Source organism: Haliaeetus leucocephalus, unplaced genomic scaffold (genome assembly GCF_000737465.1).
Source record: "Haliaeetus leucocephalus isolate CR32 unplaced genomic scaffold, Haliaeetus_leucocephalus-4.0 Scaffold2, whole genome shotgun sequence".
Taxonomy (NCBI): domain Eukaryota; kingdom Metazoa; phylum Chordata; class Aves; order Accipitriformes; family Accipitridae; genus Haliaeetus; species Haliaeetus leucocephalus.
Window position 1 is genome coordinate 6,565,415 of NW_010972438.1, and position 267,890 is coordinate 6,833,304.

Genomic DNA, 267,890 nt, shown 5'->3' on the forward strand with positions numbered 1-267,890 from the left:
ATATCTGGATTTCTCCAGTGGTGATAACTTCCGTATCAACAGAATAAACCAGAAGAACAGCAGTATCCTGTTATAAACCAGGAAATATTTAGTTGTTTAATACTTACTGTGGCAGGGCCATATAGCTCTGCCATGCTTCAAATGCACACCAAGAGAAGTTACTCCTGTTCCTCATTTCCTCCCTCTGCCTATCTCTACTCACTATTAATCATTAGGCAATTACATTCTTTAAGATAAATCACCACAAGTTTCTCTTCTGTAAACAGACAAACAGCTTTTCTTTGTAAAGATTGATTTAGTTGCCCTGCAATTTCCTGTTTAATTAAACAGGATCAGTCTGACAAATGCAGGTTTTTAAGCACTTACTTTGTTTCTAGCTTCATTTCCTTGTCCTAGGAATATACAAAGGATGGACTTATTTTCATGGCATTGAGAGGGTAGGTAGGTTAATACCAGTCACTTTGCCCTTGGGCATCCATTAATAGCAGCTATGTATGTCTGATAATCTCATATATAAGGGAACTGCCAGAGTGATTCTCTACCATCCTTTGCAGCCCTCAGCTGGTACAAAATGAGTGTCAGACCTTCCTGAGCTAGAAGATGTGTTTTGTCCAGATACGGGGCATCTTTGCCCTCCTTTCTCCTCGGCTGCATTGAGCCCTGCTCAAAGGGATGGAAACTTTGTTGATCCATATGACAGATCTGCATGCTGGGTAGGTAAAGAAGAGGCTCCAGGGCTGCATCTTCTTCAGAGAGGTAAAGGGTCTCCTGAGACAGGGTAGGAGCTGAGAAATCTGCTGGCACAAAGCTGAGGATTATCCTTAGGTGAATTTTAGGCTGGTGGCTTAAAACGAATATATCCCCAGACGCAGCAGCAAATCGAGGGGGAGAGAAGACGACTGAGGGAGACACGGCCCTGGGCTACAAAATCATGAGAGTGGGAGATCCAGCCAGTACGGAGCTGTTCATCATGTCGTTCAAAATTAGGGCTAGGGGCACCCAGAGAATGAGCAGGAGACTGATTTTTCAAGGAAATTTCTTTGCACAGTGGGCAGTGAGGTGCTGGCACGTGCTGCTGCGGAGATGCATGGCACCGGCAGATCCAGAAAGGGATCGGCCAGATTGACTCGCCTCATGTGGGGATGGTGCGGGGGGAAGAGGCTGGGGCAGGAGGAAAGAGGACACAGCAGAACTGCTGGGTGTTATTACCTGGGGAAATGCCTGGCAGGTAGAGGAGGAGCAGGAGCGCCGGGCAGGCGGCTGCGGGAAAACGTGTGCCAGAATGGCAGTGCTGCTCTCCTGGTGCCCACTGCTGTGCTAAAAGGATGTGTGCCCTTCTAAATTGATTATTGTCTTATCTCAAAACAGTCATCAAGATGAAGTTAAATGGCCTGGGAAAACAGTAGACTGTCACATTTTTATTGGCTTTCAGATAAATGGACCCTGACACCTGAGCCATCTGCGGATTCAGTCCTGCCACTCCTTTTATTCATGCCTCTCTTTAAACGATTTCTTGAAAGGAGAAATCCAAAGGATCGTTTATCCCCTTTCAACCTCTTCCTTTGCATCCACCTGGGAATATCACTGATCACCCAATAAACAATTAGCACTCAGTCTTCCCATATACTTAGTACCATTATTACACTAACAAGACAAAGGTGTCATGTTCCTCTTGCTTGTTCCTGAAATGGTAACAAAAGCAGGGATTTTTCTGGAAGGCATTTTCTTAAATTTTCCCTTTGGGGTTTTAAAATGATCCTAATTAGCTGTTGTGACCTGAGATAACCCTACCTTGTGTTGAAAGCTGCTTGTCTTTTGTTATTAGCTCAGTTCCAGAGTAAACAGTTTGAAATGTCCTACTGGTTCATACTAATCCCATTTGACATTTGCGTTGTGGTTGTAAGGTGTGCTAGAGCAATTCCTGACATACAGATGTACATGGAATAAAGGGTGTTTTGGGGGTTTGGCAGAAAATGGTGGTAAAACCTCTTGCAGAGATGTAGGCTACGATCTCCCAGATGCCTTTTGCCTCTTTGCAACGCAAAAGCAAAAGCCAAAAAGTGCGCGAATGTTCTGTAAACACATGGTCTCATGTGCGATGGGAGTAACAGCAATAGGATAGGTATCAGTGCTGATTGGCACGTCTATGGCATCTCTGCTTTCCAGATGCGGCTCTGGTCTGCAAAATTTTATAGTCCCACCAGCTTGTAAAGCCCTCTCCTCTTCCTGCAAAGACCTCAGGTCTACTAACATATGAGTACTCCCTAATCTGTCAGACAAATTATGCCAGAGGAACGCCAGCATGTCAGGGATGCAGATCATCTTTGGCAGGGAGGTGGTGACAACCTCCAGGTACGGTAACGTCATCCCCTGGCACAGTGGGATATGGAGGATGTCTGACCGCCGAGTAACACTGACAAAAGTGACTCTTATCTTCCCAAGGGTTCAATCTCTCTGCACGAAAGCAGAGGTGAAGAGGTGACGCAGCAGGAGCTATCAGGCTGTGCAGGAGTCGAGCGGGCTGTGGAGAGCTGGCCTTCAACGCTGCGGCAGCTGGAGCTGAAAGGGAGCGTCGCCCGTCTCTTTGAGGCTTTCCTTGCTGCTTACCCTGCTGAAACATCTTCTCCCTCAGGCTAAGTGGTTCATGGCTCTTGGCTCATTGCTGTTACAAGACATTTATGTTTCACGGCAGATGGCCTACTGCACAACAGTTCTTTTTTTTTTAGCTAAGGTAGATCAGCAGGCAGTGGTTCAGTCTTGGGCAGCTCCGGGTTGAGATTTCAGTATTATCCTACAGTTCTTTAAAGCAAATGAAAGAAAAAAAAGGGCTTGGGAAAGAAATATTTTCATACTCACAAGATTTGTCAGTTTTATAGTATATTTGGCACCTATTTTGTGAAGGCCAAAATATGATGTCACAAGCACCTTTAGAAAACCATTAAAATGCAAAATAATGAGTAAACACTACAATGCTTTGTGACTGAATGTATGGAAATGCACTGACTTCAAGCGAAGCTGCATGGAATTTGACCTTGGCACAAATGATGGCGTTTCTCTACCTCTTTTCTGACCTGTGCCTTTTCAGACGATTTGTAGATTTAATTTACAATGCATTTCCATATACAGAGGAAAAGTGCTACAATGTTATCTGTCCATGGAGTCCCAGCAGTCTCAGCTTACCAGATGTTCCTTACTCATTTAAATAGTGCATTGAGCTTTGCTTAGTATGATAATTTTGAAATGCAAAGAGTATGGGGACACATAATGAAGAGTTAGAGGTAGTGGCTGTAAGGGTAAAATGTTTCAAGGAAAAGATCTATTGCCATTTGTCCAGCTGCATTACCATAACTGTGGGTATTAATTGTTGTGCAAACACCTACAGGTCACTCTGAGCATAAACTACGTTTTGATTTCTTTTCTTAAGGCCAGAAATCTGATCAATTACCTTCATTTAAAAACAGGACCTCACTGCAGACAAAGTCTTTATTTTGACTCAAAGCCTTGCGATTACTAGATTGGGTTTGCTGCAGCAGCCATCGCTACTGGCCCTGTGGTGAGAAGCAGGTTTGTCACCCATCGCACCAACCCATGCCAGGGCTGGTGGGAGTCACTGCTCCGGCCGCTGGCATTACCTCTGAGCACAAATCTGCCAGAGTCATTGCTAGGGGACTGAAAATTTTGCTTGCTGCAGATGAGGGAGAGCGTGAAGAATAGTTTTTGTGCACATGCCTTCCTACCCCTAGGAGCAGGAACAACTAACCTGGTTCTCCGGGGACTGACTCCTTTTTGTAGCATTCTGGTTTTCACTCTATTTGCATCCAGCCCTTGCTCCCTGCAGCAGCCCAGCCCAGCCCAGGCATCACCCCTGAAGCAGCTAAATGCAGCACTATCACCAGGAGCTCTCTAAGGGGCTCTGGTGAGTGCCACGCAGCGGAGCAGGGATTTAGGCGGTTGTACTACCTACAGGTTGAGAAGCAATCGCTGACGAGGGCTCACTCACCCCCTTTCCTCATCAGAGAGGCTGGAGGTGCTCACAGCCCCTTGCAGCGTGAAGGCAGAGGGAGAATATTCACGGTTACCCTGCAGAGACCTCACCTTAGAGGCTTCACCGTGAGCTTCTGCTACAAAGCCAAGAAATAAAATGGGAAGAGTTTTTACCCCTAGGGCAATAGCTTACGGTGTGAGAGAACCCTCTGAGGGACACGGAGAGGTTGAGGGACACTGGCAATGGCTGCTGAAGGGAGGTTTTAACAAGCTGAACGATGCCTGTGTCACTCCAAGGTGCGTGGCACGTGCTGAGCAGGCACGACCATGCTCTACCTTGCTTCAAAACAGACCGTAGGGGCACAGACTAGAGCCAGGCAATGGATAGAAGGTGAGTTTTCAAAGGTAAGAGCATTGACAAGCCCTGGACAGCCTTCTTGAAAAAGAACAAGCTCAGTGAAAAAAAGAAATTTCATTTTCGCCCAGTTCACAGACAAAGAAATCAGCTTTTTCACCAGTTGAAAGGCAAGCCCAGAGTTCATGTTTCCTAAAGAAGTTGAAATCTAAGAACCCACATAGTTACATGAGTATTTTCCCCTTAAAGAATGTTGGATATCTTTATTGGATTTCAAGTTTCTTAAAGTTTAAAACATGTTCACCTCCTCGCCAATAACTTGCTGAAGTAGTAAAAAATTCTCAATCTTATTCAAGTTTGCAGTAAATTATTTTTGCTACATATTTACAGCAAGGTCAATTTTTTCTCCCTGAATTTTCTTGCATATAATTCATTTGAATGGGGTGGCTTCTATGTCATCTTTAATCTTCTAAATGCATCTTATGTCCAAATTATAAATCCTAGAAAGGAGTGACCTATAATGAATTCTTAACCACAACTTTATGGCAGAACAAATACACTTCTCTAATATGCAAACTGTTAAATGTTTTCTTATCATACTAAAAGTGTGAATTAAATTATAATATGATGAAAAAGTAGCAGTTTGCAGTAATTCCAAATGTGGCAAATCTTCAGTAGTGCATAAAATTATTCAGTGAACTGTGGAAAACATCAGAGCAATTCTAGCCTTAAAGCTTTTCTTCCAACAACCAAAAAGTGCCAAAAACAAGCAAGCATAGCTAAGCATTTCATCTTGGAAGCAGCTTATTGAATTAATAAGACAAGTCAATTAATGTAATGCTCTGTTGCTTCAGGATAAAACATGAAAAGGAAAAATATGGAGCTGTTTACTGTAGTGAGATCAAGCAACCATGAAGTCTGTAAAGCTAAAGTTGCTCGTTTCTCTAAATCCTGAGGAAATGATCAGCATAGCCATTGTATATAATCTCTTTATATGTAAGTCATCTGTGAGATGTGGCTCTTCTGCTGTCCAGACACTAGTTTTAATATCAATTTGCTCCTGTTATGGGTCTGTTTTGCCTCTATGCTGCATAAACTTGAAACTGAATATCCAATATCGTTCATACCGGTGGATGCTGGGTTATGTTTGATGGGTTCACCTGTGTCTCAGGGCATCTTAGTGCTAATTGGTGAGGAAAGTTACCACTGAGGTGTGCGGGGTGTTTTGCATGGGTACTGTTGTACACTCAGTTTACCCTGTGCATTGTGGAGCAGTGAAGAAAATAGAGAGCCGCAGGTAGAAACTGTCCATATTTCAGCAGAGCAGCCTGTGTTTAAATCATGGCAAGGTTCCGATAAATTGAAAGTTAAGGTTAGTAATCTTTGCTTTCAGGTCAGTTCTTCAATTTTCATTTAACTTAATGCTAGGCTTGTATGTGCTCAGAAATCTTGATTCTAGGTGTCTGCGAAAAGTGTCTGAGAAGAATGGAGTCAATTAGTGATGAACAACTGGTTTTCCTATGTAATAGACCATATCTTCCCAGAAACCCTCATTATGCAAACTTTGGGTTTGATTTGAAAAAATGATAATAATCCTGATCAAGAACTTTTCTTGTTGTGAACTCCCATTTTTAAATCCTTCTACCCAAGCCACTGCCTTTGATTGCAAGGGACTAATTAGATCAGTTTAAATAGGGCTGCTGTGGGTTAATGAGGACTACAGAAAGCAACTGGCTGTTGGTAGAGGCGAGTGCCTCAATTATTCAGGCATAAGATGACTTTCATGTCTCACAGCAATTTGTGGAAAACAACTCTCCCATAGCTATTCTGGTCAAATTCTGTCGGGAGCATAAGGGCAGCGGTGGAAAAGGTAACTGAAGACAGCAACGCACTGCCCAGGTCTAGGCTCACTTCATGTGGTGTGGTTGGCCTTTGGGTCTCCTTTGCAAGTGTCAGGGCTTCAAATAGTATAGCTGCAAGGTAGAGGTACTGTAGTGTCCAGGTAGATGTGTGCAGTATTAAGGGAGGACCATATGGACTGGAAATCAATGACAACTATGATATCCTAAACCATTTTTAAAATTTTGGGCTGCTCTTCCTTATTTTGCCCCCCAGATCTTGAACAACAGTGACTGTAAAAAATCTTGTCGTCCTTATTTTCCATTGCAGCTTTATTCTGTGGTGGAGAAAGGGATGTATTGTGATCCCATCATAAGTGTATTTTGTAGGTTGCTGCTAGATGCACAGTCAAGATGTTATTGTTGAGAAAAGCCACTGTGGCAGATCTGAGAGCTTTTAAGGACTGTCTTTAACTCCACGGTCTCATAGATCATATGTAATGAGCAATCCTAAAAGCCACAATACAAATAATTATGTGGGGAAAAAAAAGACATTTTTAACTCAACAGTGGGGCTGCAAGGCAACATTATGCAGCAAATACTGTGGGTCAAATCCACTTCTGAAGGAAACTGATGTACTTGGGCAGAAAACATCGGTCAACCCTTACTGTTCAGTCCTCTGGGGTGAATTCAGTAACTTCAGTCTGGAGAACTTTTCTACACAGCAGGTAAATCTATGTATGCAGGTAACTTTCCCATTTTGCTCCTGTCCCTATCTTTCTCCTAACCCTGCTGGGCGTTGGTGAAATTTTGCTGCACCCTCCGTTGAGGTCAGTGACTAAAGGATAAAGACTAGCATTAAATATTAAACCATCTAACATGTATTTTAATTTGTAAGATATATGTGAATGCCTGGACTATCAATTCAGAATTGGCTGTTTCGTTTTCTATTGCTCAGGGATGCTGTTGACTCTAACAAGATGCTGCTGGAAAAAGCATTGCAAGGTGGAAGTCGCAGGCTATATGGACACAACATCTATAACAATTTGAAATCTCCGTTCAATTCTGCTCAAATCAGAGAATTAGAAATGAGTTACAGGAGCTAGAGCTGTAAACAAATCAAAGTTGTCTGACATTAAAAAGAAAAAGATGGGATATAAAAAAGGTGTTTCAGTTATGGAGGTAGGTTGCAATACTGTTTATAATCCCATGGTGAAGCAAGGGATGAGATTAGCTTTGCTGAATAAGACCAATGGGCTCTTATCATCTGTCTTGTTTTGTATGTCAAGTAAAAGAATAGGCTTTTGTGTAAGCAGAATATCATTTTCTCTGCCTAGGACAAAGGCAGGGTGGAGATGGGCTGAAAAGGAGACAGACTGTAATAATATTTAGAAATCAGGCGCTGAGAGAGTAGAAAAGCTAACAGAGAACATGATATTCTTATAATAATCACATTTCAGTACAGCTGGGCAGAAAAGGCCACTGTAGGCTTGTAACAGTTTTAGGGCTTTGGGTGCCAGAATTCCCCCCTGCCCTTGCCTTTCTGAGTCTTCCCCTTCTCCTCTGCCAGCTCAGGAGAAAGCAGTACAAGGGCATTCCAACTAGGGATACTGTGATTTTCCACCTTTTTTCTTCCATCTGGTCATTGTTTGTGCTGTTTTGAGCCCATCAGCTGTTGGAAGTCAAGGTCAGAAGAAAATGAAGGCAAATGAATGAAGCATTCATTGAAGCTGCCTCTTGAAGGTGCACAGCCAGACTGTGACACTTCTATGTTTCACTAGCAGTTGCTACTTAGCTTCTATGTCTTTGAGAGGCTGATGGCCAAACAGAATGGGGAAAATAGCCAAGCTGCTTAAAGAAAAGTATCATAGCCTAAACATTCCTCTTGAGCAGCTTTGAACACCAAACTCTGCTAAAGGAGCAGGTAATTATAATGAGGTTGTGTGCCTTCCTGAGTAGGAAAGCTTTATTTGGACTGTCGTACTGTTTTGCAAAGTCGTAAGTGCCATTATCACACATACCCATCAGACAAATTCAGGCTAGCCTTAGATCAGTGGAAGTGGGTGGAGATGCAAATCTGCTTACATTGGATCCGGTGCATCCCCTCTGGTGGTAGGCACTCAGTGCTAAATGCTAAACTTGCCATTGGCAGAATTAAAGAAAAGCAGGAGAGTGCCTGGAGGTAGTACTGAGAGGCAGCGATGCCTTTATGATAGGCCTCCTTCCCTGCCTACGTTCATTACTAAGACCTAAATGGGTCTCAAGGTGACCTGTCGGTTACTGTTCCAGAAGCAAAGCTAGTGGAATATTTGACTAAGGGCTTGAATTCAAGAGCCAAGTGCATTTTGTCTTTTAGGATTTTTAGCTATCTATCTTCAGCATTAATTCAGTATTGAGGTTCTTCATGTTGCAGAATGCTTTGAAGGTTGATGTTTAGTTTCAAAAATACTTTCAGGAAAGATTTTTTTGAAGCAGAGGAAGGACAAAGAGACCCTTGTCTTCAGCCTGTAACATTTCCTAACTGTTGCTCTGCTTTACATCAGTGTCTGTGAGATACTAGTAGGGCTTTAGGGACTTGGTGCCAGATTTGTAAAAACTCTGGACTGCTTGACATGAGATACCATGTAGACTCTACAAGACTAGATAGCAGAGTCTTTCAGAAAGAAAACGTAGCTGAAAGAGCATCAGGAAAAAAAAAGAGCCCAGAAAAAAAACCTAACGTGTTTGTGCTTGGATCCCATATTGTGCATTTAACAGCAACTTGGCCTGTTTTTCACTCTCTATTTCAGGTCCAAGAAAAGGCTGATCAAATCAATGGTGATAAATTTTGCCCTTGCAGAGGCACAGACTAATGGCAAGCCCACAACAGTCGGTGTGCCGGGTTGTCGGTTCCGGTCAAGGTAGACGAGGCTGTAGGAGAAGCAACAAACAAGACAGGTTCAGTGAAGGTGAGGAGCTGGCAATTAACTCCTCTGCTGCAAATCAAGTACCAGTAGCATCTGCTTTGTATGCTAGGGCACACCTGAGCTGATGGACCCTGTGGCCCTGAGATGGGGATTGCTGGGGTGGGTTGTGAAATATGGGGAGCTGCTGGCAGAGCAGCTGCAGTGAGGTTGGGATCTCGCCTTCCAAAGTATACAGGAAAAAAGGAAAAGAAAGAAGATCACATAAATCACTGCTGTTGGGGAGAACAGCTCCCTGAATTGGGTCTTGACAGCACAGCTGCTTTTCTTTAGTCTGTGGGGCAGTAGTGGTGATAAAAGACTAACAGAGATGGATGAAAATAATTAAGTGGTATGAAAGAGAGGGGATGAGATGAAATGAAAATGAAATTAAAGAGGAAATCAAGAGGAATGGCAGGTGGGAGGAAGAAATTGCATATTCCCCTGAGCAATATTTTAGGTTATGGGTAGTTTGCTTCAAATCTAGGTGGGCCTCTAGCCCTCATTTCTAACTGAATCAAGGACAGCCATCTGACAAGGAAAACAGATGAGAAATAATGGGAAGTGGGTCAGTAACCCAATGCTCAAACATGTATATTGTTTCTGGTCATACGTCATACAAATTTGACCATATTGCCGCATGGTGGGAAAACAAAAATAATCCGACAATGAATGTTGGATGAAAAGATGTCATACCCAGGCCTGTCGTGGGAAAGACCTCTGTACATTTCTGAGCTGCACTCAGGAATGAGAGGTAGTTGTCAAAAAACAGCAAAAGGTTTTATCAAAGATCTGCCAAGTGTGCTCACAGGTGAGTATTTGTCAAAAATAAAGTGATTTTTTTTTTTTTCCCCATGACTTAGTTACCCTGTGTAGTATCCTCTCCCCTGGTAGTGGTGCTCATGTTTTTCAGGTGAGAGCAAATGCTTCTTGTTGGCTGGTTCAGGCACTTTCTGGTGTGATGGAATGTGTGGTTTTTCTGCTCAAAGTCACCTTTTACATGAAAATCATCCTATCAGCTGGGCATGTCTGAGAAATCGTGACCTCCAAAAGGACTGTTGGCTACACCTGTTTCCATTTCTGTGCCTTTTTCCATCTCTGCTCTCATCTGAGAGGCTCAAAGCAACTTCTGCTGAGGAACCATGCAACCAAACTGGGGCAGGACTGTGTCCCTGTGGGAGCAGAAGACGTTGGAGTAGGTCTAGTGATGGTCTTCCATGCATCAGTGGTTTGAAAATCCCTGCTGAAGGGAGGTAAACAAGCTCTGAGCAGTTGGTGCTTGCAGACGATTGCCCACACTTGACTGCAGGAACCCTAATTTCGCTCTCTGTGACCCGAGCTAAAAGCTGGGGTCTGCTGTCAGTGACATTTCACTGGTGCGAAATGTAGATGAACCATCTGCAATGATGCCTTAAAATCCAGGAGTCCTCAGTTCTACTGCTGGCTCCGCTGCAGTTTTTTTAACATAACCTTGGGCAGGTCTCAAGTCTTAGGAGTCTCGGTTTCCTACCTGCAAAGCAGAGGATTCAGTTTCTTTTCCTCAGAGCAGCATAGTTTTATAAAGTATAAATATTTGTGACGTTAAGTGTTTTGACTGTGTGACCATTTCAGAGAAGAAACCATAAATATGTGTCAGGCCTATGATCTGAATTCAAACCGGTGAACTAGAAAAAGCGTTGACAGCCTTAAACCAACTGCCCTGTACACACATCTCCTTCTGTCTACCTGAAAGCTTATTTGTGGAATGTGTTTCTATTTTTCTCTGACAAAAAATAGAATACCAAGCAAAGAAGCATGACCCATTTTTTTTTTGTCAGGCAAGCTCTAAACCCTGCTTACTGGGATGTGACTGAGGTATTGATAAAAGAGAAGCTCATTTTAGGCCACAATATTCATCCTGCTGCTGAAGAAGAAACAAAGACTGCCACCTTCAGATGAAATGGATGTGCTTTCCAAGCCAAGGTATGTTTATCTCCTCCACAACTTCTCTATGATCTGTAATTATATTTGGACCATACAGTGAAAGAGAAAAGTGGCAAATGAGGAGAATTAGGAATGTAACTAATCATAATAGGAACACATACAAGCAATACACCACTGAAAGTATCTGCAAACTCTGTTAATGGTCGATCAATAGGTCTGATAAAAGCATCACTCATCATAAACTGTATCACCTTCAGTAATTTGTCATGGTCCTTTCTCTGCGTAATGCCAAGTTTGGGTGCACATCATGCTGTTTGTAATTGTTGGCCATAGGAGTGGACTTTCTCCATGGGTCTTTTTTCTTCAAATACAGCATGTAGTATATTCAAACCAATATCAAGTCATACCACACTGAGCTCTTTATTACCAGAGATTTTTGGACAGAAGCACATATTCTAGATTTTTCTGAATCAACAGGCAGATGGTAGCCCCCTTTTTTTTTTTTTTTCAGTATTTTTTCCAACCTGTACATTTTAGATTTACATAACTTGGTTTCACACATCTGAAGAAGAAACACTAACATAAATCTATCTTCGATGCATTTACAAATATTTTTCTTTTTTCCCTGACATGTCTCTGTCTAGATTTCTGCCAGAAAGCAGGAACTTTAACTTTCTCTTCTGTTGATGTAAATACCTTTTAACCTTGTGCAGAGAATGGCATGACTCCTCACTGTCTCATGAGGATGTTGGACCCATTCACTCCAGCACTGAAACGCGTTGGGTTTCCATCGGCCAAGGTAAGCAGCTCTGACATTTTCCCGCTATAAACTGTGTTGCTGTGGATATCACTGAAATACATGATCATTGTGACTCCAGGCTAGTTGAATTTTTTTATTATGGTTTTCAATTTGGTTCACTGGAACAATGAAGGTTAGCTGCACCCGGCTCTTAGTTTGACTTCACGTTTTATTAGTCATTATTTTTGCAAAGGCCTTAATTCCCCTCTAAAACATTTTAATTAAAACAGCAATTTCTCAGTGTTGCACTTCGTGAGCAGATTTTGCAGCAACTTCAAAGAGACGCAGATGTTTACTGAATTTGGTGTGGTGATATTTGAGGCTGCCTACTGGCAAAGAAAAATTCATAAACATCTCTAAGAAACTTTGCTGTGGTAATGACAACATTTCCTTCTTATATTTTAGCAAGTCTAATATTTCCCAGTCTTGGCAGGCTTATTTCATAGACACAGACATAAGCATTGTTATCTACTCACAGACTGAGCCATGTCAGATACACCGCTATGGAGTAAATACCTCTCAATGGTGATACCTCAGACTTTGGCAAAGGATACAAGAAGCCATGGATTAGTTTGCTGTGTTTAGGTCATCTTACACAGTATCAGTAGACTGGGAATAAGGAAACCGAAGTTCAATTTCTGCTCGATTTTCCATAGCCCTCCAATGTGATTTTGAGTGGCCATTTAGCTTGGTATGCCTCAGTTCCTACTGGTAAAGGGATGATAACATATCCTGGCTTTTAATCAGCTTATCTCCTGGTGGCAAGGTCTGTCTCCTAGTCCACAAAGGGCTTCCTAGCTCTAGAGGGTCCCGGGGTTTTTAAAATGGTGTTCTAGGAAAATTAAGAAAAGCTAAGGATTTATTTTGATTTATTATGATTTTTTAAAATTTGATTTATTTATATATTCTCTTTACTTGTGGCGGGTGAGCCTGGAGCTGGTCTGATGATCTCGTTTTGGGAGCATACCTATCTGTGGGTAACCGGACAGGCAGTGGTCCTCTCCGAACTGAGATGATGGGACTAGGGATACATGGCCATGGCAGACTATAACTAAAACATAGACATGGGTCCAGGTATCTTCTGTGGTTTAGGCAGGTGGCTGTGGCCAGAAAATACGTGGCCTGTCCAGTTGGGCCACCAGTGAGGCTGGTCTCCATGTGCTAGGACCTACAACTGGTGGTGAGGCTCATGCTTCTGTTTAGTCTTTCCATGCACAGAAGAAAAACAAGCTTCTTCCCTGGACGCTTTTCACTCTCATCTCTTTTGTAAGGGGAAATAATAAAAGTACTTGGAAACAATGTACTCATTTCCACTGTGGGCACCAGGCAAGGCCCAGCACGGAAAGCTGGCATGGAGTATGGCGTGACACGTCATGTAGCTGCTTTAATATACAGTGTAATTACAGTGACAAATTTCTGCCTCTTGAAGCATCAGGGATTGAAGTGGTTGCCCTGAAGGAGAAAGAAAATTAGTGGGAGAATTTTGACCAACTCTAGGTCGGGAAGTGCAGCACTTCCTCTGCATTGGATTAAAAGTGATCAGCATGGCCAAAGGGGTCCTGTGAGAGACAGGTAAGCAGGCTGAAAGGAAATTGGAAATATTAAAGAAACAAAGCTGGACTGGATAGAACAAGTTTTACAATTCCCTATTCCTCTTTGATTCAGTAGCATTAGGCATACTGAAGGGTAGATTGCGCAGACTTATGCGTGACAGCAAGATACTTTTCCACATGAATAAACGCCCTGAAATTAATTGGACTGCTCACAAAAGTGCCTGGGAATGTGAACTAGGCTTGCACATTTCAGCCCTCAGATTTGATCTTCAGCAATGCAAGGGCCAGGCTGCATGGTGAACAGCAACAGCTTAGCTAGAAATGTGAATTCAAACCGCTCGCAGTGAGTAGATCAATGTCTCTGTGGACGCATTCTTGCTGAAGAGCATCTCATCTCAGCTGAGTTCACCTTAGTAAGAAACCGATTAAAATTAAACTGAAAGAAACTATTCCTAAAAGGAGAGCAGGGCTCAGGCGCAGTTTGCTTACCACAAACTGTTGTGCGCTTGCTGTGCCATGCAATTGCACACACGGATGCTTTTAGCTGGTGACAAATGCTCTCAATGAGAATTAGCCTGGCCTGCAACGAGGGAAGCTTAAATTTAGGTTATTCTCCCGCGTGTGCTGTGGGATAAGAGCACACAGCCAAGCAGCCCCTTGCGTGTGGGTGTGCCTGAGCGTTCGAGGTGTCCACAGAGGCATTCGTTTAAGCTGAAATGCTTGTTCACCAATTGCAAATGGGCTGGTGAAAAAAACAAACCCTGTGTAAAAGCCCGCTGGCATGTTAGTCTGGAAAGAAATAGCTTTGTTGTTGTTTCAAAGAATTAGCGAGCCAACAACGCAAAGCTTTGGAGTTGGTTACTGGGTTTTTACTGCAGTCTCTACGAGCTATACAAAGTCTGAAGACATTGTACGTACAGTACATCTTTAATAAGAAGGGAGCTCACAGTCTACCAAACTCTGCCAAATAAACTTTTAATACATACTGTACTTCACTCAGTAGTTGTCCATCTCTTCTTCATGGAATATCTAACAGCTCTAAAAATATTTTCTTGGAAGAGGATAGAATTATCATTGTTATATATCAATCAAGTATGGTTAATGAAGCAAAGCCAGCATGCTAGTATTGCACAAGGGGAAAAGCCTCCAGAACACAAAGTGGAACAACAAATGCCCTCGAAATTCTGCCGAAGGGAACGGGAAGCTCTGGACGCCGCGTCGGTAGGATTTGTGTAGCTCTTAGGCGTCCTTGTACCGAAGCAGGTTTGCTTTGCCTCTTCACTGCCACATTTCTCTCTGAAACAGGTAGGGATCTTCCAGACCATTAAAAAAAGAAAAAAAAAAATTACAGCAGCTGCAGCAAAGTGTGGTACTATTCAATTTCTTGAAGAGTGAGGCTTTTATTTCAAAATATCATATATTAATATATATATATTTCTATATATATATATATATATATACTTTACTGATATAAAGTAAATTGTAGATCCAAACTTATACTGTTGTTTGTACTTCGCAATCTCGGAAACTTTACCAAAGGAACCATTTTCTTCATTTTTATTTTCAGCTGTCAAAAATCAGGGGCATTATTTCCACTGAATATTTTCTTTCACACAGTAAAGCCAGCGTTGTTTTCTGGTAAACAGTCAAAGTGCAAATAAGAAATCCATTTGGCTTGTAAATGCTGAGATGGTTTTAAACTTTCAATACTTTGTCCTCATAAATCAGCAGGGCTTTCACTGTCTCCATGCAGACGGCGCTCTGTTAGGTCCTCGGGTGGATCTGCAGCAAGAAAGTGCGAAAGTCAGCTATATAAAATATGTTATGAGAGGAAGGAAAGACCCAGGCTTCATGGCACTTTGCCCCTGCTCATGATATAGCTGAGTTTAAACTGCAATATTTTCGGTGGGATTCTTGTCTCTTTGCAGGGATTTAAGGGTGGGCAAGAGGCAGACCCTGAGCGAGCTCCTGCCTGTGCCTTGGGAGATGCTGGACATGAATCCATCACCTGGGTGGTGGTGCAGGAGATGCCAGGACAGCTTTGGGCATGGGGCCATGCTCACCCCAGCCTTCCACCCTCCCCTTCCCAGAGTGATGCTAGTAGCTTCTGCCGGACAAGGACATGCAGATGGATCCATCTTTCAGGTTCATTTGGACCCCCATCAACCCACTTACCCAAAGAGGGGCAGGATAGGAGCCACTAGCTATATAACAGACTGGGAAGTCTGACCGACTTCATCTACTCACCCCGGGTGAGATAACACAGCCTGCAACAGCCCATAAAACCATCGTTCTTTATGACTAACACCACAATTGATCTGAGTGAGTGCACTAATGGCTTGAAGAGGAAACACCACCGCCCAGAGGTTTTTTTAGGATGCTGAAATAAGAACGACCGACCAGAAGCAAAAATAGCTCTCTCGAGGCGAGGCTTTTGTTTCTTTCCCTCACTGATACACACAGATGAATGGCACAAGGGGTCCAACCCTTTGCTAGACGACTAGGTCAGCAATGAAACTCAAATTGACTTGAATACGAGCAGGCTTGGGCATTAAATCAGGGCTACAAATTATTAGCTAAGGACTAGGTGATATGATGAAATGCAGCAGTAAGTCTTATAGCAAGAGATATTTACTATCTTGTGCTTTACTGCTCTGAACTGACCTCTTAATTACAGCGACTGTTATCACAAAAATAGAGGGGTTTCTTCACTGCTCTAGAGAAAAACTTAATCAGGAAATCATCTGACATATTAACCTAGTTGGACAGCTTAAAAAAAAGAAAATAAAACTCTGCGTCCATTTATCATTTCCTTCCTTCTCCCAGTTCCCATTTTGTCCTCTCCTGGTTTGCCACTGACAAGTGACCCTGCTGGGTTTTTCTCTCTTGGGGATGAATACACCCCTTTCTCATTTGTACACCGCCTCAAGAATTTGTGAGGTTGGTGTAGGAGCAGGGAATGACAAGGGACTGTGGGCACCCCAGGTGCTATTTGCTGCAGCGTGAGATGAGCAGCGGCTGCTAAGAAATGTGATGCTCGGGTCACTTGGGGCACCGTAAAATGGCCTGCATTTCTCTGACGGCAAAATGTGTGGTAAACCAGGAGTTACTTTGGAAACTGGGGGCTGGGTGGGCTGTAGTGGAGGACACAGGCTGTGAAGCTGGAGAGATGCTTCAAGCTGAGCTGTTCTGCCAGTCCCCAGGTGCTCAGTGCTTTAATTTCCATCCTCCACAGTGTCAGCAGAAAGCCAGCTTGTTGAAGTATTCAGAGGGCTAGCACGTGAAAGCCAGGTGTTATTAGCGTGGATTACAAAAAATGGGCATTTTGCAACGCAGTGTGCACATGAGCCTGGGCAGAAAGCCCTGGGGAAGGGCACCGCGCTCCTCAAGGGCCCTGCAAACGGTGCACAGCAAGTGGTGTGTAGACACCAACCCAATGCCAAGAGCTTGTGAGTGACTCCCTCACTCGGATGGGAAGTGATAAAACATGGGATGAATGTTTTTCAGCAGCCCTGGTTCTTACAGGCATTTATGTGCACCATCTCCCAGGACTGGGACCGGGCTCTTGCATTTCCCCTGGTGCCGGCTGCTCTGCTAAGATGTGGTGATGTGATCTCCAGCCAGGTCCTGGTACAGCTCCAAGAGCCCCGCATTTTTAAGGAAAGCATTGAAATTTATGTTCTTAAAAAAAAAAGAAGAGTGAATAGGGTTTTAAAAAAGCATTGAAACTGCTTAAAAAATTGAATTACAAAATGATTTCTGTCCAGTGGTTGTCACTTGCTCTGATCATAAGTAGAAAACAAATCGATTTACAGAGGCTGTGAGCTTTATATCTTTGGCTTTAGCAAAGTAATTAGTGAGCTACGCTAAAGGACTAAACACAGGAATAAATGCGTGAAAAGGAAGGAATGGAGGATGTGCTGGCAAAGCCTTCACTGGATCTGTTGTCCACCTTCTTCTGACGCTAATCAGTATTAATCACATCTAAGAACCAACCATGAAGTAATACACTACACTGTAAAACTACATATATGTGTATTTGCATATATACGTATACACACATGCTTATATGTGATTTACTGTGGGCCTTGAAGAATACACTAATAGGTATTTTAATCCTGTGAGTCATAAATGAGAATGTTTGCCTTGTCAGGACAGCAGCTGCCTAACGTAAATGTATTTAGTGTAAGGAAAAGCCTTCATTAAAACAGTTTACAGTTTACAGCCTATGGTGACTTGCTCTAGCTTTTTGGCTAATCACCACAGATATATCTAGTATGTTGACTGATTTCCCTCGTTTCTTCTGCTTTCTTAACTTCCTTAACTACATAAATTAGACACACACGGCCCAATCTTGCAGCCTGGATTGGGGTCTGTACAGATTATAGTGTAATCTCTTTCTCTGATGCCATCTGAAATGACAAAACAAAGAAAAAAATGCCTGTTTCAGGATCTGATTGCTTCTATTACTTTATATTTATGCTGCTAGACTTAACACAGCAGTACAGATTCAAGCAAAGTTTCAGGGATTAGGAAGTAGAATTTTTGCTTAGAAAATGCAAGAGGCAGTTGCTAAGCACATCATGTCATGTTGCCTTTGTCACTTTGGTTCTATAATGATACTTTAAAGCCACAAAGCAAAATTCTACTGGAAGCAGCACCATAAGGTACTACCCTCACAAGCTAATTAAAATAAGTCCTGTGGGTAAATGAAGAAATATTTTTTCAGTTATGAGCACTCACTCTGTAAGTATTTAATTTAAATGAAATACAATAATGCATACTGAGTAGATTGGACCATACATCTGCATATTAATGAAGCTGCTAAATTTCTAGCAATCACTTCTAGATGCAGGCTATCGCCTAAAACTAGTTTATGTGATGAGGGCTGGGGGAGTTAAGAGCAGGACAATTTCACAAAAAAAAAGCAAATGCAATTCCTAAATTATATAATTTGCAGACAGACTGCAGAAGTACTGAATTATTGTAATTTAACAAAAGTATAACAAACTTCTTCAAGTTGCTTATTACTTCTTTAATATCACTTTCTTCCATTTTAATTCCCCATTTCAGTGAGAAGAATGTTGCCTCACTGAAAAGGACACGTAGTAAGTTTGTTGTTTCTGGTTTGTTTTTTTTTTTTTTAATTGCACTGCAAGGTGCATACATTAGGGCACAATCTTCCAGTGGTGTTTCAGTGAGGAGAGATCAATTGTGAGCATAGAGTGGTTTGCAGCAACAACAACACTGCAGGAAGAAATTGAGTCAATGAATCACAGTTCCCTCCATGCTTTCTCCTTTGCTCTGGGAGATGCCAGAGAGATAATATGCATCCTGTTTTCAGGGGCCACTTACTGCCTTCTGCAAAGAAAACCTCCTAAATTAGTATGTATCCTAGTAATTTAATGCGGTGGTGAGATTAGCCATGCCAGAAGGCACTGTTCACGAAACTAAGATTGCAATACAAATCATTCATCCTGGGGTAAATCATATGGAGGGAAAGAATTCAGATGGCATGGGGATCAGTTGGGGTAAAATCTCTTCCTTTGACAAAAGGCCTAGAAGATATGAAAAATGACTAGAGTTAGGACTGTAGAAAAAGGAAGAAGTCAGGAGATCATGACACTAAGCTTCATGTTCCTGTGAATTAGTAGCTGGCTATGAGTACGTAGAACTTCTTAATAAACAGGGAAAAATTTCTTGAAAATTTGCTTTTTTTCATTTAGCAGGTATGAAAAGTTATTTTCCACTTCACTAAAAACCAAAATGTATTCATTTATAAAAAATAATTTGAGTTGACAACCATGTAATTTTCTTGGAAAAAAATTCAATCTTGGTATGAAAATAATTTAATTAAAATTGTTGAATACAGGTATAGGTGGCAGTTTGAAGAAAATGGTTGTGAAACAATTGCACAACACAAAAGAAAAGCTAGAATCTATTTTTGAAAAACACTTTTTTCCCCAAAGGTAATCTTATAGTGGGAGAAGTTTAGCCAGTTCATTCACACCCTCTCTCTTTGCAGCCGTATCTCTGCATTTTCCTAGCTATGCGTGCTGAAAGTTGTCGTCACCTGTTGGCCTGTGTTACCTGAATCTTCAGCATCTCAAGAACATGTCAGTAATTGGTGCAAAGGTATGTCAGTAGCTGCTCTGAAGTAAGATCTGAAATGCAGATAGTGAGTTGAGTCCTCAGCACCCTTTCATGCTACAAAGCACCTGTACAGGCTGCTAATACAGATGTGACCTGGAACAGCCAAGGAATGGCCGTAGGATCCAGCAGATCTCTTTAGTCTAATATTCTTCCCTTTAGCCACCAGAAAGGGACTCAGTGATGTGCACTAGGTTTTTTTCTGAGGTGACAATGTCTGTAAGAAAGTGACCTGGCAATTCAGCAGCTCCAGCCCGCCGGTTATCAAGCCTGGACCCAGCTGACCAGCCTGAATCCATCTGAATTTTCACTGAATTATGGCCAGAAGCATTGGGTGGCTGGGGAGGTATGCAGTGATCTTTTAAGACTTTTACAGCAGACGTGATGACAGAAAAGATATGGGTGAGCAATCATTAGTGACTCCCTTTCCTGTTAAGACCTCCTGGGTATAGACAGAAAGACGACTTACTCTGGTGGTCTTGATTTTATTGCCAGTCGCACACATCCATCCAGAATTATCAGGCAACGTCTTACATTCCTCTCCTTCTAGGCAGGGCTCCATCTCACACCACCATTTCCCAATCACTATTGAAGCTAAAAGAGAAAAGACAATGTTCACAACTATGTTATAATGAAAAATCTAATTAAATAATATCTCAAAGGTCTAACACTGCATTTAAGAGGCAGAGTGTCCCTTCTAAACCCTCCAGTTGAAGTTTAGTTGCAAGGATTTCACATTTAATTACTTGTTTTGCATCCTATATTCTCTAAGACGGGGCACTGCTTGCCGTAGCTTCCTCATACACGAGATCTACTATCGTGCTGTGACTGCGGGGAACGCTGTGATGGCAGCAATACTGCTTCAGACCAAAGGACCATCCACCCTAACAGCCCGTCCTCGTGAGTGGCCAGTCTGATCTTTACGGACATACATAAGACCAAGGCAAGTCGAAGGAGATTTTCCTCAGAATATTAGGTCTTCAGGACTTGTGGCTCAGGGTACTCCAGAATAAACAGTGTCTGCTTTGCTTTCAATACCTACAGCTGGCTTTTTCTTCCACAAACCTGTGCAGAATTTTTTGAACCCATGTAGACTTTTAGCTTTCCCAGTATCCCATGGCAGGGAGCATCACGACTAGAAATAGAAGGTAAGGTAATACTGAACAGCAGCAGAAGTTCAGTTTGTTGAAACATGATTATGAATTTCATAGAAACTATATTATCTCTAGCAGTAACTTTTAATTTCCAAATATTTAACGTTGTAAATAATGATAGTGTTTGGATCTTGTTGTTTGAATTTAATTGGCACATCTATTTACAACCTTGAGTGTACCTTAATGAAGTTTCTTGCCTGGGAATTGGTATCTGTCTATAACCTTAACTGTATCTTAATGACATTTTTTGCCTGGGGATTTTGATAAACTTTAGCTAACCTTGCAAATTGTGACTAGTTGGTGCATGAGCGGCTCTGTCTGTCATTTGTTTTCCCTCACAAGAATTAATTTAATGGTTGCACTCATGAAGCCTAACTGCCAAAGCTTCTGGCACACTCACTCAAATAGAGATGCTTAACCCATTCATATCACCCCACATAGCTGCTTCAAGCCCATAAAATACCTTTGAAGCAGCAGACTACCTTGTATCACAGTATTCAGCTCTGGAAAATGCCCTGCTGTGCATGCATTGATTTAAGGACATTTCAGAGTTTATAATTAAAGTCTTGATATACTTTTTATCTAGTTGTAATCTGTTTATGCTCACAAAATCCTAACACCCAAAGACATATCTGCAGCTGCTACTAATGTCCATCCCCTTAATTCACAGCTACACAGATGAAGCTACAAGTCCCTTTGTCTCTAGTCTCTAATGTGTGACCAAACCAAACTGAAAAATAAATGCGCCAATCCCATAGATACTCCTAGACTAAAATCTGTGTATCGCTGTTCCATTTCATCACGCAAGAGGAGGCTCTGTGTGGCACAGAGGGCAGGAGACTGTAGAAGAGAGAGTCAGCAAGGGACAAAAGAGGGACTCCGGCATTTTCAATAACGCCTGAACTGCATTCTTGTTTTCGGGTTAGGAGAAGTGGGCACGAGGTGACCACGGCGTTAGAGTTATGTGTCGTCAGCATTATCTACACAGAGTTATACCCATCACGCTCTCTTACCAGACCTGTTGTTGTCCCACCTAAGCAGCTGACTTTATTGCTCCAATCCTCATTTACTAGGAATGGTTCCCCTTTTGATCTAGCTCTGAGAGGAAAACTAACTTCTCATAGGACTGTTCCAATTTAGCATTTTGTTTTCCGGTGTGGTCCATGAAAAATGAACCACTGCCAACGTGGTCAACCCTCAGCCACTTTGAACTCTCCTGGCAGCCTCACGTAATTACTTCTTCTCCTTAATGATCCCCTGACTTTCTGATGCAGCTTCCTTTGCTGCAGACTAACAAACAACACACACACTGGTGCAAGTATGTAGGTGGTAATACTATAAATGTACATTTACAAATAGGAGACTTAGGTACACACGCTTACACCCAAACTAAGCCAAATACTGTATTATTTAGGTAAGAATGTAACAGGGAGAAATAATCTAGATTGGTTAAATGAACACAAAGGTATGTCACGTGCCCAGAAAGGAAGCTGGTTTTTTACGTAAAGCTGGTAGTAAACTCTGGGAAATAAAAATGGCTCATATAGAGTGGGAAATCCTGTAAAGAAGGTCAAGTATACATTAACTAAATTTCTTTTTCATTTTCTTTAAAGTGCAATTAAGACTTCCTTTAGAAAGGTGAGATCTTTGATGCTCAGAAAAGCTGGACAAACCAGGCCCTGCCATTTGTTGAGGTACATGGTTGATCTGAGCGGCATATGGTCAAGATATTTGGTGGGCCGTGCTGGAGTGCATCCAAGTATAGCCCACTTTAGTGCAAAATAAACCAGAATGAGAAGCAGTATTTCTGGGCCAGGTAATTAACTCTAATGGGAAGCTACTGCAATCCAGGAGCCCAGGTTAGTATCTCTAAAACAGGCCTTCACTTGGTGTGTGATTATACCAGCAGACTTGCTGAATAAGTGTCCCACTGGGATGTGGTTTTCATCTGCTGAATTTACTTGAAATGCAGGGAGAAACGCCTTGGGTTTGAAAGCTCCTTTGGTCTGGAAGAAGAGTTGCATAAGTTGGAGCAAGTGAGCTAAGCTTAGAATAGAGTAGGGTAGAATAGAAGAGAATAGTTCAGTTGGATGGGCCCTAGAATGATCATCTAGCTCTCTGTGTTGTCTTTCCTACTTCTTCTCACAGCTTATACTTAATTTTTATCATGTAATGTATCATTTCTCCATACGTAAAACACAGAAAAAAAACCCCTTTACACCTGCACTTGCAAAGCAGTTTAATGATGCTATTCGCACATCATTTTCAGAAGGGTATCATTAATGTTGCTAACAGTGGAGAAAAGAGATATCTCTCTTTGCTATGCATGAAAAGGCACGAGGGCTGAATCCGCGCTCTAATAATAGATTGTGCAATGGGCAAACTGAAAAACCATATCCTGCTAAATACTGGCCTTCACAGCAATCATCAGAGCAGAGCATCTTCAGAATACGTGAGAAGAATCCCATGATATGGAATCAAAAGGGATGATCATAATTATTTACTAGTAGCAGTGTCGTAGCATTAAGTAACCATGGAGAAGGATCCTATGGTGCTAGGTACTAAAAGCCACAAAACTGAACACCCTGGCCTAGGGAGTTTACAATGTAAAACAGAGATATGAGATGAATACAGGCTGAGAGGCAGCATGGAGAAGCAACACTGTTCATAGCAATTAAAATGATCTAACTACTTATTGATGCTGTTAAATACAGCCCAGATGTTCGGATATTGAGCCTGAAAAATAATTAAATGCAAAGTCAGTGCTGAACCTTAATGTCAACTGATTTGTGTAATAGTGTGCAGGTTTTCGTACATATATATATTAATTTGTGATCACGGTGCAGTTACAATCATAAGGTAGCCCACAAGGGTCCACCAGTGAGTACCCTCACCTGTCCCTACGCACTATAGCTAGGCTGGAAACAAGGCTCCTTTTATAAAGGGGCAAACTAAGGCCATGTGCAGATGAAAAGCTCCTATTTGTCTCTAATACGTAAGTGGGCAAAAAATCCTTTGTAAGTCTGAAGCACTACAAAGCTCGCTGTGGTCTAGCCCTCAGCACCACGCTGTGGCAGGGGTGTCCAGAGCCCAATGAAAATTATTTGCTTTGAGTCTTGTGTTTATAGGTTTTTCTCTTCTATTAAGAGCCTTTTAATCTTTAGGACCAGTTGTCCTTCTTGGGCACTGCTGATCCTTTGAGGTCTACTTGATTTCAAAGTTTTACACCTCCAGCTCTGTTCAAAGAGGCAGGAAAAAAGCTTTAAAATGAATCAGAGTTTGCTGCGTTTGAGATTAGGTACACCTGTATGGGGAAGGAGGGGAAAAGCTTCCCTGGGGAATACAATGCAGCTTCTTTACCTTTAGGTTATGTTGCCTGAGACGTGCCGAAGCCATCGTGTGAGAGAGAATTGTTAAAGTTAAGATGCTTCCCCTCGGGGTGGTTTGCATTCAAGATCTCCCAGATCCCAAGGAACCTGAGCTTCTCAGTGACCCGAACTGCTAATTCTGGATGAGAATTACAGACTGCCGTTAGTCACCACGCATCACAGGCTGTGAGTTCTCACATCATGCTGAATTAGATGCCTGTAATGTTTTGGAGTGGTTTTCTTTGTGTTCTTCTCACTGTCTGGGGAATACATGAAGCATGGAGTTTTTTCATGCAAGGCTGATTTGACTGAGACAGATACCCTCAGCCATGGGGAAAGAAAAAGGATATGATATAAAAGAGCCTTGACTACTCCTGCTTTGTTTATGTTTTGTTTCGGGGTTTTTTTTGTTCCCCAGCTCCTGCTAGTGTAAAAAAGGGATTGCTTATATCTAAGCTCTTTTCAGGAAAATGCCTCTTTTATGAGAATGTTAAACTCCAAGCATGTAACTAATGCAGCTGGGTAGGAAAGCAACTTTCTTCAGAAAATTCTTGAGGTTTTTTTTTCCAGTCCAATTCACACTGGTTTTTTTAAATCTTTGTTTGCAAAGCCACGGAAATTTTTTGATCAAAGTATTTAACTTTTGATGTATTTTGTCTGCATGGATTAACAGACAAAAAAAGCATTTGGTTGAAATGGCATTTGCTGATCATGTGTACCAAACAGAGAAATAAACTACAGATAAGAGATCTGGGCATCAGATTGAATACAGGGAAAGAGCAATAGAATAGCTTCTATTTGCTAGTGTTTACACAATTCTATTGCGTTTTAGAATGCATTCATTCCCAACCATAATGCCCAAAGCCTTAGGTGGCTGCAGGGAGCTGCCAGCTTTGAATTCAGTGGGCTTCAGCCTGCAAAGTTCCTAAGAACCTTTGTAGGTTGCATAAGGGCAGCGGCTGCTTTTTGACTTGTTCTCGTGCATCGTCTGGAGCACAACGGTTTGACGCATGAAGAGAGCTGGCTGGGGATGTTTTCCCCTTTAACTGCAGTAACAAGTTATTCTATTATGGGACAGTAAAAATGCACTAAACACTTTCAAATATCTACACGTAAACTGAGATCAAATTAACATGGAAACACTAACCGTTCCATCATCTGCCTCTTGAATCAAGCAATATTTGGAAAAAAATACACAATCCATTTGATTAAAACTTCCCTGTTGAAATTCCTGCACTTGTGGTGTTTCACATTTCTCAGTCTTCAAGTTCTTGCATTAAACTGAAGCTACTCAGTTGTTCCAAGGGGCGACTAACTGCCCTCTTACAGGTGATGAACAGGACACGGGCAGAGGGGGGACTGGGAGAAAATGTGCACGCACAGCCCAGAGACTCGCAGGCACTTGCTTGTGTCATGTTTGCTACTCCAGTGCATATAAAAAATGCATGGACTTGTTTTTGCAGATAGACTTCTTTAACTTTTCTGCATTTGTATTTAGGAAATTGCTTTAACAATATGACAAACTGTATATGACAATAAGTATAAAGACATTACATTTAACAATGTAACAATATGACAATAGTCACAGAGTAATATATAACTTTAATTCATGTTTATGGAAGACCCTGAAATATGAAAACAGAGCAAAGCATCATCATGCATTTTTCAACAGTTTATAGGGAACATGCTATGTGTTAAAATGTTCCAAGATTACTTCTGCATTCGCCATTATAAAGCCACAGCAGCTATCTCTTTTTGCCTGTGATAAAGTGTACACATTTTGTTTATATAGAAATAGAATACAAAGAAATAGAGATATTAGATTGCGCTTTCTCCTGATCATAGGTATCATGTTACTCCAAGGAATAAGAAACAGATTTTGTTTTCAAAACCGGTATGACACTCGTTGCAGGATGGGAAAGTTTTTACTGTAAGTATAAAGCATTCCATTTTAATCTAGTTTCCACCAGAGAAGATTGATATAAATAAAATTTAACTAGAGAACACATTTCACAGATGCCAGTAGTGAAAAAGACTTTGTCAGCTTAATGAAAAGGTATCAATTTTCTCCACTTTATTCAATAAATTGTGAGTCATTTTCTAAATGGATTAGATTAAAGGAAAGTTCAAACTCCCCGTGAGAGACTCTTGCACTGATGGAGACTTTTGGCAATGGCAATAGCACAGAGGTAGGTAAAATTTTTCAGGTTGTTCTGTTTTGGTTTGTTTGTTTGTTTGTTTATAAAAAAGGGTATAAACTAGAATAGGAGAGTCTGTAACCCTGTGCTCACCTATTCCTTATTAAAAAAAAAATCTCAGAGAATTGAATGGGAAAAGTAGTTTCTCTTACTTTATTGGGACGTCGTGGGGTACGGAATGAATTACGGGGGTGGGAACACACTTTCTAGGAGGATGAGAAAACCGGAGTGAAAGAAAGTGTCATATGAAGGGTTATATATTTCATAAACAGACTGAGATACCATTTACTCTGGGAGTTGTAAAGCAGTAGTCTGATAAGTTAAAGAATACAAATCCGAAACAAAAGATTTCAGGTTGAATAATGCTGTCTAGGAGAAATACAGGATGTTTCCTACAGGGAGTCTGTCAAACTATCTCCTTTAATTCAATCTTACTTGATTTTAGAAGCATCAATCTAATCCTCACACAGAGTAATGCTTTGCAGATTTTGATAACAGACCTCTCATAACTCTGGGAAAACTGACATTTCTCCAGTTTAAAATACAAGCACAGTGCAATCAGTCTGGCAAGTGATGTCTCATATCTCCTAATTGCCTCAGATCCAGTCTTGCTGAGTTAATTTAATATTTTTTAATTGTAGTAAACATTAAAAAAAGATCATCATATTAATTTTTTTTCTTTTAGAACTTTCTGATTCTTGTAATATTCTCCTGGTTTTTGAACAATGTTTTATTAATTCACTGGCAGAAGCTTTAGAAAGAATTGAAGGGTTTTATATTTTTTTCCATACAGAATTCTTGATTTTTCTTTGCAATATATTCAGCAGCCAGAGTAGGATATTTTTAAGAGTGTAATATGTGTCTGAACAACCCTGTAGGCTGCACTAAAATATACCCATAAAATATGAAAGGGCAGATTAGACGCAAAGAATCCACGAACAATTTCCATTTAAGATCTGCATAAACCAGCAAAAAGGGTGCTAATTCGACAGCATGAGAAGACTCACTAGTGAAAAAACCCACTTACATTGCCATTTTCTAACAGTTTGCATACTGCTAAGTAAATTGGGAAAAATTACATAAGCATGTTGCATACTTCCCTCATAACAATATGACTAATAGAGATGGTGTTGGCTAATGTCCTGAGAATCCAAAACTCTCGAGGCTTGTTTAATCCCAGCTCTGCTTCTGACTTTCTCTATTACTACAGGTAAATCTTGCTATACCAATTTTCCATCTGTAATTTTATTTACTTAAGAGGATGAGTTCTTTTTGCCTTGTTTCCTTGTACATTCCCTTCTGTCTTTACTGACCTGTTGAGCTTCAACGCTGTATTGCAGCAATTTGGGAGTGACCTTTTTCTGCATTTGTACAACTAGAAGAATAGTGTCTTGGATTGAGCCTGGGTTTCCTAGGTACTACGATAATAAATAATAACATTAAAATTATATGAAGTCTGTGTGCTGCCAGAAGGTTTTTAAGCACATGCCTGACTTTCAGCTGAATAGAGATGGTCTGTTAAAGAGCAGATTTCATACAAAATAGGTTAGATCTTGCAAAGGAATTTCTAGCCCTCAATGCTGTTCAGCCTGGGAGGGTCAAACGCTGCAGCTTTGTCATTTTTCCATGTCCCTCTCTTTGCACCTTTGGAAACAAATGTTGCTTAGACATATGGCTGAGGGGCATCCCTAACTGAAGTAGGACCATGATTTCTCATGGGTGGCACCTTCATGGTGAATGAACGTGCATCTTCACTTCCATGAGTGCATTAAAAATGACAGCACTCAAGTCCTCCGAGTACGTAAAAAGTGTGCACAGCTGTTCAGGGCTAAAAAACTCTGTTTTGTTAGCTAGCTACACAGATTAAAACATCCAGATTTTAAGGAGAACTGTAGAATTTGCATCATTATCTTCTGAGTTGGGTAGATCTCCACAATCTCAGCAGCACTGAGTACAGGCTAATGAAAAGCAATCAGAATTTTTTGGGGGCCCTAGAGTTCAACTTGTGAGATCTTTTCGAAGTCTCAGATTTTAAGTTGATAAAAAAATGAAGCCACCAGAAGCTGTCAGGCTTGGAGGGCAGTGGGTTGTAGCTCTCCTTCCCTGAGAGCTCAGCAGGTCCCAGGTCAGCCGAATTGTGCTTGGCAGCTGGCTCTCAACCCCTGTTGTCATTTGCTAACACCATACTCAAAAGGCGTCACTGGCTTTTTTTAATTATTCCACATTCTACTGACCTCAGGCATGACCAATGCTTGACATTTTTTCTCTGACAGTTGTGGATCATAGTTGATATTATTATAGCTGAACCTTCACTGCATTATCTATCTGGAAACTTGATTTCTACAAAGAAAGGCAGAGCAAGCCTCAACAAAACAGGTTTTTGCAGATACCTGTAGCATAGAAAGAGGACATGAAATGATAAAATAAACCAAGTACGATAAACTTGTCTCCCCAAAAGTGCATAGTGTATTCTATGACCTTCTGGAGCGCTGGGACACAGCCTTACATTTTTTCTTGGAAATTCTTGAGTTCATGCACAGCAACATACATCTAAGGCAAGTGTCAAGCCGCCCACCTTTATTTATAGTTTTATGCGCGTGAGTTTATTGGTGTTTGACATAACCTCGCTGCAAAGACAGTGGGTCATTTGGAAGCAACCTGCTGACACTAATGAGTGCTAATGAGACTAATGAAAACATGAAATGCTTACATGCAGGGAGGGAGCTGAAATGAATGCTGGTGACCAAGGAACCCCTCCCAACCTGTATGGGGAAAACTGATCTTTTGTAGGTTAGGGAGACCCACTGCTGCTATTTATAACTGACGTTCGGAACTGAATCCATCCCTCACTGCAGAACAAAGCTGAGAGCAGGCTGATAAAATATTTGTGCAGTGTAGCAGTGTTATTTACACCCTATTTAAACTACTTCTAGATAGCCTAGTGAAAGCTTAATCTTATTGTTATATATTTAATGAAATGCCAACAAACTGCAGCATAATTATACTTTTTTGGAAAGACAATAGGAAGCTGCTTATAAATATTCACACACATGTTTCAGACCAGGGTTGAGGACTCGTGTGCTATCAAACAAGAAAAATGTCTCCGTGCAATGTTAATTTTTCATTAATAATAATTCATTAATAAAGTAAATGAATGAGTTGAAATGCAGAGAGAGAAGTGCCAGGCTGTGAGATGAGACTAAGGGAGGGACACAGAGGTTTGTGGGTGGCCTTGCAATCCTAGTCCTCTGGGTCTTAGGGACCCTAAGTCGTATCTATATATTTATATCATTATCCATCTGATGCTGCTGTAGAGATGTTCGCTCACACAACCAGCATTGCTGGGAAATGACTGTGTTGAATCAAAGATATAACTGCTATGAGTTTGTCCCTTGTGACGGTGGAAGTGAGCACCCAAGAGGAAAAATTATTGCCTGTTTTCACATTAGAAACCAATGATCTGTGTTTAGGCTCTGATCCAACAGTTACTGAAGAAACAGGAAAAAAAAAATCCTCCTTACTTTTTGCAAGCTTCAGACCAAACCTGGTGGCTGTAAAAGTTGCGGTTTGCTCAAATGTGAATCCCCTGTGCTGCAGGGGGCTGGGTTCAGTGAGGTGGAAGGGAAAAGCTGCAAGATGGGCTCTGAAGGGTGAAAGTCTATTATGAAATTTTGACTGAATGAAGTGCCAGAAACATAGCTTAGCAGCAAGGCACTCTATGAAAGAACACTGAAAATGAATAAATTATATAACTGTAATGCATTTATAAGGCATAACAAAGCATGCATAATATATTGGATAGTTATCAGTTATGAAATTAAATTCTGGTGTACTGCTTGGGTATAAATTGTGTAGTATTTGTCTCTTGTTCCCAGTCCACAGAGAAGATTCCTGTAAATAAATAAATACGGAAAATCCTTCCATTGAATCTACAGAAATTAATAACACATAATGTGATTATGTGTTATTAGTCAATGAAAACCACCTTTTTTTAGCTTTGTATATGTTTTTTCCAGAGGAAAATGTTTTTTGGTTTGGGTTTGTTTTTTGTTTTTTTTTAATGGAAACTATTATATTGTCACTGTTTTTCTCTGTGAAAAATATTAAGTTCTCTGTGCTTTAAAGACCTAAGGCTGAGTCTCTAAGCTTGGAAAATGATGAGAGATACAACTGGGGTTCCAAGCATCTCTCTGTAATAGTGAGGGCTGTCAGGTGGGTACTTGCTGCTGAAGAAAGCATGTGAGGACAAAAGAAGTGACAAAAGAACTGAAAGCACAGTGATCAGAGATTAGTGTGAGCAGTAGAAGGGTGATGTTTCTCATAAAATCTGTATATCAAGGAATTTTTGGAAAAAGAGACTGCTAAGAGGTGTGAAGTACATGAAGCCATCTGCTATTCTTCTATTAAGAAGGATGGAGAGAGGATAATAATCAGAGCTGGAAAGTTCCTGAATTGAAACACTCCTTAATTTTGAGCTTATTATAAGAATCTAATGTCCTAAAAGGGTCTGAACATCACCACTGGTCTGAGACTCTTGCTGGGTTGAGTAGTATTGGCAGATTCAGCAATACACCGAGGCGTGTGATTAAATACAGATTTTGGCCATCACTTTAGCGACTCAGGTTTGCAATTTTATAGGAGAACCCTTGCTTGAGGTATCATCCTTTCAGACCGGCTGACCCCACCACGAGAGGATGGGGTTGGGTGTGAGCAGCTATTTGCTGGCATTGTCATGGTGGTGGGATGTGGCTCTGGAGGGACCTCCTTGTTCTCCCCAGTCCCACCAGTGTCAGCACCTGCTGGTGTGGTCATAGTTATGTCCAAAACACCCACCATCACATGTCTTTGTCTTGTCTAGTAGCAGTAATGCTGCCTAACTGGTCCATGGCTGGTGATTAAAACACTTTTCAAGTAGTTGAAGTTCACCTGTGCTTGGCCTAATGTCCCATAATACACTCTTGGTACATTCTCTTCCCCACCGAAATGTTCTGCCTATTGGGTCCTGCAGCCTAACAAAATACGCACACATCCATTATCCAATGGACACGTATGCAGAAGAACAACAGCGTTCATCAGTTGCCTGTTGGGATGTGGCTGGTTGATTTTCAGAGTAAAGAGATGTGGGTCAAAGCCCTGCTGAGTGTAACCCATGGATGACCCAGGGTGCTCTGGGAAAGGATGGGAGCAGCCCTTTGCTCTTGTCCATACCCACCAGCTATTTTCAGACCATAGTAACTACAGAAATATGTTTATGGCAGACTGATTTACACCTGGTGGAGTGTTATTTAAACCCCCACCAACCAACCAACTCACACTGCAAACTAGGGTCAGGTGCCCTGTGCTCTCATCAGAGGGATGATTCAATCTGAAATTATAAACTAAGGGAGATTTTATTGTCCTAACGATGGTACTATGAACTTGCACGTGGTGTGCCACTTCACGCACAGTGGTACCAAAAGGCAGAGTTTGCAAATTTCTTTAGGAGGTAGTTCAGTTAACTTGCAATTACCTCTGCTGTGAAAAGACAATATGGCCCAAATTCTCTTCCATGAATTGGGGAATGCTGTGGTATAAATAGTACACCTAGAGAGCACTTAAATCTCCACAGTCCAGCTCTCAAAATTTATCTCAGAAGGGCACAGTTTAAAATCTGTGTAGAGGAAGCTGTTTTCAAAGGTTAAGTTAAATGAGCCAACTGCCACTCCACAAGATAATTACTGATTTATTAAAAGTGTTGTATTCATTCAAATCTCTTTGTTCTGTGATGTAAGACAAGTCTAATTTTGTTTTAAAGATTAAAGGAACATTTGTTTTTTGTAAACAAATCCCTAGCTACTATTACAAATTACATCATGCATAATCTTGACATGATAGATTTGGAGATATTTCAGTGCAACAGTGCCAGTGCAATCAGAACAAGAACTGTGAGACTGAACAAAAATTGATGAATTGAGCACACGATACTTTGTATCTCATATCATAGCTTAATTACTGCTTCAATATGCATGGAATAAGAGAAGTAACTCAATTATAAAAGCTTATCAGCAAGACTTAAAAACAGTGAAATTCATGAGTGGATATTAAACTGACCTTAACTGACAAGCTTTTCTTTGAAATTATGTTTTCCTTCAGTGCTCATAATGCTTATTTATTCTGAAACATTTTACAGAGCTGAGAAGTCTGTTAATGGGCACTTGAAATTTCATGGCCATGTTGGTATTGGCACAGCTCATGTCTTTTTACCCTCATTCAATTTAACTCCGAGTTGTATTATTTTAAAAGATGAAAATTCACTACCATTTACAGTGGTGTTTTTCCTCTTTTTTACCTTGGAATAGTCCCTGGATTGCAATTCTAGGTAAGTTGTTTCTACAAATAATTTATATGATGACCTTACTCTGCTGTCCTTAGAGGGAATAATCCTGAATTTATACAAGGTTCATTATTTCCTATGTAATGCACAAGATGTGCTCTTGAAAAAATAACCAGATGGAAGGAGCTGGGAGTCTTAGACTCCAGATACTGCAGGAGTCTCGTTCACACTCTGATCAGATGATTCTTAGCTATGAAGCCATAAGCTCCATTCTCATAGAATCACAGAATGGTTTGGGTTGGAAGGGACCTTAAAGACCATCGAGCTCCAACCCCCCTGCCACGGGCAGGGACACCTTCCACTAGACCAGGTTGCTCAAAGCCCCATCCAACCTGGCCTCGAACACGGCCAGGGATGGGGCAACCACAATCATCACTACAAATAGGAGTTTAACATCTTATTTTTCACAAACATCTGTCCTTGTTCTACTTGATCTCATTAACGCTCATACAAAATGAATGTAAAGGGAGCCTGAGCATGCCCAGCGCAAGTTCTTTTACAAATCCAATCATGAATTAGCGTAAAATGCTTTGCAGAATATGTTCAACTCTGCCAGTTGCAAAATGTATGCAAGCAGAAGCCCTTCAAAGATGAATAGCTAAACAAAGATACTAAGAATTGCTATAGTTACTAGCAAACTGAACAGAAAGTTGGTTTAGATGAAATTTTATAATACTCCTTGTTCATCTTTTTAAAGCACTTTAAAACAGCACGAGGTTGAAATAGCTGGGGTTTCTTTCTAAATAGTCACCTCCGCAAATACTTGGAAGTTAAAAGTTAATCAAATAAGAATGATAATTGGCTACTGAATCCCCCAATTCTGGGCATTATGTTGCAGTCCTCAGACTAGTAAGATTTCTGATTTTCTGCTTTAGCAGCGATCGCCAATGGAAGAGAAGATGGATGAAGCAGCGAAGCAGGTGAGTGGGCAAATGTTGGGAAAACTGTAAAGGCTGGATATGTGGAGCTAATCTGAACTGTCCTTCCTCATAGATGCAAGTCTGTCTTCACAAGTGCTTCGGTTTTATCAACCGTCATGAGTTCACAGTCTGAGGCTTTACAGCAGGAGCATCTCCTGGTCTCTCTCGCACAACCACAAACTGACTACCAAGTTCTCAAGAAATCCACGTGTCCACGTCAAGACAGTCCTTGAACACAGGACAGAATTTCCAGAGAAGTTTATCCAGAGAAGTTTTTGCTATCCTGCTGCTGCCATTTTTTATTTAATTTTATTTTTTGCCTGTCCTCTCGTATATGAGATCCCCTTGCACTGTTCAGGTTGATCTGCCATAGAGTTGTAGGATTGATATTCTTTCCAGTACTACTTACAGTAGCTGACTTCTCATTCAATCAATCGATCTCTGTGAGTGATTTCTTGTTTCACTTGCTCCAGGCTTCTCCTCAGTACCTCTCTCTCCCCTTCTGCTCATTAATTCAGTCTCCACACCTGTGATCTCAAAGTCAAGGCTGGAAACCGATGGCTCCTCCCAGAAGACATTGAGCATCAGTAATTAAATGGTCACATACTTGATTGTGTGTCATATTTAGTACAAATGCTATAAGACAGAAATGTTATTTCTCTTTAAACTTTAGGTGCCAAGTTGGTTTTTTTTTTGCTGCTACCTAGATATAATGCTCTTACCCTAGACCTTGTGATGACAGGCAGCAGAAATGGCTTTATTACAGCAGGCAGTCTTCAGAGTTTTGTAATTTAACTTTCAATGAAGGTAGAATATGAGAATTTATTGTGAGTGTCTTTTGCATGGGCTTCCTCAAATATTTATAAACTCATTTAAATAATTAATACAGGAGTTTTAATAAACTGTTTATATTCACAAAAAGAATGTAATTTGCAGGAAGGACTGTTCAGATGCTAGGAAACACAGATAGACCACATGAATTAAAAATAATGGCTTGTAAAAAGGTCATATAAACTTTAGATGCGAGTTGTCTAAGGTTGCTTTCTTGCAGTGAAAAAGTGCTTCTATTGAGCTGGTTAAGCTATGCACTGCACAGACTATTTTAGGAAGGAAAAAAGAATGACCTTCCATTAGCTTGGGGATTGTCAAGATCAAGGTTTATCCAAAGAAAGAAAATATATTATCTTAATTAAGTATGTCAACATAAGTCTCCTTTTTTTTTTTCCTTTTTTTTTTGAGCAATTGTAGCTGCATGCTACACTATTCTCAGGAAAGCAAAACCAGTGTTTCGTTCACTGGGACAAGTTTGCATTTATCACTACAGCAGGTCATTATTCAATCAAGCATAAGCTATCTAAACCAACCTGCGACCATCCTAGTATGGTTAATAAAAATAAAATCCTATTAACAAAAGCAATTATTTCACAGGAATCCAGCCAGCTGGGGCTTTCCCAGGCTGCCTGGGCAGCAGTGATTTCCTCCCTCTGCCTCCGAAGCCAAGTTGAGCACGTGGCTCTCGTAGGACACTTGCAAGGATGTCAGATTCAGGCTACCGCGGGCCAAAGGGGAGCAGCTCTCTCTCTCTCAGTTTTCTCCCATCCATCCCTTTCTATCAGGTTGTGGCGTATTTAGCTTGCGCTGAGGTGAAAAGCCGGCCGTGCTGAGCTGAGCACGTACCCTGGCATAGCAGGATTGTACAGGCTGCAGGGCAAAACTTCCCTGCTGGTGCTGGGCAGGCTCGTTCTCATCCTCAGAAACTAGCCTGGACCTGATGTTTGACTTCTGCCCTACGTCCATATAGCACTGAAAAAACTATTATTTCCTGCCATCCTCTAGTTAATAAGTAATTGCTATTGCTGGCTCAAGGCATCTCTCTCAATATGCATGTGGGAAAGGTTGCCTTTCACCCCGGTATCATTTATCCTCTTCGAGGTTAACTTTAAACTTTCCGTGACCCGCCTAAGCGCGAGCAGGTGCACGCGGCTCTTTCCGAAACAGAAGCTATTGCAGGTCCTGGGTATGAGTACCTGGATCTCCCTTATTCTGAGAGCCGTCCCTTTGAGATACCAACTGCTTTCACTGCTCCAGGCAGTGTGAACTTAAAGTCATATCACGAAGCCAAACTTTTCATGCAGAAATAGCAGGTGGAGAGGAAACAGATTTTTTTTTTTTTCCCCTCTTTTTTTTCTCACCTCATCTATATAAGAACAAAACCCCCTCTCCACCACATTTAGACAGGCGATCACAGATATTTCAAACACCAAACAAATCCATGCTTATCCTGTAACAACTTCTGCTATCTTAAAACTCAGGGGTACTACGTTCTGCAAACACCTCCTCTTTGCCGTGCTGGTGTAAACCACTAGCAATCTCCAGCTCCAGCCCTGGAGAGAGCTTTAGCAACTAAACCAAGGTGGATAGCAGGGAAGGAGAGGAAAGTATGCAAATTTCACCAGGCAAACCATAATTACTCATTCATAGCAGAACAGATCACAGTATTTCACGCTTATCCCATGTAATTCAGTCACAGCAGTATTCATTTTACTATTAATTTTAATAGAATAATTACCTTATAAAGAAGAAAGAAACTACTGTTAGAGGGTCAGATCCTCAGGTGGGGAAGATATGGTGATTTATGCTAGTTTGATGAATTTTGTAATCTTCCTTTTCCTTCCTTTGAAAAGGAATTCAGTAATTGACTAGTTGCCAGACTTACAGAGATAATCTATGCTAAATGAAGCAAAATAAGAAGAAATGGTGAAGCAAAGACATGCAAACACTTAATGGTAAAATTTACATATCTGCATTTGAATGTTTGTGTACGTGTGTGCCTAGCAGACACACTCACACACGTACACACAAGTGGCTAAACAGCCAGTTCCCAGTTCACTCCCAATGCTGCCTGGCAGGAGAAACAGTTCCCATAGTGACACACATTGCTGATTTTATAATGTTACGTGTCCAGATTCAGCTCTGCAAAATGACAAGGAGTTTGGGATTCCAATAACATTCTTTTTGAGTATTAGCAGCGAGAAGGGTTTAGATTATGAGCTGTATAAATGACCTACAAAATAAGGAACAGACAGCTATATTATTATCTCAAGAGCCCGGAGAGATGTGCAAACCGTTTAAAAATTTTGCTCTTGGTCACCAGAAACTTTTGATAGAGATACTTTATAACCCGCAGCTGTCATAGTTCATACATTTTTGAGAATAAGTTTAGACCTTACCCCCTGCCATTTGCTGCCCTCACATCCATTCTGCCTTTTTTTCCCGTTTCCCCTGACATTTTCCTTTCCTTTTCCTTCAGTCGCCTGTCCGGTCTCGCAGGAGCAGCTCCAGCAGATCTGCCTTTTGCCCAAGCTGGTGTGGCAGAGAGGAGATAGAAGGAGGTAGAACTACCTACCAGGGGCTGCTGGGCAGCTTCTGCATCTGCCTCTCATTTTTAACCAGCTTCAGCTGCTGGAATTTAGATACTTCAAGGTGCTGCATTATATTAAAGTGAATTGCTTTGAGAATTACTATTCAGATTAATTGAATTTATGGCCCCATCCAGGAGTATATGCCCTCTTGTTGTCACTAAGATAATGCATTGCTTGAAACAGAAGTTAAAATTCATGTCAATTTTGTCAGTCAGCGGTGCTGTCATTGAAGTTTTTTACCTTCCCCAAAAAAAGGAATTTCAAGATAATCGTTTCCTTTCTCTCTCCTAAGGTTTCATATTCAACTCTTTTATTTCAGGGTTCTGTTTAAATTGAAACTACTACAGCATTATATGCAAAGAGAAATCAATCTCAGAGGGGGAAAAAAGAAGAACCAAATATAGATTAAAAAGCTGCCTCTCCAAAGATTTTGAAATATGAGAAGCCTGGCTCTGCATGTAAGATTAATGACAGCTATGTGTGTGATGAATAGTTCAGCTCAAATCAGGGGAAAGTTTTACCCTAAGTATCTGCTGTTCCGAATGTTGAAACCCTAATATCATCCAGCCATGCAGCAGGTGCGCACCGCTTCCGTATTCTCCCGGACTGCACAATGAAGTGAACGACAAAGAGAAATAGTACGTATGCTTATAATCAACCCACATTCCTTTATGACAAAAAGGTAATTTCTCTCTCTGGGTATCTTTTTTTTCATTATTTTTTATACGTGGTAATATATCAGCTTTGTTCGCTTCTTATTAAGAAGTGTAGTTATGGCGCTGGTGACAGACACTTGTCTCACATAGCGGCTTATGAATGGAGCTATTCTTGTACCTTAAATTGTAAGTATTTTTTTGAAGAATGGGCAAAATGAATATTCAGTCACTGTGCATTCAGGGGCTCGACTCGTGGCCAGGGAGCATTCAAGACTTTAATTCGGCGTTGGGAGCTCATGGGGAGACTTTCCAGCTCTGCCTCGCAGGGGACACCAATCCTGGCCGGAGAAATGCAGAACGTCTTCTGCAAAGAAGCGTCTGTAGTGGCTGATGCGCTTCAAGATTTTGTATTTTAATATAAATGAATTATTCACACCATGTCAGCATTTGTTCATTAAAAAGCAAGTAGAAATAGTCAAACTAGGACAGCTTTTGACCTCTGAAGGCTTTTGTAGTAACGGGGAGGCTCATGCTTCAGCCAAGTCAGTGCATCATCATGCCATAGCAGTTTCCTCTGTCTTTTTAGCACCGCCACTGCAGGGATCTCAAAGCAGTTTCCAAGCTCTGCCTTAACACAGTAAAGCCCTGCCAAAGTGGAAGGGAAAGTATATTCCTGTCCCTGGATCACTATGAATTGTACAAGCTGCTCCGAAGGACATGGGCAGAAATGGTAAAAATATCCACTATCCTTCAGTGGAAATACTGGGTTATGTTTGTGTCCTCTTTGCTGGTGAGAGAGGTTAGTGGCAAGTTTCCTTCCACTTTCTGTGGGCAGTGGAATAAAAAGGCATTCATGAATACTTTAGGAATGGCTGTAACATTTTATATAGCAATAAAAATAAGTTTTTCCTAATGCTAAAAAAACCCTACCCAAGAGAGAGCTTTCGATGTACACATGTACGTTTACTACTACTGTTTGGAAGGAAATTTTTGAAAAGCTAGCAACTTATGTAAACTTATTTTTTTAAGTCATTGTATTTGTTATTACTTTCAAGTGGAACAAGTCTGAGAAAGCAAATTGTACAGTTGTTAGTGCTTTTTGTTTTAAATTGTAATTTTTAATTTTGAAAACCACTGAGGGCAAGTAATTGAGGTGCCCAAATGTAGGATTTAGACGACTCACAGGAAGCCCTCAGTCTTTGAAAGTGAGGTCCTAAATACTAATTTGTGCTGAAGAGACAGGAGCAGGCTATGTGTGCACCTTCTTTAGTGCAGCCTAGTGTGTCGTGTGTTCTGGGTCTTTCTTCAGCAGTCTGCAACACCCCCCTAAATCATCACTCAGCATGACTGCAAACAGCTTCTCTCAATACATACGTGAGGAAACTAAACAGGATGGGAGAAAAAAAAAAAAATCTAGACAACCAGAGAGCTGTGAAATGGATTACATATATATACACCTATATACTTCTGTGTCATCTTTTCTTTTTTTCAGGGCGCTGAAAGAGATGGACAATAGGGACACACCTTTGCAACATCATCTCCCCATGCAGGGATGCCTGGTTACATCGCAGTGAAGCTAAATCCCAGCAGCATTTCAATGAGACTCTAGTGAAGCAAAGGGGAGTCAGATTAGCTCCACAAAACCAATATAACTATTTAATATCCCAAAGGGATTGTCTGTGGCCAATCTCTCAGCATAGCGTGCTGCATTATGTTTTTGTTCTGCACGGGCAAAGTAACAAATGGGACTTATCAGAAAGAGCCACAGATGCATCTTCTGTCATTTTTAAGAAAACTAGATTTGTAAGAAGTCAGCCATACTGTATGCAAAAGAGGGCCTAAATGTACTGGATTAAGATTGAAGACTTGACATTTAAATTGCAAGGCTGAAATTTTTATGCATTTTTACATGCATGCTGTTATGGCTATGTGGGTAGATGAAGGATAGGAATGAGGAAGTGAAGAAGTGTTCACCTTCTGATGATTGCTTGCAAAGGCAAAAAGAGAAGTTGTTATTTATAGGGATGTTGAGCATATCTTTATAAAATGCACTTGCTTATCATTCAGGACAAAGATCTGGAAATCTCCTGATTTTTCTGAAACTGTTGGAAGATGTGTGCATATAAGTGGCGGGGTTTCACACCTGTATTGTATTTCAGTGACGCAGCATAAAGAACTTTCCACTTGCAGCGTGGTACACAGTTCTCCTGCAGCCATAATTTGTTAGTTCTGCTGGCTGTGAAACTTGGTAAAGCTTCCCCCAGAAGCTGAAGCTTCCCTTCAGCTGAAGCCATCTTATATCTGCCGGTACCAATGTTTTGGGAAACTCCACCCATGTGCCACTGAAACACTCTTTAGACTGAATGACAAGATGGAGTTGAAAACACTTTATGCATAGAGTCAACACATTCAGTTTGAACAGTTATGCAAAGAATATTTTGTTTTTACCTGGAACTCTCAGAACTATCTTGCGAAGCCTCCAAAGAGCTGGGTTTTTTGGAGGGTTTCTTTCTTTTTTTTTTTTTGATTTGGGGGGTTTGTTGTTGTTGTTGTTGTGTGGTGGGTTTTGGGGGTCATAACTAGAGTTACTGTCTGGTATAACTTCTTATCTACTGGCATACACAAAATAAGCCTGCTTTCCAATATGTCTTATCTGACTATTTCTCAGGAAAGCGAGTTGTAAGGAGTGGATATCTTTCTAGGGATAAAAATGGTGCAAATACGCTTCTGGATTTAGGGATCATGAGAAAAACCTCACAGCTCCGATCCTGATCCTTTCACAAACACAGCAGAGTACAGACAGAACAGCAACAATTGCAGTCCCCAGTGTGCCAATGATGTGACTCATATATTACCGGAGATGGACTTCTGCCAAGGCTCTAAGCTATAAAACAAAGTACTCCAAGAAAAACAAAAACTCGCTGCCCTAATTCAACTAGAAGGTGATGACTGCAAATATGCTTTACAATGTGCATGACAAATAAGGGTAGAATTGAACATCAAATCCACCAGCATTTCATAATGGAGAACTTCTTCCTAACCAGAAATGCAATCTGTTATCTCGCTAATTTTGATTCTGTCTCTTTCTATCTTCTTTGTTTTAGTGGTGACTAGATCTGATTGAGAATTAGTTTGCTCCATTTAATCCTAATTCATGTGTGTCTCTGAGACTTCCTACCTTGTCTGCCTTTCCTGCTGTGTATACCTATAATGCAATAATCTATAGTTCACAAGGTTTTTTTAGGATGACAGCAAGCCAGAGAAGGACCTTTAACTCAGCCAAACGGTACTTGTCATCAACCTTAACATAAATGTTGTCTTATTATCCACATCTCATTCCAAAACAGTCGGGGATCATTGCAAATGTCTCTCTCATGTAGAAGTTTGGACCGGACCTAGGCTGCTGCATGGCGGAGCAGCTACTTCCCTTTCAAGAGGCTCAGAAGAAGCCAGGGAAGGCTCAAGAGAGGATCAGGCACAGCATCAAAATACCATCTCAGCTGCCTCTCTTTGCTGCTCTTCCAGGGAACCGTGTCAGACGCTTAAAGCATCTCCTCCAGAGGCTTCTTACAAGGCAACTCAAGGGTGAAACTTTACCCCAATGCGCAGCAAATCTTCACTTGCTTAGTGAGCAGTCTATTTGTACCTCTTCTTCAGTGGGGCTGAATCATTCCTGTGTAGTTTTTCACGGCAGTGGGTAGCACCGAAAGACTACCATGTGAGTTAGCTTTCATTTTTACCAGTTGATCATGAAAGAAGAAACAGATATGTGTTAGTCTAGAAACAATACACAAGGGATATCACAGACAGATTAATCTGGCGCCTTGAAGACAGCATAATTCATTTGAATGAAAAGGGGATTCTCCTCAGCGACACAGAGAAAAATCTCCTTTTATCCTTTTCTTGGCAGAAATGTGAAAGACAAGGAGAAGCTCTTCATGCAAAATGGGGAATGCTATTATAATTGCTGACACCACCCTGGCCAGAGATATTCAATCAGCCCCATGACCAATTCCCTTCTTGACCACAGGCTTCCGTGGGTACCTGGGCTTTGTGATTCCCTTCCCTAAATATACCATAGGCACAACACCAACTCTTCTGTCTCCTCATAATATGAAGACCAGTGATGCTGTGGAATGACCACAACAGGAGAATTTCAGCCTCTCCTGGGAGCTGGGACTGCGAACCTTGCACGATTCGTGCTAGTCTGTAACCCAGATGAACAAGCCTTCCCTCTGTAAAGGTTAAGTCCAGGCCAATGATGGTCACAGGACGTCACTGTATGTGGTACAGCTTCAGCACTGTCAGACTCTGCCCTCCAGCCTTCCCTTGGAAAATATATTATTGTAAGCACAGCTAATTCCTTGTAACTGTCAAGAGGCTGTATTTTTTTCTTCTCCCCTGTGATGAATTCCCTGTTAAACAAAATAATGTGACAAGGAATAATTGTTAAAGAGGTAAATTCAAACTCAGCTCTTTTGATGTTTTTGAATTTGCATAGACAGCAAGCACTGTTTTTTAAAATATACTGGACTTGAATAAAATCAGATGTGCTCACAGTAAAATACCTGTTATCCACATTTCATAATGGAGAGAATTGCGGACAGATGTAGGTCAAGATTTCAGAGGAAGGCTCACTGAATGTGTTGACTCTATTTTGAGGTGGGCAACTTGCCACTCCCTGAAGATATTTGGTTTTCAGAAGGAGTATAGGTCAGCTCTCTTAGAAAATGAGACTTCTATGAAGGTCTGTCCATTTGGTGCATCATTATGCACCACTTCATAAAATCTCAAGTAGACTCTTCTCTGCTCTAACTGCCATTTCTGCTGTAGAGATGTGCAAAAGGGGCTATACTCATTTCTCATCAAGAACCTGAATCAACACTCCTGGAGAACTCCCATTAGCTTGAATGTGAATTGCCTTATGCCAATATAAAGTTATAAATATGGAATAGCACCACTGGCACAGAACTGACACTATTGTAAAATATGAGGTGTGATTACCTTGGCCTGTTTTATTCTGTGTGCTGCTTCAGTAATACAGCTTCCAAGGCCCACCAAAGTTTGCAATAATCCCCTAATTTGCATCAGATGTCTATCCTCCATTCAATGGCTTTTTAATGTCCCTGTGATTCCACAGGGCAGTGATACTGGGCATATAGCTTTGGCAGGGGGCCACCTGAAATATGGTGTTTCCTTTGCAGCATTTTATTAGCAAAAGACTAGGTAATGGAAAGAGTGTTCAAAGAGGTGTAAAAATAATAATAGCACTGAGATATTGATTTATAAGGAACTGGTTTTAGATTACAGCAGGATAAGCAATACTTAAATTCGACAGCATGTAAAAAAAAAAGTAAAATACTACTGTAGAGGGAAATGTGAGACACAAGGAGTAACAAATTGAGCAGTAGGCTGGAGAACAGAACAAGGTGTCTCATCAGCACAGAGAGTCCTAGAAGAGAGTGCAACACATCAGCTTGACACTAGACCTTGGTGAGGGCGATTGATTCCGTTAGTGTTTTGCTGGCAGGGAAAATAAGAGAGATGAGCAACTTGCCCAAACAAGCTAGTGGAGGAACCAAGAAGAAAAGTCAAGACCAAGGCTATGGTCTTCATTTCCACTGGCTGTAACACTGCACTTCCTTGGAAAGGGAAATGATATTAAAAGATACTCGCCTGAGAATATCTCCCTGAAGACACTCTGCGTGCGCATGGCTAGAGACAGGAATACAGGCTGGAGGGATCCTGGAGGGAAACAGTGTTGCTGCAACACCAGTGGAAGTGCAAAGACCAAAGGGGCGGCTAAACCAAAACAGACCGTGTCACTAAATCACATTTCTTTCTGGAAGGGACGAAGATTAATCAAGACAGAACTGAAAGTGAGTCTTTGATAAAATGCTTAAGTGGCCACACTTGAACTGCAAATTCTTTGCATCAACTAGAGGATGAAACACTAGTTTTCCATTACGCTTCAGGAAATAGCGGCTTGCTAAATAACTCTTTTAACTTTCCTCTGGCACCTATTGATTATATCCAATAGAAATTAAGAGTAGAAGGCAATTAAGTTCAAAATTTAATGGTGTTCTGCTCCTGTTAATTTACTGCCTGACCTGATCAATACATTACACTGGATAACAATCTATTCCAGCAAGGCTTGGTTCCTCCAGTGTCCCTTCCACTAAAATTATAATAATGACAAACAACTAAATTTTAAGCATATAATACATAAAAATAATAAATAACACATAAAATAATTAAAAATTGGATTATTCACTGTAGTGGTGAGAACAACAGCTTAAAACTAAATTGACTTTTACAACACAGACCTCGGACTCTGCCAAAATATTAGATAAGCTACAACCTCAGCCTCACAGAACCCTCTGGAAATCGAAATCTTAAGCAAGTTTTAAACATCTCACATACACAGCAGTACAAAGAAACCACCCTTAATATAGAGGGCAAAAATGAAGTGGGAAACTAAAGATCAATGGTGGTGAAAGAAACAATATTGTGCTGCAGTCATTCTTTTTTGTACATAATAGTTAAGGTCTCTAGGTGAATAAATACAGTATAGACTTTATGTATAACAAGCTCTATCATAACCCAGAAGTTCTGAGTTGATTTGCATTAGGGTGCAGGTTTTTTTGGACCTCTCTCCAAAACCTTGTAAGCATTTTTTAAAAAACTAAGCCGATTTCCTAAAGAAATCAGGGATGCGGTGGCATTTGTCACCTCCTTTCATTCTCAAAGGTGGCACACGAGGAGGAGCACAGAGGGAGAGTGAGGGGCAGGGAACCCTCCACCTCCCACCAACCTGCTGGTTCCCACAGTGTCACACAACATTGGGTGGTCTTGGGGACCCCGGGGATGCTCCCGCAGTCCCCTACCTGCAGACATAATCCTTGAAGAGCACAATCCGGGTGCAAATAGCGACCAGCAGTCCAGCATGCGTCAAGCAATAGAGCGTTTCTCCGGAGAGGTATCTCCTTCCAGGAGCAGAATCATCAAGTGATTCTCTCACCCCGTGTGTGTCTACGTGCACACGTGCATGCCTATCTAACTGGCTGAATTTCATCACTTTTTTGCCAAAATTCAACATGTCAGCATAAAGTCAAAACAAAATATGAGGTTTTCTGAAAATATCCTCTTCACTGATTGGCTGTATCCCTACCAGCATTCACTGTGTAGCCAGCACACCATTAATCACTATGAAACATTTTCATTTATTTTGACACCAAAGAGAAATTGGAAGGAGGAGTATTTTTGGATGAGAATGGAAAGCAGGCTGTAGGAATATCTCCTTTGACCTCAGGGTTTCCTCAGACTGAGTGTCAAACAGGACCCTGTGGGTCTGCCCCCTCTCTGCCCCCCACGCTATATGGTTTTATATCATCCTTCACAGGTACAGTAACAGTGATCTGAACCGCATACATCTTTATTTAGTTACTGCACACTTTTTCAGGTTTCTAAGAAAGAAAAAAATTCCAAATGTTTGAAGTTATTACTGTATCCAGTATTACCTAACACAGCAAGTCTACTCCCACTTCGCAGTGTAACCTCTCCTCACTCCTGTGTCGCCCACAGCCCAATTTTTCTTTTTTTCACTACACGAAGCCTGTGCTCCTGCCCTTGCTGGATGCCTATTTTGTTTTGCAGCATAAACTAGTAGACTGCAGTTCCTTGTTAGACTTCGGAGTGCAAGTATAGCCCCTTTGGTCTCTGCAAAACTCCTGGCAAGAACCTCTCAGCATCTATGGTGTTGTTTTCTTAGTGACAAAAACAAACAAAAATAATACTGTAATAATTCCAGGCACCTGTCATTTTTAGCTGAAAAATGTGGTAGGAAGCAGCAGCATCTACATTTTTTGACATATTGTAGTACGCCACGAAGTGAGCAAATACAAGGGTAGATACAACCAAAATATGTTGTACAAGCGGGACGCTACACTAATGTAGCTGATCTGTATTCTAGAGAAAGCTACATTTAGCAAGACCTAATATTTCAGGAAAAGCTAGCAGAACAAGCACACGATCCATACCCTGAGCACACGGATGCTGCAGTAAACCTTGCCCATAATTCCGCTCATAACCTGTGGACTCAGCAGAGCCAGGAAGGGCTCTCTCTGGCCCTTTTGCTTCTTCTGAGATCTGCCAGCACTGCTAATGTTCCTGGCTACACATTTCCTCCAGGTCCGTGACTATTAGACAGTCATATTTAGGAAGGGAAACTAAAAAAGCAAGAACACCAGAATGCAGCAAAATTCAGCAAAATGCAATTAGTGCTTCCTAAAATGGCACAGGTAGCCACCAAAAAACCAGAGCTGGCACTCACGGCGATGGTGAAGATGCAGGGTAACAGGTCATTAAGATCCAGGTGGTCCTTACAGGATTTCTACTAATGATGCACTGTTGAAATTGAAAGAGCACATTTATCGCTCTGCATTTCTAGTTGCAGCCAGTAATAGAGACCAGTGAGTTATATTCACTTCTTACCTCATACTATGTAAAGCAGAGACTAGCAAATGCTTCACAGTTAGCAATTTACTTGATTTAGGAATGTATTTTGTGTCCATGAACAATCTGCTAACTGAGTGTGTTGATTACACTTTGGTTATTTTAGAACTATTCAGTGAAAAAATTTAAAAAGGCGACAGTTTGCTCTCCAGCTACTGTGGTAACATTTCAGGTATGCACTACCGAGAGTTTATTAGCTGGGTTGAAATCCCTCAGTCTAAACCACAGCCAATTTATTCCTGTAACACTACTTCATCACAGGTCATCATCTGTATGGATTAGACCTGAGACCTGGAGATTGTTTAAAACCATGAACTTCTATTGCTATTTCTGTTGGTTTCATAGTAATCCGATAATAAATAATTCTAATCCCCTTTTTCTTTTCAAATGCCAGACTATATTTCTTTACAAACATAGATAGGAAAGGGGAAAAACCCCCTAATTAAAGAAGGTTAAATCAGCAGGGCAGAAGTTCCTTACAGCTTGTAATATATAAAAGCATTCACAGGCAGGTTTTTTCTCTACCAAATATGTTTATTTTAACAGTTAGGCTGTAATATTTTTGGTGTTTCTGCCCCAGACTTCCATACTGCATCGTATTCAGAGTCAGGGTAGCCTTTTCACACCGCCTCTACTGACCTTTATGGGACTGGCTTCGTCGCCTCTGAAGACCAAGAAAAAAAACCCCATCCCGCTCAGTTCAGGCTGCTCCTGGTTCAAGTGGCAGAGCAGCCTCACAATTTGCCTTCTGACTCCCCAGGATCTGCTCAGCCAAAACAGCCTGAAGGTGTGAATTGCCCACAGCTGCTCCCCACCAGCAGCCTCTGAGGACACGGTCCCATCAAACCGGAGCTGGAGGCTCTCATGCAGGGCTCCTCCTAATCAGAGCTCCTGATTTTGGAAACTAGCACAGAGCGGTGGGAGGCTGCCAACACTAACTTCCTAAAGGTTAATACTTACAACTACATTTTGGCTGATATTTTCAAAGCTGCCTAGAGGGAACGGATGCCCAGTCTCCATTAATTTTAATAGGAACTGGGCAGGCACGGTCCTTATGAGGATCTGACTATTTCAGCCTATTACTGTTGGTGACATAAGGTTTGATATTGCAGGAGGCCGATTACCTGCTGGGAGCACTGAAGCTGATGCAGCTCCTATATTTTGGCTTGAAAATTGAACATGCAAAATGCATGAAGAGTGTGGCTATGCTTACCATAAATAATGAGTTTAAAATGAAAGTGGTTCACATGGAAAGGGTCTAACCCAAGCTTGTTACAAATGAGTGTTCGTGATTATTTCAGAAATACACTGATTCAATACAGCGCGCACTTGCTGGAGTTTTCACTGAAGGCCTTTGCATAAGGGTTGCTACATTCGAAGCACAAGCTTCTAACCCGGTTTGTCAATTTATTCCTTTTATTAGGAAATTGTATCAGCTTTCAAAAGGTTTTCAGTGCCAGTAAACAGTAAAACACAGATCTAGGTGGTATGTAATTACATTTGAATTTTGGGAATTTCAAAACCGGCCCCATTCATTTTATTTACCAAACCTGACTACACATGATACCTTAGACCACGTCCGTTGTAATCACAGATCATTTCTGATCCTAGTTTCCATCTTGCCGTGTGCTAATGAGCAAACTCAGCTGGGAAATCTGCAAACTCAAACTGATACCTTTTGCTAGAATCCCCACTTGTGGGCACCAGGGTCATTTGAAGAATGCAAGCCAGGTAGCAAGGCTATAATTTACTTAATTCCTCTTTGCAAATGCTGGGTTTTTTGCAATGACCACACAGAACTTACAAGCACCATTTCAGAGGAGTAATAGAAATGGGTTCTGCAATATTGCCTCATTATTGCTCATCCAGGGAAGTCCAGTACTGCCATCTCCGACAAATAGAATAGATTAAAAAAATCTAAGTCAATACTTACAATGGAGAATTAATTGGTTCCACCACTAAAACTGATTTATCAACACGTTATTGCAAATGAATGGATAAAAAAAGATATCAATGTTGGCCAACCAAACAATAAAAAAATTACCGTATCAAATAAAGTAAAACTGTAACTAAAGACTCCAAAATGGGATGAAACTTTCCCATATATCTGCTCGGCAATTTTATCCCCCTTCTTTTATTAATAAATTCACAACATTGACAAAACATTTTTGTTTTCAAAAATTGCATTTCAAAAGCAATCACACAACCTCCCAGACTTCACCCTTTAGTTGGTATGAAGTGCAGCTGCCTGAGTGATTTGTTTGGTTGTTTTGTTTTGTTGGTTGGGTTTTTTTCCAGATTGAATCAATTCTTGCTATATTAAAGACAAAGCATATATGCAGTTTGTTGTGTCTCTAACACACGTATGCATTCTTATGAGTCTGCTCTACAGCTGTTTTTCTTGACTTATATCAGTCTGTGGTCCATCCACTGTTCACCAGTAAGCTGCAGTGTTATTTTATCAAATAATACTAATTTCTTTGCTTTTTGTGGGTATGGCAAAAGACACTAGAAGTCTTCAAAACTAGCTGGCATCCCTACTGGGAAGCTGTTGCCAACCTCCTCTAAGAGTTAGGACTCTTCTTCCAATTTCCAACCCCCATTTAATGATGGGGAGTTTATATCTGTTAAATCCTCCACTCTTTTCTCAGCCTTTCTCTGTTCCTGGTGCCCCTGCATTGATCTGGCAGCAGATTCACACTCTTTCACGCTTTGCTTTGCTGCCCTACAACTTTTCCCTCTCAAAAGAGGCTGCCCATTCTCCCGAGCAGCCAAAGCCTTTCTCCACACCTGGGCCAACAAGTTAATTCACCTCCTTTTTTGAAGCTGAGTGGCCAGAACTGCACATCCATCCCAGGAAAGGACCCATCACCGTGCTAGAGAGAAGCATTATGCTTCTCCAGCCCTGCCACAAATTCCTCGCCCGATTCCCCGCCTGACATTCTGATGAACCAAATTCATCACAATACACAGACAAACAAGAGAAATGAATAGCATCAGTGCAATAATGAGGCCGGGCCTTTGCTACTGAGCTGAATCCCAGAGGAAATACAACCTGTCAAAAACTATACGGATTTTCTCCTTTACTGCTTCGTTCCTGTGCTCTGTGGTTCAAAGCAGTGGTCACCCTCCTTTCCCCCGTCCTGCCCAGAGCAATAGGTGTCTGTGTCCCCAGATAACGATCTCACTACTGTGATACAAGCGTTCATTACACTAATGAGCTTTGGTTTTTTTATTTAACAGGGACTACAGGTGCTCTTGTTTTAAAATGTGTTCATCCAGTTAGCAATTTTCAAGAGGAGGAAAGGAAATTTCCAAAGGAAATAGAGTTCATTTGATATTTGCATAACTATATTACATACAACTGCATTTGATGGTATTTTGTGGAGGGGTCTGAAGAAAAAGGAGAGGGCATTTTGTTATAATAAAACCAATACAGAGGTATGTTTTCTACTCTCATTTGAGTTAATGGGAAATTTGCCATTGTCCTCAGTTAGGACAGTGTCATTTGCTTCTCAATTTCATTCCTGAGCGATGGTTTGTACTGATGTTTCACCTTGCTGTTTGTGAGTTCTGGGCACATTAGGAGGATTATAAAAAATGTACTGACCATGCACATGCCTCTTGAAAACTCGGCTGTATGCTTGCTGCCTAGGAATTGTAATCAAAAAGAAATGATTACACAAGACCACATATTAAAAGCAATCCATCTGCCTGCAGAATAGGTTTTATATACTGACAACACAGGGCAGAATGCTTAAATTGTAGAGCACAGCTCCTTTCCACACTGCTGTCTTTTGCATGATAGTTTCAAAAGGGAGAGGCAGCACTTTTTAAATATTATTGAATTCTGCCATACTACATCAGTGCTTGTGCTTGCTTAACCTTGAGCAGTTATTGTGGTAAACTGAATGGTCTATGGAAACACTTAACTCCCAAAAAGGAATAATGCTTTCTTCGAGATATTGGATTAGTAAACTGCTTTCTGACACCTACGTATAGAGACCTGTTCCAAAATCTGCAGGCTATGTAGGTGCTGAATAGCACACTTCCTCAGCACAAAGTGTAAGATTCGAAATAAATGCCTCCCTTGCAATGTACTTATTTGATTCCCAAATGTAAGGCAATTCTGCAATGTTAATGCATGAAAATCACCCAAAATGGACTACAGGCTGACAAATTGCTGAGGGGTTTGGTCCTACAGCTACCTGGTTGTATTCTGAGAGGAGGAACTGGAAATGTGTCTGTGATCAATTTTCTGGATAATCAATTCTCTGAAATCAATTAAACACTTGTTGACTTGTCTGCCTCTAGTTGCAGTTGCCAGATTAATTCATGTAGTTCAACACAACAGACAACTCCAGTGCTAAATTAGTGACTCTTATTTGAACTCACTGCATCAGTAAAAGGATTAACAATGTGTATTCTTCTTACAAAGATTTGGTCGTTGTCTCGTTAAAATTTCAGTGTGTAATAACTTCAGGTTTTCTTCTCTTAATTTAAAGAGACCACACTATGTAGCAGCATTTGCCATTTTTACTTAATCATCCACTTCTTTTGTGTTCAAATCCTACAAACCACATTCAAGCCTTGTGAACCAGCTCTGTGTTTATAGATAGAAGGTAGCTTTGAAAGAAAAGAAAAAAAGACTTAATGCTCTGCAATACTCAGATCACGTATTTTCTATACTGTATTAGACACCTGTAGACAAGCAGCATTGCACAGCCCTGCTGCACTGAAAACACAGTATCCAATGCAGTAAAGATATACGACATGAGTTTATGTAGAATTAGCCATTTAGTAATATGGTCTTTCCTCGCGGAGACGGATTATCATCTGAATTACCGCAAAGACTTCATGTAAGGGGATTCAGCACTGATGCTAACCCGACCTTAACGCTTCTCTAAGCTCCTCTTGGCCACTGATTAGCTGAACGCTGGTCCCATATATTCCCTGAAGACTGTGAGCAAGGATTAATAGCCAGTCACCATTCTGTTCATTTTCCTAAACTCAACAAACCGTGTCCTCATTTGGCACAAACTAGCAGGTCTCTCTGGATTTCAAGAGCCAGTTTACACCAGCTGAAAATCTGTCTCTGGGTGTCAAACCACTTTCTGAATGCATTTTGAACGCTGTGCTTGGATCACGCACGTGTGCTTTGTCGCACAAGGCACAGATAAACCCAGTGTTTGTCTAAAGGCACGGCGTAAAGGTTTAAACCTTTTACTCCTGAGACACCACACATCCTGTATCAGCTGGCAACATCACTCCACACAGATGTAGTGAATGGTAGCAAAGCTCTTTCTCTCTCTGCCTTGCTGCAGCCACAGACCAGGCTCCATACCTTGCGGTGGCTGTGATGGATACGAATACATCAAGTGTCTTGCACACAAGTCCCTCCTCGATACCCAGATCTTACTCTTCTGAGCTACTTCTGTGTTACCCCCCAAGCAAAGCTTTTTGTCTCTGACACGCCGCTGCTCACCCCTGCCTTGTGATCTCTTCTTAGACAGGCTTTTTCCGTCTAGTTCCTGACATTTGGAAATCTCTCCCTCAGCACTGCTGGATGCTGGCTTGTTGTGAGAGGAGCCACCCTTTGCATGGCTGAAGCTTTTTTTGCCCTTACAGCTACCATCTGTAGATTTGCAGATAGGTCGCAGCGGGCTGCTGCCCCTCTTCTGGGCTACTCTGGGCTCAGCGAGGTAGATCTGTGTATGCAAAAAGTGCAAAAAACCCTTCTCTTGGCTGTTCTCTGCGCTTGCCAGGCAGCGTGCCCAATCCTTATGCTACCTGACCTCCCGGGGCTCACCTGCATGGTCCTGCCTCTGGCTTCACCCCTGCAAGGGAATTTTCTCTAGGCTCGCTTTTCCCACCCAGCTCGTGTTTCTCTTCCCCTGCGGTGCCTGGCACACCAGCACGGCCGGCTGCCCTCCGTACCTGTGTTCCCTGCCTCCAAACCCCCTTACCAGTCTCTTTCCAGTGCTGTGATTAACACTTAATGCTATCTATAAGAGGAGAAAACTCCTACTGTTTTTCCATTTAGCCTCTAGCAGGCTCATTGCAACGATTTTAGAGAAAGGTTACTTTCCTCTGTATGGAGGTGAAGTAATTATATGTTCCTGTGTGTCTTCACACTGCTAGGTGGCCGTGCTGTTCTCTAATTTCACCATAAGGCTGCTGCTTGTGCACCTTGGTTGGCTGCGAGGGCTCTGCTCCCTCCGTGTCGGCACTGAAACCTGTCAGCTGGAGCCTGGAAAAATGACCACCCCTCACGCAGATGGAGATAGTGCCATGACTTATGGCTTTTTTCCCCTCTTAAGTAGAACAAGAAAATGTTTTTCCTGCGGAAATTGGGATTTAAGTGAGCTCTCCGTACTTCATCAGGGGTGGATTAGTCAGCTGTTCTACGGGCTTGATATTAAAAAGGGTGGTTGCTTTGCTATGCAGGAAACCGCAATGTCAATTGGAAAAGAAAGAAATATAAGACATAGGTAGGGAGATGAATTATAGCTGAGATGAAGATGTACTCACATAAACCCACAGTCAGACGATCTCATTAGCTGCACCATCTTCACACCAGAAAGACATGATCATCCGTCTCCTTCTCCCTAATGCCTGGCGGACGTTAGCATGCGGCACAAACAATGCAGCCCTCGCTGAGAGATGGAGAAGCGCCTAGCTCGGCAGCCCTCGCTGCGGACTTTGGCTCAGGTCGGCTGCAAATTTGACCCTTGAATATCCTCCCTCTTAAGCACTGGCATCGTACAGAGGTGTCTGAAGAGCACTGGGTGCTTTCATGTACCACCCATGGCAGGATGACTCTACAGCACGTGCACATATATATCTCTATCTGTATACACACATGTATACGTGTTTGTACATATATTTATTCAGGGAGAAGCACGGCCGTTCTGCTTTCCTCAGGTTGCTCACCCATGGTCTGCGTTCAGGAGATGCTGCTGTGCTCTGACACAAAAGCTCACCCACCATCAGGAGGGTCAGGCGCATACCTCCCCTCTGCTCCGTTCAGCCTCTGCCCTGCAGATGAGAAGGCAAACTGGTAATGAGAGCTGCTGTGCCTTGGTAAATGAACTAATTACTCTGCGTCGTCACTGCCAGTTTTGCTTTTGCTCCGCCTGAAGTCAGTACCTCTTGGAATCTGGCTGCAATTTCAGGGTGGCTGCAAGGGCGTTTCAAGAAGACATGTTTCTGGACAAAAGCAAAGTCTTAGAATATTCCAGTACACAGTTAGCCTTCTCTCTTCCTCTCTCCTTTTTTAATAGTGTATGTGATATACTGTGAACTTTTTTTTTTAGCTTACTAAATGGGTGTCAGTGGGGAACAGATACATTTTTTTCCTCTTTACAAATGAAGTCATCTGAATTCACCAGATCAAAAAAATGCGAGTCTCCTGCTCAGTTCCAGTGGTGCTGCAGAAGGACAGGGCTATAGATTTTCCCAGGAGTGTGGAATAATTCACCAAGCCTGCTCGTTATTCATATAGACAGTGCATTAATAATATGGGACCCTGAGATCTCTTCTTATCTAGGCCGAAGCACAGCTAGAGGGATGAGAAGCTGACTCCTTGGATTTCAAAAAGCATTTTTTCCCCCCTTTCTTCAAGAAATAAGAATTGATTGAAAGAATTTTCACAGAGTAGGAAAAAAAAGGCTTTCTGGTGATACCACCTAAAGTACACATTAGATAAATAGAAAACTATTGGCTTTGTGACTGTGAACCGTTCTCACTTGATGTAAGTGCTGATAGATACAGGATTATATCTAACAAAGCATTTACTAAGGACCTGACCCAAAGTCAATAGGAGTCTTTCATTTGACTCTACAGGGCTCGAATCCTGCACTCACTCCAGGGAGAGCCAGGCAGTTTCTGTATTTCCCATGCCCATCTCTTAGGTGATGCGAGCTGGGGTAGCACGGGTGCTGTGGGAGGACGCGTGGGCTGAGCACCAGCTCAGGGACCCTCGAGGGGATATGCTACACCTCTGTTCTGCATCTTATCCATAATTTAAAAAAATAAAATAAATTAGCTTATGTCAACAGCGTGGCTGCACTTACTGTCTGCCCAAGGAGTGGGCATAGCAGGTATGAACTTTTCATTTGCAGGTCCTGGGTGAGAGGAGGGAGGGCAAAGGCCAGCAGAGGGGACATGTGGTGATGAAAGCTGTCCTCTCTCTGCTCCCACTATTGCACATGGAAAAATAAGGATACGCAGTACCAACCCTCCAGTAGCATGACTGGAGAGTTGTGTGGTGCTGGCCCAGAGAGGCATTAAAAGTCACGGTGCTCCCAATGGACATTAAGACTTGTGTGTAGTTTGTTAATGCTGTCCTGACAAAGTCTGATGTAAATACAGGGGGCCACATGGTGGCTAGTGATGGATAATCCTCAAATTAACAGAAATCTGAAGTAAGTACATGCATGTTAATATTTCATATATTACAGAATTATTTGAAACTTGATGGGATCCAAAGCCAGCCTGGGAGAAAGGGAAATACTGGATTAATTACATTTTATTGTTCTGTATCAGTAAGTGATTTCCCTTTCCCCTGATGCATGACTGGTGTAAAACAGGACAACAGCAGACCATGGAGAGTTAGAACACTAGTCCTGCTGCCTGAGATCCAATGCATCTGATTCTGTGTTGCAGACAACATGGAATCAGATCATCTCAGATCTTTGCAGAGGCCTTTCTTACAGGAATAATTTAGAGGGAGAGATACTGCACAGCATTTTAGTAGCACCTTCCTTTTTCCTCATTGGTTTTGACCAGTGTTAAACCCACCTCATTTCCTAAAACCACCGGCAACATGAGCAACCTGCATTAAAGTTCATTTTGAATTCAAAAGCCAGTGCAGGTGCTTTTCTGTTATTCCATACCCTGTGGTCCAACAAATTTCACAGATAATAGTGCAAGAAATATTGAGGTTGCCTCTGAAAGAGTTTAAAAAAGACTGGAAGAAGACTGAAGAAAAGGGAACAGAAAAATTCAAGCATTAAAAAAACCCCGCATGTCTGAGAGCATCATTGACTGTAACACAGTAAACTTCAGTATAGATGAACAAATTATGTATTATTCAAAGGCCTCAAAAGAACACACAGACATAACCACCTACTGACTGTACAGAACCGTTCAATACCACTATAAATGATATGGTACAAAGCACATTATTCACAGTATAAAAGTGACAGTATTAAAATTATAAATATCTTGTATTCCTATTACATTTTTATAGCGATCATATGAAGTATTAGGATATTATCAGAGCTTTTCTGTTAATATTTACTCAGTAACCCTGTAGACTCACTGGCCTCTCTTCCCACCTTCTTCATGCTGACTATTCGTGACCAGTCCTGTTTACTGATATCCTGGAAGGAATGTGAGCAGCCACTGCAAAGTGCAGCGGAAAGTAAAAGTCTTTATCCTTACAGGGAATGGGAAACTTCCAAATAGCAGAATTTTCACATGCTTTCAACTAGAGTGTAGAAAAGGTGGAGACTCCCACATCCACTCAAACATGTTGTTTATACTGAGTACTAAAATGAACTGCTTAAAAAAACCCAAAACAACAAACCAAAACAAAGAAAAAATAAATGAAGTGGCCACAAGACTGTTTTGCTAATGGAAGCAACCGAAGAAAACTGCAAGTCATCTGTAGACAATCCATAAACAACCAAAATAGAAGACATAAGTGTATTAATTCACTGCTGCCACTTGCTGATTTTTGCTCTCTAGCTCACACAGCCAACTTTATTCATGCCACAGAAGAAAATCTTAGCCTATTCAGAAAGGTGACATCAATTTTGCAGGAAGATCAGGTCATTGAAGAATGAGAGGTGGACATTACAGCCCTGACCCAAATATGACAGTGTTGGTATAACCTTTACATTTGATACTGTCACAACAAAATTATATTGAAGTTATGAAATCCCTTATGATGCCAAAATGTGGTAAAACCACCAAACCTGGAGCAGTCTACAGCCATTTATTTGAAGAAAGTAGCTTGGGTTGTAAGAAAGCAAAAGCAAAAGCTAAATGGCTTTTCAGGGGGCAGTGTGAATGCAAATCCCTCAATAATATTTAAATATTTCAAGAATATGCTGCGTACATCTAGAAAAGGTTCAAATAGCAATGTTAAAGGTATTTAAAAGTCACATTTTTTCATCAGGGTTTCACTATGCTCAGTGTGTTCCATACTGAGAAGGAAGATGGGGCAGTAGAAGAAAGCTCTGACAAAGTGATGAACAAGATTAAGAATATCTCCACATTATGCATGAACAATAGAAGAAATCTTGGTCCCATTTAATGTAAAAGATGTACTGGGAATGGTGAAAAAATTCTAAAAAAACAAATATCTATTTAAAAAAAGAGAATTATATCGTGGGTGTTTTTTGTTTTAGTGGATTCTTTTAATTGTATGTGGAATAACAGAAAATTAACTTAAGAAAAAAATGACTAAAATTTTGGAGCCACTGACTGGTATTTATTTACAGAGGTGAACAGATTTTCCAAAGGATGTGGGCTTGACACCTGAAAGGACAACCGTCATGTGCCCACTAACCCTACCAGGAGGATGCAAGAGGCATTGCTGTAAGGAAGCAGAGGACGTTACTGGGAACATCTCTCTTAGATAACCACAGTACCAAAAGAAGAAACAGGTTGACAAAGGAATAAAACCTCAACCCACAGTAGAAATCGTACTAGCCACGCGACAGCTAGCAAGGGGACAAATCCCAGCTATTTGTGCTGACACCTCGCAGGCCCACAGAGCCTACTGCAGAGGGAGGAAAGTTTGTGGGCTTCTGAAATGGGGAAGACAAGCTGTTTGCAAGCATATTGGAGAGGGAAGGTGCAAATTCAGAAGCACGGCTAAGAAACTCTTGCCGAAATAGCCTGCACATCACACAAAAAGTGCCTGCAGTAACGGGAAAAGGAGAGAGAGCAGGTCCATCAAAGTGTGGAGCTAGAGGGGTCTGCATGCTAGTCTGAGCTGCAAGTTCAAGCCTTTTGCTGGTCCTGGACACCTCTGAAGTGTGCGGGCAGGACGGTAGATGAGGAGTTGCTGGGTACGTTCAGCCAGCCAAGGCACACGCTGTGTCCAACGGCTTTGCTGGGGAGTAGGTCAGTAACTCCCTAAACTGCACAGGTCCCCTCTGCTCTGGAGGCAGGGGGCTGGGGATGCCCTGGATGTGCTTGACACTCCTTTCCCCAGAAAAAGGGACCCTGCCAAGCTGCTGTAGCACAAATGAAATAAATCCATTCGGGACTTGCTCTGGAGAGGTATTTGGGCAAATGGAGAAAATAATAACAGGCATGACGGAGAGCTGAACAGACTGATGCCCATGGTATGTGCTACTGCCAAGTGGCATGCAAGATAAATTGTAGAGAGGGAAAGGAGCATTTGAAACCATCCTTCAAAAAAAAAGAAAAAAAGACCTCGAAGTAGTGAAGGGAATCATGGAAGTAAATGTGCAACAGAAGAGGCAAAGAAACAGAAACTGGCATCTCTGTTTCATGACAAGATTTGGCTTTTGTTTTGCTCTCACTGTTGCTACTACATAATTCATTGGTGACTGAGGCAGGTTTTAGGACAGTGTCTACTGAACGAACGGCAAGGAATAATTTATAACTTCTGAGGCTGCCACAGCCTGGCCTCACTATACTGCTTTAAGATGAGGCCCCAAAGAAAAAGTTTGCTGGACTTGGCAGAAAGTGATGCTTGGGAATACACGGCAACCTCCTGCCCCTCATAGAACAGATAACACATACTCAGCCTGAATTTCAGCTCATTCAGGAGGAGGACTGCATACGTGAGTCCTATGTACTATGCTGGTGTGCTACCCATGATGAGCTCTCCCAACAAGAGGACAAAAGGACCATTTATCACCCCTGACACTTATTAAAAAGGTTAAGCTGACTCCTATGTATAATTGTATTCTCTCTTAAACAGAAAACAAAGCTAGCTCTCCACACAGTCCCACCCAGGCAGCCCAGTTGTGTCGTGGAGCAATGGCTGGTAGAAGGCAATGCAATCTCTCCTCTGTAACGTGAACTCAAACTGGCAAAGCATCATCCTTGATGAGGTGTTTTCTGATGAATTTGGACTGAGAAACACCAAAAGCTCGATTCTGATCCCATTAAGTCACAGTTTGGCCAATGCTATAAACAGAACAATGCTGAGGTTCAGTTTGTTTTATACACACTACTAAATAGCCATCAGGTGGGGGTGGGTCGAGGCAGTAACCAGCCACAGATGGGAGTCAAACTGCTTACATGGGATGTCCCAGTCCTTGTCACCTCTCAAAGGTGATCAGTCTGTTCGGGTGTGAATACACTGCTGTACCTGAACACCCATGGATTTTTAACTAATGGACCCAAGCAAGCTTGAAATCGTATACAATGTGAAATTAAAGGGTCTTAATCCCTTCAGTATGGTAGGTAAAGAAGGTAAAAAGTTACAGATGACCTTCTGAAATGTCCTCATGTACAAAAGAAACAGCAAATCCCAAAGCTTTGTGTGAGTTAAAGTATTGACGTCAATGGGACTCCCATGGGAAGTTTGGGGAGTTTGCCTTAGCAAGAACAGAACCACTAAATAGGTCAAAGTTTTGACTTAAAACAGGTCAGTATGTCAAAAGTCACAAAGCAAAGTCTGGGATAAAACAAAGGCCAAAGAAAATGCCCCTTCTATTAATTTTTACGAGCAGCATATTGGGCTTTTGAACCGTTCACCAGCCATCTACAAAAGAAGCTATGGGCTGACTACAACAACTAAACTTGAAAGGGGAAGACATTCCTTTGTAGTTTGCGTTTGCTGACTTTGAAGTCACTGTGAGTCTTACCAGTGACTTCAATAGGACTAGCTTTACACTTTTATATTAGCCATTGTTTTATCCTTACTCCTTTCAAAATTCCAGACAATAACATTTCTTTTTATTGTAATCCTGACAGAGCAATTAGGCTTCAGTCCACACCTGCACCCAACTTTTTTCTTAACACAGCATTCTTTGAGCTCCTCTTCTCTGAACAGAATTATGAGATCTGAATTAATGGTGTCTCTCTGCTCTATCCAGTGCCTCTGTTTTTCACGACCTGCTGAAGAACATGAAATTCTTCAAGGCTTGTACAGCTGATCTTTGGTTAAGACCAGCTGTAGGTTTCACCTACAGTTTTATGAGTGTGCTTAACAGAAAAAGAAAAGCTTCTTTTTATCAAGGTGATTAAGCAATAACAGAATGACAGAATGTGGATTAAAATGTAATCATTCACAGGTGCATTCATAACGTGTTTTGAGTCACGAGTTCAGAAGCTGAGTTCCATTCCCAGTCCAACAAGCTATGAAATACTGCCTCATAATTTAAAAATTTGAAAGTGTTTTTGAAATAACAAAACATTTTCTTTCTATCTTTAATATATAAACCAGATACATACACACCGCAAATACTTGCTGAGAAAACATGAGGTTCTCACCCCTCCAAGGCATCCCCCATCTCTCATCTTTTTGGTGTTGAATGTGCAAGCCTCAGAGCTTTGTCTACACAGTCCTCCAGTCCGCAACACCCACCGATACTCCTGTCTAAATTTGGGCTGCAACTGGACCAGCCCCTGCTCCCTTGCTAGTGCCTTTGCAGCATGTGATTGAGGAAAAGTACCCAGAAGAAACCATTTTTTTGCAGTGTTTGCTTGTATAACTCCTCGCTCTCACTCCCTTGGGGGGAAGCTGAATGCCAAACGACAGACCCAAAGAGAAAACGTTGGGTGCTTCCAAAACCTGCAGCTACTCTGTCAGCCCTGGAAGTCCAGCCATGGGAAGGATGAGGAGACTCCAGGGCAGAGCCCACCTTGACTCTAGCCAAAACAACCCCTGGCTCTTTGAAACACCTTTGGGCTGTGGGGTGGTATAAACAAAGGCACCAGGTGTTTGCCATGAAGAATAGCCAGGAATTTTTATGAGATACTCCGTTTCACAAAGCTGCTGCACAGAGGGATTCTGCAACACGGAGCGGCTTGTTTGGGAAAGGTAACTAATGGGATTAGTAGCACTTACTCCCTGTCTTCTTAGGCGATTTATGTTTTGCTAAGCACTTCCAAGCCACGGTTCTCTCCCCAGTTGCTGCATGGTTTCACCTTGCAACGGTGGCAGGGGAGCCCAGAGAGGAATACACGCTGCGGACCTAGACCCGATGTGAAACCCACACAAATAACATGGTGTTTTTCCTTCAGCAAAAAAATCCCCATGACAAGAAACACCACCAGTGATTTCAAAAGAGAAGGTTTTTTCCTAGCTTTCTGTAATGTTTGTTACAAGACAGGACTACACGATTCATTTATTTATCTTTTTTGCCACTGACTTTTCAAATGGCTAATTAAATCAAAATGAATGGCTGTTGTCCTTTGAAATATTTATGAATCAAAGCTAATGTGGCACCGGGGGGACCTGCGAAGTGACACAAGGGATAATTTTGTCCAGTTATTTATTAAGGGCTTGATCCTGCCACAGAATCTGTTGTTCTTATCTAAGTGCCTCTACCAAATGCTATACTCTCATTTTTGCGAGTAAATCTTAACTTGACACAAGTGCACAGAACCATGCACTAAAGTAGCAGACAAGGTGGTGTAAATGTATACTTAGGCTTATAGATTTTTCCTTTTTGTTAAATAGAGAACACAACAAAGTTCCTATGCATAATCTATAGATTTAAAGCTATTTACTGGATGGTACACAAACAGAGACATATATACAGGAGGAGCTACTTGCCATCAACACAGGAAGGTCTGTTTCTTGTAGTCCCAGCCACTTTCCCAGGTAGACAGGAGCATTTTACTGTTTGTGATCTTTCCTCAATTCGATTCTTATTACAGCATCTGTGTGCTGCTATAACTTCACACGTTCCTCCTTCTGGCAAAAAAGAAAAAAGAAAAAAAAGAAAAAAAGAAAAAGAGAATATTGACACTCTGATTAGGAAGAGCAGCAGCGGCTAATCAAAGCACCCAGGCGTGCTTCTCTCTGCGTCTCTGCACGGCTTCTGTACAGGTGGGATTACAACGCTATTTCTCCCATTATGCGTGCTCCTGAATAAGCCGGGTGCTGCTATAATTCAGTTTTAATAGGAAATGTAGATAAATGCCCCTTTACAGTACATATAGCTTGCCTGTCTTATATTAGAAGCTTCTCTGACATCAGCAGAATTTTTGGCCTGAAAATGAGTGCGTGAGGGTCTGGGCCTGAAGAAACGTAGGTTACACACTACAGTAAATGTGCAACAACTGTTGGCTGATATTATGCTAGTCATATTGGAGGCTTCTTTCCCCAAATACTCTCTCGTACAAGGACAGGGGCTAAGGAAATCCATCTAGAAATAACCTTTTTTCTCCAAATATTTGATTCTATGACAGTACTCAGCCCTTAGGGAATGACAATCAGCCTCGCCAAGTTACAGGACGGTCCAGCAGCACTCCCCTTTGCTACCCCACTCACTAAATTGGCAGTTTTAAGGCAGGAAACATTCCCGTTGTGTACAGGATCACCAGCCTTAATTTGTCTTCTCCGTAACTGTTCCTTACGAACATTTGCAATAGTTTGATTAGGTGGAGAATGCAAAGGAATGATAGACAGATAGATGGTGGCTTAGGGTTTATGAATACTTGGTGTTTGCCCCATATGCTACACCCAGAAAGAAAGTGTCAAGTGTGTTATTCCCATTCACCTTAGCAGTGCAGTGCGAGGAGATGAGACACCACAGTGGGCTAATGCACTGCCCAAGTAATTTCTCGATTCCTCAGTTCAGATTGTATTTAGCTCATAATCACCAAGTATTTAATAGTGCCAGTCTGCTCCCTACAGATATTTGGCTTCTTTATGAAATTGCGGCATAAATTTGGCAGGATTTGTTTAAACTTAGTATGAAACATCATGCACAGACTACTAAAGAGCAGGATGAGTAAGAAGGTTTTCTAGAAAAGCATTATTATTTTATGCCACTGTGAAACGCTAACTGTACATTGCTTTTACTATAGCATAAAAAGCGTTATTCCTGTCTTTGCCTTTCACTCTTTTTGAAACAACTTTTGAGAGCTTTTGAACACTACAGTAACCCTGCAGCCAGGTTGGAGAATAAGCAGTGTGGTGATGCTGATCCACGTCCGGCTGTGAACAAGGGATTTTGGAAGAGGTCTGGGAGTCCAGTGGCATCTCCCTCTTACCTGGTGATTCTACATACGTGACATTTCTGCAGTGAAGCGCTGGGGTAGGTGGGCAGGGAGGAATCTTCCTTGACTATATGTTGTTAAGGTCGTATGGTGGCGTGCCATAAGGTGTACCTGCAGTTTTAAGTGGTGCGACAGCTATCAATGAACAGGGACTCCACAAAGTGTGGAATTGTTTTGTAATATTAAATTTTCAAACCACTGACCTTCCAGGCTGAGTCAGTGGCTGAAAGCCTGTGAATGTCCATTAGGGTAAATGAGCTTAGGTTGTGTGGTCGTAGGGTTAAGCACTGATGAGTTTGCAGGGATGAGACAAGACTAACTCTGCAGTAAACATTTAACTCATCTGGAGAGAAATGCTGTTTCATGTATTAGTTATTAGGTACATTTGGCCTGCTGACACAAGCTTTTTGAAAGCCAATAGGTGCCACAGAAGAGAGATCCCAACAATTCAGAAAGCCGTCATCTGACAAATGGTCTTTTAAGTGTCTCTTAGGAGTAAGAGGAATTGTGACAATCAACTCAGCCCCAAATGCTTGTATTTTTCTATGAAGTAATTCTTCAGATAAACTCCCTGTTCCCTCATCCAAATCGTATTGAAAGCAATGAAAAGATTCTCACTGGTTTAATTCATCTTATGGTCATGCCCTAAGAGAAGAAAGATTTGTGATTTTATTGATTGCAACCTCAACAATAAAGATAATGTATGCAGTAATAAGCATTTCTAATTTTAGACTACATGGACTGTGTGGTAAATATCTGTGAATAAGCTAAATGCTTAATTTTCTCTATTAATTTGCTGTATGACTACTAATAACCACATGAGCTAGTCTTGCTTATTTGGTTATCTATTTGAAATAATGGGTTGTGGTGGATGAGCTTTATAACACCTTTAATTGTTATGTGGAAGCTCAAGTTGCTGCAGCAATAAAGAATTTAACTCAAAGTGTATAGTTGTTTAGGAGTGGCAAAATATAATGAAACTATAAAAGCAATGAAAAAACACTTTTTTTACCACTAGACAGTTAAGTACATTAATTGGAACTTTTATCTGCATGGTCTATAACTGTCATGCAAATAATAATAATAACAACAGTAATAAAAAGACCCTTCTTAGTGCTGACACAGAAGAAAAAATCCATCTTACATGGAGAAAGTTCTGCATGATACACACCTTCTTTTCCTGGAAAATTTGTTATGTGGGATTAGATTTTTCCATTAAAGCATGACTAGCCTATGAATGACTACTGGATAGCATTGCACACAATGTATTTTGCTGGTATATATTTTGCCAACCATGCATGTACATGTTAGACTTTTTAAAAGCCATATACAAAATAGGAATAGATAGAGGTACCCAGACAAATACAAATGGACACAGTGAGGCTAGGAAAAAAACTCATTGAAAAAGCAAACTCTTCATTATGTTATTCACAGAAATATATAAACCACAAATATACTAGAGGGGGGAGGGCAGAGGTTCAACTTAAATCTCTATTTCAGCTGTACAAATGAGGAAACAAGCTAGAGTGGGGAAAGGAAGATGAATCAGTCTTTGGTTTCCACTGAAAAAAATTTTAACATGATCAGATGTATATGTGAAGTAACTTTTTATTCTGTAATTGTTATTTTTTATTTCCAACTTTAATTTTTTTAGGGGGGGAGGAGGGAGAGCGCTAAGAAAAGCTGTAATACCAATATCTGAGGATTTCTGATCACTGAGCCAGTGATTTTTTTCTCAGTGGTTCTTCGAGATTATGGAAAGACCTGGCAAGATGTTGCAGTGCTGGGAGTCCTGAAAAAATGTGAATTATTAACCTGATAGGCTGTGAGTGCAGCAAAATTTTGAATCCTTGTCAAGAAGAACAGAAAAGTCTTTTTTGGAAGTTTATGGTCTATTGAGCTAAGGTAGCTTCTGGCTTTTTTTCCACAATAACAGCCTCATCTAAGTCATTCAAGTCAATAGGGGATTTGCCATTGATCTTAAAAGGAGAGGAAAGGGCCCTAAAATCCTCTAAGTAAGTGTCTTCTGAATGTTTTGTTGACAGTTACATTTCATGAAGTGGCTGCTTTATCCACCTGGTAAGAAAAACAGCTTATGCTTTTTTAATTCCCTCCTGCCCCAAGAAAAACAGAAAAAGATTAGAAATAGGAATAGGAATGGGAACTCGCAAATCAGGAAAGCTTCAGTGGGGAATGAAAATGTCCTAACATGGCTTACACCCTCGCCACACCAAACATTAGCAGGATTTGATAGTAAAAACAGCTGATCCTTTCTGAACGCTCAGTTCACAGGATGCGCTCAACTTTGCACGAAGGAAATGTGATGCCTACCAAAGCAAGAGGGACAGAACTGGCTGCCAGGAAGGGTTCTGGGCTGTTGAAGATGGCAACTATCTGTGGCATTATGGCTCTGCTCATATTTCCCAGCCTTCTGGAAGTCTTCGTTCTCCATAGGCTTAAAATACAAAACTGTAGAAATTACGTATCATTCTTACTGTAAAAGAGGGGTAAGTGTTTGTCACTCCTGCAAATGGTTTAATTCTAATTGGAGGACACTAAACTGCTGAAATCATATTCATTTTTGTCCCTGTTTTAAAGCCACCTTGAGTTTACACACCGCAGAGTTAAATATTTTATCGTAAGCATGAGCTTACTGTATGTGGCTGTGATTTAAAATATCTAATCACCTATAGGGTCTGAGTGCATGCCTGGCAGAAGCCAAAAAACCATCTTCTAGTCTTCTCTGGGTTTTATATCTCTAGCTGAGAGGTAATAATAACAGCATATTTTGCACTTCAAAATTATAACTTGCCTCTGTATTCTAGCCAAGCCTGAACTTATCAGTAAACAAACATAAAAAAGGCAAACAGCAGTACTGATTTGTGTTATACATTGTGGAAGTCATTAACTATGAGTCAGGTAGCAAAACTTATACGTTCTCTCTTTGACAGTGATGACAATTTAATAGTATTTGACTCTGCTGAGTTACATGGAGCATCCTGCAGCAATGAGAGAGGTTGTTTATCAAAATGATAAACATGTTTTCATTTCCTCCTTGGCTGCATGTATGTGATCAGAAGTCTAAGGCCATCAAGAATTCACTTATTCTGGCCACCAGGCAGACATTAAGCTATTCAGGACCATCTGTGCTTGAAATGAGTTCCACTTAATGGACCTTCCTAGGGCAGGTCAGTCATAATGAATGCATGTGTGCATGAATGCATGAGCAAAGCACCGCTTAGGTGAGACTTCTTGGGTTGTTTGGCGGAGGCACAGACGGTTGATAGATAAGATATGCCTTTCTTTTTGGGGTCATACGCCCAGTGATTTTAGAATTCAGATCCTCTGTTACATTTGCTTCTATCTCATCATTGATGCACCACGCAACCTAATCCAGTTGAAGGTTGTTGTAAGAACTTGTTCGTGTTACTTGCAAAAAAATAAGTGATGCCCAAACAACTTCATAGGCTTTGCTGGTCAAATTCTGCCCTGTGTTACACCATAAGCAATCCACCATGGGAATACGAGCAAAGGAAATCATATGGACCAATTTTATCAACATTTCCAGACAGTTCATTAGGACTGTTACTGGGTTTGATAGTTCTATTTATACAGCTTCAGCTAGACAGTCTATGTTCCAGTGTTATGATCCTGTCTGTGGTCATATACCCATATGTTATTCTGATAAATGCTTAAGTATATGCAGATGTTGCTAGACCTAGGAGATCAGAGAAAACTTCAGACAGAATTAAAGTTCTTTAGACTTCCACCAAATGTTTAACAACATGACAGTAAAAATTCTTCAGACACTTGAACACCTTCTGAAAAAGTGCTTACAGAAACTAATGGGTAAAAAAAATTACACCCTTGCCACCTCATGTCTTTATACTTAAATCCCACAGAAAGAAAAGACAACTCTGTGATAGCCATTTTTACACTTGCTGAAAAGAATTCAGGTTTGGGGGCTGCAGTTTGAAGAGTCTGCAGTTTCAATAAGCTTTGGAAACTTCCCAGGTGTAATTAATACATTCATAAGCTTTAATCAAAATGTTTATGCCAGCTAATGTGCCAGAACTACAGACTACACTGCGCTCAGGGGAAAATACTATACTTTACGTTACTTTAAGAAATAATAAACCACTACTAAGTTACTCGCAAAATAACATTTTTGCTTCTGATGGGAACATGTAACAGATGGAAAAACAAAGTCCCATGCTACTCCATGAGCCATTTCATAAGTGAACAAATAAAACACTCCTCATAGCCACAGTGCAATTACACTCCAATTTTTGTTTTACATATAATCAACTGACATTCTGTATCTGCTCCAGAAGGAAAAGGATCAAGTTTACAGGATGCATTTCTGTGCACAGAGAGAGACAATGGCTGCAGAGCAATCAGACAAGGCTTAGGGTTTTTACTGAGTTTCGTAAGGTCGAGGCTAACTGCACCTCAGCTGCCAGAGTGCCATCAGTTCCAATGAAGTTACAAAAATGCTGAATCTGGCCCATGAACTTTAAGTAACACAAAGGTACCATCAAAAAATGGACCCGAGTATAAAAAGATAGCATTAAGCCCTACTTAATTCTTTCCCATTATGGTGACTGATACAAATGGATTAATGGGCTACTCATTATATATGGAGTTACAGTAACCGTGGGAATTTGTAACGCACTGCACATGCTCTGCAAGCCTCCTGGTTATATACTGGATTTTTTTTTGCCCAGTGGATCAGAATAGACTGCAGTGGTCTGTTTCCTAAATTTATATTTCTATTTCCATTAATATTCAGTATTTTCATTGTTCATTATGTGGGATATATATTATTTTCAGTTTGGGAAGACTCTATGCAACAGCAGCAACATAAGTGATTCCCGCTGTGGGTCATTAAGCTTTAGGTTGGGATATTATTTTCTCGAATGCTGTTGCTGTGAAAGGGTTCTGGAGACACAGGGTACCTCTTCCGAAGAAAACACTATTTGTTTACAAAAGACCAGAACAAGTAGTTCCACGAGGAGTGTGGCTAGCAAAATTTGTTTTCCCGTGGATTTGCACCTTGTGGTTCATTTCAAACTCCTACTGAGCTTCTTCCGATGTCTAGGTCAATTAAAAGAGTACTCATTGAGGTCACAGCTCAGCTGAGAGCCCACGGGACTCTGTCCTGGTGGGTTGTGCAGCATTCCTGTTCGGTTCAGGCCCCGATTCCTGTACCACCAATACAACGACCCTATTCTGAGTAAGACCAATAATATTACTGTCTTGGTTCGTGTTGACCCATTGCACACAGGGTTAGAGTCTGGAGAAGAACTGCTGGACAAAGCAGGTCAGCTACAGCTGGAAATTAATTTCATACTAAGCCAAAGTTTTGACAGATTCTGGAGTCAGAAATCATAAGCTAAGAGGGACTATGTGCATTCAGCACAGGCATCTCTGGTTATTTACGGTGCTATGAGCTAATTTTCTAAGAGTAGTTTTGACAGAAAAGGCCATTTTCACGAAGTCAAACTTTTCTACAAAAATCCATAACAAAAGAATTTTTAGAGGAAGATAATATCTTTAAAATATTTTGTTCAGCAGAATGTTAATATTTCATTTGAATACTAACTCTTTTTTTTTTTTTTTTTCCCATTTCTATTTTATTTCCCATTCAATATAATAGGGGAAGCAGGGACATGCAAAGCTCTAATTAGCACCTGGATTTGTAGTCTTTTACAATTTTCTACTAATGCTCTCGGCCATCAGCCACAGGAGGCTTTTTATCTAAGAGATTTACAGATCCTTATACTTACGCCCGGAATAGACTCTGATCCTCGAGAACTGGTTTATTCGCAGAAATTAAAAATAAGTATTTTTTGTAAAGGAGAAATGGTACGCATTCTACTCTTGAATTCACAAAGAAAACTCAGAGCACATCAGTGTATGAGATGTGGGTGGATCTAGGGCAGGCTTATGGATTTCCATATCAAACCAATATACACACTAGAGAATAGGTCTTTCTACTAAAGAGCCTTGCAAATTGATCTCCTGAGAAATTTGCACAGGACCTTATTCTTATGCATATTTAAAAAAAAAAACCCTCTTAAAGATGAATCAAAGGAAAAATGGTATCCAGAAAAACAAGGCAAGGCAGTCTTGTAGCAGTTACTGCCTCTGGCACATTGCATCTCAAACGGCACTGCAATAACCGGCGTCGGCTGAAGTATTCAAGAGGACAACAGGGCAAGAGTGGCTGGAGAGGAATGCTGATGAGGAATTTGCTTGTAGCTGCTATCGAAGCAGAGTTACGGGTAGTTTTAATTACGATTTTGCATTCACGTGTACAGTATACGCATACACAAAAATGTCAGAGTTTATGAGAAAATCCCACCTTTTGGGTGTATATGTTGTCCCTGACAGACAGCAGAGTGAAAGCAATCAGGCAGAGCTGCCTGCAGAGGACCATACGCATACCCCGTATGTTTGATTGCTTTTTTGTCACAGGGAGTATTGAAAGTGAATTGTAATAGGTACTATTAGCATTCTTGTATTGATGAACTACAAAACGCAGATATGTAACCCATGAGGCAGCCAAGAATCCAATGTTCTCTTAGCGGGGTTCTTCAGTCTTTTAATGAGATTTTTTTTACTTCAAAGTAAAGATCAGCTTACAGAAACTTTGAGAAATGGAGGTTAGAAATGAGATATTTTAGTGGGATTTACAGCTCTGGAATGCCATTAAGAGATGTATATGAAGAAGCAGGTCTTTGAAAATTCAGAAAGAGAAGAATGTAATTTTTGAGAGGTAGCTTAAGTTCCATATCAAAAAGTAATAGACATTATGACTCTAAATTTCATTGACTTTCAGTGAGATATGACACTTCTAAAGGTCTATATCACTTGTAAATGGGATTTCTTGGTCTAAATGATGCAGGCCTAGTAAGGTTAGGCATAAAATCTGGAAGTATCTTTAAAAAAATCTTGCCCTTAGTCACTTGGGTGGTTTGGAAAATTTAATATTTGATATATCAGAGAGTATAAAAAAAAAAAAAACAGTTTGGGCAAAATAGATTTAATATGCCTGCATTCAAGCAGTGCTCCTCCTATAACTTAAACTGCAGGCAGCAGTATAAAACTAGAGATTAAAAAGACCCACTGTGCTATTCTGATCATTGCTTTGCAGCTGCACAATTCTTCCCCAGAACAAATTTTCTAGGTAACACAGCTGTGGAGAAATGAACATTTCTGCTGCTGAACAGAAATGAACATTTCCAATATTGGCATCTCCAGTTCCTTGCCAGAGCACAGTGAAAATTCAAAGTGGAATTAGGCTTGAAAATACCCTAACAACAAAATTTTGGTTAACGACAGAATATTGTTCTTGGGGCCTCAAAATGTTATTCTTCTAAATGCTGCCAGCAAAAGGCATCCAGAGAATGGATATTAAGTTAAATGAGTCTTAGAAAAGACACACAATGAAAGAAAGATAGGATAACTCTCTTTTCAGATGGAATAATTAGGCTGATAAGAAATATGTGATTTAGGCACAGCTGCCGATGAGAAATGAATATAGAAGTGTGCATGAGAAGTCATTGCTAAGAAAGGATTTAGAAATTATTCTATGTCAACCATGTGAGCGCTGTTTGGTCCTGCCGGAGTCTCGCTCTCACCCAACAGGCTTTCCCTGATCACCTTGATGTCTCCAGATCTCTAAAACTGCCTAATCCTTTTATTACATGACTTTATCTTCAGCCTACTCTCCAGATTGGGAAACTATATTACACTTTTCCCACCAACCTCAAAAGAGACCCAAAATTGCTTATTAAACTCATAACATATCCTTTGTTGTTTCATGTTATACACAAAAAATCTGACACTTTTAGGATTTCTGTTAAATATTCATAAATAAATCTACTGATTACAAAGAAGATCAGCAATAACCAACTTTAAAATCCCGTCTTTCAGTCAAGACAAAATGATGCAGGGATCTTAAACTCTTGTGGAAAAGCAGAACAATGCTGTTCTATACAGTTTGTCTTTTGATATGATCACTGCAGATAAATTCATCCCCAGATAATTTTATCCACTAAGGTGATTAGTCTATGGAGAGCCTATGATGTGTTTACTGAACAGAGTAACATAGTTTATGGTAATGCTCTTGTCATGCTTTATAAATGTGTGAGGTGGTTTTTATGAAGTAGTTAGATAAGGGGTGGTGAAAGTAATGTGATCCATAAAAAATGTACAGTGATGAAGAGGTAGGATTGCAGAGATACTATAGACAGGCTGATATAGAGAATTATAACCAGTGGAGAAGCTGCATTAATCTTCCAAAGAATAGCAATAAATAAAATAACAAGGAGGAATGGGACTAAAAGAATTTGGCCAATATATAAAACTGAGATGTTAGGGTGGGATCAAAGTGTAGATGTTTTAAATGGGACCTCTTACAGATGGGTTGTCTTGCTATAGTGGCAGTAACGTTTTCGCCAATGGAGTTGACCACGTGTTGCAAAATCCATGAAAAGGAAAACAAAGGACCATAAGTTACAGCATATGTAATGAAAATGTCACTGTATAGGTGCTGTGTGCCATGAGCAGCAGCAGTAAATTCTATACTCTACTGCAGCTAAGCAATGTCAAGCAATCATTTCTCAGTCATTTTTCAGTGGACAAGTGTGCACATTATCCCACCCCATATATTCCTCGAGTCATTCACACGGTGACCACCAGCAGCTGGTCCTATATTTGAGTAGAAAACGATACCTTTGCCAGGAACTGACTGTACAATGGCACAGAAAGACAGAGGATGGAACCAAAGGAACAGAAGCAATCAGTTGGTTTTGCATGGAAAGCGTTTTACACCGCATACATTATCCATAGCAGAAGAACCTGGTAGTCTCCAGCCTAAGGAATTTATAGCACACACATTACTGAACCTTATTTAGCTTCAAGCACAGTCAAACACTTCAGTAAATGTTACAGACTGCGTATGTGAACAGCAATATTTTAATTTGCAGACTACCATAACTGTATTGTTATAAATCAATGAGTTAAATTTCTCTCTCAAAATAACCTATTTCATCCAGACCTAAGCAGGATTAAGCTGGTTTACTACTGGTCAGGACCAAACTACATCTGAGGAAGAGGGAGGGAAGCAGAGGATGTCATGGGATTCAGACCCTACTGTTCTCAAAATGTAACTCTTCACTGCGGCCACTTCTACGGGAAGCCTTAGTGGAAGGGTGGTTGCCTCCTCCTCACCAAAGTTTCAAGGGAGAGGACAGTGGCAATAATTTATTTCATGCTAACTTTTGGTTCCTCTTATTTTCTTCTTTTTGTTTTGTTTCGGTGACATTCATGTCACACAAAACAAGTCTGACTGATTTTCTCTTTTTCCAAACGATTTTAAACCATTTTCCCACAGTCACTATACTGAGCTGCCTTTTTTTTGCATGAGTCTCCATGTTTTGATGTCTCTCTCCTCCCTGTTTCTGTTGATGAGCAATATTTTATTTCCTGTCACCTTGATTTGCTCTGTCTTTCCGCTCCAGCTCTCATCATACAATTCTAAACCTGATATATTCTAGTCCCCCCCCGCCTTTTCTCTCTCTTTTTACCTTATGTAACTGCATTGAATGTTTCTGTCTTTGACAATTTCTTTCTTTTCTCTCTTGAAGCTCCTGGTGAACAACACAATGCAGTACTACCTCCCAATAATTGATCATCTGGCTCCTGTTCAGATTTGTACTGCTTCTTTGAATACATGTGCAATTCAGTTCACTCTGTTCCCTTATAATATGAATAAAAAGGGCTGCATACTTGAGTGGAAATACATGAAGTCTAGTGAGCAAATAATTTCCTACTTTGAAAGCAATGTGTGATACATTACAGCATTGGCTTGAAATTCATATTAATTTATTTTTTATTAGTTAAACAGTAGCAGTGTGCAGGGAGTTCTGCAGTTAGGAGAAGCAAAGAGGCCAGGCAGAAAATGCATTTTTCTCTCTCCTGTTTACCCTTGGTAATGATCAGTATTCATCCAAATAGTATATCTGAGTATTTGGAATTGTCTTTTTTTAATTAAAAATTGCTTTTTAAACAATTTTTTTTTTTTTAACTAAAACCTTTTTGGTGAAAAACATTGACATTTCATTGGCAAACATCAATACATTTCAGTTCAAGATAAAATTCCTATGTGTCGGGGGAGTTATAATTCATATAACTCAACCACTTTTAGCTAATGATTTCCAGTTTCTTTCCTACATAGTACTACAGCCAAGAAACTTTATGCCATACTCACATCCTTATCAAAAAGGGGAAAGTATCTTGAAAGCTGAAGTCCAGTCAGAGAAAGAAATAGGAAATTATTTGAAGTATGTCTCTTATGGTCACAAAGGAGCCATTTTACATTAAAAAAAACAAAAACAAAAACAAAAACAACTTAACTTTTAGTCCAAAATAAACCAAGCAACGTATTTCAAGGCAATCATGCAAAACAAAAAAAAGATATATGCATGTGTCCTTACGCATGTACTGCAGCTTCCTAAGGAAAAGCAGCTAGTCTGCTTATGCTGCAGACGCCGTGCTAATTGCAGCACTGCACACAAATGGTTCTCCTGCCCGCGATTCTTCTTAGACTTGTCCTGATGCACGTCCAACTTTGCCCACTTCTGAGCTAGTTGGAAAAAAACCATTACATTCAACCCCAAATGTTTTGCTTCAGATAGCTCAGGCTTAACTGCGATCCCATGGGGTTCATGTGCATCTAGGGTATGCAGCTCCAGGTCAGCCCCACCAGAGAAACCACCCTAATACTCTGAACCCTTAGTTCAGTTACTTGAATTTCCAATATTGAAAGTTTTGGAAAACACTGAATATAAACTGGGGTCTCATTACAAATAAAAAAAAATGAGAACTGCCTGCAAACTAGAAATAGGGCATCTCTGCCAAGTCTTTCTAATAGAGTGTTAGAAATTAGAAGCAGAAGAGGTCATCTTGCCCAGTCCTTTCCCAGTATCAAAATGTTTCCCTCCACACACTCATGAGCATCTTGCTCAATTTATTTTCACATTATTTAAGCAATTGGGCTTCTGCTGGTGCAACAGGGGATCCTTTGAAGATACCATTCTAGCGTTTAATGTGATCTACCATTGGGCTGAACAGCAAAAAAATGTTCTGTGTTTTCTTTTGCTCAGTTTTCCTCATTAACCCTAATTGTAATGCTATGACCAACTGAACACAACTATTCCCTGTTCTATGTTTACAGATGTCAGATAGGTTTTAGATGGTCATCACATCCCCCATCATCATTATCACCACTTAGACAAGCTGTGCATTTGCTGCTTCTCTTCATCTTTCTTCATAAGCTTGCCTCCATCACCTTAATCATGTCTACAGCTCTTCTCTGCATCGACATCACTAGTACCCATGTTTCCAAAATTCCACTATATAACAATAACATTATTATTAACAGTGATAAAAATTTTGTGCTCTTAAGTTGCTGAGTATTATTATATCCATTTCGGAGAGGAAATCTGCCCTATTTTCCCAACCCAGCATTTATCTCTAGTCTGCTCTTCAGTACTGTTAACTAAAACATAAACAACCAACACAAGTTAATCAAGTTTCAAGAATATTTGAGCATCAGTGTATAAACTACCAGATACACAGGCATTTATCTATTAATGCTTAGGCACGTAGGCATTATGGAGATAGACAAGGAATGAAAAACAAGGGATAGATAGAAACAGAGACAGATGCTATGTAATAGAAAATCTAGCCAACAGTCTGAGAGTGGAAGAGGAATGCCATATCTAATTGAAATGGCGCTCTGTGCTTTCCAGCAGTGTTCTCAACAAGGAAAGAGACTATTACCTCCTGCTCTTTGAGAAAATGCCATCACTTTCCTATTTTTTTTTCATCCCCACTGTAGCAGCTAGCAATTTTCCAGCATTAATACTTGAATACTTCTTTTCCCCAGATATATTAGTTCCCATTTTTCTAGTTCCACTCACATTATTTCCTGGGCCTTCAATTTTTTCTGATCCTTTTTATTATGAGTCTTGGACTTTGGTGACATCTGTCATAACACATATTTTAATATCACTGGAAAATGGGCAGAGTCCCTGTTTCCTATAAGCCACAACCTGGATAGAGCAGTCCCCAAATATTTATTTTAAAACTTGAAAGATGAAAGTGATTTCTTGGTTGGCAGAAAACTAAACTAGCACTTGCAAGATCTCTGTGGCCCGAAATGGAGTAAGGGAAACAGAGTTTTAAGGCCAACCTGCTAAGATATCCAGCACTGCAAAGATGTGGGTTTCCTTCTTTTGCCAAAGGGACTCTTCTCCTTCCCGCTATCAAACTGCACACTAACAAAGAGGGAATTTAACCCTGCAGCCAGGGAAACTACTGACTTTCCACTGAACAAACAAAAATGTGATATGAGAAATACCTTTAAGGCAGGCTTGGTTGACAAACAGGTGTTCTCTCTGTAAGACAGTTTTCTTATTGATCTGTGCTAACATCTTGCAGAAGTGAACAATCTCATTGCCATGTCAAAGGCTAACCATCTGTGAACAAGTAATGCAGCCAGAAAATCCATGTTGCTACAATAATAGCTTTAGGACGTGGGTCTTACTTCAATCATCACAAAAAGAAATCCACAGACAATATCTAAAAAATTCTTTTTCTGATAAATTAGTGTATCTAGAGAAATACTTTTGCTTACACAAATTTCATCTAGATAGATTAGAATAATTTACACGCTCTATCAAGCAGGTAAGTTACTGCAATAATTGGAGAGTTCATTTATTCCATTCCCTCCTTTGATATTGCAATCACCTTATCAGAGTCTCATGCATCATAGCCCTTCTCTTATTTAGAAAGCATAATTCTCTCTGTGGGACAAATCACCTCTTCAATATCTGAATATGTGTGTTAAGACTTTCAGGAGCAGCTACTTCTTTTCACAACAATAAACACTATTCAGCCATACTGGCACCTGAATTTTAGACTTAAAGACCATTGTGAGGGGTTGATATGCAAGCACAGGATCATACTGAGAGGCAGACTAGTGAATTAATGGTACTGGAACAGAAATCTAATGGCAGAACTTTCTCAGACCAGGAGATGGTCTTGTGAGAAATTTTCTAGCTCAGTGAGATAGCACTAGGTCCTAAATAATTGTCATGTCAGAAGATGCTGGGGCTGCTAGGCACAAGTTTTGAGTGAGGGATTTAATAATCTGACTGCTTTCTTGAAAACATGAACCACGAGCTTCCTTACATCAAGGTCATGAATTATTATTATTATTATTACTACTACTACTACTACTACTACCACCACCACCACCAGCCTTTGAGAAGTTACTAGACATTGTCTATTCCATATTTAAGTGTTACATGTACAGTTTTATCATTGAAAATCTAAGGCTCTGGCTAGATCTGGAAGGCTTAAACTTTGTCCTCCTGCTCACTGGTTATGCTCAGGGAACAGCCTCAAGGAGTACCACCAGTGTGGCACCCAGAAGCAACTGGGGTTCCCATCCTCCTGATGATGACCTGCAAGGAGCAAAGATAAGCTCATGGTCTCTTCCACCCAGGCAAGGCTGGTGAGAGCACTTGAGCACAGATGTTTCACTGGCACAGTTGAATACTAAGAAGTTTGGGGTAACTAGCAACTACTGAAGTGCAAATTTCTGTACCTTCTCGTTTACATCTAAGATAATGGTGTCAGTGCAGAGGGCATAGAGCAGAAAGCACATTGGCTTGTAACACTTGAGCTCCTGGTCCTGAGCTGCAGCAGAAACAGAGTCAGGGAGGGAATCGTTAACCCCAAGACTTTTCAGCTCAGTGCGCAGCAGAAGAGAAAGCTGGGCTGGGAAGAGGCACAATGGGACACAGCTGCCCCAAATTTCCCATTCTCCTTTCCTGCTTTGTTTGTTCATGTTTTCAGTGCAGCAATCAAAAACCTATCATCCCCAGCCAATGTATGTAAGCTATCTGTGAGGTCTATTCAATTTGTGCATAAATATTCCACTGCTTGCCGCTTTCCAAACAGACCAAGTCTCCTGGGCATTTGTGGTCTCCTCCCCACTATGACTATTTTGTTGACTTGTTTCAGCTGAAAATTTGCCCGATCTTGAAGCATTGATTCCAATTCTTTTTAAACTAGGTTGGATAAAGAAAGTATTGTAGAGACTGACAATAGAAAAAACTACTGCAGAGAGCTACAAAAGAAAATAGAAAATACAGCACTGTCAGTAATTCAGCGAACTCATGGTTCTCTCTTCTTGGGTTCTTTCAACCCAAAACCTCAAAAACAACCAATTGGCACTTCTTGATGTATATTTGCATACTTGTTTACTTTTCAAAGTAATTAGCTTTTAAAGTATTACCAGGGAGCCGAACAAATGTACCGTATAGTTCCAAAAACAATACAAGAGAAACTGTTTGCATTTGAATGAATTTACTTTGCTGGTACCATGCATGTATCAGCCGAGTGAACACTTAATGTTGAACATTAATTATACAAACAAAAGAAATGGCACAAAGCTGTTGTCTCTGTTAGTTTTCTTCCAAGATTAATCCTTGTTTATGTTAGAGGTTTTGTGTCCTAAATAAATTACTAACTGTGACTGCTTCAAAAGGGATGATATTTAAGATGATTGAAAATATGCACTGGTCAATGCCCTAGACAAACAAACTCTTAGCTGTTGATGCTCACTCACTGACCCTCACTCAGTGAGAAATTCTTTTTATCATGCTGTGAATTTCATCAGATGGTCATCAGCATGATGGCCTGATGATAGCTCTGCTCCCTTCTGGCCAGTTATCTAACATATGGGCTTTCCAGTCAACTGCTCTTGGTTTTATGGCTTTGTTTCTGATCCTCGAGAGAGAGAGTAAGCAAGCACTTGGACACCAGAACAAAGCAAAAAAGAAAAGTGTAAAACTGCCCTGAAACTTCTTGAAGAAATACAGGTTTAGTTAAAGTGAATGTTTAAGCTAAACTCCCCAGATACTTTCTGCTGTTGATTTAAAAAAAAAAAAAAAAAAAAAAGGAGAGAGAGAGAAAAAAGTCATTTTGGCAAAAGGCTATGATGGCAATCATCTTTGCAAAAGATACAAGATTGCAAAAGTCGACAGCAAGAGATGAAATAAAATCTCCTGCTTCAGCCAAATTCCCTTGGATAAGAATGAAACAGTGTCCTAAGAAAACTCCAGGTACTTCACAACTAGCAGACACCATCTCATCAAGATTATTTTCTGAGAAGTATCATCCATTGCTCTTTGTACCAGTCCCATAAGATAGCAAGGTCTAGGTACTGGCTGCCACCCTGCAGATTTTTGAAAGCCCTCCATAGAACTAGGCTTCACTAACCTGCTTATCAAGCCATGACATCCATTATAGCCTCACTCATTGCTTCCTGATAGGTGGCTTTGGTGTGTGTGCAACAGCAAACGCGAACTTTGAAGAGCTTAATCAGACTGTAAAATTCATTGCCAGATGATTTAGGAACATTCACAGTGACAAAAGAGTCAGCCTCTCTACCCAGTTTCCCAACATTAAGCCAAACCAGACACCACTCACACTCTTCTGTATGCTATAAGAATTGAAATGAAGAAAATCACAATACAAGTAGCCTGTTTCCACCAGGCAAAGAAGACAGCAGTATTAATGTTCCTCATGGAGCATTATGGAATGTTCCCTCATGGAAGATGCTCAACTATGATGGTGAATGCCAATATAAGCCATTAGAAAAGGGACAGGATTCTGACTTGGATAATTGCATTGCACCTAAATTCTTACTGCAGATGAATATACTCATCTCTTCACTCCTGGAACTGCACGCATGTTGGCTGTGTGTCGCCATGTCCCACACCAGAGAAGACTGCACTGCAGTGTGATTCACAATAGCTTTGTGCATTTCTTACTCCTTTGCATGAGGTGGAACAGCTTTTATAAAGCTAACTGGCAAAAGGACCTAACATATCCTGGTGTGATTTCTCTTAAATTAATGCAGTTAAATAAAGAAAATGCCTTTTCTCTTATTTGTAGACATCTGAGATTTTTAGTATGGAAGCTACTGCTAGAGAAGTGTAAAAATAAGGGCTTACACTTCATTCAAAATTCACAAAGAAAAAATATAAGCTGAAAGAAACTACACATATATCTTCAAGGGAATGTTCATAATTCTGTGTTTAAAAAAACTTTGGAACATACATTTAGTCCCTCAGGAACAGTAAATGACAATTATAAGGACATCTGGTACACATGACAGTCCTCTGAACAGCTGATCTGACATATAACAGCAATTCTGCAGCTCTCAGCCTGCACAGAATGTTAGCACTTAACTCCTATGAACAAGACAGTTCTCCACTGACCCTGCTAGCTAAAATAACTGAATCCAGTTTTTCCACGGTAGCTGCTGATTTTGAGTGTCTAGTCGGAGATGTGCTAAGAGACCTGAGTCCTAGAAAAGCTTAAAGATAAATATGCTGAAAACCAGGCACCTTTCAGAAACTTCAATTTTGGCCCCAAAACAGAGTCCTCTAAAATCACTTGCTATTCTTGAAGGTGCTTGCCTTAGGTCTGACTTTATTCATAATGAAGTCAATAAATATTTGTTAACAAAACTCAGTAAAATAGCAATATAAAGTGAATAGAAGAGGGCAAAAAAAGTCAACCCCAACTCTTTGAAGCAACCCCCAAAGCCCCATATGAGATTAAGTTTGCCCAACTGTAAAAAGTAAATACTAAACTGGTGGTGGCTAATATTAAAGTACAAAATCTGAATGTTTCTGACCAAAATAAGAGTGAATTTCTGGAAAAGACTATTATTAGGTGTTCTGAACAGGAGGTACAGTTTGAAATAACATGTAATCAGGATACTCCTAAATGTCAGGGAAATATGAATTTTCACTGTGTCTTCCAGTAGCAAACCCAGGAGTTATGACAGACTATGCAGTTGAAGGTTCAAACAAATAACAGAGACTTTCTCACACAAGGCACATGAACTGGAAGTTTTCCATGAGTTCACAAAGTGGTTGGACAAGCAATTGGGAGAAAACTCTTTTAAGGGTTACTAAATACAATCCCTGAGTCACAAGCTACAAAAACCTAGGAAGGTCTAGGGGGAAACTCTCCGTATTTATTTATCACTCCTGTACTCTGCCTTAGCATGTGCTGTGACTGCTACTGGAGACAAGATACTGGATTCCTTGCCTGACCCAGTATGGTTGGTTTTATATTCCCAGAGATGGTCCCAATATCCCACAAGTCATTCTTCTAGTCATCTGAAAATAATAACCCACTGCAAAGTATCACCAAGTTATTTAGGACACGTATTCCTAACATAAATCATATATTGGGAATTTCATATCCCTCTGCAGGGCTTGCATTTCCATTATTTTTGTTCTTATCCAGAGACAAACTCCTTCATGCTTCCATCTCCTGTATTCTCCTTCTACTCAAACCCCATCAGTTTTGACATGCTCTCTCAAAAGAAGACTTGTGCTATGAAATGCCATCAGAAGTACACACTCAAAGTTTTATTTATTTCATTCATCATCTGACAGCCTGCCTTGCGGAGCCTTGTCCAGAGTCACTGCTACAGGACAGAACAAGGAAGAAAATGTCAAAGTTGTCATGCACATTCCCTAATTCTTTGATTTCTGTTACTAGCCATGCCTTCTCCAAAACTTCTTTGTGCTTAGGCTTCGAGCTAAAGATGAATCTCCCATGCATCTGAGAAATCCTCAGAGTGCCCCAGGTTCACTGCTAAATGGCCCTTAAATGTATACAAACTGGGAACTTAAGTACTGCCAAACTAGATCAGAACAATTGTCTATCACCTGTTCTGCACTCGTTCTGACAGATGAAACACAAAGGGCTTCAAAGGAACATTAAAGAAGCCCATAAACAGGACAATTACGATACAGCCTGCTTACATACTTATATTCTGGGGAATAAGAGCTCCATTTCTTCAGAAGCATTTTTAATTCTAGGCAAATTCATGATGCACAAATGATCTAGCAAAATATCCATATTATTTTATGTCCCTTGTACTACTTATACACCGTGCATTTCACATACATTACACATGGTATTAATAAATAGTTTAGACCTGGTTCCCTACATCAGTTTCATAAATCACTTGAGAACCTGCACCCGTTCATTAAGAGAGCTGCAAATATAACAGTTATTCTGTGTTCCATTTCATGCATCTTCATGAGTTTTTCTCTACTGTATGTGGTCACCAACACATCAATTTTTGCCAATATAAAGTTATTTCCTTGTCTCTCAAACCTATTATGAGGCTCCTCTTCTAGTTTTCACTGGTGCTTTGGATTTGATGATAGAAGGGATGTCAATCCACACACCTTAAATCCTCATAATGACGTTCAAGGATTCAGTATTCAATCCAGTATTTCCCACCTCATTTTTAGCTTAGTGTGCCGGAGCAAGCATTTTAGTAGTCACCAGTTTGGGCACACCTATTTCACTTTGACACTGTTTTTCCCAATAATCGATGCTTTCGTAATGAATCATCCTCTGCAATTTCACCAGATAGGTGATTTTTCCCTCAGCACTACAAGAGCAGTAGGTGGCCCCAGGTGACTCACCCATGGGACTACTCTAGCTCTGCCTTCTAATAATTCTTGGCCTTTTTCCCTATTTTCTTCCTATCCTCTTGGGCTTGAACTCTTGTTATGCTATTCTGCAGTGTCTGCTAGCCCCCACAAAAAATTCACCACACATTCCCCTGGGTGCTCTTGTCTCCGTGCAGTTTACATCTTGACAACATCACCTTCCCTAGTTCTTCACTTATATGATCCTTCATGGATCCATTATTCATTTTCAGAGCACAATGTTGCTAACCAGATCACACATTGGATCATGTTAACTACAGAGCAGATGTTCTGCTCAGGAGATGAATCAGGTCTTTGAATTGAGTAGTTAGGATTTAATTAGAGCCCGGTACTGTGAGGGACATCCACAAGGACTAGCTTTAGCCCAAAGATGATCGTTTAAGTGGCATTTTAAATGCCCATCTCCCTCCATTGATTATAAAGGCAGAATAATGCCCCAAGGTTAAAATTAGCCTTTTTGATTTTCCTTCTGTCTGCACAGTTTTTTGTTTTATTTTTCCTGCTTTTATCAACACTGAAAATCATCTGCCCTTATACTACCCATTCCTCTAGTTTTCTTAGTCCCTGTGAAACTCTTTGTCTAGTTCTCCATTACCCAAGACTGTCAACTGTATCAGTCTTTCTAAGTCAAGTCTCTCCACATGCTTCATAATATTATTTTTTTTATGCCATGCTTTTCCAGATTTGACAGATCATTGCCCAAACCTTTAGTAAATTTAATTTATGGTAAATACATCTTTTAGTGCTAATTAATTAATATTAAAAATAATATATAACTGTAACAAATATTTCTCTGTACCTCTGGAAATACTTGAAAGTAGGGTTAGTACATTAAAGGCATTACTGAAGATAATTCCATTCTTTGCACGTATGCACCCCCACATGTACACACGCTGTTACATGAGCATTATTTCACTTTATTTTGTCTTGGCTACACGAAGATAAGGTGGCCTTAGTTTTAAGACTGGTCTGCACGCGGTGTGAAGGAATTTCATATTACAGCAGGGACCACAAACTACACACACTTTTTAGTGGTGATTGTGCATGTCAGCCTGTAAAAACTCTGGATGTGCATGCACGGGTGGGCAATTGTGCACATCAGCACCCAGCCAGGTCTGCAACCGTCAGTGCTGAGCACGTCTGACTGTGTTCTCTGTGCAGATATAAAGGGTTTTCCATGTTTTACTCATAGGGTCTATTACAGAAAATCTGTGTTCATTAGCGATGAGCAGTAGATTTTTCTATATTTTTCAGAGTTTTAAAATATGTTCCATAATATATTTTTAGCTCACTTCATTAAATACATGCACAAACATGCTCACATATCTATAATTCCACTAGGCTACTCTTACAGTTTTGCTAAGCAATATTAAACACTCTGTACTGCATATTTTGTGTTTTAGTATTACTGCCATGAGCTTCACAAACTTAACTGTCAGAGTGACAATATTTCAGGCAGAGTTGTGAATTGAGGCTGTTTTTGGAAGGCTATGTATTACATCCAAAGTGGTGGAGGGCAGATATTTGATGGGGGGTGTGGGGGGGTGTGGAAGTGTTAGAATTTTATTCAAGGGAAGCCAATTCTGCTGAATACCATCCATGCCTACAAGGTATTGTATGTCACTAAGGGATATGTCAAGGTCTTTCTACCATACTGCTTGGTTCTTGATACCAGTCATCAAACAGCAATCGAAGAAAAGGCAAAACGCTATCACCCTTGCATATGGTTTTTAAAACATACTTTAGACTGTGGACAGATGTTGATTCCCTCTCAAATATGGTAACACGTTAATGTCCTTATGCTTGGGCCTTTTCACAAACTAGCTCCTGTCCACTTTGATTTTTCCTTTGATTGCAGCAGGTCACACGCGTATCAGTTTAACTGAACAGCAACACCCGATAAATATCTGTAGCACTCAACTCACCTTCAACTTCTCAATCTCAAGCTAGGTGTTGCATACGGACTAAGGAGGTATTTCTTCATTCCTATACCTAGCTACTGAAGTAATTATTGGGCGCCTAAACATAATTCACAGGTAAAAGAGAAGGGAAAAGCTGTCTCTGATAATACAGTAGAATCAATAGCAATAATTAACTAATCAGATGGTAATAACATACAGAAGAATTGGACTGGAGAAAGAAAAAAAGCTGAAGTTCAGATTCAGCAGCATCAGGAATTTGAAGAAAATAGATGTTTCCATCTCTGACTCAGCTCTCACTCACTCTGAATTTCCCCAGCTATTCTGAGCATATGTAGCAAAATCTACTAAAATACCTTTCTAAGATGTTTCTCAGGAATTAATGTAGCTGAAAAGAAACCTAACTCATCAAGACAGCTCATAGTGGTAAAGTTGACAGGAGATTTGGTCCCTGTGTGCCACACGAAATCTCAAGGTGAAATCCTGGTCCCGCTGAAGAAATTGGCAAATGTGGACAGGATTCACTCTATCTGCTCAATTATTTAAACTGAAAACTGTCTTATTTATGGAGTGTGGACTACATGAAATTAATCTGCCTTCATTTTATCTGTGCAGGCTTTTTCCAGACACTGGTGAAGGACTCCAACCTCTAAATGCAAGAGGGTAAGTGGAATTTGACAGTTCATTTTGTGGAGTTGTTCCTTTCTCCCCTGTTCTGGGCTGTAAATGATTCCATTACTAGGACATCATCAAAAAGTCCCTGAAGTTTAACCACCACACTCCCAGGAATCCAGGTCTTTCCTCAGTTAATTTTGTCATACAGAAGTATCTTTCCATATGTGTTAAACCTCCAAGATTGGATGGGTTTATTGTTTTCATTTTCTAGCAAAATAGTTCAAGGAAGAGAAAAGAAGGGTGAAATAAAGCGTTCAAAAGAACATGCAACATCAGATCACTGTGTCTGGCTGTTGAAGCTGAAGAGATCCAGCCAAAAAAACTACTCTAATAAAAGCAGCATTACATCCCTTCACTGCTTCTAAAGCACCCCCCAAAGTGATGTGAATCAGTGCTTCCTGAAAACTTCAGTAAACCCACAGTATTCTTATGACCTTTGCAGAAGCTTCCATTTTAATATGAAGTGTTAACTGCAATATAAAATATCAATTGAATTATGCCCTCATAGTTTTTCTTGAGTAAAATATACCATGAGGCTTTACTCTTAGTTACATTAATATTTAATCCGGAGTAAATTTGGTGCCTACTCTAACTATAAGCAAGGGTAAAATGAATAAATCATTGCTATATTTCCATTAAGGGATGACTCCTCCCACTACTTGTGGATTCCTTTTACGTGATGGATTTCTACTCTCCATCAGTAAAATGTTACACAGGAACAATGGAAACAGCACCACAGTTGATTTATGAACCTCTAATAATTTGATTTCAAAAGTATAAAGTATTGTCCAAACCTATGGAAACAATTATGGAAGTAAATACATTCTTTTCATTGAAGTATGATAAAACTTTTTTCTCCCTTTCATTATATTGTCCACATACCAATGTGTAGTACAGTGGTTTGTTTTTCAGCACAAACCAGTAAGATTTCCACATAAATCACTCTTTTAAACATCTTTGTCTCTTAGTATGATGCCAAACTGTGAATTTAAATAGTTTCCTATGTCGTATTTTTTTGTACAGAATGTATTTCAAGTAACTAACTAGAACAATATTAGTAATACAAATTTAGCAAATACTCAAGCTGCTGAGCAAACCATTGTATCACAGGACAAATCTACCAAGTAACTAACGAAGAAAGTTTTGCCCTATTTCTTCCATCCGCAGACCCTTTTGCCTCTCCACATTTATCGGGTGACTATGCAAGTTGGCATCTTGTTATTGAAGGAAGTTTTGAATTAGTCATGACAATAATACCACTGAGATCCAATAACTAATGAGTCATATCACTTACAGCTGGAACAAAGTAAAAATCAGGAGTTAACCAGGCAGCAATCCGTTCAGTCCCTGATGAGGTACCTGTTCTCAGAAAAGGCATTTTAGGTGTTCAGGTGACCACTTAATATACTTGAATGTTTTCTTTCCAGTCCTCCAGCTTTACTATGGAATAGCTTAAACATTACAGACAATTATGTACAAAACACGGTCAAAGAGTGTCCTAAGTCCATCCATACAGCATCCAAACTCCTTCACAACTTCCTTCAACAGCCCTTACAAAACTACTGAAAGCATGAGTGAAAATAGTGAACACTATCTGTATATCACAACATTTGCTTTTTTGACTCTGCTGAAAATATTGCAGAAAATTGAAATACTTCCAAAAGGAACATGGTTTTCCTAAGAAAATTTATAGGCATCAGGTATAAAATGTTGAAACCACTTGGTCGTGCATGATGTATTTACATATTTGGACAAAATTACACAACCATAATTCCCAAAGCTTTTTGAGTAACACATCATGAACAACCAGGAAACTTTCTCATTTGACCCCTAACATCTAATTTTCATCAGAAATAATGTTATGTAATCGTCTCATTTTGACATTGTACACTCCTACTCATCCCTACCTGAAGAGCTCCATCACATCTCTAACAACTACAAGTGGTGACCACTGCTAGGGAAAAGCATTTTTAGCAGCGCGTATCCCACGCTAACCCAGCACTAACTGCTTTATGAACAACTGTATCACCTCTTCCTAGTGATCTACTGAGGCCATCATAGTGCCAAGTAACTCCCTGCTATATGCTTACGTTTATTGTATTTTCTTAAAGGAGTGGTTGTTTGGCTGGCTGGAGACAGTTTTCTACCTGGATGAGTTAATAAAGTAACAGTGCATCGATTTATTTGAGAAAGGTTATTGCCACAGCAAGATTGACTGGAAGTTATTTGGCAGCTTGTTTTATTTTGGAAAGAAAACAGAGTTTCAGAAAGGACTTGGTTCTTGGATTCCTGCACTTAGCTTGTATGGCTGAAATTTTCCCTTTTTTACTACAAGCGTTGGGCAGTAGTGCAAAATGTTAAAAAGGTGAATGTTTTTTCAGTTGGTTTCACTGCTTTCCAGCTCAAGCAAATGACTATTAAAGCTCATCAAGAACATATGCAAAAAATAGTCTTTATTATAATAAAATAATAATTCTATCTTAACTAAGAGAAACAAGAACCTTGATAATAGGTTCTATAGGGCTCACCCCATTTATTTTTTTAAGTCCCGATAAAGAGCCCTGTCTCACTAAAGGTGACTGATGCCCTGCATCACCTGGAAGGTTTCCTACAAACTTCAAATCTCCCTGCAAGACCTCCTCCTGCCTGGGCTGGGACCCTCTTTAGCTCTTAGTGTTTCCCAGTATGGGCGAGCTGCTTCTCTAGCCCCGTAAACTCCCTTAAGAGTAGCTTCTGAAATGGTCCAGGGGGTCAAGAGATGTTGCCTCTTCCCCAAAATATAAAGATGTTTAATGGCAACATGCACACAACTAATACAATCCCATACCCAGGAACTTCTTGAGATTATTCTGTAATTTCATTAATTAGATATTTTAGATTCATCAACACAATTTTCATGGTGTCAGCCACTGTAGAGTCTATTCATCAAATAAAATCAGAATGAGCCCTTTTGTTTGTGGGGTTGGGTCTTTTTTGCAGATGGAGCACGTTTAGTCATCATTCTTCCCATCACAGGTGGCAATCCCATTTTCTTAGTGACTATGCCTCTTATTATTTATCTGCTGCTTTCTTGCTGTTCCTCTAATTCTTTTTTAATCTTTGCACTATCCTACAATTGTTCCCAAGTACTGATGTCTCCTAGAGTCCTTGTCCCTTGAAAAACCAGATAATGCAGCAAGTAGCTGCTATAAATGCAAAATAAAATACTTAACTACATAACCATTTGAGAAATACCAGCTCTGCTAAAGCTGAGGAAACTCGTTTCAAGTCACCAAATAGCAATTATTATTATGACTTTCATGCAACAGTAGGCTCTATTATGTTTGTTCAAAAGACCGAGCAATAGAAGATAATGAAAGGGTCATCAATTAATGCTAAATGATATTATCTATTTTCACCTATAAAATCAGAGACTGAGTGTAACTTCACTCCTACAGTCTTCTTTGAAAAAAAAAACAAATAAAGGGGAATGAGAGATATGTTAAGTGTTGACTTTGAAGCAGGGCATATTCTGTACTTAAGTGGAGATTGTAATGCCATTTAAGGATGTATTTGCACATACTCAGAGTGAATATCTCTAAAATCTGTGTACATGTGTATAAATGCATACCAATTTTTAAACATATATATGCATAAAGGTTCAGCTAGCTTAGAATTTAAAATTCAATTGTATTTTCCTCAGGAGTCCCTGACTATCTTGAAGGATATGTGCAGTTAGCAGATAGCTCGAGGTACATTCGAACAACTGCTCTGCCTTTACCTGCTGTTGTTATCAGAAAACAAGAGGAAACTGAGTGATGTCTTCTACACTCCATCTAAAAACACCACAGGCACGGGTAAGTGTTTTAAACCATCTTTGCTTGAATAACTTTCTTAATGTCATCTGGTATATTCTGACATTCACTAGCTATTTGCAAGTTAGGTAAAAAATTGAATATATAGATCATTTTCTACAATAAAATATTACATTTTGATGATAATCCTGGTTCACCCAATGAATGCTAATTTCACATACATCCAGATAGTAGAAATGGTGATCTAACATGTTAATTAACTTTATAAGGGTTAATAACTCATTGGATTATTTTTCTGGTCTCTACCATACGAAAATAGCCAGATCAGAATCCTGAAATGGACCCATAACTAATGTGGATCACCACAGCTATTGTTGCTTGATATGTCTACTTGATACAGCTTCAATGACTTAAAATCTGGTCCACAAAGCTAACATCACCATGAACTAGTTGTAACATCTCCTGCAAAATGATTCCCTTTTCTAACACAGTTCGGTGTTTCTCTTCTTTATTAGTGTCTTTTAGGTCTTCATTCTAGCATGTGAATATATATAAAACTTAGGCAGCTTATTTGGTTGTCATGTATTATCTACATGACATTATCCACATTGTCAGGCATCTGCTGCCTGGCAGTAGCATTTTGCGCATTAGAACATGCAAAGCTTTTGACTGCAAGAGGACCTTGGAGCTCAGGTGTAAACATTTGTATTGTAACCATTCAAACCATTGTGAAATGCATCCCTCTTTCTGTGCCATAACAGAGAAGGGAACTTTTTTTTTTTTTTTTTTTTTTTCCTGCAACTTTTTAGCATCTGGCCTGAATTCTTCTCATTTTCCTGGTTTGGACTGCTATGGAAAATTCAGATTCAGCACACATTAGTGCTCTCATTCTTTGGCACAGGTTGTGATTTCTCTTTTCTCAGTCTGTTGCACAGTCCTGAGTCATGATTCTTTACCCTTGGTCTTCAATTCCCTTGTTTCTTTGTTTGATCAAAGCCCAACTGTGTCATCTACAAATTAGTTGTGACAATTATATGCAGCAAATAAAGTTTTTCAAAGGTATTTTGGATACAGAAAGCAACAAGATTTAGTGATGCAAAGACTTTGTCTACTTCAATGTTTCAGTCTAATCTTTGATCTCGCTGTTCCATGTACATACCATTATACAGTTATCACCCATGTGTCCCTGAATTCTCATGTATTTATTCTAGCCCTCACTCCTTCACTCATGCAAACACTTATTTGCACAGGTTCCTTTTGTAGATGCAGTAACTGCTTTGTGTAACTGCGGTAAGCAATCTTCCATACCATCTCATTTTATGTTTAGAAATGATCGATAGTAGAGAAATTGTATCCATCTCCTGCCTGCATGTCTGTGGCTAATGCACAGACACACACATCTCATAGCCGTACAGACCTCATTACGCATAATTACAAAGCATATTCCCTTGTATTATAATAAATATAGAAAGCAATCCATATTCATGTTGTTATGGTATCAGGCAGGGTGGATATAATCCTGCAGCCCCACCAAGGTCATAAAGTCAATGGGATTTCTACTCAGTAAGAACTGAAAAAAGACATGAGGAATTTGTCTGATATCATTAAGAGGTCCTTTCTGTATTACAAGTAAGGTGCATTATATTACCCGCTGTTTTCAATCGCAGAATATTTTACAGTTTGTCATATTACACTGCATGCTGTTTAGAAGTTCTTATTTAGCAGCTCTTACCACTTTCAGATAGAAGCAGTTGGACTCAGATCATGTGAAAATCTTTGAGGTGTGTTAAGGAGATAAAGAATTTGAGGGGTTATTGGAAAAAATGAATCTGACATCTTTGCTTACCACATAGGCAAATGCTTACTTTTATTCCTGTTTCCAGAGGCAGAGCTCCAGAAGTGTATGAACTACTCAAGAGTAAGCTATTACTTATCACGGCCTTTGCGTATGTTGGACCAGTAAAATCAGAGTGGTGCCAAAGAAAGTCCATGCACACCCATGTGGAGACGTACACAGATCACATACACAGACGCATACTACTACTTAAACTCTTCAGTTAGCAGGAAAATTCATCCTGCAGTCCTAACTAGCCCCTGAAATTTGGATACATCAGATTTCAGATGAATATTTTATATTACATCTTAAAGGCTTTTGACTACAAGAAGTAAAATAATTGTTATTAAATTCTCAGCAGATTACAAGGCATCTCCAGAACACAGTGCAAAGGAGAGACTGGGCCTTTGTGGTGTGCAACTTACTGAGCACTGGGGAAGTGGATTTTGCTTTTTGAAGGATATTTGCCTCCAGCATAATACCAATAATGGAAATAATATCAGATCATATAAAGCTGAAGCTTTTATTCTCTATAGAACTAAGGAATGATGAGAGAAGTACTCTGGGAATTTTACCCTTTAGATTAAATATTTGAGTCGTGAATGTCTGAGACAATCAGTTTCAGTTCTGAAATTACCTTGCTATCTCAAGCATAGGAAAAATAAAAGACACTTTCTGTATTACAATTAAGACATGGAAAATCTTATTTTCAACAAGATTTTATGCTTAACACAAGAGAAGAAATTTTTTTAAATAGTGCTTAGCCTTGACGTCAGCTTTCCCAGCATTAGCTAAACTTCAGCCTGCGTGTCCAAGGAACGATCTGGTTCCCCCCCTTGCCCACTGCAGCCAGTTAAATAGAGAACCGCACCATCACATTGGAAAGCCATTCGGGAAACCCGCTCCCGCCTGCGCTGGATCGCTATGCAGAGCACGCCGCCAGCCTTTGCAACGCGCTTTCAGTTCAGCGGCACAAATATGGCTCTTTTAAACTGACACCGCACCTGCTCGCTGTGGCAACCAGCCCTATTTCCAGGAGGAGCCGCCACAGCAGACACGTAGCAGGGAGGCAGTTTCAACCTTTGGAGCACATCGGAGGGACAACACATCTCCCAAATGTACATATAGCGCTATAGCGTAATACGGTGTAAAAATATGCTTGAGAAATGTATGGTACCTATTTATTTATGGACAAAATCACTTACAAGCTTTCAAGCTTTTCAGGTACCTGAACCTGTACTGACATTTTCCTGAGTATTAGACTGACTGAAAATGAGTTTTATCATGAGTTTCTACAGCCATAGGTTCAGGGCCTAAATTTCCTCTTTTCTCTTCTTTTTTTTCCCTAAGGTTCTCCATGCACAACTGGTATATTTGGCAGTGTAGCTGATACATTGCATTTTTTCAAGTTATCTGTGATCCCTTCTGCATCAGAACTAAACAGAGCTCCTTCACATGCTTTTCTGTAGCAGCACGTGTGCGCGGTACTGGTCACAGGATGGTCACATTTGAGTTTCTTCTCTGTTTGCTTACAGAAAAGGCTCCTCACCTGACACCATTCAACCCCCAGCCTAGCCGGGATGGGCTGGGAAGGACTCCACCTGGGGTCCAAAGTTTTCCTCGCCCTCTTGGAAAGCATCAGGTTGGCCACTGGTGTCCTGGGCAGCTCTCGGAGCCAGCAGGCACGCAGGGGATGTGTGTCCATCCGTGGCGCCTGGGGAACCATGGTGAGGCTTCCTCAGGGCACAGGATTAGTAATAAGCAGAGCACCTTTGGTAAGGTTTCAGCTGGGATAGAGTTAATTTTCTTCCTAGTAGCTGCTATAGTGTTGTGTTTTGGATTTAGTATGAGAATAAGGTTGATAACACACTGATGTTTTAGTTGTTGCCAAGTAGTGCTTATCCTAGGTCAAGGATTTTTCAGTTTCCCATGCTCTGCCAGCGTGGAGGTGTACAAGAAGCTGGGAGGGAGCATGGCCAGGACAGCTGACCCGAACTAGCCAAAGGGATATTCCATACCACAGAACATCATGCTCGGTATATAAACTGGGGGAGTTGTCCGGGAGGTGCCGATCGCTGCTCGGGGACTGGATGGGCATCGGTCAGCGAGTGGTGAGCAACTGCATTGTGCATCACTTGTTTTTCTTGGGTTTTATTGCTCTCCCTTTTAATCTCCATTATTATTATTATAATTATAATAATAATATTTCAATTATTAAACTGTTCTTATCTCAACCCACAAGTTTTACTTTTTTTCTGATTCTCCTCCCCATCCCACCAGCAGCAGGGAGGGGAGTGAGCAAGCGGCTGCATGGTGCTTAGCTGCTGGCTGGGGTTAAACCGCGACAAGGTTGGATGCTTTGCCTAAGTACAAACTGTGCAGGTGACTTACAGATGATTACAAATTAATAAGAAATTGAGATTTGTAATGTTGTTGAAAGGTTTGGGTATCTGAATTAGCCTCACTGAGGCCAATTCTTGCTTATGCAGGCACCAAACATCAATTAGTTCTATGACAGTGGGAAGTGCTGCATTTAGCAGGCAAATGGAGGAGAGTATATATGCATAATATATGAAGACAGTGGAAATTCCACATCTCATTTGGCATGTGAACAGTTTAATCGAAATCTTCAGTACAAATGCAAAAAAAAAACCAACAAAAAACGTGAGCTATGCCTGTTAGATCTGATCTCCCACCTACCAGATAAAGGGAGACGCTGTTGGCAAACACTGTATAAAATAGCCCCATGGCGGGTCCCTGACAAGCCCAAGAAAGCCATCAGCTCTCCATGCACAGGACCTCTGCAGCTGTGCTGAAGAGATCCACCTCTCTGTGAAAAGCTATCAAGTTTTGGAAACAAAGATCAAACAGCCCAAAGGCAAGATTCATAAAATCATGTCAACCATGTTAGCAGCCCTTGATATATCTAGATGGGGAAAGCTCTGTAAAATGAAAATATACTGTACGTTAACACATAATGACATTTGGGTCTGATATATGTATGATGGCTGTTTGAATAGCTATCTTTTTGTCTGGATAATTGTAGCTTAATGTTGAGCCAAATATTCACGAAGACACCAGGGGACTCACATTAACAACTAGTTAGCTTCCAAGTTTTCAAGTGAAAGCAAAAGATGCATTTTAACTGTTTGTCTACAAATACTCAGCAATTATACAGATATGAAGACATTCAATAACACTCAGTAGTCATGGCAACCTGCTTTCACTTCATTTGAAATTGAAATTCAAAGAGCTATTTGACTGGAGTAAAGTATGCCATTTTTTATTCTTTATTGATTTAGGAACAAGATTTTAAACTTTTGTCCTATGTTGTGAACATGTCATTATGAATATTATATCCCAGCTGTACTGTTGCCTACTTTTCTATTTTCAATTCTCTTTCTATTTATATAAGTCATTTACATCTTCACTCACTGTCTCAGTTTTACTTCAGATCTGATGGAAATACACTAATGAACTGGGCCCTTCCACCTGTCAGCCCTTAGCTTTCCCTCCACGTACCCACGCTTTCTTTCTCTCCTTTCTCTTCATCCACGTACAATGAAACGCATTAAACTTTTAGATGTAAAGAACATAGCATCTGACAGCTCTGTGCTGTTCATTTGAAATTATGTTCTTGTTTTCAGCTATAACAAAATGCAGCTAATTTCAAGCTGCTTTATATTGCTTTTTATTTCAAAGTCACAGAGACAACGTGGACACGGCTTCTTGGCGCAGATAATGCCGCCTTGCATCAGGGGATGTCGGCGGCCAAGGCGGCAGTAAATGGGTACCACAACAGCCAGACCAGGAAGATGGGTAAGGTACCAGCTACCACGACCTTACATGCTAGCCCACTATAGAAACTGTTTTAACCATACAGGTTGACCACAAACTGCTAAAAATCTGTGCTAACCCACAATATAGGTGCTTGATTTTAAACTTTCATGTACATATTTTATACCCTAACGTTTCCTCCACATACTAGTGAATAGGAACTCAACCTTTCGGGACAACGGGATACACACACATGAATCTGACAGTAGTCGTTAATGATGTAATATTATAACAACTGGGTCTTGCAAAAAACACAGTGTGCTTTAAGTTTGGCTGGAACAAACACTGGTTCAGAATAATTCTGAACCCTGAGAATCTTTGGTCAGTATTGTATTGGTATTTCCAGGCTTGAAACCACTCATCTCGGATAAACCTGGTCATACTTATTTTGCTTTCTTTCTGTAAAGCAAACAACTGCCTAGATAAAATCTGAGGGTTTTCTGCTATCTTGCTCTGAAGGATCAGTGGAGGGCCACAGCTGCTGAAGAGGGGCAGCCATGGACTAATGAAGGAGGTGGCACAGAGAACATACATTCGCAGACTCTGCCTGTTGTGCTTTTCTCACTTACTAGCTTTGGGGCTGGGAATGATTTTTTTTTTTTCTTTGTGTCAGATCTGCAGGGCTTGCAGGGTGGTTGGGCCTTTCTCCTTAGCAGAGGTGAGGCTTTCTTGCTGGGATCATCCAGGTATCTCCCACTTCAGAAGGTTCCTGGACTCCCACCTCTCTCCTGTCCTCTGCCCACCAAGGACTGTTAGTGTCCTGAATGCTTTGTAGTCTCAGTGCGGGATATTTGGGCAAAACTAAACCCACAGTGTTTACGAGCAGTCAAAATAGAGAAAACAGTCATCTTTTGCACCCTGACATTCCCTGAAATTATCAAGCTACAAAGCTAGATATAGGCCAATGCTGACTTTTCTGCATACAAGAAGAATTGAAACAACTATGAAGAAGTAGTTGCATAAACTTGCAAGGCAATAAGCCACATAGTGTTGCTAAGATCATTTCCAGGCAATGTTCTACTCCCAATGGAGGTTTCTATTGATCAGTAGTTATTTTTGCTTGCAATCAACCATAGACTTGAAAAAAGCCCCACCTCTCTTTAACAGAGCATCATCACAAAGTCTATCAGAACTAGAGAGGACTTTTTGATTACAGTGTACATGCACTCGTTATTTTATTTCCTCTATCTGCCTTCTGTTTGTTTTTTACTATTTTTTTTCCATCGCTTAGAATCAATAACAGCTCTGTCAGAGTCAAACACCTGATTTTTTATATTTATAGCAGTATGAAGATGCAGGAGTTGCCGCAGTTTCGAGAGCATCAGTCCCACACCATCCTGCTGAAGTCAGTGATGCTCTGTGCAGAATGGGACCTCCGCCAATGGATACTATTGTGGATGAGGGCTTAGAGAACTGGGTTTTCAGCTGACTTTGTGCTGAAATAACACTTTGAATGACTGTCTTCTGACATGCTTGGAGCAGCCTGGGAGCGTGCATACCATTAGCAAAGGCAGAGTTTACTTTACAGGAAACTCCACACCTAACTAACGTTTGCATCCATAGGTCTTTTTGCTGTTGCGTTCTATTACAAGAATGATATTGTCTATGTGAAACAAATACGTATTAGGCTTTAACCACCACTAAATGTAGATCTTTATGAATGCAGGTTACTATAGTTACACTGGCATTGTGGGTAATTCTTTCATTATAACTGCTGCATGTTTGTATATAAACAGCTGAGCTGCATTTTTTTTACTTTAATCTAAGAAGCCACAGGAAATGCTTTGATTTAAAATTTGCTGATCAAGCCTGCAACATTAAAAATGTGAGATCAGGGTGAAATCAGCATAATTCACTGCATTATTATTTTAAAACTTAAGGAAAAATGTGCTTCAGAAAGCTGAAAAAATGTTAGAATGCTATACATGAGTGGGTCAACAATCCATTATGATTAAACATGTGCTTAACCATTTCACAGATTCAGATTTTAATGCCAAATGATAGGCTTCTGTTAAGCAGACCATGAATATAAAGGCTTGCTGTATGCTAGTGCTTCTGTGATACATCCAAATCTATTAAAAAGGAAATCTTCCTGCTCAAATCCAACTGTTCAGGGGTTTTTTGGGTTTTGTTTTGTGGTTGTTTTTTTTTTTATGGTGTGACCGATCACCTCAATAAAATGCTTCCTATGTTAATACGCTTTAAAAAGAGTCAATAGCAAACTAGTATTTTAATATTAATTTCAAAGACCAATGGAAGACCCAACATAATTCTTCATCTACTTCTTTTGGTAAGAGTCCCTAATTCACTATGAAAATTTACTACCAGAAGTCACCCTGATTTCTTAATGAAGTAATCCAAGCATTTGATAAGAAGAAAACCCCAAAATAACATTCTGCACTTCTTACAAATATCTTAGGAGCATCTCTAATTTACCTGACCTGCAGCCATAACCACAAAGCACCTGTGGAACAGCTTTGAGTTTCTGGAAAACACTGCACAGGAGATGAGCAAGAGAACTTGAAAAAGAGGAAGATAAAGAGCATCGTTGTCCCCAGCTGGTGTCTCATGCAGCAAGGCACACAGGGAAGAGCGAGGGGGCAGAGAGGAAATCACAGCCTGGGAAAGGGATGGCTCCAAGATCAGCTGGAGGACAAGGGTGGGATTACTGAGCTCCTTCGGGTGCTGCTCTCTCAAGGACTCCTAACAGATCAGAACGAAGCAACAACAGAAATACCGGAGTCATTTGCTATGGCTACTTTTCCCTGCATGTTTTCAGCCAACAGAGAGAGAGAAAGGCAATAAACAGTTTCTTATGAAGGCAGACCAAGACCAGTCTATCACCAGCACATCTCTCTCGAAATAACATGACCCCGATTTCATAGTCTTCCCTTTCAAAACTCAGCATGAAGTGCAGTAGAGAGCATGAAAGTTGAAGCCAGCTTTCCCTTGGGAACAAGCAGAGTGTTTCAGAAACCAGACAGACCTTCTTAATGACCAGTCCAGCCCACTGCAAATGTGGTTTACAAAGCCCCTGTATTAAAAGCAAGGTAGGATAGTGAGGGTTGTAATATCTCTTGTAGCATTAACTATAAATGAACATACTGACTCCTTCCAAAGTGAAGTTTACTAAATAGGGGGACAAGGCTCATTGTCCTTAAGCTCTTCCTTTTGGGTTAATTAAGAATTAAAGCACTGGGGTTTTGTACCTGAGATTCCAGCACCTCAGTAATTATTATTAAGGAATAGAGTTAAATGGAAAATAATTGCAATCTGAAGGTCCATCCCCATGCAACCCAGAACAGCTCCTACTTACCTGCTCTAAGATTTCAGCTAAAGGAGTAGCTCTGCTAATGTGGAGATCCACAAATAGTTTAAGATACTTTTTGAACTGGAATAACCAGTGGAAGAGGAGAAACCGTGTTCTTTATGATCCATGCTTGATTTTGCTGAATACCTATGAACTAGTTTACACTCTCAAGTCTTCTCAGGATTTTTGTCTAAATCAACCTGCCAGCCACTCAAGACCTGAACAGAAACCCGTGTTGCTTCTGATAGAGCCACCGAACTCATTGACAGCAAGTATGTAAGACCTAAATGGGCATCTTCAAAACAAGGGATGTGGAATAAGAAGTAGAGAAGAATTTTGGAGGGTTTCACCCTTATCTTCCAGCAATAGCTGTTCCTACTATTTCTGTTCCTTGCATCTTACACATTGTAATTCCTATCTCAAAATCTCCTTTAATTTTCTTTTAATTTAGCTCTTTTACTCTCAGTTCTGTCTTTTGCATTTAATGCCTCTGACTTTATTCATGCCAGGTAGGATTGCTTATTTAAAATAACACATTTTTAATATATGCATTAGTGCTGTTTTAGGAACAGAATAGTCTCTACTTGGTCAGATTAGTGTATCTCTCATTTAATTACAACTCGAAAGGTTAGAAAGTTTTATCATGCACACATATTCTCTGGGAATTATCTGACTCTAAAATATAATTAATCATCCTCTGTCATGCTTTTATTATACCCACTGCTCTCTGGAGTCATTCCTTTATTTCTTCTTCATTCATATTCCTCTGACCTTCCTCTTCACTCTGTTACCACAGACCTCAGGTGAATTTTAGCCAACTGCTCAGAAATGAGTGGATATTGTTAAACCCATTTGTCAACCACATTATCAACTCACAAACATGAGATCTCTGCATATGTTTAGCATTTTCCATATATAGCAGTCCAAGTATTAACATGGATGGCATCTGTCAATGTTGACTAAAATTAAATTTTGGAACTACTGTAAATAATAAAGCAGTCATATAAAGATTATTTCTCTGGAGCATAAGCTACCAGTAAACATGATTTGCATATTGTGCTTACAGCTGTTTCAACATGAACTGTTTGCTGTGGTTCATTAAAACGATTTGATTTGTCAGATTCCAGGATAGTTGCAAGTCTACGTATACCAGCCTGGATGAATGTGGTGACAATTCAGGTTTTCAGAACTATGCACATGTGTACTGGATTAGTGAGCTGAATTGAATAATAAAGCTTACAAAGAGATCATTAATCACATGTTTCTGACGAGAGAAATGAAAGAGGGAGTACCTCTGAGAGACGTTCCTAAGAAACAAAGAGTACAAATAGCAAAGCAATGTCCCCTGTGAAAAGAAAACCTCTTTTATAGACCTACATCTCCCTTCCATTCAACACATTGCAATCTTTTCTATTGACTTAGTGGAAGTTAAACTGGGACTTGGGCATGAAACTTAAATGATATTTCCATATAATACTCTTGATCTAGGTAATAACATCCATACATCTAGGAAATGTTTTACTCTAACTTACAGTAAATCCGCACAAATAATTTTTTTTCCTCATGAACACTTTCTCTATTTCCTTCCCCCATAACATCACAAGACTCAGATTTTCTCTCCTCTCTTTTCCTCCTTATACACACAAGCACAGCAAAGCAGCAAAGAGCAGGCAGAAATATGGTTTCAGCTATGGAGCTGTCTCTTCCCAAACAGAAAAATGGTAAGACAGTGCAAAGACTGACCTAAAAGGAACCCTGTGCTGTGAAGGCATGTGAACGCACAGGTGAGACTCACCGAAGAGCCCCAGCACTCATCTGTATGATTAGGGCTGCATTTTCTTGTTCAGCTATGCCAGAGAAGAGCAACAGAGAGAGCGTCATTGACATCCCTTAGAGTTTTGGGGCTAATTCCTCTTTATGCAGGACCCTCTGGGTGTGAGCCTGAGCCTGGTGGGGCTGGCTGTGAGCTTGGTCCTGGACCCCAGGTGACTTCAGCTTCCCAGCATCACATCCCCCAGTACGCTCAGTCCCAGGTCGTATGGGAAATTTAAAAGGCAAATATTGTGAGTAACTAGGACAATAGCAGATGCCCTCTTTTTGGTTATTTAGCCTTCCTTTCCACCACCTTGCTACCTCCTCTTGCTCTCAGCCATCATAAGAAGAGGACTTTAAGAAGGATTCTAGATACCCGCTGTTTTTAATTCATTTGCAGAGTGTGCAAGTTACATAGAGCAGAACAGAGGACAGGCACTGCCTGGCTTCTCACTCTATTGCAGACAAAGCAATAGATGTGACACCCACTTGAACAGCTGCGTCCTGAGCAAAAACATTCAATTTTTGCCTTCTCTCCCTATGCAACCCCTTGCTCTTCACAGTCCTGAAGTATTTTTCAACATTATTGCAAGAGATAAGGATACTATAGTGTGGCACTGAACTTTTATAGCGTTTGGACATCATTGAAAGAGTCAGTGCAACTTTTAAAGGTGTATTTTCCAGCCAGGAGCTAACTTAGCTGGAAAAGATATGGATGTGATTGCAGGGGTTCTGCAGTAATCCCGATTAACCGGTGCTAACGTGATCTTTGGTGGTTAGCAAACGCACATCGTTTGACTCCTAAGTCTGCAGTCCAAAGGCAACGGAGATGTTTCCACTGCTCACAGAACTTTACAGGAATTTAAGTCCTATATTTGCTGTAATAATCAAAGCTTTAACAAAAATACACATGGAATAACTGCTCATTAAGTGCATATTCAAGGAAAGTGCTCTGCAAAGTATTTTGCAGCAACAGTCTGTCTCAGAAAGAGCACACATGCAAAATACTTCAGCAGAAGAAGTTCTCTTGCTAGTCACAGATAGATAGATTTGCTTCCAGAAAAGCCTGCTGAGGAAATGTAGTGCTTCAGGAATGCTGTAACAGGGAGAAGGAGAGAGAAAAAATAGCTTCTTCAGGTTCCCAGCCAATCCTGAGATTGAGGAGGAAATTGGTTTAGGTCAAAATATATATGCTCTTTCAACAATAACAAAACCTCCGCATTTAGCATAGGCACCATCTGAAATGCTTCATTTAACCTAAAATATTTTATTATGTTTTTGGTTTATTTAACTCCTGAACAAAGGATTGTTTCCTTTTTTAGTATGAAGAGCTTTTATTTAAACTAAAAAATGCTGATGTGAAGCAAAAAGCTAAGAAGTTGGATCATTAAAGCGCTGAAATAAAACATTTTGGCATTTCCCATGAAATGGTTTTGAATTCTCTCTTGTTCCTATATTTTTCATCAGGAGCTATTTATAGGATTTGACCCAAATTCTTTTCTCCCCAGCTAGCTCTTATTTTTCAACTAATTTATTAGTTGTCCAATAAAGTAGTGCCCAGATCTAAAGGTAGCATCAGTTTAGTTATCTAAAGAAAGCAGTAAAAAAAGATGCTGAACACCTCAGACAGGGATAACAATGGGAAGAGAAGCCTTTCTTTACTCTACTTCTCTTGTTCAAAAGATTGCCTGAGAAGGGGCCTTCATAATAGACCAACTGTATTTAAAATGCAGCTTGTCTTATTTGACGACATATTCCTTACCCCGTGTCAGCCTGCAGGGACGGTTTTTCTGCCTTGTGCATACGCTGAAACCCAAGTATTTGTTATGAAATCACATTAGCACTCCTGCTCTGCCATCCTCCAGGCCCTGATGCTGGGATTTGGAGCTGCGTGTCCTCCTTTGCAACGCACGCAACTAATTCCCATGAATTTCTGTGCATTTAAACAGCAACTTGTGCACTGGGTGAGGACTTGGGTGGGAACGACCATATTTCTATGGCCAATGAGGCAGGGGTTTGGGATATGAAAGCCATTGAGTTTTCTCCTAGCAGATATGTTAACTGAACCAGATATTCCAGCTGCGATCTGGATTTTGCTCAGGAGCTGTGTTAGGAGCTGCAGAGTAGATGCTGAGGTATGCTTGCTCAGTTTTTTTTACTATTTTCTATTCCTACCATTTTTCCATACTCATGTTTTGTTCTGGTTTTCAATTTGAAACAATTTATTGGAGCCAAATTCTTGCCCAGATGCTGATACCAAATAGCACTCCAGAAGTTCCCACAAAGACTAGTTACAGGTAATTGCTAAACTGGCAGAAACAGGTTCTTTTATTTTAGCAAGCAGAAGGGTTTTGATATAGTTCAAAATATATAACCACATGTTCCTGCAGAAGAAGAAAGACAGACCTTATTGAAGTCAAAATCAAAACTCCCATTTACTTAAAAGGGCCAAGAAGTTAAAAATCTAAAACTTCTGTGGCTTAAAAACGAGAATCATAAGAGAGCCAGCTATCCCATTCATTTGCTGGATCTCTCTGAAGAGTCTGGTCTGAGTAGCTTTTTTTAACCTCCAATTTTTTCAGAAGATTGAAGAAAAGAAAAGACCTGTAAGGAGGAAGAGCAAATAGATTACTTTTTAATTCAGTGGGGAAAAAAGAAAAAGTGATCTTAGTTTTAGGTGCAAGTTATGAAAAATCACTGTGATTTGTACTAACTCAGTCCTTACCCTTTCATTAGCAAAAACTGCTGTCTGCACCAGATTACTAACGATGGCTTTGTGATGGCTGCGGCACACCCAAACCCACCAAACGTCACACAGATTGTTTTTAGAATCACACAATGCAGCTATTACCTTGTACTGCAGCTGCGGATCTGATTAAATAAGGGAAGTGGCCTCCAGAACAAAGAGTTTTTCGAGTCATTTATTTATATACTGAAGTCATCAGTGTTACATGAAATAACAAAAACTTAAAAAAGAGAAAAAGCACGAGCACTTGCAAATTCATAAACAGACATTTACACTGTCAGTCAAGTTGATTGCTGTCAGTAGGTAGAATAGGGAACTGTATATTACCCGACTGCAGGACAATGCGCATAGGACCTTGACAGAGCATTAAATGCTGCAAACGGACAGCAACAAATACTAGGTATCTAAAACTCTATCACAAATCAGCCTGGTAACAGCACACAAGCAGGTTTGCAATGACCTCAGCACCTTCACACACACTCTTATCTGCTAAATTGCTTTGCGGTAACCTCACTTCATGTCCTTGACCACACTTCTAAAAGTATTTGTCTCTTGCTTTCCAAAGAGCTGACACTCCTTCTTTGGGGCTTCTGAATATCAGAAGGATGGGAGGTTTTAAAATTTATTGACTATTCTTGTTTTTTTCTTTGTAGATCCAGTCCACTCCTCCTTCTTACTACTGATACACAACAAAAGAGCTAAACCAACTTTGGAATATGGTATTCATTTATCACATGAACAGCTACAGCTTTAATTAGCCAATGGGTACTTGGCAAATGAAAGAATTACCTATGGCAGTGCATGAAATGGGACAGTTTCAAAGGATGCTGTAAGAAAGCATCCTTTGAAAAAGAAAAAAACCAGTTTTTCAAAAAGGAAATATTTAAAAAACTGTAGAAAACCTCAACACAACCACTCTTTTGTACATAGGTACTTTACAATAGCTCTAGGATAGATGTTGATTTTTTTAATACACACTGAATATTCCTGCATGAAATAAATAGGACATCCCAGTGGGTTAACTAGGGGACCTAAGACTGCATCATCCCACCTCCTGGGTTTGGTGTACACCCCTTCATGGTGGATGCTGTTTGCTGGCCCCTTGAATGCTCTTGTTTCAAGTGGAAGGAAAACGGGCAGGTACGTATGGCCACCCCACACGCCAGAGTCGGCTTACTGAGCCCAGGCTGGGACAGGTGAGGAAAACACACCTCTCCTACTGTTGTGGAGTCCCCTTAAACCAGGTGGGTGCTGGTGGCGAGCAACCCACGTTGGAGTCCCAACTGCTCAGCAAATGGTGAAAAGGGCTCATACCGGCTAACTCAAGCTGGTGAAGTATTACTCATGGGGGAAATATGCTTTCCTAAATCTTCCTTAAGGAATGTCTTTAAGACATGCTTAGAAATCCCTGGAGAAAATCCACTATCCATAGGACTATGGTCAGACTTTCTCAGTCCTTTCTCTCCTTTCTATTGTGAGTCTCTTCCAGTCTCTCCACAGTTTTCTGGGATGGAAGCAATTGACTGTGACATTGATCTCCATTTAGGCTTCCCATCCATCCCCCCCTTCTCTTTGCATGTTCTATCCCCTCCTGCCTTTTCTATTTATACTGCAAACTTTTCGAAGCAGAGCCTTTCTTCTATTCTGTCTCTACTGTGTCTCAAACCACGGTGTCCCATCAATGCTCGGTCTGTTGGCACAACAATAATAGACTTGATAATTATTATTGGTCCATGCTATTAAAGTTACATCAGTGACATGAATGTGCAAAACCATCAAGCTGCTAGAAGAATATCTGTAAATATCTTAGCAGATGTCATGTGTGTGTGAGAAGCTGAGGTAAGGAGCTAAACAAGTACAAATCTGTTTACAAAATGATGAAAATGCCCAGGAAGGATGGAATTAGTTGGCACAGCACAAAATGGAAATATCATGGTGCTAGATACTTACTTCACCTATCCTTGTTTTACATCAGGGGTCATACTCCATTACCTTTTGCTCCAAGCTCCAAGTCAAATTTGATTAGGGACTAATCTGATTCCACATAATGAGAATACTATTTAGGACGCATGCTTTAAATGTGGCTTTTAGTCCACAGTTTGTTAGGTTAATGAATTTAACAATTGAGAGGATTTGTACGTTCCATGGATGATTTGGCATGGAAGACATTTGTAAAATGTGCAAAACTGGCTAAAAATGGCATTTCAAGCAAAACAAGCAAATAATTGTGGCTGATGCTACAACTTGGATTTGTCCTTCACTGATACATACGTAGTTAATATTTTTCAGATATTTTTTAAAGTACAGCCAGAAAGCACGAAAGGAAGCAGAATTTCTTGGACAGATAGAATATTTTAACTTTCTGAGCAGATCTAGTGAAGGACTTTGGTGCTACAACTCCTACACTTACACAGTGCCTTGAAATGAGTACAAAATATCCCATGCTTGGAGCACAGAGCATCTGAAATCAGCACCCTTGTCTAGCTAGCCATCAGCTGAAGTGGGTCAGATGTGGGACTTAAACTCCACTCACCAAATGCCCTACTCCCAGCTCATTTTTGTGGAAAGGTCCCACCCAGGACACTCTCTGAATACATGCATCCACAGCCTTTCTTTCAAAACATGGGCTGTGAGCAGTCCTTGAGCTTTTAAAATGTGGTTGATGGTGCTGGAGCTTTCCTTTTTATTGCACAGAAGTTTTGTAGCTAAAGTATTCAACCAGCAAAGCAGAGGCACAGATGCCCTCATCATCCACCTCCGCTGAGCACCCTGGTCATTAAATGATAGTCAGAGCAACCCCATGCTGTTGGGTAGTGGAGTGTGCTGGTTTGAGCTGGGGTAGAGTTAATTTTCTTCATAGTAGCTTGTACGGGGCTGCGTTCTGGATTTGTGCTGAAAACAGTGTTGATAATTCAGGGATGTTTTAGCTATTGCTGAGCAGGGCTTACGCAGAGCCAAGGCCTTTTCTGCTGCTCCCCCCACCCCACCAGCGAGGAGCCTGGGGGGGGCACAAGGAGTTGGAGGGGACACAGCTGGGACAGCTGACCCCAACTGACCCAAGGGATATTCCAGACCATATGGCGTCATGCTCAGCATGTAAAGCTGGGGAAGAAGAAGGAAGGGGGGACGTTGGGAGCAATGGAGTTTGTCTTCCCAAGTCCCCGTTAGGCGTGATGGAGCCCTGCGTTCCTGGAGATGGCTGAACACCTGCTTGCCCATGGGAAGTGCTGAATGAATTCCTTGTTCTGCTTTGCTTGCATGTGCTGCTTTTGCTTTACCTGTTAAACTGTCTTTATCTCAACCCATGGGTCTTCTCACTTTTACCCTTTCAATTCTCTCCCCCATCCCACCGGGGGGGAGTCAGCGAGCGGCTGCATGGGGCTGAGCTGCTGGTTGGGGTTAAACCATGACATGGAGGTAACAAGCAAGCTGATCACTAACTCTGGAAAGGTAGAAGCCCTGGATCCTGGACACTGCTTCCAGAAGTACTGGCACATTTTATCCAGTCACTTGAGTCATGCTGTTAAACCAAAGCATTTAGGTATTCCCAGAAGTGGATAGGTGGATAAGCTTTCAGAGTTGCAATTTCAGACGCAGGAACCTGAATTTTGCCCAAGCCTTACATTGAAGCTCAAATCCTGTATTGGATTTGTCTTGCTCGTTCCTACTCCAGGACCTGAGAGCCAATTGCTTGTCAGAAGCACTGAAGCAGAGTGGTGGGAGGGCAGAGAAACTCTAATAGCACTACAAATCAATAAAGACTTTTCTTATATTACAAGTTTGTTGCAGCACAAAGCTCTGCAATCAGATGCTGCACATATCATTGTTCTTTTTTAAAATTTGGAGGCATGGGGACTCTATTGGTGAACAGAGCACTGGGAGATTTTGTGCCAAGGTAGCTATTCTATGGGAAAGAAAGTTGTATTTCCCAGGGCACCACTGGGCTCTTCTTGAAAGCAGCAGCAACAAGGCCATCTGAACAATGTCCTTACAAAAAAAAAGGAAGAAAAAAAAATCTACCATGGTTACACTGTATTTCAGGGCTCACTCTGCTGCGTTTCCTTAGGGTTCTACTGCAAAGATCATCTTGCTGCCAGCATGTCACTAATACCCATGCTCCCCACGGTAGCTTCAGGGAAGGTTAAGTTTCCTTTCCCTCTCCTCACTAAGTTGAAACCAAAACCTACAGGGAGAAGAGGTGTTGCCCCCAGACAGAAAGGATGACAAGTTCACAAAAACCTGGAGGAGGAGGAACCTCGTGGCGAAGAGATGCCAATCGATGCCTGGAAGGAGCTGCAAAAGGTGATGAGAAACTCCTTGTCTCCGGTTCTCACTCTCAAACACTCACGACCCGGCATATGCCACCCATGGCAACCTGCCTTCACCGAAATCCATTTGCCTTTACAGTAGTTTAAATATCATTTACAATTACACAAGATGTCGTGTTGGCACTATTCTGCGAGGTGAAGAAGAGCTGCCCCCCGGCCACCCCTCTTGGGTGCCCCATGGACTTCTTGGGCCCACGTGGAAATACAGATATATGACTTCAAAGGGCTTTCAGTTCTGTTACACAAAACCCACAAAAGCTCAAAATTATCCCGTTCTGAACTATTGCTGTGTCATCCTGTTTAAGGCAGAAGTATTATCTCTCACTTTGCTCTCTTGCCGAAGCAATATCTCTCTGTTAAGTGCGCAGGGTATATCACAGGATTCGCCTTAGGGCAGAGACTGTAGTGACTACATTTCCTAGCTAATGAGCAGCTGAGAAAAGGTTGTACAAGGAAGAGAAAAAGAAGTAGCAGCAATGCTTTTAGTTAAATATCAGTCATTTGATCGATCTTATTCCAGTTTGATGTGAACATAAAAACATTAAGGTCCATGCTGTAACTTACTGAGCTATGAGAAGCAGACATGATCTGCGGTGGATCATGCCTCTCCCACTGACAATCCAGGACCTGTGACTTCTGAACAACGAGCTCAAGCACCTGACAACCTGATAGACATTTTATAAAAGTACATTTATTACGGGGTACATCCTAACTGACACAAATTTACTCAGCTGATTTTTGCCAGCTGAGGATCTTGCCTTGGAACGAGGACAGCAGGCCAGGCTGGAGGAACGTAACAAGAAATAAACAGTTGGTGTAAGTTCTGCTGTTGTCTTGAAGTGCCTCAATTGAGTTTAATGGTGATTGTTTACAGCACAGAGTGCAATACCGGTCATGAAGTGGGAGAGCAAGTGAGCAGATGACAGGGAGAGAAAGGGATATGCATTTTTCTTTCCCAGAGTATGTTACTGAAACTACTGTATTAATTCTCCAGACTTCTTTCCTTTGAGATACCTCCTTATATTGATCTGATGGTACTAGGATGCTATCTAGTCCAGCATTTATAGAAATAAGCTGCAGGACTATACTAATATTAGCATTTAGGAGAATTTATCTGGTTGAGTTAGCTTTGGACACATGTGCATTCTATTGAAAAAACACACGAGGGGATCTTCAACAAGAAACAATCATTGCAATGAGCACAATGCTGAAAGCAAGCCCTGTTGATTGCTGGATGCTGACCAATGCATTAGCGGTCCCAACAACTATGTGCTTTGCGTGGATATTAAACATATCTGTTGCTCATATCTTCTTCACGGTTTGTTTAACACTGACCTTCTGATTTCAGCTACTCATAATAACCAGAAGTAATTTGCCAAAGGTAACAATGGTAACAAGTAACAACTGTACTTAGGCCTAACTCACGTATTGCCACAATAATATAACTGTATTAGCGTCTGATGGCAGGGAAGATTTCAAGTCCCAGCACAGTGAGATAAATGTTACTAAATGTTAGACTACTGTGAAAGATTCAACAAAACATAATTACCATGATTATAGGCTATAAAAAGTAACATTACAAAAGAGCTCACTTAATACAAAGGAGAAGAGGAACAAAAAATAGATTTCTGTCTAGAGGTCCCTTTTACACGATTACAGCACATTTCAGCAGTCGATACAAAAAGCCAGGTTGTCATATCCATGAAAACGGAGAGAACTGGGTTTTTCATTAAACCAGTGGTATCTCCTCACTTCCCTCCCTCCCTCTGGTTCTACCGGTTTTGTTTTGATGAGAGTTATTTTGATGGGCCATGACCAACTTGTCACCCCACAAAAGCATTAAGACAACATATCTTTCACATAAGGAATTTCGCATGACCCACAGTGGCATATAGAAGGAAAGGGACTTTGAAAGAGTCCAAAGCAAAGACAGAAATAGTGGGAAAACCACATGAATATAAACTTTCTGCCATGGAGTATATAGAAATATTCCTTCTTTTGGGAGACGTGGAGTTGACTTTCATTAGATTTTCTGTAACCAGATGAGTGGACTGGCCCCATGCATACATTGTATACAATATACTGTACATATTCAGTGCCACTTTGGGATAACATTCATCCCAGAATATGCGCATAAGTCTGTTACTTCAGTGAGTGTCCACTCTACATCAGGTCTATATTGCAGCTTTTGGTTCACTCATGAACAAATTCTGGGGACTTTTCACTGTTCAGCATGAGTGAGTGTTTACCAAAATCTCAAAGATTGCCAGCCATTCTTCTCCTGTTATATTGTGCTGATATTTTCTATCTCTTTCCAGTGGAAAAGTAAGCATACAAAAGTATTCCTTACTAGCAATGCAGCTTGTTAATTTTTTTTTTTTTTTTGGTCTCATAAGGCGTTCTTCTAATCAATTACATTTTTCCTCACTGCTACAGTCCTGAGTTGCAGTCAGCTCAGACTCTGCTTTGGCCAGAATTAAAAACATGACCCAGAAATTCCTTACAAAGAAAAAATGATTGCCAAAATAATTTAAAGTTTTAAGTAATGATTCTTTTGAATAACTCATACGCAGGTGTCGTGTTTTAACCCCAGCCAGCAACTAAGCACCACGCAGCCGCTCACTCACCAGGACAACAGGTCACCATATTCTTCTTCTGGGTAACCTGTTATTTTTATGCTATAGGAAAGCTTTTCTTAGCTAGATCGATAACATTCTGCCCTGCCATTTTGAGAAACTGGAGCATGAAAAAAAACGTTTTGAGAAACATTTTGAGTCCTTTTCTGTGCTTCAGAGAACTCAGATCTCTATGTGTACTGTAAGAGCATAGTTCTGTTGTGCCATTCACCAACCAAATGCAAGCAGTTTGGATTCAGTGGTGATACATTAAAAGAATGCATGCAAAGGACATGGTATTGTTGAAGGGAGAAGATTCATAGAAGCAATCGAGTCTGGTTTTTGTATCATGAAAGCAGAGGAGAAGGATGGAGTGTCTTTAAAGTCAGAGGCAACCTAAGGTGCACCTGGGACTTGTGAGTTCATTTGAACCTCTGCTCTCGCCAGAGCTTTGATGGGAGCGAGGCACAGAGGGATGCTCTCGGAAGTGCTTGCCTGCATCTTTAGCTATCTAAATAATGTAGGTAATCTTAGACATCATCATCAAAATATCACATTGTATTTACATGCACCGAAGGCAACATTTCTATTTAATTCATGCCAGGTATTGAACAAAAGAGAAAAGCAGAAATGAAACCAGCATTTACTCTTTGCCTATAGTACATTCTCTGAGGGGTATTTACCCAGCATGAGGAATGTCCCAAAAAATAGCCTCATTAGTGGTCTCCCACCTCCTCTGGCTGCAATTTAAGGAAAGACTTCAATCATGACATGATCACAAAGTGACGAAGAATACAAAGCCAGAAGTTGTTCAGAAACCCACAGCACATTCATTAATAGCCCTGGGAGAGATGCGCATTCCTCCAGCAGCTCTTCAGGCAGACGCATGTATTGATCTCTGCAAGCTGCTCCTTCAGAGAGGCTGCACAGCAGTCCTGGTCACATCTTCCAGATTTCCTCGTCTCTTCTGGAAATAACTACGCCTCTAAGAGCAAGACATCCTGTTTATACCCCCTTCCACCTTCAGACCCCTCCACAAATCACTTTTTGCATCTGTGCTGAAAATCTAGTTACAGCAGCTTCCACATCACCTTCCCACTCTTCCTTCCAAACTGGCAAACCACCAGAACCTCTTTTTTTTTTTTTTTCCAAAATTATAGCCACCAACAGGAAACGCAGAGAGTTGGCAATGGGTGTCGGGCAGAGGGGGCCAGTTTCGGTGGGGTTTGGGGTAGCTGAGCTCGGCAGTGCCATGGCCCATTCCTTCGTGCGGGGAGCAAGCTGCTAAGGAGCCCCCAGTATAATTTTGCTGGGCTAGAAAAGGGGGTGTCGTACTGCAGGCAGGACTTTGTTCCCTCTGCTGTTGTTCAGGTGATAGGCCTGCCCGCATCATGGCTTTGCAACTTTTGTTTTAGGCCTAATTATTTGTTATTTTGCAACTCAGCCGCAAGCACTGGGACATGGCATGGTGGGAATCTTTTACATGTACAGAAGCAGTTGAACTTCAGATTTGCTTAGGATCACTTTACGTGATTTGCCAATCACTTAACATGACTAGTGATGAAATTGGAGGTAAAAGGTTCCTGGTGAAAGCAATAAAAATCAACAAAAGAAGGCCTTACAGTCATTCCAATTATTTTCCAAATTCAGTTCACAGGTGACAAATTAATGCTTAAGCATATTGGGGGAGTATGTGCCCTTTATTTAAATAGCAATATAGATATCAATTAAAGGACAAATTAGTTATACCTTTTGACTTATCTGCAAAGAAGAGAATTGCTACAGTATTAAAGAGTTTTTAACTAGTGGGTAGTCTGGTAATTAGGGAGCTGTCAGAGCTTGTTATGTTATCTTGCAGCAGTTGGTGTTCAAAATACTTCTTGCCACTCATGATCTGAGTGGGATGTTGTTAATATGCAGCTACAGTCTACAAGAGTTCAAAGGGTAGAATTTAATTACGATACTGTAAATTCTTAATTTTCAATTACTATGACACTAGGGAACTGCCCTTGAGAAAGGGCAGATAAAAGACATTTTGGCATTTACAAATGTATGAATAAATAGGAAGGCAGAGAGAAATAATATTTGCCGGATTGTTACATTTGCAAGTTCTGCGGTTGCTTTTTTAATTTATTTTTGCTGTACTAGATTGGGAAACATTTTCCCGTGTCAACAGTTACAATGCATCATTTGCAAATATTATCTCACTCCAGGCAGCAGTTTCAAGGCCATCAGAAATAATACTTTGATCTGCAGTGTATTGTAAGCCCACGCACAGCTGATGGTCACAAGAGTTATGTACAGAAGATAACTACCTATTATAGGAAAACCCTTATTTGGAATCAAACGCCCAGCTACCTTACAAGTCTCCTTTATTGTTGAATTCACAAGACCACCTAGGCCAGTGATATGCAAATATTTGGGAGCAGGCCTTTCTCTGCCTTCCAGTTTTATCACCAGTCACCACTGACCTCACTACCAAACTCAGCAGTACAGAAATGATCCGGCTTCACCACCAGCTGAATTCCACCTGGAGGCTGTGGACCACACTGGAAATGATGGATCAAAGTATCCTCCTTCCTTGCTGATGCTCCCTTACTGACAACAGTTGACTGAATATACCCAACTCCAGCACACAAGATGACTTTTGTAAGAAAGACCGTATATTCATTAGAAGGGGTACAAGGGATTATCTTGAAGTCAGCGTTAATAAGGAAAGCAGAAAAGTAGAGGAAGAAAGATTGCCTAGATAAAATAATTAAGTTAAAAAGACAAGTAACTTTTGCCCTATGGGCAGTACTTTAGACCTGTTTAAGAGGGACATCACTGAACATTGGCCCCATGTAGCCTCTCTCACAGGAGAGCATCATCCCTGTGCTACTCCTAACAGCACAGCCTGTTATACATCACCTACAAGTACACCAAATGCATATTGTCAACCTGGTTTTCTCCCTGCCATTTTCAGAAGTGCCAACACAAACGTTCATTCCAGGATAGCGCAGCTCAATACAGAAACTTACTTGCAAAGCCCTCCCTTGCGCCTGCAAGCGCGGCGAGAAGCAACGCTGCTTGCCCTCATCCGCATGCAGAGCCGCGCGCCGCGAAGGGCTCGGTCGCCACCTTTGCCTGGAGCAGGAAGGTTTTCAGCATCTCTTGTCCTCGGAGTTATCAGAGACGGTTGTGAAACAATCCTTAGCAGAAGGGTAGCAAGCAAATCCCCCACATAAAAGGGAAATAGGAAACACTCCATGACCCTGGGACGTTTCTTTTATCATTGAGGAGCACCAGTGACTTGCATTTTAGACTTACGGTCAAGTTACTGTGGCTTAACAAGGCACACCAGGCTAGCAGAAGTGCACTAACCATCTAGGTGCATGTTCTTTGCCTGCAGCAAGTGCAAGCTAATGCAGCTTCTCTTACACCTTAGGGCATTTAGGAGAAATTGTGTTACCTTGTGTTCACCACAAAGACTGTAGACAATTTACAGGGGTTCAACTGATTGGGCGTGTTGTTACTACAGCTTACTAATTTACAGGGGAGCCTTCAATAGATGCATCAGCCACTGGATTTCAGTTTCAGTGGGAAAACCACACATCACCTGCAGAACCTGACCCTCCAGATCTGCTGCAGTTCTGCACACCTGACATTCATGCAATTCTGAATACCAGGGCTACTAGTTTCACAGCTCCCAGTAAAACTAAGCAAGATCGAACTCACAGAAAACTCCATGTCCCTCTCTGAAACTGCAGTGATTTTATTTTATGACGGTCTTTATGCCAAGTTTCAAACAACCACTATCTGGGGGACTGCAGCAAAAATCATATTTGTGGGTGTTTCCTACCAAACCCATAAAATAAAAATAAATGCTCCAAGACCAAATATCTAAAGAAATCTTTTATTCAAGCTGAATAAATAGCTATAATTGAATCCCGTGAAACAGGCCATCTTTGGTGGGGGAAGGGATAAATAGCCGTAATCGAAAGCTTACGTAGCGTGAGACTCCGCAGTGGGAAACTCTGCTATTAAAATATTTTTTCTGATGTATTTTTAAAACATTTATAATTTATATAAAAACACTAGGCAGTACCTTTAAAGTTATTTAGCATGAAAGTCCAATAAAAAGCTCCTTAGGTTTTAACAGCATGATACAATAGCTCTCACAGTATGTATAGTTACCCAACTCATATTCAGTACGGTAGAGAACAAAAGCGCAATGCTTAGTGCTCTCTGTCAATTCAGGAAAAAGTCATTTCACCACTTAGAGTGATTTACATGCATGGCAAATCAGTCCAGAATGCAGGTGCCTTATCCAAGTAGGGAGAGGAAGTGCAAAAGGTCAGAAACACTGTCACAAGCACTAAATATAAAGCAGTTCCATTTGGTTTTCACGATTATGAGATGCTGAAGGAAATCCCAACTGAAGCATGTCCTTCAAGCAACACACATGTAGCACTATCCTAATTTTCTCAGTTATTCAGCAGTGGAGATTGTGTCGGCTTGTTAATAAGGCAATCAGCATGTGAGACACCAACACAAAGAATTAGGAAAACAACTTGTTTTCAAGTTGTAGGTGCAGAGAAATAATTTATTTGGGGTCTTTAATTTCCAATTCTGAGCTCCAACTAGTCCCTCACTTTGGTTTTTTGCAGAATGAAAAATAAAACTAAGGCAAAAGCTCTAGCCTCAGGTCCCACTGTACGATCTCTCACTAAAAGTCAGTGGGAGTCTATAGATACGGCCAAGGGCAGTTTTCGTCTCTGTGCCTGTGATTAGTGATTTCAGAAGGTAAGAAGAGCGAAGAAAAGAAAAATAGAAACAAAACTTATTTTATGTAGGACAGCTGCTTTTTCATGCTCTGGGCCACTCTGTACCATGGCTCTAACTTTGACATGGACCTAGCTTTGAAAAAGCATGCAGTAAAAAGAAATCAATCCACTTTTCATTATTTATTATCAGTGAAGACTGGTGCCAACAGCACCAACAAAATCTAAACCACTTCCCCCCTGCTACTGCTTCTAACACCTGCGCGCGGTGGAAGACCTGCATCTCCCAGCACTCAGGGAGGGGACGTGCTGTAACGTTTTGCAGGGACAAACCTGCAGACCTGTTGAAAACTATATTGGCACGTGGGGAAGAACGGCGTCATACCAATGGGAAGGGTACATGGGCTGTACGAATGAAGGCGTTGGCAGTGCCATGCGTGCACAAACCTGTTTCACAACCAGCCTGTCAGCCAGTGGCATCACAACATTATTCAGATTGTTTTGATTTGTCCAGTGCAAAGAAACCAATTATACTGGATAGAGTGAGAGAGAAGCATTTTTCCCTAAACTCTCACAGTCAATTTTTCTAGACTGACTCCCACAAACATAATTTAAAAGTGTTTCAAGGTGGTCTTTCCATAACCTGAAGTGTTAATAGATTATTTAATAGACCCCCACACTAATCCAGACAAGCATCATGCATAGGCTAAGGAGAAATCTAACAGTCGTCAATAAACAACTGAAGCACTATCATCATTCAGCTCGGTTAATGGTCAGGGCTTGACAGAGAGCATAATGGGAGCTTCATCTTGATAGGGAATTAACTACCACTGTTCATACTCATTGACCAAAAAAAAATATAATCATAGAATAAACTTTTAAGCTGCAAGAACACAACTCTGCTCTGTGATCCTGGGGGAAACAAAGGTTGAATCTGCTCCCAGATCAGAGCAGATGAAATAACTTCGGTCATCTTCAACCAACAAACTCCTGCCCTGGTGCCTGTATCGCAGGCTGAGCACTGCCATAAAACCAGCTGTTTGCAAGGCCCTGCCGCTAGACAGATCCATGGAGAGCACTTTGCCCAGCTGCAGATGGAAATTGCTGAATGCAAACTTAACGGGTCCTTGGTCTGTCTCAGGATCTTCCTGCTGAAGGACAGCAATCTAGGCAGGAGGGTTCACAGCTCACCCATGTGAGTAATCCTCCAAGTGCAAGTAAGCAAAGCACAGAGTATACAGGTAAGGTACACGCAGTGAACTGGTGTCAGATAAAAGGGAGTTTGCCAGGACTTCCCTTCTGATGTTTGTGTACTTGTGCTGACTGAATCACTATGAAAAAGGCAAGTAATAACTTTGTAAGTGAAGGTGTTCAAAGAACAGATAGGTCTTTTTAATTTTCAATCCTAGGGCTGCACCCCTACTTCACTTTAGAGGTAACACCAGAGGAGCTAAGTGTATTATACTGTAAATACACCAAAATGGAAATTTTTCTCTGTAATGGAATAGCTCATCACCCAGGCCAACTTCTCCATTGATTTACATTCCACGTAGCCTCAGGAATACTGTAAGGGCTGTAAATCAGTGAAGAATAGCATCCTTTGAGTCTAAATCTCCTCAGCCATTCAGAAGTCATGTTAATATGCTCCTACAGCTGTAATGTACACGAAGCGATGGTCACTCGGAGCTGTTGCAATCAATGGTATTGAAAGAGAGAGCTGTGGTTAGCTACCGTATCGATCATGTTAAAGAGTGATAAACAATTACAACTATCAGGCCAGTATCATTGCACAGGACACTAAACAAAAGATTCTCACATCTTTAAGGCTGCATTTCTTGTAGTTGATTATATCTTTGTTCAAATTATCAAGTTTTATAAAATCTTGTTTTTTTATTCTCCCTAAATGATAAAAGCACCAGGATCTGGAGGACAAACATCCTTTAAACCAATAAGGTGAAGCTGCACTCAGAGAAGTGGCTGTAAAAACCACCTTGCCAAGTTGCAAATTTTCTTCTTCTCAGTAACTTTCATCATCTTTGGGCTAGACACCGAGTTGTTTTTTCCTTTTACCAATAGCACCGTAGGCTTGACACTCCTGAGAGCTCATGCCTGGGGCAAACCTGGTGATAGAGGGACAGAAACACAGCTCCAGGGACCGGGGAAACTACGGCCTGAGTTAATTTGACAAAGACAGGACCGGAGGTGAAACCAGCTCACTTCCATGGGTGCTCTTCATATGCAACACCGCCAGAATAGAACACACATATCAAAATTTTTCTAAGTGAAACAAATACAATATCAAGTACTGATAGGAAACAGAGCCACTAAAAACATGCACTTCATTTTCTCACAGACACGTTTTCCATGCTAATTTATACCCTTGAACATTTAGGAATTTCCACATCTTAGCAAAAGGCACATGAAATCCACTTCATTATAGAGATGGAAAAAACAATGTCGATTTGTGCCATTGTAGGCTATATACCAACATATATGAAGAGAACAGAAAGGAATTTTCTCCTGCCATTTCCTTTAAGTTGCATGCTATTTCTGCTTTTCACATTATAAAAGATAGGTCTGCAAATTTGACTTGCCCAGTCCTGATATAACACTCCACCAGTATCTTAACTGGTTAACAGGATTGCTGTACAGGACCTGTTCTTTCCGATTCTCTGTGCTGTTGTTCAGCTGTGTACCCTGGATGGATCTTCCAGACACTCCATGAGATACGTTTTCCATTATGTCTTTCGAGCCAGAACAATTGGAGAAAAATGGCTTTCTCTAGTTGATGCAGAACAACCAAATAATTTTCTTTATTTTTTTTTAAACATAAAAATTATCAGCTATGGGAGCAAACCAAGTGAAGGGACTGGCAGAAGCACTCAAGGCGATAAATCTAGAAATAAATAAAATATGTGCCACTGCCCCTGAAAACAGCTCCCCCGCCATCAGCAGCCATTGCTATGTGTGCTCAAATCCTGTCCCTGGTTAAGTTTCACCTGGAAGACTATGCTGTAAAACATTTTAAACTAAATTCACAGGATCTCTTTCCTTTTTGAGGCAAGCACAGGTCAGCCAGGACCCTGACCCTTTTAATACTTTGCTTCATGAAGCCAACTACTAGCACATCGTGAATTTGCCTTCTGACAAAACCCCCCATCAGACCAAGAGCAAAATAAAGAAAACTCCGACCTGCAACGCCTGCCTGTTACTTTAGTGATCTTTGTAGGGTCTCCTGTGCAAAAGCATCTCTGTAAGCATTTTCCTGAGAAGTTTTAAAGCAGGTACTTCTCCATCAGTAATTCTTCGCATGTGATTCATTGGAGCTACAGCTGCCAGGGTAGTGCTGGGGGAGAAAGACTGGGGCTTCTCAAAATGTAAGAGCCCTTTCTTCCGTAGTAATAACCGTACTGCTGACTGAATAAAGAAATAGGCATTAGGCCTCTTAGGCTCCCGCATTTCAAAGTAGCCATGTAGCATGCATATTTGCCCATCAGGGGGTAAGCACTGCGTGGGAGCCTTGTGCACAAATCTTATTAAGTAACCTGTGGGATGCACGCCAAAAGCCCGCGCACCTCTTTACATAAACTAGCATGAACGTTTATTCACCATTTTCATTTTCTGTGTCAATCAGCTTTGGGGGAAGGAAAAAAAAAAAAAAAAGAGGTAAATTGTTGGTCTCCACAATGCCTCAGTACAGGAACACTGAACTACTAGATTGTTGTCTCCAGCATCTTTCTACACAGTTTTTGATAAGATTTGTTAGCTAATCTATTTACACAGTGTTAAGGGTCTATCTGCATATGAATCAAATGCAAAGGTTGACAAAAAAAGGAAAATAAAGTCCAAAATCCCTCTATACTGCAGTGTAGAAACCAACAAACAGAAAAAGGCACTAACCCAAAATAAAACAACTCCTGAAACATTTTGGAAGGCAGACCGATTTTCATAAACTCATTAAAACAATTCCCAATTAGGCATAAAATAGAAGATTCAAGATTCATATTATAAAGAAAGAAAGAGAGTCTCCATCCTCATAGCTGATTGATGTTGTGCTCTGCAAAGCTTTAAAAATAAAAATCCACACCAGCTTCCCTCACCCCCATCTTAAAATATTGCTTTCCAAAGCAATCAAGAATACCTCCTGGAAGAGCCAAATCAAACTATATCTTGTCCTTGAGGATATTAGCTGAGAAACGATTTTTGCAAGCTACACTGTAAGGCATACATTGATCTGATGACAGCTTTTGAATCTTTAGATAGAGTTGAACTTTGGCCTTTTTTTCATAATGCCAGCGTGCCTGTCTCTATGAAAGCCCTCAAAGTTACAATTTTTTTGCCAAACACAGAAAGATAAATCTATGAATAATTCTTTTGCCATTTCATTTCACTATTCCCACTTCTCATGCAAGTTTGTGGGCATGCTCCTGATTTTTTTCCATGCTATGCTATAAGCTAACACATAATTTATAAAGAAAGAGATAAAAGTAATTGGGCTTATTGGGTTTTTCAAGTTGCTGGATTTTTAATTTTTTTGAAGGAAATGAAAATCTTTTTTTCTTTTTCTTTTCTTCTATTTTCTTATCCTAAGACAAATGCCAGCATTTTCCTCATGCTTCAGTGTGAGCACATGAAGTGATTCAAAACTGCATGGAGAAATGAAGCAAGGGAGAATGTATTGTCTAATAAAAGCTTATTTTAACTTACAAGATAGCAAAGGGTGGGATACTTAGGAAAAGAAAATAAAAATAATTTAATGCTTGAACAAGGAAACTTCATGTCCTCTAGCCACCTGTAAGATCAAAGTCTGTTGTGAGCACCCCACTTGCCACTTCCATAGAGTTTATGTCCTGCAAGGAAGAACTTCTCCACAGCTCCCTTATGGCTCCCAGCAGCTTCCACTAGCTGGGGTTTTAGTATCTAATGAAATCTAACAAAGTCTTAAAAATAATAATTCACTACTGGGATATCAATTTGGTGTCAGCAAGCAAGACAAGATAAAATAACTCTTAAATATGTAGATGTCGTGGTTTAACCTCAACCAGCAACTGAGCACCACACAGCCGCTCACTCACTTCCCTCGTAGTGGGATGGGGGAGAAAATCAGAAGGCTAAAAGTGAGAAAACTGGTGGGCTGAGGCAAGGACAGTTTGATAGGTAAAGCAAAAGCTGTGCACACAAGCAAAGCAGAACAAGGAATTCATTCAGCACTTCCCATGGGCAGGCAGGTCTTCAGCCATCTCCAGGACAGCAGGGCTCCATCACGCCTAACGGGGACTGGGGAAGACAAACACCATCGCTCCCAGTATCCCCCCTTCCTTCTTTGTCCCCCAGGTTTATCTGCTGAGCATGACGCCATATGGTCTGGAATATCCCTTGGGTCAGTTGGGGTCAGCTGTCCCGGCTGTGTCCCCTCCAACTCCTTGTGCCCCCCGCCAGGCTCCTCGCTGGTGGGGTGGGGGGAGCAGCAGAAAAGGCCTTGGCTCTGGGTAAGCCCTGCTCAGCAATAGCTAAAACATCCCTGAATTATCAACACTGTTTTCAGCACAAATCCAGAACGTAGACCCATACTAGCTACTATGAAGAAAATTAACTTTATCCCAGCCAAAACCAGGCCAGTAGATAATTCCCAAAGAATAGAAAACTTCAGTGCTCAGCCCCTCCATCAAAGCCTGCTGAAGTCAATTAGAAGACTTCACTTCTATAACTATAACTTAGCATGTGGTGAAGGCTCAAAGAAAATGGTGAAGTTGGCTAAAAGCCTGCTTTTTCTCCCATTCTCCATCACCTTTGTAGTCAGGTACCAAAATCAAAGAGATCTCTGCTAAGAAACTAAAAATACAGGCCAAAAGAAGGTGTTTCCTCAATCTTGCACCTCTCAGGCAGATTCCCCAGGACTTTACCAGTGAAATCCAGAAGGATATATCTGGAATCCATACGGCATTGAGCAGTTTAAGTAAAAGAATATCTATGGCACAATTTCTCTTAAATACATCTCACATCTGTCAAATGTGCATTGCAATCAATACTTTTATGACTGTAGCTGCAAGTTGCTAAAGAAACACAGCAGCTATCTTTTAAACTGATATCAGCTAGATATAATGGGATATCGGAATTAACGTTAGCTCAGTCAAGCATGACAGCTTGGCGTAATGACTAAGTGTCAGCTACTTTGAAAGTTTACATCTCTTTTAATTACCACGATTACCCAACTGACTGGTTTTCTGCTCATATGCCTCCTGGAGGCTACGAACGAGCAACAAACTGTAAGACGTACATACGTCAGCAAAGTTTTCCACAGAATTGTAAGGATCAGATGTTGATCCTTATCAAACTGCTGTTCCCTGCTAAGAAACACATTGCAGAAAACCTTACCACTGCTTGGGCTGGGGAGATATATTCTATTTTTGTTTTCTAACTCAACGTAACGGCTTTTCCAGACAGTGGTGGTTGTGGAAACTTAGTAGATCAAGGAGTTTTCTTATGCAAGGCCTCTTCTGTATCCCACCAAGTTCAGGGTGGTTGAAAGCCTGCTTGTTTTATTTCTAATTAAGGCTTCCCTCTTTTGTCTCCAGGCTAATACAGCTCTTCAAACCAAATCCTGTGGGTTACCTGTTATGCACAAGACGTATTTTTAACCCTGTATACCTGGACAGTCTGAAAATACAAACCTAATTTTTAATGAGTTCTGTTTTCAGCTAAAACACCTTTCACTTTGTCACCTCAAAACTAGCAACAGCAGAAATTCTGTGTGAAGGAGTACCAGATAAGCACACACCTATACATAACCTATTTAATTAGTCAATCCTGTACCAGACCTGTGTAAGACAAACTGGGACCACTGGCACTCACTGAGTGCTGTTTCCAGGGAGGACTACGGGAAACCTCTGACCGGCGAATGCTGAATTAGAGCTTTTCTGAGGGATAGCAGTTTGCAGTAGGATTCAGTCAGGGAAAGACATCTCCTCACCACCTTTCCTGTCCATAAATATACTTTTGCTTTCCTAGCCTTCACCCCCCACTTTTGTGGATTGCATCCCAAGTGTACTCCCCCTTAATACATTTCTGAAGCAACTATTGCAAGAGCTGTGAGGAGATGTTTTCATAATGAGGGTAATTATCATTGCATTTTAATGTACTGCAATACAGAGCCATGGTTCAGTAGCTTCACTTTAGAGCAAGTGTTAAAATAGAGAGCTTTAGATCTATCATGAAATACGTCTGTAACTAACCTTTGGTGCTGCATGCCAGGTTTTTCTCATACTAAACACTAATGAGGTATGCTCTGGCCAGCCTGCCTGCCACAAGTGGATGAGGCTCTTCTAATGAGTCTATAGCTAAAAAAAAAAAGGATATAACTATCAAGTCACTTTGGCCTCTTTTTATATACAGTGCCATCTAATAACTCTAATTGTGACAGAACATTGCCTCCTAGAGACTAATATCACTACATTAAAAAAAAAAATCAAATCAGAGTGCAGCAAAGGACATGCGAGCTCATAGAAAAAATAAGATTAGCCATAGATATGGCCAACTATCAGAACCATAATAGTGTTATAAATCCCACTACTTTCAATATATCTGACATAGTATACATGGATAGAAAGTAGCAGTAAAATACCACATACAAGTTCATTATTTTCCTTGGCATACACCACTTGTATAGTTTTGTGAGAAGGGAAGGAAAGGGCAAGAGGATGTTTAAGGGATGGTGAAGGAGCAGTCACCCATCTTTTTGCAACGAGAAAAATCCCCATTTTGGGCATAGCACAAGAAGCCTCTCACAGGAGAGGTGAAGCCACTAACAGCAACCCTCAGGTACTACTGGCAGCTGTTCGAAAGCCTCTGAGCTCAGCCAAGTCCTGAAAATCCTTCTCCAGCCTGTCAAGGCCCAGGAAAGGCAGCTGAGCCTTGTTAGCAAATTGGCCAGGAAGAATAGGTAAACTTCAGTTATCCCCAAAAGCCAATTAGGAGGACTTAGAAGGCGAGTCTGGCTGGTCAGTAGTAGAAAAGAGATTGGCAGCCTTGGCTTGGGAGGTAGGAGCCAAGGTAGCCGGAATAATTACCAAGGTTGTGCGAGTACATGATGCTCTTTGGGTCTCGGTTAAGAGCAGACAGGCAAGCAAGAGGCGACACAGCAGGAGGCTTGGGATGGTAATGCCGTTAATCGGAGACTGCAAATAAACCCAAGCCTGAGCAGAGCTCTCCTCTGCATCGCCCGGGCCCTGTATGAAGCGTGTTGCTTCTGCTGTGCTGGCTTGACCCCTCCAGCAATCCTGCTATTAGACAGTGGAAACGTTAGACATGTCACTGTGCCTCCTGCCCAGGTCTGTGCTTTTGCTGAGAAGCGGCTTTTATGCATAAATAAGTAAGTGCAGGGAATCTGGGACTGAAGTCCCCACGAGTGAGATGAAAATTCAAAGCAAAGCCTGTGAAAAACCCAGCCTGGAAGCAGTTTAACTACTGGCATCAGAGCTGGCAGGGGCAGCTAATGGAGCAAGGGAGAGAAAAGAGCACAATGCATAAATTGTGAGGCCAGGGGTCAGTCGGAGAGGAATAGGTAAGAAATCTCCTTTATTCCCGCTCTCACCTATTGTGATTTCCCCTGCAGAAAGAAAGAGCTTTCCAAGTGAAGAAGCCATCAATGCAAGCTGAATTTTATGTTGGCTACAAAACAACTCTCTTATTAAGCCTTCTTCCAGGAATCGCCACCAGGTTCTTCCTGCACTGTGCAACATCTCTCCCGAACAAGAAAGTCTCTTCCTTCATGAAAATTGGACTGTTGTTCAGTGGCATTTTCTGAGGCATGAGCCTGGCAGCTTCCATCATTTCCCACAGGAGCCCCAATCTCACCCCAATCACTTTCCTAAAAAAGCCTTCCTATTTCTCCATCTCTCAAGGCAGCGAGAGCCAACTGCAGTGAAGAAAACATAGTACAACAAACCTGTAAAGAAAGGGGCTATACAACTCAGAATTGTTAAGTATTATTAATGTGTTAGAGGTAACACAGTAGCTGTTCTTGCTATTAAACACTTTAGTAATACACTAATCTCACCATCCACAGAATTCCTAGCATCTCCCCAGAGAAGCTGAGATTACTGCATCAGCCATATGAAGGAAAATGTTGCTTTTCCATTGTGATTCTACCCACATCTTTTAGCACTGCCTTATTAAAATAACTTGCCCCTGACTTTCACAGCATTCTGAAGGTGACAACATTTTTAGACATGACATCCTTCTCCAACAGAGTGCAGTTACAGGAGCCTTCTAATGGCTTTTGCAAAGCAATAACTCTGCAACTTGGAAAAAAAACCCCAAATATGAAAAAGCTGCCTTTATTAAGATCCTCTTTTTCATTAATGTTTTTATTTTAGAGCTGGATATCATCCTGTGGATATTGATGGTAGAGAACTGGGTACTATGGCATTGAAAGCATTTTCTCCTGGTGATTTATTTTACTGTAAATACCCTTCATTTACTTTATTGAAGCATGAAAAAAAAAAAGAGAAAAAAAAGAGATAAAAAGAACATTTTGATGTATGCTTTTTTTCCAAGCTCAGGTGTAAGGTGTCTCTGGCAAGGGTAATCTGTCAGTAGTTAGAGACAGAATAAACTCCATCAGAAACCTAGATGTTTCTGCTTCAATGTGTTGGGGAATTCTACCAAGAAACACTTGGGAGCCCTATCCAAAAGACGACTTCTGGAGATCAGAAAGAGTTGTTCGTTTGGAAGTCTCACTGCTAGCAAAGCTGCTCTTTGTGCAAGCTGTGCAGGGATGCTCTCCAGCAGACCCACCACCGCTGACAAAGTTCCCCAGTGGCCTCCCTGCACCTTTCTCAAGCATGCCTGCTATGATTTTATTTTGTTAAACTACATCAAAGTTTTGAATCTCCTCACAAGTCATAAAAACACAAACACATTCATAATAAAAGCACTCTCCAGCTATCTCGGAAAAGGTAGATATCAACCTCAAGGAGTTATTTTTCCTTCCATCCATAAAACTTTCTTCTTAAGTAGCTTGGGAATATAATTTACAAAAAAATTCTGATTCAATTCCCTTTAACTTCAGGTTTGTCCTTGACTCTTCCAGCAGGAAGATTTTCTTTTAGTAATTTTACAATTTCAAATCACCAGCGCTGCTTTCAGAGCTACTCAAATACAACCCCTCTTTTGGCAAGAATCCTTTGCAAGTGAGTTTAAATGTATCAAGTGTCAGCAAACGAGCTACAAAAGAGCATCCTACCAGCCACTTGATTTCACTTAAGCAAGGACAACAGATTCTCTATTTTTTAATTTTTCAGTTAACACGGCATTTCCAGATATCAACTGTATTTAGAACTGATTTTTTTATGAACATTTGTTCAATAAATGCATCTTCCCCCAGTCCCAAGATTGGTATCTGTCTCCCCAACACTGCAGCTCAAATATTTTTTTTGGCAAAAATATTTACAGCTGAACTTATGCTTTTGACAGAAATCTACCAAGAATATCAACACATCAAAGATCTCCATTTGAATTCAGTGAAGCTATCACTTTTTTGTCTGCTTTTAATGAAAGAATTCCTTTAGAAACATATCCTAAGGAAACTTCTGCAGTATTGTGACTAAATTTTCATACCACTTGTAATTCCTTGTCAGCATGGAAGTCTGGGGAGAGCAGTATCCACTCATCTCACATAAAGGCTGTTGGGGACTAATGGACATTGCCAAGAGAAGACAGATATAACGGTGAAGTAGGATTATACTAAAAGGGCCACAATTTCTTCCCACTCATCCCAATCACTAACAAGCACGTCCAGACAGAGTACGGCCCCAGCTAGGGAAGCACTCAGCTGTCACAATGTGTATAATGGGTAGAAATCGCCATTTTCTCAGTGCTCTAATTGAAATCAAGGCTGGAGCAGATGGGGGGTGTGAGTCTGAGACCTGTCATCGGCTCCCCGGTACCCCTCCTCTGCTCTGAGCAGATTTTGACTCTGGGCCCCTATACACTGTGCTTAGAAGGGTGCTTGAAGTAGCTTAATTAGGGAGATGCATTACAAAAGCTGCTCTCATACACAAGAAATCATTTACTAGCATAAAGTATAGAAACAATTCAAATGTTTTCTATATTTCCATGTCCAACACACTCTGTAGGGCTAAGGAGCACCCTTATAGCTTCTTAAGAAAGAATATCAACAATTGAAATTATTAAAAAAGAGCCTGAGACACCAAAAATTCAGCAATTAGAAGAGCCTAATATCGTATTCATGCTTTCATGTATCAGATGCTCCCAAACTGTTCTTGCCGAATGCCTGCATTCATTACAATGTGTAAAACTGTGAGTGATAGTCATGGTCTTAAGTTAAATTATCCCACATCAAAAATCAGTCTCTGCTCCTCTACCTCAATCTTGTCATGCTGCTTGGCTCCAAAGTTGGCCACTTCCCTTAATATAATCCTTATCTTTAATGCTTCCCTCCCTTCCCCCTCCCTCCACTTAAAAAGTGCTTTGTACTGCAAAATGTTGTGGCAAAGGATTATAGGAAGAAGGGGAAAACCTCACTGCAGTAATCTCTCCTCATATCCAAGAGCCAATTTAGAAACCCAAGGTGTCAAAAATCTCCCAAGTAGCGCTTTCCTCCCATATGTTTTTAAACGTTCCCTCCCCAAAGGTGACCCTTCTGAGATGCCACATCCCTGGCATGAGCACACCACTACCAAACCCAGCTGCTCGGGCTCGACACTTTAATTAGCCGGGAGGGGAGGGAAGAGCGCAGAGCAGCGACGGCAGCAAGCCCTGCGAGCGGGGCTGCTCGCACAGTGGGGTACGATGCCAAAGTCTGTGTTCAGGAGTGACCCAGGACCTTTCTCATTTCAACTGATGCAAACAGAAAGCACCAGGATTCCCCTCAGACGCTCTGGGAATGCCAACTGGCAGAAAGAGAGCTCATCTAGGCTAATTACTGAAAGAGTAGGACAAGCAAATGAGTCACAGCAACGGAAATCTCAGCAAACGATGGTTGTCCTTTCATCACATTAAAACCTGGTATTTCCTTTGGGAAAAATCAAAACCATTTCCCTTCCTTTAACATTAATAAAAATCGTGTCAGAAACACCAGCACAGACTTACAGAAATGTGACTAAGTTTCAGAAATGTGGCTTTTTTGGAAAGATATTCGAACACCCTAAATAATCTTTAATCAATGGAATGATTTGATTTTTTGTGTGAATTGTTTAAAGATGAAAGAGGCTTTTAAAGCAACTTTTAGGTTCATTCCAGGCCTATGATACCTCGTCAAAGTTCAGAGCAGTGGCTATGCATTCAAGTGCTGCATTACTGAGAAATGTACATCAGCTGGAAAATCAAAATGTTATCACATAGACATATGGACATTATGAGGAAATGAAGATCAAGTAAAAATTTTCAACATGTACAATAAATATTAGGGGAGGATATTATTGTAAATGAACTGGAGAGTTAAATAGCATTATCACAGTGGAGAAAAAGTCAGTTATTACTATTCCAAGAAAGAGTAGGCGGAATTTCAAGGCAGTGGGTGGGCTGAGGTCTTTCCCATTGAATTCAATGGCAGACTTCAAGAGGAGCAAATTCAGACCAACAACATGATTGCTTTGAAAAGCAGCAGGTTACCTGCCTTGAGAGTTAAAAGATCAGAAGCTCCAAGGGATCACTTTTCTGCAAAATCCTTGAAAGCACAACTGCAAGATTGTGCTTTCCTCTGCACACGTAAGGAAACTGCATCACTAAAACCAAGAGACCATTTCTGTGCCAAAATTAAGTCAAGTTGAGATTTACCAATGTGCAAATGTCTGCTCCTGGAGGAAAGATGGGCTGTGCAGTTTTAGAGACCACTTCAAAATTGTGGCCCCTTGTAGAGAATACACAGTTTAAGCACTTTGCTCAGGCACCCAAATGACTCAGGAGCTTCGCCTCATGGTTGAAATTGGCACCTCCTGAAGGTGGTTCTGCTCATCAGAGGTCAGGCTCCTAACTCACGGCGTTCAAACTGGGTGCCTAAAGTTTTGCATTGATGTTTCTCATCCATAGGGTATTTTACTGGGCTAACATGGTGTGCTGACCTCTATTAAAAAAACATAGGAGTTTTCATCAAGGGCAGGTAATGCTCAAACAAGTATTTTGATACACTTATAGCTGCAAAAAAAGAATGAGCTAAGAATGTAATAGGCATCATATAATTATGCAGATCAGATCAAGAGACTCTGTTGTCTATCAGATTGACTGATTGTTCCTCTGAATGTGACAAATTTCTACTCAGATGAAAAAAGTAAAGTTTTTCAATAGAACTGCAGTATTCCATTAAAACCCATAGCTTGTGAAGGTTTGAAATGTACCTAACACACAATATCAAGGGTATTTCAGGTCTCACTTCGTGTCACATCAAGTCATTATTTTTTCTTATTGATGCATTACATTCCTGGGGTTGGGATGGCAGAAGTTGCAGGGAGGTCTCCGAGGTGCAGGTCTGGGTAAAACAGAACATCAGGTCATGAGATATTTATCAAGTGATAATGTGAATGACCGAAAAAGAGATGAGGTGGGGACAAAGGCTTCTCCGGCTGGGAAGTTATCGAACAGTTGGAACCTAGGAACAGGCAGCTCAGCGGCAGCTGGCTGTCCCTGACTCTCCCAAAAATTAATCACTGCAGATAAAAGCATAAAAAGACAACACCTCAATTTGTTTCCCACTGAAGCTGGTGGGAAAATTCCCATGTCTTGTTCCTATTCACCCTCCAATCTGTGCTGTGAGGCCCAGATGTGCTCACAGCAGTCCTCTTGTTGCGATAGAATAAGTGTGCTGGCACCAGCGGATTTGCTGAGCGGTGCCTGTGGGGAAAATCCACAGAACCCATGTCCCACCACTGTGGACTCTCCCTTCGTTCCCTCTGGACTGTGCAGAATGAGTGCCCAGTGTTTGAGCCCTTGCAATGTCAAACTTCCAATTTTGCCCAGTCCCGTGGTGCAAACGGGCAGGAGCACGAGCAGCTCACCTCAAGGAATTTGCTTCTGTCCCTCCAGATACAAAGCCTGATTTATAGTATATACACTGAAGATGATGGAGTTGTGACTACACAAAAAAGCTTACCGTCAGCCTTTCCTTGTGTTCAACAAATACATTTGCAGCCCTAAAACTCTGTTGACACTGGAGCAAATTGCTCATCTAAGCTGCTACTGTTTTCAGTAGGCATTTTAAAAAACAAGAATTTTTTACAAACAATACAAGAACACTCTGATTTCAGAATGAGCACATGAGCAAGCACCAGGAGTAGCCCTTGCAAATACGCCTTGGTTTAGAAACAGTCATTCTATGAATATTTTTGTTAATACTGTAGTAATGTTCATAGAAAATTAACACAAGTGGAACACAGAATAGCCAAAAGAAATTAATTTCCAAGTGTGATGGCATGAATATTCCCAAGAGACACTAAGCAATTGAACTAACCCTAGTTATAATAGCGCTTTCCATGTTTTCAACATCAGCATTACACTTGGAAGAAAAATTCTTCTACCTCCAGCAGAAGAGCAGCTGCATAAAGGGCTGATAACGAAGCCCAGTTAGATATCTTTTTACACAGGTAAAGGTACGTCTTGCAATTGCAGCAGAAATACCTATCCTGTGTGAAACTCTAGCAAATTCCCCCTCTAGGACGTATGTTCACATTGCAAAGCTGATATAAGTACCTTTACAGTCTAAATAGGACAACGCTACTTATTTTGTGAAAAGGAACATTTATAAATACGCGGCTACGTACCTATGGCTACCGGCAGCTAATATAACTCGTGTGCTGGCATTTCTATGGTATAGACTTCACCTCTACCGTGCCAGCTTTTTTAAAGAAAGATGGTTGTAAAGACAGCACCTGACAACAGCATGGGCATCCCCAGAAAACATCTGTGGGGAAAAGCAGGGTGGGATGATAGAGCTGACAGGGCTATGCTGGAGGTTTTCCCACCTTTTGCCCTGATCTCTCCATAACCTCACCCCTTTTCTTCCTCCCAACTCTGCTACATCAAAACCAGTACATTTAGGAGCAAGAAGGTTTTCTGGATGCACAAGCCATGTTGGAAAGGGAGCTGCCCAACAGTAGCAACATGCTATTTGGAGGCATAAGTTATGTGGATAGTTTTTCTCAAGGAAGAGTATTGTTAAAGGGGGTGAATGTTAGTTTTTGTGCTAATAGGAGTGAAATGGGTTGAATTAAGTAAGTTTTAAAATAGCCACTATATTTGATTATCAGATAAAAATCTGATTTCGGTAGGGACGATTTTTCCTTGTACGTGTAGCACTAATACCCAGCACTTAGTGAAGTCAGGGAGGCTTTGCCAGTGACTCAATAGGCCAGGGTTTCCCTCTGTGTATACAGCAGACCATAAACATTTCATAAATGATTGCAATCAAATCCAAATAAATATATTTAATAGACCAATCTTCTCAGGATTGATTCTCAAGAAGCTCTATAAAAAGATATGTGCTTGTACATATAAAATAAAGTAAAAAAAGGGGTTTTTTTCCTTCATGATTTAAATTACTGAATTCTCCAGACTGGTTCCTTTGATTTTAATCTAAGAGGCTGAATTTGCAGATTGCCTAAAGAGAAATGAATATTCGTCAGCTGTCCCACTAACATTTTTCTAATATATTGCTTCTCCTTTTAGCAAAGCTGCTAAGATTTGTGTATAGTTTTTATCTCCTGTTGTAAAACCAAGTTTGTTTTGAATGACAAATAATTCATTACAGAATTCATTTTTTACCTTTCCATGCCTGAGCCATCTTTTCAATGGTTTCAGGGCATTGTTCTAGCCAAAGTATCAAATCCACTCTTCTATTTATTCCACCATGCAGTTTTGTGTTTTTCTCTGGCAAGCTTCCAGCTGAATTAATTTGACATTCACTGATCAATCAAACTGTCTCATTACTACCTTCTGCCCGCCTTGTCATCACGGTCCACTGTTGACAAGAGTAAGAAATGAACATCCCCAAGGTCACCTTCAGAAAATCTTTTATTTAATTGTAGTAGACCTACTGCTAAGCCCCGAGGTTATCTGCAATTTTCCTGTATGTCTCTCCCTTTCTTTTTACATGTGTAGTGAATTATTTTACATAGGCTCATGCAGTTCACAGATGGAGTGACTCCAGCAGAGTTATTTAAGCAGTGGCCTTAGTAAATACGCTGAGTATTTGCATAAGGAGGATTGTTTTATTTCAAAAACCACATGAATGACCGGCCAAGTGGATCATTGAGAGAAAAGTATTCAGAAATGGGTACTGAGGAAAACTGACAAAATGTCAGGATGGTATTATTAATATTCATTACCCAAGTGTTCACGAGCAAATCACTTTCCTCGTTAAATAGTAAATTATTCTAATTAATTATTATTTATGAGTGCCAATTGGTATGGTGAAATTTGCCCAAAAGACTAACATGCCTCACCAGAACAGGTACTCTGCCAGAGGATTTCCAATTTCTGTTTACATTTGCCTGAATTGACATCTCTAGCAATTGTTATGAAATTCTTATGGAATTAAAACCTATGTGTCCTGTGCAGAAGTTAGAGCATTTAGAAGGAGATATCTGCTCTTTTGAAATTTTTCTGAGTTGGTTTAAATTTTCTATAGGAAGACACACTTTTTAGGCATTCTACAATATTTTGCCATGGAGAAATTCTGCTTCATGTTTTACATGAATGATTAGTGCATTAGTACGTATTACTGGAAAGGGAACTGAAGGCCTTTATATATTCTCCTGAGACAAATATAACACAGTTTTTGTTATCTTTAGATACACGTATTAATGGATTCTGGCTCGGGAACATCCTAACGTTTATTACCACCTAGGATCACATATGGCACTGATCCTTATACACCATCCAGCTTCCAAGGCAGCACAATTATACCAGAATATGGATCTGATATTTCAGACTGGTTTTGTCTGAAAAACATACAATATTCCTCAAGCTTATTGCAAGATTTGGGCTGCTGTGGTGGAAAAGCAACTATGATCTGATAGATAGGACTCATTTATTTCAGTACATTGCTTCTCATGTTGGATAGTATATCTTATTTTTCTCCCATTTCTTAGAATTTTTTTAATGAGAAACGGCTAACAAATAATTCCAGCAGTAATTTCTATGTTGCATATAATGTCTTTTCCAATAATAAAACTTTTCTCTGTGTTAGCTATACATGTTGATTGGAGTTCTGCGTGTGTACACATACCAGCAAACACATCTCAATGTTGCAAATGTGCAGATTATTAATCAATGCCACGGTCAGGAGCATAACATGGAAACTCCATCACTGCCACAGACTTGGTAAGGATACTTTTATAAGAGAGAAGCTGTACAAGGAATAGGGTGGATGTTTCAACAAGTCAAAGTCATAAGACACCTTGGGACCAATTTACAAGGTACTTAGAAAACAAAGGGTATCATTATCTTTAAGAGGAAAGCTCACTTTGCAATAAAACACAAGCCATCAAACTGGAGATGGGAGAGTTAAAGGAGTTATTAAAAGGGTAGGAAGTAGTTTGCCAGCAAGCCTTTTGGTGTACTTCCTGAACACAAAGGGGAATTAAGGTATTGCCACTCCAGTCCCAGAGGAGAAGCTGCTGACTTACAAAGAATTTGTAGAAACATATGATTAGGTCTACACAAGTTGTATCTGAAACAGAATTAATAAAATCTGCAGAACTCTGAGACCAGCAGAGACAAAGCTGAAAGAACAGGAAAAATCAGGCCAAAAAAAGGAAATTTTTTTAAGATTTATAACACTGATAAACACATTATTAATTAAATCCTGAATAAATGCATTGGGGTCTCTCCTGTTACATGTAGGTGGGAAAAAATATTTTTTTCCTTGACATTCAGGCTAATGTCTGTTGCAACACCCATTTTCTGTTCTCCTGGATCTAAAAGAGGGTTAAAAAAAAAAGATATTCGGGGGTAAAAAAGATATTTTGTCTTACTTGAAATGAGGAATTTTATATGTTTAGTTTTCCACCTGATCACACAATCAAATGCAACCTCCCCTCCCTGCCCCTACGTTTGCAAATTTATAACAATTTCATAGGAACTGTGCCAAAAAACCTGTGCTGAATTCATCATACTGCAGTGAGTCCGTAGGATACATCTATCAAAACCGATATTAATATCACAGCCTAGACAAGGGTCACCCATTAAGTCCTTTCCACCACATTCACTCCCACACCATACCATGGACCACCACTGTCTAACTATGGTGTGTCACTGCCAGACAACAGGGACACTTTTGGGAAACAGAACTAACATATTGAGGAAGAAAACCAACTCTCTGGACCCCAGTTTTAATAACATTTAATGCCTTTTTTAATCACAGTTTACAGTTCATGGAAATTTGGAGGCTTGCAGCTTTTATGCACACAGACTCCTCTTGGCCAATTGATCAGGTTGTTGCCAGAACAGAAAAAGCTTGTGGGGACACCAGTCCCACAGGACATGGAAATAAACTTACGAATCCTTTGCTAAAAATCAAAGAAAAGGGGTCATGGAATACTTAAAATAGGCTTACACATTAAAGAAAAGAAGACTTGAGCATCTTAACAAAGTATTGCATTATTTTCATGGTCCCGTTCTGAAAATATGCTGCAACTTTGAGAAGTAAAGACTCTAATTTTTAAACTGCTATTAGTTTGGATGGGCTTGGTTATCATATCTCCTGATTTTGAGCAGTGGGATAGGCATTTATCTAGGCACGATAGAGAAAGGAGAGACAGCCAGAGGTAATACTTAGAGATATGAGCTGGGACCTTGCTCTGACTCAACGTACAACTCTGTAGAAAAGCACAGAAGACATCACATTTTCAAATTGGAAGTCATGGTATTTACGTAGCTCATGAGAAATTACTGATTTGTTCCAAGGAAGCTCTAATCAATGGTGCAAAGTGCTGTTAATAACACCATGGTGCACTTCCGTGCAACATTACAATTTGCAGCCCCCAGTTCCACAATTTTATTGTGTGTTCTCAGAGCTGCTGCCGCTCCAGGTAGGTGTTGCTGTGCAGTCTGCCAAAGACGTTTAAAAGGCCTGTTTGCCCTCGGCAAAGAAAAGTCTCTCCAGTCCTGGCTTATAGGTTACAAGCCTCTGGCTCTCAGCCCTGCACCCTGAGCACTAAGCTCAAACTCATTAATTCAAGCAGAAGTGCAAGAGTACAATCATGTTTCCACTGGGTGCCAAGAGGGATATTTGTTGACATCAAGGGAATGCTTGAATTTTGTTTCCTACAGTTAAATCTATAATAAACTGAGAATCCTTTATTTTCCTTCTTATTTACAGCACAGAGTTGCAAGACAGATGGTAAGAACCCATATAGTATAAAGAAAAGGGTAGCTTTAATTGGCATTTCTGTTAAAAGGATTACTGTTTGATAAAGGCTTGTATTTTCCCCTGCTAAAGGGAGGAAATTAGATCTCTGATGGAGGTTTAGGATTGTGACTGAAGAAAGTATATATTTCATCCTTGGGATGGATGGTTTATTTACAGCTGGCTGTGTAGCATTAGTTTATCAATTACCTCTCAAAATGTGATTTACCTATCCGGAGAAAAAACATTGTTTTTATTGTCTGTAATGATTAGTTCTTACAGTTCTTGTTATTCCCAGCTGCAATAAAATAGTTCTAGTGACAGAAGTTTCAATGTGTTCTGCAAAAGTTTTACTGCTGTCAGAATAGAGTCAGCACACATCTTCTCTCCATCCTTCATTTTGTGTGATATTTCTTTTAGATTGCACTTGTATTCATAATGATAAAAGAAGAAATGTTGGGTGTTTTTTTTTAACAGATTAATTTATGTATCTTTAAAATGTATATATTTATATTAAAAAGGAAACGAGTAAGAAACTGCCAAGACCACTGAATTTGTCTTTCTGAAATTGCAGACAATCTGTCATCTACAGCCCAGATAGGAAAAATCTACGAAACACCCTTTAGACATACAATTAGATGCAAAACAGATCCCAAACTGTTTCTATCACTGAAATCTATTAAGGATTCAGAAATCTCTCAGCAGCAACTGATCATACACAAATCTCATGCATTGCCTGAAATCTTCCCATCATGTGATTCTAGGAGGATCAGATCTGATCCTGATTCACTGTATGTCCTTCCATTCGCTCACCAAAGTCCTGAACTCGACATGCTACAGTTTTAACATCATCAGTAAGCAATCACACTTACTGAAGGACACATTTTCTTACCTACCTATGATAAATGAAAAGATATTTTAGGAATTTCCTCCATTCCCCTTGACTGGTGACAATCCCATCCCCAGGAAGGCAAAGGCTGACTCTTACCCTTTCCACTGTGTTGACAGCAGGTTGCCTTTTTATTTTACTTGCCTGTGGAGCTACAGGGAAACAGCTGGGATGTGACTATTCTGAATGAGCTGAAGAATATTAGGATTCAACATACTAATGCCACAAGAGTGACCGCTTACCATAAAGGGAAGAGTGAGCAAGATCGTGTTCTTATCGGTGCTTTAAACGAAGTCAAATGGAGCCAAATTTTGCACTGAACAGTTTCTGGATGGAAGGTGTAAGCTTTTGCCTTTCCCTAGTTGAACTCTTCTACCTTTTTTTGGTTTTGTGGGAAATAACAACATCTTGGCATAGTCAAGTGTCAATAAGATTTCTGAAAGTGTGACCATTTCAGTAACTTTTGAAATGTAGTGCATCTGGAAATGATTTCTTACCGTCTTCCCTATTTTCTCCTTCTTTTGCTGCATACCGTTCAAGTGTTGGTAAATTAAGTCCTTGATACGGCAAAGGTTGTAAGCATGTGATTAACATTAAAATGGCCTGTCAGCAGTCTCAAAGTGGATTTCATCATGGGAGTACTGAGGTGCTTAATGTTCAGCATGAATTAATTGCTCTGCCAGTTAGAAGGTCTGTTTGCCATGTTGTGCCTATATTACCGCTGTAAGTTAAATTACCACAGTCTATAAAACACCTTGTAGTCCATTTCTTCTGGATGAAAGGAGCTATGCAGAATAAATTGCAGTTTCTGAAACACAAACACCCACCTGAAATGATTATGGAAAAAATATAGGAAAATGGTTGTAGATATATTTCTGTTCCACTTCAGTATCACAAAATTCAATGTATTCTCTTTGTATCAGATAATTCCATCTTGCTAATTTTCAAGTTTCACAATCACCAGTTACAAGCAAAATGTCAAAATAACAGGAAGGCAAAGCATCAGGGGTATCATTTATCTATCAATAAGCTGTATCTATTCATAACTAAATCTGAAATACAGCTCGGATATTCTATGTCAGAAATCAAGGTAAGAAATCTTTCAAAGAAACATATTCCTACTCCATGAGAAACCCGCTTCAGACTAATTTTAGAACACGTTAGCTGTACATTAGAAAAAAGTGACAGAGCAAATATGTGTATGCTAATATGGTCTTCAATACCACATTTCAAGAGGCATCAAAGCATGTCAAACTCTTCCATCTATTTTGGCTAGCCTACAAGGAAATAGCGTTAGCAAGTGGCATAAAATCATTCCATTTTGAGCGGTAGCCTGACCCTTTGTTTTCAATTGTGTCAGAACTGAGAGCGCAAAGGGACAATGGGAAAAGATGGCACCCTAGAGACAGATAGATCACACATTTTTTTCTATCAATCAAATAGTCTTTGTGCTCAGGTGGACTGAACTCAAGAACATGGCTCAAATTAGAATTGCTGTCATAAATTTATTTTCAGTGTTTGATATATCAACTACACTTTCACACAACAATTAAGACTTTTCCACTGATGCGGTGAATGGGATACCTTGTTGTTTGGATCATGCAAAATGCCTTAGAATTAAGCAGAAAAAATTGTCTCTGACCTTGCAGACTGGTTACTGATGTGCTCTAAGGTGTTCTGAGGTGGCCACCATATACATCCCATAATGTATTGTAACCTTGCTAAGAAATAAATGCAGGTGGAGTCAAAATATTTTCAGATGCCAAATAGTACAAGACTAGTGTTTGCTTGATGCCATGCTATAATTAATTAAACTGTCATCATCGGTTTTACAAGAAAATTCAGAAACAGTTTTACTTGGCAATTTGGGAACAATTATGTTAAAATTATTTGCTCTCTATAATTCAGGACAACAAAAGGAATTGGCTGAAAATGCAGTTTTCTTCAAATGTACTTAAAGGAAGCACCCAAATAATTGCAAAAGCCATCTGCGACACAAAGTTTGCAGCGATACTGACGGGACCCACAGTGCTGAGTGTCCCACCAACAGTGGTCCTTCCCTTGGGTGCTCCCCGGGCAGGCACCCAAAGATGTACTCCACTCCCATGCCTGGGATGGCAACTCGCGTCTCAAAGCACAATCCCCAATTAGAAAGTCCAATTGCAAAATCGACACTTAAAATGCGGCTGCAGGTGGGGTGAGAAATGAAGGGTTATGGGCAAGGGCAGGAAGATATTTATGGCTGATATTTGAAAATAGATGGAGAGTTATTGCAGTCGAGATACACACACAGGTTCTTCCAGATGGCTGGGGCTGCAAAGAGGAGGAAATTCAAACACCAGCAGCTGTGCGTTTGTATGGGAATTGAGATGAAGTTTCTGGTAAAATAAAGGGATGAGTCCTTGACAGAGGTATGTAAACCTTAATCTGCTGGACATTTTCATAGACAACTACTTGATATTCAGACTTCTGGACTGTAATGTCTAACCCATTTCCCTGAGCATTAAACTGAATAGAGATAAAATGAGATTACATTTGTGCACTGCAGTGATGTGGCTGATGATGGGTAAGTGGAAATTTGTCATTTATTTCTCCTTTTGATTATGTATAGTGAAGACTATATATATGTAATATCTAGATAGATAGATACATAAAAATCTTCGCACCTGGTCCGTGGGAGCACTGCAAACTTGTAAATATCATTTAGTGATATTTAACAAACCAGCCAGGGTTTGACAAAAATAAACAGCACCAGTGTGAAAGAAAGCAAGCATTTTCATTAAACAACATCTTATGAAATCAGTTATATTTAACTTCCTTAAAACAGCAAAAATTCCAGTACCTTGGCACACAAACTGTGGTGTTTTGCTTGTCACACTGTATAGGTTATGTCTCGTGCAAGAAAGAAAACTTTGGTTCTTCATTTAAGAATTATAAATGGTTTAGCATGAATTGATTTTTTTTAATATATAGTTATATGTATAACATACACACAAATCTGTATTTGTGATTATATAAATATATTTTAAATCTTCAAAATACACATCTTTCAAATGTGCACTTATATATGCACATACATGGGTAAACTTGACTTTCAAGCCTGTTCCCTAGCTACCGCAGAAAAGGAATCCTGCTACATTTTCAAAGCTGGGCTTCTCATCACGGGCTTTTTTTCCCCTTGGAGTCTTGTAAAAAGTCAGAAGAGCAATTTCAAAACACTGGGACTAGGTTTTCAGTCTTTAGCTGGGAAAAATCAGCATAGCTCTGTATTCACTACAATATAAAAAGTCACAAACAGTTCGGTCAATGTATTTAAAGCCTTATAAAACTAGCTTTACCACACACCAATTCATGCAACCTGAAATTCGGGGATCTCTAAAGTTGAAGACTATATGGTTACTGACCATAGTGACCATGGCTTTGGTATCACCAGTATTGTTGTTATTGCCTTAGTACTGCTGACTTAGCTAGTGACAAAAAACTTATAAAGCACACATGCTGTAATACTAATTCTGAACATCCTGATAATACTAACTGAATCATGCAAGTACATTACAAATGCTGAGTCACAGTAAGCCTCCTCAGCAAACTTCCCAGGAGTATGAAGTAAAGCAGAGACAAAAGCCATAACCATCTTAATCAAGACTAAGTCAGACAGTAGGTGAAGTGCTCAAACTCAGAAGCCAGCCCCTGTTGGCATGCACCTCGCAAGTGTCCTGCTGAGGCTCAAATGGCAATAACCAGCCACATGAAGTAATCACTTCTCTATTTCATATACTATTTCCACTATCACTCTAGAGATTTAGGAAATTAGATTCAATTCCTTGGTTAGAAAACTCCATTCCATGCAGACACTGGGCTGGAAGGCAGGTTAAACTTCCCTTAAACTGTTTTTTTCCTCTAGAAGTGCTACATTATTGTCATTATGCTAATGAAGTCCACTTAGGTTGTGTGAATGGTCTCCTATTTTTTTCATAAAACACATATAACAAAGAAGTACGTTTCAGCAGTGATTGACTGACAGCTGTCAAGCAACACACAGGGCAATTCAACTACCAGGAATTGCTGCTGTTTATCTGGGCACCATAAAAACCTATTGCAAAAGCTGATGTTTGTGAAAGGGTCTTCTGAAGTAAAAGCCTAGCAAACAATTATTTTTGTCATTTCACTTGCTTTCCCCTAGTTTCTACATACAAGTTAAAGTTAGCAAGTCAGCTCTGTTCTCTTCTGAAATTTATGTAAAGAAAATCTAACACCAGTGTAGAGTATTGGCTGATTTCCTTGAGCCAAACTTTCTTGCTAAGCAATCATTACCAGAGTTTTACACACAAACACTGACTATGCTATGCAACGTTTTCGTGACTCTTTCTTGAAGTATTTAAGAATTTGGACACAGCTCTATAAATATCTGGCAAGAATCAGCATTTCACTAGCAAATCACTTCACACTACTGAATAAATTGCCATAAATAAAGCATCAGATTTTTCCTCTTTGTGAATTATCCACAAGGAGATTATCATTCAAGCAAGTATATTTGCTGTGCACAGTTTTTTACCATATGATTTCTGTAAATAATTAGTGTTCTTTAGTTTAATTGTAAGTGATCAGCTACAAGTTTACAATATCAGAAGTTGGAGTGGGGTATGGTTAGCATATGCTCAGCAGGGGCTAGATAATCTTCATGTCACGGTTACTTGAATTCTTCTTGTTCTTTTTTGCAAATTAAATATTTTTCTCTTCCCAGAATCCTAACATAGTCCAAGACACTTTTCCATTTCCAGAAGTGCTCGCTGTCTTTCTGGGGACTAAAAATGGTTACAGCATTTGGTCACAGTCCTCATCTGTGATCTTGGGCAAGTCCATCAGGAAATCACTTGCGTATTTAGCTTCCTAAATACATTTAAAGATTTGAGCCTTAGGGCAAGTCTGTATTATCGATAATACCCAACACATTGATCCCCAAGCTGAGGCCAACCAGCAGAATTAACTCTGCTTGCAGTGCCTACTGACATGGCCACGCTGCTCCTGGGACTGAGGCAGCTCACCACGGTGGACCGGGGAATCCAAAAAGCTCCCCTGCTCCCTGCCTGTCCCCAAAAGGCAGAGAGGGGACAGGATTTCCTCCTGCACAAGGCAGGTATCAGGCTGGAGCGTAGCAGTGGGGTGCTCAGACTCCGGTCAAATGGAAATCAAAGCATCACAAATTCCACTACTTTCTATTATTTATTAAATCATTCTATTAAGTTGTTATAGTTTGTTATAAATTTAATTGACTATAAAATAAATAAAAGATGCACATGTATAAATCTGTAAACTAAAGCAATATTTCATTACAAAAGATATCGTTTACGTAACCCCCACCCCCCCCATTTAACACTTTAAAGCATTCATCTAAATTTAATCTTTTCTTAAATTGAGCAGGATCTCAACTAACCAAAACAAATATAACACTACCACGGTCAGTGCAGGAATACTGATTTACTCCAGTTCAGCTTCTTCCTAATGATTTGGAGCTGTCGAACATGACACTCCCACACTCTCCACTTGTCAAAAGCTCTGATCCAGAAAACATTTTGAGGACAGAAAGCAGAGAGAGGACTCCCAGCCGTGCTGGGCATCTGCCAAAACAAGTAGTAGTGTTGTGCAGCTGGGAAGACTAGGCTTAAAAGATTTAGCATTTGTTAGTTGCATTTCAGACTTTCTAAGAAATGAATAGTGTAAAGTTATTTTAAGCAAATGTATTCTAATGATGCCACATAAAGTTGGTACCACAGTCTCAGACATAAAATTTTAAAGGAACTAGAAGAAAAACATGGCATGACTTATTTTTTCACCCTCAAAATAACAAGATTAGTTGTCACTTCAGCTTTTTACAAGACCTGCCTTTTCTGCTGTATCATAAGAGAGCAGCGAACAAAAATAAACATGCTAAAAGACCTTTTTTGCATTTCCTACTTAACAAAAGCTTCCACTGCAATTTAGCCATAGGAAGTCATCCAAACTCCCTCCGTTCTCTGTTCTTGAGAAAGATGCCAAGGTCATTAGGTGCCAAAAGATACATTTACAAAATGCCTACAGAGGTTGTGCTCCTAGGGAATTGGATGCCTGACTTAATTACTGGGCTTGAAAATTGCTATCTCTATCTTAAGATGCTTTTATAACCTTGAAAATTTGGCCTTAAACTACTCCTGAAAATGAGATTTAGAGACATAATATACTGTTGGCATTTTATCTGGGATCTCAATACCAAAGAATGGACACCTATTATTGAATAATTAAGGAAAAAACATGAATTATTCAGGAGAGCTGTGTTTCCCTTCCCAAAGGAAGCTGCTATTTCCCAAATCTGAGCCTGCAGACAAACAAGCTTGTGTCCTGCTGAGTTACAGCCACCCCAAGCTGTACGAGAACAATTGCTGCAACTGCTCCACCTCCCTCCTGGCATCTGTCTAAACGTTTGCAGAGGCTGCTGCTGCTAGGATGGCAGCTCAGGGACTTGTAAGCAAGAGGCAGGGCTTCTGTCCAGTTAAGCCCCATCTCGAATTGCCCTCTGGATGGACCTTTCTCTCCTCACTTTCCAGAGAGCCTAGAGGGAGTTACAGTCTTCTACCTGGGGTTAAGCCTGCCCTGTAACAACCCAGGCTCTGTTGGACAGCCTACCACCGACCCCTGCAAGAGATAGTATCTGAAACTCATGCCAGCTGCAGCCCTTCTGCCTTGATGTGTGTTTAGTTTCTAAAAAATCAATTCAGCTGATCAGCAGATAAGCCTGGGCATGGACATTAGCCTCCCCAAGGTGACGGGAGCCACACAAGTTCCTGTATGATGGGCACCGGAGGAGAGTCCAAAGTCATGCCCTGCTGCCGCTGCTGCTCACCTGAGCCACGCCAGGTCTTGTTTTAACAGCAATAGAAAGCACTTTCCCCATTCCCCTCCTCTGGCAAAGGCACACAAGAAGGTCCTAGAGCGGGCCTCAAAATAGAAGCTTTTTCCGCTCCTCACCTACAGGCTTGATGACTTGTGCTGATATCTAATTAAATAATTAAGGTTAGTTGAGGTCGGGGCCTGGAATCTGAGCAATTAAACTGTTTGCTCCCCTGACAAAACGAACCACGTGCGCGAGGCGGGCTGCCAAGTTTGGTATTTGTGAAATTTGACTCAGGAAAGGGGCTGCCACGCGCCCACCCCTGACGGGTGCGATGCCGGGAGCTGGCTGCAGCTGCCGGGCTGCACCGCGGGTTCAGGGACCGCACGGGAGAGGAAGAAAGAAGTCCTGCTAAGTTCTGTTTTAAGGATGACTTTTCCTGTCCTTATTGTGAACTTGAATATCTGGTATTTTAATTTTAAAGCCCAGCTCTTGAAATCGAGTGATTAGATACAGTATCTCGCCTTTGACAAGAGAGCCTTTGTGGGTTCAAAGATGAGCTTGAAAATGAAAGCTGATTAAAGCCTGAAGGGTCAAAGCCAAGGATGGAAATAAAAGTTACCTGACACAGACTTCTTTTTTAAAGATCACACACATTTAATCCTATTGCATGATTTTTGACTTACATAATATAGCAGTGCAGAAGCAGAACGTGTAGTTCATGGAGGGAGAAAGGTGACCTGGGCTGGGCGAAGCAGGAGGAGCAGGGACTCTGCGCGAGGGGCTCTGTGGTGCAAGTGCCTGCTGCGGCAAGCTGCCCTCCCTGGCCCCCCAGATATTAATTACTACCTGGCCTGTTATAAATATATAAACAGACAGATCAGTTCTGCTGTAAATAGCTACCAGCTGTGAGGATTCTACTCATCAGTTTAAAAATTAATAGTATTTTATTGTGAGCATTTTTTTTTTTTGCAAAACCTCGTCATACTCTTCAGGAAAAAGAAGATGAGCTGGTGAACATCCTAAATACTGCTATAAACAGAAGACGAGTATGCAGCTCACGGACATCAAATGGTCACAGCTTGACAAAGACCTTGGCACGTGGGTCTGGATGGATGATGTTTCTTACCGCTTGGATTTTCTGTCATTCCCAGGAATCTCTGTATTTTGCATTTGTTGTTAATTAATCCAAAATTGTTGTTAAGTGATCCAGAAAGTTGTTAGAAATAAAAAAGGAAAATATCTCAGAAAGTCTGTCTGTCCCCACCTCTCAAAGCACTGGAAAATTGCTAAGGGTAATCCTGTAAGTGGCTAGAAAGGTTGTACTCACAGGATTTCATTCCTATTATTGCATTTTAGACTTTCTAAGATATAATAGATTAGAGGTCATTTAAATAATTACAGTTGACATGAAATTAAAATGACCTTGACAGTACATCCCCAGACACACGATTTTAAATAATTTTTTTCAAATAAAAAAACAGAGTTATCAGCTCTAAAAGATTTATGTGACCCACTAACCTCTGCATTGTCATACATTTTAACCAATTAGCTATGCTCTTTATTGATCAGAAAAAAATAACCCCCAAAACAAACAAGCAAACAGAAAAACACCCACGGGATTTTTCTAAATAAAGCAACTATTTAGAAAATGGTTTTGACAAATTTACAAGAAGAACATGCAGGGCTTCAGTGAAACTGGAGCACAGATGCCCACCATAGGAGCCTACCTCTTGGGCAAAACCGAGACTTGGAAAAACACTTTGAGAAACAGAGTTGCTACCTCCTGGTTTAAGAGCCTGCTCCAGCTCCAACCTGGAACCGCTCTGCTACGACAGAAGTTCAGTCTTACTCCAGATCAACAGTCGGCTTTGGGGGGAACGGAGGCAGAAAGAGCCTACCGAAGACATGGGGCTCTTCTTCATACCCTGTGAGGGCAGTTTTAGGGGGAGAAGAAAGGAAATGTGTTTCTTTCTTGCTTCATTTGACAAACAATGAAAGGAATCTGGTCATCAGGAAGCATTTTTTGACATAAAATCTGCTTTTGCATGGGTTTCAGCTCTTGCATCCTTGAAGACCATATCTAAGGTTAACACGCTTTCTTCTGCAATGCAACATTTCCCCAGGCCCATTTTCTTCCTAATTTGACTCCCATTCCCCAGCTATTGATAAACTAGGTAAAACATGGAGACGTAACAAGGTCATGGACAGGTCTCTACGTAGGTACTGCTGGTGAACTGCCCCCATTGCTCGCTCAGGGAGTGCACAATGGATATGCAGTAGGCTGTGACTGTAAAAACCTGCTGATCATCCTTCCACTAGGCAGTTTGATTATAACAACTTTTAAGTCAAGACAAAGAAGTCTGTGTAGAAAAGCCATTAAAGTCATATGTACAGTTCCCTTTCATATTCAAGCCCACCCAAGTTTTTTACCCCTTGAGTACAGCATGATCTGTATGCCCAGAGATAAATGTAGGGGAGAGTTAGAATGCTTTTTACCCTGCAGTGCCTCTTGGGTCTAACACAGCAAGAACCAACGTCCCTAATTCCTTCTTTACTCATCCTCTATACACAAGAAGAGAGGCCTTGATGCAGTAAAACACTTGAGAGGCTGTTTGATTTACTTAGGTACATGCTTGTAATCCCAAGGGAATAGCTGAGCAGAGCTAGATTTAAGAATATATTTAAGTATGAGACCAGAATCAGTAGGAATGCAGCTGTAGCAAAACATAGCGAAAACATGGTTAAACCTGTAAGGCAGATACATGTTAGCAAAATAGTAAACCATGATGATCAAGCTGTCATCTATACAGATGGTTTTCCTCAGCCAGAAATTTGCTTTATTCTGACACATAAAAAATTAAAACACCTTGCTAAAGAATCCTCTGGTTTACAAGACAAGGTATTCTGGAGAAGAATATAAATGTGTTGGCTGCTTCATTGACAGTCTATGCTTCAGATTTATTTTTTTAAGATACCATGTCTGGAGCCGTATTTCCCTAGTGATAAAAATCCTGTTAGTAATCCTGATGAAATCCTAAAGGGCTAAAAAGCGATGAAGAGGATTTCTAAAGGTAAGTTATAAATCCTTTTAAAGAATATCTTGGTTTAAAATAATTCAGGAAAAAAAAAAACCAACCCAAACCTAAAACCCCTAGCCTTAGTAATGAGCTAGTTCTACTTAAAAATCCTTTGGCAAGATCAAGGACACTTAGGAGGGCTGCCACTTCCTAAGGCAAGGAGATGACACCGAGCAGCAGCTTTTGCTGGTCACTAGGCCAGTGAGGCACCAGGCAACTGAGGCCAGGATAAGAGAAGGAGCGATCATTTGTTCAGTGCTGTCTGTAATCTCATCTCCCAGAAAATATATTGAGTTCTCCCCATTAGGTCAATAAGAAGATAAGTCAAGATCATGAGAAAACGTGATGCATGCAGCTGCAGTAAATGGGGTCTTCAGAGAAAACACTGATTTTGAAATGGAAGCAAATAGCAGAGTGCGGTGCATTTGGCTGATTTCTCCTGTAACACGAGCAAGGCTTTCTTAAACCAATTTTTCTTGTACCACGGATGACTTCCACTTACTGCCCTACACAATGTTCAAGCCCTGATTTTCAGGCTTTTTTTTCACAAAGCTATTTGTGCCACATAAATATCTGATCTGTAATTTTAATGATTGTTTTGGAACACTTGTAAGTTTTATCCGTAATTTGGAGGTGAATGAATGCACATCTTCACACCCAATGGCAGCGCGCATGTAGTGAAACTCAGACTTGCAGAATACAAGAGTTTCTGCTGAAAAACAGAAGATATGTACGCTAAAAAAAACCCTGAAATAACTTCAGTAAGCCTTAAACACTGCAAATACTTAGTTCATTCTACAAACTAAATGGACCAACAGCATATCTAATATTATTCCTCTGCTAGATTTATAATAGACCTGAATTTGGTGTGGAAACTGCTCATTGAATGAAATCAGGGTGTGGGGGGGAATTAATTGAGGTCTTTGCACCTTGTGTCACCAAAGGCAGAACAAGAGCCATGATTAATAATTTATTACATTCAATTATTAATTTATCAAAGAGTCTACATTCTTTAGTCACCTGGGTTTTAACAGGGATGAAATCAATTGGATTCCACAGGAATCGATAAACCTGCTACATTTAAATAAATAATTAGAACACCTTCTGGAGATTTTTAAGCCCATTTATAGCCTTCTAGAGCAGAAGTGCAACACTTGTTAAATTCTACAGGCTGCAAAGAAATGATTACCACTCTTTATCAGTGGCGACGGTACTGCTTTTTACACGGTGAGTAATTAGAAAAGTACTGAAACACGCACTTGACAAGAGCCTGGGAAAGGCAGGGAAGTCTCTCAGGGACAGGCTTAGAAAAACGATCTTGATAAATTGGAGAAACAAAGTGAAATCGAGAAAATGAAATTCACTGAAGACAAGTGCAAAGTACTACAGTGTGGAAGGCGGATCAGATGTGCCAACACGAACCGGGACCCAGCTGGCTCTGGAGGTACGGCGCGATGCAAACTGAAAACGGGGAAAGGCTGGGGCAGGTTTTGTGGACATCTGGGTGAGGGCAGGATTTAGCCTGAAATATTTTATTGAGCAGATTTGAGTTTAACCTCCCAGCGAGGAGGTCTTGGGATAGCTCCGACCTCTGTGTGCAAATAACTTAATCCCTGAAAAACATTTGCCTAACCCTAAATCTAATCCTAACCTGAAACGCTCGCTACACAAGCCGTGGAGCCCTTTCGAGGTGGAAAGCCACAGGCAAGACGTTACAGGCGGTGGTACAAAACTACCAGTTGCATGGGAAAGCAGCAGGTAAGAGGAGATCTCTGAGTGACCTTGCTACGGGATTCAGCCCGAGAGAAATTAAATCAACTGTGCAAGGGGCAGCTGCAGGACTTCCGTGGGCCACCTGGCCAGTATCTAAACAGCATGGTCACTCTATCCTCTGCGGCATCACAGACAGAGAAAGATACGTAAAGAAAGGATTTTCATCTAAAAGTAAATTTCCATTTATCCTCTTTATAACTGCAGCAATTCCTTATCAGGACATTCCTCGTACAGCAATATATGGCACAATGTTTTTTTAGAAGTGGTTCTCAGTCACACCCTTGCTAATTCAAAACGAGAATGTAATGGTATGGTAAATTAATACTGTTTCTCGGCTGTGTCACATAAAACTTGTTCCATATTCATGTAATAGCTTATTACTGATATGATAAAATAATATGGACACTGAAAAGCCATTTGTTTCAGAAGTGCCTCAAACATTAAACCTTACAATAACTATACTGACTACTAAAACATACAGCAACACTTATAAAAATCTTGCATGGGGCATTACAATCAGTTGCTGAATAGATTGCATATTAAACAGAAATAATGTCTGGCAAAATAAAGGTGCTCTGTGATGGAGTGGAAAGGCTTCCTAACTGCTCATGAATAACTCGTATCACAGAAAACTAATTAATCAAGTCAGTCACCTACTTAAAAAGTGATTCAGAACTCATGTATCTCAGAACACATCTTAAGCAGGTAAAATCATTTATGTGTGTCAACCTCTTCCACCTCATCTGGGGAAACTTGTCCTACCAGAAGCCCTATCCAGGAGGAAACAATGACTTCAAAGGACTGTGAAGAACAGCTCATGAGGTATCTCTCCCACTTCATTTGGCTTTGGATTAGGCTAGGCTTTGGATCTTGATCGTGTATGATCCAGACACAGCCCCTCCCTTAACCTTTAGTTGACTATTATCTACACGTGAACTTAAGGAGTTGCTAATACATGAGGATAACTTCAGAGTCCTTGATATGAACACACATCAGAGAGGAAAAATTGGCAAAATTAGAAGAAATTTAATTCTGGAAATCTAAACCTTGTTCATAGAGAATTGACAATGGTCTCCATGTTTCTGAGAGAGCTATCAAGGTGAGGCTACAAGGCTACTGAGATCATACTTACAACACAGTGGGAACAGATACATATTTATAACACATACTCATATTTATAACCCAGCCAGACCCAGTACACTCACCCAACTATTATACGTACTCAAAAAAAGGGATTGCTCCAACCTGCACTTGAAATCTGACCTTAAATCATACAGTTTATTAGTCAGCCAGAATTTTACTGGAGTATCTGTTTGTAAAGCATAGCTTCTTGCAGCATATGAAAATATTACACAGACAACAAGAAAATCTACTACTCACAGGAGTTTGTGTTGGAAGATGTTGGGGACTTGTGGTTGTTAGTTAATAAAGGCTCATGGGAAAATCTTTCATAAATACACAGCCTATTCCAAAGCATCACAAAATGAAGAGTCTGAGACATTTTAGCAAACCTCCAAACTACGTTTTAAACTCTCAAGTTATGAAACAAATTGCTCCACATTGAGTCACTACTGACAGGAAACTACCTTTAATGCTAGCAGAAAGAGAAGTGTATTGCAGAATTTCCTCACAACTGCAAAGTACCTTACTTAAATGATAATTATCTTCTATAAAGTGCTTTTACTCTTAGTCACTATTTAGTTTATCTATTCTGAGTCATATTAAGCTTGGTGTCTCAGCTGCAGAGAATTTCATTATACCATTTGTTAAAGCATCTTTAATAGGCCAATTTCAGCATCCGTCTACTGTATCTTACTAAACGGTTTTTATTTGCTAAACGATACAGTTTAGATGAAACACGCTTCAACAAGAAATATGGTTGTACTACTACAGATGTCACACTAACAGCCAGAAGACTTTCTCTGAGATCACTGTGCCTACCAGAGAAGTGAGCCTGCAATCACTGAGCTCAATTTTGAATCCTTAGACTGGTAAAACTTCTACTAAATTGCTTGGAACTAGAACTGAAATTTGACATTAAAACACAATTTGGTGGTTTATTCAGAAGAAATAAAAGTATTTCTTTGATGTTGTATTTTATAAACTCTAATCTACACACATAGGTTAAAAGGTCAAATAAATACTTCAAGGACTTTATTGGTTATTCGGTTTCAGCCATGGTATTTGCAGTAATGCTTTGTATGGGAGGGAGACATTAAAACAAATTTACCTTGCATTGCAAATAAAACAAAGAGTACAGCAAGTCTTGCTGGTGCTGTTATCTGCTCTAATTCTCAGTAGGTCTCTTCATCTACTTTTCTGTAATCAAGCCATCTATAGTTCCAAAATTACACACTTTAACTGTCCTTGTAGAAAACTGATCAAGTCCAATTCATACTAGAGCATTTTTAGTCATGGATATCTGTAGCTAAGCAATGCAATAGTATAGGTAAAAGCCCAAGCTTCAGCCATGTTTTTTTTATAGTATTTCTTCAAACCTGTGTCCTGGCTTAGTCTGGACTAGACAGGTCTGCTACGGGCAGGCTCCAATCCTGCATGAACTGATCTTAAAATTACACCGTGCTGATTTAGTAGTGGTTTTGGTTCCTACATCTATCTTCCTTTTCCTTCCTTAATACCTGATACTTTCACACAACTAAATCCAGGAATTCAGGGCCCTTTCAGTCTCTATTACGTGAAGGAAAGAGAAATATCACTTCAGCTGACACCACTCAAGTGATGCTATCTGTTACATTGATGCCTAAAAAGGGTATCTCCACTGAGAGCTGCCAACAAGCAAACATGCCTTGAATTCAGCTGTAACTTTCAGGCACTAAGTAGAGATAATTAAGCCAACCTGGTTACTTACAATTTAATTCCCTAATTTGGCAATACCCATCCCCTTCTACCCAAACAAACATCTCTCTCTCCACTTGCAGGAGTCTTTGCACAGGACCAAGGCAGGAAAGATGCTGGCGCGTGAGCTGTTGACTGCTGTTTCCTTACCTCTTTGAACTTGTGTGACTTTTCGACATCTCAGAGTCCTATGTCCTGATCATCACTAGACATCACAGAAGTTTCCAACAATTAATATGCAAAGGCAGAGTAGAGTTCAGGGTAAAAAATCCATAGATTTTTCCTGAAAATTGGAGAAAAGCCTACAAAGCAATCTACATTTGCGTGCCCTACTGCTTTCTTGAATGACATGTTTGCTCAGTGTGAGAAACCTCAACAGCAGAAGACAACATTTGCAGATGAAGTCAAGAAAGACGTACTGCTGCTACGGCTTTTTGTGGCTAACGCCTGAGAAGATCTGAGAAGCAGAGGTCAAGATTAAACACCCACTGTGTCCCTCACCCAGCTCGAGCCTTTCCATCCCTCTGCAGGGGAAGCAAGAAGTCCCCAAAGGTATCTTTAAAGAGGACTGATGTGCAATCAATGACAGAAGCAGCTGGAGGGGCAGAGACACAATGAAACCCTGTAGCAGAGGACAAGTGGTGAGACACTGGAACAGGTTTCCCAGAGAAGCTGTGGCTGCCCCATGCCTAGAAGTGTTCAAGGCCAGGTTGGATGGGGCTTTGAGCAACCTGGTCTAGTGGAAGGTGTCCCTGCCCACGACAGGGGGGTTGGAGCTCGATGGTCTTTAAGGTCCCTTCCAACCCAAACCATTCTGTGATTCTAAGTCCATTAGCCCGGTGTCCGTTAATGGACCTGGAAATTCTGTAGGTTTGCAGCTAACGCAAAAGCAAAGGTGCCTGCTCTCTGATAATCACCCACCCTGGATTAATCACTGGAAAGCCAGCTCAGGTGAATGCCACGCAGGGTTACAGCATCTTGAATTTTGTGCAAGTCTGTACAACCGTCTCAACAGGCTGAGGTCAGCAGCAGCTAACGATGGCAGTCCTGGATAAAAACAGGCAAAGCAGCAGGTGATCTGGAAAGCAGATACCTGCAATTAACTTCCCAGTGGACTTTGGTTTTGTGGTGGGGTTTTTTTTCCTCATTAATTAATTCCCTCAGGTAGTTAAAAGGAATACGAACTGTGTGCCCAGTTTTAAGAAGTCAGGAAAAGTTTCTTTTTTTTCCCCTAATATTTCAGTGCATCACAGCATGTTTTGTAGTTGTTGGCCAAGGACTGACAGTTGCTTTTCATGAAGCACACTGATTTACTGACTTTTGATGCTGAACCAAATTATTAGCCCTAGCTATATCTTTGTAGTGTTTTCTTCTGTATGCATTTTCTCTTTAATTAAAGTTGTTGGAGGTCATTGCACATTGTTGAAATCTCTGCAGGGAAAACAGTCGTACTCTATTTTGGTGCATTTTGGGTCTATGACTCCTTTCTTATTCTCAGTGAATTAATGTTTTCTTAAAGGACAGAACTATGAAATGAGAGTTGCAAATGAGTGCAGTTTTTGTCAGATATCTTTGCAAAAATAACATACCTTCTTTATCATTTAACCCAGCCAGGCACTTAAGCACATGCTTATCTTTAATAGCTCCACTGAAATCAATGAAACAACTCACACGACAGCAAGATACTGATCAGGGGTTTACTCCAATGGATGCTTTATGTCCTATGATTAAGAATAATTCCTACTTGGGAGCTGGGAAAGCATTTGTTCAAGCCTGCTGTTTACTGGTTTCTTCCATGAATGTCCTCTTGATTAGAACAGCATAAGCACCACAATCTCCATATGAAATATTTGGAAGATACATATTTTCTAGATATCCAAGCAGTGCTTTTTCTTTTAAATTGGATGTGAATGCCAAGGCAACTTTATGCTCCTTTTATACTCAAATGCTCTGCTGCCACATGTCTATAATGTTCTCTGGCAGGTCTCACGGGTGCCAGCAGTATAAAGTACACCTGCTGTGGCCGTCTCGGTGTTTTCTTTTCAGTTTTTGTTGTGGTTGGAACACATTTTTCTGATTACTGCCTAGCATCCTTGAATGAATTTCATCTTACTGAACTGATCTGCTGGATTTTTAACTGCATCCAGCTCTTTTGCCAACAGCATAATCTCAGCAACATTTATTGTTCTCTTTACTTAGCTCCTGACTCCATCTCTATCAGATGTTCTCCTTCCATTGTTATGCCTTTTTTTCAGGTAATAAGCTGCAAAAAATAAAGCAACTAGGTCTTTGGTGTAGATACAAAGGTCTCTGATTACAAAGACTGTGTTGAAGACTGCCTGTTTTCCACAACAATTTCTGCTGTCTCCATTATCACAAGCAGGAGGGCAGAGAGAGATGGAGCTCTGTCCTTCCCTGGCACAGTTGGAAATAAGCCCACTGGGTTTAACCGAAGCACCAGGTCAAGCTCAGAATGCGCCGATCCTTTGGCAGAGCATTTCAGGGCCAAACTGTATGGCAGATAAGTCTGAAGTGACTAATTTTAACTATATGTTTTTATAATTCTAGCTAGTTTTCCAGAATATTGTTATGACAAATTTGTCACTGAATTTCCCTGACAAGTTTTTAAGCCACCTCCAGGCTCTAAAACTGAAGAATAGCTCATATTTAGAAAATTACATTAATAAAATCCATGTATAAGGACTGACTCCATAATAAGAATTTTCGTGTTATTTTGCTGCTGAGTGAGACAATCTGCCCAAGGTTTGCTGTCTGTGAAGAGAAGATGCAAATCCTGATTCTATTCTTTGGCGGTGCTGAGAACAGGAGCCCAACTTGCATTTGGTGTGAATTCAGATAGTCTTTTATGACATTGTAATATGCAACTCAAAAGAACTCATCAACTTGATCTAATCTAAGCTTCTCTACAGAAAACTCAAATAAGCTTGAATTCTTGGATTAGTCAATGTTTGCAGCCACTTGAATTACATTTCATATATACATAAAGTGAGCACATGAATCTCAGCAGTTAAGTACTCTGCTGTCAATTTCCATTTTTTTCCTTAAGAAAAGAGTAAAACATATTTAAACTTATCACTCTGAGAAGTAGTATCTGGCTGTGATCAGATACAATCAACTGAAAGGAAAGAAATAGCCATATTTGCATCCATAATCTTTTTTATCTTGACACTGAAGGCTAATTGTCATATCAGTAAATGCAGAATGAAATATAGTATATGTGCCTGAAGGTACCATATTTGCAAAATTGCTTAACAGCAGCTACTACTTGCTGTTTTGACAAAGATATACTCTTGCTGTCTGATAGCACATTTCTGTAGGAGATAATTTTGAGTAGTCCCTGTCAAATAAAGTTAGATTTAATGCAGCCACAATGCTAGTAATAAAGGGAAAGCATTGACATTTTCTTCTTTATAATTAGATGTTGCCACTGATATCCAGAGTGAAGACACTGTTGTCCTGAATTGCGATTGTTGCTGGAATGCGCATTGTGTTTCCTGAAATCTGTATTGTCCCTGCGGGTATGGAGCACACACACATGAGTGTTGTACTTCTGATTGAACTGTCATAAATCTATCAGAATTGATAGAACTCCACTGGATGAACCCTACCTGAACATACAGCAAATATATCCCTCACTGCCACTGGTTATTTATATTATATTTCACATTTTACGGATAAATATGTTATGCTCTAGGAAAGTGGTTTTTAACAGCCTGAAAATTAACAGGGGCTGAAATTTGCTTTCATACACCACATATGCCTGGTTTTTTTTCTGGTTTTGTTTTTGTTTTCTTTACGTAATCGTTTATCTGAATCAAGTTATCAGCTGATGCAATGAAAAATAGACACGTCATTACAAGAGCGCTGTGACAGCCTAACCAGGACCAGGGTCCCGCTGTGTTACGGGCTGTAAGAACAGAGCAAAAGGCAGGCTTGCTACTCGGCAATGCTCACTGCTGGATGGAATTCAGAACAGACTCCAGGAAGAAGAAAAGTAGACACAGCTTACAGGTAGCGATAGCAGACATCTGCATTGCCCACCATCGATGAGCATCTGAGGGTGTCAAATCCTGTGAATACTGGAGAGTTTTGCCCCCACTGCAGCCCCCGCTCCCAGGGGATCAGGGCACTTCCAGAGAGGTGAGCGCTACTTGGTCATTGCTGTGTCCAAAGAGTCTCCCCCAGTGGTCGTTTAGCCCCAGGCTGTTCTTATAAACTGAAAATAAGGAATAAAAATAGATACATAACTCTGTTCTTGAGCGAAACCGCCAAAGCCTTTCCTAAGGCAGATACATCCTACAGGTCGGTTTCTTGAACCAATTCATAGTGTTATATCCAGCTTACACGTATCCTATGTAAATAAAGCAAATGAGAGAGATGGAAACAAAGGCAGACGGAAACGGAGAATATAAAACGCAGCTATAAATATTATAAATCTCGCAGCAACCAGGCAGTCTCATTTTATCCCAAAAGCTAGAGAGATGGAACTGATTAGCTCTCGCTGAGGAAAGGATATTGATGTTTAATACCCTTTTGAGGCTGTTGAACTCGGTTATTGGATTCAAAGCAGGATACCTGATGGTACAGACAGCAGTGTTTAACTAGGTTTCCTTTCCTAACAACTGAAAGTCCACAAGAAAATTACCAGTTTCGGCTTAGAAATGAAGGTGCTCTTTTGCTGACTGAAAATCATTTATTTATGAAACAATTTTAAATTAGCTGCCATTTGCAATACCAGGAAAAATCAGCACGTTTCTGAAGCCAAACTAGAGTTAACTCTCTCTGCAGTGATGTTTAGAGTGGCTGTACCATTTGTCATCTTCTGGGTTGAATTTGTTTGGGTTTTGCAAACAACACACACTGTTAAGCAAGATTTAGCCCAAACAGATAATGTTAGGAGTGAAGATGGTTGGGTTTTCCCCTGAAAAAAGTATCTCTGAAGGTGAAAAGAAAAAAAATTGTGAAAAATGAATGACCCAAGAAATGAAAAATTGAAAAGTGAATAATTTACACACAGAAAATTGCCTTTCTATGTTGAAGTCCGTAAAGACTTTGGGCAAAAGAGGCGTTTATTTTTTAAAAGGTGAAGTGCTCATTTAATATTTTCCAAATGAAATATTTGATTTTTTTGTTGTTGTTGTTGTTGTTCAAATTAAAATCTGGTTTAGTCATTCTAAAAAAGTCAAATTATTAAAAAACAAAATTAAAGAAGTTTAAAATCCTTAGAAATACAAACCATCATTTTATTCTAACAAAATTTTTTGGGTAACCTACATTCACACTTAATTTTTTTTACTAAGAAAAAATATTTTGCTCCAGAATGACTAAAATAAAAAAATCACAACCCTAAACCAAAAGCCAAAAACCAAACAAAGCACCAAACCCAAGCTAACAAACAGACCTATCAATTATTTACACAGCTCTGTGAAGAGCTGTTTGCAAGCTCTCTATTACAACTTTTATTCATAGAATATGGCTGCTAGCAACCGGACATCATACCTGGCTCCTGTTCTAAATAAGAGGACAAAGTGATTGTATAAATTACAACTGCTAAAGAGTTGGCAAAATGCACCTGATGCAGAACATAAAACTTTGGGAAACAGAAATATAAACACTGGTAGTTGCAACGTACCAAAAATATGTTACTGTTTCCGTATATTTTGATCCTGCAATGCCCTCCTAACTTCACTATTATCTTACATGCATTTTTGCTAAAACCTAGTATATAAGCAGACTTTTTGACATACAAAACAGTAGTGCAATCATTTTCTGCTCATGGCCAATCCTCCAAAGGGAATCTGAAAATAATATAGCCTAATTACAACTCTGAATAAAACAATTTTATTACTGGATAAACTACTTTAATTCTTTGTTTGCTCTCAAATGATATGTGAAAATTAATACATGGCAAATTAACACCATAAAATTTGGGAGTGAAGGATTTTTTTTTTTTTTTTTTCAGTTTGCTTTGCCCTACCTGCAGCAAAGGAATACAATTTCTCTTCTAGCATCACAGGCAACAAAGAACAACAGATTGTAGTTATGATAGAAGTTATACAGCACTCGGCTTGCCTTACAGGATAATTCAATCAATCAGAAGTCTTCTTACTTACAAATGTGTTTTAAATACTTCTCAAAACTGAAATTTGATTGTATTAGTATGCACAAAGCTTTATACCTCACTGGACACAATGCAGAGAACCATAACAAGTCACGAAGTGCTACAGTGCATGGTAATGCATGGCTTCTAGTTCATTACATCCTTACATTACAGCATTGCTGTTCAGTACCAGGGCATAATTAGGTACTCGAGGTGCTATATTACTACATAATGAAGTCCAATTAAGATTCATTAACCTCTGACCTCCTGGACATATTTGATGGACAGTGAGCATCTCAGGGAAAAAGTTAAAAGGTGAACTTGAATGAGTTCAGTTCAATGGATGACATTTTGAGGAGTTAAAGATACCTCAGATGATAACTTACATCTGATGCATCAACGCATGTTAACATATTGATTGATAAATGGAAACATTATATGAGATGGTCATGCTGGCTGAACATTTAGAGTGAATTATGCTGAAACATTTGCTTATTATATGCATACCATTATTTTATGTTAACAATAAAGTGCTGTAAAAGTTACATTAGTAATAAAATATGCACTAGATATGTGCTTTATTGGCTTTGTTTGTGTATGAATAAATACCACCACATCCACACAAAAATGATATGGAAATAATATACCGACAGTGACAACTTGTAACTATCTTGAGGTAAAATTAATGTTGAAATCCAAGTATGGAAGTTGGTACAAACCAAGATTCATGTAGGGAGGTACATCTTACTACTATGCTTATGGAGAAATATGTCAAAAAAAAAAGTATGTGTCAGTTATTAGGGAAGCAGGAGGGAGGACTATGCGGAAGGGACAACACTCAACTGTTACATGCCAGTGCTTAGATGTAGTTTAGACAATTGATGTTCCTTTGAGATTAATAAAACCATCGCTCTATATTATATGCACCTACACATGCAGATTTACTCCACTGCAATATGAGACGCAGTGGCGTAGCAATTACAGAAATGTTAGATAGCTCCCAAGTATAATGATGCATTTATAGAAAGCTCCAGAGCAGAGGTAATTTTCCTCTGTGATTATACATTTTTTTCTCAGTAAGTTACATACTTTTTTCTTTTTTTTTTTTTTTTTTTTTCCTCAGCAATAAACACTTTATCACCTCCTGGTGATCGGTCCATTTTCAGATGGGGCTGGTCTTCCTTCAGGAAAGCCCACTCTGAAAGAGGGGCCAGCATGGGGGTTCCCCACACTACAGAGCCACAAGCCACATGCTCCAAGCAAGCTCTCCTGGAGGACCAAGTATCTTGCTCTGCAACCATTCCCCTACGCATGTCTTGCATATGCAGAGACGCCCCTGGGAAACATCGATACTAATGTGTATGTACAACAAAGACGCTCTGGGCACGTGCAGTAGATCTAGCACTTTCCTACACGACTGGCTTTCCAGATATTTCATGAAGTCCAGGACTTGCTTTATGGGTTAGTGATAAATAGACAGTGCATACACCATACTGTCAACATTTAAAGAGTTGCTGCATACCTGCAGTGCCCCTGACCTTGACACATGCCAGTAAGACACACAGGAATTCTGGATAAAAAGACAACTACGTAGCTGTAAAAACATTTAGTATACAAGCCAAAATTTACTTAGAAAAATTTATAGGATTGAAAAGTAAAACAAGTAGAGAAAACTTCATATGTGTGGAACCTTGAAGTTTGACTCATGAGATATATGGGCGATAGGGTAGATAGCAGAATTTGGAAATTCATAATATCAATGGTTCCAAATTAGCAACAAGGTGCTGTGACTTTCTGCAAGAACTCTTGCGTTGAGCAACTTTACCTGACACAGATTAGCTGGCTCAGGCATAGCCCAATGCTAATAATTTTTTCTGAGCTAGGTAAGGAATCTGGATTTGTGAAATAAAGAAAAGCAGTGCAAGAGTGGAATTGTTGTGCAATTACTGCAGCGCATTAGGCTCTTAATATACTGAGTGCAAAGCTTCAGCTCTAATGCAGGCTGTCAATAGAGTGTATATTATCACAGCACCAAACATCTGGGAAGATACTGTGCTGTCCTCAAATTCCGGCTTTCTCTGGGATAACAAAGCCCTGACACTGTAGGGAAGCCCTATTTTGTTGTCAAAAATAACCACCTTTGAGGGGACAGAAGAGACATAGATCCTCACCCAGTGCAAAGCAGAACAGCACTTTCATGTCAGTGGGTTTCCTAAAGCTCTGGCCACCCCCTCAACACAACCCTCACCATTACTTCCCTGTGCAAATTACAGTTACAGAAGGCAGCAGAAACAGCATGTACCTTTTATAATCAAAGATCTCAATAGTTACAGAACATTGTGTAAAAGCTATTTCTTCAGTTCAGCAAGGACTAAGTGGCAACAAGGGAGAGGATGAAGCAGGGACAACGGCAATTAAAAGCAAAAGGGATTAAAAATATTCCCAAATGTCTCAAAAGTAGCAGGAAGAGAAGACCACTTAATTCTTAGCTAGTATTAGCTTCTTTACATGGAAACTGAGTGTAGACACGTAAATGGGGTAGTACCCAGTATTTCTTTGTTATTCGCAGCATACAGTGGTGATGTGAATTTGGGGAGGGAGAGGAATCACACACCACTTAGCAGATAACAATTACCCCACATACACATAGGCACACACACATTTATCTCAGACACACACAAACAAGCCTGCTGGCACATATAATGTACTCCACAAACCCAATTTGTTTTCACTTCATTATTTTTGAATACATAGGGAGAGTTCTGGGAATGCATGATGTTGCTATGCCAAATTCTGCAGAAATACAAGTTCTTTTGGTACTAACAGGAGCCTTTATACCATTTTCATTCTAATTTTCTACTATAGCACTGCCAAACACCATTTAACTTTGCTCAGAATGTTGAAGCTTTTGTAGGCAAAGCCCCAGAATCACTACTTTTTTTTTTTTTCTTTACTCCTGTGAGCAGCTGCATAAATCCCAGATGTTCTCTATTCTGCATGAAGTAAATATTGAAATTGTGCTAGGAGATATTCAAATAGAGCTGACAGAGATGTGAGCCTGAGATCCAAACTATACTAAACTTGAAACAGTTCTATCAGCAATTGCCCACTCTGACAGTGCTGCATATCAGCTGTCTACAATCAGTATAGAGTGCCATATATCTTCCTAATCACCTTTCTTTCCAGTGACAAATATGAGCAAGCTAAAGCTAAGGTCAAATGAAAGTACTAAACACCTTCAATACATCAGGAAAGTTACCCTCACTCAAAATACGAAGCTCAATATCTGGCAAGCTTTAGTGATGCAAAGCATTTTGGGTAGGAGGTCTGTCAAAATAACAGCATGCAAAATTCCTTGAGGTCTCTTGAAAGCTGGAGAAGATGGTTTGCTCCACTGAAGCATCATCTGCGAGCGCAGCTATCGACACATCAGACTCAGCCAACAACGCAAGAGGCATTTGTTGCCGTTACCATATATAATTGGTCTTTGACAAGGAAACAGAGGTGCCGTCCCATAGGCATATGTCAAAGCTTTTAGAGAAGTGCTGTCAGTTAGTGCACCCTCAGTGGAGGCCAGCCTAGAGGGACCCTGCTTCCAGCTAAGCCCAGCAGAGAGGATCCCTCATGGCTGGGCCACCACAGGCTTGATCTCCTGCAAAAACAGCATGAAGAGCAGTGTCCTGCTTTGGGGCAGCTGTCATGACTTGGAGGCTTTCGGGACAGAGAGACCTGCAGATGTTCCCCACCTTCATCTGCTCATCCCCACTGCTAACTCACCTGGGTACCAAGGGACATCCCTAATTCCTGAGGAAAGGTGTGAAAGGCAGCTCTAGGGCAGACCTCAGTCTTTTGGTTGTGGTTCACAACGCAGCACGAGGGAGTTGAACACTCACATGCCAATGACCTGGAGTTAGGTAACTAAGTGCCTTCTTTCTTTAGGAAAGAACAAGGTTTTAGGAACTTTCCTCAGGAAAAGAAGAAAGAAAGAAAAAAAAAAAAAACCACCACCAAAAAAGCCCCCAACTTAATTCCCTGTCTGAGCATCTCAACTAGATGACAGAATGACTTTAACTTGGAGCGATCGGGTTGGATGTAGAAAATACAACTTCTGCCACGTACAGGAAGCACGAACAGGCACAGAGGTACCTGAATGAAAGTTCAATTCCGAACTTTGTGCTAGGCAGTGTGAGTAGTCAGTAATTATTTATAGCTACAGGCCAGTGCCTTCAGAGCATAGGAGAAGCACTAAGCAAGCTACCTTTCACCATGAAAGAGGCTCTGGGAATATTTCAGGAGGTTATGGGAAGAATATCTGTTGAGGGGTCAGGGCTCAGGGCAGGAGGCTGCCCAGTACAGTATGGATTATATTATTTTATTCTGCAACCCCAGAATGTTCTATTTCATCTGCCTCAGAGGCTGTCAGTCAGTTCTTTAAGTACAGCCTGTCTCTAAGTGCATTTGTATTATTATACAAAGGAGAAATGGCTTTTCCTTCCCCCGAACAAAACCCCTAAACTTACTGAATCCTCAACACACATTCTAAACTCTCACAAACACAAGGAAACTTTATCCAAAAGCAAGGGAAGAGCAGCCCCAAACCCAGCAAAGCATTACAAAGACTAGAGGCACACTTTTGTTCCGAGCAGCTCCAGTGAGCACTTGGGTTAGGATCTTTGCTGTGTGCTCCACCACTCCTCTGCTCATCCTTCTCATGCTCCATTCCCCCTTCAAGGGCTTTTCAAAGCAGTTTCAGATTTTTAGCACCCCATGGCAGGCAGACTAAACTCTTCTTCCTGCAAGCCCCACATCAGTCTGAAATGACATCTTGACCGATACATTCGTGGCTTTCAAAAGTAGCATCCTTTTCCGTATAGCTTCCCCCAAAGATGTTAGTCAAGAACAGAATCCTATTCCCATACCTGAGAAAAAAAAACAAGGGATCTAGTCTTAAGATTTTCAAATACTTCATTTGCTTACTTTCATCACCAAACACAAATCTTCCCATTGGAGAGTGCGCGTCACATAGCATCAATGAAGAGAAACTCCACCTGCTCTGAGTGTCCCCTCATTCAAAATGTGGATTATCCACTGGGATATTCTTCACTTCACAGAAAATTGGTTTGCTTCCCTGCTACGTGAGGTTCAGCATATGGATTTGGTACCTGTGTCTGAGGGCTGTACCTCTGGCACGGTGCTCATTTCGCTCAGCCTTCCAGCAGGTCACTTGCCACTTTCCAAGCGGCCGTGCAGCCCTGGCACATCCCACACACGGCCACCCCGTGGAATTGTCCCCCTTCCACACGTGCCTCCACAAAGACGCAGCTCCATGGACATCAGACCAAAATTATTTTAGCCAAAAGTTCTCTTTCCATTCTGTTTCCAGCTCAGACCTGTTTCTAAATGCTTTCTAGGAAAGTGCTGGTAACGTGTTGGTGTGGTATCCCGCCACTGAGAATAAACTAGTTGTAACACGCTGCTGAGACTGCCAGGAAAGCCAGGCTGCAATCCTCAGTGTTACACTCTGGGGTACTGTGGACACTTGCCACGGTGCTTGGCATGCTGAAAGACACATCCGAATGAACAAATGCAAAGGGGTTAGAAAGCAGCTCTGCACCTGGGCTGCTGGGGGTCCTGGTTTCCCAGTCCCGCGTGCATTGGGCTGCCTGACGTTAAGTAGGGCTCTCCCCACCTCTCTGCCGGGCGGCCCCATCCGCACGCTGCCGCGCAGACACCGAGGAGGGAGCTGCCTTCCCGCGTGCAGGCGCAGGTTTTGTCAACGAATTATCTCTTTCCCCAGACTCAAAGAAGGCCAAAAGTAGCCCGTTGCGTTACAGGATAATGTAAATGTTGGTTTTGGACTTTGGTGCTTCAGTGGTCGTTTTCCAATTATATAAGGCTCAATTGTTCATACGAGAATTCCTTGTTGACTAATTGGCAAAAACATATACACAGCTAAGTAGCACACTGTGTCCTACTTTGATGAAATGTGCTACCATTCCATCCTAATTAGAAATACTCATTTGCTCTTTTAATTGCATACCTTTGCATATTTACAGCAATTAATACATTGTAAAAGTGGAACATACTAAGTCAGTCTAATATTTGCATTTCTGCTAGTTAAGTCCGTTAAGGCATCACTTCCACATTAGGCTTTAATTATGTGAGGAATGCAAAACACCTGATGCCACGCTGGAACCCAGAAGCATTTTCTTTGGACTCCTCTACCTGGTCCCTGACCAAAGCAGTGTTTTCCCCATAAAAACTGGCTAAAGATCTACTTCCCAAGGAATTAATGTTATAATTGCATGCATTTTTCTAACTGGGTATTATGCCCTTGAAATACTGATACAATCTTAATTACAGAAGTATGAACAATACCATTATCGTGAACTGCTTTCTGGTTTATGCCAATTATGCAAGTAATAAACAGCATTCAGTAAAAATAATACCTTTTAGCAGTGCTCAAGTCTTCTCTATATTTTTAGCAAGTTTGGGAGCTGCTTATTTTTGCTGCCTGAAAATATCCTGCCACTGTAAATACTCTAACATTAAAATGGATAAACAGTTTATTTCTGACACTTGCTTATTAAATAGGCTGAATTCTCAGTTGATTCTGATCTGAGTTGCATTCTTCATTTCACTGAGACTATATCAGTTTACACCAGCTGGGATCTGGCTCACCTTTTGTTACAGGAAATGACATGTTTGATCTGGAAATTCAGGAAGGTCCTTTCTCCCTTAAGAATTTATTAACCACCAAATGGAGGTAATTCATATATTTTAAAGTGTTCGGTGTACACACGCACGCGCATGCATATGTAGATGTAAATCATATACTCTATTTTAAACTGTGATTTGTGTAGCAAATCAGGTAGGAGCAGGGAGGTTTTACATTTAACAAGCTCAACACAAGAAACAATAAATTTATTTTTATACCTCCGTCCACACTCACTGCTTTCCAAAATCTTAGTAAATCCACTCATGACATTCTCATGAGATGGTAACCTCAAGATTACTCACAGTCCTTATTTCAGAAAACAAAAAGGCTGCTGACATCCCTGTCTGAAACATCTGGCTTTACACCTTACTCTGGATTAGGGTTTTATCCGGTGGCATTTTACGTGACTGCACCAGTGCCAATAGAGCTCATCTGCCTGAGCTGAGCTGAAAGCCCTTTCCCTTGCTACAGCCTTTATTCTTTCTGGACTCAGAAAGAATAGCCCTTAATAGAATAGGTCCAGCTCACAGGATTTTTGGATGCTGTTCATAACCTTAGGAAAATAAACAGCACGGCAGAAGAAGGGAGCAAATACGGTACTACCGGCAGCAAGATACTGGAAGAGTGTTTCATATAGACTCTCCCAACCTGCAGATAATTGGTGCTCCATGGCAGCGGTGGGGAAGAGGGGACACGAGCACAGGGTAACCTAACTGTTTACGGTTTTTCTAAGGATTTTGGAGAGGAAGGTTATGCTGGAGCAGTCTCCACAGTGGGGCTGGACGAGGCACTGGCCAAGCTGAAACCAGAGCTGCACTGCAGGAGTGAGCTGGGGTGCACAGGCAGGGCTGTGCTGGCTGGACATGGCCGAGGGATCGCAGCTCCATCCCATGGCAGCATGCAGAGTCAACCTTTCCAACCCTTCATAACACACAAATTGCTGGCTGTTAGGTCAGTGGCTTCAGAGATTGCATTTAACTTCATTTTCTATTTATTTCACAGTAGAAAGCCAAGTCTGAGTTTCCTATGCCTTAAATCAAAATCACTGTCATTCTCTAAAAGCTATTTCTCACCCACATCTCTACATTTCACATAGCCATAAACATTTTAGCCATAGTAACATCTTTAGTATTTTGATAGAGAGCAGGATTTGATTAGGAAACTCTTCAGCTGTTTTATTCTGCAGATAACATTCAAAATATCAGGCCTGGATGGGGCAGAAGTGAATCTTGCACCATTCCCTCCACCCAGAGAGCGTCAACCCCAACTCTGTCTTTTCAGATGCTTTTATGGCACCATATTTAAGTACGCAGTTGTATTTTCAGGCATTCATTCATTCAAAACTAAGACTGACATTTGTAAAAACACATACAGCTGGTGAACGAAGGAGCTGTCTTATTCTTCATAAGTAGAATTTCCAGATTTTAATGTCATGAGATAAAAAAAACTGTGGGGATTTTTTTTTTTCTTTCACTGTAGGCAGAATTTAAAAAAAAGAGGATTTACAATTTCAAACTAAACAAGCAAATTATGTTTGCACTGCAACTTTCTTCCTTACCTATTTCAAATGTTTTCAGAGAAAAAGGGGAGGAGAAGGCTACATGAAGATGAAAGGGAAATTTACCCCAATGGTGAGCTTTCAAAAGCTGAGTACAAAGAAAACCTGATCAAAAACTTGTTACCAGAAACTGGAACGACTGTGTGTCTGGGGCGGGGAAGAAATGCAATACTCATAAGTGAAGAAATTTCAAGTACAAGAGAAAATGATGCTGGATGTCCACTGGGAGATGGAATGATTTCCTCTGAGCTCATGGGAAATGACTGTATGGATATCTGAACGACGGGTCATATCTTGTTTTGAAACCACACAGACATTTACTGAGTTACATTCAGATAAGGGTAGGGTTTAGTTTGTAAATAAAAATCAGCAAATTAAATGACAGACTTGCTGCTAGAGACCCGATCTTAAACCAGAGACAAACCCCACCAACATGACTATGCAGGTATCTGCATTTTTTTGATGTGAAATAGTTTGGAAACGTAAAGCCTATTCAAAAGCAAAATTTAATTTAAAATTATGCCCTACAGGAAAGCATATATTAAGCATTTGATTCTCTTGCATTCTCATAAATTACTAAATGTTTTTTAAAAAATTAGTATTTTTATTCTCCAACAGTGACACAAAATGCATTTATGCTGCCAGATCCCAGTATTTTTAAGTGAGCCCATTAGATCAGAAGCACATAGCCAGAAGGGCAGGGCCAGGAATGGTCTTAGAGGCTACTGAGGGATAGCCTAGCACAAGCATGAACATTTATTGGGTTCACAGGGAACCAAGTTGGTTTCTGAGAGTCTGCACTCCCAGCCATACGCATGCGGTGGGCAAATGGCTCCATAGATAATCTGTACCTGCACAGAATTGAAGAGGTGGTGTGGGTGATACAGAAGGAAAGCATGCAGGATGGGGTAAATTTGTTCATTTAAATAAATTTGCCTCCTCCCCCAGGAAAATGTTTGATTTTCCTCTGACTGTTTTCTGATCTTCTTCAAAGCTCCCAGAGGTGACATCAGACAAACCTTGTGAGCATTTTTGTAGGCAGATGCTCTCTGCAGAACATGCCAAAATGCCTGCGACTGAAGATAGCAGAGGTGTGCAAATGATGGTGGTACATCTCCTGCAGATGGGAGAGACCTTCTTACACCTCAAGGGAGGTATAAGAACTTAGTCATGATGAGGATAGTTAAGAAAACGTAGTTAGAAAATTCCCCTCTTTAGGGTTATGCAATAACAATGCCTAATAATACAATTATGGTCTCAAATTTGCAAATTTGGTGGAAGTAGCTCTTTCATAATGTGTGATTTCCTATTGACAAAACATTGCTAGCATAACTGGAAAATCCTCTTACAAACCGAACAACAAGGCTGTGATTGACTGGCTGCACAGAAATGAGTTATAATGGGATTTGGCACCTCTGAGCTGGGAGGACATAGGGAGGCCAGCAATTGTTTGCATTTCTGGAGGGGTTATCCAGCTTCAGAAGTGTTCAGTGGCATGTTTCAATCGACAGCAGGAAAGTACATCTATCTCCACTTTGAAGAAGTTTAATCTATGGCTACGATCCAAAAAGACCAAGTGTCCTCTGAATTCAAAGGCAGCCAATCTTCATAGACTTTAGAAGAGATTATCTAGAGATTATGTTGGTAATTAACTGAGGAAATGGAAAGTTGGTCTAAACCCTGTGGATCTGTCTCAAAGTGACATTGCTCTTTTCTTTCCATAAAGGATGTGCATTGGAGGCTGTGGACATACTTTGAAGAGGTGCACGGTGCAACATGGGTAAAGCAACCAGGGGAGGCTGAATACAGGTGTCTTTCTTAGCTATCTCTCTTCGTATTGTGCCAGACAAGTGGGTGGTTGACAATAGATAATTTCTTTTGTAAAATTAAAATTAAAACTAGCAATTACCCACCAATACCCAACAATCATTATGTCACTGTTAACATGTGTTACTGTCATTAGTAGCATTTACTCTAACTAGTCTTTATTATACCACTAGTTTACTGCAATTACTCCCAATTAGACAGAGACTGTGAGCACCAGCTTTTATACCCAGTAAAGCCCCTGTCACATCCCAGATGAGTTGAAGGACCCCTCTGCTGCAACCTTGTTAAATAGACAGACTTCATTTTATATTACTCTAGAGAGCTTCTCCAGACAAACACTTCATTCTTATAACTTTTTTTTTTCCCCTCTTATTTGCATGGCAGTGCTTCACAGATCTCCTAAATCTTCAATTACTAAGTAACTATTTTTCTTTCTCATCTAACAACAGCATGGAGTGTAACAAAAGAGTGCTGCATAGTTACGGAAATGTAACAGCCCTGCTATTTAGCATTTAGATGGTGCAACAGAAAGAGGGCCAATGTACCAGATAGGCGGAGGGGAGGCGGACGTGAGCAGCGACAGTTGGCTGGATGGAATGCCCCTTTTCATTTCTTTCACTGTGGTCCTTGCCAAAAACATTATGCCCTTTCAGGCAGACAGAGGAAACGTGCCTGCTTTCCACAGGTCTGCTCCAATCACTGCATCCCACTCTACAGACATTTCTCAGGCTTCAAGTCATCGCTCTTTGGCAGAGTGAAGAACAGCTTGAGACAGCTACAACAGGGCAACAGAGCCCCATGCACCAGGCAAATCTCCCGTTGCAGACGGAGTCTGTAAAATAGACATGAACATTGACATCCCACAATTCATCTTCACATAACCCCAGACGATTACCAAATCCCCAGTTCCCCCACCACAAGCTTAGCCTCTTAACCCAGGATATGCACGGATGTCTGGGAAGTTTTGGAATCACTGTTCCATTTTAAATGATCCTTTCACTCTTTCCCACATGAATTATTGTTATTTGCATTAGTGAACGTACTCTATGCCAAATTTCCCACAGGCCTCTTTTCAAATTAGCCATCTGCAGCTGTGTGAAGTTTTACAGGCACACAAAGTATGTGAAAGGATACCCAAAGTACTATCAAATCACATAGGTACTTATCCATCTCTTAACATATTGCATACACGCATTGGCCATTCCAGGTAAAAGCAGTGTGATTATGAATGGTGGAATAACATCCGAGCAACCCACATGCATGATCACGCGTTCCCAGACATCGTTCTCCAGTCATCAGATTCAAGGCAGTGATAGCCACATAACAAGAGAAAGCTCCTGACTTGAAGCATCCTTCATTCTCTACCAAAAAGGTGGTGGTTTTCTATTATTTGCTCCTTAACAACAAAACATTTAAGGTCTTTACTGCCTACTGCAGAGCGTTAATTTTTAATGGGAGAAGCTACACGCTGCTTGATTTCTTTAGCGCATGAAGCAGCCAACCAATCGTGCATCACCTATAACTCCAGAAAAGCAGTTTCAGCAAGGAGTCTTTACAGCTCAGAGCATCCCTGAGGGCTAAAGATGTCAAGCAGTTTAAATGCCAATGAAATCAAGAAGACACCAGGCTCAGACATGTTAGGTAAAAAGGACAGGAAAATGGAGACCTCTACTGAGAACAAAAAAACTTTGCTCTGCACTAAGAAATAAGGACCCACTTAAGACAAGTGTAAAGCACTCCCCTGGTGAAATGCAGAGAGGGATAAGCAGTACCAGTGATGAAGTATATAGCAAATTTTATGATGAAAAATGAGTGAAAAATGGGCCAGAGGGCATGTGAGAGAGTCCATCTCTCCCTGTGCCCTAAGGCAGAATTAACTGTACCTGAGATGTTACAGACACATGCCTAGCCTACCCTGTCCATTTTGAGGTCTGATGATGGAGACCCTACAATGTCCCTAAGCAATTTGTTCCAAGACTTGACAATTAGAAAGTTTTTTCCAGTAATTCTCCAGAGCACTCAAACTCAGAGCAACTCTGCCCATTGCCAATCTTACAAAACTCCCAGACATGCATGTAGCACGGGACCTCCCACCCCTCAAAGCTAAAGCTCACTTGCTAAAATTGTTAGTTCATATTGCTTTCAGGACTGCCTGTGCTTGGGCATCCTCCCTATCTATAAAGACCTTCCTTTCATGGGACATGGGCCTTTCTCAGAAGGAGCACATAGCTCCAGCCCCTGCAAGAATCACAGTGCAGAGGTATCTGCATCTCAGCAGCTTGTTCTGAAACTGGACAACAACCCTCAAAAAATGTACCAGATCACACTCAAGAGATCAAGATTTCAGTGTATAATCCAAGCTATATTTCTGCAAAGGCTCTTCTTTTTTTTTTTTTTTTTTTTAGAAGTAATTTTTAGCAGTTTTTTCTACTTTCCAATGTGCTGTGCAGCGGGATTGAAAGTTAATATCCATTTAAGCGATTGCCAGAATAGGGATATTTCTGCTTTTGTACCTTTAAAAATATCTTCTGGAATGAAACTGTGGATGCCAAGTTTCGAGGTTGAGTGAATTTTTATAGCAAAATTATAAATCCCTGAAAATGGAGGATAAAATGGAGAGTGTTTAATAAGCCTTAACTGAAACACTGCTATCAGATGCCCTTTAATAATTTCAATAGAAATGTATCTTCCATCACATTATCCTATCTGTGAGTACAGCATTCAGCACCGGCATCATTCTGCCGGTGGTCAGTATTTAAAGGTAGAGCATCCGAAATACATTGGAGAGTGCATAAGACCTAACGATAGCATAGTGGCTCTCCTGCAGGTGGAAATATGATAGAACACAAGCAGGGCTAGCGAATTTTCCCCTAGCCCAAGTCCACGCCCCTGTGGTTGTTGCGAATTTAGCACTGCCTTGGGGGACGAATCTTTTCCTGTCATTAACTGGGTGTTGGATGCTCTAGACAAGCATGGACTGGGATCCTGCAGTCTCCGTGCTCCCCACCCAGTGAGCATCTCTCTAGTCCTACCATGGAGACCTCAGGGTCTAATCAAGTTGATGTTACAGTGAAAGAAGAGGGTACTAACACTGGTATTAGGCAGGTAAGCTTTGAGTAGCACCCTGGGAGGAGAAGGGGAGTTTATCCCTGTCACGCACAGTTTAATCTCTTTTAAATGACACTCTTACCTAGAGGAAATGGTTAGTGCCAGCTGGGATGTGCCAATCCAAAATCATGAAAGATGTGTTTTGTAATTTCACGTGCTGACTTCAGGAGTGTTTATGGTTGGTTTAAGTCCTCTTTCGCCCCAGAATTTACGGTGATGTAAGTTCATTTTGTAATGACACCATCACCCTTGGTGCACTCGTGTGCATTCCTGCACTTCAGTGGTAAGCAGCAACAAAATGTGTCTTGATGACCAGAGGTAATGAAAAGGGACAGCAGCGCAGGTACCAATAAATGGCTGTAGCTCAAGCCAGCCCTTGGGGGAAGCCATAATTTGGTAGCTAAACAATGGCAGCAATAAATTTGCTCCTAAACTGGCACGTGGCTCTTTGCTGCTACTCCATCTACAGTTATTTCAAACACTGGTCATTCTTCAGGATGCCTAGGAATACCATGAGATGCTACTTCACAACTATTGAACAGAGGCATTATTCTGCTCTCCCTGTAAGATACTAAGAATTCTTCCCCGCAGAGGGATCTGTCTTTCTTTGGAAGGGGCACTTCTGCTCATTTTTTCTATGCTAGGTCAAACTGTACTTTGTGCCACTGTTTTGGTTTAGCTGAGTCTGTGTAAGTACACCCTTTTATAACATTTATTCACACTAGTTTTTCTGTATTCCCTCTTTGCTCAAGCCATCTTGAGATCAGTCCTTCCCAATTCTACGGAGAGGATATGCTTATTTGAGAAAAAAAACTCTACCTTTTTTGGTCCGTCCCCATTTTTAGCTTCTGGCCATGAGCAAACGAAAGCATATACTGACAGCAGTGTAATATGCAAGATAGAACAACTTCAGCCAAGGCTCCTTAATGGAAATGGCAACTGCTATTGATTTCCTAAACACAGAGGTTGTGCCCTTCACCTCTATGACAAATCAGTTAGTAAAGACTTGGGACTCAAGGGAAACCCTTCAGTATGTAAACATGAACTTGTGGTTTACTATTAACACAATATACTCTACAACTTCTACGGTGAAGTCTGGGAACATACAGGAGTCTGCAGGTGGCAAAGAAAGATATTCAGAGTAAAAAATAAGTCACTAATATAAATGGAATTGAATTCAACAGGCAAAAGAAACAGCAGGCACATAAGAATACCAAGAGACTGTGGCTGGCCTTTGAATTACCATTGAATTTATAATCAAAATGAAAAAAAACCCAACCAGATTACTTCTTAGTTGTAATATAAGACATAGAGCGATAAAGAAAAATAACTGTTATTTATCTTCTGATAACAGTAGATTGCACTTAACGCAATTAATATTAGTGTAAGAACTCAGTTGAAAAGGACAAACATCTTTATCATTAATGGCAGTCATGATAGAAGAGACAAATAATATTTTTCCAAACAATAAAACAAGGTTAAGAAGCTCCTCACTATTTGGCAATACATTTTATGTTTGAATACCAGGAATATCCCATGTAGTAGCAGAGAAACTTGTCCCTGAAGCATTGTTCCTTCATAACCAGTGGTTTTACAGGCATTACCAAGGATGGGGAACACAGACATCACAGGAGTTGTTTGCGGCCCCTCTTCTCTCAACTACTAACAGTAAAAGCAGCATAAATAAAACCACTCACTGGCCTGGTTGTACCAGCAGAAAGATCAGACAGACAACTTAGATGAATAACACTGAGAATAGAATAACTTATTTCGTCCTTGAAACAAAAGCAACTTCCTTACACCCCTTAAGTTAATAACGCTTTATTTTGTCCCCAGCTGTTAAGTTTATAGAAATTAAAAGTCATGACTATTTGTCTTTTGCCAGCATGAATTTAAAAGTGCCTTTAAAAAATCTCATTATCATTGTGGGTTTTTTTTCAAGCAGATTCAATACAAAACAGATTACATCCTGCCTACACTAGTAAAGTGCACATAAATTTTTCACAAACCAATTTATCTTAAAAATTTGTCTTTCCTCATTTTGATTCTGGACACAGTGCACAGCAGAAAGGCACTTCAAGTATTTTTTAGATAACACAATTCTAGAGATGGTGATGCATTAGTGTTTCTGGGGTCTTTCTGTTTTATAACATTATTTCCAGACCATCAGAAGGCACCTTTTATGAAGTGGAATGATCTCATATGAAACAATTATATTACCATGAAATTTTAGTCTAATGTTCAACCTGAATTCTAAGACTAGAACTACAGGATTCATTCAGAGGTAACAGAAGATGAGGGTAAAACTAATTTCCTTGGTAAGGAAAGTTGGAAACATCCGACAAATCGTCCGCAAGGGGGTTGCATGGATCCCCTGCACAATCATTTGGGAAATCAGCGGTCTTGCAACAGCACAGCTGTGGGGCCACCACCGGTTCCCCACATCGACACCAGCGATAGCCAACAGTAGAGTTACTCCATCAACGATCAGTTCATTCCAGAGGAGCAAACCATCCTTTTTGAGACACTAGGAGATGAGGGTGACCATAATTCTCGCCAAGAGTCTTTAAGAATGATGGGAAGAGACACTAGATTTCCAGCTCTGTGGGCAAGTGTTTCTCTGGAGAACAGCCCTTCCTCTGCAGAGACGTTACTCAACAATGCTTGGGGAAGGTCAGGAGATACTGGTTGAACAAACACTTCCAGTGAAAAACTACACTATACTTGGAGCTGGCAGAGATATTTATAGTCAGTTTTGTATGAATGGCCCTAATAGCTGAGGTACTACTTTTATTCTACTAGACGGCTCCTAAAAAATCAAGGCAAGGACACTTGTGGAGCAGGAAAACTTCCACTGCCACTTTTCATGCAGCATTTCTCTCTCTCTGGCACTGATGACAGCCTTTCACAAGTACTACAGCTGCTTCACAGAGAGAACAAGACATGAGTATCTGTCATGACATGAGTGCACAAAAGAATGGACTAAAAGGTACCTTATATGAGTCTGAGTCACTTAGTGTTAAGGCATATCAAAATCATGAGTCTCCTATTCTTTCACTTACTTTCACTCCTGCCTAAGTGAGTACACTTTCATTTTAGTTAATAAAGTGTTCACTAGTAATATATTTACAAGAAACAGTATTGTTGTCCCGTTTGAGCGAGACAGGTGCTGACTGTCTAGGAACAGTTAGTGAATAACTGGACCCAGTAAAGGAGAAAGAAGAAATTTCTTGGATATTTGGGTGGATTCTAAATGTGTCATCTTATTCCTGATTGTTTGCTAGTCTTGGAGCAGAACTGGTGAGAAACAAGAGTATGTCATTACCTTTTTTTAAATACCTCAGAAATAGATTGTGTCAAGAAACAACCCTAATCAGAAAGCAACGTGCAGAGGAAACAGTTCTTCACCCACAGCAGGCTCCTACTGCAGTACTGCAACCATAGCATTTCTGCTTGTGCTTGAACATTCGCTCCTATACCAGGAAAAAGAATTGGGAAACCTGGGGGTTACAATAGAATAACCCGTGACACAGTCAGAACAAAGCTGTCGACCAGACTTTCCTATTTTGGCCGGGGTGCTTAGTTGCCCCGAAAGTAACGATTCCTTTTACTTAAAAAACCGCAAATTAAAAAAAAAAAAATCCCCCTAAACTATAAAGAAACATAATTCCCTGTGCTCCCCAGTAAGAGTTTTCAGAAAAAGATAAAAACTCCATTTAAGCATGGCTGAAATTTTTGCCCTGGGGAAAAATTCTTGCACATTCCCTTCCCTCCAGCAGACAGGCAATGACAGTAACATTATGGCCCTTCAGGAGAGCCTTCAGGGATACACCAGAGAAAAATTCCAATTTTCTTTTCCACATTAATTTCCATTAAGCTGACATTTTTCACGAGGGGCATTTTCAGATTTGGGAAGAAAGATATTTTCCTTTGGAAAGTCATTTGTCAGAAAATTCCTATTACCTCAGTTATTTCAGATTCCTCCTTTATCTTTGGTAGTGCTGCCTTTTGAAACGCGGGCATGAGAAGACAACATCTCTGCAGGCGTACAGTCTTTACTATGATTACATTCCTATGCATTATAATACATTCTTCAGAAAAGAAACAGTTGGAAAAAGGTAATGTAGATTTCAACTTCAGGATGTTAAACCTTTCTTTATCACCGAAGGGCTGATGGGACACTGGTTAGAAGAAACCAAAAGGGAAAGCAGTTCCTGATACCTTCTCAAACTGAATGCAATTAGTCCCCCCCAGCAATGTTTTGGTGAGCATTGACTCTTGTGCATCGATGCACGCTAAACTGGGAGCAGACATCCCACGATGAGCCCCGGGAGGCCACCTGACTCAGAGACGCATCTCTGAATCACAATCACCTACTCCCTGTGGGAAGGAAAGGGTAGTGATTTACCGCTAGCTTATAACAGGACTAAATTATTACCTCCCCACACACAGGTGCTGCCTCAGCTATTTTGACCCATTGAGTAGGAGGGCTGAGCCAAGGTGTTACCCAGCCCTGGGAGTTACCCACCATCTCCTGCTCTACTCACTGGGAGTGGAGGTTTAAGCAAGCTGCTGGATGGAGGATGGTTTGTATACCCTCTTCCCACCTTCTCTAGACAGACGAAGCCACAAACCAAGTAAGCTACAAACCATCCCATGCTTATTTTCAAATTAAAGCTATGTTTCATACACAGCCATTGTGGGCTTCATACTGTGAGTTCTGCTCTGAGAGCCTTTCAGAAATCATCAACGGAGAGCAGGAAGCTAAAAGTTAGCAAAAGGCACGTCTTGTAGCATCCTGAAAATGCCAATATTGTTAAAAAAGAGGAAAATAGTCTATTTTTGTACCCCTTGGCCTTCTATTGATGCCAAAAATAATCATAGTTCTGTCCTTGTTCAAGACAAACTGAGTTTAGGGTAACTATCCTGGACATGTGTTGCAGGAAACCAAACACTGAACTACCCGTATTGTGTATATCGAGCAATTCTGTTGCCTGGATAAGCCTACATCACTGAAGTGTTTGAGTGGAGTTCAGCAATAAAAGACCTGAGATATAAGAGTAAATGTTCAATGTAGCAAGAACCAATTATACAAACAGGCATTAAGGTTATAAACTAAAGTTCATTAGTTCAGTGTGCTTAGAAACCAACAGCAAAAAGCAAATGACAATGCTATGTAGCAATGGCAATTATGAGCATAAAGAGAAGTGTTTTAAATGGTAGCAAACTCCAGAAATAGGTACCTTTTTCTGAGCCAAGAAAACTCGATTTCCACTTGGCACAAAAGAATCAATTAGATAGGGCACTTACTGGTCAGCTGAGAGTTGGATACACCTCTCCTCTCTTCTAACACTTCAGACTGTACAAATCAATGATCAAAGTAAATGCAATCATACAAGTTTGTGAGTTTGTCATAAAGCCATTAATTTCTGAAGTTTGTTGCTGTGTATGGAACTTTCTTATAAAAACAGAGATAGGTGCTGTCATAACTAGCGTCCATTGCTTGAAAGGGGCGGAAAATCAATAGGTTTGCAAACTCAGAACTAATTGAGCCATTCCCCAACACTGCATGACTTGCAGCAAGACAAGGAACCATTTAATGACTGAGATATTTTACCTCTAATTTAGGTACCTATGTGGCTTAGAAGAGCATCTCTTTTAAAGAAAACTTCAAATGATGTGTATAGGCAGAGACAAGGGCTAAATCTTGTTCCCTCGCCCAGTGAAGTGCATAAGATGTCAGTAGTGCCAAGAACTTCTCCAACAGTCAGTGGAAGCCAACCTTTGGAGGAGATTTCATCTGAGTCTAGGGAAGAAAATGTCCCTAACTGGCACTGGCTTAAGTGCAAGGCCTGGTAGATGAACCAACCCATGGGATTTGTGTACCTGATTATCCTTACAAATCCTGTTATTACGTAGAAAGAGGACTTCAAAATGACTCAAACGACACATTAATTTAATGGAACTATGCTTCATCTATTCTATACTTCTTTAGAAAGAACAGCTTGAATAGAGTGATTTCAAAATGTAGCCTACTGTTAACATTTTTTTCTGCATTTCAGTTGTTCTTTAATACCTCATTTCAATACAGTCAGTAGAACAGAATCATAAAACAGCCAAGTTGCCATATTAACTCAGCTTTCTGAACAGTATTCCCCAAGTGAATAATACCATCCCTAATCTGATGTACAATAAATTCCCATCCTCCTTTCCTCATCTCCCAGTCCTCTCCCCAACAATGGCTCTTCCTTTTTCTTTCTTTACTTTCTCCTTCAGTTGTCTGCAGTGTTCTTAATGAGCATAACAAAGAAACAGAAGAAACGTGCAATTAACTTTTTAATCTGTTTTTAGACTCTAGCATAAGAAGAACATGAGTACTTTGATTGTTCCCGTGCAAATGTTCCTACTGTTGGACACTCCAACACTTGCACAGATGTCAGGACAGACATAATCAGATTATTCATTCCAGCAACTTCTGTGTTTTTTGGAAGTTATTTACAATATTAATCCTTAATTCCTTCTAACTGAAGGCATCTGTCCTTATATCTGCCTCTTCCCTCTGAGAAGCCTGTGTCCCCTTATGCAAGTCTTGCTATTCAGATTCCAATTCATCTTCTTGCTTGACATTTTCCTAGCTGGAAACTGTATCTGTAAAGCACCTCCAGAAATGGAGGTGTGATGCTTGGTAGTACTTAATATCCTAGACAGGCTGAAGAATATTTAGCTTGCTCTTACAATAACCATCACTGTGCAGTTAAATAGTGCCAAGCCACAAAGTACATCATCTGAGCGATGGGATTAGTCCATTTTGTGACAAATACTGCACCTGCAAAAGCATCTATCACAGAATCTCATGACAAGGCCAGAAAACATTTCTTAGCATAATGTCATCATACTCACTCAGATCACAGAAGCTTCTAGAATACTGAATTAACACCCCTCCCCTTAAACCTGCAACAAAAATTTGACACATCCTTGAAAATATCAAGATGTATGGAAAGGATTTGCTCTATTTTTGTCCCAGGACCTACATTACAGGGCAGAGGACCAACTTTATGAGACAGAAAGTGTATTCTAATAGCTAGAGCTGGGAAAAATTTCCTGACAAAAAAATATTTCACTGAAAACGTAATATACAACAAGTTAATGTTGTTTCCAGGAAAGAACCTCAACCAACCAACAGGTTCTTCAAGGAAAAGAGGCTTTTTCTCAAGAAATACAAAACCATTGATTCAGGGATGGGAACTACAAGATTTGTAACCTATGGTAAGCAATTGTACATCTTTCTCAGACTCAGTAGTTTTATTCTGTTTAGCTACTGTGCTATTTAACTTTAGCGGTGTAGCTTCTTTCATATGTGTAACAGTGTGATTGACTGGGGACAATTCTTTGAGGTAGGGTAGAAGGAAAAAGCAAAACTGAAACTCTGTTCAAGGCGAAAGTAACAACGGGAAGAAGGCACCTGACTGTTTTACTTCGTCAGAGACAAGAGGTAGCTAATACAGAGAGCAGGAACAGGCAGAGACCAACACTGAGAGGAGATCAGAGTATGTCTCCTGTGCTGATAGAAAGGTTTAAGTTTCCCCTAAGCAGCTTGCAGATAATGGGCTCATCACTCTTCTCCGTGCACTCCCGTACAGACAGCAGCCACGGAGCAATGTTCCCAGGGACGCAGACAGTAACTGAAGCTCTCTGTGTCGCCTTCTTTTCCATCTTTATCCTGTGCAGCAAAGTTACAATGATTACCTATGGAGCCAGAGTTTACCCCAGATCTGCTGAACCCATAGGCTTCTGCCATAACACTTTTTTTTTTTTTTTCCCCATAATAATAGGCAAAATGAGACATGCTGAAAGAAGGGAAAACAAGAAATCCAGAGTATGAATTCTATGATCTGATTCTCAGTGCTCTAACTGTACATTCTGCAAAATGCACTGAACCAAGGACTGGTTATATGGCTAATAAAACTACTTGTTTTTTGTTTTAATCCAAATGATAGGAATATCTAGAAGCAGAAGAGGAGGAACAGGCTGTGCATATTAAACACATATTTGTGCAAAATATAATGTATATTTTAAAATTGTGTTCCCAAATCTGAAGATAACTTCACCAAGAGATTGGACTGGAAGATGAAAGGTAAAGGTACTGTATTCAGGCAGAGCTGAACAACATCCATCACCACTCAAGCGTGGAAATACAGAGTAAGGGCTTCAGCAGCTCACATCCCTGGAATCAGTTATCTAATGATTCATCTTTGCCACAATAACTGTTGCAAAAATCAATTCTACAGCTTTCCTCCAGTCTTGGGCTTTGCATGGAAAAACAATTATTTAAATTAAATATTTAGCAAATACTTTCAGGAAGTTAAAATACAGCAGCTAGTTATGCTATTTCACAATCATTTAAATTTTTTTTAATATCAGCATCTCAGATACACAGATATGTGATTAAAAACAAACAGTTGTAAGAAATATCAATATAAAGAGTAGACAATGAAATACGGCTTTTCAGTTCATTAATATCTGTATCTTAGGTGACTGCAGGTGCACCTTAATGAATTACATGACTAGTAAAATACAATTAAATGCAGCTGCATATGTTTACAAAACTGCGGAACCAAATTACAGGTATCAGTAGTGCCCATAATTCATCCATAATTGACAATTTTCATATTACCGGAATAAGGAATCAAGTCATGCAGATGATTACTGCATTTGCCTTTGAGCACTAGAGACCTAGGTTCATTTCCTATGCAGCACCACAAATGAAACAAATTACATGCTTTCAGGTTAAGACAGACCTGAAAGCAAAAGCACCCCTGAATGACAGCCAAAAACCCAAATCATTCAGGTTCTATTTAACTGTCAATAAAAGTTCATGAATGGTTGATAGTTGACATAACTTAAACATATTGTTAATAAAGTATTCTTCTTTACAGAAGAATCTTCATGCCTCTGCTGCAGAACCAGGTTCTGACCCGAGTTATCCAGTGGGTGGATTTTCTGGCTTCAAGGACATGACAAGGACATAACAGAGAGCAGAACTTGTGCCAAAGATTTTGCTTTTCTTCTGTCTCCCCTTTTACATGCAGCATAGTGATGATCTCTTTTTTTGCAGGACCTTTTCTATTACAGTAACTCCTGTCTACATTTAATTTTAATTTCACCTGCAGACCTCATTAGGACCTCACACAGTATGTGTTATTCAGACCTTGACTGGAGAAGCTCCTGAGAAACCTGCTCTACATGCCCTGCTGTGAGCAGGATCTCAGACTAGACGATGCCCAGAGGCATCATCGAGACTGGATGATGCCTTCCAATTGACAAGAGCCCATGGTTCGACTCCCTGTTTCTCTAATTGTTTGTAACACCCCCTATAGCAATGTATTACCAGGGCTATACATTGTCCGGTCGACAGCATGCTGGGTATGGGGATCAGGGACAGCTAGATTCCAGTATTGATCACTTCAGCTGTATGAAGCATTACTGGGGAGAAAATATCTTTGTGTGCATGCTGGCAGTTGAGTGTTCAGTACAGAACAGTGTTTTGGAGACAAACTCAGACCTCCCGCAACCCCCCACCACGCTGCACACCTCTAAGGGCCAGAGAACCAGACAAACACAAACACCAGGGAACCTCTGCGAAGGCAGGTTTTTGGATGATGGTGTCAAGAAAGTGCTCAGGAGCTGAAAGTATTCATAGAAAGACTCCCCAAAAGGATAGACCAGGAAGCCTGACTTGACTTTGTCTCATGGTGGTGTGTTTCTAGAGCTCCAAGGTATTGCAAAGACACCACAAAGATCCCTCGCTTCACATGGGGGGCAGAAAGGCAGAAAGCCAGCAAGCAATAAGTTAATTATATTGAAGACTGCAATAAACCCCCCCGATAAACAAGAAAACCTGTTAAATGAATAAATCTGCTGTGTCTCAGCTTAGCTTAATCCTACCACGTGTATACACATAGGACGAACCCTCCTGACAAACGCCTGATAAAGAAAAAAGCCTAGTTAAAGGGACACCACTGATCCTGAAGTAAAACCAATCACAGTTTCTTGTCTTTTTTAATAATACACATCCATTGTAGGCAATACTTTTGATATGTAAAAAAAATAATTAAGTGCAGCAGTCTTTGTTGCTGGTTTCATTTTGCTTTAAAATGCATGATAGCCAGTTCACACTTTTAAAAGCAAAAAATATTTTCTGGAAATCAAAATGGGAAAAGAATTAATTTCAAATGTTTCTCGGTGGTGCACTGGCTGATCTTATCTTTTTATTATACTGAGCAGATTTACTCAAATCCTCCAAAGTATTTCAGCACCAAGTCCCAACAGATTTTGGAGAGGAGCTGGTGCCTAAAATAGACTAGAGGTTGGTGACAGGATCTGAGGCTTCCAGGTCTGTCTTCTTCCAGTGTTATCCAGAGGCGGTTTTCAGGGTGTTGGGTCAAGGGCAAGGTTGCTTCCTACTCCACGCAGCGATGACTGCGTTCATGAAAGAGTAACACAGGAGTGCTTCAGGTAGGGATTGCGGTGCCCTGGTGGTAGAGCCTCACAGAGGAGCGGTGTGATGGCTGCGTAACTTCACACACAGACCCGTCTCCTTAGGGGTAGTGTTGGGCCATGCTCAACAGCAAACTTGCTCCCTGCCTACCTTCCTGACGGCACATGCCCGGGCCAGCTCTGCAGGGGTCCAGCTGGCAAGCCAGATGGGGAAATCAGAGCACGACTCCTGCTTTGTATGTCCTTTGTGTGACTATGTCTAAAAAACAGGCTCAGCAACCTCTTCTTATGCCCTCTACCCTGCAGTAGTGTCTTGGGACCTTTTGAAGAAGGGAGAAGAAAACTCGAGTGGAAATTTTGCTCAGAGGCAGTATGGCAACCGCAGATGCCATATGTGCAGTAACCACTGCAATCAGTGCAGCTACTCTGGGTGCATTGCTCTAAGTCTTCATAACGCTAGGGTCCAAATGCTCAGAGGGATGAAAGAAGGGAGGAAGGATAAAGGAAGGAATAAAAAGGAGACAAATTAAGAAAAGGGCTAGTAACACCTGAGATGCCGATAAGCTACTGCCTGTAAGCTGTGTCTTCCAACTAGGGACTTAACTGATTACTGATTTATCCTTCAGGAAATACTTGACTTCACAAAAGAGAGCTGTTCATTTTATGACTCTTTCAGTATTTGTCTTACCAACTGGAAAATTTTAGCTGGCTGCACTGTGTGCAGGAACAGTACCCAGAAAACCACTGCTATGATTTCCCTCTGCAAAATTATTGTGGGTGAGATGTAGCAAGCCTAAATTTCCAAAGACAAAGATTAAAAAACAATTTCCTGAGATCATCCATTTGAAAGTCTCTTTGCTGGATTTAAAGTATAAATTATCAGTAGGATTTTATTTTAAAAGAACGGAAGGACAATTTTGCAAATTTATACTGACAAGTAGGTGTTTGTTATCACTTAGATTTTGTAAAATGCCATAGTTTTATTTTTGGTTGTTTTATGGGTTCTATTACTGAAAGAAGTCATGGCCACTTCTCTGCATAACCAAATGGATGATCTCTTCTGTTTTGTAGGTGGGGAACTTAAGATCATGAAATGCCAACTCCCATAAAGGTGCTCAACTCCTTTAGTTCTGTTGTTACTTGTTAGAATTTGAGATGAGGAATGAGTGGAAAACACTATAGGTTGAGGAACCTGTAATTCTCAGCACAAGATACTCGGAGAGCTTTCATACTGTTAAATCCTATTGTGCTCATTTGGGATCTGAGTACGCCCCACGGATTCTGAATGTAGAACAAGGATATTGCAGTGTTCTTAGCAGCAAAAATTCTTTCTCAGTCTAAAACCACATTTCTTTTATGCTTACGGAGACAGGAAAAGAGTATCTTTCCAGTCTGATACATCTCCAAGTATCTTCAACTGGACAGTTACAGATGTGAAGACTGAAGGTTTCCATCCTTGGCTCAGCAAAGCTTTCTGCCATGTTTTTGCCAAAACACCTATTTGTACCACATCTCACTGCACAGAAATGCTGTGTAACACTACATGCCATCAACATCCCTTTCTTGCATACTCATAGCTGAAAAATTGTTCCTGGTGTGGCCAGCTTTCCCTGTGTGCTGTAATAGTTTCAGTCCTAGCAGTGCTCAAATGGAGTTCTTGGTCACAATGGTCACTTGCTAACAACAATGTTCGTCAAACCTTGTCATCCTCTGGGAAATCCCAGAACACCAGTTAAGAACATTTTGAAGATTAGGGGAGGAAAAAAACGTACAACTGGGCAGGAAGAAGCCCACCATGACCCAAAATGTCACCATCTTTAAGACAATGTAACCTCGAGGAGACATTGTCCTTTCTGCAGAGTCATTCCTCTAGAGGAGACATGGGCCACATGAGAGCCTGGTATGTACCACCTACAGACTTGCTCTGAGGTTAGATTTAGTGTCCCCCTTCACCTCCACAGATCGGTTAGTTTGCTAGCAACTCACAGTGAGCAAGAAGAGTCCAGATCTATCCCCTCTGGGGACAGAGAGGAAGGCGTTTGTGTGGACATTGCCCCAGAAGATCCACACCAGCATTTCGAGACTCGGTGAGGACATGATTGAAAGCTATTGTGAGCCTCTATCCACACAACCCTCCCACTCCTCTGCCCCCCGAAGAAAGACAGAACAGTAATACATCCCAGCCTTAGCAGGAGCTACTTATATCCTGTAGTAGGAGGCTTTACCAGCTTCGCTTAGTTTCTAAGTGATATAACACAAATCTGTCACCACAGATGGTCTAGCTGATAGCATCTGTGGCTGAAGTGCCGAGAAAGGAAGCCATACTTCTTACCACTGTGTATAAAAAGAAAACTCTCCTGCAGTAATATTTCACCACTGACAGCATAGCATCTTGGTTAAAAAAAGAAACACTCATGTATCCTAATATTCTGCCTTCCTAAATAATAAAATCAATCTCTGTGTTAGCAGCCTGTCTAGTCAATATTTCCCCTATAAGGTAACTTATATTCCGTTTCTATGTCCAGGATAATGTTTAATGGGAGCATAATCAACACATTACAGAGTCCTGATTTTCTATATGTTACAAAGATTCCTCTGTCTTCATTAACTAAAAAGGAGGCAGCTTGCAGGACTATTTTTCAACTCGGACTTCACAGCATACACTATTCCTTTCGCTATTATTTTGTAAAGGTTTAACTTGCACACACAGATACATGTGGAATTCCCCTCATGGATTTCTCCTCCATATCTATAATCACGGCCACGACTACATTGCCTGCTAATATATTTCTCTGAGATTTATTTCAACATACCAACATAATGGCATGCCTTCCTCAGCATGCTCAAACGGTCCTTTTGAGGAAGGGAGGATGTCCTGAAAGTTATCAAAATGCTGTTTTTTCATTTTCACTAAAAGTGGAATGCCTCTTCACCAATTAATTTTATCCAAGCCACGGGAGTGCCTGGGCATTGCTCTTGGTCAGTAAAAGCTTTTCTGGAAGTACAAATGTCTCACTGTAAAAGTCCATTATCTCACATCCCTTCAAAGATATAAGCAAAGGCTCTTTCCCTCAGAAAAGATTGCACAAGCATAAATTCAGCATGACCTGAAACTCCAGCCTAGCAAGTAAAATTTCCTTACTGGATATTACATGTACATTTATATCTCAAAAGCATGAGTCTGCAAGATAAATGTCGTGACTCTTTTTGCATTCTAATACACACTCGAAAATGAGGATCAGTTTTGGATCAGTTTTAACTGCTTAATAAATGACAGAATTTCACTTATGTGCTACCTAAATCTGGGCATAGGATACAAGTATAACAAAACATATGTAGACAGCAGACTTTGCAGTTACATTGTGATAGAGATTAAACAAACATACCTTAAGAAAACCATTAAGCTGTAATCTACTCATATACCTTCCATAGCCATAAATGCAATTTGACAGAAGCATGTGTTAGGTTTACCACATTTAACAGGCATTTTTAACTTTAGAGGATATTAACACATACAAAGCCCCGCTTTAACTTTTTTTTTTTAAAGACTCAAAATTTTAAGCTGAACTCCTGATAAATTCATTTTTCCCATCTAGTCTGGTGCCCTGATGTCATTAATTTGTAGTAAGAGCTAGGATGCTCTGATCTGAGGAAAGACCTGACACCTGGTTTGCTAGATGTTAATTGTGACAGCCAGATGACATGGTATGGTACAAAAATTATTTTAGCCACCTTCTTTATGATAACTCTTGCTAGTTGAACAACTGACAGAGATGCACTTGCCATGTTATCTTAAATAATACCACCTTCCAAGAAGCTGTATGTTTCAAATATTAACAGCTTTAAGGGGAAAAAAAGGAAAACTAACCTACAGAAACGTATAGAACAGGTGGTGTATATTATTATCTGAGCGCAAGGTAGGGGCGACAACCTTTCCTCCTTCGGCCTCCAACCATGGAAATTATGCCCTGTTTTCCTTCTCCTTTGTGCCCTGCCTCTTGATTTGACACACAATCATTTCTTCATCATTTGGATAGCCACATCCTGGGGTCAGCTGAGGTCAGGAAATATAATTCCTGTAATACAGTGGGGCACAAGATCTAGTTTAGGTGGAAAAGGTTTTGACTAGAAGGATTTATGTAAGGAAAGTTGCTGGAAGGTCTCTAAAGATATTCTTTCATAAGCAATAAAGACACAAAATGACTGAGAAGAAAGCTAAAGTTGCAAAGTCAAGTCCTTAGAAAGCAGGATCCAATCTGCTGTCAGGTCTAATCCTACAGCATTAATCCTGTGCACGAGTTGTACATAACTCCGTGCCCCCTGCTCCTCAGGACCCTGCCCAAATCAGTATGTAGTTCAGCCAGCAATGCAGACCCTGCAACATTTATTCTTCCCTTCAGCATTCGATATGCGGTCCCTCTGCTTCACTCTTTGCTCAAAATCCAAATCCAGCAATAAATGAAACAATAAACTTGCTGAATTCCCCACCAAAGAATACTTCATTCACTATCCTACTTACACAAGCAAAGAGATGGGTGTCCTGAGGAAAATACAAGCACTGAAGGAGCCCTGCCTCAGGGAGAGAAGCAAGCTCAGGAGACTCATGGAGAAGATGTCACTTTGTCTAAAATCTGCATGGGATGGACGAATGGAATAAATGGATGTTTTAAGACCTAGCGGTAATAAAAAACCAACAGCATCAATCATTTTATTGCTGCTGCAAAAAGGTTTTTCTCTTTGCCATGTGGGGAAAGTGATCCTGGCTGAAATGCATTGCCCGTGGAAATCCTGCGCTCTCAGCAATGGCATTCCACGGGCTGCGGTGAGGATCCCCCCTGCTCTCCCACCTTTCTCTGGGGGTCCACAGGACACCCGTAAGCATTTCACTTTGGTCCATAGAAGCACGATAAGCTGTAGAGGTTAGGTTTGGGTTTTTGTTTTGTTATCATTAAAAGTTTAGTAATAAGGCTAACGTTGCAGAGAACCTTCTGTCATTTTTGGTTTCTTGGCCAAAAGACTGGTATAATCAGTGATGAATGGTACCAAATCACACCCAGTCTTACCCATTAAGTACATGTAGGAATTCACTAATTGAAGAGTACTTGGAGAATTTGGATATTTCTCAATTAAATAAAAAGGTCCAGATTTCTGTGATAACTATAAACTATTGTCTATTTTTTATTCTTCCTGTAAAGTGATATCTATAATTTTCAACAGGAAGCTGGGGCTATTTGTTTTCTAAAGATAGCTCTTTGGAATTAATTACTCTGGTATTAGACTAAGTGACAAAACAGGTAGTGCAGAACCAAGGGTAACAAGAAATTTTGTCTCACAGCTTTTTAGAGTCAAATTATTCTCCCAACCTGACTGACAGTATACCATTTAATCACTATTGCAGCCAAGACATATTAAAAAAAAAAAAAATCCTAGATTTTTCACTGCTAGTTATATTTATTTCATTTTTTAATTGCTGGCTTAATTTTTTAATGCCAACAAAAGACAATCAAATTGGTGTTGTAACTGTTCAAGCCAAATACATGTAATGAAAACTTAATAGACACATCCTGCTTAAGATTCAGTTAGAGATTCTTCCATCTGATGGCACCGTATCAAACATGACAGCTGCTCTTCAGTGCCCGATGTCCAGCCCACCTGAGGTATCGCTGCTACATCTACTGAGTTTGTGTGTTGTTTTGGTGATACTCAGAACTGGCAGACAGTTAAAATCTCCACTGAAACATTAATTATTAAGCTGTTTCCCAAGATGTCAGAGCTAAGATGGCATTTGCAAAATGGCTGTCAACATTTTGACTGAAAAAAATGCTAGTTTAGCTTTATTAACCACTCTGTCAGAAAACAGCAAAAGGCAATGCTTTATACTGTACCAGCAAACTTATGGATGCTGCTTGATGAGCCCTCTTTTTGAGACTGAGAGTTGCAAAGAAAAGAAGAAAACTGAGCAACACCTGCTGACATGCATGACTATTGTGGCTCAGGGTACAGAGATAAATCAGGTTAAATGAGAAATCTGGTTTATTATGTTCTCATCCTCCAGCAAACTCTTCCCACCTTCTGCCACGGTTTGTTGCCATCTCAGTTCTGCAGATAAAACTCTTTATTGGGTCATAATATAGACTGGATCTCTGAAAGCAATGTGCGTCGCAGGGAGGATGAGAGTAGCATAAAACCAGAGCGGTGAGCAGCTACAGAAGGCAAAACTCAGGGTCAGTGTCAGTCATCCTGGATTTGCTAAAAACCAGCTAAAAATCATCAGCACTTGACGATCTTCACAAGAGAAAGCAGTGTTTTTAAAATTGGACATAACCTGCAAAAACTTTCAGAGGCAACCTTAAAAATGACAAAATAGCTCTCACATGGGATGTAGTCCTGCTGAAACCAATTAGATAACATTTTTTGTATGCCACATTGCTTCGGTTTTCAGGTGAAACAAATGTCACATGGCCTTATATATCAGTTTAAAAAAGCCACGTGTGAAAACCTGCCAGCAAAACTGGCAGCCAGCAGTGTTTCGGAAATCATGTCATCGGGACAGGTAAACTTCTCTGCCAGAGTTTCCATACTCATGTGTTCACCAGAAAGGAGAGGGCCCCATTTTACCCGATTAGCCTTTAAAATGTGGCATAGCATAAAGAACTGAACACAAAATAGCATGTCCAGCATACAACAATAACCCCACATTTGGAAATTAATCAAGAAAAAAAGGCTTTCCAAAAGGATGTATATCGTGGTTTAACCCCAGCCAGCAACTAAGCACCACACAGCAGTTCACTCACTCCCCCTGCACCCAGTGGGATGGGGGAGAGAATTGGGGGAAAAAAAAAGTAAAACTCGTGGGCTGAGATAAGAACAGTTTAATAGGACAGAAAGGAAGAAAATAATAATGATAGTAACAACAATAATAAAATGACAATAGTAATAATAGTAATAAAAGGATTGTAATATACAAAACAAGTGATGCACAGTGCAATTGCTCACCACTCGCTGACCAATGCTCAGCCAGTCCCCAAGCAGCAATCTGCCCCTCCTGGCCAACTCCCTCAGGTTTATATACTGGGCATGACATCCCATGGTATGGAATACCCCTTTGGCCAGTTTGGGTCAGCTCTCCTGGCTGTGTCCCCTCCCAACTTCTTGTGCCCCTCCAGCCTTCTCGTGCTGGCTGGGCACGAGAAGCTGAAAAATCCTTGGCTTGATATAAACACTCCTCAGCAACAACTGAAAACATCAGTGTGTTATCCACATACTTCTCATACTGAAGCCAAACCATAACACTATACCAACTACTAGAAAGAAAATTAACTCTATTCCAGCCGAAACCAGGACAATGTATTATTTAAAAAGACAGTGACCTTCAACAGTAGAAAACTTTAAAGAGAAGACAATTTCTTATGAAACCTTTGCTTTTGGAGTTTTGTTAGAAAGCACAGTTGCCATAATAAAATAAAAATAGAAAATTAAGTCTAAAGCAATTGGGTGTTTTTCCTGACTATTGTATTGCTGGCTAAAGATGTGTTTTCTAGTCTCTGGCAAAAAATTAGAGAAGTCCCTTTCTTTAGGAGTAGAACTGCATGTGGAGGCATCACCAATGATCCATGAGATGAGTCCAACATGAAAGAGAATATCCAGGCACAGAATATTTTGCTCCATTTACTTTTTAGTAAGAGGGTGCAAAATAAAGCAAGCAGCTAACAGGCCCTGACCTTCATCTGAGCCATCTGACAAGAATTCAATTGTGAAGATGGGAGAAGTAGGACAATTAATTGCCAGATTGAAAGCAGACTGTGGCTGAAAAAGAGAGGGAAGAAGAAAGTTTGTGTTAAGGAACTGTCAGGGTGGATACAGGATGATTGATCAAGTCAGCATCATAATGTCTCAGAGGCTCAGGAAGGGGATGTGGAAAGACAAGGTAGTGAATTTATTTCTAACTGTGTATGCTTTGTTTCTTTTTCCCCTGCTAGGACAGAGAAAAGGTGGGATACAAGTGGAAGAAGGACGTCTTTGGCCAAATCCTGTACGTTTCTGCTTGTGTCTGATTCTTTTCCTGTCTTGCTTTTTAGGGTGAAAGAAAATTAAAACATACATCCTAGTAAGTCCTTTTTTAAAAATAGGTGAAGATACAAGACTTATTTGAAGCAGTTGCCATGGAGAAGCTGTTCAACTGAGGAATAATTACTAGGGCAAAATCATATACAATATGGGGATCGATCCTTCAGCTTTTGCCCATGCAAAACTCCCACTGAAGTCAACTAGTTATCACACATTTTTAGCAAGCTGGGAAAAGAAAAAGAAAAAGAACTCATACTTCACTCCTACTAAAAGAAAAAAAAAAGATTTGTTTGCGTAACACAGCAAAGAGGATAGGCTTTTTCAGCAAAAGTCTTTTTTCTAAAGAAGACTCTGCAAGCCACTTTGTAGCACAGGTGGGATGTTTTCAGTCTTAGGATCAAAGCAGCTAATTAATGAGCAGTAATTTTTAAGTGCAGAGTATGCTCTTTCCCATACTATCAGGAATATTGCAGAATGTGTACTTAAAACAAAATGAGGTCCCTCTTTTTTATTTAATCAAAAATAATAATTGCAAATCCAAAGAGAAACATTTTTAGGCAGGTCCCAGCTGGCTATTGATGCTGACGTGCAGAAAGAAGCAACATTTCTTTGTCCTGAACACACGTAACTCCAAAACTAGAGTTTTTTTCTCTTCAGATAACAGTGGTTACAGAAAGACTCCTAATGCTTTTAACTGCACCTTGCACAGAAATTCCAGCAAATTAGTTTGCCTCTCACCTGCATTACTCCCTCTAGTCTTTAACTTACCCAGCCTCAAGGCAAAGCTCTGAGTCTGGGAGTATTCTCCTCCCAGCCCTGAAGGCAATACTTTCTAAGCACGCTGCTTTTACTTTTCTCGAAAGACCCCCGTGCCTTTGTTGTTCAATAGTACACTGTAATACCATCTCGCTGAAATCACATGTCGCTCCATCCCTTTTCAGAATCTGTGGTACCAAAAGAGACACGTTCCTGCTAGATAGCTCCTTTCTATTATTCTGCAGAATAGTGGGATAACAGCTACTGCACAGCTGGCTGAAGCACAGCCCACGGACAAAATAATCCCACTGGGCCATGCAGTGCAACCTTCCTAATTGTATGATGGTGCTGGGACATAAATCTGCGTGGCTGTGGGTATGGCAGGTGATGGGCCACCCCTCCGTGGACAACTTGCTGGGGTCTGGCACAGCCTGAGCTCCAGTGCCCTGGTAGGGGTGAACATACCTGCCAAAGTTCGCTCCCTTTTACCCCAAACAGTGGAAACACGATAAACAAGAAGAAAGTAACCGTCACACTGGAAAACATGGGGTATTTATGCTGGTACAATTAAAGCTGTATAATTATACTGGTGTAATTACACCAGTAAATTTCCCCACGCAGAAAAGGACTTAAGCCCCTTGACTCCAGTTGCTGCCAAATATCCGCAGACTCTCAATGGCCTATTCCCAAAGCAGCAATTACTATTTATGAAACACCTCTGGAAAACAAGGACAACACTTAGAGAGACGATGATCTTAAAACCATTCAAATGGATCTTTCTGCTGTGTTTTCTTCTATTAAAGAGGCTACGCAAGGATTGGATTGTGGTATACATAACACACCCAATGGGCCTATTTCTCTTCTCCAATGTCTATTTCAGAGGAACAATAAAGTCATTACAAATTGGGATCAGGCTTAAATCACCCGTGGTCCCCATCCTGCAGTGTGATCCTTAAAGGAGTGTGGGGTATACGGGTTCCCAGCAGTGGTGTGAAATCCAACATTACCAGCTGTAGGGCCGTTAGGAAGTCAGGCCTGACTCAGCAGCCATATCACCAGGGACTCTCAGCATCTTTCCTGGGTTGTACGTGGCAGATGCTTTCCCACAGTCTTAAGCAATCTAGCGTTACGGGTATTATATTAAGGGAAACCTTAAATAAACAAACAAAACCCGCAACCCAGTAATAAGAACAAGATTATTTTTTCTTGAATTACCCCAATTAAAGCACCAGTTATTACCTCGTACAGCAGTAAAGAGAGAGCACAATTAGAAAATTTAATTAATTAAGCTGAAGGCAATGATACTTATTTTAAAACCCTCAGTGTAGTTAGATTAGTAGACCAGCTCAGTGAAGCAAGAAACATTTAGTGCTGAAGGAGGCATCAAGCTCATTCATTGGACTCTGCAAGTGGACAGCTGGCTGGGGTAATCCATCCCTCTGCAAATGAGCAAATGTCCTATAGGTGTCTTCTATATTCTCTTCACAACCAGTTATAGACAAAGCAACACTTGCCCTCTACGTCAAACTGAGCGATGTGAGAAATAAGCATCGTTGGCTTGAGCTAGACAAGGCAAAGCTGAGGGTGGAGGTACAAATGTGTATTTTATCATTACAAATGAAGACATTGCATTCCATCGACAGCAATAAAAATCAGGTAAATCAGGCTGATTTGTATGATGGTAGAGTGTTATAGGCCTGGAAACAGACGTCAGAGATGAGCCCTCAGCAGTACCCAGAAACTCAGCAAGACACTATTGGAGCTGCAGTGGGCCGTTGAGGTTAAAGAAAATCAGCGGTAGGATGGTATCTAAGCTGAATATGAATAGCTAATAAGAGATTAAAAAAATGAACTACAGTCTTAATAAGCTACGCTTAAAATAAAGGAAATCAAACCACAGTGAGGAGGAACTAACAGCATTATTCACTACTGTTCTTATAAAATGTTGTAATCTTTGCACAGACACCAGGGAAGCAATCCCAGCTCAAGCACACAAATCGAGGTGGAAAAGTTGGGGCAGGAGAGGTGCTGAGGAGGGTGACTGAGTTAACATCCATGAGGCAGCTGCTCTGCCGATTCCACGCTCTTCCTAAAAGAAGGAAATCATGAGGAAACCAACAAGAAAACCCATCACAGTATTTACAAATTCTGTCCACTAAGAGGGAGAACGTCCAGATGGTGCAAACTCCGTTTACAGACAGGAGAGAAAAAGCGTGGCGAGAGCAAGGCAGATGGTTGAGTCAGAAGGGAAGTACCTCTTTCAACTGAAAACAAACCGGTGGAAGAAGCAGCAGATAACGGAGGGGCTGTGAACTGAAGCACGGCCCTCGGAGCCTGTCCACATGCTCCCACATGTGGTTACCCAAGAGCCACCAGGGATCAGTCAGCAAAACACCTTGGGTGGCTTCTTGGGCATTAAGAAAAGGTCTCTTCTGTGCTGCTTCCACCATGGTAAAGTGTAAGAGCAGTTTTGATGTAAACTGAAATAAGCTGCTATGGACAGAAATAGCTGCACATTCATTTTGTCTAGTTTGGGTAAAGTGGTGTAAACCTGTTTGTCAGCCACCACCCTGGAAAGAAACTAGAGTGCCAGGAAAAAGGAGGAGAGGAGGAGGGTGAGGAAAAGAGGATGGTTATCACTGGGAGAGCAACCATCAGGGGAGAGGGAGAGCCAGAGTAGGTGAAACACAAGGGTTTGCCTTTAAGAGAACGGTAAGGGATGGAAACAAGAGAAAGAAAAAGCAGTGAGATGTCTAAAAGAAGAGACAGAGAAAAACAATTTAAAGAGTAAGAGAAATAAAAGAGGCAAAGGATGGACGAGAAGAAAAGCAAAGAGGGAAGGACCGAGCCTGGAGCTGCAGCTGGTGTCCTGCTGGGGAGTGACTTTGGAGGTATCACCGGAGGAGAGAAGACAATTTGATCCACGTGGCAGTTTTGCACGGCAGGTGTTCAGCAACGGCAGGGATGGGCTCAAAAGGCGCAGAGAATGGGTGAAGCTTTCACGGGAGTTCTATACAGATCAGGGGTAAAAAAGCCCAATGCAGGAAATAGGCAGGGAGCAGCAGCCTACGAGTGATTTTTTGGAACTGGCAGTAGTAAATGCTCTCACTGGCACAACTGAGAGTGCCAGAGACATGACATTAGAATGCTAGCACGATGGCATTTAGGAAAGTACTTTTCTATTTATAACGTAGCTTTTCAATGAATAAACACAATGAAAATAAAATGCATACATGCATTTAGTGTTGTGGAAATAAGATTATTGAGAAATACGCATGGAAATGAACTGATAAGTTACACACAATTAAAGATTTCCTGATTTGCATTCTTCCATGATTTTCTGCTGACAAGTCTATAAAACCAATAGACAAACAAACTTGAAATACTGCCGACGAATTCCCAGAAGCCCAAATAGCACATTTCTCAGAGCTGATATCTAGCTAATAGACACAGAGAGAAAAGCAATTAAATAAAAAATAAAAGCAACTCATTCCTTAAATGACTCATTTCTCACTTAAAAGGAGCATTTTTCCTCTGCCTCCACTGCCCTTTAATAGCTCCTTCATGCCAATATCACTTCAGGGCACTAAAGGATAACGGGCTCTAGTTCTTTTCTAGATCAATTCTTGCCCTTTATCCCATGCGGAGAGCTTGGCGTCGCCTTTAACTGAACAAAGCTGCCTTCTCCTCCAGCCTGGGCTTTTGATTTCTCCCCCTTCTCCAGGGACTATTTTTGACATCTTTTATCAAGAATTTCTTCTGTCAAAGAGCACTTGTTGATACTCCTGCATATCAGCTTTTCCATTAGAGCGCAGGGCCATCTCAGGTTAATTTGCAGATGGCCATTTTGGGGGGAGGAAAGCCAAGGTACCCAAGGCTTGGCAGTGGGCTAGCTTCCCACTTCAGCATTATCTGTGCCGAAAACATTACTGCTACTGTCTAATGCACACAGCAGCATTTGGTTTCGTGCTTATGCCTCCCCAAGGAACTGTAATGCTCTAATTAACCTACGGACCTTTTGACATTATTTGCAGCAGAAATATGTTTTAGGTGTCCATGTAGGCCCTATGAGCATAACAGGCAAGAGATGGCCCATTCTTGTAGCTGATGGACATATGAAAATAACTTTCCATGACTGCTTCCATGTAACAGCCTTTTCCACTTACAGTGAAGAGCTGAGTCTCCCACATTAGCGTTTCAGGTCTTTGTTTCAGATCCTATTTGGAAACATGTGTCGAAGTCCCACTGTTATTGGATAAAGGAATATTACATTGCTCCTGAACACAGTGGTCTTTTTCCCTGGAAATCTGGAAATAGAGGGAGCTGGGTACCAAGAATCCTATATGAATGTCTGTTCCTGGAAGGATAAAAAAAATCATGGGAACAAACACTTGACTATTCCCATTTAGATGAGACATTTCCATCATTACTAGAGATGTCTTACATTCCAATTATAGGGCAGAGAAAGAAAAATGTTATAAAACGCTGATTTTACTGTTCTGCCAGATAACACAATAGGAAGAATAGCAACTCAGATGTCAATCTTTGCTCTTTCTCTTTTTATTTCAGGACAATGAATTACTAAGAACTGGCAGAAGCAAGCAATTTACTGCTTAATAAGTACCTAAGAGAATTAGGATCCTAATGACTACAACTGAACTACTCAACAGCCCCTAAAAATCAATGAAAGCATGGGAACAAACTGAAAGAGAAATGGATTTATATGCTTCAGAACTGTTCTCCCCTCTTTCCTTTTAAATTGGGTTTAAAAGCTTGCTTTGTTAATTACTTTTATACCCAGCTTTTGAAAATCAAATTGGACCGTGCACTTGGCTTTCTGCCAAGCATGGAATTTTGGGTGGTAGGGTTTTTTTTAATAGCCAATATAACAAATTGTGTAACAGTTTGTGGGGGTGGGGGTGGTTTGAGGTGGCTTTTTTAGCTTTTCAGCACTGAATAACTGTCTCTCACTTATCTTCCTGTTTAGGTATCAGAATGGCGTAATGGGGGCTGCAGCCAAGGACATGTAGCACTCTGCAGTAGTGTATCAATCTCTGTATTTCTCAGATTGCCTTAGGATCTGCCATTTGCACCAGGCAGTACCTTTTTTCAAAGGGTTTATCAAATAGTTAAGCGTTAATATTGTGAATATCTATTTCACTAAGACAACTACAATTATCCATTTCTCCGAAACTCCCTTTCCCACCCCACCCCCGCAGTATGTAAATAATTTATGCAAGGAGTTGTGAAGTTAGAGACTTAATCCTGAATAGTCTTTCAAAACACAGTATTGTAGCCCACAGCATTGTGAATAGAATTAGGTATATATACAGTCAATTTAATACATGGTCTCCATGTCAATCTAGTGCTGCAAAAATGCACAAATATGACTATCATTGGGTAACAGAAAGGGTTTTATATCCTTTTGTGGCTTGAAAAAGAATATCGTGGAGCTCACATGTATGTGAATTTATTTCAGTAATATTTTGTCCCCAATTTATCAAGATCTTATTGAATCATTTTGCACTGGATATTAAGGAGAATTCTTGAGTTTTCACTAGATGCAGCAAGGTCCAGCTTCAGCTACTGGATCCATGAAAAAATTGCCCAAGGCCACTTGGAACTACAGGCTGTACATGCAAACCCATCCTGTTAATATGACATGATTGAACTAATGGAAAATACAAAACGCACAGCATTCTTCTAGTTCATAAAAATAAAATCAAATTAATTAATTAATAAATAAGCAATGATTACCTGAAATGCAAATAAAACTAGAGAAGGGCTTCCCAGAGCCCTGTTACCCTACAGGTCTCTAATTTCTGTTGCAGGGAATTTTGAGGAGTGGGACCAGAATGACAATCACCTCTTGGACCCTAAATCCCAAAGACAGCAAGGTTTGCAGTGCCAGGCACAGGAATGCAGCATGTTGGGAAGCATCTAAAATGGTTCTAAGAACAAACGTATGAGAAAACCCATGGACTGATGCAACTAAAGGACTATAAGAGAGTGGTCTTAGAGGTGGATTCTGGTCCTCACCTCATATAGTAGTGTTTTTGAAATAATTTGGGACTTATTCAAGGCAGAGATGTGATAATGCTCCTTTTTGTCAGGAAGGAAAGGAGGATGGTAAGAGAGTTCCATCACTTCCCAAAGAACGAGACAGGATTCAATGCCAAGAGTTTCTAGCACTTGTTTCTCTGGGTTTTGATGCCAAAAGGCAAGCAGTTGCCTGGCTTTTTGTGTGCATATGCATACCACCCAAAATTAAGGAGAAAGCAGTATAAAATCATCAGCCCAAGAAAGTGGACCCCCTGGCATCTTAATGAAAAAACACTGTATTTTCAAAAGAAGAAAAGATGAAACAAACTTTCTGAGATCCAAAGGCCACCATACCATAGCGAAGTATCAGAAAGGCTGAAGTTCCAAAGACCCAAGCAGTAAGTGCTGCTTAAATTAAATATACAAGCAGACTCTCACAGCTATCAAAAGCTGCTTATTAAATTAAATAAACAAAAGCTGATTAATAAGACACTTGGTGTTAAATGGTTAGCCTCCTGCTTGCTCTGCAATGTTCATTCTACAACAATAAATGAAAAATCATCATGCCTAAGCATGTCTAAATCTGGGCTATAAGGATTCTTAATATATTCCTGCAGTGAGGCAGACTGAATAAAGAATTACTGACATGAAAGAATGATACAGCATATACTAATGGAAAATTTGAAGCACTGTTGCAATTAACACAAGGTCTATTCAACTCTCATCGAGGAAATAATGAAATTCGTTAGAAATTTTCCTTTGTGGCCAAGATGAAATAGGATTCAAGGGTCCTACTGTCTACAGAAGAGTTTCACGGTGGTTATAAGACTGAAGAAACCCAAGGCTACAGGTGTCTGCACACACAAAGGTTCTCCCTGTCCCCCTCAATGGTGCAGATGAGGACTCCAGTCCCAGCCTGGTCCTACCTAGTCAGGTCTGCATGTGGGACAAGGGTCCTGGACAAAAAGATCTGATCAGAGAAATCCCATCCAGGACAGAAAGCTGCAAAGATCCCTTTAACTTTCATTGTAAGTAAGTCAGGTTAGTCTTCTGTTTTCTACAGCAATATCCCCAGAAAGGTTCAAAGTCCTTCTTGGATTGCCCGAATCCCAGCTGACCACCTACATTAGGGTCTGAAGCCATTGCACCCAGTGCCCACCAAACTAATTAGACTAGAAGTGAAATACCTGTATCAGCAAGGTACTATAACTAGTTTCTCCAAATAACGAGGATAAACAATAGAATGCTTCTCTGACCTGGCCACTGTGCTTTGGAGAGCCCACCCAGCAGGCACTGGCAGGCACAGTGCTGCTCTCTCCTGACACAACTGAGCTTCGCTGTTCCTGCAGCGCATACCGGCGCATGGTGTGTGTCGATTGAAACTCATGTTTCAGGACTTCATTGTGTGGAAAAAAAACAAAACAAAACACTGTAAGGAGGATTAGGCTCATGTGTGCAGGATGCTGAGCTTTCCCAGTTTGAAACAGGAATTACAGACCCTTCAACCATCTCCTTTTCAAGAACATTCATTTGAGTTGAATAAATACAGAGAAATGTGCTTATTGCATAAACCAACCAAACAAAAACACCTGGGCACACTACGGCTCACACTTCCCTTCCCAAGAAGCAGGTAAGAAGAAAAATACATACCAGATATTAACTATCTTGCATAATATACACTGAAAGGTGTTCAAGGTGCAGCTGTGGATGTGTGGCTACAAAAACCTGTAGAGAATAGAAGAATGACGCAGATGCAGTCAACCCTGAGATCGGGTCTTTGCTTGTTGGATAGTCAAATGAAGTTTCCAAGACCTTTAGCTCAAAAATAACTGTTTTAGGGCTTGTCCTCACAGGAAAATTACCGAGAAGCAAATTATAAATGTAGCCTGCCCTAGCTACTCCATAACAACTCTGTGAGGACATCCAGGGCACAGAAAGCATAGGGCAGAATATTAAACTCGCTTAAACCATAAAAACAAAGACAGAAAATCAGCTGGTGTGAGGGTTGTCAGATAGAACAGCAGCAACGAGTAGAAAGAGCGCTGAGATTTTGCAAAGCAAAACACTTCTGTTAATGTTAAATAATGAGGTTGTGGTAGATAAATAACGAAGTTATTAGAATGAAAGGTTATTTAAATAGCCAGGTAGTTGTTTGTTGATGATTTCTGAATAAAAGGAAAAAGTACACGGTAAAGGCCAAGTGTTATTTTTTTTCTTTCAAAAGCAGCGCTCCGCAATTCAAATTGATGCTTGTCATGACCAATGAAAAAGGAGGGGTTCTAAATATTGGTTTTGTATAAGCCATTATTCAGCTGGTTAATACGAGGAAAAAAAAAAACAACAAACCAACAGCACAATCTGATTTCTAAGAAAGAGTAACAGTTACCCAGGAGTTATTTGACAAACTCTATATGTTAATTACAACTGGTGGGTGGAAAGATTGCTTTGCCTGCACTCTAAAGCAGTACAGGATGGAAGGTGGCATCTTCTAAAAGCTTGCACCTTGGCACTGAAGAAAAACTAACCCAAAACGTTATCTAGTTAAAACCACTAAGTAGAGGAGCTGCAAAGGAATAAGTCACGAACACATGACATCATGGGGTGGTGCCAAGACCTCCACACTGTACTAACGAGGGAGGTAATGAGCATATGCAGAAGTGAAATGTGCATCACAACCTATATGTTAAAAATTTGGGTCTGATGAACAGGGAAAAGAATTGAGGGCCAGTTACTTATCCATTCTTCACATGCACTGAACAAAGGAAATTCAAGGGAGAGCTAGTCTTTCCTTAGGATAAACATTGCAAAATACTCCTGTCCTGAGGTGGAAGCTGTCTGTATAAAACACCGAGAGCAGCATAAACAGGACTGAGCCCTGTGTGAAATGTGACATAACCTATATACTCTATACGCTACGCTTCAGCTGTGAATCCAGTAATCAGGAAATGTGTCTACTTGATTATGACTGCATGCCCTGGAGTATGTTACTGCTTGTATAAAATTGCTTTTTCATTTTTTCCCATAAATATAACACCAAAAGAGGTATCCTTCCATCATTAAAAGTAGTTCACATCCAATTAAAAATTAGTCCTCCAAGGGAGTTTCAAATCAGGGCTTGGACTTGATTTGATATCCCAGGCACTATATCAAGAGGCTGAAGAACAACTCGTTCTCATTCTGCATGAGTCACATCCTCCCAGCATCCATGCACTCAGGCATTCCTCTAAAGAGGAAAAAACCCTATGCTAATTTCCAGGCATATGATCCTCCTCTGGGGTTTTTGGTTTTTTTTTCTCTGTTTAAGATTAAGCTTTTAGAGTTATAATGGATATTGCATCATCACACTAGCTTTAATATGTAAAAGAAAGGCTAATTATGTACTGTTCGGTGGTGGTAGCAAAAATATAAAAATCAAAGCTGTTTTCTTTATCTCATTTTTCCTTTGAATCCTCAAGGCTCAGGGAAATTGCAGAGTTGACAGCCTTGAGCTATGAAGAAATGCAGGGTAAAATTGGCCCCCATGCAGACTATAGGCAACAGGCTTGTGCACAACTTTCTCAGGGTTGATACGCTACTGTGAGTTTAATTTTCATCTCCTAGAAGCAGACAGGGGATGCAGAGACAACATGGCCCAGCTTTCCCTGTCGGGGCCACCAGTTCAGCCCATCCAGCACTGCTTTCCTTGGAAGCACCTGTAAAATGCAGAGTGGTGGTGGCTGACATTAGAAAAGTTTGCAAATGGCACTTGCCCTGGGGCAGTGTGTGAGGCAGAGAGGACTGTCCTGGCCACCGCTCTCCAGTGTCCGGGAAGCAAATACGGACAACACAAGGCCTGGGATGCGCTCAGCAGGAGAAGGCATCTCGCCCATCTTCAAAGCCTGGTTCTGGTTGAGCCACCATGAAGGTCTGGACTGGAAGAGCTCTTGGAACCCAAAAGGCTTTGTCACACCGTCTGGAAAGGATTTGATTATTAAGGGTTTGTGCCAATTGATTAAAGGCTAATGCCCATGATTTTTCATATTTTCCCGAGTTCCAAAGAAATTTCAAGACTCTGCCAGAGTCCTGGGGGTTTTATTTAGACTGCTGAGGAATCAAACTGGGCAGACTGTAGGAGTTCAGCACTATGGGGGAAACTCTTCTCATCTCAATGCCAATGTTTTCTAAACTAGAGCCAAAGGCAGAGCACTTAGCTGTGCATCCATCAAATATCACAGTTTCCCTGAATTCCAATTGTTATCCTCTAGTTAATCACTAACAAAATAGATTCAGACATCCCTATTTCTGATGTAATGGTTGTAACTAGGTAAATCATCCTGGCTGGACTTTGGGATTGTATCTCCATCCAGTGCTGGCTCCAGCCATACAGAATTCACCTCTTCAAAGTATTCCTAAGTATCCATGTAAATGTACCATACAGTTTATATATTACAACAACTGGGAACTACTTTTAAGAAATAGCTAGATGAAGAAAATAACAGGGATCCATTACACACCGAGATTCATGCATAAATTCACACCTCAGTAGCTTCGGCATTTTTTCGTGTGTTTGATGTGATGGATAAAGAAATAGATGTAGGAAGAACAAAGTGAACAATGCAAAAAGTAAATCTCTCTTAGATAAGGAACACAAACACGCTTTGTTTTGGCAGCGATCTCTCTCAATTTAGGTTGGGTTTGTTTTGTATATTGATTTTGTAATTCCCCTACAATTCCCTATCCTAAGGTAGACAGCAAAAGTTACTTTTTAAGAGAGATTTAAATGAATTAATGGAGTTGCTGGGGAAACAGAGGTATCATGCAGCTCGACAGCAAGCACTAGCGAGCAAAGACAGGCTAATGTAGATCAGGCAGCTTTCGCTTTGCCATAAAATAAAGAGTACAGACAAACATCCTCAGAGCTGAACTAAACTACCCCCACAAAAAAATGACTCCAGCCTCCCAGGGGAACAAGACATAACCGCACCAAACGTCTTAAGTGCCTATTCGTGTAAAAGGATGACATACCAGTGCTGTGTAAATCCTGCTCACCTGCTTGCTTCTCGTTCACCAGGTGATTTACTGTAGCAAATTGCCGTGTGAATACCTGATCTCTCTGCGACGATGAGTGTTTAATACCCTTATGCCAGGCCGGGGTCAGCTTTATCACTCACGTCGGGCACCCAGGCAAATTCAGGTGCATCCCACATCCTCCCTGAGGCACTCATTTGCCTCCTTTCCCCATGTGAATGCTTTATGCACTGCAAACTAATTATTCTGCTGTGCATCTGCCTCTCCCTAACCCTCTAAAACACGCAGAAATGCAAAGAGAGGACAAATAAACTCATTTCAGAGCTCTGACAAATGAAAGTTACTCTTGTTTTGGGCTTCCATGTCACCAGTCAGCGATTTCCAGGCAGGAGCAGTCTGAGAAACCTTCCAAATTCAAACCCCCACAAACTCAGTTTCTGAGCTGAAAGGGATCCCGAGTGCTTGGCTTCTCTTATAGCACCAGTATTAAACCGATTGCCCTTCCTAATATCCCTGTAATCCTGTCCGCTCCAGGCATGCTTGTTTGGAGTGATTAGACTGTGAGAAGCATTTCTGCCCCATTCCTGACAGATGTACAGGGAAGGACATGTCTGTCTTTGAGCTGCATAAACTTATTTTGTGACCTTCTTCAGCAAAGGCAATCCCAAATACATCCCAAGAGTAGAACCGCTGAAAAAAGTGTCACTTTTCCATTGCAATTTTTCCAAAAAACTACTCCTTTTATTGAAACAAAACTTCCAGAAGCTTGTAACCCCAGATACTTACTGCTCAACTTTTTTAAACTAAATATTCTGAAACTCTACAAGCAACAGATTTTACTGCTTTTTAGATAACAGATTATTTAAGAAGCTGTATTGTTAATGTACATACACCTAGTCAGAAGGTATTTCTGTGGTGTTGGCTTTGTGTAGGGAGAAAAGGTAGATGTTAACTTATGCTCCCAGTTATGAGGAACAAGAATTTAGCTAGACTCATCATCTGACTGACTAGAAGCAAATTAGGAGGTTAAGATGCCAGCTTTTGATATTGCTTTCTAGCCAGAAAAGAACTCAGAAAAGGCAGGTTTCCCAACCAAAGACTTCAAACATTGATTTCAGAAGCTGACTTATTTCTAAACAGCACTGTCAGGAGGAGGGTTTTTAACACAACTGAACATAATTTGTATTATTCTCGGAGAGCTGAGTGATTAATTGCACAGGAGTGAAATTCATTCAGCTTTAGCGAGTCTGGCTCTTACAGAGAGCCCTGTTCTCCCAAGGTGCCTTTCCGCACCCGGGGCAGAGCACAGCTTTCACCCTGGCAGTATGGTAATGCAGGTCAGCAACAGAAATGCATAACCAGGAGCAGAGGAGACAGCACTGAAATTTATGCTACTCCTTCCCCATATCAGCTAGACTAAAGCCAGCAAATGCACAGCTACCAGGATTGCATCTTTCCTTGGGGCCTGGGACATTCCTTCAGTGACACGGGCAGCGTTTCTTCGCACTGGTATGTCTGTCTGTCCCTAAGGAGAGATACTGCTGGGAAAGAGAGTGCTGGTGGTTTATGCATGCTCTGTTTGCACTGCATATCAGGGAGGAAAGAGGGGGAAAAACAGGTCTTGTTTGGGGAGCAGAGCAGTGGCAAGGCTGAGAAGGGATCTAGAACCTGGCCTGCAGTCCTGTTAGAAAGGATCTATAGTCAAAAAAAGTTTAATTGCATGTCATGCACAAAGCACCTTCAATTTGGAGAGAATCCTCCCGCTACCCCTGGTCCCTGCCTGCCCTCACTAGAGGCTGCGTGCTTCCATGAAGGTATCTGCCCTCAAGGGCTCTTTGGAGCAAGACTGGCACCGAGAGCTACAAACAGAGGAAAAGAGCAGCTAAGGGTGAGCGCGCAGAGAGCGAACTTCTTCGTGAAAAGATAACACAAGCATCACTTGTGAAAGACCACTGCTTATCCAGCAATATTTATATGGGTTAATTCTACAACCATTCACTATTTGGAGTGGAGTTAGGACACAGATACTATGCTTATTTTCAACTAAAATGATCCGTAAGGAAAAAACAAAACAAAAAAAAACCCCCAAAACCCCAAACCAAAACCACAACACCAGTCCTTTGCACAAGAGGGGAAATTTTCATTCCCATTGCGTAACTTATGATGTGAATTGGGATTTGTCAGGCACCAAAGAGAAAACCACTGCAATGCAGTGCATCACTGGCTGATGTACAGTGCCCATGTCAATGCAGCTTCCATGCTTGTCGTTGCTGTGGTGCAGAAAACCAACAGCCACCAAGATGAACCACCAAGTTTATTTTCCAGTTCTTGATGTGTTTGTCAAGTCAAATCTGATTGCTATGCAGCCAACAAAGGCTTTTTAACCAGTGATTTCTACTGGGCCACCCTCTTTGTAGAAATACATTGCACAGCCTAGCTAGTAAGCTCTTAAAAAAAAAAAACAACACAAAAACCCAACCAAAAAACCCCACCCCAAAACAATACCTATATAATTTTTTTTCTGGGAGGTGACTTGCAGCACCAAACATGAATGCATTTGAAGTTTAATTTAACTTCAAGCTGAATCAAGAGACAACCCTAACTATTTTGCTTTTCAATACACAGCACTAATTTTATTTGCTACACTGCTCCCAGGTACTTGCCCCCCTTCCCCTCTCAGAGAAAAAAAAATTTAAAAAATATTCTCAATTGTATTTTGAGACAACAGATTGTCTCACCCCTCAGTACAACAGGGGAAATATTTGAAGGTGTTCATGCCACAGCATTCCATTTCAGGAGGCAGGTGGGGTTTTTTTCCTTTTGTTTCTCATTTTCAATATCAGTTCTGGCCTTCCTCGAAGCCCTGCTTCTTTCTTTGACTAGATAGTAGCAATATTCCAGGTGTGATATTTTACAGCAATTTAATTTAATTTCAGTTCTTATTTCCCTGCCTCTAGGGTGCTATGTCATCTTTTTGCTTCTCTGTGTGTTGGTTTGATTTATTTTGCTTTTCTCTCCACTATGATTTTTTTAGCCCTTTGTCAACCACATCCTATCTCCCTTTGCCAGTCTTGCCATATCCTATGCCCACCTAAGGACATACCTGTCTGGGCAGTGTAGATGGACCTGAGCTCTTCCACTGTGGCCCAGCTATCACCTGGAAGCCATATAGCCAGAGGTAAGAGCAGCTGCTATACAACTTATTAAACCAAACGCAATTTAGTCTTAACGCTGAACTGGCATGTACCTTTGCAGGTAGACATATGGACAGCATATATGCAGAGTTTCTTGTTCCCACGTATGAGAGCACGTCAAAACATTTCAGGCATTTACCGTTACAGCATCTCACAACCGTAAGAGATGGAGGCTCTCCCATCGACAAAGGAGAAACTCAAGAGGAGATACTGTGAGTGATCCCATGCTCGTGTTGTTGAGAAATCTGGGGGGAGGACTAAAACACAGTCAAAGTAGATGAGACCTATCTATCCACAAGTTACACACCACTAGGCTGGATATGATCTCTCCATTGGGCAGAATACATGACAGGAAATAGCCAAAATCTTGAATCTGTTCAGTGCTCAGCAAAATATGTGCAAATTGAGTCTATCTAAGCCAAATAAAGTTTACACAGTAGTATGATGAACACACACGCTTACTAGCACATTTTAATTTTTGCCACTTGTCACGTTCATTCATCACCTATTTTTCTTGCCACCAAATGTTTTCAACGTGCAGAATAACCCAATATCTTGAAATTAATGTAGAGTGAAACAAATCCTACAAGAGTAATGTACTTTATATTCAGTACGCTACTGCCAATTACAGCCAGTTCATCTGATGTTTGTTCGAAAATTTCTGAAGTGTTTAGTTTTGACAAGAGAGATTTCAAAGAGAAGTTGTGTTTTATTAAGCTGTACCCTTTAAGCACAGAAATCACTGCAACTTAAAAGAAACATCATTTCCACTACAAGCACTGGACTGTAAATTGCATTTAACTCCAAATCCAAAGTGAGAAGAAACTATGTAAGGACACATCACTTACTAGCTTTAAAGTAACTTTTTCCACCTTGCATTATTTCTGTTTTAACATGACTGGAACGCTGCTGTTACCTAAATTCACGTCCTATGCTCTGACGCAATCTGTGAATGAATGCCCTCAGTTTACCTTCAATTAGCAGATACCTTCATTAACCCAACAATCTTCAAAGGTCTTCTGAATGGCAGCTCTCTTCTATTGCAATGATACTTGGCCAGACTCCTATGCAAGTTTGTATGATGGACTGCTATTCTCAGCTGGGGCTTTTGGTCCCAATTATTTAAGAATAACAATACACACCACATGTATGTACAGTGCTCACAATTAAAAATTTAGTATTTCCTCCAACAGTTAGAGTTATCTGAGATACCATTCATTTGTGCATAACCCCAAATTAGCAAATAACTGTGGTGAGAATGCAGCATCTGTAAACAAATTCTGAAATGTTAATGGTGACCACTGTATCTATGCAATATTATGTTGTGATGTAAATATTTAATTGGCACTCACTGGGCATGTCTGCATTGCAGATAGTAAACTCCCAAGGAACTTACGAAGGTCATCCTAAAGAAATGTCTGCAAACTCCTTAGAGTACCTTAATCCATACTACTACAAGCGATATACTTGAACATGAAAAACATTTTGAGCGTTCAAAGTTGACTGTGATAATTTTCTCTTTTGCTTCAACTAAATACCTGGTCTAATTAGCACCAGGGTTGCACTGACACCTACGTGAAAGACTTCAGAAAACGATTTTTCACTAAACTTCCCGTACACTAGTGGTTTATTTTAGGGCAGGTAACATATGACTCTTTGGGGCCTGATGGAATCACTTCTCGTTCTGGGAAAGAGGGAGCCTGTTCCCGTCGGCTAATCCAGCAGGGCCATGGAATGCTGCACCTCAGCCCTCCGACAGATCCAAGAGTGAATCCAGAAGCAACCGATCTCACACCTCTGGTCAGACCAATTCCACCCGCTGTTCCACGCTGACAGAGATACCAGAGAGCTTTTCCAGGGTAGCTTGATTTAAATATGGCAACTCAAATATAAGAGGCTAAGATTATCCGGCATTGTTCCACAACAAACAAGTTCGTGAACAGACTGTAGAGACAATGACCAAAGATGTGCATTGTAATACCATGCATTAATTGGTTTTGCAAATTATGCAGGAGTATGACTGTATATACAACTAATACCCACGGAAATATTTCTGCATCAGATAAAGAGGTAGATCTACCTATTAAATTTACATATACATAAGTTTTGATTTATATCCATACCCAGGTATCATATTATCAACGTGTTACTATAATTGAAACAAAGATTAGAATCCTCAAGTAATATAAATGAAAATAAATCTTTGAGCAAATGCTTAGGAGAGCTCTAGCAACTTTTGCGGTTTCATTCTGACTAATGACTTCAAAATCAGACAAATGTGGTTCTGTGTCTAACAGGCACGAAGGGGATAGTTGCTAGATTTCTAGCAGGTAAAAGTACAAAGGCGCTAAACGACCACAATTTGAAAGTATGTAAAAGCTTTCATGAGATTTTTAATTCCAGATAGTAGACATTAAAAGCTGATATTATTAACCATTTATCATTATTAAAGGTCTCTTCATCCCTGAATGAGCAAGCAGCACTGACAGTTGCACATATCTATCAAATGACAACAAGCCTGTCGATCTTGCAAGGCTCCAAAGAAAATAGCACCTCAAGAATGGCAGGAAATAATTCAGAGTACAAAAAAAAAAAAAAAAAATATCAAAAACCTTCCAGAGAGAAAACATAATTCAGGAATTTAACTCAAAACACTACCACAAAACCAAATTATTTTAGGCAGGGCTTGGAAAGGCTTAGAAAAGAGCCACAACTCAAAGGCCAGATTTGCTACAGTAAAACATTTACTAACAGTGAGACACATTGTCCTGGTTTCAGCTGGAATAGAGTTAATTTTCTTTCTGGTAGTTGGTATAGTGTTATGTTTTGGGTTCAGTATGAGAAGTATGTGGATAACACACGGATATTTTCAGTTATTGCTAAGTCGTGTTTAGACCAGGTCAAGGATTTTTCAGCTTCTCATGCCCAGCCACCAAGAAGGCTGGAGGGGCACAAGAAGTTGGGAGGGGGCACAGCCAGGACAGCTGACCCAAAATGGCCAAAGGGGTATTCCGTATCATGTGACATCATGCCCAGTATATAAACTGGGGGCAGTGGGGCTGGGGGGGCCATCAGTCAGTCAGTGGTGAGCAATTGCATTGTGCATCACTTGTTTTGTATATTCCAATTCTTTTATTATTATTGTCATTTTATTATTATCATTATTGTCTTCTTCCTTTCTGTCCTTCCTTATTAAACTGTCTTTATCTCAACCCATGAGTTTTACTTTTTTTTTTTCCCCCCCCCAATTCTCTCCCCATCCTGCCAGGTGGGGAGGACCGAGCAAGCACCTGTGTGGTGCTTAGTCACCAGCTGGGGTTAAGCCATGACGTACATTCAGGGAGATTTTTGGCAGCATCTCTCTGCATCTTGAAGTACCTACATATATGTCTGTAGCTGTGGCCCTGTTTCCAATTCCCACAGAAGACCAAGTTAAGCAGGTGCCGTAGGACAGCTGCAGGTCTGAGATTATCATCTCAGTGTCATGTTTTTTAGCCCCTGTCTGTGGGTCTTTACCCCTAAAATTAACCCTAATATACTTATGTCACCTTTAGAGCCAGTCCTGTAAAGCACTGAACATAACATGCGAGGTGCTCAGCATTTTCAGCTCCCAGGGGAAAATGAAGGTAATCACCCCTTCATAAAAAATATCTTGCATCTTGCAAAGTGTGGTTCTTCATCAGTTAACTGATAACCACATTGTAAGAGACTCAGCTAAAAGCTGCCAGGATGGTCCTTTCGACCTGCTCTTCCCTGCAGAGTAGATCTAAGATTATACAATACGCCAGCCAAGATGCATTTTTACTGTTCTCACAAAACATGTTGCCAAGCATTCATCTCTCTCCTGATACAGCAAATCCAGACAAAAGCACAATCCCGCTGGAGATGGACAGAATTAGGAACTTCCTTCAGCTTCAAACTAAAGGATTGGCTTCTTTGACCAAAATGGGGTTGTTTTCAGGGGTTCGTTTTGCATCTTGTGACTCAGACTTCATGTAATTCTGATTCAAGCCTTGTACCACAACAAGGTATCTAATAGTAGCTAAGCAGCACCATTTGCACACACATAAATACTTCATATGGTTCTCAAAGCCACAAGTGCCAAACTGGAAAACATATGCAAATGTTGGAAAATCCCACCTCTAAGACAGTAAATGCAGCCTTGGGATTTAGGGGGGGGATCTTGTCAAGGAGACCCTTCTCATTCTGCAGACAAAATTCATGACAACCCTACAAGTGGGATAGTGTTCAATCACATTAAATTTTAACCTCTGTGTTTCTGATCAGAGTGTAAAGCTGTTGTTTCCATATCATTTAAAATTAGAAGCTCTAAAAGGCAGCAGAGGTGTCTGCTCTACTAACATGCCTCCATTGGACACACTTCTCATTTTGGGGGTGATAGAGTTTTTTGGATTAACTGCTCTTTTTTTTTTTTTAATTCACCTGAGAGATGAAAATAATATGGGAATATCAGTCACACACTTGAAGATTCCTGGGGACCTGAAATGAAAGCTGCCACTGTTACCATCAGCTTTCCAAAGAGCAATCTAATAGTATCACTTCGGTCATTCTTACAGCTCCGAAGGACAAAATTAAGGTCAGTGGTTCAAAAAAACCTAATGGAAAAGGTGGAAATCAGGCTGAAAGATCAATATAAATTGAGTTGAAAAGACTGGCTTAGATACAAAGCAAATGTTAGTAAATATCATCCAGTATTTGCTTATGAATAGGTTTAATACATTATGCATGCATTTGCCATGATAGTATTACGCCCTAAAAAGCTGCATACCTTGCAGAAAGCTTGGACATAGGATACCGAGAGGAACTGAAAGCTAAACAGATTAATCTTTTATATTGGATAATCTGAGATTAAGTGACCCTGGAAACAAGCTAAGCACACTGCAAGCTAATTGCAGAAGTATTCGTCCATATCATTGAAATTTCATTCAGTTCTTCAAAAGCAACAGTCTGGCTTCTGGTGACGACCAGAGCTGAGTCTGTGTGGTTGTTAGCAAGAGACGAAACAAGAAGAGTTAGAAAGCTGGGATGGGATTTTTTTTCTCCTCCACATTGTCATTACATTGGTACTTTTCTAGGACTTGAGAAAACAGCCAAAGCACACTTTTTCTCAGCTCAAATTCATATGGCCCTCTCCCTTCCCAGAATACACAGAAAAGGCAGGGAAATCAGGAAAGATTGAGGACTTTTTCAAGATGACTTATTAGCATAAGAATTGCCCTGCAGGTCAGCAGTCCCTTTCCCACAGCAGCAATTAGGTGCTGTTTGGGGGAGCGTGGGAGCCTCCGTCACTTTGTGCCGTCTTGTCCTCTTGTCCTTCCCCAGCACCTACAGCCCTGCACTGGGGACATTCAAGGGGACAAACGTCCTTTGAAACTCAGTTTCCTGCTCGTTCACTGGCTGCCCAGAACTCTAATTTTGAAGGACATGGTGAACAGCTCCACATTAGCTGTTTCTCCTGCCGTTGTGATTTGGCAAGGCGTGTCCACGTGCCTCCTCAATCTTCTTCTCTCCAAACCGAGGGGCCCCAGCCAGACCCTCCATTTGGTGCTGTGTCTGGAGGCACACTACTTATCAAAATAGACTTGTCTTCAACCGACTACTGTCAATCTCAAAAATATGCACATTAATAATTCATCTAATCTATTTAGGTTGACATCTACCACCCACTACTCTAGTATGTAAAGACTTGATTGTGTCTTGGATTTCAGATCATCATGAAAGGGCTTTAGGAAAGAATAGCTCTTCCTTCCCTCTACTCCCACAATAGAGGCTGATTGAGAAAGAGCTAGCAAGAATAAAAAGTGTGTTTAGCACCAATCTTTTGGATTTTCTGGTAAGGACCTGAGTGTCATGAAGGACCTTTTCCCCCTTATGAAATATTGTAGGGTCTTGGATCCAAGTGCTGGTCTTTGTCCAAAAAAAAAATAAAAAAAATTCTACAAATTCTATTGACTTCAGTAAAGATATTGTGGACTATAATGTATTCCAATTAGGTATTTTTTAAAATGAAATTTCGGGTTAAGTGGAGTATTCAAATAATTTGATGTTTTTTTACACGCTTCTTACTATTCTCACATTTTCCAGCATGATGGTAGTAACATCCTGCACTACTTTACTATTGACATGTGTTAATGTATGATTTTTTGTACAAGTGTCAAACTTACCCTTCATTGCATCTCAAAGCAGACGCTTTGCTCTAGACAAAGGGTACTGTGGTTTGATCAATGCAAGGCAATAATTATTTTCAAAACAACATGAAAGAAGATACAACATGAAAGATGAGTTGAAATATTGAACCACTACTCCCTTGTAAAAAAAGTCCTGCAAAATTAATAAATATTAAAAAAAAAAAAAAAAAAAACAGCAAAACAAAAGCACTTTCAAATAAAAAATGAAAATCCCACATTTCAACCAGCTCAAGTCCTGATAGCCTGTTGGAAGACAGTGACCGTGGACACTCACACACCATCCACGGGGGAAAAGAGGCAAGAGCCAGCTGGGACGCTGCGGGAGCCTGAGCCACAGCCCTTCCCAGCCCGGAGCATCCCACTCGGCTGCTCCTTCCCAGGTCACGTCTTAAAGCACAGTCGGCTTCTCCGTGCTCAAACACCGACCAGCGTAAGCCTTGCCTCCTCTCGGCTGTTCACAACAGTCAGTGCAACCGATCGTAGCTACCCAAGATAAAATAAAAGGCAAACTAACAATGCAGCATATTCCAAGGGTACTGGCTGTTCTGAAAAGAGTCCTGCAGCAGTAAAGGAAATTTTGCCCGTTCTCTCTCCTGCTATAATAATGCACCACTTGCAAGCATTGCTGAGAGGATGGCGGGAGGTCATCAGACTGGAACTTGTTACAAATGCTGCAAGTGGAACAACACCAAACACATTGTAACAGTGGAAAAAAAGTGAGCAAGAACGTTTCACTTGGTGATGAGGCAAAAGGAGACATTTATCTAGTGCTTGCAGTGCAACCTGCGCTTTGCTTGCAGGAGCAAAAGGGATCCTGAACTGGAAAATAAAACTGAATGCTCATTTTGGTTCTCTCCCCTCTAGCTAGAAAATGGAGGAAAACTGTAAGAAGGGAGAATAAATTTTAAAAGATGTTACCTGCTCTGCAGGAAATGTAATATCAAGAATTGTTGAGCTATTGATAAACAGAAGTCACCCAGCAATGAAAAAATTAGATGAAGCTTTGCACGTTGTACAAATTTTGTCGAATGGGAGTACTCGGTCTGACAATACTAAGGGAATAAAGAAAGAGCTGGGATAAATGTGCTTCCTGACTGCACGCCTTGGATCCACGCTGCTGCTAAGGGGTAGAAGGCAGAAGCACTCCATACGCTTCGGAGGAGACACAGATGATGTCTGCTCCTTCTCTCCTGGCAAGGAGAGAGGGAAACAAAGGTAAAGTCATCTAGCAGGCCCTGGTAGGGCATTGACAACAAAATGCATCCAGGAAATAGCAGTGAGGCTGATTATACATTTATAGGGTTCAGGCCCTGTCTGGGACAATTTAATTCCACATCTCCTAGTCTAATCAGTATTTGTGGCTTAAAATAATTTTCAAATTTTTGCTGACCATCAACATCATCTTGTTTAAAGACATTAAAATATGACTGCTGCCAGAGAACCAGTAATAGCTCTTCTTGAGGATTATGCTATACTAAAATGCCAAAAAATCCCCCCCCCCCAAAAAAAACCCAAAACCCCAACAAACCAAACAAAAAAACCCCAAACCACCAAACCCTACTCTTTAGAGCAAAGAGGCTACACACCCTCCTCCAGAAGCAGGACATGAACCAGACTCCCCTGTTACCATAAGGATGACCTTCTGGTTAGAAGGTTACCTAATGCATTTAGTATATTTACTGAGATATTAAGGCATACTTAAGATTCCTGTTTACAGCCCACAATACTACAGCATTTTTCTTTCTTCCACGTGGCCCTGAATTGCATTGTAAATTATGGTCATCCCTTCTCTCTGCTACCAAAATTAATTATCTGATAAATAGAGTTAATACACGTCGCTGCTCTGCAACAATCTGTTTGATGGAATTTGTGTTTGGGGCACCGCAGACAGCCTTGCCAAGCTGCAGACGCTATAAACATTTTGATTATACGACTGGATGACTCACTGGGAAGCAATCCCTTCGCGTTCATTACGAGCTGAAGGGCTTTCCGACACTCGCGCTGGGTCTTTGGACGGACAACTTCACGTCTCCAAACCAAGCAGCAAACTGACAGTTCAGTTCTAAATGTAAATACCAGCTCCAGTGGCCAAAATATTGCCTTCCAACATCAATATAGCTAAACACATCAGAAAGAAATGTATGTGTGCATCAGTGCATAGCCACTTTCACTGGATAGTGGCCTGGCATGCAGGCAGCTGCTTCCATGAGCTCCAGATGCTTTGGATGGAAGGAGACAGAAAGAAGAGTCAGTCTAACATCGAACTGGAAAAGGGGTGGGTTTTTTTCCACACTGAATTAGTATGTGAGGAAAAAGCAACATCAATCAATAAGAGAGGCAGTAGCCCAAAATAAAGTGTCTGAACTGTCACGAGTTTCTTCAGCATCTCAAATTATGCCAACTAATTAATGCTGAAAACACCCTCTGGTGGGCTCTTTCCTATTTCAAAAGGGAAACGAGAAGCAAAAAGGTAAAATGACTTAGAGTAATAGAGTTCAATGCTAGCAACAGACCAAATTCAAGTAGTACAGCCCCTATTCTCAGCAAGAAAAGCCTATCCCATGATGAATTTGCTGCTAACTCAACAAAAAAGACACTTTTTTCTCTCTCTCAGTTTAACCTTTGTTGTGACTGTGATGGGCTGTGTAAATGGAGATATTCAGAACAAAGCACAAGTTTGAGCAGAGAAAACAAAACCACCTTGCGATTGCCAGTTCATGAAGCCAGACGCAAACCAGTAAATCCACAGCTTGTTCCTTCACCACGACCAGGGAACTGAGCTGTGCCCTGCCTCAAAAATATCCCAGATTTTTATATGCAGCATTTATATGCTGCTCCCATTCTGCTCTTTCCCCGAGCAATTACCCCCACCCATTACAACCTGGACTCATTCTTTGGGAAGCTGAAAATGCAAATGCACCCCCAAAGCAGCAAACCCAAGCAGAAGAATAAGTAAAAATGCCATCCAAGCACTAACCGCCCTGCACGCTCTGAAGTCCGGGCACATAGCAGCATCGCCTGACGACGACTGACACTTGACAGCCGGACAGATCCCTTATCTGCGAGGAGGAAATGAACAGTGCCCTCAATAACTTGAGGTGTCTCTCTCAGTAGATGACAGTGACAATTTAGCAGTTTGTTATGGCAAATCTAGCAGCATTTAATTGCATTTAGACAGCCAAATTAGAAGAGCAGTTCCTTCCTTACTGCACTGACCAGCGTTTCTTAGAGAACACAGTTAATGACTTGTTGTTTATCTGCAAACTGTTTTTTGCTTCAAACAACTGGAAAAAAGTAAAGCCTTTTCTGAAGCAGTTAGGGCTGTGGTTTTACCTGCAGATCTAATGGAGCTAGGGTATAACAAAACACAGAGACCAGACATTGTTGTTTGTTATGTAAAAGAAATAAAATTGTGTCAACGTTCTCGATCCCCAAACTCTGGAATAAAAATCTGAGTAACCTATATGGATCAGAGACTGCTTAATTCAAAATAACCATATAAGCCAAGAGTTAATTATTCACAATTAATTTCAGTCAGTAGGCCAAGTTACAGTCACCCTTCAGAAGTCTGAAGTAAAGAAGCTGAAGGACGCAAGTGTGAGAGCACTCTGCATTTGGAGGGTGTAGGACCACCGGAGCCATAAAATTGCTCTTACTGCAAAACAGTCAGGAGCCTGACTGACATTTCTGCCATCCCCAGATCCATGGGTGATGTGCAATATCTCCTCCATCTCAAACTTTTGACCTTTTGTCATAGATCAAAGACATTCAAGATGTTTTCTTTTGAATTCAAAAGAAACTACTTTTTATAAAGTGAGCGACTGGCTTTCAGTATCACTCTGCTGCATGAATCAGATTGCTTCAATTAAATGATGTAACACAAGCCTAGATAAACGTGGATTTATCCAAAACGTAGCATCCCAATAGGGAACGTTACGGTCCTTTGGAATATCAGCAGCATCGACATGCTCCTGCATCCAGGGCAGCCTGGAACTCAGAAGGACAGCCCATCCCAGGTGTGTCCTGTTGCAGGTGACACTCCCTCTCGAGAAACACTAAAACATTTAAATCTGCAAATCATGAAGGTTCAGAGACTGTTGCGAATTCAACATCCCAAGAAGACCTCGGGATTTCAAGGAGTCAGGATTCTCCTGCAGAAACAGTAGCAAATCTGCAGTTTTAGAGCACACTCAAAGCTTCTCTGAACTCAAAAGAGTCAGTTCCTTTGTAAGTTGAAGAAAATGTACAACATGGTACGATATTTTTGAATTAAAAACAAGTCCTATACTAGAAACCTAGTTTTTCCCATGAGGTTGGGGGAGGGGACAGAAATTACGCACATCAGGGTTTGGGGAGCACTGAAAGGCCACCTACAGTTGAAGCGATCGACATGAAATTTTGTGTTATTACTTTTCTCCAGCTCTATGGTAGAGGGCAAATGCCATGATGCCACCTAACGCGGACACACGTAACGTGTCACAGTGAATCAAAAGCCTTAAAGGAAGCCTTTTTTCAGGGTCAAGTGTGTTTGAGTATCTACTGTAGAACAGAAGAATGTAAACAGGCACAAACTGCTAGATTTCTGAAGGGCTTTTCATTCAGTTCTCTTAGCATTGTGGGCATCAATGCCAGAACATAAAAAATAACTAGAACAAAGGAAAAATAGTTAAACAAGAAAGAGAGCTTCAAAGGGATGATATGCTTCAGACTCAGTTGTAAAATATATCACTGTTGGCAGATCAATATTAACAATTTCTATCTGCACTCCCATCTCTGGACAAAAGAAACTCTTCTGTTACCCTTACAAGAAATTCAAAGATACAACTCTGCTAATACTCAGGTCATTACAATGTTAAGGCAATAATGGTTAATTACACAACAGGTTACACTCAGTACTCACTAACGCCTCTCCCAAGAAGGCAACGGGAAAACGACAGCACAAAGTTTCTCAGTATTTCAGTCCTTGATAGTTGAGATGATATGCTACGTAATGCCACCATTCAGATACGAACCTAGTCATTCTTCTTTTGTCCAACCCCCCCCATATTCTTGCACTGTGTTTTTCATTTGGTGGGGGAGAAAACAGACACCCCAGCCTGAACAGTCAGGATTCCTCATGATCATACTTCTGAGAAACATGCTCTTAATTTGAAGAAACTTAGGCATGTGGAACTGTTAAGATAGATATTCACAACCTCAGAACTGGTAACATACAGACACAAATATCTTTATCACTCTGGGCTGAATTAAAAATGTTATGGGCAATTTAGAATTAGATTACTATTCAGTTTATCGTAAAATGATAGCCGTAAAGCTCAAACCTTAGACATTGACATTATCCGTTGGAGAAGAGCTTTCGGACAGCCTATGAAGCAGATTTTTCAGATATGTGTTTCTGCATTGCGCCTGCGTCTGAGACTACTGCCAAGCAGCTATGTGCAACAAAATTGAGTTCTGAGCTCTTTCCAAGAAAAGCACACACAACTAGAGTACAAAAGCAAATACAAAATGTCGGAGTTCTACTGGTGCTTGAGAAATACCAGGCCTTTGTCCATGAACAATGTATCTGCTGCGTCCCCCTCCTTTTTGGAAGCTCATAGGGAAATACCATATGTCAAGCAGGATTTATTACAGACTCTCTATATATGATTAAGTTCCTTCTCAGCTCCAGGCAAGACAAAATTAATTTGACTTTAAAACAAAGCAAATGTTAGTCTAATATGTGCATGTTTTCTGCTCTTTCCTTAGAGAGCAGAACCTGTATTGTGCAAGCAGTTGAGATTCCTTCTGAAACCAATAGGCATTTTGACTGATTAATCACTAAGGATTTATTGCTTAGTGAACAAATGATGATATATTAACTAAAATAAATGGAGCACGTGGTGTCTGTAGAGATGTGTCTGATGACCAGACAATGAAGATGGACTTACATTCCTGCAAAAGGATACCTATTGCCTTAAGTGGTATTATTTGCATAAGAATACAAGCAGAAGAAAATAACCTGTTTTCATTTGATTATTTTTAATTTTGGGGGGTTTAAGGGCAATCAAACTTACTGTTTCAGCCCAGGGAGACACAGCTGCATTTAAATCTTGGGTAAGCAATGCTCAGAAGTAGAAATGCTTGAAAAAACATGGTAAGAATGCCCAGTACTTAATCACTTTGAACTCAAGGAACTAGCTCAGTGGATTTTTGCGGTGCATTGATCAACTAACACTAATTACAACCTTGATTTAAAACTTCAGCTTCTCAGTTATATGAGTTAGCAGTTTATTATTTAAGTGTTAATTATCCTTAGCCTATACACATTTACTGAAATCTTCAGGCTCTTTTCCTTCTCCTGTGGATCTAAAGAAAGTATTTTTTTCTGAAGAGTAAGCTCTCTGTTTTAGCCATATCTCGCCATCCATTTAACATGAGAAACTCTAAGTGGGTGCTCAGAACTCCATATCCTGCAAAGAGGTGACCCATCTCCCCAGGAGAAGCGAGGACAAGGAGCTGGGTCTTGCTGAGGGTGCTGGAAGGCTGGCCCCGCTGCGGCAGCGATAAGCACAAGGACGTTTTGCAGCATTAAAAAGGGGAAAATGTGAAACGCAGAGCGAATGCGGCAACAGCAGCTAAGGACCCAAGCTGGTATCTCTGCATGCTACTGTGCTGCGCCTTGTGCTGATATTGGCCTGCTTGGAGCTAACCTGCAGATCTGTTCATAACGCTGCATTACACAGAATGCATATTACCCTTTGGTACTACCACACTACAAATAAACAAGAACAGAACAACAGCAGACGGGTTTTGCACTTGTTTCAACCTGTCTGAAGCTGACTGAAGTCCAGTGGGGTATTACAGAAGAATCCAAACTACCCCAAACCCTAATTAGCCCCATTGATCATGTCAGGACATGTATTTGTTTATTTTTAAGTAGACCTGAGAAAAAATTGAAACACCTGCAGTCATCCTGATTAAGGTAATTTTTCTAATAACAAATAATTTTAATGACAAAAATTATATAATAGTCTTAACTGTAACAGAACACTTTTCAAGTATAAAACTGTAAGGGAATGAAATGTTCTCTACAGCATTAATGGGCTTTCTTGGACAAGTTATGTTTCAATGAAATATTAATTCTTGATCATTTGTCATGTGTTAATTAGCAGAATAAGCTGTAGGAAGTCTAGATTACCATGCAAATGTTAATTAGGTCATAATTTATGTTAAGCATTTCTAAGTATAGGAGCACCAGAATCTCATTTAGCAGTAGCTGAACTTTAGAAAAAATTTGCATTTGCAACAGCTATTTTTCCTATTTAAATTTGATAGTTACTATATTTTAATAAATACCAAAGAATCTGTATTTAATTGTCCAAAGTCTCTTCTCCCCTTTCTACCCAGAGTCACACCTCAGCGAAAAGTTTGTCTCTGGCCAGGTCCGATGAGAAGGTGGGAGCAGATGGTGAGGTCGCTTTCCAATGCAACAACTCACAGGTGCCATAGGAGGCTTGTGGAAGAGATAATGCCTTTAATTTATATTGGAGCCAAAATACACAGCCCTGCAAAGGCAGGGAATGCTGGCTTACTGGGGGGAGTTGGAGCTCACCCCACGTACAGTCAATAGCAGCAGCAACACTCCTAGGGTCACCTCTTGTTTTTCAAAGAAGCGACTCACTACGACGCTTTCCTGGGGAGCGGGAGAAGGTAGCTGAGAAACAGGGGAATCCTCTTCAGGATTTGTCCCACTGCTCCCCTGAGGAATGGGGACAGGGAAGAAAAAGATTGCAGGATGCTGGTTTCCAAGTCTGGGAGGCAAGATCATCCTCCAACCTCGAGCTCCTCAGAGGGCTTCACGGTTTTTGCTGTTAGCAGGCACAGCTCCTGGCAGTGGTTTTTTGTCAAGCGATGCAGAAGCAGGACCCGCATCTAGCCCAAGGCACACGTAGCAATACTGGCGGCATTCAGACCTGTTCTTGCTTACTGGCCCATTACCTGAAAATACCCATATACTGCAGCCAGTTTGAGGCAGCGGAGAAGCTGGCTCTGCTTCGGTATTTTATGTGGAACGACTACTGAAATAAACAGCTGCAATGACACACTGTAGTGGGATGAAGATAAATTTATTTTGCTATTTCCACACTCCCACAATTTTTACACCTCCCCACACAAATCTGCCCAAGCTGCTTCCACTTTGTTGGTATTATCAAAGGAAGAAAAATAGCATTGGGGCTCTGGAGGGAATACCAGCATTAACTCCCCCTGCTTCACTTTGAAGGCCAACATTAATTGTTATTTTGATTTGCTGAACTGCATTTCAATTGATTTTTTTCAGGTTTGTTTTTTGTTTGTTTTTTTTTAAAGGGGGGAAAGGTCATTAAATTATACAAGAGTTAATGAAACAGATGCAATTCCACTTGAAGTCATAACAGTCAGCTATACCTTCTCCAAGATATTTCTAAAGTAAACAGTGTCAGGTTGGAAAAAATAATGATAGTTCAGCCATAATGTCAGACAATTTGGAAGCTAGAAAAATAATAGCTTAGAAAAAAATTAGTAAAGGAAGAATATAGTTAAATCAAACTAAAAAAAGGGTAAAACTTCAGATACCCACCCTAAAAAAGGCAAAGTGGGAAAAACAAGAGAGAGAGATACCAGAAAAAGGACCAAAGGGAATCAAGGACACTGAACAGATTTAAACACCTCATTTCCAGCAACAACAAGTAAAGACGAGGGACACAGGAAGGCATATAAAATAGCAGATGACATGGAAAGACAAAACAGTTATTTACCTTTCTTCATAATGCAAAACTAGTGAAAAACCTTAAAAGACATCACATATCAAATTGATTTAGATAGGTAATTTTTAAAGGGGTATAATTACTATACGGCACACTTGCTAGTATTTTACTTCAGTAAATCTATGTACTTTTATCCACAGTAATTACTTAGTTCTAGGTCACTACACAAGCTGGAGCTATGCTACCAAGAGGTGCAGAAAAGCTAGAAAGGGGAAAGCAGGACCCTGTATCCCGGTGCTGCAAAGGAAATAATTTGTTGTGTGGCCTCTGAATCCAGCACCAGGTCACTGACCCGTAGCACCGGCTGGCAGCAAGGTCTGAAACCCAGAACCTGCCTGCTCTACACCAGACCTAAGTCACTTTGTTTAGTAAACAGTCCTCAGTGAATAAGGGATATTTGTGAGCACGCTCTATGCGTAAACTAGTCGCTGAGCTGCTGAGGTAGTGGGCACCCATGGACATTTAAAAATGTTAGCTTCTTCTTTTTGGAGAGTTGTGTTTAATAAGTATTACTGATGGTATTATGTGTACTATTGACTGGAGCAACTTACACCCCTCAACTCTGAGGGAATTCCCTGTTCCACATTTATTTCCCTAAAACCAGAACACAGTTATTAATAACTATTATTTCATTGGAGATGAGCTACAGTATCTTGCCCTCTTTTTGGAATATCACATTTAAATCACTATGTATACCATGACAGTGTTGATCTCGCAGCACCTCAAGCCAAAATAGCTTTCTTTCACGCTGCCTATACATTTTTCAGGGCAGAGATGCAATCGATAAAAGCAAAGGAGTCTGAGGAATCCAAGAGGAACAAGAATAGTTTTTGTGGAATTGATGTCGCCATGCATCCATTAGCCCCACTCAGTAATTAGGAAATTAAAAGTGTCTGATTGCTCCCCTCTACTGAAGGTCACCCTTGAGGCCCTAACATTGGGTTTAGATGCTAATTAAGTGCTTGCTGACTGCTGCCAGGGCACGGGCTACAAACGCCAGCAGAAATCCTGTTCTAAGTCTCTGACTTATTATAAACAAATGCATGCACTTCTCTATAGGGGATATTTTCAAGAGAACCTAAGCCTTAGGTTTATCACCACAGTTTGTAAGGCAATAGCCTGGCTATACGCATATACTTCACTTTAATAACGTCTTCCTTCTTTCAGAGCAGCACAGGTTGGTTCAGATTAATAAACCGGGGCACTCCATATTATGCATACTCACATGCGTTAAGTGATTTAATCGATATTAAATTTTAGCTACACCTTTAAATAATTGTTGTTGATAATTGTTAGTTTATTAACAAGATCTGATTAACAGCACAAAAATGCATGCATGTAATTAAGATAATCTTTGATAAACTCTTAAATATTGAATTTTGGTCTTATAAGCACCTAAACTGATATAATAGCTTAAAACTAGTCTACGCTGCACACCTGAGTGCAGAAGGTAGATTTGCAATCAACACATGTGTGATGCTGGAGCAACACAGAAACTAGCCCAGCTAGGGAAGCAGGGTACCAAATGAACACAGCAATCGGTTCGAGCTAATATGTCCTGTTGCAGCTATGTTGGCTCTGGAGCTAGTACAGGCTCCAACTAGGACATCTCTGTTTTCTTTGCATTGTGTGGATATGTCTAGAATCTTCTTTTTATGAGAGGGGGATATTCAGAGGACTAAGACCTGTTGAAATGAAATCTTTATGCAGCTGGATCTTTTAAACTAGATGCCTGAAAACTCATGGCTGAAAATCACAGTAAGTACAAACCTGCATTACGGTACCTAAACCAGTACGTCCCAGGAGGTGCCTTTGTAGATCAGACATAGTTGCCCGAGTTTAAGAATGACTTATCTGTTATCCTAAGTACAGATCTTTGAAGATCTATTAGCTAAAGAAAGTCTTTCTTTCTGCAGTTATATAGAAGTTATTATAGAATATCAGGCCAATTGCTACCTCTAATCCAGTAACCCAACAGCAGCTAACACTAAAGTGTCTTGGTACTTTGAAAGAGTACATAAAGCACTACGTGAATGAACAACAGGAAGACCTGCACAATGCGAGATACACATGAAAGCACGTACAACACAATAAACAGGAAATAAGTCTCCTGGGAATAGACCAAAAAGGCTATTAAAAAGAATCAAAACAAGTAGCTTTGATACAATAGCGAAGGGAATACTAGGACAGAGGGAAAACAAGGTAGAACCTAAGGATAGTCTTTGCCTCATCATTTCAAATAGACACTAGCACAGTATAATAAAACTTATGAAGAACAGACAAATGAAGGTGGAAAAAAAAAATCAGAGCACAAGACAAGAGCCTTAACAAGACTTCTGGCTGCACATATAATCTTGAATGATTGCATCTTAGATGGCTCATGCAGCGTGATTCAGAGGTGGCCAGGATGACACAAGCTGAGGAGCTGAAGATGACACTCATGTTACTGGCAGAATGGAATTATTCACAGTGGACAACAGTGAAAACTGAGATTCGACACAATGATGAGTCCTGCTTTAGCCATGATAAGACAAGAATTTTGTTCTAGCTGTATTGCATCAGACTTAAGAGCCAGATGTCATGGACATCAGGGAGACAGGCACAGATTTTAGTACAGGCATAACTATGATTTGCACTGGAGACTTGAAGTCAAGAGGTGAATAGTGAGCTTATAACTGTTAAAATGAGTGTTATAACCTAAAAAAAACCATAACTGAATATCTACAAATGTTTTTATTAATCATCTATGTCTCTAATCTGTTTTTTGAATCCCAGCGTATTGTTGATTTGTGATTAGAACAACACATTGCAAAGTGGTTCTGTAGCTTTGGCCTCCTCTCGTTTAAGATTGCTGCATCTTTCTTCTCTTTTGACTACCCAAACACTTTTTTGTCACCTGCAGACCTAGTTACGTACCACTCACTCTTGTGGACCTGAACAAGAGTTGTCATGACAAATTTTCTACCTCAGTGGAAGAGATTAATTTTGTCCTTGTTAAGATCAAGTGTCTTGATTAACCATTTACTCCTTTCTCTGATGGATCACTTAGCTCGCCTGAAATCCCTCACATGAGCCATCAATGAATCTCATTTTGTGAGAGGGTCTAAAGGTACTCTTATATATAAACTGTGTTCTACGGTATCTCCTACCCCAAATCTTTTGGGCAATGCTTGTAAAATGCCATTGAATCAGCGTGGTCTTACTTGGTGCGTACGTTCTGCTGATGGAGTAACACTATCATGAAAACTCAAACTGAGAGCCAACTGCCTGTTTTGGAAAGATTTCCTCCTTCTCTATGAAAGTAGCAACTTCTTCCATCACCTTTTTCTTGCCAGTTTTGGAGTCTGAGTTCCAATGTTTGCACCACCTCATCATTCAATGAGCTTTCGGAAACATTGCCACCCTCATGGTTTAGATCGTTCTCCCGCATACTTCCCTGCAGCTGATCTCAGCTGATCGAATCTGCCTTGTTCTGCGGGGCCATTCTGCTAGAGCCTGGGCTGATCTGACATCACTGCCAGATGCAAAGGGCACCCTTAGCATATCCACCCCGATGTCTGGTGCGTGTTGTATTTTCATACTGAAGGTAAAGGCTCTGAGCCCTATAACTTAAAAAAAAAAAAAACAGAAAAAAACTCCAAGAAACTCTAACAATTCTATGCTAAAAAAAAATACAGAAAAAAGTACACAAAGGAAGGTCAAACCCATTCATGTTGGTGTGAAAATCTCAAGAAATGTAAAGGTGACAGTATTTCACTTCAGAAATTTCAAGTAAACTGAAATAGCCGAGTAATTGGATTTTTTTATTTGAATTTTCCAGAAGTGTTTACAGGTACATATTTTTCCTCAAATGGAAGTCTAACAAGAACAAACATAGTCACAAGGAAGTCTGAACTGATTTAAAAATACATAGTTTCATTAGCAGGTGATTTACTACAGCAGAATGTTTGTTAGATCCAGCAGTAAAAGCAAATTAATTGAACCAAAAATACTTTAGGAAGAAGCAATCTGAGTTATCAGGTGTTAGTAATCAAAAAAGATTAATACAGTGATATTCATGACCTCTACTCATAAATAACCATGAAGAAAACTTTCCTTTCTTCAGAAAATGAACAATTCATGGGAGTCTCAGAAATTGTCATTAGTATTAATTGAACTGATCGTACACTTAGATAAGATGTACAGAAAATGGTTTCAGACTTTAGGGGAAACAGACAGCTGCATACACCAATTACCAAATTTTTAAAAGACCTGGAGATAAGTAATTAATTAGAAGAACCCGGGCAATAAAGGGATTTCAGCTAGAGAAGTTGGTGGCTCTGCAGACAGGAGCCAAGCAATCCTTCGAAAGAGGATTTGGGATGGCAGGAGAGGAGCAGGCCCTCTCCTCCGCAACACTCTGCTTGCCAGCTCCACGAGCAGCAGGGATCAGCTCGGCTCCATTGAATTAAGCACAGTGACTATAGCTAACTGGGACTTCTTTTTGAGGAAATCTTTTTGTAATCTGATAGAGGATATTCTGTACAATGCAAACTTTTCGGGGAGAACAGCCATTTGGCAGTAATTTTGATGGGAAAGAGTTGCTCAGGGACAAGGTGGGGTTTTGGTCAAGGGCACGGATGGACCAGAGCAGTCTTGTCAAGACACTCTCCTGGACCATGAGGAGCAAACGAGAACTCTTAAACCCCGTAATTCAGGCCAGGGCAGAACTGTGCATTTTCCCACGCTCAACTTCACTGCACCAGCACCCAACCTAGAGGCCTTTCAGAAATAGATGGATCTTTACTTTGTTCCATTCTTCATCAAAACCTCTGAAAGACTTGTTTCATCTTGCTTTGAAGTAGGTATTTTTAATGAACTGTTTACCAGCTAAGTCTAATTGTGAAGCATAACTACTACAACTTGAAAAATCACTCAGAACTGCTATATAGGTGGGAAATGACTGCAAGCCAAAAGTTGCGAGGGTGAGCAAATGAAAAAGTTCTTTTAAAAAGGGCTCTTGATGTCAGTGAATCTGTAATTCCTCCTTCTTTATAATGCGTGTCCTTGTTAATGATGAAATTGCTTAGCATTTACCAGTCAAACCCAGTTTTGCTTTCTATTCAAATGGCCAAAGGCCTGTCTGTGCTGCAATTACGAACCAGTGTCATAATGACACGAAAATGTAATGTTACAGTTCTAACAAAAGCAAATCTAAGGGATTGCAGGGTTTTAATATTTCAATAAGGTTAAAGCAGGAGTGTTAAATTATTTAAGTTCTGGAATAAGATATAAGCACTAGAGCAATATTGTATCCATACTCATGTATCTTTTCATGTGTAGAGGTGATATCTATGTGATAAATTGCAGGAGTGTGAGGTAAATTAATTTACTATGCACTTTGATCACAATACCCTCTCCTGGCCTACTAATCCATTTCCCAGCAGACTTGCTCTAACATCCCAAATCACGGAACACTTTCATTGCTGCCATTAAGAACAATGTTTCATAGTCTACCTCTTTTTCTCCTCATAGGCGTGGAAGTTTCCCTCCTTGAAAAAATAATAAATATAAATTAAGTTACAGAAAAGCATACTGATGAAACCTTTATATCCTCCACTCCTCCACATTATATAACTATATAAGAGACTTAAAAAGGGAAAACATCTTCAAATACTGACAGCTGGGTGAGATGCTGTGCTGTCTGCATGTTTCTGGCAGCAGGGGAAAAATGAATAAAGAACAGATGTATAGCTCTCCAACTACAATGATTTAATATTGCCAATAAAGAAATAATACATATCTATATATAATTCCTGGAAAAGCACTGATAGTTAAACGTAATCTACAAATGTGCTCACAATTTGACATTTTAAGGCTATAGACTATTATGCGATAAAAAAGCTAATTAATATATCTATCACTGCCAGAAGAAAAGTGATGAAACCAAAATGTTTGGCAAGCTTATTGGAAAGAAAACCTGTTACTACCTCAAATCCCTACTCACTGCTATCTACCAGATCTTTACACCCCATCTCAAAAGGCAGCTGTGACACAGGGCAGCCAGGCAGCCACGGGAGCTGCCGGAGCAGCGAGGTACCGGTCCCTCCCCAGGGAGATCATAAGCATCCCCTCGCTGCTGGGCTCCCAGCATAAAACACAGGTGCTGCCAGGCTGGAGGCTCCCGCAGGGGAGAATATTTACCCTTCTGCCCGTCAGGCTGGCAAACGGCTGTAAATCCAAATTATGATCTATCGCAAAGCTGAACAAACTATAAATTCATGGGTGTTATTTACCAGAAGATCACCAAGTGGATTGATTTTATGGATTTGAAGCTTCTGAATCTCACCACACATACAGAAGCATATAGTGCCTGAAACCCTCATGAAAGAAATCCCTATGAATGTGGGGAATGTAAAACAGGAACGAGTTGGCTTACAGTATGGTATGGATGCGTATACATACAAGCGCTACCTTCCACCAATTTCCCATGGCTTTGTTTACAGCATGAATTGCACTTACCTGAATATTAAACATTGACAGAAACAATCATGGCGAACTTAATGACACTTTGGGCATTTTCTGCACTTGAGTCGATATATCTAGTTTAGAATTTGTTACAGAAATCATAATTCAAAATATAATAAGAAAAATGTTTCCAGAGAAGAAGAAAGGCAGGAAAATTGATACTGTTCCAAGGTTTCATACATTTATCCTTTATGATTTTAAGTACTTCATTTAGAAAACACAATCCTTGTAAGTACTGAGGTCTGCCTAACTGTGGGAAGGGAAAAGAAGGGAAATAGTGGAAAAAAAAATTAGCAGGAGCCATCTTCTTTTTGGGGGTGCGGGGTTAAGCATCTAACAACACAAATGATGAAAAACAAGGAATTTGATAAGTATTTCCAATCCATGGAGTGGTATTTCTGAAGGTTTTCTCTGACATGATGGAAAAACCCAAGTCACAAGTGCATATAAACTAAAGAGAACGACAGAAGCCCTATGCCTGCGATGGCACCTTTTCTTCCCCCAGGTCAGCTGGGGCTTTGCCTTGCGGTGGCAGAAGACAACGTCCAACCAACGTCGGTTCCACCTGGCCCACAGCTCACCAGCGCCACTTCAACCTGACAGTGCTGTACCCTGAGGACAGGCAAAGCCAGACTGGCCTGGGGGGTGCACGGACAAGAAACACGGAAAATTAGCGAGTGCTGAGCTTCCTGCGTTGCAGCGACATTGCTGCTGCCGCTGCCCTGGCCAGGGCAGCTATTGACACATCTTGCTTCTGCAGCTGCAAACAGATGTCTTTACTGCTATTAGGGAAGCTGCAGAAATTCCCTCTATGGGGAGGAAAAAAAAACAAAACCAAAAACAAAGCCTGAAGAAGGCAGCAACATTCGTTTCCCCAAGCAATGCAAAGCAGGGATTTTCTGCTGCCCCTTACAATGGTATTTCTGCTGCTGCTTTGTCCTGTGACAAGCTACGGTCCTGGGGGAAGCATCTCATTCCAGGATGGCGCTTGCACAATGAGGAAAGACACTCTCAGCAATAGCAAAACTCAAAACATTTCTGTTTTCATCGAGACCCAGCAGAAATACAGCCAAACTCCAAACCCTCGTGACTATTTGAATAACTGACTGCAAGACCTGGTCAACTAATGGGAAACATTTAGCGTTTAGCTATCCATGAGAGTGACTAGGACCTTGCTGCTTTGAATATTCCCACTATGGACTATTTTGAGAAGACAAGAAATAAGGGAAGAGCAAAGGACAATGTTCTTGTGAAGAAAGTGAGTGCAGAATCCAGCTCTGTACACTAAAAATGGGTCTCTGCACTACAAGATGAGGTAACATATAGAGGCTTGTATGCAAATATGCCTGCACCACTGAGAACAAAAAGGTTAGACACGTCTGGCCATATGTGTATCCACACATTCTCATTCTGGGAGATGATACATTGCCACCTTCCTCCATCCTCCTCAAGGAGTAATGAAAGGAAATACATAAAATAATAGCAGCCATAAATAAGGAGGTTTTGCAGCAGAACAAAATTAAGCCTGCTTTTCTTATAGCATCTTTCCAAAACTTCCCATTACAGAAGAGGGAGATGTTTCAGACAAAAGAGGGTGTCCAAAACTGGGTGAATTATTTGCTAAGAAGTAGTTACATTACAGATGTCAAAGTATTCAGAGCACTAGAGCAAGATGGTAAATCTTCATCCTTTTCCTATTACAAGAGGTGGATTTTTGTTCTTTTTACATTTAGATGACATGGTAAAAGCAATGAGAAAAGAGATGGGCAGACAGCGGTATAATCCAGCATTAGAACTCATGGGTTTATGTTAAAAATAAATAAAAAATTAGCAGCTTTACCTCATGGCTTAGTGTCCTGAAGATGTTAAGCAGCTTTTTTATGGGATGGCACCATTAATTTCTGCAGATACAATTCACAGGATGTTTCTCAAAACTACATCACAAAGAAAATACTTGCTCATTCACAGTATCCAGTAGCTGCCTCCATAATTTATGGGTACCATCCTATGTAAATCATTGAAAAAAAAAAAATGACAGATCCCAGGGGCTGTTTGTTGTTTAATCTCAGTTTGTCATGATTCAAAAAGAACGATGTGAAAATACAAGGAAAGTCATCCATAATGGTAAAAAAAAAAAAAGATTCTTAGACATTCTTAGTTGTTTTCTAAGAAACATAAATAATCAGCTCTTTGTCAGCTATGAAATGAATCTACATTTTCTATTCCACATGAAGGGCCGTCAAAACCAATCCTAAGTGTTTTAACACCCCATTCTATTTCTGCTGGCAGAAAGTTGGGGCTCTGCAAGATTTGACAGCTACAGATTGTCCACTGAGCTGGGTAGCAACATGAAAAGTTATCACGCAGAACTAGGCTGGTACTTTTGTAAAAGTCACAAGGCTTTGGAAAGAGTTTTGTGCTCTGTGCTGCTGAAAAACTGTCCTTGCTGTGGTGGATTGACCCTGGCTGGACACCAGGTGCCCACCCAAGCTGCTCTATCGCTTCCCATCCTCAGCTGGACAGGGGAGAGAAAATATAATGAAAAGCTCATGGGTCGAGATAAGGACAGGGAGAGATCGCTCACCGGTTACCATCATGGGCAAAACAGACTCGACTTGGGGAAATTAGTTTAATTTATTATCAATCAAACCAGAGTAGGATAATGAGAAAATAACACGAAATCTTAAAACACCTTCCCCCCACCCCTCCCTTCTTCCCGGGCACAGCTTCACTCCTGAATTGTCTCCCTCCTCCCCGCCAGCAGCACAGGGGGACGGGGAATGGGGGTTGGGGTCAGTTCATCACACGTTGTCTCTGCCGCTCCTTCCTCCTCAGGGGAGGAGGACTCCTCACTCGTCCCCTGATCCAGTGTGGGTCCCTTCCATGGGCTGCAGTCCATCAGGAACAGACTGCTCCAGCGTGAGTCCCTTAGGAAGCTTCTAGCAGCTTCTCACAGAAACCAACCGCAGAGCCTCCCCGCTACCAAAACCTTGCCATGCAAACCCAATACACTTAGTCTTTATGCCATGCTGCTTCCAGGCCGTGCCATCAGCTCCCTGTGTGCTGGACGAGTGGCTCACTGGTTGAATCAGACTTTCTCCCAGGAAAGAGAAAATTCAGACAAACTCAACAGCCCCATGAAAGACTGAGATTCAAGTCCTTCATCTAAATCAGTTTCCAGGTAAATGCCCAAACCACCACACCACTGATAAGATCCCAACCTCTCTTTCATTCTGTTTTACCAAAATTTGGATCCTGCTAAAACTGGTATGTTCCTACCAGAATATTTTTTTATTTTTTTGGACGAGTCCATATATTTCACTAAAGGTCTCCTCTGGTACATAAACCCTAATTCATTTACTGTAAATAGTCTTACTTAAAATCCAATACGGCCACTTATGAATCCCACCACAATCTCCCCCACCCTCCCAAGAACTTGTCATGAAAAAGGCACAAGTAGATACAATTTAAATAACTGCCAGATTCAATGATTAATATTAGAGCGCACAGACAGAGCTTCGCTGCTGATAGATGATCACATTTTCTCCAGAACAGAACAGTGGTGCTTTGCAAAGCAGAGCTGAGTTTACATAAAAATGACAAAAGCAGATGCTATCACTTAGATAAAGAAACACATTTCTAATACTAAGCCTCCGTTAAAAAAACCTAGGAGCATCTCTCAAAATAAAGTGATATTCCAGTCTGCATTTCTTCAAGGACAGCAAAATAACTACTACAGACATATATTAAAGGAGAAGGGGTATTAGTCTCTGACATGGATAACTGTCACCTTGATGAGTGAAATTGGCTCATTAAATTAGCAAAGATCTTGAGAAGACTGAAGTCAGCAAAACACTTCAATAGCACTGCAGACAAATATTAGTTTGACAAAGCTTTGCCTTCCCTCCCTGTGGGCTCCTGCTTCTTACTGAACGGATGAACAGAGGCCACGAGAAGTGCTCTGCTGTGGCTGGAGTGCAGCCTTGGCCTCCTCCAAAATGCAAGGGGCGAGAGAGAGAAGCCACAGTTCAAGCCTTATGTTCAAATACAGCAGCAGAATGGCAGAAAATCTACACCTATTGCACCACACCAAGAGTTTGCAGGCAACAATTCAGCTTTCTTCTGAAAGAAAGAAAAGCAAACCCATCCAAAGTATGTCCTTCCCAGAGGTTAAACTTTGCAACAAGGTATTTTTAAAATACTTATCATTTGTTTGTTAAAACCTTTTCACATGTATTTAGTTCTCAATGACTAGCATCTGCTGCCAGCATAGGAGAGCCCCCACCAGCTCAGAGCAGAGCTGTGCCCTCACTTTTTAGCAGCGCCTCTTCCATCTCTTCACTTTTTGGCAGGGGTAGGGACTGTCTCAAAGCCCATCCAACCTTACGTAAACCACTACATTAGCCATGGAGAGTGTGAGCAATGGACTGCCTTTTTTTGCCCTCCCATAGCAAGTGAGAGAAAAATCCTGATGTCCCATCTCTGCTCTCCTGATTACCTAATTATTTATTCAAAATTGGAAACTCAAGAGGTATTGGAAGTTACTTGCCCTACCAGCATATCGTGGTTTAACCCCAGCCAGCAACTAAGCACCACGCAGGTGCTCGCTCACTTTCCCCCACCCAAGTGGGATGGGGGAGAGAATCAGAAAAATGTAATACTCATGGGTTGAGGTAAAGACAGTTTAATAGGACAGAAATGAAGAAAGTAATAATGATAATAAAATGATAATAATAATAAAAGAATTAGAATATACAAAAAAAGTGATGCACAATGCAATTGCTCACCACTTGCCAACCGATGCCCAGTTAGTCCCTGAGCAGCGATCTGTCCCCCCCGCCTCCAGCCAAGTCCCCCCAGTTTATATACTGGGCATGACATCCCATGGTATGGAATACCCCTTTGGCCAGTTTGGGTCAGCCATCCTGGCTGTGTCCCCTCCCAAATTCTTGTGCCCCTCCAGCCTTCTTGCTGGCTGGGCAGGAGAAACTGAAAAATCCTTGACTTGGTATGAATACTACTTAGCAACAACTGAAAGCATCAGTGTGTTAACATTATTCTCATACTAAATCCAAAACATAACACTATACCAGCTACTAGAAAGAAAATTAACTCTATCCCAGTCAAAACCAGGACACAGCAATATCTTAACAACACAGCTGTACTTTTGGGAGAAAGATGAAGGGTCAAACCCTACAGCAGAACACAGCTTCTGATTAGAGATACTCTGATTTAAATCTGTGTAAGGAAGGAAGCAGTACCCTCTCTAGACTTTTTTTTATTAATTTAATCTGGCCTTTTCCTTGCTTTTGTTTCAGTGTTTAGAAATACAACAAATTGTTTTAGGTTTGTTTTCTTTTTTTTTTTTCTTTTCCAGTTAGTAAGAAAAGCAATCAAATCGTTCCAAACTAATTTCAAAATATAAATACTGCACCAAACCAACACTTGATATCTTGCTTTGGCTGTCAAATAAAAAAATTCAATTATTTACACTGCTTTAGTCACACAACAAAAGAAACGCTGCTTTGCAAAATGTAGAGCGTTACCTTGTATTCCTTCAACCTACAAAAATAAACAAACAATCGTCACAACAGAAAAGAAAACTTGCTACAATTCCTCAAGCATGTAAAAGATTATAACGACAAGAGGTTAAAATGAGCATTTTTTACATTAATTCAGCAATACAGATGGAATCAAGTCCTAGTTTGATTCTCAAGGCCTAACAAGAGCCTCTAGCTACCCTCTGCAAGCTAGGCAGTGGGCATCAGCTGAAGCTCAGTCACCTTTTCATTGCATGAGTGGAAAAGGAGCCAGTGGAAGAAGATTCCTTGCCAGGACTCCCCAGTCCAACCAGGTGGCCCTGATATGAACTGGGACACAGGATTCCTGCTGTTCCTCTGTGACACCATGAAGTCCTGCCAGGAAGCACAACAATACTGATAAATAGCTGTACAACCTCTGAGCTTCTGTGTTGCCAGAACAGAGATAAATAACAGAGAAGACCTTTCCCCATCTTGGAGGTTTTCTAGGTTCCAGCAAGTGAGCAGCAAAATCCTACAGTTGGCTCAAAATTTAAAAGCAGCAGCCAAAACCAGACCAGTATTAGGGCAGGACATGCAGGGCCCTAACAGAATCCCAGCCCTACTGAGTCCCCACACACCTTTGGCTGGACCAAACAAGACATTGTTCACAGGTGATTTTCCATCTAGGAGCCCCCAGAGTCATCTTCGGGGACTGATTTTGTCTTTCCCCACAGCAAGCTGTGTCTTTAGAAGCAATCAAGAGATTAAGTTTTTTCCAATTGTAGCAGATGAAATAGTCTAAATTTTTCTTCCCTAATAAAAAAAATTGACATGATTTATCTTGCCACAAGTTTTTATGCTGCTGTAGCTGGTCTGCAAGTGTATTGAGATAACAGCGTGCAGTTAACAAGATTTGCAAGTCAGACACGTTACAAAAAAAAAAAAGCTCTTTGAGTTATGTAGAATCAGCGTTACGCTGCCTGTGAAAGATTGGAAGCATGGCACAAACTCTGGTGAGAAGCATAGCCTTCAAGTGAGGAACATGCTTAAAGTTGAAGCCTTTTTGTCCAAAGACAAGCCCAACCTTCTCATCTCTTAAAGGAAGCAATTAAGTAAAAAGTGGGACGTTCTACATTTGAAGTAAACGCCGTACTGCCTGTCTGCATGCACTGAGCCTGTGGTTCAGCTGAGAGCACGGACGCAGGGGAAAAATTCACTACAACGGTACAACTTGTTTGTCAATTGAGTAACAGTAAGTGAAAGTGAAGGCTCTTTACACCTCACAGCTGGGGCAGTCTGATAGATTATAGCTTAACCACCATGAAAGTTTAAGCCGGTGTGAAGTTGGCTTACAGTAAAAGCACTTGATTTCATGAAAAGAGGGATCTAAGGGCCTCCACGATCCATCACCCGGCTTGCAGAAACGCTTGTACTTGCACACCAAGCCATGCCAAGGACGGAGCACCGGGGACGGGATGTCTGCTCTGCGTATCAGCTGGGAGGACAGTGTCTGGCAGCCACCAGCCTCACTTAAAGAGGCTACGTGAGGAACAGAATAACGAAACCTCACTTATTTGCATCTCAGCTGCCCTAAACGTGGTCATGATAGAGATCTCTGTTTCCTCAGATGATCTATTCCACCGCTGGATGCTGTGTGCAGACTGCACAGGGGTATCGACTGTCCCTTGGTTGGGCATAAAGAGAAGGAAAAGAACCAGACAGGAAGGCAGGTGTTGGTTGGGTGTCCTGTAAAACTATGCTCTCTTCATAGCAAATATTGCTGTTCTCAGATCTGTATGTGCTATCAGAATATGGAATAATCCCTCCTGACAAAGGCATATTTGAATTTTGTTCATATCTTTGCTTGGTTCCCATGTGAAATGTGGGCATTAAAACACTTCTTTAAAAGCAGACAGGATGCAGCTTATAGTATGACCTCTGAAAATTTAAGTACTAATTCATACAATGCACATGTATTATACAGAGAAAATTATTTTGCTATAGTTACATTTAAAAGCAGGTTTGCGTTTTAACCTCTGTATGAATTTCTCCTAACAGACTTTGATTCATAGATTCTGCCATGACTAAGGGATAATCTCTTCTCAACTGTTAAAGAGCGCAGCCCCTCAGATGTACGGAGCAGAATACTAAAGACATACAATCCTCATCAGAAGGACTTCAATACAAATGCAATACTGCTTTGTATTTTGTTTCCACCTCTAGACACTATAGATTACACCTTTTCCTTTGATAGGCTAGAAAATAACAACAACAACAAAAGAACATAAGCAAATAATTCAATTTACATAAGAACAGGGTTTAGGAGGGACTTGCATAGCCTGAACCTCAGAGGAGTACGACTGGTACAAAAGAACCGCTTGATACCACACTGCTCACGGAAGGTACATGGTCACAAAACACCGTGCAGCAACAGGCAGCTCAAAGCCAACTCAAATACAATCTAAAAAGTCAAGGAACTCTTTTACTAGGGGAAACCATTGAATGATTCACACTGAAAGCAGAAATCCCTTTCCCTTTAATTTGCACTTGTTTTTATCACCAGCATTTGTTCAGGAAGAAAGTCTTCACTGTGTGGTGAGACACTGGAACAGGTTTCCCAGAGAAGCTGTGGCTGCCCCATCCCTGGAAGTGTTCAAGCCAGGTTGGATGGGGCTTTGAGCAACCTGGTCTAGTGGAAGGTGTCCCTGCCCATGGCGGGGGGGGTGGAACTAGGTGATCTATAAGGTTCCTTCCAACCCAAACCATTCTGTGATTTTCAGAACTGGTCCTGCTCAGTCAAAAGGTTGCTTTCCAGAGCCTGCATCACCTGGTCTGGCCAACACGCTTATGTCTGGGGTAACATAACGACTGTGGTAACATAATGACTGCAACAAAGGTGTCTTGACTACACTACAGCATCAAAGCAGGGAGCAACTTTTGGGGCATAAAGAATGAAGGTCTGGTTCCAGTACAAATACATAAAAGAAAAGCATAAGGGCAGAGGGAGGAAACAAAAAAACCCTAGAAACCACAGTGATAGTTTATTGCCTTGCATACAGTCTGCTGCAGGAACAGACACAAAGTACCTGTGAAATTTTTCCCATCAGAAAATTCTGACCAACATAAATAGTTTTTCCTATGGGAAAAAAGGTTATAATTTATGTTTTCCCCAGTTTTTATTAGAAAACACTTAAAATATGGTGTCAATATCAGAAAGTGAAAAATGTATTTTAGCATTTCAAATCTTTTGATCAAAGAGCTCCATTTTGATTCTTTCCAAATAGTGTTGTTTGAAACTGTTTATTTCATAAAAATGTGGGTGGTGTTCTAATTGGGATGAAATCAAGTGGCATTTTGTTGCTCAAACACCACATCAAGGTGCATTGACTTTAAGAAGAAAAGGTTCAGAGAGCCTTTTTTAAAAGTGAGAGCCATAAGAGCTTACATAAAGAAAGATTTAAAAGAAAATAAAGGAAACTGATTTAAAGGAAAGGAGACAGATTTAGAAAGAGTAAGCAGTGTGGGGGGAAGACTGAAATGGAGTGAAAACCTAGAGAAGACAGCAGGCAATCTGGCTACATTGTGGTCCTTTCACTAAACTACAACCTCTGTGTCTAGCACTTTCTTAGGAGTGGTTTGGGAGGGATGGAAATAAAATGTGCAAATGTGCGCAGGATGCTTGGGGTCTACAGCCTGCTCCCAGTCAGGGCATCTCAAAATTCTCTTTCCACAGCTGTATGTCAGCTCTTCCTCACAGCATCCTTCGGGTGGGGAACTCAGCAGAGCCCACACTTACCTTTTAGGATGCAGAAGCGTCCTACCAGGCTCATAAAGAAACTAGAGTAACAGTCACAAGCATGAGATAAATATCTAATAACTGCTGTCAACTTGTTCAGTTTGGTGTGTTATCAACAGTAGGAGATCAGCATTAAACAATTACCAATTCTGTCCTCGGGGTAGAGGGAAATGCAAAACATTTCCAACCAAGAGAGTGAGGAAGATATATTCCACTTCGACATGACTCACTTAATATCCCACCTGGCAGCCCTTCTGATTCCCAGCGTGCTCTGACAAACTAGGGTATGCACACTGGAATATCACTAATGGTCTTCTCTACTTTTGCCTACCTACGAGTCCCATCCCTCTGCTGCTGGTGCAGATGGGTTTTAATAGGCAGAGGAAAGGTCCTGCCATTGAGTAGCTCTGGGAAAGCCAAGAGCTCCCATGGACACTTCACTTGCAAGGCTCATCGTGCATTACCCTAAAGTCTTAAGATTTCAGCAAGAGAAAAAATGGTAAAGGAGGGGACAGAAGGGTGTTGCCTTGTTCTTGGGCATTCAATAATCTCATTTAGGGACTGCTATTGCTGGTGTTTTGGCCTCGTTAATTTTCTCTTCCAAAGTTAGCATTCAGACACTTGCTGGCTTTTGTCTATTGCTGTCATCAAGGCATTTGCATGCACTAATCCATGACAAATGGTTTCATTTGATGCACATCTGATTTCCTTGCCTGCCAACTAGAAAGAGATAATAGAAATACGAAGAGAAACTAAATTAGAACTAAAGGAGTCATCTATTTGTTGGAGAAACTCAAAACAAGGTTAAGATAAACACCACCCAGGCAGCTGACTTAATGAAGAAAGTGCTGAGGTTTCAGCCATGGAAAGACAGTTTCTAATTACCTGGGAGGGAAAAAAAAAGCTGCATTTTAAAGCCTCACTAAAATATGATATTACTACAGAAATAATTATACTACAGATGTGGGAGCTGGCTTAGAAACAATCATTCTCTGTCAGATCCTGCCCTGGCACACTGAAACCAATTACAAACTCAAAAACCCTCTGTTATCTTCAACTCATCCCTTGAATTTTTGTTTTAACACACAATAGTGACTTCTGGCTGACTGACCACCCAAATCTGAAAGTAACCAAGAGGAGGAACTTCCTGAATTAATGATATTCACAGCAAACAGCATTAGTGTGGCCCCGATATCTAAAAATCTTTCTTAAATCCATAAGCTAAGGGAAATATATTTTATTAAAATAGCAGAGAAGATTGATTTGGGGAAAAAAGGCAGCTTCTGGAAACATTAGACCTCCTTTAAGTTCAGTGCTGCTGCAAACCAAAACAAGAGCTGATACCACCTAGAAGGACACACAAGACCTTCGTCCTGTTTGCATTGGTATTGGATTTGAAGTCTGTGAGGTCTTGTTTTCTTTTGGGAAAGAGGCAGCTGCTGGCATATCTCAATATATGCTTCCAGGCAGGATTTATTCATTTATCAGGATGATGACTTATTTTAAGTAGCTGCTGGGATAACAGAAACCTTATGCAGGGTTTGTTTTGTTTTGTTTTCCCAACAAGGAATATCAATGCAGAAACAAGGAATGCACAAAGATATCAAACTATCTGGTTGGTTTTGTGTTGTTTTTTTTTTTTTAATTACAGTTTCAACTCAGGAAACTGATTCCTCAAAAAAACATAAAGTCTTCAGAATTCTCCACTCTGTTCTGGTTTTAGCATTAAAACATAAAATAGGCGGGTGTTCAAAAGCTTCTGAACTGTAAAATTAGCTGATTTTGAAATGCATGATAGAAAATATAGAAATTACTATATCATAGAAATATAATTATATATTGTATTAATATAATTATTATATAAAATATTTATCTAGTCATATTTTACTATATTTTACCATATCTTCCTTATCCGAAGCACCTTTAGCCAAATCTGAAATGAAGCTAAGTTTTTCTCTGAAATGCATTTTCCTGAACACTACTCTACTGTTGGTTTCGGTGTTACTTGACCTCATTTCTGCTTGGTTTTAGGTTTTATTTCAATTCAGAATGTGAACATTTACTTCCCAATAGGTTTGTATAGGTGAATATATATAATACAGATAATTTTCCACTCTTTAATCTGCTCAAAGTCAGAACTGTGTTATTGATGATTATTGCACAGTACATAGGGAAAAGGTGCTAAGCAATAGATTCCCTTCATTTATTAATGTTCTTTTAAAAAATAAACATATAAATCAATGAAGCAGATTTTCCAAATAAACTATCCTTGCTTGCTCCCAACCACTTAATTAAACACAATTAACTCCAGTTTGTTTTGGCAACCAATTAATGTCATGATCAAATATAAATAAACTCTGCAAGAAAAGATTATAATTAATAAATCCTTAACAATACAGTAAAATTACACTGAAGCTTTGCTTACCAGAAATATTTAATAGCATTATTGAAGAGCATTAATGAGGACACTAAAAAAAGATAATAAAGTTTTATCAGAGTGTGTGCAGTTAAGATCCTGAGGTTCTTGCCTGCACTCGGGCTGATCTATAGAGCCTGTTGGCTGCTGCCGTTATTCACAACATAGGAAGTCACAATTCCAAGTTCCCCACTTTCCAATAAACCAACATGTATTTTCATAGGAGTTTTCCAATCAAGTTCTCTGTCAATATAACTTCCTTTTGCACACAAGTTAACTACAGAAGTGATTTTTGCTCATTGCATTTAGTAGATTCACAATGAAGGCTCTCGATGCAGATTTGCCATCTACAGAAAACAAAATTAATCCAATAGGAGTTTCGTATCATGCATGAGGATGGATTAAATGCATATTTTGATTTGAACCAGCAGCTCTCCTAATAATCAAGAGACAAGGATCACCATTTAAGCTGCTTTTTAATTGCCTATTCATTTAGCGAGAGGCAAGGTGCATGATATACAAATAAAACTTCACAGCTCATAGAAGAAATATTTATGAACAATTTTAAAAAGCACCAGGCACACATGACTGTCAGTGGGAGCCGCTAGCGTGGAGCAGACTACTTCCAGATTATTTGTAGCTCAAGGACAAGGCGCCACAACGAGAGCACCCTGGCAGAAGAAAATTCAGCCGTCGCAGGTAACAACAGACTGTCCGTGTGTTCCACTTGGCGATTCTCAAGGAATCGCTTTCACATCACCCAAAAACTAGCAAGGTCCTCCATTCCTGCCACCAATTCAGTTCCCAAAGCCGTTCTCTCCAAGTGAAATAAGGATTACAGTGGAATACTGTGATATAATTACTGATTATTGTACGATAGCAACAGTGATCCTGCACCTGCTGTCACTGAAGTGACCTTTCAAGAAGGGCAGGACTGGTTTCTTCACCCACTGCGAAGGAAAAGGGGAAAACCGTTGTTCTGAAAGGAATACAGAAGGCGAGCGAGGGATGTCAGATAACGATCTTCTAAATAGAGCATAGAAATATGAGTCACAGGGACATACATGGGGCTTTGGAGCTTCATTCAGCTTAATTTACACCCTCAATTCCCCATTGTGCATCACTGACTGAGTCTCATAAATTTAGAGTCCAACTGTGCTGCAGTCCTCGTGGTCCCTGCCTAGAGCACAATGAAAAGAAACCTCCAGCACCACTCCCATGCAAAAAAATAAGTTCAGCTGGAGAGAACGGCTCTGTACAGAGCAACTGAAAATAGCAAAAAATGCTGAATCCCATCAGGAAAATAAATCTTGCTCACAGCAAAGGTTGATTTCACAGCAGAGTGGAAAAGAAAACATTTAGAAGGAAATACAAAGATTATAGGTGGGATAGGATAAAACAATATGAAACTTAATGGCAGAAAACACATCTATCTTATGAGGAAATGCAGTTGGATATTGCCTTTTAAAATATAAATGAGCCTTGGACTAAAGTAGGCTAATCATTAAAGGCAGGTTTCTGATGTTATCAGCAGAAATACTTCAGCACAGAGCAATGTAGTTCGCCTTTGGGGGTTATATTTGTAGGTGCCAAATTTTCCTTGGGACTTAACCACCATAGCATGAATTCTCACAGTCTTTAATACCGTGACAGCAAGCTACAAATAGTGCAGTGCACCAAAAGGTCCCTTCGTGACTCACCGAGGCCCCAAGGCTGCTCTTGGAGACGGAGGCTCAGCGCATGGGGGTGGGAGGAGAAGGTGCCTGCCAGGGCCATCGCAGCAACAGGAGCTTTTTGGTCCTCGTCTCCCCAGAGCAGCTTTTTCCACGCGAAAAGGGACGTGCTTTTCACTTGCCTGCGTGGCTGCCTGCAGAAGGACCTGAGGAATCGCCGAAGCGGCACGGGCTGGGGATAGGAGCGCAGCTGGGACCAAACCGGAGCACAGACGCTGCCGGTGCAGAGTGCACACGCAAGAGGTACACGTCCTTTCTCTCCAAATACCCCTGTCAGCACCTCGCCGTGGCTCTTTTGCACAAGGTGTGCGGCGGGGGAGATCGCAGGGAACGTAGCGGCGTTCCCAGCGGCTCCCGCAGAGCTGCGCCGGGGACTGCGGTCTGCTCGGTGCCCCACCGCACACCTTGGCCACGCTGTTCTTCACAGTCCATCAAGCTGCAACACCTGCTCCCCCTCAGGTTGCTTCGGCTCCCTGGATCAGGAGTAACAAGGCGTCACATTCAGCAGCGCGACTGGTGACAGCTTTCCTCCACCTGCAACCGAGCTGCGAGCCTCACCGCTACGCACCCTTCTCCAGTGAAGAAGAGCATCCTCCTGCCTTTGACCCTCCATGGAGTACTGGTTGTTCCCTGGCAATACCTACCTACCCTTCCCCTTTCCCTGGGAGACAGGAGTCCATTAAAGTAACAGCTTACAGACCCCAGAAAAAAACCCGTAGCTAACTCTCTGGCTGCAAACACACCCTGTAGCCATATTGTTTCTCTTTTGGTGGTTCGATTTTTCAGGAAAAAAATAAACATCACAGGGTGCAATACTTCTGATATAGTCTGCTGCTGTAAATAAGTGCATCACACAAGCACAGTAGACAATTCATCACTATCATGCTGCTGGTAATCTTACCTCATCCTTAACTGTTGATTTCATTACATCAGTTCTCTGTCTACACAAAATACATATTAATATATGTTTGTCCACATACATCCAAATATATTTTGTATGTGTCCAGGAACACAGTAGGTACCTCCAACCTGGATTTTTTTGCTTAGCAGTTGGTAGTTTCACATTTTCAGGAACAGACTGCGAAGGCCAGGGATATATAACAGAAAGGTATTGCGAGAAAGAGGATTTCCAGTGAGTGACTAGAATAGCTCGTCATGAGCAGGTTTTTCTGATTGTGAACAACAAGGATACATATGGTGCTTCCTGTGCATTTATTGGTGTAAATGGTATCTGAATCAGGCCTTAGAGCTTATAAATTTGTTCATTTTAATTAACACAGCAAGAGACACCAGTTGTCAGCTTTCATGCCCATGACGTGATCTGCTGGATACTAGCTAAGTTGTTGCATGGCAGTTTGGACGTTGTATACTGAAGGCAACTGTTTGCATTCACACTGTATGATTAATGAAATACAATTCTTGCTAATCATAGAAACTGTATACATTTATACGTTAACTACCTAGTCCTACACTTGCTTCTATCAATACCAAGAGCAAAAATCCACTTGAATTCATCTTCCAAATCTCAATTGTTCTACAAAGTAAAGACATATTTTATTTACACTTTCCTGAGGAGTTAAGATTCAGACCAACCTTCTTCCCAGTCTGTTTTGTAACTGAATAGCCACATATATGGGGCATATGAAAATAGCAGACCTTTTGAAATGTGAAAATATGCAGTTTCCCCCAAGGCTATAAAAAAAAAAAATCAGTGGGAAGGCCAAGATCAGAACTAAGAAATTTTTTGCTCACAGACACAGACTCAAGTTTCTGCAAAATGCTGTCTACTGAGAAACATGCTGAGAGCATCCTTAGGTTGATGTTGCTTGTTAGTTTGTATAGAATTGCTTTGAGACTGATTTTCCTCCTCGTAATATGAGGTATAGAGAATCACTTCTTCAGATGATTTTTAATGGGCACATCATTAACTACTGTCACAATAAAAGGTACTTCATGTTTAGTAGACATACCATTCCAGCCTCAATTTAGTCCATGATTTCTTCCTCTGAATAGGCTTATTTTTAATTAATGTATTTGCAAATGTCAGCATTGCTACAGCAGGTACATGTTTCTGCTTGTGTCTGCCTTGCACCTTTACACTGTATCCAAACCTAACCTTGCATCCTTAGTGTGTACCTAATTATTTTGCACAAACTTACAGGTGAATCCAATGTGCTTTCCTGTATTTTTAAGCAACACGTGGCCAGTGTTGTCCAATGTGATTCAGAACTAGCTAATGGTCCTCACTGGGCACAAAACATCCCTCGTTTATGGAACAAAGCCAAATTTGCTAAGAATTGTGTGATTGAAAGGGTGGTGATTATTTTTTTTATTTTTTGAACTTGAATCCTTTACTTCATTAATATCATCTTGTCTTACCAAATGCCAGCATCTACTTCCTACCTCTGGGCAGGGTCAATCCTGTCAATCAGATGATCAATGGACTATCACAGGCACTCAGCTAACTGCAAATCACAACCTGTCCATTCTCATCCTCAGGCCAATTCAACAGCTCTACAACTGTGTGTATCTTAGAGCCTAAAACAGCCAATGTGGAATTCTTCTCATTACCACTGTTTCTTATTAAATCACACAGAAATGGCATGCTTGAAAAAAAAATTTAAAAACGGAGATTTGTTTCCACATAAAGTTATTTCCTGTGAATGCTTTCATACATCCTTTGCCTAACATAATTTTCATGAAAATGAAATATAGTCATAGAAAAACTGCAGAAAACCATGTGTATTACCCAAGGGGAATTATACTGCAATGGTGTTCAGCTAGCTTACTCCAAAGGTCTCCGCCAGATCCCAGCAAAGCAGCCTGAAAATCTACCCTGCCCACCTCACCTGTCAGAGTCAAAAGGAACAGCCACCAACACTTAAGGGTGCTTAACAGCAGCATGCAAACTTTTCATTGTGTTAATGAGACAATAAAGAATTCATGAACAGGTACAAGTAATACGGCATTATCCATCTTATATTCAAGCAGTATTTACTTTGCCCTTACTATCTGTGCCCGCCTGCCTGCCAACATTTCAGAGAAAATAAAGCTACAGTCAATTCCAAATACTGTCACATAAAGAGGTTTATCACATTTGTTTTCAGGTTCGTACCTTCTGCTAAGTCATCTAACTGAATAAAGAAGTACTGAATTATAAAGCTGAAAAATTATACTACACTGAAAGAAAGGTTTAAACTTTTGTGATTGCACATAGTGTGTAGAAATCTATTTCAACCCATTCAGTTGCTTAAGAAAGTTTCATATATTGCCCTTGGTTTCCAATGTTTCAAAACTGGATTAACCGCAGTAATACAGGTGGGGATATTCACTGTGCTAATCCACTGACTTCAGTTCAAGTTTATTATTTTAAATACACTCCCTGAGGATTTTATCTTTTACCTCCACCTTCCTGTGCTCAGTGAGAATCTATTCATGAAGTATGAGAAGCACAAGGAGGGGTGGAACCTGCCTTTTTAATTATCTTGTACCAAAGTAGCCCCACAATGGAGTTGAGCAGCAAAAAGTCTCTTTATTTTAGAGCATCTCATTATCTATGGGAGATCACGAACTGAAGGAAAAGGTATGCTGAGCATGCTATTGATTACAGCTATATTTGCCATGATTCAATAAGTTGAAATTTCATATACCAAATATTAAATTACTGAAATTATGCACTGCCTCATCTGCATCCATTTTTTTTATTCACTTTTATTTGGCTGAACATTTTAATCTTACTTACACAGTGACTAACTAAAAGTAAATGACGCATTCCTAATATTATAAATATGAAAAATAGGGTGTGCTCAGGGACTGCAGTTGAATACATTAAAATCACTCAGTTTGCTAGTTAACATATTTCCATCCCTTTTATGTACAACCTTTCACATTCAGTTGGCAGACTGCAAATTCATGGCCTTATAAAAAACAGTCTTGATTTTCTGTTGTGACAGCAGAAATTGTCCAAAATCCCCAACAGTTTCCCTAAAGGACGTTCACTAGCTGGTACTTCCCAGGTGCAGCACAATCTGAATCCGAGGTGAACATCATGTCAAATTCCACTCATCTGTCAATGTACTGGATTATTTCTTGAGAGACTGAAATTGGCTGCCTGGGATCAGAACACCATCAATCTTATTCACGTAGGGTGCGGAGAAGCTGCCTGAGAAAGGCTCACAGGAGGGAAAGCTTGGCTGTTTCTAAGTAGGTGATGAGGCAGCTGTAAAACCTTCACTCTATCTGTATCACATCTCTGAGTGAAAGATTTTGTCATTTTTCACATTTCCCCAACACTTGGTATGCATTCAGTGTCTTGCTGTTCTTGCTTCATAAAAAAGGTGATTTTTCAAGCTTAGGCAAATGTTGCAGAGCTCTGAATCTGCCCAGCTCTCATTTTTTCTTATAATGTCACTTGTTTCAACTGATTTTACAAAATGAGATTACATTTTCCTTTTACCTATCTGTTTAGCTGGGCTGTTTTTTCTTATTTCCTTCACCGGGGGACAGACTCAAATAACCTGCAGCATTACTTACAATTGCATTGTAATAAATATTTTGTTCATTTCTCTGCAAGTCCCAAGTAAGAACCTCACCACTCAAACTTCAAATACTCTCAAACTTCCAGTGCCACCTAGCAAAGTTAACACCATTAGTTAATCTGATGCTCTAACATAGCTACCAAGAGCTGGTCTATCAAAGATTTAGGTCTATTCCTCTATACTACGCATATTTTATTACAAGAAAGCAAGACAATGCCAATACCTATGACTTTTGGACAACAAAAGTAGTTGGGAAAACTTGGAGTCATTAAGGTTGCTAAAGACCTGCACTTTAAGACTGTCCATCTTTGAAGGTATGCCATTAGATCAAAAACATTGAAGTACTAGCTGCCACATTGTTAAATGATTCATCACTGCGAGTTAACATTTTCCATCTTTCAGTTCTAAAGCTCTTAAAACCTCTCCCACCTTTCTTTGGATCCAAATTTGTTAAGCAACATTCTTGGCCCATCTAATTGTAACCAGATGATAATACCATGCTAGAATATGCCAACTCTTCAATTTTTAACATGACACATATTCTTCAAAGTGCAATTAACAGTTGAAAAAGTTACGTGATCCCTTTCATTAATAAAAACACAATAAAACTACCAATGTGCAGTCTCTGTAGATCACAACAGTCTAAGTGAGCTGCATTCTCCACTGCTAACCTGTGGGATTTATTCTGAGTTTATAGGCATTTTACCCCATTGAAAGACAGTCCCAAGTTCTCCTCTGGGCTGCACTTTTGCAACCCCATCAGTTTTTGGAGATAAACTTGAGAACCTGAGAATAACTGTGTCTCTCATTTATGCTAAGGGAAACACCTGACCTCCAGTAAACTCTAGTGACTATGAGTGAGATTTGGTGCCAATATTTTAAGTAACAAACCCGTGTCCAGTTTGGGTCAGATAACTGCAAAGTTATCCAAACCCATGCTGTGACAGTGTCCTTCCGAGTTATGCACCCACTCAAGAACTGCACAAAATGGGGAGAAGAAGAGATAGAAATAAGGAGAGAGAAAGAGACAGAGAAACCGAGAGGTTGTCTGAAATGGAATTCCTGTGTTGGGACGTTGTTAGAAGATGACGTTAGAGGATGAATATTCCAACACCAGATTAGCAAAGCACAACACGTGTTAGACCGACCAAAAAAAGATGCTGTGCAATATAAAGGCAAGCAACTCATAAAAGTTAAATGATAAAAAGGATTTTATGATTATTCATTCATTTATCAAGACAGACACGAGCACGGGCAGAGCGCCTGCAATCTTACAGCATCCCACAGCTGAACTCGGTCCTACCTGGTCTGTGCAGGTGATGCTGCTGGAAAGTGTGATGGAGGGACCCCTGACAGAGCAGCATTGCACAGGCACTTATCCACAAATACAGGACCCAGGACATTGCAGAGACCACTGCCATTCTCTAAACAAAATATTAGACAGGCATTATTATCCATTGCCTTACAGCACACAGAACAGTCAGCTTCCATTACAACATTATTTTTTTAATTTTTTTTTCCCTTTTTTACTCCTTTTGCTAAATGTCTTTTGTTTCTTGGTTATTATTCCCCCCTGCAGGATACAATGGTCATACAACAAAGGTCATGTTCAAAAAGGACAGCCGAGGTAACAGGATGTCAACACAGGAGCCTGGATAACTTTAATAATTCAGTGGTAAAAATGAAACTCTAATAATCTGAGGACTAAAAAAAACCACCAATGTAAATAGAAGGCTGGAAAATATTGCCACACTGGTCCATAGCTGAATTTACAAGGGTGTTAAAAAAATAAGAAAAAAATCACACAACCAGCTAGAAAAACATGATGTCCAGACAGTATCAAAACTACTTTAAACACATCACAGATAAGCATACAGCATCCTCAGACATCTGAGATGCATTTCAACAATACTCTATCCCCAAGACTGAAAGGCTAATAGTGACCCGGAAGGTAACAGTTTATTGTTTTTTACTTTTGCGAGCATCAATTTTTAATCACGATGCTCTCTGCTAAACAAAGTAATTGTTTCTCAGAATTATGTTCTAATCCCCAGATGAAATCAGCTTCCTTTTGTTTGACCTGTCCACGTAAAGGGACTGAAGTATGGCCAGACTGAATTGCAGACGTATTTTACAGAAGATTTGATCTTTTCACAAAGCAGATTGTATCAAAATACTAACAAGATTCCTATGGTAAAGGGAAAGAGCAATTTCTTTGTCTGCCGGTGCTGGCGTACTTGGCCATCCAATATAGACAACTGTGGTTTTTCATACTTGTACTCATTATTGTACTAACTGGCGAAATTTCCCTCTGACTTTTTAACTTCAACAGCTCTTTCTCAATGCCTGCGAGGATCGGGAGGTTTGCAAGGCTCAGCTACGCTACACATCGTCCAGATCCCTTAACAACACCTTCTGCTGCATTTCATATTGCCAAATTAATCAAACTTCAGGCACTCTCCTTATTCAGCCAATGACATGATGCCGTTTTCTATCTAATAATCCAATCAGCTGAACATCATTTTCACAGAGCAAGAAAGACTTTGAAAAATTAAAACTCTCACATAGAATAATCATGTCTTTACACAAAAATTAAAAAATAAAAAGTCTGTCTGTATCAGGGGGATTTCTGTAGTAAGAAAATTACCAACATTAAAATAGTGAAATACAGTGGTAATAAAATATAAGCATATAAAAATTTTTTTTCCCCTGATTTTAAAGCAGCACACAGTCTTTGGGAAGCTTTTTAAGCCTAATTGGTTGAAAAGAACCACATAAACTGACAAGTATAATTAATAGAAAATACCAAAACATTATTTTGATCAGCATGAGGCTCTTCCTTTCTCTGTAGAGTGTTTGATGCACTGCTTAGCATATAATTAATTTCATTTCCGACTGTTTACTCTGCAGCATACAGTGTACTTTTTCTCCTCTCTTTAGACCTATTTATCTTGCAAAATAGATTCAATCCCCTCAGATCAGGGAGCTCCCAGTAGGCTTCCTGTGTCTTCAGGAATTAATGCCTCCTTGTCATATTTGGTGCTCCCATGCTTTTTATACAACAAGGTAAGAGGGAAAGGTGACTCTCACATAGGAATATTTCAGGTATTCAGGTTATTTAGCCTGAACTTTAAAAATCCTAGCCAAACAGCGAAGCAAAGCTAAACTTCTACAGCCTGCTAAATGCTCCTGTGTCTTTCCTCCAGCACCATATTCTGAGCCACATGGACAGCAGACTTACTTAACCCACTCAGGCTTTATTATTAGCTCCCTGCCTTTTTTTTTTTATGAAAGCCTGTCTCAGACTACACTATTTCAAGGTACCTTTGCTCAAAACCCAGCATCTCTTACAAACATTTCTTCATGCACTTGTTTGTCAGCAAACTGCTGTCACACACACACTTTTACATAGAGATCATCTTATCATTAGTAAAGAAACACAGCAGTGAGTATTTCTCCAGTTATTATCTGATGAGTTCCAGATCTGGTTTCTGAATCTTAAATCCTAAAGAAGCTCCTTACCTGAGTAATCCAACCAAGAGCAGAGCACTCTATTAGTGTTCATTGGAAAGATCTAACACTTTTTTAAATCCATCTGTATCACAATAAGGGATTTTTAATGGCTTCCCAATAATCTTCTTTATCAGGATTAAAAGGAAAAAAAAAATCTCTTTCGTTACAAATCCTGTTCCCAGAGTAAAGAAGACATCTGAGCTCTCAGACTCTGCCGTCAGAAAAGTGGCCAAGGTTTGAGGGGTGGAAACCTTCTCATTTTCACCTTTAAATCATCTCCTAGCATCACCTTCTGCTTGATGAGACCTTTGAAGTGATCTTGAGATAATTTGCAGCTTCCAGGATACTTAAGGACGAGGAGCAGTTTATGTTTAACGACAGAGCAGCCTCACTCCAGCGCAGGCAGTGCAGAGTAAGGCAGCTGTACGTACACTGCTATACGATGCTGTAAGTACCGTAGCCTATTTCAATACATCCCTGCTCGGGCAAGTATCACATGCCTTAAAGCGACACAGCTCTCGGTTGCAAGCCCCAGCCAGGCACTCTGCTAGTTGCTGGGGCTTAGCAACTAGAGCTGCATTTAAATACCGGCACTCGGACTTTGCACAGAGCAGAAGAGCAGCTGGTTTCGTCTGCGAGGAGCAGGTATGAATGGGCAGAGGAGGGTGGAAGAGCGCCGGTGGAAAGGCAAAGCCGTTGGAGAGACGAAGGATTAAATACCCAATGAGCAATCTGGGAGATGCGTTAATTCTGCCGGCAGAGGCTTTATTCCCCAGGCGTTGTACTTGCACTTACTTGCAAGAGGCAAGTGAGACTTAAGGGAGCCTCTTCCATTTCACAGGAGAGCAGCACATGCTTGTGAACGGGGAGGAGTGGTGCAGGGAAAGTGTAACAAAACACACGGGAGAGCAGGAGACTCCTACACACTCCCATGGGCTTTCCAACACCTTGCCACAACTCTGAGTGAAATCTTTCCTTCCAACTCCATTTCCGATGCATCTCAGCAGACAATAGCAAGAGAGCTCTGATTTATTCCTCCTAAATGCTAAAGCTCAGATACACCAGATTATTTATTACAGTTATTTATTTATTGTCCACATCTTAAGTGGCCATTTACAGGAATGGAGTGGTTTCCTCTCCCTCTTGTACCATATGTAATTATTTTTTTAAAGAGCCCTTGCATAGATTTAATACATACCATTCACTTAGCGTTACGGCTGTCACTTCTGCCTACAAAAGAAAGAAGGCTTGGAGACAAAAGAGAAACTTCCATTTTAAGAGCTCAGGGTGCATGCTATAACACAACATGGGATTTCCCCCCCACACCTTGATAATGTGTGGTAGAGGAGTGTACTACCTTCACTGCTTACCAGCTCCAGACACCAAACAATAGTAAATAAAACCAGTAATAAGTACCCTTACTCTCAAGTACCTCCTTCTCAGCACCCAAGGACATACATCTCAGTGGAGACTCTCACCGAGAGGCGCGATGAGCTTACTCCACGGGCCACCCACTCCTGTGGAGCCCCTGTATTTTAGTGGGTAATACATATTAAGAGATTGGTCCTGCAGACCAACAGGAACATTATGCTGGTCTCTGCCACAGTGCTCAGAGCAGCTCTTTGTTACAACCTCAGAAGAATAAAGCAACCGGGGGGGGCTGTGGGGGTGACAAAGTGACACAGGAGAGAATTGGCAGTGGATCCCTCCCCACACCACAGCCACCATTGCAGCATGGCTCCCATCGGGTCCCTGAGCAGTGCCGGGGAGGAGAGGACAGCTCAGGACAAGCCTTGTGATGACCAGAGATGCTTTCAAGAGGTCAACGCTTTTTTTTTGGTATGAGAACACATGGCGCAAGTATGGTTGGGGATATAATGTTCTGTTTAATAAAGGTTTTCTTGTTTTCCCCACGAATTTCCTTAGATGCCGGAAGGCGGCCAAGTACTGGGGCAGTTGCTGCTACTTTCTGGCCTCAGAAGGGTCTAGAAGTGTCCAAGAAAGCTGACGAGAGGCAACCAAGGCACACCAAGCTCCACAAAGTACTGATGAGCAAGGAACCATGACCTGGGATCAGGTGCAGCCCTGGCAGAAGACAGTGGGTGAAGGACTGCTGCAGTTTGCTGCCAAAGCCACAGGAAAGCTCAAGACCTTCCCTCTTTCTGTGGGAATACGGGGAGCTTTCTGCAGCACCTGAGAGGGGCAGGTGATAGGAATTTATTTTAAAATAACACCTGCTTAAGAAGATATGTTCCCTCTAGGACTTGTGAGGAAACAAGGAGGGGAAGGGTATGGAGAGGGGAGGTGTGAAGAAAGAGGAGGCAGAGGGGCCTCAAGAAGCAAATAAAATCTTCTAGGAAACTGAAAGGCCTTGTGGACAGCAGGAGGAATCAGACAAATTGTGACCACACACCTTGGCAGAGTAGGCAGAGACAGATTTATGCAAGATACAGATTTATGTAAGGTACAGCAGAACTGTCACTCTGCCAAGCGCTGCTAACTCCCAGCTCCATGAGGCTAATGCCACCATAACCCCTGACAGATGCTGCTATTGCTCAGGACAAGCTCTGCAGAAACATGGGACATGTTGCTTCTGCAGGGTAGGGGGCAGATCAGAGGGACAGAAGAGAATATTAAACAGCCTGCGCTTGCAGTCTCTTCCTGCCCTGGCTCCCAGCATCAGACAGAAACAGAGGAGTCCTTGGCAAATCTTGCAGAAACAATCTCACACCTGCTTTGATGTCTTTGCTGCCAATTTTAACTTTCAGTGGACCAACAAGACATGAAACAGCTCCTCTCACCCTGCTTTGAGCTAGGCACAGTGTCATCTTCATCTGATGCTTTGGGGCTTTACTTTAGCCTCCTCACTTCAGGAGTCAGTAGCTTTGACAGAAGGGGATGATGCTTTACAAGTGCCCATGGGCCCATGTGTTGAACGTGGGGCTACTAACACTGACACGTTGGAAAGAGAAAATAGGAAGGAAAAACAAGACACTAGTGAACAGTCTGCACTTTTCAAAATCCTTTCTCATGAAAAGGGAAGGCTGAAAGAGTAGTTCGGCTCTAGAAAGAAGAGGGATGGGACAAAACGTTGTGTCAACCATCCTGGCAGCTCCCGCCAGCACTGGGGCAGGATGGATCCAGGCCCTGCAGTTCCAGGCAGAACAGCCTTTGGGTTATGTGGTCTGTGCCTGGCTGCTGGGAAGCGAGGTGCCAAAAAGAGGTCCTTCCACCTCCCCTCTGATACCTGACAGCAAACAGAAGAAAGGACAGAGGCCAGGACCTGAGCTATCCCGGTCAGAGGGCATGGAAAACCACCTATCCACAGCTCTGATGAAAAGACTCCATGGGGTTCCTGGCAGGGTTGCCAAAAGCAGACCATTACACTGGCATGATATTTCCAAAGTGAAGGTAGGTTGCAAGGGGTCAGCAGGCAAACTGTCTTTGAGGCAGTCTGCCTCACGCACACGAGGACTGAATTCACAAGGACAATAGCCTTTTCTTCCTGGTTCCACCATTCAGCTAGATATGCCAAGTGAATGACAAAAATAGGCAAATAAAAATAAATGCTCTTCACTGCCTGAACCTCTATTTATCACAATTTTCTGTGCACATAGAAAAGGAGAACATATGCAACTTGGGCAGACTCATGCAGACAGCAGATTGGTACTTGCACCCAAATAAGAGCCTCTGGCCTCTACTTTCTGCATGCTGCCTCCTCTGCCTCTCACTCCTCCTCCTCCTCCCCCCTCTCCCCCCCTTTTCTGCACATAGAAATTTAACACAACAAATCCCAGGCGTGTATTTTACAGGGTCTGAAGAAGGGTCACCACCTTTGCAATGCAAAGCCCGTTAGTTCTACTAGTGCTCCTGGGACAATGAAGCTTTGCTTTTCACCGATTTTGTTCTCCACTTCTCCCAGCTGCTTCCACCCACCCTACAAAGCTCTTTCATATAGATCCAAACTCAGCCTTAGCTGCTGCCTGGGCAACAGGCAGTGCACGTTGCAGCTCCTCAGTACCCACATGTTCTCACCCCAGGTGAGCCAAGTGTAGACAAACAGCAAGTTTTACCTTACCTTTACCGAAAGCCAAATTACTGACTCTCTTATGTCGACAACATTTATGGAAGTTGTTTTGTTGGTGTTTTTCTTAAATCTGACAGAGCAGAAGTTTTGCTTGGCCCCCTGGCCCCCAAGCTTGTCTTCCATTGAAAACCAGCCCACATGGAAAACTAGCAGCTGAGCATGTGAAGATTGATCTGCCTACATGCGATAGCCTGAACAGCAGCCATGAAGCCCAGACTAAAACAAGTCAAGCAGCAATTCTCATACAGGGCCCTAAGCCTCCCTGTGTGTTCCTAGCTCTTGGTTTCTTTCCCCTGTGGAACAGGGAGAACAAACACTAAAGCAGATTCTTTTGGTATAGGGAGAGCACAAGATCTATGGGCTTCCTAGAAGGCTACATGCACATCACCTGTGCTCAGCCAGCTGCTCGTAGTGGTGCTCCACTTCCTTTCTAGCACTTACAATATATTCCCAGAAAAACCTTCCCTGCCCTGAGACTTCCCTTTCTCAGTCCCCACCACTTTTCTTCCTCTCTTGAAGGACATCTGGTCCAACCTCAGTGACTGAACCGAACCTATTTCCTTTCCTTCCTACGTCTTCTACAACAGTGTTAATAGTGTTTAGTCTATATTGTCAAGATTTCTTCTCCTTTAGCTTTTCCAGTGGCAAGAGAAGATGCACTGGTTTTCCTAGAGGCAACCATGCTGACCATGAAGCGCTCAGCTAGAAAGCCACACAATCTTTCAGGAAGGAAAAGCATCAAAGAAAGATTTGGTGATTTGCCTGGCTATGACCACAGCCGCTGCTGGCCAAACACAAAGACTATACACACCAAAAGCCTGCAGAAGCACAGCTGAACAACAACATGTGCAGGGAAACCACTTCCCCTAGGAGCCCGAGGGCTGGTTTAGACAGTTATCGTCCCACCTCAAGAACAGTGTGCCAGGAAATTTGCTCCGTTTCCAGCACAGGTGCAGCGATGTCGGTACAGAGGACCGGCCAAAGACACAGCAAAACCAGGGAACAGCACAACACGCTCAATGGAGAAGCTCCGCTTGCTCCCCAGAAACCTGGTGGCTCCTTCCCAACCATTTATTTCATGCCACATCACTGCAATACCTCTCTCCTTGCTACCTCAGCCACACCAACCTTGCTTGGCAGAAGCAGCAGTTTTGTCAGGCATCCCCCGCCCCCAAATGTACAGGGAAGATTCAACCAGCAAGATGGCATAGCCAAAATCATTAGGAAAGAAAAAAAAACAAAAAACACACCAAACCACAAGAGCACCATAAGTAGCTTGTACTGGAAAACAATGAGGAAATAAATAACAAGTCTGAATATTGACAAAACCAGGGAGAAGTGAGAGCAGAGCACAAAAGGAAAGATTTTTCACAGTTATTTTTCCCAGCCTACCTTAAAGGTGCTGCTATTCCTTGTTAACGGGATGTCTATTCTTCACAATTACTGTGTTTGGGAGGCAATGACTCTGCTTCTTACATTTTTTCCATGCCTAAGAGAGGAATGAAAGAAAAAATAAGAACACCTATATTTGTCAAGGAAGTTTATATCAAAAAGTTTATGTCCTAGTTATTTTTAAAGTATGTAGGACAATGCACAAAAAATTCTCAACCCTTATCTATAACTTGCCATTAGCCAACAAGATCAGTACTTGCTAAGGATTAACAAGATAAATTATCTGTGTAGTATATTATCATCATGGAACAAAGTTTTAATAGTACTCAATATATTCAAAATATAACCATAAAAACATGACTGTGCTCCAGACATCATGGCAGGTAAACATAACCTTCGTATAATGGAGACAAGCTGTTTATTTAGTTTCAGTTCAGAGATACCAAAAAGCAAAGAAATCTAATTTAAAGCAGCCCTAGAGTGATGCTGGTCATGGTGCTCTTGTCAAGTAGTGATAGTGTTACCCTTTATCAGCCATACATTAGCTGGAGAGATCATCCTGATCTGAAAACCCAGAATCTCCTCCTCTCATTGATTGTCAAGTTCTGCATAACACAAACTCAAGAGCCTTCAGCTCAGACATTCTTGTATTAGCCTAGTTGAACCCATTACGTGAAATACTACTGAAATATTCGTAGTTTCATAATGAACTATTACCACTGTCAGTCTGCAGTTGCCTTTCCAGGCCAGCTGAAACCACACTACATGCAAGACTCATCTACAGCAGACAAATCACAGGCCAGAATGCATGAACTGAAAATTAGTGTATCTATAGTCAGAGAGGACACTTGGTATTTGATTTATCAGCTTCAGTATGTCAAATATCAGCCCTCAAGCACAGGTTTAGTGTTTACTTTTGCCGCTGAAAGTCAATTTTTACATGAAGGTACAAGCATTTTCAACATTCACAACATAAATAAAATAGAAGCAAAGCAATTGAGACACTCTGGAAAGCAAATTCACTATGGTGAGTTCAGACATGGTCACTGGGCTGTCTTCACTCCCTCTGGGCTTGCTATATTCCAAACTTTCAGTTAAACTTAAAAAACACCAGGTCTCTGTTATTTCCAGGTAATAGAAAAAAAAAAATAAAGGAGGCTTCAACAGTAGCCGAAGTAAGCCTCTTCTGCCCAAGTTGACATATTGCAGACATAGAAATGGAGGAATCTAGGAAATCTAGGAAACAAATTTCTCCCTATAAAATTGCAAGTCACCCCCAGCTTGATACCCCACCTCCTTCCCAGCTGCACTGGGCAGAGCCTCCCCTGGCCCAGCCAGCCTCCCACCTTCTCCCTGCACAGGGAAACTAGAAGGAAAAGCAGCCAGGAGCCATGGCAAACAGCTTACCACAGATCAAAGCTCAAAAATACATCAACCCTTTCCTGGTCAGCCCCAACCCCTCCCATCACTGCGAGGAGAAAGAGCTTCCCCAACACACCACGAAAGCCCAAAGCACAAACCACAAACACAACCAGGAACCCCCTCCACCAGCCCCAAAAGTCTAGTTCCCAAGCACCAACCTTTTGAAAAAGCAGGTCTGAGCTCCCAGGCAGGTTTAACTCTTGTTTCTCTCTCCCTCTAACTCAAAAACTTCTTTCCATAAATTTCTGGCTGCTTCCTCCACTTCTAAAGCAGACACCACCATCACCCCACCCCACACTTCTCACCTCCTTCCCCCAGCTGGGAACTTTTATAAACTCAAACCACCTGAGCCTTTAAAGGGTCCACAACCTAGTACAGGGATGAGCTGGTTTGAAGGCTCAAAAAACTATCAGGTGCAAAGTATTTTTTGGTTAGAGTAAATCCCAGCGACAAGGCACAAGGAGGCTGATTTGGGAAATACGCCAGGATGGTTGTGCTGTGTGGAGGAAACACTGCGTGGAGCTCTGCTATGAGCTTAATGCCTCTCCTGGCTGTGAAATGTCTCCAGGCACCCAGGTATGGCACAACCCAGCACCTGTGCTCAGAAACATCTTATTTTGGAAAGAAAATTTTGGCTGGTACCTCTGCAAAAGGAAAATGCAAGGAGCTAATTCAGCTCTGCAGTGTTGCACTTCTGGTCTTAGTAACTCCAAGTGCTACCCTGAAAATAGCACATTAAAATCTACTAACTCTGCATTGGCCCCAGCTACAGAGGAAATCTCAGCTCTTATATTACACTAGGGGATTGACCAAATAGCTTATTTGCAAACCCGTGTATTTGCTTCTACTTTATCACAAAGAAAGCCAGCAGTGGAAGAAATATTAACAAATTGAGAGGTTTCTTTGCTACTTGCCCCCTGCAGCATGAAATCTTATAATGGATTCACTATATGATCTTAAATTATACTTCAGTTTATTACTTCTAAAATGCCCTGGATTCTGCAAGGGCACAATGTGGCTTCCACACACCTATTTTAGCATGCTTGGAGATCCTCAGATTAGAGGTGCTACATAAGGAAATTTGACTATGGACGAAATACACTAGTGTGCACTACTATAGCCTAGAGTTTGTAGCAAAATCCTTGAAAAGATAAAGCAGGCAGACAGGGACAATTTCTGACTTCAGTTATGTTTATGAAAAAAACCCCAAACAACAAAAAAAAATTAGAAAGCAACACAAAAGACACCCTTCAAGAGGTGGAAATGAGAGATTGGGGAAAGTTGTCCCACTGGAACAAAAAAAAGTGAGATTCAGCATGAATGTGTGATATACAGCAGTCAGTGTTTCCCTGATGCCATCACTTTAACAAACACAATACCTTAAGATTTAATTCCTCCTCACAGCTATAGGTTTTGTCATTATTTAAGAAAAACACTCTAAGCAGTCTCTTCCACACCTCATCTACTTGTTTGCAGGGCTGGGCAGAGAGCTGCAGCTGTACTAGTGCTGGAAATGGTTAGTTTCTGAGGAAGGAATTAGTGCATGAAACGAACATGGAAAAAAAATCATATACTGTTCTGCCTTTGCTTCAAAACAGGTTGGTTGATTGACAGCAAACCCTATATAATAATTTCTTCCAGGCAGATGGCAAGATCACGATTTGCTCTTCAGTTGCAATTTTCTGCTGCCTCTCACAAGCAACCTAGCTACATGATCTACCAATAAGAAGGGTCTGGGCTGTTTTATATGTGTTTTATAATGCTCACATCAAAACATATGGATTAATATTGTGACTAGTTCTCGTATTCCATTTTGTAAAAATTTGCCTCGAATTTGCCTCCAACATCTCATAGCTGATCGTATGTAGATAATAGCTTCAGAAATCCACACAAAGGCAACTTGTAAATTCCTACACCACCCCTGACAGACAATACTCTTTTGAACATTTGCGTAGGTGTTGAAAATCTTGCCATACATCTCAAGCTCTCTCAGCACATATTGTTTTTAGGCTGCCATCTGCTAATGCACAGTTCCACCCTAAGAGAGATGCAGGAGTGCTCCAGTCTCCAGTCTGTTCTGTTTTCAGATTTACTCTTTTATTCCTTCCAATTCCCAACACTCAGATTCTGTCAGTCTTAACCCTGACGGCAGTTACAAAGTTCAGGAGACCCATTCACACCACTGCTAACTTGCAGTGATAAAGAACATTTATTGAACACGTATCCAGTCATTTGCTTTAATGAACCAAAACAATACTTTGTGCAGTAGTGCCTCTGGAAGCAGATTCATTTGTCTCTGTGTCATCTGGTATGCACGTAGAGAGGTGCTGGGACGATCAGGAACTTTTGAAGCACTCATTTCCACCACATGTATACTAAAAGCATGTGTATTAAGTTGGTGGCAAGAGAAGAAAACAACTCCCAAAGAAATAATGTGGGTAACATCTTGAACAAAGCAAGCCATGCACATCACAGTGGAGAATGTTGGGATCTAATTATCATAGTAAATAAGGAATGATGAACATTATACTTGACTGATTTTGTTCTTCACTGAAATTGTCAGCAGTACTCTTTCTTTTTCTTACTGCTGATTTTGCTTCACTACCAAGCACATTAGCAAAATTTATAACATGATATTTAGTTCTATTTTTTTGGTTAGAAAACAAATTTATAAGGGATAATTTAGGTTAAGTTTGCTATGTGGGATCCATCACTAAAATATATTGGAAGCTACAAATTTAACTCTAGGAAACTGAGGAGTATGTTATCACATGCCAGCTGAAATTTATCTGCTTTGATCCTTTTTTTATATTCCTCTTCTCCCACACATCCCTTTTACTACCCCACCTTCTTCTCAGGTTTTCAAAGATTTTGTTTTCATTTGCTTCTGAATAAAATACTGGATTCTTCTGGCATTGTAGGGTCTGTACATCAAATTGTTGTTCATGTCACACCCTGACTGCTGTGCGCCAAGCAGAGAAGTCAGAATAAGTAAGCATGCACAATGGCACAGAAATCCTTCCCATATTGCTTGCAAAGCATGAAAGTGAATAAAAGAGGACCAAGAAAAGAAAACAGAGATTGGAAAATGAAAATATAAAGGAGTGTGTGTTTAAAGGAGGCGCAACTAGTAGTTTTGCTTTTTTTCCAGCCTCTACAGCAATCCTCTCTCTCATTCCCTCAGCTGTACAAAAATGGTTTGGTAGACTTAACTTATAAGTTTTCCTTGATTTCAGTAATCAAGGTAAGCCAGAACAACCTTTTCCATTGAAAAAAGATTTCTTTTTACATCTAAGCAACAGTAGTAGTTTTTGTTTCTTCTACCTATGCTTCAGCAAAAGATTGCAACTGCCTTTTTACAAGCTTTTAGTTGCTAGAGATATAAACTCTCTCTTCAAAGTATGACAGATGAATTGTCATGCAATGAAATATGATACCTTTCAGAGAGCCTGAAAGCAACTAATAGATTTTCAGGAAAATGCTGAAAATTGGCTTAATGTTGCATAAAGATATTTATGCAACCTGGAATGAAATTCTACCACAAGCAGAGGGCTAGGCCCTACTTATGATATCAAATCCTTCTTCTGACAGTTTGCATGGGTCTTTAATGGACCTGGGGTCATTTGCTGGCCTTCTGAATCTCACCTGATACAGTCATCATAGCTAAATTTTAAATACGAATCATTTTCCAAGCAGCATAATATCCAGTTGGCTCCTCCTTCCATTTCCCCACAGGGGGCTGAAAAATATTTAACTGTTCTCTTCACAATTAAATTCATGAAACACTTAAATTCTATGGCAGCCAGACACCAAGGAACAGGAAAATCATTTCATCTCATAATGTTTTAGAGCCCCTAGGCAAATGTAAACAGTGTATGCTGTGATAGAGGAAGGATTTATTGCTGTTGCTGAACAGAGAATCTGCTGATTTATTTTTAATTCCAGTAGATTTTTGAGGGTAATTTATTTATTACAGAATTTTGGTGGAATTATTATTTAGGAAGTTTGAACATACCAGACCCATTTGTGTGGAAATGCATTTTAAACAAAAAGATACAGAACCAAATCAATCTGTATTGAACTAACACTGGTCTGTAATAGAGAATCATTATTGCACTTACTCTCCTGCCAGAGCATAAAAGGGGGTTTGAGCTCTCTCGCGTATCACAGCTTCTGGACTCCACGTAACATTTAATAGGCTACCACTGGAGGTGCTGCTGAAGCAAGCTTAAGCTTAGGCAGAGAAGTGTCTAAGTGACGTTTATATTCTTGCAAATATTTTACCCAAGATTAGTTTCATTGATTTTGCTGAGAAAAACATCACTGAACTCTGCACCCAAGTGCTGGTTTAACCATTCATTTATATATGACTCAGAATGACAAAGGTTACCATTTTGAGCCAGTATATCTCTGTTAGTATATCAAATTCATAGAAGCATTAGTAAAAATATGACTTTATGTCATGCCACTTACTTTTACAGTAAGCACTTAGCTCTACTGGAGTGTAGTCCTCTGCTTCAGCTGTACTCAGAAGCCTTGGGAACTATTTGGAAAACTAAAGGAGGGGAAATTCAGTTCCATGGCAGAGCTTGGGCCACGAGTCTTCAACACCAGTTGGGAGCAGGGGATGTGGGCATGTAGGGACAGCCATCCACACACTAAATGTCTGTCTCTGTGGATAGCCAAGCTCCAGCAATGACCTGTCATCTTGTGTCCTCCTGTCTTTTTGTCCCGTCCAACCCGCTGGCTCCTGTTGCGGTCTGCGGGTTAGTACTTTGGGCAGAAGCCACCTCCTTTACATCTACGTGTATGAGATCAAGTGCCAGTAGGCTGAGCTGTGACTAGAGCCTCTGGCCGTCCCACAGCACAGCTAAAGAAAATTGTAAGGAGTCGTAATCTGATCATCACCATATTTGACAATTCATCACCTATGTCTCCATTAAGAGGTGTCTGCATATTATGCAAGTAATTAAAAATCCTTTTTGTTCTCTTCTTACCCTCCATGCTTATTTAGTAGAGCGGAGCGTAAACAGGAGACTTGTTTAAACAAATGCATAATTTCTGAATTTCTCTTCCAAGATGCCACAGAAATCGCTCCAGAATATCTGTCTAGCTGGCATCCCCCTGAGACTGCTTTAGCTCTTTGCTCTGGCTAACTTGAAGCAAGAACTTGAACCATATCTCAGATAACTGCTGGAGAGAATCAATTTTCAATTTCCTGCTGAACTTCAGATATATATTTAAATACTCAGTACTCCTGGCATCTGGAAAGAAACCAACAATAAAATCAAATGGTCAAACTACTCACCTGATAAGAGAAAAATCTGCAATGAATCAAACAAACAGGGGACTCAGACACAGGCCTGAAGGGTAAATTGTCTCAGCACCAGTGTAAAATCAGTGCCACAATCTTACTGTCGTTTTGACAAAAAGTGCCTAGTTACTCAATGGCAATTTCGTATAAACCAGAATATTTCTGTAGAATTCACAGTTTGTTTTAAAGAAGTCTAATTTTTTAGTGGAAGGGAAAAAAATAGATTAAGTTTGAAATGAAGTTGAAATTAGAGGGAGTGTTGATAGTGACTTAATTAGAAACAAGGTTCAGTCAGAGAACTCTGCTCTTACAAGAGACACACTGGAGAAATGCTGATCTTCCTGAAGACAACGAGAGTTTTGTGATTGTTCATGGCCAGACTTTTATCCTCACTGCATGTTGTTATTAGGATACGAGTCTCTCAGCTCAGCAGTCTGCAGGTTTGCCTACTTGCCTTTATTTTTCTCAATCTGCAACGTCCTTAATAACAAACTAATAAGTAAATACAACAGCCCCTGAAGAAAATTCATGCTTAAACCAAGGACGTTGGAAATATTCATGTGACAAGAGTTATAGCAGTTTTGGCTGAAGTGTTATTTGGACAAAATTTTAACAAATAGACTGGTCTTTCCCCAAAACATTAAAATGTTATCAAGTGAGAAACAATGCTTCCTGGCTCAGCCTCTAGACAGAACAGCAAATGCATCTTATTGCATTCAGAAGGCAAAATGTTAATTATGCTCACAGAAAATCACAGTTGTGAGGATGTATGAAACTGGAATAAACAAGCCAGGAAGGATGACAGCAAAAAAAATCTCGGCACCTCTAATTGTCCTGCAGTTTTGCAAGGTGTTGCTGCTTTAAGGGAATCGGAACAATAAAATGCCTCCCTCCCCTTTACCAACTGTTGTAAGGCTGCTTCTGGGAGTAGCTCATGAGAAGAATGAACAAATCTTTTCCTCTACAATGCTCTGAATGTAGGAACTTGTAAAACACTTCTTTGAAGTCAGTGTGATTGCAAACTGAAGAGGGAAAGCCATGCAAACAGTATTAAACCTGCGTCTCGGGGAGGTTTTATTCCCAGCTAACCTGCTCCTGCAGTTTGTCCAGACAGCTGACATGCCAGGAGCCTTCCCCAATTTGCAATGAGCTATCAGCGTCTTGCAAACAGAAAACAAAGAGAAATGACAACAAGGTATCAAATATAAGCTCATCTTGATGCCACTGCTCAGAAGGGAAGCAGCAAACAAAATAATAGGCAGACTGGTGACAACTTCAGAATTTTTTGGTTTTCAGAGGTGTGAGAGTAGGATTGGAAAAATTAATTGGGTTCCAATTTTATCCTCGTTCTGTGAAAATGCACGAGCAACTACGGGCAAAAATGCCAATAGTAGTAATAGTAATTGTAATAATAAATATGACAGGAACTGCCTGAAAAAATATTAATTTGCAAAGTTAGAGATTTTCAAAACTCCTACCCAAGGGATTTTTGGAGGCTATTTCTTGCAGAATGACAGAACATCCTTTTTAGTAGGATTTAGACACATCCTCCTGTGTGGTATCCCTGCAAGGCGCATAGCAAGGCTCCATACTTCCATGGATCTGAGGGAAAGGGTTGGCTGCATCCGAGGAAAACCACTGTCTGTGCCATAATGCCTTCCCCTCCACCTCTGTGCACCCTGTCCACTGCTTTCCCTGGGTTTTCAGGTTGGATGGTGCCAGTGCAAAAGCAAGGAAAGGAGTGGTTCTCCATAACGGGAAGGAGACCCACCACTGCTTCAGCTTGGCTTAGCTCATTACATCCTCCTTAAATTTTAAAATACACTCTGCATTTTTTGCACAGAAGAGGTTTGGAAAGCTGTACTCTAATTCCACTGTCATGGAAAGCAATAGTAAAGCTCCCGTTGCTTTAGAAGAGATAGATCTATATCAGTGCTCTGCAAAATCCCACCCTGCTGTTGCAATGCCTTCATCTGGCTTGAAAACAGTCGTACACCTAAGTTGACAAGGTCCCTCCTCAGTAAGGGGTGACAGCATTGCCACAGGAGCAGATTCTTCGACAGCCATCAAATGAACATCAGCGTGGGCAGACTCAGCCACCCCCTGGTTTGGAGAAGTACGTATGTAGTCTGTGCGTAGTAGCATGAGCTGTTGAGGAGGCTGTAGGTGTTACGTCCACCCTAGCCTGTAAATGGGTGGCAAACCGCGGCCCCAGCAGAGAAGATCTGTTTGTGTATTGGTTCCACAGATATCAGTGGCACACGGGGGACTGAGGTAGTTAAGAAAAGAAATCTAATTCAAAGTCATTTGGCTCTAAGGGTAATTTAACCATCCTGGTATTGCTGAGTGATTATGTATATTTGAAAGAGAGAAGAGCAAATACCCAAAGGCCTCTTGTTTACAGTGTTGCAATTTCAAGCAGTCGCTATATGGCAGAATGGGGTGCTGATAACACAGGAGATAATCCAGTATGATAGCGCTATCAGCACCTGAGGAGTAATAACTGATCTACTTCATATTTACCAAACATACCAAGCACTCCATTTTATGTTTACCTAATGATTAAAAGGAGCAGTAAATGGAATGACTTTCTTTTAATCAGTATGTCAGCTTGAGCAGCATAATGAAATTAGTCAGGGGTGAATATAGGCTTCTGAGCCAAAAGGGGCATTTCATTGCAACTTAGTTCTAAGATCCGTAACATCACTGTTTCCATGACAGGCCATTGTGTGATGCTGGGTTCCTTATTCAAATACAGTATATCCAAAATTAAAACAAATGCCCCGTTTCTGTATTTTACTGTATCTACTCTCCTAGTTTGCAAGTTCACCGAAGTCTCAGCCAAGGATTCTTTTTCTTTAAGACACATTTATTAATCATTTGTTCATGTCTACCTGCTTACACATGAATGATATCTGACAGTTTATCCCAGTTATCATTAATAACTATTCATGTTACAATCAAGCTGCATCAACTCATACCCTCACTTGCATTCATCTAATTTTTCATTTAATTATGAAATTCAGAATGCTTCTCTTACAGGCAAGCTTGCTTACTTAAAAGGGCAGGGATCTGTCTATTTGATTGCTTTTAGAAATGTGGTAGATTACACTATTTAGCTACTCTTATTGAGATGTGGAATATATAATACGTTTCCTTAATCCTCAAATATAAGTTATTGTCACTCCCATGGAAACTACAGCATATGAAAGTTTTAGATGCCAGCAAATCCAAATTGAAAGAAGTCATGTTTTCTCAATGCTGAGAAGGTTTAACAAATTAATGTAGACACTAATGAGTATTACTAGGCTTATGTAGGGTCATGGAAAATTAGACTGGATTTTAAAGCCATTATTACAGATTTTCTCATTGTTACATGCTCAACTCTCTACTATTAATATAACTTACTTTTGCTTTTGGCAATTGGACAATGTTTGAGGTTCAATGGCATGGCTCTCTTCATATTTTTTGTTTCTTTGGTAACCACATTATTTTCCAAACTTTAAGGGTTTGGCAGGATTTCATTTCTAACTTTAACTTACTGGCTTCTTCCAGAAATTTGCTTTGTATCTATTCTGCGAAGAAAATTGCTGTGCAACACAGAGTGCTTATTTACCTCATTTTCCAATCAGTACTTGATGGAATGGTGTATGTCACCACTGCTGTAAAAACATCTATAGTAAGAAAAATATCAGTTTCTTAAAGATACAATGCTGAGTTCTGGCCTGATTAAGTACCACTGGAGTCAGCAGTTACCAGAGTACAAACAGAAGCACAATTTGGAGGTCTGTATGTGGAGTTAGCGTACGTAATACACGTCTTCCATTCATAAAGTCTATTATCCTGTGTTTCAACACAGTAGAATGAATCTGCCAGGATCCACAACTTGCTCAAAGGTGAGGAGCTGAGCTGTGGAGGACACGTTTCACCCAGTGCAGCTTCTTGACATTAGAGGGCTCCATAATCCACGGAGTATGGCAAAAGCGAGTCTCATTTTGAGGTCAAGAGAGATGACACTGGAAAGAGAATTATAGACTCCTCTTGGAGCCGTGGTTTGATGGTACTGTAAATTCAGCTTCTGAAGCCCTAGTATTAAGTCAAAAGCATCACAGTTGAAAATGTAAAGAGCTGTTCTAGTATAAAATCATTCTACTAGTTTATATTGGTTTAGAAAGTTTGAGTGAGGCTTGATTTTACCAAGAGTAGATCACATATCATGGATCCCTCTCACATTGTGATGGATCTGATGTCATACTGGTATCACCTGTCTTCCCAGGACTCAGAAAAAACTGGCATATGCTGTCTATCAGAGGATCCTGTTAATGTGACACAAATGCAGGGAGTGTCCATGCCTGATACAGATTAAATCTGCATCTAACCTTGGCTATTATAATTGCAGAACCACAGCTGCATGCCACGCTTGTCATCCATCACTATCAGAGCTCTAGAAGGAGCTGTCAGCACAGCAGCATGACACCAGGCAATGGAGCAGAAGCATGCGGTCAGAAAGCCTGGGAACAGTGCATGTTCAGAAGGGAAACTCAGAAAAGCTTCTGAGACAATAAAGAAAAAAACTATGGTCAGGGCAATGGACTTGCAAGCCACTACTTGATAACCCTCTGAATAAGGATAGGGTAGAGTGTGTTTTCCAGTATCCCACCTTACACCCATAAAGATTCTCAAACTCATGCTAGAACCTGGGTTAAATATTTCTGGGTTCTCTTTTGGCATAACTGACAAAGCAGCATGCCTTTTCTGTCTCCAATTGCTGTCAGCATGGGTTACCTATGAGAAATATTGTGGCCCTGCCAAGGCCCATGCTTAGCGGCTATAGCACATACCTCTAGACCGAGATTGCACAGATACAGCCAGAATAGTAGGGTACCACTCACATGATGGACAGTACGGTAGGGTTCAACAGGTAGCAGTTACTGGTCCTTATCTTGCAGAAATCATCATAGTTTCATTCTATTATCTTGTCCTATCATGCTCAGGAAGACATTTCTGTGACCATCACAGAATGCCACAGAGCAGCATTCTCTGGGCCTTTGAGAAGCCTCTATCTCTGCACAGAGCTGAGCACAGCTACAAAGAATCGCTTGCAGAAAATTTGCATCACGAATGTGAGAGCTTTTCCTTGACACAGGTAATGTAATAAGGTAATCATTGTGGAACAAGAACAAATATTTGAATGCCATTATTTCATCTTTATGGCTCAATCTATTAACAAAAAAATACTTTTAAAATATTTTAAATGCCCAAACTTCAGAAAGAGCTTTTACATATAATGTCATAGCCTTTAGAAAGTGCAACTTGTCTTTGTTGCACTTCAAAGAGCCTAATCCTAAAGATATCTTCCTAAGGAATAAATATGCTCATGAGTTGAACCAACTCCATTCTATAGAAGATAAAAGAGCTTTTCCAGGTAGTGCTTGTACAGTTCCAAGCCTGCAAAAGTGAACTGCCTCTTTATTGGAGCAGTCATTTATTAGAGATCCTTACTTCAAGCCATGCGCCCATACGCACACCCTGCCCCATCAGCCCTTCCTTCGTGCAGCACCTGTATTCTGAATAAGTGGCTACTGCAGGGGCAAGCAGGTTGATTGACTTCTCAGAGGCTACAAAGGAAATCGGTATCTTGGAGATAATTAAAACTCTCCCTTTTTCCTGTGCTCAGACATGATTTTCTATAATTAATGATTGATATATCGGTGTAGCTTTCCTGGCAAATATTGAAAGAAAGATGGATTATTTTGGTAGGGAAGGCCAGATTGTTACAAACACTATGATTTCCTAAAAGAAAATCAAGCACAGCTGGCTAAAGAAAATCTCAGGCTGTGAATTTTTGGCCTTGTCCTGATACATGGACCAAGTTTTTTTCAAACACTGCGGGCATAATTTGGTCACATATTTCTGGAAAATGTCTGTACAAATAATCATTTTACTGCTCAACAACAAAGACAATAGAAAGGAGGAGAAAAGTACTGTTCAGAGTGTGGCCACCAGAAAAGCATGGAAAATCTCAGTATCTTTTTCAGTTATAGAGCCGGACACTCCAACTTGAGCACTTGCAAATTGTGTATACCCAAGATAGCAGGAAAATTCCCACCGTGAAAGGCAGCGTCTGCTTTTGAAGCAAATGTGTGAAATTTACACCAGCTGAAGATCCGGTACTTGTTGTTGAACTTATTGAGCTTGAACCAAATCCCACTGTAACCAATGGGGAAAAAAAGAAAGGAAAAAAAAAAAAAAAAAAAAAAAAACCCTTCACTTCAGTGCCTTACAGACCAGACTTGCTGCGTGTGGATCCCTTTGGGCCATGTGACACGGATATCAGCAGCTTTCAAACCATGGCCATCTGATTAATACAAGGATACTGACTCATTCTTGGTTTACTGAAAAATCCCATAAGTAATATAAGTGGCATATATTTGGTCAGAAAACTGCTATGAAAAGCTTACAGATTTATGTATCTGAAATGAAGTACTCTCTGAAAAATTTGGGGTTGAGAGGGAATAAATTGTCTCTTTCACATCTGTGTCTACAGTATATTGAGCCTGGTACCCAAATCACAGATCAATAATATTCTGGCAAGATGATTCCTCATCGTGCTTCCTTTTGAGATAAATTCATGTAACATGGAGAGGCAGCTGCAGGAGGAAAGCAAATAAAAACTCGGTATTTCCTTATGGCAGTTGAAATTTTTGCTGAATTTCTAATTTTGTGCCTGCATTTGATGGGTCACTGATTTAAATAAATTAAAGACATAAATCACATAAAAACTGTAAGTGAGAGACTGTTTTTTCACTTTATGTTTTTAAAGTATATTTATCTCACATTGTTTTATGGCCTCAGCTGTTGTTATACTTAGTTTCTTCCTTGGGATTTCTCTCTGCCTGGTTCCCAGAATCATAAGCTATCCATTTCAAGAGATTAGAGGATCCTTGCTAGCTAGGATCTAGCTGACTTTCCTGTCCAAACCCCACTATACAGCAATATGCGCTGAAACACCTCCACCTGACAAGAAATGCCCTTCTCTGATGACCCAGACATCCCAGAGGCTGCAGACTCCCATTGATCCGTTTTTGGCAGCCGGTCTTGTCATGGACTTTACCAGAGCACAGCTGGGACCGAAACCAAAGCGGTGTAGCAATTAGGGATGCTATGGGACTATGTCAAACACTGGGAAAAACCTGGGATAAATACAGTCATCGATAAGGTTTTCAGGGACCATCTGTGGCTGGGAAAGTGAGCTTACCCAATGCTCTCCAAGAAGCCAGTGAGGTACCTGAGGTTCCAGGATCTAGCGATGGGTGCTGACTGTTTGTACAGCTCCAAGCTTGCACTAGATTTCCAGATCTGCTGCACAGCCACAGCCCATTTGCACTGGCCCCAACAGCCAACTGAGGAGTGCCAGACTGGGTGAAAAAGGCACAGAATTAAATATTCTAAAAATGCAGATGTGACTAACATCCTCTAGTTTGCCATGCAGCCCAGTGAAGAAAGCAAACAGTCAATGACACATCTGCTCACACTTCTCTATTTATTAAATTTGAAACAAAATTTTGACAGCAATAAAACAGAAGGAGCAGTTGTGTGTTTGTATTAAAACATCATTTGGATAAGCAATAACCGGTGATTGGTGTAAAGGAACATCTGTGATATTATCCTGCTATTTTTGTCTGAGTCATGTCATACTGAGAAAGGCAAAGAAAGAAGAAAAAAAAAAGAAATGAAATTATCACATGTGATGGTTCAAATTTAGCTTTGTTAAAGACACACTCCTTTTCATTTTCCAGTGCAATTCCCATAGAGTTAAGATAAAGACATCTGTCTTTTCTATGGAATCAAATAAACATTCTGGTATTTTGGTTTGACTATGAATCATGCTCCTAAAACATTTTTGTTGATTAATTTTCAATCCCAAATTGATAAATTCCTGCTCACACAATAATGTTAACATTAAGATCCAAGCCTCTGTGAGCCCTTAATCTGAATCTCCCTTGTTAGTACTAATGGGGTTTATTTTGTCCATGAGAAAAATAATTAACTATAGCAGAAAACAAGGCTGAGATGAAAAGGACAATACGAAAGATATGATTTCTTAAAGCTAAAGCATGTTAGCCTTTTGTTAGGTAATAACAAAGCCACTTTGTTTACTAGTATCCACTATAGAAAGACTGAGGAAATTCACTCTAGCCACAGAAAAAGCACTTCCTCTGGTGTATAAAAGCAAATATTTTCTTTGTGTGTACTGGGGCGGGGAGGGGAGAGCACTTAAAAGCATTTGTAGGACTTTCAGCTCATCATAGTTTGTGTCAGGCAAGAAAATGATAAAAGATGTTGATTTTATTAATAATTTATATAGGAGAAGCATTTATAGCCTGCTTAGCGCGTGGTAAATTGAAGGTCCATAGTAACAAACGACTCATTAGAAACACTAAGCATTAGAATAGTTTAAATGTACAGAAAACTGTTCACAACTACATGCAAATCATTAAACCCTTTTGAAGGAATATATGTACATGTATTTACGTAACCCTTCCTCCTGGAAAGAATATCCATTTCATCCATTTCCCTTACATCTCTTAGGGCGCACTGCCTTCTCCATTCTTCGTTACCGAAGGGTATTCACAACCGGCAGCGATGGTCCCCGAGGACCCCGGGAAGCTGACCAGAGTGTGATCCGAAATGTGTTCATGCTTGACCCCCACAGTTCACTGTCTAGATGTTACTTCAGATGTTTCTTTTAAAAAAATCAACTCTTTATGAGTAATCTGAGAAAGTATCTATTTACCACCCCTAATGGAGGTTAACAAGGAGGGAGTATTGGGTCTACACTTTTGATCTTAGTCTAGTGGTTGAAAAAAACCAACCTTTTAACTGATAGCAATATTCCTCAGCAGGAATTTGTATGGTGAATTAAAGAAAAAAGTTCTTAGGTATAGACCCAATCTTCCTATTAAGCATAGCTAATCTCTGCATCCCAATGGTTGTTTATGAGTGACGCTTCTGTAACACATTATAAATTTTTTGTCAACTGTTTTGGGTGGAGCTTTTTCACTGCTTTCCCTGGGTATTTTTGAGATATTAAATCATTATCATGGGGGCTGGAAACTAGGGCCAGTATCTAGTTCAGTCCCCATTGTCCACTGGAAAATTGTTCAGACCACTTACTTTATTTTATGTTTCCAGCAAATTTCTTAGCTGACAGTGATTTATGAAGATAATGTTTCCCACATGATAAAATTCTGAAAAGACCAGATACTGAAGTGATGTCAAAGTTACCTAAAGTATAAGCTGAAACAATTAATTTAAGGCCTAATGCTGTAATGCTCACATTGATCAAATTTCTACTACTGCTTACATTAAAGAGCTCCTTGATTTTGTGCATAGGTGATTATTATTAAAAGACTGTCTTCAAAAAACCTTCTCTGTACACATTAGATCAATAACCTGTCCAAGAAGCAAGGAGCTGTGGAAATGAGTTATAGAGGGAACTGTGAAGATAAATTATATGGAATAATTAAATAAAAAAAGCACTGTGTGTGATTGACAGGAAGAAGACATTTTTGTGAATATCTAGTCAACATTTTAATGCATATTTTTCATTCTTAAAAGATACTAAAAAATTCAAATTAGGCCTTTCCATTACTGTGGTATTGGTACTTTTCTTGATTAAATCCAGTCTCAAGGGAAGGAGTTGTTTATGATTCTATACTGTACGCAGGACTGCTTAGAGAAGACCAGAAAAACCATCAGCAAAGATGTGAGAAAGACACTGGTATATCGCACTCTACTGGTGCAAAAGAAGTGGAAAAGAAGTGCCAGGAACTTATCAAGAAATTGTAGCAGATGGCACAGGCTAGAGAAGAAGAAGAGCAAGTCAAGAGATGTTGAGAGAAGGCTGGAGCCAAATTCTGTGAACAGCCACAGGTTTGCGCCCACCACCCAGAGGCTCCCAGGCTGCGGAGCCAGACGCAACCCTCATGTCCAACTCTGGCCACCTGAATAATCCAACATGACAACTCGTCAAGTTTCTGATTTGATGGAAAATGGAACAAATACACGTTTTCGAATGTCAAAATATCCCATCAATTAGAAATGCTGACCTTCTGCAATACATGCCTTTCAGAAGAGACTTCAGAATGTTAAAGAAATGCTTCTAGAAGTGTAGGTTGGTACGGCTGTAATTGAATTATTTTGCTACTTAATGGCCTAGAACTCAGGACACAGTGCATGTCTCAGTTTACTTTCCTGAAACGGCAATTGATAATACAAGTTAACATGGTATATGCTTTTTATTCATTTATGGGAAGCCAAAAGTGATGAAACCACACAATCTGAGTTTCACAGGCACAACAGTCATATTTATTTAGAGTGCCCTATTTACAAGGGATTTTTAAAAGCTGTAATCCACATGAGTGCTGTTATATTAGGATACAAGAAACTGTTCAGATTGTTTCCTGTTTCTAACTTCTGTATTGGGGAATAAAATGCTGTTTTAAAGATGTGTAGTGTGAATAATGTGTGTGGTCATTCATATTTCGAATTATTTTTATCATACAAATTAATTTATTATAGAGCAATGGAAAAATGCAGTAATTTGACATTCTGTGTTTAAATATGCATGCTTTGTATCTAGTATATATTTATAGACAATATGTTTGTACAAGTGTATCTAGTAAGTCAGAGAGGTTTATTAATCTTGGAATTACTGTGATAGTAAAAGCATTATTTCTTTAGCCTCTCTATTGTTTAATAGAAATGACAAGTAGATCAGACATTTGGAGATGAATGAAGCAGCACCAAGAACAGTTCCCTTGGAAAAATACTCAATAAACATCTAAAGTTGTAAATCTAACCACTTTTCTTGGCAAAACAACATTGAAGAACTGTTACAGAATTATAAAATGTTTTAAAGTGGCCTTTTTAGGATTGAACAAGAATTTTGCGCTGTTCTGTTAAAGAATGATGGCTGATCACAAATCAGTTTCTCCTTTGCACTTTCCAACTTAATTCATAGAAATGACATACTTGTAACACTGGCTACTTCTACCACTAAACATTAATTTTATTGTAAATCACATGACATTTTAGCCAGAGTCTGACAAACCCAGTGTGGGGGGTTGTCCCTGGCTGGACACCAGGTGCCCACCAAAGCCGTTCTATCACTCCCCCTCCTCAACTGGACAGGGGAGAGAAAATATAATGAAAAGCTCATGGGTTGAGATAAGACCAGGGAGAGATCGCTCACCAATTACCATCATGGGCAAAACAGACTCGACTTGGGGAAATTAGTTTAATTTATTATCAATCAAACCAGAGTAGGGTAATGAGAAAATAACACCAAATCTTAAAACACCTTCCCCCCACCCCTCCCTTCTTCCCGGGCACAGATTCACTCCTGAATTCTCTCCCTCCTCCCCGCCAGCAGCACAGGGGGACAGGGAATGGGGGTTGGGGTCAGTTCATCACACGTTGTTTCTGCTGCTCCTTCCTCCTCAGGGGGAGGAGGACACCTCACTCCTCCCCTGCTCCAGCGTGGGGTCCCTCCCACGGGAGACAGTCCTCCATGAAATTCTCCAACGTGAGTCTTTCCCACAGGCTGCAGTTCTTCGTGAACTGCTGTTGCGTCCAAAATTTGGAGCGACTCAGGATCGTGGATTTCCTTTGTCAGAATTAAGGTGAAATGACACCAGGGGAGTTCAAACAACAATCAACATTTATTCAACCTAGCTAACCTTGCCCAAGTACAAGTGAACTTATCAATATGAACCTTGCAACATGTCATTAAGCCGCTGTTTGAAAAGAGAAGGGAGGTGTAGAAAAAGAAATGGAAAAAGGAACATGAAATGTATCAGAAGGAGAGCCCTCCCATTGAGTCACAAGGTTCAGAGCAGACCCCTTTGCTTTCTGGACTCCTTCTCAAAGAGGAGCCCAGGGGCGGCTAGATCCACTACTAGTCTCAGACTTGGTCAACTGTTTATGTTTAAAAGGATGAGGTGTAGGGACTGTGGAAAAGAGAGAAGGAAAAGAGGGAGAAAGAGAAAGAGAGAAAGAAAGAGAGAAAGAGAGAAAGAGAGAAAGAGAGAAAGAGAGAAAGAAAGAGAGAAGAAAAGGGTTTCACCAGTCCTGGGTCCAGCACTGGTCCAGCCAGCATAGAGATCCAGTTCCGGAGGGTGCGCACTGAGAACTCTCTCCCTTCTTTTATAGTGTGTTAGCTGATGGTCTCGACATGCGCAGTTCCCATTCCTGGGGTTCTCCGGAATCTGTCGGTGAGATTTGCGGGG

At 40.7% G+C, this 267,890-nt stretch overlaps 1 protein-coding gene across 1 annotated transcript; it reads right to left on the reverse strand.

Moving 5' to 3' along the window:
• Positions 1–14,305: 14,305 nt before the first annotated feature.
• FAM19A1 (family with sequence similarity 19 (chemokine (C-C motif)-like), member A1) lies at positions 14,306–243,403 on the reverse strand. Its single transcript, XM_010570801.1, has 5 exons — positions 243,392–243,403; positions 241,173–241,293; positions 60,926–61,066; positions 20,014–20,138; positions 14,306–15,176 (listed from the first exon to the last, which is right to left on the reverse strand). Exons 2-5 carry the CDS (start codon positions 241,288–241,290, stop codon positions 15,159–15,161), a joined length of 402 nt encoding a protein of 133 aa, XP_010569103.1. The 5' UTR covers positions 241,291–241,293; positions 243,392–243,403; the 3' UTR covers positions 14,306–15,158.
• Positions 243,404–267,890: the final 24,487 nt, after the last annotated feature.

Bases quoted from the DNA above. Each gene is read 5' to 3' on its own strand.
- FAM19A1 (XM_010570801.1), bottom strand. From the start codon at position 241,290: ATGGCAGTGGTCTCTGCAATGTCCTGGGTCCTGTATTTGTGGATAAGT. The intron at 61,067-241,172 runs GTAGGACCGAGT...CTTTTTTGCCAG, and splicing joins GCATCACCTGCACAGACCAG to AAGGAGGAACGTGTGAAGTT. The intron at 20,139-60,925 runs GCAAGTAGCTCC...TTTCTCTTTTAG, and splicing joins CAGACCTTCCTGTGTTGATG to CTTCAATAGTGATTGGGAAA.